We start from the raw sequence: 250000 nt of genomic DNA, 5'->3' as shown, positions 1-250000 counted from the left end.
GTTGTTGTTTACGTTGAACCTGGCTTTTCTCTCTTTCTCATTGATGTTTACATTTGAGTCCACCTGATGCAATTACCTAGCATGCATTTAATTCCAGGAGGGATTTAGGAACTCAAGGTGTCCAATTATCCTGCGTGGTAGACTGGGACTCTCAGTCTCTCTGTGGTGGGCTAGGGCCGTAAAATAAATGTTGTTTGGGATCCTGACTGGTCCCAGCAGAGAGGAGCGGGTCAGTGGAGGTTAACCTCCCTTTAATGAGGGTAGGTACAGGATTTCCATTTCAACAGGGTAATTTAATACTAGCGCGACCCTCGGCACGCCACACCATTTAAAACATTGTTTCTCACTCTTTTGTGCAATGTTCAACGTCCTCACATGCTCGTAATACTTGAATTTTGCAGCAGCTTGAAAATACCAAATGGTACAAGCCTCTATTTTACAACCTCCTCCCCTCACCGAGCAGAACAGGGCTGTTCTTCTGTCGTAACGTGGTGGGGCAATGAGGAAATCATCTTCCTATAATAAAAAGAGTCAAAGAAGCTTTGCTATTTATACCACATTCAGCGTTAAAATACCACAAGAATGTACACTACAGTTCAAAAGTTTGGGGTCACTTAGAAATGTCCTTGTTTTTGAAAGAAAAGCACATTTTTTGTCCATTAAAATGACGCCAAATTGATCAGAAATACAGTGTAGACATGGTTAATGTTGTATATGACTGTTGACTGTAGCTGGAAAAGGCTGATTTTGATTGGAATATCTACATAGGTGTACAGAGGCCCATTATCAGCAACCATCACTCCTGTGTTCCAATGGCACGTTGTGTTAGCTCATCCAAGTTTATCATTTTAAAAGACTAATTGATCATTAGAAAACCTTTTTGCAATTATGTTAGCACAGCTGAAAACTGTTGTTCTGATTAAAGAAGCAATAAAACTGGCCTTCTTTAGACTAGTTGAGTATCTGGAGCTTCAGCATTTGAGGGTTCGATCACAGGCTCAAAATGGCCAGAAACAAAGAACTTACTTCTGACACTCATCAGTCTGTTCTTGTTCTGAGAAATGAAGGCTATTCCATGCAACAAATTGCCAAGAAACTGAAGATCTTATAAAACGCTGTGTACTACTCCCTTCACAGAAAAGCGCAAACTGAATCTAACCAGAATAGAAAGAGGAGTGGGAGGCCCCAGTACACAACTGAGCAAAAGGACAAGTACATTAGAGTGTCTAGTTAGAGAAACAGACGCCTCACAAGTCCTCAACTGGCAGCTTAATTAATTAGTACCCGCAAAACACCAGTCTCAAAGTCAACAGTGAAGAGGCGACTACAGGACGCTGGCCTTCTAGGCAGAGTTCCTCTGTCCAGTCTCAACGTCAACAGTGAAGAGGCGACTACAGGACGCTGGCCTTCTAGGCAGAGTTCCTCTGTCCAGTCTCAACGTCAACAGTGAAGAGGCGACTACAGGATGCTGGCCTTCTAGGCAGAGTTCCTCTGTCCAGTCTCAAAGTCAACAGTGAAGAGGCGACTACAGGACGCTGGCCTTCTAGGCAGAGTTCCTCTGTCCAGTCTCAACGTCAACAGTGAAGAGGCGACTACAGGACGCTGGCCTTCTAGGCAGAGTTCCTCTGTCCAGTCTCAACGTCAACAGTGAAGAGGCGACTACAGGACGCTGGCCTTCTAGGCAGAGTTCCTCTGTCCAGTCTCAAAGTCAACAGTGAAGAGGCGACTACAGGATGCTGGCCTTCTAGGCAGAGTTCCTCTGTCCAGTCTCAAGTCAACAGTGAAGAGGCGACTACAGGATGCTGGCCTTTTAGGCAGAGTTCCTCTGTCCAGTCTCAACGTCAACAGTGAAGAGGCGACTACAGGACGCTGGCCTTCTAGGCAGATTTCCTCTGTCCAGTCTCAATGTCAACAGTGAAGAGGCGACTACAGGATGCTGGCCTTTTAGGCAGAGTTCCTCTGTCCAGTCTCAACGTCAACAGTGAAGAGGCGACTACAGGACGCTGGCCTTCTAGGCAGAGTTCCTCTGTCCAGTCTCAAAGTCAACAGTGAAGAGGCGACTACAGGATGCTGGCCTTCTAGGCAGAGTTCCTCTGTCCAGTCTCAACGTCAACAGTGAAGAGGCGACTACAGGACGCTGGCATTCTAGGCAGAGTTCCCCTGTCCAGTCTCAACGTCAACAGTGAAGAGGCGACTACAGGACGCTGGCCTTCTAGGCAGAGTTCCTCTGTCCAGTCTCAAAGTCAACAGTGAAGAGGCGACTACAGGACGCTGGCCTTCTAGGCAGAGTTCCTCTGTCCAGTCTCAACGTCAACAGTGAAGAGGCGACTACAGGACGCTGGCCTTCTAGGCAGAGTTCCTCTGTCCAGTCTCAACGTCAACAGTGACGAGGCGACTACAGGATGCTGGCCTTCTAGGCAGAGTTCCTCTGTCCAGTCTCAAAGTCAACAGTGAAGAGGCGACTACAGGACGCTGGCCTTCTAGGCAGAGTTCCTCTGTTCAGTCTCAACGTCAACAGTGAAGAGGCGACTACAGGACGCTGGCCTTCTAGGCAGAGTTCCTCTGTCCAGTCTCAACGTCAACAGTGAAGAGGCGACTACAGGACGCTGGCCTTCTAGGCAGAGTTCTCTGTCCAGTCTCAACGTCAACAGTGAAGAGGCGACTACAGGACGCTGGCCTTCTAGGCAGAGTTTCTCTGTCCAGTCTCAACGTCAACAGTGAAGAGGCGACTACAGGACGCTGGCCTTCTAGACAGAGTTCCTCTGTCCAGTCTCAAAGTCAACAGTGAAGAGGCGACTACAGGACGCTGGCCTTCTAGGCAGAGTTCCTCTGTCCAGTCTCAAAGTCAACAGTGAAGAGGCGACTACAGGATGCTGGCCTTCTAGGCAGAGTTGCAAAAAGAAAAAGCCATATCTCAGACTGGCCAATAAAAAGAAAAGATTAAGATGGGCAAAAGAACACAGACACTGGACAGAGGAAGGCCAGCATCCCGGAGTTGCCTCTTCACTGTTGACGTTGAGACTGGTGTTTTGCAGGTACTATTTAATGAAGCTGCCAGTAACCAAAAAAGTGTTAAACACTCTGAGGTTCAACTCATCCCAAACCATCTCAAATGGGTTGAGGTCAGGTGATTGTGGAGGCCAGGTCATCTGATGCAGCACTCCATCACTCTCCATCTTAGTCAAATAGCCCATACACAGCCTGGAGGTGCATTGGGTCATTGTCCTGTTGAAAAACAATTGATAGTCCTACTAAGAACAAACCAGATGGGATGGCGTATCGCTGCAGAATTCTGTGGTAGCCATGCTGGTTAATTGTGCCTTGAATTCTTAATAAATCACTGACAGTGTCACCGGCAAAGCACCCCCACACCATCACACCTCCTCCTCCATGCTTCACTGTGGGAACCACACATGCGGAGATCATCCGTTCACCTACTCTGCGTCTCACAAAGATATGGCGGTTGGACTCAAATTTGGACTCATCAGACCAAAGGACAAATTTCCACCGGTCTAATGTCCATTGCTCGTGTTTCTTGGTCCAAGCAAGTCTCTTCTTCTTATTGGTGTCCTTTAGTAGTTGTTTCTTTGCAGCAATTCAACCATGAAGGCCTGATTCACACTGTCTCCTCTGAACATTTGATGTTTAGATGTGTCTGTTACTTGAACTCTGTGAAGCATTTATTTGGGCTGGAATTTCTGACGCTGGTAACTTGAACGAACTTATCGACTGCAGCAGAGGTAACTCTTGGTCTTCCTTTCCTGTGGTGGTCCTCATGAGAGCCAGTTTCATCATAGCGCTTGATGGTTTTTGCGACTGACTGACCTTCATGTCTTAAAGTAATGATGGACTGTCCTTTCTCGTTGCTTATTTGAGCTGTTCTTGCCAAAATATGGACTTGATCTTTTACCAAATAAAGCGTTCTTCTGTATACCACCCCTACCTTGTCACAACACAACTGATTGGCTCAAACGCATTAAGAAGTAAAGAAATTCCACAAATTAACTTTTAACAAGACACACCTGTTAATTGGTTGAGAGAATGCCAAGAGTGTGCAAAGCTGTCATGAAGACAAAGGGTGGCTACTTTGAAGAATCTCAAATATAAAATATATTTAGATTTGTGTGACACTTTTTGGGTTACTACATGATTCCATACGGTGTTATTGCATAGTTTTGATGTCTTCACTGTTATTTCGACAATGTAGAACATAGTAACAATAAAGAAAAACCCTTGAATGAGTAGATGTGTCCAAACCTTTGATTGGTACTGTATATAAAAAGATCTTTCAGCATGAATTTGTTTTCCCTTTTTTTCAATGGATTATTAGCCATGCCAAATGAACAGTCTTTTCCCACCACTGCACCTCCCATTCCTTCCCTCTACTCTGTTACGGGACATCAGTCTGAGTAGCACCGTCTGCTCTGTTCAGCCTCACTCTCCAATTAAAACCATGGAGAGTGAGAGCTCCAATCAAATCCTGCCCTGGTCGGACTGCCCCCTCCTCCCCACCCCCAGACCCCTACCAGAACCCCCACGGCCCATCAGGACACGGTCAGACTCCTCAATCCACCTCCACCTCCACCCCACCTCCCCACCTCAGAGCAGACCTAACACCAAGCAGCCTGTTAAAGGAGGTTTAAACATGTCTGTCTGCTCAGCGTCATGGCCTGCATGGGCCCCTAGATCAAGTCAAATTTACCTACAGCTATTAGTGGAGAACATGAGTTTGCAATAGAGGCCAGCAGGAATAGTGAATAAGAGCCAGGCAGCCAAGAAACCCTCTGGTCATGGTCCTCTACTATTTTCCAGGCCCTCTTTAGTCGAGGAGGAACAGAGCATAAGCAATTGTAGTGGAAACACTAGCCTGCTCGCTGTGTGGGGGCTAACTCCAAGTCCTTGCACAGCACACAGCACAGTCTGGTTCATTGATTCATTTAGGCTTAAATGTCACTCAACAGGACAGAGCCCCACAGAGTCCCTGGGTGCAGGAGGAAATGGAAAAACAGAAAGAACTCATGTCCCAAACATTAACTGAACTATTTATGTCTCTACATCAGGATGCCACATCACTGATGAGTAAATTGATTATTTAAAAATGGATGTATCCCTATACATGAACAAACGTTATTATGCAGTGTAAAGTTTCAGTGTAACAGTTTATAAATATCTTATGGATATTTCATAAATGAGTCATAAAAATGTATAAATATTCAGGCAATCATCAAGACATACCTTATAAGTGATCTGATAATGGCTTATAAATGAATAGTATTACACGTGTTACTACCTTACAGTATATGTGAACCCTGTGGTTAACTGGGCCTGGATACTGATGTGATTTAATCAGACCCATAATATCATGGTAATATTATGTCATCTGCAGCTTTCACTGCGGCTTATTGATCTACCAGATATTGATCCATAGTCTTTACTCATTCATGGACAAGTTCATTGCTTTGATCAGTGCGAGCATGGTGCTGAATCTACATCAAACATGCTGGGGAGTGATATCCCATCCTTGATGCAGGACTATAATGAAATCAACATGTTCATGCGCTGGTGTTCATCTGTTCCCTGTAGGGCTCAATTCAGCACCTCGGTTCACTATCATCAGGAAGTGCACCTGATCCATCCCCAGTGGAAATAGACTGATGTTTTTTTTGTTGCTTTAAGAACATTAAAGAGCCAATCCAACAGCAGAAGAGACTTCACCTTACGTTTTTACATGATCTTAGAGACTTGACTTTGCTTCTGTGAGCAACAGTAACAGTACTTACCCACATCACACAGGTCCACGCCAGTGGTGGCTGGTGGCAGTTTAAATGGGGAGGACGGGAACGGAATAAATGGAATGGTATCAAACACATCAAACACCTGGTTTCCATGTTTGATACCATTCCATTCACACCATTCCATTCATTATTATGAGCCGTCCTCCCCTCACCAACCTCCTCTGGTCCACACAGTCTTCCCTTCTCACACTGCATCATCATGTAGGTTTGTCATTTCTCCTGATAGGTCACTGAGGGGCAAGAGGAACCAGTCAGAAAACAGTCATCACAACCAACCAAGATCCTGCTCATCAGTCCCTCAAGACGCACACACGCACACACAGTTCTGACGACTTCAAAGTAACGCTAAGCCCTGACAGTGTAGGGGCCAGTAGGGATGTTCTGAGTAACAGAAGGCAGCAGAGTTGTTTTTGACTTGAAGTTCAGTAACCTTCTTTCCAGTCGAAAACAGTCATATGCCAAATGTGAATGTTAAAGGGAAAGGGGAGACATAGTCAGTTGCACAACTGAATGAATTCAGCAAAAATGTGTCTTCTGCATTTAAACCAACCCCTTTGAATCCGAGAGGTACGAGTGGCTGCCGGTTTGAAAAGCGAGCTCTTTCCAGGGGTGGAAGGTGTCGCCGTACTCCTAATTATCCCAATAGGCAAATCAAGAAGATTGAAATACTGCTGTTTTTAAAAAAAATAAAACATGCTTTTCCGTCAGCATGATAGGCTAGTTAATGCAGCTCATTGGATTCCATAAAAATGCAATGCTTAGCATTGGGGTGAGTAGCTACCAGAAGTGTTGTGGAACTAAATTGGCTGCTTTACCAGTCGCTGCCTAGCATGAGGATGAAAAAGGCAGTTTAATTAATAACTAGCAGTATTTTAATCTTCTCAATTTGCTGAATATGATAATTAGGAGTACAGTGACACCTTCTTTTCATGGATTGAGGTGGGTTTTCAAACCATTTCTCTTCTTGTTCACCGAGATGAAAACATATTGGAATATGACCATTTGGACTTGAAGGTTTACTGAACTTCAAGTCAAAAACCCTTGGTTAACTGGTTCCCTGGTCACTGCTAAATAACTGTTTTTCAGGAAAGAGATGATATTTTCCCTTGGTTGTGGGGGTGGTAGATGCCTACAGTATCTTAAAGTGAAGGAAGGATGCTTAGATTCATGATCAGTAGGCTATGATTAATCTACTTAATCTTCTAGTCAATTTTAACACGAAAACATGAAAAGCTCATTTTGAGTCATATGGATGGTGCTAGGTGAATGTGTCACATTTCTAAGCAATGTGGTGACAATTACTGTAACCTCCTACTGTAGCCCAGATCTCATCTGGAGTTAGTTTAGTAGGCTACAACAGAAATCCATTCAATGTTTATTTAAACAGAAATGGTACAAACAACAGGTTGAAGAAGTGGACTATGGTGGCCCAGAGGGCGGTTGTGTATGGTGTTGTGCTGCACCAGTTTTGAGATCTCTAATGGTCACACCCATATTGATCAGGCTACACCTCGCTACACCGTTGGACTTGGACTTGTAACCGGAAGGTTGCAAGATCGAATCCCAGAGTTGACAAGGTAAAAATCTGTTGTTCTGCCCCTGAACAAGGCAGTTAACCCACTGTTCCTAGCCTGTCATTGAAAATAAGAATTTGTTCTTAACTGACTTGCCTAGTTAAATAAAGGTACAAACAAAAACTGGAGGAAATGTACCTTAAAGGCTGTTAAAGAACGGTGCACACTGTTTTAGGGAAATGTGTTGTTCAGTAGCATGTTGTCCATGAACGTACAAACCGCCACGCAATGCAGAAAACATTGAACCGAACTGAATGGCAGTGGTGGAAAAAGTACTACATTGTCATACTTGAGTAAAAGTAAAGATACCTTAATAGAAAATGACTCAAGTAAAAGTGAAAGTCACTTAATTTCAAATTCCTTATATTAAGCAAACCAGACGGAACAATTTTCTTGTTTTTACGGATAGCCAGGGGCACACTCCAACCCTCAGACATAATTTACGAAAAGAAGCATTTGTGTTTAGTGAATCTGCCAGATCAGAGGCAGTAGAGATGACCAGGGATGTTCTCTTGGTAAGTGTGTGAATTGGATAATTTTACTGCCCTGCTAATCATTCAAAGTGTACTGACTACTTTTGAGTTTCAGGGTTTTAGTATGGAGTAAAAAGTACATTATTTTATTTAGGAATGTAGTGAAGTAAAAGTTGTCAAAAATATGAATAACGTAAAGTACAGATACCCCCCAAAACTACTTAAGTAGTACTTTAAAGTATTTTTACTTAATTACTTCACACCACTGCTGAATGTCATCACTAGCTTCCATAGCTTCAAAGTCATAAACCCTAGCCATTTCTACAATTTATCTTCTTAAAATGTGATTTTAAACATAACCTGAATCACACTGCTAACCTTATGCCTAACTCTAACCTTAAAACATTACTAAAAAGCTTTTTAATTTTTTTTTTTTTACAATTTGGACTTTGTAGATGTGAATCTGACTTTGTGGCTATTGAAGCTAGTGTAAACCAAACTGAACACACCCCAGTAGGTTATGTGCTATTGCAAGCTGCATGTGCTCAGCGTGAGTGACTTTAGGAAGTCATTTTGGAAAATCGGAAATCCTAAGTTTTCACATACACATTTTATAAACTTCCCAAAAATAATATGGTCGCTGTGATGAAGGTCTATTTGACCGCTTTCTTTATCCTATAATGCCATTCTGAAGGTGAATGCAGGCCTGTGGCCTAAAAACAACATGACAGAGGTCAAAGGCACTGCATCTCAGTGCTATAGGCGTCACTACAGACCATGGTTTGATTCCAGGCTGTATCACAACCGTGATTGGGAGTCCCAAAGCTCGCACAATTGTCCAGCGTCATCCCGGTTTGGCTGAGGTAGGCCTTCATTGTAAATAAGAATGTGTTCTTAACTGACTTGCCTAGTTAAATCAAATTTAAAAAAACATGGTCAATTACATTGTAGCATTGGCATTGCATAGATTGAGGGCTTGAAACAATGTTGCTAATTTGCACACTAAATATGAATGGGCTCCAGGTCAGCTTTTCACAGGATCGCTCGAGCCACTGAGGAGAAATATGAAACGAAGTAACTTGTAATTAGCGAAGAACCAGCTAGCCTACACGTGGGGATCCCATTCATTCAAACAAGATAGGCTACTTTATCCCGGATATATTATTCATCTCGCGTTTTGTAAAATCATTTTTACTCGGTGCCTGAAAAACGGCCTTTTAAAGTTGCCGCTGTCCATGGTAACGGATGTGATAGGCTGAACCAGGGGAAGAAAGAAACTCGCCTCGTTTAGAATAGCTGCGGTGCTGGAGTAGTCTACACTCGTCGCCTGATAGTTCCAGCCAAAACGGAACATTGAACCTTTTTTATTTTATTTATTTGGTTCGATTTAAATCCTCTTCTCACACAAGATGTGACTCTTTTCAAAGAACAGACTAATACCTTAGAATATCCATGTCGTTCAGGATAGCTGGGAGAGAGAACGTCAATGGTTTTTCTACGAATGGAAGTTATTTGTTGTCAATTGTTTTGAATATGTTATTCCGAAGTGAGTTTGTTTTTTGTTTGTCTCCGTTCGTCGTGGACCTTTAATTTGGAATCTAACGACGAAATCCAGATCGTCAAGGGAAACCCAAAGCGAGGATTCTACAAAGCCAGAGAGCTCACAGACCGGGGATTTAAATTGTTTGGTGTGCTCCGGGAGAAGCGAGAGTCAAAGAAAGAAATTCATGTGGCCATTCTCTCTTTAGCAAAACATTTTGGATTGCAGAATGAGCAAGGAAAGACCTAAGAGGAATATCATCCAAAAGAAATACGTGAGTAACTACTAGCCTATTATTGTCCAATGTGTAAAATAATTGAACCTTTACAAGTTTGCACGTTCATTTCGCCTGTTTTGAAGAAAATGCATAAACTTCGATCACGGAGTGTGAAGGTTACCATTACACAGCTGTGGCCTATTGGGGCCGAATTTCCTTTTTAGATGGTAAAGTTGTAGAACGTGTTATCAATTAGACTTTATTTAAATTGTCGATTTTGCTAAATTTCTTCAACATCAGACAAGACGATGTATTTGATTATTAACTATCCATGGAAGGGCAATGCGCATTCTGGAATCATCTCTGTACAATATAACAAACGACTTGTTGTGTGAGATTGATTGATTAAGTCAGAATTTTCCACAGGAGCTGGCTAATTGTTTTCAGAATGTCTTTGTTTTCTCCCATAGCCCCTTTCAGAGCCATGAAGACACAGCCATATCGCCCATGGCTGATTCCGGGTTCTATACCCCATGCTGAGTAAACCCTATATAAACTGTGTTATTTATAAATGAACACCTCGTTTTGCTATTGGATATCACAATATTCACTTTATTTATGTTGATGCGACTTGAGAGTACCTGACTAGCACGGTCCGACCATGACGAGTGGACTGTAGCTCTTTAATTTTCTCCGTAGGGGGAGAGCGCAGAAAGGGGGTCAGGCAATTGAACATTTCCGTAGAATTTCCAATCATTTCCAATCGTAGCGGAACGCTCAGGAGGAGTTGCTTGTCTGCGTTTGCTTACTAACATATATATGGAATAAAGTGTCTGATCATTTTAATTTCGCGTAGCACGTCTGTGTGACCTCTGTGAATGGGATATATTGCAGCCTGAGCTTGCTGAGCAAGAATGTTAGATTCTCTGATAGTTTTTTTTATTTATTATTCGGGTGATCTCCAGTCAATAGTTTTTAAGCAGACGAGAAACCATGGATGCAACTAAACGAAATGTCAGCGGTTAGTTGATTTAAGCGCTAGCTTGTTTATGGTGTAATGTTGAGGTAGTGTTTCAGTCGCATTGCAGAGGTTCATGTGAAGGGGAAGCAAGAAGCGACCATTTTCTTTCTGCGATTACCTAATACCGGCGAATTTGGCAGAAGGGGGCGATATCAATGTTGGTAATTTCAAGGTTTTTACCCTCGGTGTAACCTACAACATTTAAAGTATTTTAAATTGGGGTTTAAAACAGGCGTAAGCTAAACAATGGCGTACTCTCAAACGGAGACACTCAGCACATCGCATGGCTGAGTTTAACCCTCACATTACAGCGTGTGTTCTCGTGTGAAGTTTCCTCGCGTGAAAACAATGTGAAGTTATTATGAACCACAATGAATAATACATTTTATTTCAGATGTACCTTTTTGTTACCATTTAACTCATCTCAAAACATTTTGGCCACGTGTGGGCCTGCTGCTGACTAGGCTACTTTGTTTGTGGCCCACGATGCACCGAGAATAATCAAAGTCCATCATAACTGGCGATTGTTGCCTTCCCCAAGCGTTCCACTCTAATAACGTGGTTGAAACATTATACCTTTATATTATGAGGTGAAATAATACTTAATTCTTGAAGTGTTAAACATATAGTTTTCAAACTTGATTTAGTCCGTACATTTCCCCATGAGTTTGATACTCTTTCTCCCCAAAATACTCACCTCTTATGGCAATGCTATTAAAGTAATCAATGCATTACATTTCCAACTTTATTTTGGGGCCTGGTGAGATGATTTGACAGTGAAAAAGACATGGGGGAAAAAAATGCGGCTGAAGTCTAAAATGGTCTATTTTTACATTTTATTCTTAATAACTTGTGTAATTATAGATGTATGCTCATGTGGCTGTGTGTGGAATGGGCCCGCACAGAACATGGCCTTCACATCTGCTGAGGTGCAGCAGCTGGGGTAGAAATCTGCTCAGAACAAACCATGCGAACAACAAAACAACCTGGAGGTGCCCCCCTCTCCTTGGGCCCCCCACTCAGAACGCAACACCCTCCCCCTCAACAACTCTTGGCCCCTCTGGTTTAACCTCCCCTTAATTAGCGTTAGACAATTATCCATGCTTGGCTTAAGCATGTCCCCTGGAACACTGTGAGTTGTTATTCTCCCCCATGTGCTCCATCCATGTTATTAAAATTCATCAGTCAGGGAAAAAACCCGTAATAAAAGCAAACAAGGTAAGGCAATTACCGCTCCTTTTGATAGGACACAAAAGTTAAAACAGCCCCTCTCAAATAACTCTGGTTTCTATGGTGGCTGATCACTTTGCCTGGCAATTTGACAGACATTTAGAGGCACAAACACGTTCTCTCCTATTCTATATTTGTATATTCAGTGAATTTGTGGGGGTGTGTTTAGGTCAATTGGGAAGCAGCGTTAGTTATGTTTGTGGTGTTGTTTAACTGAACATAGCATTGAGAGGAGATGTGCAGCCAGGGCCAATTTGTCCTGACAAGGTTGTTCTCCGGCTGTGTGGTGGGATAGAGCCGGGCTGTGTGGTGGGATAGAGCCGGGCTGTGTGGTGGGATAGAGCCGGGCTGTGTGGTGGGATAGAGCCGGGCTGTGTGGTGGGATAGAGCCGGGCTGTGTGGTGGGATAGAGCCGGGCTGTGTGGTGGGATAGAGCCGGGCTGTGTGGTGGGATAGAGCCGGGCTGTGTGGTGGGATAGAGCCGGGCTGTGTGGTGGGATAAGCACAGCTGCTGCAGGGGTCTTTACAAATGTAAAGAAGCTGTCAGTGTTTCATCAGTCGCACAACTGATGAGGGCGAATTTGAAAAATCCACTGCAGTGTGTGGCGCACAAAAAGAGGAAACAAAAATAGAGCGGGGCCGGGAACGAGGCCTGTAACGGTTCCGTCCCCCTCACTCTCCCTCCCCAGTCCTTCAGCTTTACTATTTAAATGTGGGCCTCATGTTCACACAAGGGTTTGTGGACCTGAGCATGAATGTGCTTAATATAACCTTCTGTTTGAATGCAGATGGTCATTTATGAATTATTATCCTTAGTTCCTCTCTGAGGAGCCCTGGCATTGTAACTGGGTCAGTGAGATGCTGTGAGTTAGGGAGGTTATAACAGGAATGTTTCAGATATTTTATCCTTACTCTATACCACTACCCTCCCTCGCACCCTCTCGTCAAGCGTTCTCAGTATTAGCTCTAGTTATATCCTCTCTTATATCGGAAGAACCACTGACACCACAGTACGTGGAGAGCCGTATGTCTTGGAAGGCAGGGAGCTGGTAGACACAGCATTTTGATTCAGTTCTTCTCAGTGTTTTGCTGTCTGCCAACAGACAATGTTCCACTTTACTGCATCGTTACGGGAGCTCCCCAAACTGCCGGTTTTAATTTGGGCCGCCGGTGATCAGCAGCAGCCAGCCCATCGCTTCCCATTCTCCGTTTTCTCTCTCTCTTCTCTGTCCCGATTTTTATGGCAGCTTTACGTCACGCACCCTGACCCTCTTACCCTGTCATGTAATGTGACCTTTCTCTTATCAGCTGTTATCATCTCGGGACATTCTCTGCATACGCCACAGTTCCTCCTTTGTTAGTTAGACCAACCTGTTTATGGGTAAACTACCAGCCAGGATCATGCCTTACTGTACCAGACAGGTGAACACAGTGTAAGGAATGTGCCCTGCTGTGTTGATGTGGGTAATGGCTGTCTGTGCGGAGGAGGATGTTTTTCCCTATGGACTATAATCCTGTCTACAATATACACTATCGTATGTGCCAATATACTGAGAGGACAATGTGTTGTATTGAAAGACCGTTCAGGATATATAAATAATGTCACTTAAACCATGTGTATTCTGAATCTATATATATATATATATGTATGTGTGTGTGTGTGTGTCACGTACACCACATTCTCACTGAATGCACTGTTTAATTTTGCTCCGTGATTTATGTCGTCCTACTCCTGTGGGTTTGGCCGGACAGCTGGACAGCCCTGAGAGGACACAAGCTGTCTACACAAAGTGTGTGTGTGGCAGCCACAGCTCATCCGTCCAGGATCCCCGAGAAGCTGAATCAACATTTTAGATGTTTTTGGTTTGGCCTTAACATGCTTAAGCTCTGATGAGGGAGGACACTGGACACTAAGCTGGACAGTACTAGGGAGGCTCCATAGGTTTGACTGGAGGGCAGAACAGGGGCGACTTGGACTGTCACTAGAATGGAGGCCATTATGAACAAGAGACCTTAACCTCACCAGCTGAATGGATGAGGTCATGTTTAGAGATCTAGTGAGTCTCTACTGACTGTAAAGCCTAATGAAACTGATGGTGCTGCAGTGTCCCGCCATCCAACCACTAACCTAACAAAGCAGGCCTAGAAAGACACCGGAGCGGAGTCCCCACTTCTGTTCTCTGGAGGAACGGAAGTTAGGTTGAAAATACTGTGTCTCTGAAACCTGAAAACATCCACTTTCTACCTACCCTGCGGAGAGAGTCCAACCACAGACAGCAGGTCAGCTCTATACTCTCTCAGTCAATCCGGTATTATCCCCAGATCCCCCTCTACCACTCGGACTTGTCTTCATCAGGCAGCAGTAAGCCTCCAGGGATAAAGCAATAGAATGGAGCCTTTGATTATATTGATCCGCATTAGACTCTTAACGCCTGTATGGCTACAAGCTGCTCAATGGGAAACGAGTGTAATTTTTTTAGTGTTATTCAACATGATTTATAAATCATTATAGTCAATGTCTAAATATAGTTTGCATTAGACTGTTAGTGCTTAGTGTTATACCTGGTTTATAGGCCTCGTATTTATTCATACAGTATCTGACTGAGTCGTAGTGCACTCATAACAAAACTCTTATGTAGTTCTGGGTTTCCTCCAATTTATTCTCTATGAATCATGAGTGATGCAATCAGGGTGCTGTTTGTAATGACGCTGTATAATATCTTTGTTTCCTGCCAGAGAGCTCACGTGGACCTTTTGGCCACTGCTCTGTGTTAGATTGGCACACTGACTTATCCACAGGTTGTTACATTGTAGTCAGCGTTTCTCAGATGTCACATTTACTGTGACGATGAAGATATCTTTTTACTCTTTCCATTTTTATTGCAGCCATTTTGAGGCCTTTGAACAAAGCCTGGGTCGTTTCTGAAAGATGACCTCCCTCTCAGTGCATGTTAATGCAGCCTTTTCAACATGCATCAGCCCCTTAGAGGACAGGCCTAACTCTGGGTGGCGGCTCCCCTCGGCTTTCTACAGTAATGAGCTTGTCCGAAAGTGGCTACATTGTGTACTCGGCTCACTATAAACTGCTGGAGTAGTTAGGCATTGGCTTTGTGTGAGCTGTGTGCAAAGCGAAAGCGGGCTAGAGTGTGTGGGGCAAGGGGGTGGTGGTCTCTCAAAGGTGGGGAGACAAGAAACAGTTGATTTTATTTTTAGGTCAATGGAGACGAGTTTCAGAGTTACAGCTCTGTGTGCTCCATCGCCGTGAGAAATGCATTAGTCTCCCGCTCCATCTTGTCTCGTAATAGAATACGGAGTGGCTCTTTTAAAAAAAGAAGAAAAAAATGTAATTCACTCGGTGTCATTACTCAGCCAGGTTACAAAGAGCTGAGCGACACCATTTCCAGCGGGATCAGCACGAGAGCATCACGCTACGACGGTTCTCTCCCGCTTAGCCATAGCTTCTCCTCCAAACTGCTGAGGGGTTGGGGCTGTGGCGGTGGGCCCTCGCTGCTTTCAGCACTCTTATATTAGTTTAGTGTGTTTATGTATTCATCATCTGTTTGGTGGGAGATCTGTCTCCTTGGTGGTTTCTTCTCACTGCACTCTTTCCCCCATTTTGTTGTTCTCGCTTCGGGCTGCCAAAGGAAACGTTGGACGCTTCCCCAGATAGATGTCATGCAGCTGGAGTCTAAAATGTGAATACCTCGCCTCTCCCTCGCACCATAAACCGGCACCCTGTGCTTTGTCCCTGTGGGTCAGCTATACCCATGAGGCCAGGAGTTTGGTTAGCCACACGGTCTGTCCCTCACAAATAGCATTAGAGCGTTGCTGTTGCCTTGGCGGCCTGAAACATGGAAACACGAAGATGACTCAAAATATCATGTGATTTCATAAAGCACTTTGACAGATGTTCATTATGACCTAACAGTGAGAGTAATTTTTTAAATATAAGAATTTTCAGAAATGTGATTGTCTGTCAAAAGTAATGTCTTTGATCTCCTCTCTGCACAATGGCAACATTTTAATGGCACTTCTAGCTGCTAAGTTTCCACTAGGCCTCACAGCAGGGTACTGTAGTGTTTGGTACACCCATGGAAGGGAGCCAAAGCCCAGGCTGAAAGGCTGGCCCTGCCCCCTGGCCCTGGATCAAATAACAGGCCCAAAGGCAGCACTAAAACACAACCTGACCTGTGACAGTCAGAGCAAACTAAAAGAGGATAGAAATAATTAAATTGTGCACTGTCGTAGCTAATGACCGAGCCGGTTCTGGAAACTGATTTTAATTACTTCATGGAGTGAATGTAGCTCATGACAGATTCATATACTGTAGACGCAGAGAACAAAGCCTGGCTTAAATCCCATTCCAAAAGTAATTTACAGCTGATTTACACTACAGCCATTAGGGCCCATAGATGTCCATCTAGGCCTACAGTATAATCTGACAGAGCAGAGTATGAGATTAGTAATGGTTCAGTTGGTCATCCTAAAGTTCAACCCAAACCAACTCTGCCATGTAATGTAAACTGAATCTGGAAGTCACCCTAAAGACAGGGTAACCATAGTGACCAGAAGTTTATCTTTTTTTATACACCGTGCCATCAGAGGGGGCCTAACCACTCCGTTACTATAGCAACTGCTGGAGTGGGGCAGAACGGAGCGTCTGTCTGTTTCAGACTTGACACTCAAGTGTCTGAACATAGTGGAGAGCTGAAGTTAGATTAAAGTATCCCTGCACAGAATGTACTGAGTGGTGGTTGTATAACCGGCTGAGAGGCATGACTTACTGTGGTGTGAAATGTGTGGCAATTTACACTCCTCTGGTGCTCCAAGCATTTCACACAGCAATAACTAAGGTATTGTCTGACAGAACGAGCTGTATCAGCCCTATCCCTTTAATAGCATACGATTGTATTTTGAATGAAACCATTACCTGCTATTGTAAAACAGAGTTCCACTGAAATCAACTGTGGCATTTACTCCTATTAGCCATTGTTGACACATTTACTTGACTACCTGAATGGAGATTGAGTGGAGGAGCGGCAGCCATTTGGTTTCCTCTGGCTTAGTATTGAATGGTCTTACTGGCTTTAGTGCTCAGACATAGTGGAGTGGAACCACCGGTAGACTCTCCTCCTTCAAGGTTGGCCGAGTACCTTGATCACTGGACAATCTGCCAGACCCGCTGACTGAGGCAGCAGCCATGGTTTGGTGTTGGGCTTTGGGTGACTGACATGGCCTGATGGGACAGGTGTGTGACTGGCTCTCCTGTTTACTGTGACGTTGGCAGAGGATCCTGTAAGGTGTGACAGGTTTGTCTGTGCCCGAGACGAAGTGCATTTATTTCACCTCCAGCAGGATCCCGTTTGAGCTCAATTACCAACAAGCGGGGGGGGGGAGATAATGAGAAGAGCGGGAAGGAGGCGCGAGAGGGAACGAGGTATGAGTCAAACCAGCTGCTCCTCTCTGTACAGTCTCTAATCTGCTGGAGATCCTTCCCTCCTCCCTCTATCGCACAGTTTCTCATACATCATCATAATGTTCTGCGCGTGGATCCAGAGTATGCCGCCTCACCGTAACACCTACCCCTGTAACCCCTTCCCTGGGCCTCTTCTCTCCTGCAGTCCCCAGGCTGCCGCGGGGTTCTTTGTGAGGCAACGGGCCAAGCTGTGAGGTGAAAATCACTTCTTAATTGCCCGTTTTCTGCAGCTCTGTGCCAGAGAGGGGCTTTAGTGTTGTGAGCCCCGAACATCCTGAACAGCTCCGCTAAACACCTGGCTTTGTGTTGATAGCAGGCTGGCCCACTGTAATCTACAGTCATATGGCCCTGCACTCTGAATGGCCACTTTCATCATGTTTTCATTTTTTTTTTTGCTTGCGTTACAAATGTAAAAAGCAGATCAAACATCCTTCTTCCCAATGACGTTTATACAGTGTCAGAATTGCCATAACAATCTGAGATACCAAAAATTTGTCCATGCTATGCTGCCGTGGAATGGCCCTTTAAAAAAAGAAATAATGTGTGTGTATATGTATGTATGTATGTATGTGTGTATATATATATATATATATATATATATCTTTGTTTTGCTATTAGATCCACCTCAGTCTTGTTGTTCTATGTTCATGAGATTGTGGGAGCCCATATGCAGTACCACAGTGCAGAGCCAGGCTGGGGCCCCTCTGTGGTCAGCCAACTGTGTGTGTTCTGCTGCGGTCGCCACCATTACCAGCAGAGTAACGGCTAATCTTATCTACCTGACAGTTAGCATTACACTCAGCCTTCTCTCCTGCTGCCATCTCTTTTGAGTGTCACTCTACAGTTCAGCCACACTGTCCCCTTGCCCTATCTTCCTACCAGGCTGCTCATTGTCTCAGATGAAAGAGTGCTTTAGTTACAGAGTTGAAGTTTCTCCCTCCCAGTCAAACTGGCCTGTAAAGTCCAGGCCAGCTAATCGCTAGGCGCTTGTATCGGTCACCCACAGCGTGTCCTGTCGGTACACTGGGCCTGCTGCAGGAGTGCGGAGCTTATAGCTCCAGTAAACCACATGAAAACCTCTCCACTTAATTTGTCTTGGCCCTGATATCCACTGACCTGAGTTGTTTCCCTCCAGCTAACAACTAGAGCAGTGTAGTGCGACTACAACGTAACATAATAATTTAATCTCCCAGCATCTGGTAGGCGACTCTGCTCTCTGAAATCCATCCACCACTGGTTTTATGGGGCATGAATCTGTTGAAGCCATGGCTGCTGCTTCTGCTGGCTGACTCGCTCTTTTCTCCTGTTGGAAATAACTTCTCCCCATCAGAAATATTAGTCCTTTTTATTATGGGTCATTTTCAGGCCTACTTTGTTTGAGCGTCTGAAAGGAGAATGACTTGTGAGTTAAAGTAAAAAATGGTTGAAATGTGAGGGTCATATGGCGGGACTATATTGAGTAACCGTAGTGCCGAGAAAAAAACAAATTACATTTTCTGCTGCTGTTCTTTTGGTTCCTGTAACATGGCTGCTAGGTTGGTTAGGGGTTAAGCACAGCATTTGTATACTGTGAACCCTCTGACCCTGATTGGACGTTTTACAGATGGGACAAAGCAGCTTAGCGCCTCGGCTCAGGCGCCTCACGCTCGCGTCAACACAGCTCCTCAACCGCCATGATGGCGCAGTGATTGTGCATGATTGGCGCTGCAGAATGCTCCTCTGTTTTTGTGGTACGAGTAAACCCTCCCACTACCCCGCCCCTCTGCCTCTCTGAGACATGTTTTCCCCGCTGCTAATTGACTGTGCTGCATGGCTCTCCCTGGCTGTCAATCTCTCTGTTTGGTTGTGAGAAACGGCTACAGAGCTATGCCCTGTTCTGTCTGTCCTAAAACCACAGGACTGTGATGCTGCCACCCACACATGCATGGGACAACCACCTACCTTGCCGTGTCCAACTCATTCCAGAGAAACTGAAATTCTCTTCAGTCCATGCCACTGAAATGGATATTTGAGTTTGACTATACTCAGTTTATGATGTATTGGGGCTGGTTACTTGTCTTTCATTTGATAAATGTCTCAATGTTGATATTATACTGAACAAAAATAATAAATGCAACAATTTAAATGATTTTACTGAGTTACAGTTCATATGAGGAAATCAGTTAATTGAAATAAATTATTTGACCCCTAATCTATGGATTTCACATGACTCTGCAGGGGTGCAGCCAGGAGTGGGACTGGGGGGCATAATCCCATCCACTTGGGAGCTAGGCCAGCCAATTCAAATGAGTTTTTCTCCACATATGCCGCAACCTATTACAGACAGAAAAACTACAGTTTATCAGCTGTCCGGGTGGCTGGTCTCAGACGATCCCGCAGGCGAAGAAGCCGGATGTGGAGGTCCTGGGCTGGCGTGGTTACACGTGGTTGTGAGGCCGGTTGGACGTACTGCCAAATTCTCTAAAATTGTGTTGGAGGTGGCTTATGGTAGAGAAATTAACATTAAATTATATGGCAACGGCTCTGGTGGACATTCCTGCAGTCAGCATGCAAATTGTACACTCCCTCAACTTGAGACTTCTGTGGCATTGTGTTGACAACTGCACATTTTAGTGGCCTTTTATTGTCCCCAGCAAAAGGTGCACCTATGTACTGACCATGCTGTTTAATCAGCTTCTTGATATGTCACACATGTCAGGTCCATTATCTTGGCAAAGGAGAAATGCTCACTATGAGGGATGTAAACCAATTTGTGCACAATTTGAGAAGCTTTTTGTGCATAATGAACATTTCTGGGATCTTTTATTTCAGCTCATGAAACAAACACTTTACACGTTGTTTATTTTTGTTCCGTATACGAACATCACAAGGTATACAGTAGCCCTTCATACTAGTTTAGTTTAATGTTCTCCCTTCTCACCAGAGAAAAGCTGGTCTAAACCCATACTGTTTTATTTTCCGGTCCTGTGAAATGAATTCATGGAAAAGCTGAAGCCGTGAGTGTCTGACTCTGCAGTGTGCATATTCTCTCACTAAATGAGGGCATTGATGTATGAATAACCTGTCAGAGGAATTGATTCCAAAAGCAGCTGTCTCCTCCTCAAACACATGGCTGTTCCCAGTGAGCCCACAGATTGACAGCCAAATGGAGGTTATCACCTTCTATCAGTCAGTAGGACGTCTTGGCGTCTAAACCTCTACCGCTCTCTACTTCACTTTTGTATTCAGGGCCAAGTGTTGTTTTTTTCCTTCTGTCTCACAAAGGATTTGATGAATAGCTTTAATACAAGGTTTCCGTTTGCTCTCTGAGAAAAATAACCACCGATGCATTAAACTGAATGTGCAAGGGTCATTTTGTAAGCTGTAGCACTACTGCTGCCTTTTTCCTACTCTAGGAACTCCCCCTCTCTGTGGGTTCTCTTTCTCCTCACCCCTACTCTTTTTCATTGCCCGTCTCCTCCATCCATGCTGCAATTGTCTGTTCTGAACGAGACTCTAAGGCCACATGCCTCCCTTTTGTGTGTGAACCTGTTCCTTCTGTCCCTCTAACCTGACGTCTGCAGGTGTTTGTTGTAAACGGTGTGGTCAGCCATGTAAAGTGTGTGTGTGTGTGTGTGTGTGTGTGTGGTCAGCCATGCATAGTGTAGCCCAACTGTATGGTAATGTGAGACTAGTCATTGTACAGCAGTGATTCTACTCTGAGCAACAACATGGATCTAGAAAGCACCTGAACATTTATTCTCTTCACTCATCATTCAGCTTCTCTTACAATGGCTGATTGACAGATGGCCATATTTAATGTTGTATTTTTTAAATATATTTTTTTATGACAAACAAAGGAGAAAGGCATTAAATGTGCAATGTTAAAGGTCTTGTGTCCTGTGATTTAATGGAGCTAATGCGTTTACAAAGGAGGATGGGACTGAAGCGGATTGCCAAGCCCAGTATCAACGTATTTTCTACGTCGAACTGGCTTTTATTCCTCAAGGCTGTTTGGACAAAGGCAGTGGTGTCTGAATATGGATGTGAGATATTCACAGCTGTGTTCTGCTGAAGATGTTTCCTCTATAAAGCCTCTACAGACAGGGGAAAGAATGTTGGAATTCGAAACGGATTATTTTCTAAGGACAGGTATACAAGGCAAGTATCCTTGTAAGAACACACACCACACTTTATATTTTTTTATTGTGAAATTATAATTTATTCAATGTATTCATAATACACAAAAAAAATTGCATCTTATCCGTACTTCTTCTACAACTCTGAAATAAATCAATAGTAATTCAACTGCCCGTTCACAGTAGAGGAGGGCATGAGCTGTCAATCAGCGGCTCTTTTTGTCCCATCTCATCAAAGGGCCACTGCTCCTCCTCACACGCCCAAACCTTTCTCCTCTCTTCCCGCATGATTCTGGCCAGGGTCTGTCTCACGGCTCGGCTCCTGCTCAGACAGGTGCTGGCGGTGTGTCTGAGCTGGTACATTCTGCTCGCACTCCCAAATACCCGGGCAGCCAGCCTCCACCTGTGCCATCCATGGTACAGCCTGGACAGATCGCTGGGTATAGGCACGCATGTAGGCACACACACAGGCCGTATGGAGCAGAGCATATTAAGATGGCCGAGTTGTGTTGTGTGAGGCAGGCTGCTGTTAACACCTCTCTGTGCGGAAGGGAAGGGCCTCTTTCTTTGTTTCTGCTCTGCTCCCCTCGCTGGAGGAACGAGGGAGTACGACGAGGGGAGGGAGAGCCCAAGACAGAGAGCCACAATGACATAACCCCCCCCACCTCCCTTACCCATCTCTTACTCTCCTCACCAGACGAAACATTTCACCTGGTCTTCTGTGGAACTGTGTATCCCTAAGCAGTCATAGAGGAAGTGACCATCTGCCTCTTTTACTCCCAGTTCCCTTCCTGTAGTGATGACTGAAAAGTAGGTCAGAGCAGAGACCCCGTTCAACTCTGTTCTGTGCTGCGTAGAGCGGACCTGCGTAGAACGATATGCCTATGCTGCCTCAGCCTCCCTGTTTCTGTTCAGTGTTTCCTTCCGCCAGCAACCAGCCTGACATCCCACTGCTTCTGAGCCACTAGGCAAGAGGCCCAGGAGGTGTGTGTGTGTGTGACCACTGAAACCCTTGGCTTGGAGGGTTCTGTTCAGTGTCGTCCTGAGTGGTTGAGGTGGGGAAATGGCGAGAGGTGCGGAGGATGATGACTGCTTCTCCAAACCGGACAGGAAAACAGGGCGACAGAACTGGAGGGAGAGTGATCGACGAGAGCAGTTGGTCTGCAGAGGAGAGGGAGGAAGCGGGAGAGACTAGCATGCTGCTGCTGTTGTTAGGGGATGGGGGAGAATGGGTGGAGCCACCCACATGCCTAGGCCAATCCCTGCCAAGCTGCCTGCTCACCCTGCTGTGTAATTGGCTGATGTCTCCGTGGCAGAACAAAGTGCTTTCGATAGGCGAGCAGCCGTGGAACCAGACTGTGGGGGTTGAGGGGCTCTGGGGGGTGGGGTGGGTGGTGTGTGTCTCCCTATCCTCTTCTCCCCTGTCTCCCTCCCCTGGGTATTGTCATGTGTTTAAATGGCTAATAAGAGCTGAAACGAGAGCTCAAGATGGTACTACTGCTCTCAGGACACTCTGTACCATCCTGACTATGACGCAGAGCATCTTGAACACAAAGATGACTAGAGATCAATGCTGCCAACTACAATGGAAGCAGAGTTCAGAGTGAACTGTGTCAATAAAGTATTAAGACCACAGCGGTTCTGTGTAATGACGGATCAGGGTTATTTGAAGCATCCTGCATGCCTCGCAAATCGCATGGAATCCCAGATGGATGTTTTAAGTCTACAAATGGCCAACACTGCTGTCTTAACTGTCAGTCATGCATGGCAATATGAGGTAGTCCACTCGGGGACCATGGAGCCTGTGTGGTTGTATGCTAGTTTCCTCCATGCCAGGATCAGAGGTCATCCAGCCTGTCAGTAAGGGCTCTCTTCTCCCCTCTCACTGGAGCGTTCCACAGACCCTGGTCACTAAGCCATCCCTCATGTCTCTGCTTTTCTTTTCTCATCCCTTCATCATTCAGACCTCGTCACATTTACCAGCATTCAGACTGACTCGTGCGTGCGAAGAGAATTGGCAGAAATTCCCATGTATTTGATATGTAAGCTGTGACTGGTGCTCTCTGGGGTAGACTGCAGCCTGGTCTTAAACCAGAGAACAGTTTCAATGACGACTTCTCCTCGGAAGGGGGTGTGGTCTTCTTCAGATGACTGGCACTGTGACACGCGGGGATCCTCCTGTAAGTGGGTGACCAACCAACCCTAGTCTGTTAGTGGAACCCGGAGAATTCACCTAAAGTGTGGTTGAGAAACTTCCCATCGGTCCTAGCCTGCAGAAAGAGGCACTGTAGGGAGATGGACCGTGTTTCCTGTGGGGACTAAACAGGATCCTTCTGGCTGCTCTTCCTGTTCAGATGGTTACATCACTATCATGGCATTGTGGGTCATGGGCTAGGGTCCATTCAGAAATCTGCCACCTGATAGGGGGATCCCCACTGCCATCTGACAGGAAGACTGGTGTCAGAGGAGTTTCGCTATGAGAGAAAGATTATCAGATGAAGGGGAAATGGAAAACATTTGTCACTGATTTGCAGGAAATAGTCTGGTCTCATTACCTCTTCATTTTTAACCCAAGATGATGCCACATTTTTCCTCTGCCTGGTCTGTTGGTGGCCATTCGAAACAATTACAATGGACCATACTGTGAGTCTGTAGCAAAGCCTTGCATCATGTGGATTGTGATCCCAGGGAGCAGACTTCTGTGTGGGTGGGAGCTGGGGGAAAGTGTTGGTATGGAAACAAAAGCTTTCTGTGCTCTGGTTGTTCCATAGCCTTGTCTGTCTTCTTATATGAGGGGAAAGTAAGGAAGATGGGGGAGGGGATTTTTAAAATTTATAATATATCATAACGTGGAATGGAACATAACACTTTTTTTCATAACTTAATTGACTTTAACTACAATGTGAGAAGGTGGTACAGTTACACATTTTAAGTTGGAGATGAGTGGGTGTGAACCCTGGGGAAAAAATCACACTGGCTAGCACAAGGGGAACATCCTCTCATGTCAAAGGTTTTACCACAGAACTGCCTACTCCAATACAGTATCTTCCAAGTGTTCCGAAGTAGCTTCTAGAAAAGGAAGTTTTAGTGCTCATATGAGGACAGGTAATTTGCAAAATAATGTCCGCAGAGAAAATAGAAATACCATGTGATGTTTGTTAACATGGTGAATTGAGGATACATAGTTGGTTAGCCTGGTTCAAATCAAAATCCCACCACTGCCTTGACTGGGCTGCAGTGGACTGGCTGTAGAGGGTAGGAGGAACCAGAGGAGAAGGACCCACATGTTTTCTAAAGAGCGGATGATCAAGAAACTAATGGTAGACTCTGACTATGTCACACTTTGACTGGCAATATCCTCTGGCACTGACAGTGGAGGGAGGAAGACTGGGAGAGATGTCAATGGCTGCTCTCTGAATAACAGATGTTTGGGCCAGTGACTTCTGTACTTTCTGGTTTCCGCTGTGTGTAGACAGTGGTAGTTAACCTGTCTCCAGCATCCTCCCCCAACCCAGCCCCTGAACTATTTGTTGTGAGAGCCACTCCAAGACGAGACAGCCCTACACATGCTGGTAGCTGGGCTCAGACCAGTCTGTCTGTCTGTCTGTCTACAGGGAACTGTGGTTCAGTGGGGTTAGAAACCTTGTGGCTTCCTATGGCTCATGTCTGTCTACTGGGAACAGGCCCTCCCTGCAACAACACAGCTCTCATCTAAACCCGGGAGAACCCTCTAAATATTCAGACAGAGGCCCCTGTGGGACTGTGTGTGTGTGTGCGTGAGGGAGTGTCTGTGTATAATTGGGTCTATCTGAGACTGAGCTACCCTCATGGTTTCTCTTTTGGCTGATGCCGTGTCTGTTTGGCAGCCTCTGATAGGACAGCACCACCAAGCTCAATTCAAGGCTCTCACTTTCTTGAGCTCTCTCCCTCATTCCTCCACACTTCTGTCGTACAGTTCAAACATCGCTTCTTCTGGCCCAGAGAATGAGTGGAATGTGAATGCAGGCTGAGGTAGCTCAGATCAGCTTGGAGGTAGACTGACATAATTGATATTGATTATTCTAAATCTAGGCAGGGTGATTTTAAATGAGTTTGATATTTTATTGTTCAAGTAAAAAGGAGTGACAGTGGCCTGATTTAGAACAGAACAGGTTTAACTTTTCACAACCAGTCCCTCCTGCCTGTAGGAGGTAAAACTGATCCACTTCTGTGTCATTTTAGTTCCAAGACTGGCAGTCCAGTAGACACCTCCTCTGGCAGCGTAGTCCCCCCCCCCCTCTGAGCCCACTGGCACCCAGCCAGCCTGAACAGCCAGGCGGAAGTGAAGACTGATTAAAAAAGGAAGAAGATATGGGGAGGGACCGAGGACGTTTCCTTTCCTGATAAGGAAGTGTACAATTAGGAGCCGTCAGGGTGATGCGAGGACCTACATCCCGTTTTTATGGTGCTGTCAACATGAACTGTTAATTCTCGTCAGCCTCCCCTGCCCCTGCATGCTGAAATCAAGCAAATGTTTTGCGAACGTATTTCCCACCCAGCAGAAATGTGTCCATGAGAACCTCCCATGTCCGTAGAATATTGATGAAGACGACATGAAAGAATGATTCAGGATGGCTGAGTCACAGTACTTTCCTCAGCGCTTCCCCTCCCTGCATCACATCCAATCGTTATGTGGGTTGTAACCCGAGGGGGTTGTTAGGAAGATGACATCAATATCGGAAGTGTTTTTAATTTTTTTCCCCTCTTAGTTCATCCTCTACTAGAAGCTCCCTGCTTTGTTGACAAATGTTTGAGATCCTCCCCTATTATTAGACTGAGCTGAAGGAAACTAGTGTTGTTACCAAAGGAAACTCTCAGTCATTCCTCTTGCTGCTGTCGGTGCCTTGTGGTGATGTCAGAATCTGTGAAATGTTCAGATCAAATGTACTTGTCACCCGCGCCGAATACAACCGGTGTAGACTTTACCGTGAAATGCTTCCTTAAAATAAATAACAAGGTTTTATAGAAGGAGTACCGGTGCAGGGGTACGAGGTAGATCTTCAGAGAGAAAAGTTTCTCCACTTCAGTCTGTAGTGTTTCAGCTCTATCCTGTGATTCGGTGGACATTAGAACTGGTTTTGTGGTGTAGTTGTTTCTCCATGTGTCTTTGGTTTCAGGTTGAAGAACCCTGCCTGTCTCTGTCTCTGGGGCATACCGCCCCCTGGCTAACAATATTACTCTGAGAAGAGACGACTTGCCAAGGAGGGGAGAACACGTTATTAACCATCAAAGACAAATGACCTCCAGTGGTTTCCCGGAGCCGGGAGGCATCCAGTCAACCAAGCATCTAGGCCCTAACAATGTGACCTGGGTGGGCTGAGCAGCAGGGTGGCCATCGGAGTCTTCAGAGGGTACGAAAGAGGAACTTGATAAGACAGTGGTCAGAGTAGTCTGACACAAAGCGTTGGCAAGGCTTGAATGGTCTGTGTGTCAGTGTTGCTTTAACTCGGTCACATGATACACCTAACTGACTGAACCTCCGGTGGTTTGTTCCCCCACCACCATATTAAACAGGCTGTACTGAGTCATTTGTTTGGGTATGGGGTTTTGCGTTATTAAGGCACAGAGGGGCTCCTCCATTAGTCTGTCAGACAAGGTCACTGTAGACCTATAAACACCCATCCAGACTGTATAAATGGGCTGTTTCATATAAACGTTGTTTGTCTGAATGAGGAGTCACAGCACTGCAGTGGTAGTGGGTTCTCCTGACCCCACCATGAGCTCGCTCAGGGCTGCCTCTGTAGCCCAGTCTTTGATCTGTCCTCTCTCCCAGGCAGCACCAGGCTGATGACTTCATTAAGGGTTCTAGAGTTTGGCGGGGGGGCGGGCCTAGCTGATGACGTGTTCTAATTCAACTGAACTGTTTCAGCAGCAGACAGAAATATGTAAACTACAAAAGCGATGACCAAGGCCTCTCTGCCACAGCGACAGCACATGCCTGTGATTGAGACATAAGTGAAAAATGCATAGACAGAATGTTGGGTGTTCCAATGTAAACTTCCAAAGTATAGCCAAGCCCAAGCAACACATGGCTGGTGGCTCCGAGTCCAGATTTATTATTTAAATTGGACGCTCAAAGACCCAGTGGAATGTAGCTTACTCTAGAGCGGAAGTACTAATGCCCTTATATGGATTTATGACCGAGAGGAGAGGGCTGCTAGGACAGATTATTTAAAGACTATTTGTTAACCCTGGAATGTTCATATTGATGTTTGTTACATTCCTGCATCGTGTTGTATAGATTTTACTGGAGGGCCAACTTGCATCTGAAAATGGGCCCTTGTGGAAAGTGTGTTATGTTGCTTCCAACATAACAATCAAATCTGCAACAGCAGTCATAAACCGTGTTTGAATGCTTATCTATTTGATATTACTGTAGCGACAGGAAGTCTAGTACATAATCTGGCCTAGGGGATAGTCCTACTTCTGTGTGTGGGTTGAAAGAGTTCCTAAGGGCACAGCTTCCTCTCTTTTCCTCTCTCACTCACACACACATGCACTTAACATCCATTTTGTGCCTGCCTGGTGAAGTTTGTTGAATGTGGACCTTTTGACATCAGCTCCTTCAGCCTCCCACCCGCTCTCCACCCACAGCTCTGGGTTTCTGTGTTGTGATCTGTCGGGTTGAGAGTGCACTGCTACTGCAGCTGAACTGGCTGCCATGCACAGAGAACAGAGCTGCGTCTAATGCAGTCGTCTCCGCCGGGCTGTGCTCGGCAGAACCTCCGGACGTGAAGCCATTCACAGTCATACATGAGCCTCTCCCATCCATCCGTCCTGGATGTGCTCTGCCATTTAGTCCGGCACTAAGAGACCAGGTCAAAGGTACAGCATGGAGCCTCGGACCGAGTCAAGCGTACTCTTAGGTCTGCGCTCGGCACATAAGAGGCTCACAGAGATGGTGAAATGAAATATTTCAAAGGTTAACTAGCAGATGCTGCTGTGGTTTTAGCTGGATGTGGATGCATCTGAATGTTTCGCTCCAGTGGCTGTCCCTACTAGACTTTCCAGGTTGACTTTTACATGAATATGTAATAGAGTAGTGGAGCAGTGATGAGGTAGTGGAGGGTTGTTAGGCTCTTATCATACTTGTCCATGATCGTTGATGCCCCAGTTACTCACTGCCCGAGCTGCATCTCCAAAGTGGCCCTGCTTCCTGTCCTCCTTTCTAGCTTTCGTAATAGAAATGTGGTTGTGGGTGTGTATCTGTCTGTCTATGTATTTGAGTAGGAGGTGAGTGAGGGACAGTCAGGCAGGATCTCACAGTGCTCAGTATCCACAGTTTTGTTGGCTGCACATCAAGATCGTGTGTGTGTGTGTGTGTGTCTCTCTCTGCTCGCTCTTTCTGTTCGCTCAGTCTGTTCGCTCAGTCTGTTCATCTTGGGGTCTGGTGCCTGAGTCATATATGCACTCCAGCGCAGTGCGCCAGCCAACCCTGTGTGCGTCCTGTTATACCAGCCCAGCAGGACTGCCAGTCAGTCAGACACTGACAGCACGCCCTCCTCATGTTTCCCTCTCTCTCTCTCTCTCTCTCTCTCTCTCTGTCTCTCTCTCTCTCTCTGTCTCTCTCTCTCTCTGTCTCTCTGTCTCTCTGTCTCTCTCTCTGTCTCTCTGTCTCTCTCTCTCTCTCTGTCTCTCTGTCTCTCTGTCTCTCTGTGTGTGTGTGTAATTGGAAAGTATAATCAGAGTAGAGGAGGATGTATCAGAAAGACTAGTCTTTTTAATTAGAGGCTTGTTGATCATTACTGTGAGTCCACATTAAAAGCCCATCTTGTCTTCTAGGATGTTTAGCCCAGTGGATGTTGGGATTATAGCTTTTTCTTTCTGATCGGCTGGAGCCACATCAGTGCTGTCTGTTGGGATGTGGTGATGTCTGATGGCAGGCAGCCTCATCAGACAGACACCATCTATAATGTATTTCTATCTTCCCCATGAGAAAAAGGATGTGATGTGTTTGTACAAATTCGTGTAAGTATTTAACCCCCCCCCCCATGCAAAAACATCCCTCTGAGAAGATGACTGTTAGCAGTTCCAGTTTCCGTGGGGGTTTAGACCAAACATCTGCTTCTTTATTTCTGCCCAAATAGGAGTAGCTGTATGGATGTCTTTCTGGCACACTGCCTTCCTAAGTGCTTACTTCTCAGCCAGGTCTGCGGGCAGCGGCCAGGGCTGTGGGTCTGCGGCCAGGGCTGTTGGTCTGCGGGCAGCGGCCAGGGCTGTGGGTCTGCGGCCAGGGCTGTTGGTCTGCGGGCAGCGGCCGGGTCTGCGGCCAGGGCTGTGGGTCTGCAGGCAGCGGCCAGGGCTGTGGGTCTGCGGGCAGCGGCCAGGGCTGCGGGTCTGCGGGCAGCGGCCAGGGCTGTGGGTCTGCGGGCAGCGGCCAGGGCTGCGGGTCTGCGGCCAGGGCTGTGGGTCTGCAGGCAGCGGCCAGGGCTGCGGGTCTGCGGGCAGCGGCCAGGGCTGCGGGTCTGCGGGCAGGGCTGCGGGCAGGGCTGCGGGCAGGGCTGCAGCCACGGCTGCGGGCAGGGATGCAGCCACGGCTGTGCTGGGGGTTTTCCCTGGGCTCATGGATGACTGTGTGGAATAATCAATATCACCCCCTGGGCTTTAGGGAACCTGCAGGTCTGATCCGGTCCCCTTTTGATTTGACTCCAAACACCATTCCATTCTCAATCCTATATTTTCCACACCTGGAATACAAATGCAATGTCTGTATTGTTTCATGATATTACAGGCCTTTTGGGATTTCAGACTAATCATTACTATGTTATATTGCCATTCCTGTCTGTCCAGTGTGTTGCTGCTATATATAGAGTCCTGCCTCTGCTGTAAGTTTTAGGGACATGATTACAGACCAAGGTTGTTAGCCTGGCCGCCGCCTCTCCTCCCGCTGTTTCTATTTTAAGCCTCTTTTGATTAGTGCAGAGGCCCTTGCAGACGCTGCATACCTCCTGGCCGACTCTTCAGCCCTGTGTGTCCTATCCTCCTCTCTCTCCTTAATGCACTATCGACCCTCCCTGGACCCTGCTCTCCTGTGGCCTTGTCCTGATAAGGCAACTCACACTACCCTGCTCCACCTTGTCCCCCCCCATCTCCCTGCTGAACCAGCTGATCTTTATCCTCTAAGAAGCAGCCTTGATTTCTAATATGGCTGTGTCTAACAGTAGTGCGTGCCCCCAGTAGTAATGTAATTAGACTGTGTCCTGTCCTGGCGGAGCAAGGTAATTCAGTTTTCGCTGCTGCTGCTTGAGGCTTTCTGACGGCCATCACCAGTCTCACTCTCTGGCAGCATCCCCCCCTCTTCTCCCACCTCTTCCCTCCCTCTCTCCACAGCTAGTTGACATCCTGTCATTTCCTGCCTAAATTGGGTGAATCTGCTCCGGCTCAGAGACTCACCAGAGACTTAATGAAGCGGAACGCCCACTTTACCTGCCGCTTAACGCTCAGCCTAGTTGAGGCTTTGCCTGAAGGATGTCTGGTTAAAGCTGTATCTGTCTGCTGCTTGGTTATCACTCCGTCTGGCCTCTCTACCTACTGAGCATGCTGCCTGGTTATCCCTCTGTCTGGCCTCTCTACCTGCTGAGCATGCTGCCTGGATAAATCTATGCCTGTCGGTTAATTGTCTGCCTGGCTAAGGCTCTTTCTGGGACTCACTCAATCAAATGTATTTATAAAGCTCTTTTTTACATCAGCCAATGTCTAAGTGCTGTACAGAAACCCAGCCTAAAACCCCAAACAGCAAGGAATTGCAGATGCCTGGCTTTAACTGCCTGGTTAACATGCTGCCTGGATACATCTATACCTCCTGGTGAAGGCTGTGTCTGGGACTGCCTGGCTTTAACTGCCTGGTTCACACGTCCTAAAATATCTATCTACAGACGTGAATGTCATGTGTAAATTGAGCTCTGAATATTTTCAGATTAAGGGGATAAGTGTGTTTTATTTCAGGAAGACCCCTCTCACCCAGACTGGGTATATGTAGACAGTATTATCTAGATGTGCGTTGGCTCAGGGATAAAATGGCATTAAAGGCTGCATAATTGCCTGAGATATGGCTCAAATGACACCCATAGGAAAAAGATGACTTCACCCAGTGAAATGTACTTGCTGCACTCTCTCTCACGTCTCTCATCCCCTTCTCCCTGCACTCTCCCTCGTCTCTCATCCCCCTCTCCCTGCACTCTCCCGCGTCTCTCATCCCCCTCTCCCTGCACTCTCCCTCATCTCTCATCCCCCTCTCCCTGCACTCTCCCTCGTCTCTCATCCCCTTCTCCCTGCACTCTCCCTCATCTCTCATCCCCCTCTCCCTGCACTCTCCCTCATCTCTCATCCCCCTCTCCCTGCACTCTCCCTCCGTCTCTCATCCCCCTCCCTGCACTCTCCCTCACGTCTCTCATCCCCCTCTCCCTGCACTCTCCCTCGTCTCTCATCCCCCTCTCCCTCACGTCTCTCATCCCCCTCTCCCTGCACTCGGAGTCTGAGAATGCTCTCACACGACGCCTCTCTTGCGTGCTCTCTTTCTTCCCCTCTTGCGCTCGCTCTCTGTCCATTTTCCATGCATTGATTCTTCTCGTGTGTGTGTGTGTGTAGGGGTGTAGTGTTGTGATTTTTCTATGAAAAGTCTCTCGGCCTAAATGAGCTGAAACGGAGCACTGTTATGGTGCGTTGAGCCCTGCGCTGCCAGAGTCCCTTTGTCATTTAAAGAAACCAGCTCATTGTGCTAAATATTTGCAAAACATTAAGACCATCCTCTCCTACTGTACCCAACACACTGTTTTCTCTGAGTATTAGATGTGTTTGTTGTTTTCTTTCTCTTTGTAAAAATCATTAGAGCCGGTCTCCTTCAGACACTGAATGGATGGCTGTTATTCTACATTCCCTCCTCGCTACGCCCCTCCCTCACCCGCCTCGGCTCCTCGCAGCATCAGCAGAAGCCCTCCCTCCCTAAACCTCTAAACGGGGCTGTGGAAGCCTCGTGCCCTGTCCGCCAGGCGCCAGCCACATTATTGGCTCGCTTAATTGTGGACAGGAAATGTGGGAGTCAGCGTCCCCCCATGCCCAAGGGGCATTATGGGGGGAAGAGGCCGGGACGCTCTGCTTAGTCCCCTGTGTGAGGCAGGCAGCTTTGAGATATACGGCTGCTCTCTGGAAGCTTGATTTAATGGTTCTATGTGTAGCTGGGAGAGTAATTGAGTAAGCACTTATTAGTTAAAATGGGCCTGGCTTGGGTCTGAACTAGCCAGCATCAATGCATCCTATTGTGCCACTACAATGTTAATTAGGCTGCTATCAGACACCGCTTTACTTTGCTAAATGGTTGGACTGTAACCATGAACATCTAGTATCCTATTGAGTGTTCCATACCTACATTTTAACAGTAGCGGCTCCTTTTGAGATCACTTTTGTGATATATATTAGACCTCGTTTTATTTGTCAAGTCTGAACATTTTCATGCCCTGGCACCAGTTGTGTCATTAGACATTCTAGTCCGGTACTGTTTTGGCTGCGATAGGGGGAAAAGCCTTTTTTTCCCTGATCCATATTTTCCCCCTAATAAACTGTTCTTTTCCAGCAGCAGCAGGGGCCTTCAGCTTCAAACCTCCCACTAATGGAACGTGACCATTTCCCAGCGCAAAACCCCACTGCCATTCACTAGGAAATTGAACACGGGACTTGATTCCATTCCATATTGCTGACATCTTTAGAGCATCTTTTGCTTCTGCTCCCTGTTTTTCCGGGGGAAAAAGCCCAAAAGGCCCTCGGTGAGCTAATATACAGGGGAGTTATTGTGAGGTTCGCTAACAGAAAAATTGGTTAAATCTAAACGACACATTTTATGATGCCCTATAAATCACATAACATGTATACGAGTCACGGACATACATTAAAACGCCAGGACTGGTTTAAATGCCTAGTAGGGTTTAATATAACAACCCAATCCGCTGGTCTCTCCTGCTATGGGTCTCTGTAGACAGACGGGAAAAGACTAATGTCCTGACCCAATACTCTCCTTATTAGCGTCTCACAGAAGACAAATCGGCACTGTCTGACTTTGTAGTCAGTTAACGGTAGACCCTCTCCTCCTACAGTGAGTAGGCCTGTGTGTGCTGTTGCCAGAGGGCTACATCCTCAGGTCTGCCTGACGCTTCTGTCTGGCTGAATTGTATTCACTGCCATATTTGTGTGTGTGGGGATAGAGTTCAGGGGAATGTGAAGCCACCTCATATCTCTTGTGTATTTCTCTGTGATTCCTGGTGACTGGCGCAGTGGATTCCTACAAGGTTGTAAAAAACCCCACAAACATTAAGTTATGACTCCATCAGGGTAAGTGAGAGGCCGTGCTGCTCCTCTCCCCCGGAAGGCTATCGCTATCACTGTCCTTAAGCTCTGGGGATGAACACGATAGAAATTTAGCCGGTTGGGATGAGTGTTATACGCGTAGGATCAGGCTGGGCAGTGCCGAGTCACAGACATGTCATGACGTGCACAGTGAGGTGTTGGGTACCTGTCCGGTAACGGCACCGGTGTAGCCGGTAAGGTTCCTAGTAGGACTACAGATGCTTATCCGGATCAGCGAGTAATAAATATGTGACCTGGTTTGACCTCTAACTGTGGCATGACCAAACTGGTGTTTGCTCCCAATATCCAGACATCAGAAATGAGTTTCTTAGGATCCAGGCCTGCTGCTAATGTGATAACACTATGTCCCAGTGACTGTCAGAGCTGACGGTCTGTCTGCTCCTAGTGCCACACATGCCGTGGTCATTAAACAGAGCTGGAAGGGACTGACTGTCTCAGCCACAAAACCAGCCTCCTCATTCCAGGTCGTAAAACAACATGCTGTCTGTCACCAGTGGATCCAGTGTATTAGCATTGTAAATCATATTCCAATCTAGGGTGTTCCTCTGCAAATCCCACGGACTTCCTTGAGCTAGATTCTCTCATTAAAATGTATCATTTCACGCACACTCCGACACACAGGCACACGTCCCATGTACGCAACCTGGCAGCGATTTCAAACTGCCTGACTGTGGGTGTCTTTAAATAGACAGTGATTGATGGGAGGTATGATTTGTTTATTTAGATGCTGTCAGTGATTGATGGGGGGGACTGACATGTCTGAAGGTGTTAGGTGGGATTGGTTACTACTCCTCCCTGAGGAGGGCTCTGATTGGGATGTTGGGAAGCTCTGTCATCATGGACCTAAGGGAAGGTCTGTCAGAATGGCAGTTCTTTCAGGAAGTAAAAATTGCCACTGAAACCAAACTTTCTTTCCTGCAGAGGAAAAAAATCAATGTCATATGTTTGGTCTATTTTCTCATGAAAGCCAGGTTTAATTCCTCCTAGACCTAGCCTATATGTATCGACTGGCTCTCGTCCTAGGCCTATATGTATCGACTGGCTCTCGTCCTAGGCCTATATGTATCGACTGGCTCTCGTCCTAGGCCTATATGTATCGACTGGCTCTCGTCCTAGGCCTATATGTATCGAGGCCTATATGGCTCTCGTCCTAGCCTATATGTATCGACTGGCTCTCGGCCTATATGTATCGACTGGCTCTCGTCCTAGGCCTATATGTATCGACTGGCTCTCGTCCTAGGCCTATATGTATCGACTGGCTCTCGTCCTAGGCCTATATGTATCGACTGGCTCTCGTCTTCTAGTTGACCAGTTTGGATGAATTGAATTCCCTTTTGAGCCCTAAACAGAGAATTGTCTATTGATGGAGCTAGCACCCTGTCCTCTGTCTGTTGATATCCAGGTCAGACACTGGCAGGGGAACATTTAACACCTTCTCTAGTTTCACCCTGGAGGGGAAAGACAACCAGGGATGAAAAGACCCAGAATATGAGACACAATACCTGTCCCCCCTCTCCTTTCCTCCTTTGTCAGGACCGATTCAGCTGGTTGTGGGATCAGTTTCACCTGACAGATGGTTTGATGAGGGCGTTCTCCCTCTGGGAATCTAAACTCCAACGGAATCTTTACTAGCACAGATTGATGTTGTAGGCGATGAGCCACCCTGTCCCTCTGATCCTTCGGTTTAAAAGCAGGGTACTGACGATGGACCTGGTGCTATGGGGATTTCAGCCACCCTGGTATTGAAGAGTTTCTTTCATATATTTTTTTTGTCCTCTTTCCCCTCCCTCTGCCTTTCTCTCCAGTACCACTTTGTCATGTAAAGGGGCTTCTATCTAGCAGAGACCCTGGGGCTATGAGGGTTAGGGTGGGGGAGACTCGGGATGGTAAATAATCAATATTGATTGACAGGCTCTTTGAGCAGAGCAACTTAGAGGTGTCTGCTGCGAGTCACCTCTAACCCCAGAGGCCGGCTGCCTGCCTGACCCCTGACCCCTAACCCTTGACCCCTCTGGTGCAGCCCCCCCTGGACATGATCCTGTCTCTGTTTGGTTATTCCTCCCTCCTGTCTGCCCTTACAGATGTGTTCTGTCTCTCCTGCTCCCACAGATGTGTTCTGTCTCTCCTGCTCCCACAGAGCTTCGTAATTGCTGTAGACATTTGGAAGTGTCCCCCTGGGTCCAGACAGTTCCTCCTGAAGGCTCCAGTGTGTTCTAACCTCCAGAAGCCCAGCCCGCTCCGCATTTAAGCCTGGCTGGCTGCTGTTACGTGTGATTTATGTTATTAAACATTTCACTAAATCATTTATTTCATTTTGTTGCCTTCGCAATGCGGTGTAATTTCCGTCTGCCCGCCAGCGCCTGGCATTAGTTTTGTGCTGTCTTGTAAACGGCCACTAACATTGACAAGTTAATGGATGCTGGAGAACAGGGAAGTGTAGATTTAATTTCCCTTTCTGTTTTAAATTGGGTCAGTGTGTCAGATTGAATCAACAGAACACAGTGGACTGCAATGATAATTAAAGGCCCACAGTGGCTGTTTGTGTCTGTATGCCCCTCACGTGTGTGTGTGTGTGTGTGTGTGTGTGTGTGAACTTTTCTCTCAGCCATGTGGGGGAAATAAAGCAAAGCAAAGTGTGAGGTCCTAGTGGTTGCTGCCAGATCTGTTTCTTTTGACTTCTCTGTAAAGCTGAGAGGACGGGAGAAGGCTGTGTTGGTTCTTCTAACCGTAATGGTATGCTTTTGATCAGCTTAGATAAGCTACTGGTTATAGCCATACTACTGCTAACCTTGTGGTAAACTGAGATGGTCATCACTCTACTGTGAATCTGCTTTTGACAAGCTGGTGCTGTCTGACTGATACTGGCTGACTGTTTTGACAGACTAGTGCTGGCTGATTGGTGCTGGCTGACTGGACCATGATGTATTGGCTTATTTCAGTCATGCTGTTAGCCTGAATACACTGTTGTTCTGAAGCCTCAAAATGGGGGCTCACAGTACACAGGCTCTCTGTGTTAGTTTGGAAAGAGTAGCCATTTTGTTGGTCGGTCCCTCAGCAGTCAGTCTCCATGGCCAACGTGGTCTGTTCTGCAGCAGAATCGCTCTAGGAAGTGAAGTGTGTCAGGGTCGACATACGTTCCATCTGACCCCTGTCGCTCGCAATTAATGCAAGTCCATATGGAGCTAGAGGAGAATGGAGGCCTTTGCTGAGAGATTGTGTGTGAGGCGGATGCAGCTGAGGAACTCCACAGGATCTGGCTGGCTCACTGAGCCTCTGTGAACTGGGGGAGGAGGACACAGGATGCAGAGTGAGTAAGTGAGTTCAAGGCAGGAGCGGGTGAGAATTTAATTACATCACTAAAATGTCTGGGGTGAGGTGTGTAGGTTGAAACTCAGACAGGTTAACCAAAGAGAAACAGGTGACGCAGTCTACCAGGACCCCTACCGTCTACCCCTACCCTGCATCACACACTGGCTGGTAGTAATAAAATAATAATGGCCTCTGAACTATCAACTCCCTGCCAAGGTTTATCAAAGACACCAGGCCCATGTGCTGTAAAACACTGCGGATGGGAGCCTGAATGTGTTGTTCTGATGGATATTATGAAGAAAGAGCTGAGTGGTGCTTGGTAGTAGGGCTCAGGGGAAACCGGCTTGACCTCACACACACGCTACAACATGCACTGCGGTTTCTATGGTGGGGCAGCATTTTTATCTAATAACAAATGGACTCTAATTAGATTTCCCGACGTCTGACTCAACCTGACCCTCACCACCGACTCTCTCTCTCTCTGCTTAAACTCTACTTAAACCCTAAACACAGTCACCTGAAAACAGCTGTTCATCCTCCAACACATGCACCCGATCAGTGCTAAGGCCCAGTAGTGTACCACAGGGCCAGTGGGTGGCAGGGTTGAGGAGGGTATCCCAGAACACTGCATCATTTACTACTCCCCCCCCCCACTGCACCGCGTGCTGCCCTGTGTCCTGACACCCCCGCTACACTCGACTACTCGCCGCTCGCAGCAACACGTCCAGGCTCCAGCCCTACTGCTGCCGCCAACAGCTTGGAAAGTATTTCTACCAGCTGTGAGAGGAGGTGTGAAAGCTCCCAGGGCTGACACACAGTCCTGCATTGTACACCCCACTCGCTCTCTCCTCTCTCCTTTTCTCTTCTGTTCCTACCATGCTCCTTTCCTCCTCAGTGTTCATACACTACCATTGGAGTCATTTAAACTGACTACATGTACTCAACATAACATTTGGTGCAGTGGAAGCCAGTCTTAGTGAGTCACATGGTGTAAACAAGGTGGGACCCTGTCGAGCTAGGTCCCAGGGGACAGGGCTGAATAATAATCCCGGGACAGGCAGGTGGACGTGGGTGGAGCCTCAGCGTTTAGTGCTCATTCATTTCAATAAGAAATCAGGAAGATTGATTCACCCCAGGAGACAGAAAGAGCTTCAGCATCATTGATTATGGTTACATGCACATGATAATGTGATTTTTAATTTTATTTTATTGTGGATAATCTGATGAATTGGCTGCATTAACTCTAATAAATGCAGAAAATTGGCAATCAAAATGAACGTTCTACCACAACGTCTGAATTGGGAAGCTCATCTGATTCTGAGTCCGGACGTTTAAGGTTTGTACTTCGAAGACTCATACACTTGGTTCTTCTGAACTCCCTTCACTCGCGCTGAAGAGGGAGGCTCGCTCAGCTGGTGCTAGCACAAGAACAGATCAAATACACCACTGGAACGCCCATTTGTATCTTTTTACACACACACATATATATATATATATATTTATATATATATATATATTATATAATTTAAAAAAATGTATTATTATGTCTTAATAATTAGAAAGATTGCTCAGAAAACCAGGTGTTTTTAATCGGCGTATGCTTACTTCAATTTTGACCTGTCGCCGATTTTTAAAATGGGCAGTGTAAGGTGTTTACATGACTATTGCATAATCTGCCTACTGTCATAATCAGTTTATTGCATTATTACGTGCATATACTCATTGTCTGGCTCTCTCTCAGGTTTAGTCAGACTGGCACTGAAGCAGAGTGGAGCAGGAAGTGGGAGTCTTTAAATGGCCTCTAAAGCTCTTTCTCCTGCTCAGTGACAGTTCTCTCCCCCCCGACTGAGTGGATAACAGTAGTGACATGCTGCTGAATTGACATGTTTCCCTGAACCGGTGTTGCCTGCTTCACAACAGACCAACGCAGGTGTGGGGACTGGTTGGTTGGCAGGTGTGGGGACTGGTTGGTTGGCAGGTGTGGGGACTGGTTGGTTGGCAGGCTAGCTTTCACTCTGCGCTGCTGATTTCCAGCTCTAGCACACTGCTGACGTGTGTGTGTGTGTGTGTGTGTGCTCTGTTTGATGAGTCGACTCTCCAGATTGTAAGGGTTGTGGTGACTCAGAGTGAGACCCAGTGACGATGGCCATGGAGAGGCACACAGTGCTCTCCCCAGGAAGCTCAGCCTGATCTTTTAGGGTTTGGCTCTGCATAAGCTACTCTGTAATGAAACATCCTATTGATTTGGTGAGCAAGGATTGTTTCATGTCTGAGTACAATGCTGCTTTTTTCTTACCCACAATACATCCTCTTTCTAAATACAGAAACATTCTTTTAATCCTCTTAGATTATTGAAAATATGGGGCAGAGAGGGGGTGTGTGTGTAGCACTGCAGGCTTTGAATACAGCCTTTTGCTGTGTGTGTGTGTGTTCTGTAAACCAGATGAGACATTCACTGTTCACACATCCAATGGGCTCTCAAAGGGGATGCAGTGTGCATTAGTCCTATGACCAATTACGGGTCACTCCCTGAATCTGCCGGCATCCACTGAGGTTCCAGTGTACGCACACGCATGCTGTTATTCTGACCAGGTGGACTCTGTTTCTCCTTCAGTCGTTTGAAGACTGGACTGACCAGTCACCACTGATCAAGGGTGGTCAGCCTGGTTGATGAAGCCTCTTTATTGGTCAAACTTGGGCCCTGGAACCTCCCTGTAGCTCCTATGGAATTCACTCTGGCATTTGTCTGTCAAAATAATCACTGCCCCCCCCTTTCCCTGCGCCTTTAAATCATTATCTTTCTGCTCCAGTTTGAGTCTGATAGCATTTTGTGCTCGACAGGGCTGAATGGCAGTGGCAGTCTGTCACTTAGACATGCTCAGCTGGCTTTAGCTCTGGCACGAGTGACTGTGGCATGAGAGAGAAGAGGAAGAGAAACCACTTTCTACATCCCTCCTTCGGTTAAATACATTCTATGGAGTCTGGCAGTGTGTCTCAGATCAACAGTGTTCTCTCTCAGGGTGTTTACTGTCGGCCGCTGGGTACAGGGGAGGGCAGGACACACAGGGACACAGCGAGGAGACGCGAGGCAACACCCCTCTTTCCCCCCTTGGCGCCGGCAGCCCCGAACATTTCAAAAGTCCCCGAAACGGGATAATGTTTCAGAATGCTGTTGGTGCAGATGTAAGTGCTGTGGGTCTGCGACTGGGAACAGGAATGTGGTCAATCCCAGCATGATGGTGTTCAAGGGCGCTGAGGTACAGGCGTAATGAGGTGACGACATTACGTTCCTCACACACCAGTTAACCCTAGGTTCTCTCTCTGCCCTTGTCCTGGTCTGCTCAGCCCTGCACTCTAGAATGGACTTATGCTGTGTTCCAGAACACTCCTTTGTGACAGGTGACTTGGTGAAATCCTGTTGGCCTTGGAACCTCTCCAATTAATTTGCAGCTTGTCACGTGTATATGTAAGCTGGGGGGCTGTGAAATTTATTGTGCTGCGTAAGTCTGTGTGAAAATCCCTCCTGTTACAGATACACCAGCACTGACTGAGCTATGCATCTGGGACACGTGTGGAGCCTAGAGGGAGGGAGGGAGGGAGGGAGGGGGGTTATACAGTACTAACACATTTCAGCCTGATCTCAGTTGGCTCCTGGCCCACATTCTCTGTTTGATGAGATCCAGACCATCATCAGCAGGCTATTATTAGTCTGCTATGTGAACCAATGCACGCGTGTTCCTTTTGTTTTGAAAGTGGGACAACCCCTCGTGTGTGTGTGTGTGTGTGTGTGTGTGTGTGTGTGTGCTTTTTTTTTCTTCACTGTGAAATTAGGGTGTGTGTGAACTTCCTGCTTGGTTAGATAGACTTAATTCCTCTTTCTCACAGCACCAAACAGCTCAGCCAATCCTTTTACAGTACACAGTAGGTTAGAAGAACAAGTCATCTTTTATTCCTCATTGCAATGACCCTGTTTCTATTACTGTTCTCCTCACAAGACCATTTCTCTTTTGTCATGCGTCTCACATCAGTACTACAGACATCTCAAGAGATTGGGACCATTGTTCTTTCTTGTTGTTGGGACCATTGTTTCTTTCTTCTGCATTTTTGTCAAAATTGAGTTATTGACATAGGCTTGTTCCGTTCAAAGTCCTCTACCTATATAGTACACTAAATACCCCAATTCAAGAGAAGACTAGATTAAAAAAAAAAAAACTTTTAAAGCCAATTATCTCAATCATCTTTTTGCAGGTAAAAACCTTAGTCGCAAGCTCTTGATCTTTATTTCTACAACTAGATTCAAACTTTATCCCATCCATCATGCAATGTTAGTTGACAGATGAAACTGTTGTTGTCGCTGTGCAGGTTATTCTATTAGTCCAGGTCTTAATGGATCAGATGGCTTTAGAGGGGAAGTGTTGGGGGTTTACAACGCGGTGGCGTGATAACACCAGCTGCTCTATAAGATCCACAGGAACCTCCAGCCCGTTACTACGCACGTTGCTCTTAAAGGGACATTTCAAAAAGGTTCTTATCCATCTCCAGCTCCACCCCGACGTCGTCAACATAGCACCTTCAGAAAGTATTCTCACCACGTCCTGTGTTACGGCCTGAATTTAAAAATGAATTCCACTTTAGATTTTGTTGGGGTCACTGGCCTATGCACTCTACCCCATAATGTCAAAGTGGATTTATGTCTTTCGAAATGTTAAGACGTTTCAGTTTTTAATGTATTAGTTTGTCGAGTTGAAGAATTCAACCTCTTTGTTTTATGGCAAGCCTAAATATGTTTAACAGTCACATAAATTGCACAGACTAACTCTGTGTGTAATAATAGTGTTTGATATGAGTTTTGAATGACTACCTCATCTTTGTACCCCACACATACAATTATCTGTAATGGCCCTCATTCGAGCACTGAATTTCCACCACAAAGACGGTTTAGAATTTAAAAAATGTTTACCCCCCCCTTTTCGTGGTATCCAATTGTTAGTAGTTACTATCTTGTCTCATCGCTACAACTCCCGTACGGGCTCGGGACAGACGAAGGTCAAGAGCCATGCGTCCTCTGAAACACAACCCAACCAAGCCGCGCATCCAACCCGGATGGATCCAACCCAAGCCGCACCAATGTGTCGGAGGAAACACAGTGGTAGATGGATATCATTTTTTTTTTTTTAAAGCAGACTGTCAATATCCCTTTGAGCATGGTGAAGTTATTTCTTACACTTAGGATGGTGTGTCAATGCACCCTGTCACTACAAAGATACAGGTGTCCTTCCTAACTCAGTTTCCGGAGATGTAAATGGTGACTTTTAAAACAGTTCGTTTAAAGGCTGTGATAGGAGAGAACTGAGGATGAATCAAGAATATTGTAGTTGCTTCACAATACCAACCCAATTGACAGCGTAGGGGGGGAGGGGGGGGAAATAAGGAAGCCTGTAAAAAATAATAATATTGAAATAAATAAAAAATATTCACCTTTCAGAAGGACAATAACTTGAGGCCAACTCTACGTTGGAGTTGCTTAACAAAAATATGGAATATTGTGGCTGAGTTACAGTTTTGATTTAAATCTACTTGAAAATCTATGGCAAGACCTGAAAATGTTTGTCTAGCAATGATCAACAACCAATTTGACAGAGCTTAAAACACTAAGAACAATCCAGGTGTGGAGAGCTTTGAGACTTACCCAGAAAGACTCAGTGTAATTAATTACAGATGATTACATTTTTTTTGTAAACTAAACATTTAAATTGGCAAACATTTCTAAAAACATTGGTTTCACTTTCATGTGGTGTTGTATGATTGAGAAAACATATTTAATACATTTTGAATTCAGTCTAACACAATAAAATGTGGTAGAAGTCAAGGGGTATGAATACTTTCTGAAGCCCCTGTATGTGAAAATGGTGTGTTTTTTTGTAGTAAAAATGGTAGGGAAGTGTTTTTCAATGACGACAAGCAATTGGTCAAAATCACACAATGCACACCGATGATGACATTGGAAACGCATCACTTTCACATGTTGGGGTGGTGCTGGAAATGATGAATGTGAAGTTTCCCCTTTAAGACAGCTGCAAATGTCCCTGCTTTAGGCCCTGGTACTAACCCTGTAGAAATAACCATACCGCAGTGCTTCTAGTGTAAACCGCAGCCTCCGAACAGTCAGGTGTAGACTACGTTTCTTTCGCCTATTGGGGATGTTCCAGACGCTAAAGGGTTCACAAGTTGATATGGAGTTTCTTTTTGGCGTCTATTAACAGTCTCTACTGGCGCGTGTTTACAGTGTGATGAGGGAGCCAGCGTGTCGTCTGATGTAGAGTGGCTCCGTCTGCTGTGACAGACGTCTGTCTGGGACTACCCACCTTTAGTCTCTGTATGGGACTACCCACCTTTCCCATCCTGGCTCGTCTCAGTGGGAATGTTAAAGGAGTAGAAGCTCTTGATGTCGTTTAGAGGAGCCTCCGTGTGTCTTTCTGTTCGCTGTGTTTGCCAAGGTGGAGCACTGTGGTATGAAAGGCAGTGTGTACTGAGTCCCTTTGGGGCCCCTAAAACGTGTGTGTGTGTTGCGGAGCGTGCTGTGTGCCAGCCGGGCTGCTCCAGTAGACACAGAGGCCCCAGCGCTCATTAGCAGGCTGTGGGTTCCCTGCGGGAGGGGAGGGTGTCAGCAGGCGGGGGGTGTCAGCTCAGTGCTGCGTGTTGTCTCTGTGGTGGTGCCAGCGCCACAGCTCTCATCTGAGCCCCGGCCCTGCTCTGCCAGCAGCCCGACTCTCCCTCTCTGAAGAGGCCTAGCATCCCTCCGCCAGTCAGTCAGCCCCCTCGACGGCCTGCTGCCTGCCTGCCTAACTACCCACTCTGCTCGTCTCTCTGCCTAACCACGTCAGTCAAACTGTCGGTTGTGCCATTTGACAGAACCGGCTTTACTTACAGCAAAGTCACAATAGTAATGTTGGATTTCCAAACCGTTTTTGGTCGGATGAACATGTTGTGATGTATAACTCAGTAGGTCTAGGGGTTTAGAGAGGAGCTGAGACCTAGTTATGATTCCGAGGGGTTTAGCCCGTACTAAGCAGATGGGCATGGCTGCATGTCTGTTAAGACCAGCGATCCGCAGAACAAAGTCCCATTTTAAAAGATGTAACAGTGCTGAGTTGTTTCTGTAGAGGGTTGTGAACCTTTTTGACTCCTTTCGCAGTTCTTTTTGCGTTGACATTTGACTTTGTTGTAAAAATACATTTGCAACATTTGTTGTGTCTCTTCGGGGCTCTCAGCTAATGATGTCCAGCACTCTGCAGTTTACAAAGTTGCGTCACTACTTGTAGGGAGATGAGGAAATCACTCTGGCAGTCTGCCAGCCTCCAAGAGGATTTAAAAAAAAAAATAATTCATGCAAATGTTTGGTCAGCTCTGAGGTGTCGTCTGTGGGTGGGTTGGGGCCTGCATGCTTGTCAGTCGAAGCTAAGTGCAATGAGGAGTGGTGGTGCACAGCATCAGCAAAAGACAGTTGTGTGTGTGTGTGTCGGCAGGGTATCATGGCTGTCACCCCTCCATTTCATCAGGAGGAGACAGTCTATCGACAGTCTAACCTCCATCAACACTTTGATTATCATGCAATATCTCAGTGAAGGCCGCTACTGATGATCACTACAGGGCAATTCCACAGTAACTTTAAAATGTATGCCTAACAAAAAACATTTGATTTCAAAGTTAAACAAAACACAACTCAATGACTAATTTGAACAATTTACACAGTAAAAAAAAATGTTGATTTCAAATTTACTGGAAACTGTGCAGATGCAAAGTCTGGTAACAGAATTACAGTTAAATCTCCCTCAATTTTATTGTTACCGAACTTTCTGTACAGTTCTTCCTGTGTGTTTTGGTAAAAGTGGAACTTGTTCATAGAGCTCTATGGGTTGTTAAAATTTCAAATCAATGGTTTTTGTTTGATGTACATTTTCAAGTGAGAGATCTGAGAGTAATTCCGTTACCATGGAATTGCCCTACAGCTATTTCAGTAGAGATCCAGCGTGTTTGTTAACTCTCGTTTTAATCTAATATCCTCATCATTAGTGTTACACGTCAAACATTAGCCTAGTACAGCTGCACTGTGTGTGGGATGCAGCGCTGTACTTTGAGGGGAAGCAGGGTTATAAGTGTTACACAGTAAATCTACTCTGTGTAGGAAGCAGGTTATTTCTGTCCTCACACACTGGAGACCTTAATAATGAAGCAAGTTGGAAAGTTAGTGTCCTGTAATGGAAGTCCATGTCACCATACCATTCTTCGGTCTTTCCTGGCAGTGTACTGCTGGAAGTATCGGGGCTTCATTGACTGTCCATCCACAAATGGTACTGAGATGGAGGGTTTATTGTCAGATAAAATGGTCCTGTAGGAAAAGGAAGTGACGTGTTTAAGATGTCTGTCAGCCGAAGGAAACTACCGGAACCTCAGTCATACTAGACAGCCATATTCTCCCTATTAATAAATGATTAGGCTTTTACTGAGTTACAGTTCATAGAAGGAAATCATTCAATTGAAATAAATTCATGAAGCCCACGTCTATGGATTTCACATGACTGTGCAGGGGCGCAGCCATTGGTGGGCTTGGGAGGGCATAGGCCCACCCACTTGGGAGCCAGGTTCAGCCAGTCAGAAATAAAAATTCCCCACAAAAGGGCTTTATTACAGACACAAATACTCCTCTGCACCCCCCCATCCACCTCGAGGAATCTCGCAGGTGAAGAAGCCGGATGTGGTTGTCCTGCGCTGGTGTGGTTACAAGTGGTCTGCGGTTGAGGCCAGTTGGATGTACTGCCAAATTCTCTAAAACGACGTTGGAGGCGGTTTATGGTAGAGAAATTAACATTCAAATCTGGCAACGGCTCTGTTGGACATTCCTGCAGTCAGCATGCCAATTGCATGCTCCCTTAACTTGAGACATCTGTGGCATTGTGTTGTGACAAAACTGCACATTTTAGAGTGGCCTGCTATTGTCCCCAGCACTGTGTAATGATCATGCTGTTTAATTAGCTTCTTGATAGGTGTGGCATATCAGGTGGATGGATTGTCTTGGCAAAGGAGAAATGCTCACTAACAGGTATTTAAACAATTTGTGCACAACATTTTGGAGAAGCACTTTTTGCGCATATGGAACTTTTTTGGGATCTTTTATTTCATCTCATGAAACAAGGGACCAACACTTTACATCTTGCGTTTATATTTTTGTTCAGTGTATATATGAACAAATATACAGTTGAAGTTTACATACCTACGATCTTTACATACAAACTTTGTCCCCATGTGCAGTTGCAAACCGTAGTCTGGCTTTTTTTTATGGCAGTTTTGGAGCAGTGGCTTCTTCCTTGCTGAGCGGCCTTTCAGGTTAGGTCGATATAGGACTCGTTTTACTGTGGATATAGATACTTTTGTACCGGTGTCCCCCAGCATCATCACAAGGTCCTTTACTGCTATTCTGGGATTGATTTGCACTTTTCCCACCAAAGTACGTTCATCTCTAGGAGACAGAACACGTCTCCTTCCTGAGCGGTATGACAGCTGCGTGGTCCCATGGTTTTTATACTTGCGTACTATTGGTTGTAGAGATAAACGTGGTACCTTCAGGCATTTGGAAATTACTCCCAAGGATGAACCAGACTTGTGGAGGTCTACAAAAAAAATTCTGATGGTCTTGGCTGATTTCTTTTGATTTTCCCAAGCAAAGATGCACTGAGTTTGAAGGTAGGCCTTGAAATACAGCCACAGGTACACCTCCAATTGACTCAAATGATGTCAATTAGCCTATCGGAAGCTTCTAAAGCCATGACATAATTTTCTGGCATTTTCCAAGCAGTTTAAAGGCACAGTCAACTTAGTGCATGTATACTTCTGACCCACTGGAATTGTGATACAGTGAAATAATCTATAGTTGGGAAAATTACTTTTGTCATGCAAACAGCAGATGTCCTAACCGACTTGCCAAAACTATAGTTCTAATGGGACATTTGTGGAGTAGTTGAAAAAAACGAGTTTTAATGACTCCAACCTAAATGTATGTAAACTTCCGACTTCAACTGTAAATAGGAAATATGTCATGCTTCTTCTGAAGGACCCAGAATATCATGGTTTTGTTCTAGTTTCGTGAGGAATCACCTTTCGGTCTTCTGTGTGTCATGGTTATGTTGTGAGAAAATGGTGCATTTGGTGCTACTTATAATGCTTTTCGGTCTTATGCTAATGTAAGTGTTATGCTAATGTGTAGTCATCTACTATGCTGTGTTATGGTAACATCCTATTGCTAACCAGTTGCCCTGTGTTTTTAGGATGATATAGATGGGATCCCCTGGTCAGAGGAGAGGGATGTGAGGAAGGTGCTCTATCTCTCCCTGAAGGAGTTCAAGACTGCTCAGAAAAGGCAGCTTGGAGATGGAACCAAATACACAAATGGTGAGTTTCTCCGGAGACTCTTCTCTCCACCACTGACCCAGTCAGCCTTTTGTCTGGACGCTCATAGACCTGTGATGGGCTACTGTGTTTAGTTTATTTACAGTGGACTAGCTGAAAATGATCTGGTAGTTGTGATGGAATAGTGACATGTTTAATATGGAGTTATTTCAGAGTGAAGGTGCTTTGGTAAACACAATGAAACAGAGAGGATGCTGCAGGTTTTTTTTCTAAGCAGGTGCAATATAAAGTCCATGGAGCTCAGTGTGTGTGTGTGTGTGTGTGTGTGTGTGTGTGTGTGTGTGTGTGTACACCCAGGATAAAGTCTGGTTTGTGCTATCTGATGCTGCTTTGTTTGACACCTTCGCTGTGCTTCAATCCACTCTGCTCTGTCTTCAAACTAGTAGATTAAATTTCACACCGGCCTCGGAACTTATTCTCCGCTGTCACAGACAGTCCAGAGACTGAGGGGGAGCGAAAGTCATCTGGAGGTTCACAGGCTCTGTCGCTCACAGACTGCACTGTACCGGCTGAAACTGTCCTCTATTTTGGAGAATCAGTCAAACATCCACTACTGTGATGGTAGTGTTCTCACCCCCTCCTCCTTCTGCAGTGTTGTCGGTCTCTGGAGCCAGCTGCCTGCAGACACCCATGGGTCCAACAGTAGAGGGAAGGGACCAAACCTGCAAGGCCCTAAGCGTGTCAGACCCCCAGCCCCCTGTCGATCTCCCATCTATAACCGGCAATCATGCCATCTCCCTGACCACTTTACCTCACTGTTGGCAGGCGTCCATCTCTTTTCCTCTTTCTCTCTCTGCATTATTGAACTAATTACGTGATGCCCTTCTGTGTCCCATTCCTTCCTCTCTCGCGCTCTCTCTCCTTCTCCCTGTTATTCCTCCCTAGATGGAAGGCATCATTATATCAATAGGCCTCTGGTTACTGCTGCTCAGGAAGCTTTCTTCCGGCTCCCCTGCCCTCCTCAATCTCCCTCTCCATATCGCTCCCCCTGTGGTTCTTTGGGGGCGTAGCTCAGTTCTATTGATGGAACTACTGTCTGCGTTGGAGCTGGTGGATGGTAGTGACTTGTCTTCCCCATAACACCACTGGCACCGGCTTTGTCCTGTCTGTCCCTTAGCACTGACCACTGAGACCTCAGAGGATGGAACTGTGGCAGTTTTGGCTAGAGCGTAGTGGCAAAGGGCACAGTGCCTTGGTCTGGCCTTCTCTGAGAGAGTAACAGACTGCCCAATCTGCAGCATGTCAGTCTCACACGCCACATCCACTGGACTTGTTATGAACTTGTTATTTTTTCAATATATTTGTTATTTTCTGAGAATGCCAGTGCGACGGATGGAGGTGGTGTCAAAGAGCAGTAGACCAGAGTTGAACCAATGCCAACACTAGACGTGTGCCAGAAGTGACTGTATCTTAGACTGCTAGACCAGCCTAGGCCACATAGACTTATTATTGGGTAGAGCTTTTCATTTTACTCTTAGTACTCGCAGTAGACATTACAGTTACTAAATAGGATCTCTGTCTCCTTCGGTCCAGGTTTAAATTGTGGTCAGAACTGTGTGGTTGGGACAGCCATTTTAAAAACACTACTTTTGTTGTCCTATTGTAGTGTTGTCTCCTAGCATTCCCCTTTCAGTATCCCGTTCTATTGTCAGAAGTGGTTGGAAATGAATTCAAATGGGTTAAAATCCCAAATGTCAAACACATTGTTTATTTTTTATATACACACTATGGTCCCAATCATACTGTCATAAAAGCTTTGAGAGGGTTTTTTTTTTATTGTTACTAGCCATAGTTGTGACGGCCACAGCACTCAGTGAGTGAGCTAGCAGACCCCAAACTTGCTCCATTAGAAACCGCATTATTCAGTCGTAATCACTCTGTTTGTAAAGGTGATTAATCTGAAGTAATGCCACTCTCCTGGCTGTTAATATTTTATATCTGCCTCTGGGCTTCCTGTCTGCATTACTCCACCTCCCACTAATGGGCTACACTCTGTGGTTTGCTACGGTACGCACCCCCTCACCTCGCCATCTCTCCTTCCTTCCATCTCGCTTGCCCTCTCCAGAGAGCAGGAGGAACATGGCAAGGCGATGGGCTTAGTTAAGCACGCATAAATCTGATTACAGACCCTTACGGATCAGCCGACATCCCCCTTCCCCGCTAGGCCTCACTGGGACCAGGGGAAAGAGTTTAGGCCCCAGCCCAGTGTGGTTCCCTCCATGACTCGCAGTCTGCATCCCTGCCTCTCTATCTTCCTCACTGCCCGGCCCCTCACAATGGCATTGATGTGAGACCGACATGTGTAAAACAACTCAGAGGAGAGGCAAGATGGCCCCTCACCAGGCTGCTTATGTTCAGTATGAGTATTATCCCAGTCACATACTACCACTGATTAGCGATGCGCAGATTAGTGTAGATGAATCTGGAGAATGCTTTCTTTGAGTTATTGGTATCTTGTGTAAGCTTCATTATACCTGGAAAGTGTTCTTTAAAGTCATTCAAAGCCAAAGCTCTAATTTAGATTATTCCGAAAGGATGATTTGCGAAGGTACATTTCAGGGAGGTGTTCCACCATCAACCTGCAGGTCAATGACGTGACAAACTTCCCTGTCTTGAGTGTAACTGCTCTCGTCCTTGTTAGCATGTGTGGCCCTTTGTTCCTACAAGGAGGCCTAAATGAGTGAATCATGAGTGCATAGAAAGACATTTGGGGCCTAGTGTCTCTCTGCCAGCTGAACACCTAACTAACCCTGGATATATTATATACACACAGTTGAAGTCGGAAGTTTACATACACCTTAGCCAAACACATTTAAACTCAGTTTTTCACAATTCCTGACATTTAATCCTAGTAAAAATTCCCTTTCTTAGGTCAGTTAGGATCACCACTTTATTTTAAGACTGTGAAATGTCAGAATAATAGTAGAGAAGGATTTATTTCCGCTTTTATTTATTTCACCACATTCCCAGTGGGTTAGAAGTTTACATACACTCAATTAGTATTTGATAGCATTGGCTTTCAATTGTTTAACTTGGGTCAAATGTTTCGCGTAGCCTTCCACAAGCTTCCCACAATAACTTGGGTGAATTTTGGCCCATTCTTCCTGACAGAGCTGGTGTAACTGAGTTAGGGTTTAGGCCTCCTTGCTTGCACATGCTTTTTCAGTTCTGCCACAAATGTTCTATGGGATTGAGGTCAGGGCTTTGTGATGGCCACAAAGCCATTATATATCTTGACTTTGTTGTCCTTAAGGCATTTTGCCACAACTTTGGAATTATGCTTGGGGTCATTGTCCATTTGGAAGACCCATTTGCGACCAAGCTTTAACTGACTGATGCCTTGAGATGTTGCTTCAATATATCCACATAATTTCCCTGCCTCATGATGCCATCTATTTTGTGAAGTGCACCAGTCCCTCCTGCAGCAAAGCACCCCCACAACATGATGCTGCCACCCCCGTGCTTCACGGTTGGGATGGTGTTCTTCGGCTTGCAAGCCTCGCCCTTTTTCCTCCAAACATAACGATGGTCATTATGGCCAAACAGTTCTATTTTTGTTTCATCAGGCTAGAGGAAATTTCCACAAAAACTATGATCTTTGTCCCCATGTGCAGTTGCAAACCGTAGTCTTGCTTTTTTAATGACGGTTTTGGAGCAGTGGCTTCTTCTTTGCTGAGCGGCCTTTCAGGTTATGTAGATATTGGACTCGTTTTACTGTGGATATAGATACTTTTGTACCTGTTTCCTCCAGCATCTTCACAAGGGTCCTTTGCTGTTGTTCTGGGATTGATTTGCACTTTTCGCACCAAAGTACGTTCATCTCTAGGAGACAGAACGCGTCTCCTTCCTGAGCCGCATGATGGCTGCGTGGGCCCATGGTTTTTATACTTGCGTACTATTGGTTGTACAGATGAACGTTGTTCCTTTTAGGCTTTTGGAAAATGATGAACCAGACTTGTGGAGGTCTACAAAAATAATTCTGATGGTCTTGGTTGATTTGATTTTGATTTTCCCATGATGTCAAGCAAAGAGGCACTGAGTTTGAAGGTAGGCCTTGAAATACATCCACAGGTACACCCCAAACTGACACAAATTATGTCAATTAGCCTATCAGAAGCTTCTAAAGCCATTACCCAATTTTATGGAATTTTCCAAGCAGTTTAAAGTCAGTCAACTTAGTGCATGTAAACTTCTGACCCACTGGAATTGTGATACAGTGAATTCTAAGTGAAATAATCTGTCTGTAAGCAATTGTTGGAAAAATGACTTGTGACATGCACAAAGTAGATGTCCTAACCGACTTGCCAAAACTATAGTTTGTTTAACAAGACATTTGTGGAGTGGTTGAAAAATGAGTTTTAATGACTCCAACCTAACTGCACGTAAACGTATGACTTCAACTGTGTGTACACACACAACAGACCTTAACCATTTATTTCCCTAAGCACCTCTATGGTCAGACTCATACTACCAGAGCATGTTAGGAGCAGTTTACAGCCATGACAGGGTATACGACTGGCCTCCTGCTGTCAGGTAGTGACCTGCACTCTGTACAGACTTTAAGTACCAGCTGCATGAGCGCCAAACAAGTTTTCATAGGAAGCCACTGCTCAACTCAACCATTCGCTACTATGCCATTATTACCATTCTAATTTATTTTCCTTTGACACCTGCTGTTAGGGGTTAGGGTTGTGGTTTGGGGTTGGCACATCAGTTAAGGTGTCAGTCCTAAGAAATGTGATAGGAGGGTGATGTGTCAACTAGAAATTCCAGTACCAGGTAGTAGACACTTTGTATGACCTACAAAGAGGGTTTCACTTAGTTTTTCTGCCTTGGCTACTCAATTATGTGCTCATTCATTTGACTTGAATGTCTTTTTGAGCTCTGCTCCTTTCTCCGGAGTCTGGACTTGTTCACTTTGCTCAGCCCACGGGCTCCAAACACACATCAGCCCTCTTACTTTGTTCACTCCGTTTCTCTCCGGTCGACCTGTCGTAGCAGTACACGACATGGTCTCTGACCCCTGTCCTCTTGTCTCTGTAGGTTCCCATGCCCGCGGCCAGCTCAACGGCTTGGGGCAGAAGGGCCACAAGGCTGACGGGTTGCGGTTCCAGAGCACCGATGGCAGCAGCGAGTACTCTGAGGATGGTCCTGCCAAGAAGAGGTGAGTGGTGTTAACCTATACTCTGGAGAGATCGTTCTCTCTGCTCGCTCTCTGCTCAGCAGCAGCTTTGACCAAGACCGAGTAAAGGTAGTGAATCAGGGGGAGCTCGACAGTACTTTTTTTCATGGCCCGCAGTACAGCCAGGTGTCGGGTGTTTTGAACCAGGTGATGTCAGCATTTGTTAATTCAGTGCTCTGTGTTTTGTCATGATGGGAGTGTGTGTGTGTGTGTGTGTGTGTGTGTGTGTGAGCGAGAATTATCAAAGCAAAAATGAACAAATGTGCTGGTAAATGTATGAAAGCCTCTGTCGTCTTTTATTAATTCACATCATTCCTGCTGTATTCTCTTCTCAGTAATGGGACATGACAGCATTAACAGTGAAGGGTAAAGACAAGTTTGATTCTGAGGAATGGGAGCTCTTTATCCAGTGTTCGTTCTTAAAATGCAGAATGTTTTTAATTAGGGAGTTGAGATGTGTTGACTATTTCCAATTAATAATTTAGGAGAAAGTTAATGCATTCAAATACAACAATTAGCTTGTTGCCATGTAATTTGTACTAGTGATTTGTAATCTGTAAAGGCCTTGGGAGAACTCTGCTTCACAAGAGCTTCTCTCACTCCGTTTCTCCCCTCAGGCTCATTCTCATGGGAAGTAGAATAAGACAGTTATTTGGAAATTGAAAATTGGTACATGTGCTTCTTATACCTTTTATTCTCCCTTTGAGCTTCAAGTGATTGAACTCTAATGTGTTCTTTAGATCTAGTGTAAAGAGAGAGGACTGTGTGTGTGTGTGTGTGTGTGTGTGTGTGTGTGGAGATTGGATGAAGTTAGGGTGAAGACTCTGAAAACCGTCTATATAGTATATGAGTGAAATATTGTGCCCAGATTGAACATGTTGGCCTGGTCATTCCTTGTAGGGTTCCCCACTGACGTAGTGCTCTGTACCTCTTGGCTGACTGTCCTGGGAAATGTTTGTTTAGTTAACCTGTCTAGGATGCAACAGCCAGTGAAAGTGCAGGGTGCCAAATTCAAAACACAAATCTCATAATTAAAATTCCTCAAGCATACAAGTATTTTACACCATTTTAAAGATCAAATTCTCTTAAATCCAGCCACAGTGTCTGATTTCAAAAAGGATTTACAGCGAAAGCACCACAAACAATTGTTAGGTCACCACCAAGCCACAGAAAAATGTAGACCGCATTATCTACCAAGAGAATTCTCTTCAAATCAAATCAAATTTATTTAAATAGCCCTTCGTACATCAGCTGATATCTCAAAGTGCTGTACAGAAACCCAGCCTAAAACCCCAAACAGCAAGCAATGCAGGTGTAGAAGCACGGTGGCTAGGAAAAACTCCCTAGAAAGGCCAAAACCTAGGAAGAAACCTAGAGAGGAACCAGGCTATGTGGGGTGGCCAGTCCTCTTCTGGCTGTGCCGGGTGGAGATTATAACAGAACATGGCCAAGATGTTCAAATGTTCATAAATGACCAGCATGGTCGAATAATAATAAGGCAGAACAGTTGAAACTGGAGCAGTAGCACAGTCAGGTGGAAGTTGAAACTGGAGCAGCAGCATGGCCAGGTGGACTGGGGACAGCAAGGAGTCATCATGTCAGGTAGTCCTGGGGCATGGTCCTAGGGCTCAGGTCCTCCGAGAGAGAGAAAGAAAGAGAGAAGGAGAGAATTAGAGAACGCACACTTAGATTCACACAGGACACCGAATAGGACAGGAGAAGTACTCCAGATATAACAAACTGACCCCAGCCCCCCGACACATAAACTACTGCAGCATAAATACTGGAGGCTGAGACAGGAGGGGTCAGGAGACACTGTGGCCCCATCCGAGGTCACCCCCGGACAGGGCCAAACAGGAAGGATATAACCCCACCCACTTTGCCAAAGCACAGCCCCCACACAACTAGAGGGATATCTTCAACCACCAACTTACCATCCTGAGACAAGGCTGAGTATAGCCCACAAAGATCTCCGCCACGGCACAACCCAAGGGGGGCCAACCCAGACAGGATGACCACAACAGTGAATCAACCCACTCAGGTGACGCACCCCCTCCAGGGACGGCATGAGAGAGCCCCAGTAAGCCAGTGACCCAGCCCCTGTAATAGGGTTAGAGGCAGAGAATCCCAGTGGAAAGAGGGGAACCGGCCAGGCAGAGACAGCAAGGGCGGTTCGTTGCTCCAGAGCCTTTCCGTTCACCTTCCCACTCCTGGGCCAGACTACACTCAATCATATGACCCACTGAAGAGATGAGTCTTCAGTAAAGACTTAAAGGTTGAGACCGAGTTTGCGTCTCTGACATGGGTAGGCAGACCGTTCCATAAAAATGGAGCTCTATAGGAGAAAGCCCTGCCTCCAGCTGTTTGCTTAGAAATTCTAGGGACAATTAGGAGGCCTGCGTCTTGTGACCGTAGCGTACGTGTAGGTATGTACGACATGACCAAATCAGAGAGATAGGTAGGAGCAAGCCCATGTAATGCTTTGTAGGTTAGCAGTAAAACCTTGAAATCAGCCCTTGCTTTGACAGGAAGCCAGTGTAGAGAGGCTAGCACTGGAGTAATATGATCAAGTTTTTTGGTTCTAGTCAGGATTCTAGCAGCCGTATTTAGCACTAACTGAAGTTTATTTAGTGCTTTATCCGGGTAGCCGGAAAATAGAGCATTGCAGTAGTCTAACCTAGAAGTGACAAAAGCATGGATTAATTTTTCTGCATCATTTTTGGACAGAAAGTTTCTGATTTTTGCAGTGTTACGTAGATGGAAAAAAGATGTCCTTGAAATGGTCTTGATATGTTCTTCAAAAGAGAGATCAGGGTCCAGAGTAACGCCGAGGTCCTTCACAGTTTTATTTGAGACGACTGTACAACCATTAAGATTAATTGTCAGATTCAACAGAAGATCTCTTTGTTTCTTGGGACCTCTTCGATTATAATCACAGCCGTATATATCCCCCCCCAAGCAGACACATCGATGGCTCTGAACGAACTTTATTTAACTCTCTGCAAACTGGAAACGATTTATCCGGAGGCTGCATTCATTGTAGCTGGGGATTTTAACAAGGCTAATCTGAAAACAAGACTCCCTAAATTTTATCAGTATATCGATTGCGCAACCAGGGGTGGAAAGACCCTGGATCATTGTTACTCTAACTTCCACGACGCATATAAGGCCCTGCCCCGCCCCCCTTTCGGAAAAGCTGACCACGACTCCATTTTGTTGATCCCTGCCTACAGACAGAAACTAAAACAAGAGGCTCCCACGCTGAGGTCTGTTCAACGCTGGTCTGACCAAGCTGACTCCACACTCCAAGACTGCTTCCATCATGTGGACTGGGAGATGTTTCGTATTGCGTCAGATAACAACATTGACGAATACGCTGATTCGGTGTGCGAGTTCATTAGAACGTGCGTTGAAGATGTCGTTCCCATAGCAACGATTAAAACATTCCCTAACCAGAAACCGTGGATTGATGGCAGCATTCGTGTGAAACTGAAAGCGCGAACCACTGCTTTTAATCAGGTCAAGGTGTCTGGTAACATGGCTGAATACAAACAGTGCAGCTATTCCCTCCGCAAGGCTATCAAACAAGCTAAGCGCCAGTACAGAGACAAAGTAGAATCTCAATTCAACGGCTCAGACACAAGAGGCATGTGGCAGGGTCTACAGTCAATCACGGACTACAGGAAGAAATCCAGCCCAGTCACGGACCAGGATGTCTTGCTCCCAGGCAGACTAAATAACTTTTTTGCCCGCTTTGAGGACAATACAGTGCCACTGACACGGCCTGCAATGAAAACATGCGGTCTCTCCTTCACTGCAGCCGAGGTGAGTAAGACATTTAAACGTGTTAACCCTCGCAAGGCTGCAGGCCCAGACGGCATCCCCAGCCGCGCCCTCAGAGCATGCGCAGACCAGCTGGCCGGTGTGTTTACGGACATATTCAATCAATCCCTATACCAGTCTGCTGTTCCCACATGCTTCAAGAGGGCCACCATTGTTCCTGTTCCCAAGAAAGCTAAGGTAACTGAGCTAAACGACTACCGCCCCGTAGCACTCACATCCGTCATCATGAAGTGCTTTGAGAGACTAGTCAAGGACCATATCACCTCCACCCTACCTGACACCCTAGACCCACTCCAATTTGCTTACCGCCCAAATAGGTCCACAGACGATGCAATCTCAACCACACTGCACACTGCCCTAACCCATCTGGACAAGAGGAATACCTATGTGAGAATGCTGTTCATCGACTACAGCTCGGCATTCAACACCATAGTACCCTCCAAGCTCGTCATCAAGCTCGAGACCCTGGGTCTCGACCCCGCCCTCTGCAACTGGGTACTGGACTTCCTGACGGGCCGCCCCCAGGTGGTGAGGGTAGGCAACAACATCTCCTCCCCGCTGATCCTCAACACTGGGGCCCCACAAGGGTGCGTTCTGAGCCCTCTCCTGTACTCCCTGTTCACCCACGACTGCGTGGCCACGCACGCCTCCAACTCAATCATCAAGTTTGCGGACGACACAACAGTGGTAGGCTTGATTACCAACAACGACGAGACGGCCTACAGGGAGGAAGTGAGGGCCCTCGGAGTGTGGTGTCAGGAAAATAACCTCACACTCAACGTCAACAAAACTAAGGAGATGATTGTGGACTTCAGGAAACAGCAGAGGAAACACCCCCCTATCCACATCGATGGAACAGTAGTGGAGAGGGTAGCAAGTTAAGTTCCTCGGCATACACATCACAGACAAACTGAATCGGTCCACTCACACAGACAGCATCGTGAAGAAGGCGCAGCAGCGCCTCTTCAACCTCAGGAGGCTGAAGAAATTCAGCTTGTCACCAAAAGCACTCACAAACTTCTACAGATGCACACTCAAGAGCATCCTGGCGGGCTGTATCACCGCCTGGTACGGCAACTGCTCCGCCCTCAACCGTAAGGCTCTCCAGAGGGTAGTGAGGTCTGCACAACGCATCACCGGGGGCAAACTACCTGCCCTCCAGGACACCTACACCACCCGATGTTACAGGAAGGCCATAAAGATCATCAAGGACATCAACCACCCGAGCCACTGCCTGTTCACCCCGCTATCATCCAGAAGGCGAGGTCAGTACAGGTGCATCAAAGCTGGGACCGAGAGACTGAAAAACAGCTTCTATCTCAAGGCCATCAGACTGTTAAACAGCCACCACTAACATTGAGTGGCTGCTGCCAACACACTGACACTGACTCAACTCCAGCCACTTTAATAATGGGAATTGATGGGAAATGATGTAAATATATCACTAGCCACTTTAAACAATGCTACCTTATATAATGTTACTTACCCTACATTATTCATCTCATATGCATACGTATATACTGTACTCTATATCATCGACTGTATCCTTATGTAATACATGTATCACTAGCCACTTTAACTATGCCACTTTGTTTACATACTCATCTCATATGTATATACTGTACTCGATACCATCTACTGTATCTTGCCTATGCTGCTCTGTACCATCACTCATTCATATATCCTTATGTACATATTCTTTATCCCCTTACACTGTGTATAAGACAGTAGTTTTGGAATTGTTAGTTAGATTACTTGTTGGTTATTACTGCATTGTCGGAACTAGAAGCGCAAGCATTTCGCTACACTCGCATTAACATCTGCTAACCATGTGTATGTGACAAATAAAATTTGATTTGATTTGAAAAACATTTTTTTCCCAGCCAAAGAGGAGTCACAAAAAGCAGAAAGAGAGAAAATGAATCACTAACCTTTGATCTTCACCAGATGACACTCGTAGGACTTCATGTTACACAATACATGTATGTTTTGTTTGATAAAGTTCATATTTATATATTTTTTAAATCTGAGTTTACATTGGCGCGTTACATTCAGTAGTTCTAAAACATGCGTTGATATTGCAGAGAGCCACATCAATTTACAGAAATACTCATATTAAACATGGATAAAGACACGACTATTATACATGGAACTTTAGATAAACTTCTCCTTAATGCAACCACTGTCAGATTTTTAAAAAACTTTACGGAGAAAGCAAACCATGCAATAATCTGAGTACAGCCTTTAGATAACAAAGCAGCCAAAAAGATACCCGCCATATTGGGTAGTCAACATTACTCAGAAATCTAATTTTAAATATTCACTTACCTTTGATGATCTTCATCAGAATGCACTCCCAGGAATCCCAGTTCCACCATAAATGTTTGATTTGTTCGATAATGTCCATCGGTTATGTCCAAATACAGTGGGGCAAAAAGGTATTTAGTCAGCCACCAATTGTGCAAGTTCTCCCACTTAAAAAGATGAGAGTTCTGTAATATTCATCATAGGTACACTTCAACTATGACAGACAAAATTAGAAAAAAAATACAGAAAATCACATTGAAGGATTTTTTTAATGAATTTATTTGCAAATTATGGTGGAAAATAAGTATTTGCTCAATAACAAAAGTTTATCTCAATACTTTGTCATTGCCAACAAAGGGTATATAACAGAGGTCAAATGTTTTCTGTAAGTCCTCCATGCAGATCTCCTCTAGAGCAGTGATGTTTTGGTGCTGTTGCTGGGCAACACGGACTTTCAACCCCCTCCAAAGATTTTCTATGGGGTTGAGATCTGGAGACTGGCTAGGCCACTCCAGGACCTCGAAATGCTTCTTACGAAGCCACTCCTTTGTTGCCCGGGCGGTGTGTTTGGGATCATTGTCATGCTGAAAGACCCAGCCACGTTTCATCTTCAATGCCCTTGCTGATGGAAGGAGGTTTTCACTCAAAATCTTACGATACATGGCCCCATTCATTCTTTCCAGTCGTCCTGGTCCCTTTGCAGAAAAACAGCCCCAAAGCATGATGTCTCCACCCCCATGTTTCACAGTATGTATGGTGTTCTTTGGATGCAACTCAGCATTCTTTGTCCTCCAGACACGACGAGTTGAGTTTTTACCAAAAAGTTATATTTTGGTTTCATCTGACCATATGACATTCTCCCAATCTTCTTCTGGATCATCCAAATGCTCTCTAGCAAACTTCAGACGGGCCTGGACATGTACTGGCTTAAGCAGGGGGACACGTCTGGCACTGCAGGATTTGAGTCCCTGGCGGCGTAGTGTGTTACTGATGGTAGGCTTTGTTACTTTGGTCCCACCTCTCTGCAGGTCATTCACTAGGTCCACCCGTGTGGTTCTGGGATTTTTGCTCACCGTTATTGTGATCATTTTGACCCCACGGGGTGAGATCTTGCGTGGAGCCCCAGATCGAGGGAGATTATCAGTGGTCTTGTATGTCTTCCATTTCCTAATAATTGCTCCCACAGTTGATTTCTTCAAACCAAGCTGCTTACCTATTGCAGATTCAGTCTTCCCAGCCTGGTGCAGGTCTACAATTTTGTTTCTGGTGTCCTTTGACAGCTCTTTGGTCTTGGCCATAGTGGAGTTTGGAGTGTGACTGTTTGAGGTTGTGGACAGGTGTCTTTTATACTGATAACAAGTTCAAACAGGTGCCATTAATACAGGTAACGAGTGGAGGACAGATGAGCCTCTTAAAGAAGAAGTTACAGGTCTGTGAGAGCCAGAAATCTTGCTTGTAGGTGACCAAATACTTATTTTCCACCATAATTTGCAAATAAATTCATAAAAAATCCTACAATGTGATTTTCTTTCTCATTTTGTCTGTCATAGTTGAAGTGTACCTATGATGAATTCTAGCTTTTACGGCTGAGTAGCAGGCAGCTTAATTTGGGCACGTTTTTCATCCAAGCTACCCAATACTGCCCCCTACCCCAAAGAAGTTAATAAGATACAGGAGACTGGTCCTCGGGAAGGGCAGAAGGAGACTAGTGAGGGACTGGAGGATACTGGGGTGGGCTGTTGGAGACTGGGGAACAGGGGTGGTGAGAGCGACTGGGAGGGCTTCTCTCTCAAACGGCAGGTCCTAGGCCTGTAACAGACCAGTCACTGTGGATTAAATGTATTGCTACACACACACTCCCAGCTACATTAAATGCTAATAATTAATTCACATATGCTGTATTACAGAAGCCATAGCACATAGATCGGCTCTGTAATCTCTCTCACTATGAGACCCTCTGTGTAGCCAGCCAATGCATGTTTCCTCTGCCACCGTCTCCACCTGTCCTATTTTCACGTGTGTGTGTGTGTGTGTGTGTGTGGTATCTTGCAGTACCTGTTAGTGAATAGTCCAGCAGACCTGGTCATTGAGGCCTGGCAAACCTGAAAAGGAGAGCAAGGGAACAAGATGGACAGCTGGAGGAGAGAAGTAGACAGGCGAAGTGTCAACAGGCCTGTGTTCACTAGGGTGCTTTTCATTAGTTCTCATGCAGGAAATAAAAGCAGGCTCTCCCTCTCTTAATGAGCAGCCGGCTTACAGAGCGCTTGGCAATGGCTCAGGCCTTTTGGTGTGTGTGTGTGTGTGTGTGTGTGTGTGTGTGTGTGTGTGTGTGTGTGGAGGACGACTTCTTGGCCCTGGCATCTGCAGCCCACGCCAGTCTATAACAGGGTGGCTGACTGAGGAGCTGCCAGGACCTTTCACACCTGGCAATGCAATAACAAGAGAGGGGAGGGGAGGCGCAGGTGCATGGTTTTGGCTGCAGCGTCCTGGGGGGCAGGGGAGGGTCCCTGTATGTCTGAGGGGAAGTGGGTCCAAGGGAGGCGTTTGGGATCTGGGTGATGTTTGTCTTCGCAGGAACCCGAGATGGGAGATCACGCGCCAGGACCTCCCCTCCCTGCCAAGTACGGAAGATGTGCTCCCCCCTCTTCCCTTTCTCTCCAGTTCCCAGCCATACTACCCAGGCTGAAGTAGGAAACACAGGGTTCAGCCATGGTGACCATAGTTGGAGAGCTCCACATCTTATGGTGATTTTATTGAAGCCAGTTCTCCTCAGTAGCAGAAGCCAAGTAAAGCTCATTGAGCTTGCTTGTTTGTTTTAATGAATGCTAAGTTAGTAATGCGCTTTCTTTCGGTCTTCTCACCCATCTACACACAGCCCGCAATGACAAAGTCAAAACATGTTTTTTAGAAATTTGTGCACGTTTATCGAAAATGAAATGCATATATCTCATGTACATACACTAAAAAGTTTGAGGTCACTTAGAAATGTCCTTTTTATATACATTTTTAAAAGTCCATTTTAAAATAACATCATTGATCAGAAATACAGTGTAGACATTAATATGGATCCGTGCCTTTTTGTTCAAATTTTCGCCTAAAATGACATTCCCAAATCTTAACTGCCTGTAGCTCAGGCCCTGAAGCAAGGATATGCATATTATTGATATCATTTGAAAGGAAACACTTTGAAGTTTGCAGAAATGTGAAAGTAATGTAGGAGAATATAAAACATTAGCTCTGGTGAAACATAATACAAAGAGAGAACCAACTGTTTTTTTGTAAAAAAAATAAAAAATTGTACCATCTTTGAAATGCAAGAGAAAGGCCATAATGTATTATTCCAGCCCAGGAGCAATTTAGGTTTTGGCCACTAGATGCAGTATGAGCAAAGTTTTAGACTGATCCAATGAATCATTTAATTTATTTTCTAAATGTTTATCAAGACTGCCCAAATGGGCCCAATTTTAAGTTTAAAGTTTAAAACTGTGCACTCTTCAAACAATAGCGTGGTATTATTTCACTCTAATCGCTACAGTAAATTGGACTATGCAGTTAGATTAACAAGAATTGAAGCGTTCTGCCAATATCAGATATGTCTATGTCCTGGGAAATGTTCTTGTTACTTACAACTTAATGCTAATCGCATTAGCATACGTTAGCTCAACTGTCCCGTGGGGGGGACCCACCGAGCCTGAAGTTTTAATGCTGGAAATGACTAGTGTAGCTGGAAACTGCAGATTTTATTTGATTGAAGATCTACATAGGTGTACAGAAGCCCATTATCAGCAACCATCACTCCTGTGTTTCAATGGCATCCTGTGTTAGCTAATCCAAGTTTAGAATTTTAAAAGGCTAATTGATAATTAGAAAACCTTTTTTGAAATGATGTTAGCGCAGCTGAAAACGGTTGTGCTGAAGCAATACAACTGGCATTCTTTAGACTTGAGTATCTGGAGCATCAGCATCCATCTTCAGTTTTCTCCTATCACAGCCATTAAACTCAAACTGTTTTAAAGCCTCCCTTGGCCTCGTGGTGAAATCCCTGAGTGGTTTCCTTCCTCTCTGGAAACTGAGTTAGGAAGGACGCCTATATCTTTAGTGGCTGGGTGTGTTTATATGCCATCAAAATTGTAATCAATAACTTTACCATGCTCAAAGAGAAATTCAATGTCTGAATCTGTGTTTGAAATTCACTGCTCAACTGAGGGACCTTACAATTGTCTGTATGTGTGGGGTACAGAGATGAGGCAGTCATTAAAATCATGTAAAACACTTTTGTGACTTCTTAAGCAAAATACTTACTCCTGAATTAATTTGTGGTTTCCATAATAAAGGGTTTGACTCACATTTTAGATTTTTCATTTTTTAAATTCATTTGTAAAAATGTCTAAAGCCATACTTTCACTTTGACATTATGGGGTATTGTGTGTGTGTGTGTGTGTGTGTGAAAGCCAGTGACGATCTCAATTGTATCCATTTTGAATTCAGGCTGTAACTCAACAAAATGTGGAAAAGTCAAGGGGTGTGAATACCTTCTGAAGGCACTGTATATCAGTGATATACACTTAACCTTTCTTGCACAGGGAACCCCTCGACAACATTCCGCTGAAAAGGCAGCGTGCGAATTTCAAAAATATTTTTTCGAAATATGTAACGTTCACAAGTCCAATACAGCAAATGAAAGATAAACATCTTGTTAATCTACCCATCGTGTCCGATTTTCAAAAATGCTTTACAGCTAAAGCACAACATATGATTATGTTAGATCACCACCAAGTCAAAAAAACAGCCATTTTCCAGCCAAAGATATGAGTCACAAAAAGCAGAAATATTGATAAAATGAATCACTAACTTTTGATGATCTTCATCAGATGGACACTCATAGAACATCATGTTACACACTACATGTATGTTTTGTTCGAAATAATGTGCATATTTATATCCAAAAATCTCAGTTTACATTGGCGCCTTACGTGCAGTAATGTTTTGATTCCAAACCATCTGGTGATTTTGCAGAAATACTCATAATAAACATTAATAAAAGATACAAGTGTTATTCACAGAATTAAAGAGAGACTTCTCCTTAATGCAACCGCTGTGTCAGATTTCAAGAAAACTTTACGGAAAAAGCATAATCTGAGAACGGTGCTCAGAACCCAAAACAGCCAGAGGAATATCCGCCATTTTGGAATCAACAAAGTTAGAAACACCATAAATATTCACTTACCTTTTGATGATCTTCATCAGAAGGCAATCCCAGGAATCCCAGTTCGACAATAAATGACTGATTTGTTCCATCATTTATGTCCAAATAGCCACTTGTTGTTAGCGTGTTTAGCCCAGTAATCCATCTTCATGAGGCGTGAGCAGTCCTTTAGAAACATGTCAAACGATGTATGGAATCAATAGTTAGGATGTTTTTAACATTAAACATCAATAATGTTCCAACCGGAGAGTTCCTCTGTCTTCAGAAAAATCACTAGAACGTGAGGTAACTCTGTCGGGAGCGCTTGTCATGAGACCGAGGCACTATGTGCCAGACCACTGATTCAAACAGGTCTCATGAGCCCCTCCTTTATAGTAGAATCCTCATTCAAGTTACAAAATGCTGTTGACATCTAGTGGAAGCCCTAGGAAGTGCAACCTCATCCATATCTCAATGTGTACTCGGTAGGCCAAGCTTTTGAAAAACTACAAACCTCAGATTTCCCACTTCCTGGTTGGATTTTTCTCAGGTTTTCGTCTGCCATATGAGTTCTGTTATACTCACAGACATCATTCAAACAGTTTTAGAAACTTCAGTGTTCTCTATCCGATACTAATAATAATATGCATATATTAGTATCTGGGACAGAGAAGGAGGCAGTTCACTCTGGGCACGCTATTCATCCAAAAGTGAAAATGCTGCCCTCTATCCCAAAAAGGTTAACGAAATATAAACGCAACATGCAACAATTTCAAAGATTTTACTGCATTACAGTTCATATAAGGAAATCAATGAGTCAATTGAAATTAATGCGCTAGGCCCTAGTCTATGGATTTTACATGACCGGGAATACAGATCTGCATCTGTTGATCATGGATGCCTTTTAAAAAGAAATAGGAGTGTGGATCAGAAACGGTCAGTATCTGTTGTGATCACCATTTGCCTCATGCAGAGCGACACAACTCACCATAGAGTTGATCAGGCTGTTGATTGTGGAATGTTGTTCCATTCCTCTTCAATGGTTGTGCGAAGTTGCTGGATATTGGCGGGATCAGGAACACTGTTGTACACGTCAATCCAGAGCATCCCAAACTTGCTCAATGGGAGACATTTCTGGTGAGTATGCAGAAACTCTGATTTATCTGTGAAGAGCACACTTCTCCAGCATGCCAGTGGCCATCGAAGGTGAGCATTTACAACGGCAAAATGCAGTCAGGTCAAGACCCTGGTGAGGACAACATCCTTGGGTTGTCTGCCCAAACCGTTTTATCAGCTGTCGGGATGGTTGGTCTCAGACGATCCATAACTTGAAGAAGCTGGATGTAGAGGTCCTGGGCTGGTGTGGTTACACGTGATCTGCGGTTGTTAGGCTGGTTGGAGGTACTGCTAAATTCTCTAAAATGACGTTGTGGCTTATGGTAGAGAAATCAACAAAATTCTCTGGCAACAGCTCTGGTGGACATTCCTGCAGTCAACATGCCAATTGCATGCTCCCATCTGTGCCATTGTGTTGTGATAACTGCACATTTGAGTGGCCTTTTATTGTCCCCAGTGCAAGGTGCACCTGTGTAGTGATCATGCTGTTTAATAATTAGATAATTGATATGCCATACCTGTCAGGTGGCTGGATTATCTTGGCAAAGGAGAAATGCTCAATAAAAGGCATGTACACATTTGTGCACAGTCCGAGAGAAAATGTTTTTTTTTGTATGTGTGGAACATTTTTGTGGTCTTTTATTTCACCTCATGAAACAGGGGTCCAACACTTTACACATGTTTTTGTTCAGTGTATAAATCAGTGGTGCCATATGTGAATGATTATATGTTGCACCCCCTCTAAGGAATCCCACCTTTTTTAAAAGCAACCCATAATAGTACTATTGATGAGTTGTAAATAGTACTATTGATGAGCTGTAAAGTCACATGTGAAGTGTTTAGCTATATAGAACGTCTCTTGACGAGTCACGGGCTGTGTCATGTCTACTATAGTGTTGTAACGACTCAGGGCAGTTTAAACTGTCAGTATATCCAATGGATCTGACAGGCAGGTGAGATATCTAACCCCGTGTAGCTAGTTACTGTAGCATAAGATGGCCAGTCACAAAAAAACGTATCACACTAAGTCACAGAGGATTGGCTGAACCATCTTCAGTTACCCTGCACTACTACTGCTCTTACTGTTGTTACCCACAGTGCATGTGTGTTCCAGTGTTGTTTTTTGTCTTTCTCTCTCTCTCTCTCCCATTTAAGTTATTATTCATGTTTGGTTCCGAAGTCAACAACCTCTTGTCACTGAGACTAATTTTATAATTCCTTTTAACTCCTCTCTCTCACTATTTCTCCTGCTCTCTAAACCACTTTACCAAGCCTCTATAAAGATGGCAGCCTCAGGGATATTAATAACCAACTACACACTCTCACAGAGTGGTCTGAATAAACTCCATCACAATACTGTCTGCAGAGGAGTGTGTTATCGCCCATTGTGATATTGTATACCCTGCCACCCCCTAGTGAACACAGTAGGTGAGATCTGAGATGGAGCAAGGCTAGGCTTTGCTATGCACATTATTTGTTCCAGTTTCTCTATTCTCTGCAAGCTGCATGTATTCACTGAAGACAGTAGGCGTATCAAAGGAATAAAACTGCACCATCGCAACAAACTATACAGCAGTGCTGGAGAGATGTTTGTACTATCATGATCAAATTTGGACTGCGTGGCATTGCCCATGTTCCAGAACCAATCAGAGCGCATGTGATGTCGTGGATAATGTCCTAGGTGTCTTCTGACCTGGTCCTGATTTTAAAGTGATGTCTTTGGTGATAACAACCGCAGCACAGTCTTTCTCTGAGCCTGAATATTGACCTGGCTTAGCTTGATTTAAGATGGCCGCCAAGCTCAGGGGTTAAAGGTCAGAGGCTCGGGTCAGTCCGGTAAAGCGGTCGACCCACTGAGCCGAGGAGATAAGGTGACGTTGTCCAGCTCCGACTTAATACACAGTTCATCAGCTCACTGCTCTAAGCATAGAGAATGGTCCCAGTACACTGGTAGTATAATAATGAACAATAGTGGACACAGTAACTTGGAAGTATACTAATGAACAATAGTGGACACAGTAACTTGGAAGTATAATAATGAACAGTGGTGGACACAGTAACATGGTAGTATAATAATGAACAGTGGTGGACACAGTAACATGGTAGTGTACTAATGAACAGTGGTGGACACAGTAACATGGTAGTGTACTAATGAACAGTGGTGGACACAGTAACATGGTAGTGTACTAATGAACAGTGGTGGACACAGTAACATGGTAGTGTACTAATGAACAGTGGTGGACACAGTAACATGGTAGTATAATAATGAACAGTGGTGGACACAGTAACATGGTAGTATACTAATGAACAGTGGTGGACACAGTAACATGGTAGTATAATGAACAGTGGTGGACACAGTAACATGGTAGTATACTAATGAACAGTGGTGGACACAGTAACATGGTAGTATAATAATGAACAGTGGTGGACACAGTAACATGGTAGTATACTAATGAACAGTGGTGGACACAGTGAAGGGTACTATACTAAAGTGCAATAGTGCACACAGGACAGGTTTGAACCTCTCCTCTTCCCACAGTTCATGCATAATGCAGCACGTGGGCTTAGGTTGCTTTTAAGGAAATTATGTGCAAAGTGGATTAGGTGTGAAGATCATCGTGTCGGAGTCATTTAAGCCTTGTGTACACATTACACAACCGTGTGTACACATCACACAACCGTGTGTACACATCACACAACCGTGGGCCAATACATTTGTTAGTCTGTGATGACTTACATTGGAATGTTCACCAACACTCCCTGTTTCACATCCATAAGAGAAATGTGTTCACCACTGGTGTGCTTTCGTCTTGTTTAAAATGTCGGTCAATATGTCAGTGTTTTATAAAGGTGTGTATTTATACAGTACATTCGTAATACTAGACATATGTGCCCTGTAGCCATATCATGTTTATTGAGGCCAATGTAGGTTGATCTATTGTGAAGATTATGTTTTAACTCCCACATCCATCTCTTTAAATCCCTGGGTATTTTTTCAATATTCCCTCAGATAGCATTGAATTGTGAGTTCTCAAACTCGTTGATATTCCCTCAGTATTTAACCTGTGTCTATGACTACCAGAGCCATTGTGTCCAGAAAGCTGAAAGCAGCACACATCTCAATTGAGTTGTCTGAATAGAGAGCTTGTGTTTTAATATGGAGCGTCAGTGTCAATGTCTAACAGGAGTCTAAATTGTGAATAGAATAAACACCACCAGGCATCATGGACCTGCATCACGCAGGACTATCAAGGTTATTCAGCATCGGCACATTCCAGACAATGCTATAGTTACAACTATTGCGCCTTAGAATAATTTAATGGACCCTTAGATGAAATTCAAGAGATTTAGACTTCAAGACCCGGGGGTCACCAGGTCAGTCAGATGCATTCAAGGCCGTCTCTCCTCCAGGTGCTCAACACACAGACAGAAAAGCAATAAACACATTAGCCAGAGTGGCTCTCTCCCTGAGTGTGGTTTCCACTAACCCTGCTTTAGAATCCCAGTCATTTGGGTCCTCCAGGCTTAATGTTTGTATTGACAGCCATGGGCGTGGTGCTGATGTTCCAGTGGAATGGTGCTGCTGTGAGGAGAGATGTTGGCCACAAAGCTTGTGGCTGTAGTTTCACCTGGATACTAAAGCCTGGGGGGTTTATCAGCTACACCCTCCTCTCATGGCTGTGTTAGTGTGATGTCGATCAATACTTTTAAACAAGGGCGCAAGAACCATTACTGCAGCTTAACTGAATATTGCTGACCTGCATTGGCTTTACTCAGTCTTTCTGGGGCGGTGGTTCAGAGCATTGGACCAGTAAACAAAAGGTCGCTGGTTCGAATCCCCGAGCTGGCAAGGTGGAAAAAGATGCCTTTCTGCCCTTGAGCAAGGAAGTTAACCCCGAACAACAACTCCTCCCCGGGATGTCGATTTAAGGCAGCCCCCTGCACCTCTCTCTGAGGGGTTGGGTTAAATACGGGAGACACGGTTGAATGCATTGTTGGGCAACTGACTAGGTATTTCCTATCTCTCTCTCTGTCTTTCCTGCATGAGTGTCTGACAGTACAGTCTTGTATCCTCTCCAGCTGCTGAGCGCTGCAGTGTCTGCTGCTAGAGTTTATTAGGACCATCTGGAGTGGTTTAGAACCTCATTTAGCCGGGGGAACCCAGGCAGCGTTGCCGTGACCCGGCTCTGGGGAACCCAGGCAGTGTTGCCGTGACCGGCTCTGGGGAACCCTCTCTGACAGCTAATCAATGATACAGAGTAGAGACACATGTAACATCAGAGGAACGGCAGCTTTGAAGAGCGAGGAGTGGGAGGAAGAGGAAGATGAGTAAGATTAGCCTTGGATGAATGGGACATCCTGCAGTAATTCTTCCTCCTCCTCTGTATGCATGTGCCTCCACTGCTCTCCCTCCCTTAGACTAGCTGCCTTGGTAATGCGCCCGAGCCAGGACGAAGTGGTGCATGGTGGTAATGAACAGCCTTGCTGAACTTTAGAACATAGCGTGCCTTTAGACACCTATAGAAGGAATACCGGGTAAATACGAAAGGACCTCAATAAGCAGCTCTAAGTGAGAGTGTTGAGAAGTTTGTGCGTCAGCGAGACCTTTCTGCAGAGAGGCTCTGGGTTTGAGAGGCTTGGTGTCTGTTGGTGTGTCTGCTGTTTGTGTCCATCTGGCATTGTGGGTACTTGGTGCCATGACATTCTGACTATAGATGGTCTGTACTTTGTCCCCCTGGGGAAAGGTTAGTCTTGTGGTTCAGCCACAGTGCTCATTGGGGCTCAGGTCTGTCTAGACAGGATGTTAGAGGCATGGCACTTCTCATAGTTTTACTGGCCCATCTTTAACTATTGCAGTTCTCATCGTTTTACTGGGACAACTTACGTTTCTAACTGACCCTTTAACAACCCTGTCAAGTTAAAGGGCTCCTATTTATTCCTGGTTCTATTCCTATGAAAGCTGAAGGATGCTATTTCTGAAAGGGTTTATTGAAATAATGTTTTTATCTTGTTACTGTCTGGGAGGCAGTCATTAAATACCCCTCATCCATGTTCTAAGGGAGTTGAAGTGATGGTTCTACCCGACGTAAGTTGTAGTGTTGGAACTGCACTCTGGGAGATGTAGTGTTGGTTCTCCCTTCAATGAGCTGTAGTGTCAGGGAGCCACTGTAACTAATGCATTCTGCATCTCTAATCTGCACTAGTCTCCATGATGCACAGTAGCGCCCTGCCGGCTATAGGATCGTCAGAGCCAGGCTGTTTTAGACAGCTCATGTTTTACCAGTCTGGCAGTGAAACTGATAGTTCCATCCACAACATAATGATGGGCTGGCGAAACCAGCCGTCTGACACCTGTCACTGCTCAGTCCTGCTCAGGTGTGATCTGCGGCAGCCATTGGTCCTTTCAGGGGGACCAGAAACTGAACCTTTTTTTGTTTTTCTCTTCGCTGGCTGATCTAAAGCATGAACAGATTGGTTATCATACTGATGCACCTACTCATCCAATACAGAATCCTTCTTGAACAATGGCTTCTATCAGGAACCGGGCAGATTATTCAGTCACTGACCTGTGCGTGTGTGTGTGTGTGTGTGTGTGTGTGTGTGTGCTTCTTGTTCAAGGTATTTATTTTTTATTTCACCTTTTATTTAACTAGGTAGGCTAGTTGAGAACAAGTTCTCATTCACAACTGCGACCTGGCCAAGGCAAAGCAGTGCGACACAAACAACAGAGTTACACATGGAATAAACTAACGTACAGTCAATAATACAATAGAGAAAGTCTGTATACAGTGTGTGCAAATGAGGTAGGATAAGGGAGGTAAGGCAATAAATAGGCCATAGTGGCAAAATAATTACAATATAGCAATTAAACACTAGATGTGCAGAAGATGAGTGCAAGTAGAGATACTGGGTAGCAAAATAAATAACAGTATGGGGATGAGGTAGATGGATGGACTACTTACAGATGGGCTGTGCAGTGATACGTGACCTGGTCTGACAGCTGGTGCTTACAGTTAGTGAGGGAGTAATTTAGTATTTGGTTGGGGTTATAGGCTGCGTATTGCTTCGTGATTCAAGTGGAATTGGAATGTTTTAGGTTCCGGGGGCTTGATGGAACCAAAATGCATTGTGGGTGTTTCAGGGCATGATTTGCAATATTTAAACATTTTAATACATGAAGAAATCACTAAGATATCATGAAGCATTCCCCTACATGTAGCGCGATGAGACAATCACCCGGGTAGTCACAATCTGTCTGGAGCAAGCGGCTGTGGTCTCAATTGATTAGTGATGCTGTCTGTGCCTGTCAACCCGCCTAGCAGGCCTGAAATCTCCTAACAAGCATCCGATTGAATGGGAGATGATTTCAAACAGCGTGGCGGTATACGGGGAGGCAGTATGACCGCGGCGTTGTCTTTTTCTGTTTATTGTAAGACAGGCGTGTATCTGGCATCAAACATCCCTGAGACAAAGAGATGATGAAATGATTGTGAAATGAAATGGCTGCGTGGGTGAGATAAGAGATGAAGAGGTCTGACCAGGTCCACCAGACAAGCTGCTCTTAGTATTCCATCCTGTCAGCCCCCCGTGGAATCAGAAGAGAGGAGAGACGGAGACCGAGCAGAAAAAGAGATCTGAAAGGCCCTGTGGATCTCAGAGAGGGCGATGGATAGACAGAGAAAAAGAGAGATCTGGCCTTGAACGTCTGTTGGCAATTTGACGCCTCCTTTGTGCTTGTTATCAGTTGTCAGCTGCTGCAGAGGTCTTGGCTTTAATGGAGAACTTAATTATAAATCAGAAGTCTGTTATGAGGTGGACGGCTGCTGGCTGGTGCTGCTGGGAGTTATTCTGAAGGAGCATTATCATTGTTTTAGCCTCCCTGGACACTGCAGTGTTGATATTAAAGATAATTAAATGATGTTCAAGGACCAGACTGACGAAAGGAGTCAAATCAACAACAGAGACCAGAGATGAGTTAAACTGCTGAACAGAGGGGTATACTACAAAGCAGCTGACTTTGATTAAAAATACAGAAATACGTGGATTTTCTGTTTCTTTAAGAAAGCTAAACATAGATAGTGGTGTCAATTAGACTGTGCCCATTTCAGGCATACCTTTTTTTAAATAAAAAATATATATTTCAGAATATTCCAGCAAGTCGGCTGGCTAACTCCTTGTTCCTACTTTGTAGTATACTTCTGTTTAGATCCATCCAGGGCAACTCGGTCAGAGCCTGGGGTCATGATTTAAAGGCCATTGAGCTAAGCCTGGGCTTCCAAACTAAATGAAATGCATACACAGCACAGGGCAGTGGGTCTGTGTAAGAATGCATGGGAATAATCCTGTTTTCACCTGTCTCTTCCCAGGCCCAGACTGCAAGCGCAGAGGAAGTTTGCCCAGTCTCAGCCCAACTCTCCCAGCACCACGCCGGTCAAGGTGTCTGATACCGCCCTGCCCGCCCCCTCCGCTCACATCAGAGACATCTCCAGACGGAAACCCAAGACTGAGGACTTCCTCACCTTCCTCTGCCTGAGAGGTACAGTAACCCTGTAGTCCGTGCCTAACATCTCACCCTTTCATCAGCAAACCCGTTCATCCACCCCCACACACACCCAACCCTTCATCCTCCCTCCTCACTCCCACCTCTGACAAGGCAAACACCAAACCCGTTCTGTCCTCACAGGTTACACATTTACCATTTCTACAGGTAACATTTAAACAGTGTGTGCAGATAACAATGTTCATTATTCAGTCTCAGCTTTAAGTGCCCCCCTCCGCACACACCTACACAGACATCCTGGTAGGGCCAGCTAATCCTGCTCCTGAGGGCACTGAGAGGCCCGGGATGCTATCTGCCGCCCACCAACACAAACACGGCCAGCTAGGGAAATGAGGGCAGCATTACAGGCTCAGGGTTCAGCTGAAATCCCACCTCTTTTCTGTAGTGCTATAACGTGTTATACAGGATTCAATAAGTTCACTGTAATGGCCAGTTTTCCTTTTACTCTTTATCTCAATTATAAATTGAAACCTCAAAAGAGAAATTGAGAAGCAGAGTGGAGTATAACCTCACATCCGGAGCAAAGGTCCAAAAGGCTACTAAACAGCTTCTGCTGAACAATTCATCAAATGGCCACCTGGACTATTTACATCACCGCTGCTACTTGCTGTTTATTATCTATGCATAGTCACTTTACCCCCACCTATATGTACCTCAACTGACCTGTACCCCCGCACATTGACTTGGTACCGGTACCCCCTGTACAGTCGTGGCCAAAAGTTTTGAGAATGACACAAATATTAATTTCCACAAAGTTTGCCGCTTCAGTGTCTTTAGATATTTTTGTCAGATGTTACTATGGAATACGGAATTATAATTACAAGCATTCTCATAAGTGTCAAAGGCTTTTATTGACAATTACATGAAGTTGATGCAAAGAGTCAATATTTGCAGTGTTGACACTTCTTTTTCAAGACCTCTGCAATCTGCCCTGGCATGCTGTCAATTAACTTCTGGGCCACATCCTGACTGATGGCAGCCCATTCTTGCATAATCAATGCTTGGAGTTTGTCAGAATGTGTGGCTTTTTGTTTGTCCACCCGCCTCTTGCGGATTGACCACACGTTCTCAATGGGAACTGGGGAGTTTCCTGGCCATGGACCCAAAATATCAATGTTTTGTTCCCTTTTGCCTTATGGCAAGGTGCTCCATCATACTGGAAAAGGCATTGTTCGTCACCAAACTGTTCCTGTATGGTTGGGAGAAGTTGCTCTCGGAGGATGTCTTGTACCATTCTGTATTCATAGCTGTGACAAGCTTTTTTCCGGATGCCCCAAACAATCGGAAAGGGGATTCAACAGAGAAAATGACTTTACCCCAGTCCTCAGCGGTCCAATCCCTGTACCTTTTGCAGAATATCAGTCTGTCCCTGATGTTTTTCCTGGAGAGAAGTGGCTTCTTTGCTGCCCTTCTTGACACCAGGCCATCCTCCAAAAGTCTTCGCATCTCTGTGCATGCAGATGCACTAACACCTGCCTGCTGCCATTCCTGAGCAAGTTCTGTACTGGTGGTGCACTGATCCCGCAGCTGAATCAACTTTAGGAGACGGTCCAGGCGCTTGCTGGACTTTCTTGGGTGCCCTGAAGCCTTCTTCACAACAATTGAACCGCACTCCTTGAAGTTCTTGATGATCCGATAAATGGTTGGTTTAGGTGCAATCTCACTGGCAGCAATATCCTTGCCTGTGAAGCCCTTTTTGTGCAAAGCAATGATGACGGCACGTGTTTCCTTGCAAGTAACCACAGTTGACAGAGGAAAAACAATGATTCCAATCACCACCATCCTTTTGAAGCTTCCTGTTATTTGAACTCAATCAGCATGACTGCGTGATCTCCAGTCTTGTCCTCGTCAACACTCACACCTGTGTTAACGAGAGAATCACTGACATGATGTCAGCTGGTCCTTTTGTGGCAGGGCTGAAATGCAGTGGAAATGTTTTTTTGGGATTCATTTCATTTGCATGGCAAAGAGGGACTTTGCAATTAATTGCAATTCATCTGATCACTCTTCATAACATTCTGGAGTATATGCAAATTGCCACCATACAAAGTGAGGCAGCAGACTTTGTGAAAATGAATATTTGTTTCATTCTCAATTTTTGGCCACGACTGTATATAGCCTCATTATTGTCATGTAATTCTATTTTTACTTTTTATTTTTATTTTGACTTTAGTTTATTTAGTAAATATTTTCTTAACTCTATTTATTGAACTGCGTTGTTGGTTAAGGGCTTGTATTTCACGGTAATGTCCCAGGTCTACACCTGTTGTATTCGGCACATGTGACAAATACAATTTGATTTTAAGATTTTTTTTTCTGAACAACCTTGGCCTTGGCTTTTACTGCTGTCCTCAGTCTTAGAGTGTGTTTAACTCTGAACAGTGTCTCCTCCCACCCAGCAGAACCCTCCATGACTCCATCACAAACAGAAATGGTCCTTTAGGAAGACTAATGCCTCGATTTTAGATTAACTTGGTATTGGCATTAACCTCTGCTGGCAACATAAAGTAGGTTAAAAAGAACTGCAATCAGCTGGGAGTTGAGGCCCAGAGGAGAATGCGGCGGCTCGTGTGTTAAAAGCCAATGCCACTTTAATGTAACAGAGCGCTGTTCAGAGCACCGTAATTAGAGATCAGTAAAACTGACAGGGTTGGCTGCCTTCTACTCAGTGGAACAGATCGGTTCTCATAATGACCCAGTAAATGTCTTCTGTTCAGGGTTTGGACAACTCCTGTTCATGTTTTGGATGCTATGCTAACTCCTGATCAGTTTCCTGTTGTTTATCTTCACTGTGCCGCGCCTGGTTGACTGCCGCACCCCCTGTCTCTGTGGTAGCCTTATTTATAGCCCCGTTACCCGGCCGAGAGGCAGCCTGAGTCCTCTGCGGAGCTCATGCTGCCTTAATGGTATTTTCATACACAGGGTTTTGCGCCCTCTTCCTTCACTTTAATGGCCCATGTGGAAAGAGGCCAATACATTGAGGTGACGTGCAAGATTGACAGGGCAGCGCAGAGGTGTGCATATGTGTGTGTGTGCATGCATGCGCATGTGTGCGGTCTGTGTCCTGGGGACATATGGATATAGACCATAAGGAAGCAGTGTTTCAATGTTGTATCTTTCAAAGTGTTTTTGGACTTTGATTTCATTCAAAGAGCTTTGTACGTCTGATTCCACTTTGGTGGCCCAGGCTAGCTAGGTGTGTAACAGTCGGTGGTGCCCCAAGAACAGGCAGCTGTGTTTGGCTTCCAGCACTTAGTGTCGTATACATTTCTTTCCATTTGCCCCATAGAGTGGACAGGCAGGGGTAGTCAAGCAGTCGGCACAGTCTGGTCTGTTCCAGAGCTAGAAGAACAATGGCGATCCTGGTAGAAATTAGAGGTCAATCGGCAATTCTGTTTAAACTGCTCGAATCCTCTCAAATGTTTATCTTATCTGACAAACATACCACATACAGTTGAAGTCGGAAGTTTACATACACCTCAGCCAAATACATTTAAACTCAGTTTTTCACAATTCCCAACATTTAATCCTAGTAAACATTCCCTGTTTTAGGATCACCACTTTATTTTAAGAATGTGAAATGTCAGAATAATAGTAGAGAATTATTTATTTCAGCTTTTATTTCTTTCATCACATTCCCAGTGGGTCAGGAGTTTTCATACACTCAATTCGTATTTGGTAGCATTAACTTTCAGTAGTTTAACTTGGATCAAATGTTTCGGGTAGCCTTCCACAAGCTTCCCACAATAAGTTGGGTGAATTTTGGCCCATTCCTCCTGACAGAGCTGGTGTAACTGAGTCAGGTTTGTAGGCCTCCTTGCTCGCACACACTTTTTCAGTTCTGGCCACAAATTTTCTATGGGATTGAGGTCAGGACTTTGATGGCAACTCCAATACCTTGACTTTGTTGTCCTTAAGCCATTTTGCCACTTTGGAAGTATGCTTGCTGTCATTGTCCATTTGGAAGACCCATTTGCGACCAAGCTTAAACTTATTGACTGATGTCTTGAGATGTTGCTTCAATATATCCACATAATTTTCCTGCCTCATGATGCCATCTATTTTGTGAAGTACACCAGTCCCTCCTGCAGCAAAGCAACCCCCACAACATGATGCTTCCACCCCCATGCGTCACGGTTGGGATAGTGTTCTTCGGCTTGTAAGCCTCCCCCTTTTCCTCCAAACATAACAATGGTCATTATGGCCAAACAATTATATTTTTGTTTCATCAGACTAGAGGACATTTCTCAGAAAGTACGATATTTGTCCCCATGTGCAGTTGCAAACCGTAGTTTGGCTTTTTTATGGCAGTTTTTGAGCCGTGGCTTGTTCCTTGCTGAGCGGCCTTTCAGGTTATGTCTATATAGGACTCGTTTCACTGTGGATATAGATACTTTTGTACCCGTTTCCTCCAGCATCTTCACAAGGTCCTTTGCTGTTGTTCTGGGATTGATTTGCACGTTTCGCACCACAGTACGTTCATCTCTAAGAGACAGATCGCGTCTCCTATCTGAGCGGTATGATGGCTGCGTGGTCCCATGGTATTTATACTTGCGTACTATTGTTTGTACAGATGAACGTGGTACCTTCAGGCGTTTGGAAATTGCTCCCAAGGATGAACCAGACTTGTGGAGGTCTACAAAAGAATCCGGATGGTCTTGGCTGATTTCATTAGATTTTTCCATGATGTCAAGCAAAGAGGCACTGAGTTTGAAGGTAGTCCTTGAAATACATCCACAGTTACACCTCCAATTGACTCAAATGATGTTAATTAGCCAATCAGAAGCTTCTAAAGCCATGACCTATTTTTCTGGAATTGTCCATGCTGTTTAAAGGCACAGTCAACTTACTGTATGTAAACTTCTGACCCACTGGAATTGTGATACAGTGAAATAATCTGTTTGTAAACAATTGTTGGCAAAATTACTTGTTTCATGCACACAGTTGATGTCCTAACCGACTTGCCAAAACTATAGTTTGTTAACAAGAAATTTGTGGAGTGGTTGAAAAACAAGTTTTAATAACTCCAACCCAAGTGTATGTAGACTTCCGACTTCAACTGTATTCCCGCCTGCCCACTGTCTGACAGCTTCTGACGACAAAGCGCTGGTTATGAAAGTAGAGCGTTCCCACCGTGATTTCAGTTTTCCTGTCTTTTGTTCTCTACAACAGCAGCTTGTAATCACCACTGCTTATACGTCTGGGACTCGGCATCATAATGAGCTGTTCCTGTCTTCTGGTTTTTAAACAGGAACCATATATTTTTAATCCCTCTTGGGGAAACGTCTGGCTGCTCTGATGCAATGTGGAGTAACAGGCGACAGACACAAAATGGAGCGAATCACACTGTAATGTTTATGTGCTACATAGCTTCTCAAATCCCTTTTTCATTTCGGCTGTTTATATCCGTGGAGAAAGCCATTTGGAGGCTGTCCAGCCAGCCTGTCTCTGGGCCTTGTCTGTAGCCTGTAGCCTTGGGTAGAGAGGGTCATTGTCGGTAGTGGCAGTGGCGCTATCCCTGATATATATATTTTTCTCATCTCCGCTTGAGCCTTCCTCTGCGCACACACGCACACACACGGGTGGGATAATGGCAGATAAAGTGGTAGATGAATAACCCCCACTAATATTCTCATTCAGTGTTACATAACAGGTACTTCTATATGCGTGTATGCCATGGCTGGCTGAACATTGAATGGGTCTAGGTCTGAGACTGCTGCTGCGGCCGTGATTGCGTTGCGAAGGGAAGGCTGATTAAATTTAGCCAGCAACTCCCAGAGCCGACTAGAGCCGAGGGCAGCGTGGGTTAATGGATTTGCAGACATTCAGGAATGTAAATTGGAGGAGATATAATCCCCGATCCTCTCGGATTCACTCCGCTGCATCGGCCTATAAAACAATGTTATTGAAAAAGCCCCAGTCGGCGCTCTTTCATTCCCTCCCCTCCTCTCCACCTATCTTGTTCCCGATGAGGCACATGGTGAAGTATGAGGGGTACGAGAGAGGGCTGGCGTGGTCTCTCCACACACTGTCTATGACGGGGAATTCGGCCAGGGATTTGGCCCTCTGCTTCCGTTGGAACAGCTTGAGAAGAGGAAGCTCATACTGTTGACTCTCTGGGGTCAGATTTTTTTTTATACACCACTTGGAACTGCTTTTCCAACCAGCTTTAGAGATTCCTGAGGCTCTGTAGCCTAGAAGTGAGGACCACGAGAAGTGCTATTTTTCGGTAACATGGATGTTAATCAGATGATTATAAATGTGTTCTTTTTTTTCTTCAGTTAACACCCTTGATTGGTCGTTTAAACTCCTCATTGTTTTTTATTTTAAGTTAACCATTTTGGTTGTAATTACGCCTGTCTAGTTAAAATTCCAATCATAATAGACTGTTTCAGCCTTCATTATAATTTGCCTGTGGTTCTGAGGCACATGAAAAGGCCCATAATTGAGGATAGGGAGGAGGGAGGGGAACAGGCCTGGAGCAGGGAGGAGGGAGGCCTGGGTTATATTTCTCTGTCTCTGGGAGCTGACAGACGGAGTCTCTGCGCCAGAGAGGCTGTTAAACCCAGCACCACCCTTCTCCCCTCTGTCTGAGAACCAGCCACTGAAGATATAACCTAGCCGTAGACCAGACGCCAGTGACCAGAGGAGCCAGCCCAACAGGCTTCCTCCATTGGACTCTCTGGGGGCTACTGAACAAAAAATGGGAGCATCAGGCTTATTTTGGGCCCTTGGGAAAGGTTATAGGATAACATTGTCCAGTCTCATCCTCCCCTATTTCTCTCTCACTTCCTCAGAGAAAGATCCCTCGTCCACCCATCGGACAAGAGACCTCACCCTGTGCCCCATCGGTCTGCTAGCTATTGACCCTGTGACCCCAGTGAAGGCAGTAATTGCAGCCATGTTGTTAATGAAGCAGGTCATTTGGAGCTGATTGGGAGTTTGTTGACTCTAAGTCACCCTGACCTCTGTCACTGGGAGAAAGGATTTTTTTTTTTTAAAGAGCTGGAGAACTGGTACAGATGTGCTATGTACCACACTCCCATACAGTCAATCAATCAAATATATTTATAAAGCCCTTTTTACATCAGCAGATGTCACAAAGTGTGTATACAGAACCCAGCTAGCCCAGTCCTCTACAGGTCTTAGCTAGACTGATTCCAGCACCTCAAACCTAGTCCAGACGTGGCTTCTTCTCACGTTACACATTGTGCTCTACTCCTAAACCTTATTGAATGACCCGTAACCCTAATAACAATGGACTGGCGTCTCGGCTCTGTCTACATAGAGAGCTATTCAAAGTATCATTAAAGTATCACGTTGTCGTGACGAAGCTGTATTGTGGGTACTGACTGTTGTGTAGGCTTACGAACTGTATTCTGATGTGATGTGCATGTGATTCCGAAGGCTCCGATATCACTGTCATTCATTACTGCATTCAAAGTAACCCTAACCCCATTGGCTCCCCTGTTGTCTGCCATACAGCAGGATGCTTAATTCAAAACGAGTCGCTGGTTAATGATGCTTAGCTTAAAGCTCACTTTGCTGCACTACACTACAACCAGGTTATATAAGGATATTGATTGTATAGATTTGGTATACATTTTAATTTGATAATGACTTTTTGGTTTGATGTCTGACTAATTCTAGCTTCACCATATCTCATTTCAGGTTACTCCTCCTGGCCAAATGAAGGTTGGTTACGTTTATGCATTTCTTTTTAAAGTACTCATGATCTAGACAGTAAATGTTAATGAAACACTATGATGCATTTCCCACTTTTACATGAATACACTACAACATAAACCTGTGATACATGAGATGAAAATGGAATGTAATACAATGTAATGATTCACACCATTAGGCCTAGTCGAGGCTCATTTGTGACCATTACAACGCTTTAAACCGATAAACCACAATGTCATTAAACTAGTCATGATAACAATGGAGAATGAGGTGATGCAGACAAACCATCGCTTTCTTTTCCCTCTGCTGTCTCTAATGGCCACAAGAGACCAGACTCTCGTCCTACCCAGTGTTTCCATCCTAACACAATGGATGGTGACCTCCGTCAGCTGGCCATGGAACAGCTTGCTCGATTTACTTTAGGGCAGGGTTCCCAAACTGGTGGCCCATGGGCTAAATTCAGCCCACGGGTGATTTTTATTTAGATGTTTTCTGAGCAACGTTTTTTGTTAGACATGAAAGACTCTAAAACACCAGCAAATCAGCTCCAAGTGATTTTAATTGAGGAGATCTGTTACAAACTAGTCCCACGCATAATAGAGATATACATTGAGTTTACAAAGCATTAATATCTCTCCATGACATAGACTGAACAGGTCAAAGCTATGATTCCTTATTGATGTCACTTGTTAAATCCACTTCAATCAGTGTAGATGAAGGGGAGGAGACAGGTTAAAGATGAAGGGGAGGAGACCAGTTAAATATGAAGGGGAGGAGACCCGGTTAAAGATGAAGGGGAGGAGACCAGGTTAAAGATGAAGGGGAGGAGACAGGTTAAAGATGAATGGGGAGGAGACAGGTTAAAGATGAAGGGGAGGAGACAGGTTAAAGATGAAGGGGAGGAGACGGGTTAAAGATGAAGGGGAGGAGACGGGTTAAAGATGAAGGGGAGGAGACGGGTTAAAGATGAAGGGGAGGAGACGGGTTAAAGATGAAGGGGAGGAGACGGGTTAAAGATGAAGGGGAGGAGACGGGTTAAAGATGAAGGGGAGGAGACGGGTTAAAGATGAAGGGGAGGAGACGGGTTAAAGATGAAGGGGAGGAGACGGGTTAAAGATGAAGGGGAGGAGACGGGTTAAAGATGAAGGGGAGGAGACGGGTTAAAGATGAAGGGGAGGAGACGGGTTAAAGATGAAGGGGAGGAGACGGGTTAAAGATGAAGGGGAGGAGACGGGTTAAAGATGAAGGGGAGGAGACGGGTTAAAGATGAAGGGGAGGAGACGGGTTAAAGATGAAGGGGAGGAGACGGGTTAAAGATGAAGGGGAGGAGACGGGTTAAAGATGAAGGGGAGGAGACGGGTTAAAGATGAAGGGGAGGAGACGGGTTAAAGATGAAGGGGATGAGACGGGTTAAAGATGAAGGGGAGGAGACGGGTTAAAGATGAAGAGATGAAGGGGAGGAGACCGGTTAAAGAAGGATGGTTAAGATTTGAGACATGGGTTGTGTGTGTGTGCCATTCAGAGGGTGAATGGGCAAGACAAAAGATTGAAGTGCCTTTGAACAGGGTATGGTAGTAGGTGCCAGGCGCACCGTTTGGTGTCAAGAACTGCAATGCTGCTGAGATTTTCACTCAACAGTTTCCTGTGTGTATCAAGAATGGCCCACCACCCAAAGGACATCAAGCCAATTTGACACAACTGTGGGAAGCATCGGAGTTAGTTAGTTTTAGACACCATGAGATTTAAAATCACCAGTTTTGCTTTTATGACATTTTCTGGGATGCTGTGATTTTACAGTATTGCATGGTGCACTCAAAGACGACTGCAGTAGCTCTCTCTCTCCTCTCAACACATAACTGCTCGGTAGGTTCTCATTGGTTTTAACCCGCTCTGTTTCTTCTCTCTCTCTCTCTCTCTCTGCCCCCCCCAGGTTTGTCAGCGTTGCCCAGTAACATGGCGTACTTTGGGAGCTCTCAGGATGAAGATGAGCTGGATGACGATGAAGAGGAATACGAGGATGTGAAGCCAGACATCAGCGTGGCGTCTACTTCCTGTCAGTCCACGCCCAGGAAGGGCAAACCCCCAGGGAAACATGCCGTCAACGGCCACGGTACGACAACGTCCTCTTACCTACCTAACCCCAACAGTAAGAAACTGTCATCTCTCTCCTTTTCAACAACCTAACCCCGAACTGCCCTGACCAATCACAACACTGATATTTAACACTCACCAATCACGGTTGAGGGCCGAAGTGGAACGGGTGGAATGGACCTAATACGTACAAGAGACCCACATGTGTAGAGCTGTCTGCAGCCGAGCATGTCTGAGTTAGTCTCCACACTCTCTCTCCCTCTCTGAGGGAGCATTCCATCTTTCCACTCCAATTAACACTAGGAGGGAAGAGAGGTAACAAGGTGTTTATGCATTCAGCTCACAGCTAGCCAGGGAGGAGGGGAACAGGGACGGAAAACAAGGAGCGCACACCCCACAGCCCCGCCTCTTTCATGCACACACTGTACGCTGCCTAGACGTGGAGAGATGGACAGCTTAACAGGAAAGTTGGAAAATCTCTCGAGGGAAAGTTGTGTGTGACTCTGAGGGGCGCTTGTCTAAAGGAAACACGTCACGTTAAAACAGAACAATGTGCCAGTGGTGGTGAAAGCTACAAGCAGGCAAAGCCACACAAGAACGATCTACATGTTATCAGTGGCATATGCTTGGTGTTGCTCGCTGTGTCCCAGACGCTGTAGTCCTCCTCCCTGTGACAACATATCCTCCAGGCCAGGCAATCCCCATGGAAACAAGGCCAGTGTTTCAGTTCCTCCTCTAGACTTGCAGACAGGGGTTTAGAAAGTGAGCACTTTGACATAGTAGAGTGGCCAAAGCAATATTTACCAAATTAGCCTGTCCTATGGCAGCACACTCGCTCTCAGTACAGTGTTAGGCCTGGGCCGTAAGTACCGTAGAAGCCCGTCTCCCAGTACACTGTTAGACCTGGCCAGCACAGTACACTATAAGGCCGTGTGTCAGATGTGACACTTTAAAATGCAGCATGGGCAGGACTCCAGTAGTTTATATGAGCTGCAAGGCACAGAGAAAGAAAGAGCGAGAAACCACAGAGCTCTGCTTTCATTACCCTGCACCTCACTAACCCCAGCCATGTTTACATTTCTAGATTAAACACCTTTTATTGAGTTGCGTTTTGTGGTAGCTTTTCAAAGGGACTTTGGCAGATGGAGTGGCGGGGGGGGGGCGCCGGGTTCAGCGCCGGGTTGATATTTAAACACTGTAAAAATAAAGTGAACCTCGTAAAATATGTAGCGAGAACTATTGAATATGTGTTAATTGAATGGTTCAGACAGTTAATATCAGTGTTTCTGCACTAGTCTGAGGTTAGCAGGGCTGTAGTCTGGTGCTTGACCAACATAATGTTCCCCACAAGTGACTGTACAAGACTGGAGAAAATATTTCATTGACATTATAAATTCTTGTTGAGGTTTTAATATACAGTGCTTTCAGAAAACAACTCACACCCTTTGACTTTTGTGTTCCAGCCTGAACTTAAAATGGATTAAAATGAGATGTTTTGGGGGGGGGGTCACTGGACTATACACAGTACACCATAATGTCAAAGTGGAATTATGTTTTTCATTTTTTTTTTTTACAAATGAAAAGCGGAAATGTTTTCAGTCAATAAGTATTCAACCCCTTTGTTATGGCAAGCCTAAATAAGTTCAGGAGTAGAAATGTGCTTATTAACAAGTGACTTAAGTTGCATCGACTCACTCTGTGTGCAATAACTACCTCATCTCTCTACAAACTCAGTGGCCTTGTTATTTAGACTGTCTGGCCCGAGATTGGAAGATTGGGCGTTCGATCCTTGGCCGAGTCATACCAAAGATTGTAAAAATGCGTTTCTGCTTGACACCCTGCATTAAGGAGATTGATTGGGGTGTACTTGTATACCGAACAAAAATATAAATGCAACATGTAAAATGTTGGTCTCATGTTTCATGAGCTGAAATTAAAGATCCGATTTAATGTTTCATAGGCACAAAAAGCTTATTTTTCTCAAATGGTGTACACAAATGTTAACATCCCTGTTAGTGAGCATTTTATAACTTGTCAAGATAATCCATCCACCTGACAGGTGTGACATATCAAGAAGCTGATTAAACCAGCGGCTCATTACACAGATGTACCTTGTGCTGGGGACAGTAAAAGGCCACCCTAAAATGTGCAGTTTTGTCACAACACAATGGGGGGTGTATTTATGTCTGTAATAAAGCCCTTTTTTGGGGTAAAAACTAATTCTGATTGGCTGGCCATTAAAAACACGTTTTCACTTTGTCATTATGGGGTATTGTGTGTAGATGGGTAAGAAAAAAATATGTTTAATCCATTCAGACTGAAGTTCAGACTGTAACACTGCAGCATCCTTCTACACAGATCTGAGATCATCTTTTCTCTACTTTTGGTCCAGTGTTCAACCTTCTAAACTGATCTAAGATCATCTTTTCTCTCCTGTTCAGTGTTGAATGGCCACAGCAAGTCGCCCCGGGACAGCCACAAGCCCAGAGGGAAGGAGTGGGTGCAGGTGAGGGAGCGCAGTGAGAGGGCTGAGGCCCGGAGGGAGCAGGCCCTCAGCCAGCCAGAGGCCACAGCCAGGGGCCACACTACCAATGGACTGCCTCACAGGAGGGCTGCAGAGGAGCCCCGCAAGCAGGTACTGCATCTATACCTGAACAGTATGCTTGGTTAATTCGGCTAATATGTAACTCTCTATAACGGTCATAAAGATAGCTGACCAGCATGCTTCAGTAACCACCAGGCGAGAGCAGACATTATCATTAGACGAGTAGTAATGTGTAACGACGATGAACGGTGACATATTATTAATATAGTAACGTAACAGCAGCATGCTCAGTGTGAAATCCCTGAGCTCCTTTCCTCTCCTGCCTTTGAAACACAATCATTACACAGACGCAGTCTGCTACTATATTTACTACTGGAGCTGGGCTGTCAAAGCTGCCTTCCTGTCCAAGAAGGAGCTCTGCTAAGGAGGAGAGGAGGAGGGGATGACGAGAGGAGGGAGAGTACCTTTGGCCCAGTTTAAAATGCACATTGTGGTTCTGACAGTTACATGAGCTAATCAGAGGGGAGCATTGGGGGCTTTGCCTCTCGTCAGAGAGAGCAGCATCATGACCGGCAGCTCGGCTCCCTCAGACAGCCGGTACACCGGAGCCGGGCCACGCTGTCTCATGTCGATGCCGGGCCTGTCGGTTTTAAGTGCCGCCAACTGACTAATTAAGGAACAATGAATCTCAATGAGTAGGGGAGAGCCAAGACAAACTACGCTGAAGTGATTGGCCTTTGTTCTAGCCCTCTGCCCTCTCTCTGCTTTCTGTCTCTCTCTGTCTCTCGCTCTCTCTGTCTGTCACCCTGTGTGTTTGCTCATGTGTTGTACTGGCAGATTCACCGTCCTTGTCAACAGAGCTCCAATCATTTTGAGGCATTCACATTTTTAGTCTTCTGATATTAACTGTGAGAGTGCAGCATCAGGGCGATATCCAATCCCCTGGCCGATAGCAACGCGATCATGATCCCTAGTCTGTGGAAGGGAATCAGCCATAGTTCAAATGATTATCATACAAGAACCCATTGGCCCTGTTTATACAGCATTTAGTTAGCGCAAGCCAGACTAATGATATTCTGTGAAATCTGAACTGGGGGGGATGTTATTTGGTCAGGAAAATTGAGCTGCTGCTCCTGTCTCCTGTTGACCTTTGTCTCAGTTTTAAAAGTCATTATGCTGAAGACTATTCATGTAGACAGACCTCGAAGACCATCTTTTCAGCTATCACATTGATGTGCTTGTTTTGATGTACTTTTGAGTGCTACATTGTTTGTGGGTTTTTTTAATTGATAAGTGTGTCCGTTTCTCTATGCGCTGGAAGAGTCACGGTTACGCTTCCTGATCCGGTCTTTTCAAATTGGTTGCTGAGCTCTAGATCTCTTCCTATGGGCTGCTGAGCTGCAGTGGATCCAGTCTGTTCCTATGAGCAGCTGATTTGCTGTAGATCCGTCCCCTTCCTATGGGCCGCTGAGCTGCAGTGGATCCAGTCTGTTCCTATGAGCTGCTGAGCTACAGTGGATCCAGTCTGTTCCTATGAGCTGCTGAGCTGCAGTGGATCCAGTCTGTTCCTATGAGCTGCTGAGCTACAGTGGATCCAGTCTGTTCCTATGAGCTGCTGAGCTACAGTGGATCAAGTCTGTTCCTATGGGCTGCTGAGCTGCAGTGGATCCAGTCTGTTCCTATGGGCTGCTGAGCTACAGTGGATCCACTCTGTTCGTATGGGCTGCTGAGCTGCAGTGGATCCAGTCTGTTCCTATGGGCTGCTGAGCTACAGTGGATCCACTCTGTTCGTATGGGCTGCTGAGCTGCAGTGGATCCAGTCTGTTCCTATGGGCTGCTGAGCTGCAGTGGATCCACTCTGTTCCTATGAGCTGCTGAGCTGCAGTGGATCCAGTCTGTTCCTATGGGCTGCTGAGCTGCAGTGGATCCAGTCTGTTCCTATGAGCTGCTGAGCTGCAGTGGATCCAGTCTGTTCCTATGGGCTGCTGAGCTGCAGTGGATCCAGTCTGTTCCTATGGGCTGCTGAGCTGCAGTGGATCCAGTCTGTTCCTATGGGCTGCTGAGCTGCAGTGGATCCAGTCTGTTCCTATGGGCTGCTGAGCTGCAGTGGATCCAGTCTGTTCCTATGGGCTGCTGAGCTGCAGTGGATCCAGTCTGTTCCTATGGGCTGCTGAGCTGCAGTGGATCCAGTCTGTTCCTATGGGCTGCTGAGCTGCAGTGGATCCACTCTGTTCCTATGAGCTGCTGAGCTGCAGTGGATCCAGTCTGTTCCTATGGGCTGCTGAGCTGCAGTGGATCCAGTCTGTTCCTATGAGCAGCTGATTTGCTGTAGATCCGTCCTCTTCCTATGGGCCGCTGAGCTGCAGATGTTCCGTGTTTAATCTTCCTGCCATCCTGCAGATGGACTATAGCAACACATGATGTCATCCTGAGCCATCCCCCGCCTCCCCCCTCCTCTCTTTCCACTCACATGGGACCAAAATCCACTTCAGAGAGTTGGCTGTGGTTCTGTTCTCTCTTGTTCCCTCACTCTTTCTCCCTCTCCCTCGCTTACTCTGTCTGTTTCCTGTAATGATTTTTCTTTATTTTTTTTCTCACCAGTCTTTCAGTGCCTTCTACAGGGGCCTTCACCTTCTCCACAGGGCTGGGATGTAGCCCGTCTCCTCTCTCTCGCTCCTCTCTGTCTCAGACCAGACTATTACAGAGCAAAGGCCGCTGCTCACATGCACACCAACCCTTGAGAGAGTTGTGCAGCAGAGTAGAGCCAGTGAGCCCTCTAGTGGTGAAAGTAAAGTAGACAACCACCACCCAGCCCGCTGTGCCTTTGTCAGCATATCTGTTTTGGTCACAGCTGGCCCACTGGCTCTCTGTTCTATTCTTTTGGTCGTGAAGGCAAAATGGATGAGTTTGACCCTTAAGCAAGCTGCAGACAGAAGTCTCTGAATCTGATGTTGTCTTTGGTTATAGCTCTATCCCTCTAGAGTTGAGAATCTGATGTATTTGTTGAGTCTTTGGCATCGTGCTGCTTTGAGACCCTGGCAGACGTCACACTGCGCTTAGCCACTCTGCCATCCATCACTCTGGCCTGCCGGGGCGATGGGGTTCGCTCTCTCTCTCTCTCGTGCGCTCTCTCTCTCTGTCTGTGTGTATTTTTCCACTATTGAGGGGAGCAGGATTTATGAAGGGGGTCACATTTCACTCCCCTTATCTTTTAATAGCCTCTCTTTGTGTTGGCTGCACCTGATAGAAGCAGGGCTGTAGCTGTATTGTACTCCTAATGCAGAGGTGTTCAGGGGGAAGCAGAGGGAACAGAGAGAGGGAGACAACTCTGCTTCTTCCGCTGGTGGGTCTGGTTGGCTTCATTCCCCCAGCTGCGTTTAGCCAGTGAGGCCCCCGATGTAACTTAAGCTAGCTACATTTCAGAGCTCACATGTTCAGCAGGGGTTCTCAGATCTGCAGGGTAAAAAACTTTTATTTGAGGCATTAAAGGCGAATTAAAGAGCTTAAGGAAACTATACCAAATAAAACTGTCTTCATGTGCTGGGATAGAGTTTCAAGTCGTAACCTCTTTTATGTAGTGTTCTCTACATACAGCAGTTGGCTCTAAAATTAAAGCCTCACTCCTATTTGGGCCGGGATGGCTTTTTTCAGCTGTTGAAGCTAACATTGTTTAGTTTTCTTGCCCTGTGAGGAGTGTTTGTCTACAATAACAGATTTAAAAGTACAACAACTCATGTATAGGCTTCATTGAGTAGCAGCAGTTTAAAATGTTTGCTTACTAGTTTACTTCTTCAATGTGAAGCCACAGCTCCGGAGTGAAAGAGAGAGTGTGTGTTAGAACACAGAATGTTTATGAACAAATGTTTCTGATCTCTCTCTCTCTCTCTCTCGTTCTCTCTCTCGCTCTCAGGTCTTTAAAGTGAACGGCGTCACACGGCTCTCCCAGCCAGGCGTGCACACGGCCGGTGCCCAAAAAACAAAAGACTTCAGACTGCCGTCCAAAACTGTGAAGGGCCAAGTCACATACACCAAAGCAAAACGAGAACTGGTCAAGAAAACCAAACTGAACCACCGCAAACACAACACTGCTGCTTCCCATAGAGCCAATAGCAACAATCACCACCGCCACCAGCGACTCCCGCTCTCCAACTCAGGAAAAGCCCAGAATAGCAAAACAAAAACACGCAAACAGGTGCTATTATCCAATGGGGTGTACAAGGTGGCTAACGGGGGCGGTGTGCGCCTCAACGGTCACCTCTGTGCCAAGCAGGAGGTGGGCAGGCAGGGGCGTGAGGGGCTGAGGAACTCCAAGCGGAGGCTGGAGGTGGCGGTAGCAGCCATCGGGGCGGTGGCTGACTCCCAGGGTCAGCTGGTCATCCTGGAGAATAACCCCAACCCTAAGAAGACAAAACAGCACCAGACCAGCCCTCTGGAAACACGCAGTAAGAAAGCATGTCAGGACAAGACCTTGGTCCCCAACGGACACATTGTCATGGAAACCACCCCTCCCCCGACCCTGCTAGCCCCACCCCCTCCCCCGACTCCTCCCGCCACACCACCAGCCAATCCAGAGCCAGAGCGTCAGCGGCCCAAGCGGGCGTCAGCCGGCAAGCTGATGTTCATCAGACAAGCACAGCAGCGGGGGCAGGTTGCCTCTAACCCTAACCACAACCGCTCAACTACCTCAGAATCCCCTTGCCACACTTCTGGACACAACCCTGGACATATCCCTCACAAACCAGCAGAGCCCCGGCCTGACAGGGAGTGGGAAAGGGAGAAGGAGAGGGAGAGAGAGAGGGAGAGGGAGAGGGCGGAGAGGAGCAGGGTGAGCTGGGCGGCGTTGGGTGAGGCGCCAGTGTTCTGTCCCACCCAGCGGGCGTTCCAGGACCCCCTGGTGTACCTGGACTCTGTGCGGGAGGGGGCGGAGCCCTGCGGACTGTGTCGGGTGGTTCCCCCGGCTGACTGGCGCCCAGAGTGCAAACTGAACGACGAGATGCGCTTTGTGACCCAGGTGCAGCGCATCCACAAGCTGGGCCGTCGCTGGGGCCCCAACGTACAGAGGCTAGCCTGCATCAAGAAGCATCTCAAATCTCAGGGCATCACCATGGAAGACCCCCCGCTCATTGGTGAGTCTAACTCATAGACTGTCCCTACTTTACCAGCCACACACACACACTTAACCCGATCCCCCTGGTTGTTGGTTGGTCTGACAGTCAAACGCACATATAGGCTGGACGAATGTTGCAAAACAAACCGCTTTAACAAACTTTGGGTCTCGAAGGTATTGACAATACAACAAAATGTTTGTTGCTTTCCACCAATGGTATCTGGTATTTTTACTGCAGATGTCAATAACAATATTCAGATGTATGTCTGCGAGGCAGTAAAACCACAACCTAGGATGTTGCTTGACACCTAGGATTTCTCACTCAGCAGCTTTATGTGTTTTTACGCTGAAAGAGGCTGTTTATCTGACTGAAATAAATGTTTGAGTCTGTATAAGAATGCGGCCGATGTTATGCTATGATTATCGAAGAAGTGTTAAACTCATGGCCATTGACCCTCACCCATTCCTCTCTTCCAAGGCGGCTGTGGGGTTTGGGCTAGGCTTAACCCTGTATCTGACCCCATCTCCCTCTCTTCCTCCAGGTGGCTGTGAGGTTGACCTGGCTCGGTTCTTCCAGCTGATTAATGACATGGGCGGCATGCAGCAGGTGATGGACCTGAAGAAGTGGAGTAAACTGGCTGATCTGCTGCGGATCCCCAAGTCAGCCCAGGATCGTCTGGCCAAGCTGCAGGAGTCCTACCTCCAGTACCTGCTGTCGTATGACTCTCTGTCCCCCGAGGAGCACCAACGCCTGGAGAGGGAGGTTCTGCAGGAGAAGGAGGGCTTGGAACGCCTCAGGGGGCCCCTGGAGGGCCACACAGAGAGGAACCTGGCCCTGCCGCGCTACGAGCCTAAGAACGGGCTGGCCGGCAGTCTGGTGCAGCGCAGCAACGGTCAACTGTGCAGCCGGCTGAAGGAGCTGGACAGTCAGCAGCTGAAGGTGGGACGCCGGAGGCTGTTCGCTCAGGAAAAGAATAATGGGGACAAGACACAGCAGGAGGAAGAGGAGTTGGATATGGAGAAAGGTGTTCTCAGTGACCAGCATAAGTGTATTTACAAGGTGAGGCACAGGAAACAACAATGCACATCCTTTTTAAAACTGCGTTTTTGTTCATTCCTCTCACGCCTCCCACGTCATCTAGTTCCAGTCCTGCTTGCTTTATTCTGTTGTTCTAGGTGATGGAATGTAGGTCAGTGCTGAGCTGGTTGAAATGGAGCCACAGACAGCAGGCCTCTGCTTCTCTACTCCACATCTCTCTGCCCTGCCCTGCCTCTCTCTGTGTCAACCCTGCCCACACTTTGGCCTACACACACATACAGTTGAAGTCGGAAGTTTACATACACTTAGGTTGGAGTCATTAACTTGTTTTTCACCACTCCACAAATTTCTTGTTAACAAACTAGTTTTGGCAAGTCGGTTAGGACATCTACTTTGTCCATGACACAAGTCATTTTTCCCACAATTGTTTACAGACAGATAATTTCACTTATAATTCACTATATCACAATTCCAGGGGGTCAGAAGTTTACATAAACTAATTTGACTGTCCCTTTAAACAGCTTGGAAAATTCCATAAAATTGTCATGGCTTTAGAAGCTTCTGATAGGCTAATTGACATCATTTGTGTCAATTTGAGGTGTACCTGTGGATGTATTTCGAGGCCTACCTTCAAATTCTGTGCCTCTTTGCTTGACATCATGGGAAAATCAAAAGAATTCAGCCAAGCCCTTAGAAAAAAAATGGTAGACCTCCACAAGTCTGGTTCATCCTTGGAGCGTTTTCCAAATGCCTGACGGTACCACGTTCATCTGTACAAACAATAGTACGCACGTATAAACACCATTGGACCACGCAGCCGTCATACCGCTCAGGAAGGAGACGCGTTCTGTCTCCTAGAGATGAACGTACTTTGGTGCGAAAAGTGCAAATCAATCCCAGAACAACAGCAAAGGCCCTTGTGAAGATGCTGGAGGAAACAGGTACAAAAGTATCTATATCCACAGTAAAACGAGTCCTATATCGACATAACCTGAAAGGCCGCTCAGCTCCAAAACCGCCATGAAAAAGCCAGACCACAGTTTGCAACTGCACATGGGGACAAAAAGATCATACTTTTTAGAGAAATGTCCTCTGGGCCGATGAAACAAATAGAACTGCTTGGCCATAATGACCATCGTTATGTTTGGAGGAAAAAGGGGGAGGCTTGCAAGCCGAAGAACACCATCCCAACCGTGAAGCATGGGGGTGGCAGTATCATGTTGTAGGGGTTGCTTTGCTGCAGGAGGGACTGGTGCACTTCACCAAATAGATGGCATCATGAGGAAGGAAAATTATGTGGATATATTGAAGCAACATCTCAGAACATCAGTCAAGAAGTTAAAGCTTGGTCGCAAATGGGTCTTCCAAATGGACAATGACCCCAAGCATACTTCCAATGTTGTGGGAAAATGGCTTAAGGACAACAAAGTCAAGGTATATGGAGTTGCCATCACAAAGCCCTGACCTCAATCCTATAGGTAATTTGTAGGCAGAACTGAAAAAGTGTGTGCGAGCAAGGAGGCCTACAAACCTGACTCAGTTACACCAGCTCTGTCAGGAGGAATGGGCCAAAATTCACCCAACTTATTGTGGAAACCTTTGGAAGGCTACCTGAAACATTTGACCCAAGTTAAACAATTTAAAGGCAATGCTACTAAATACTAATTGAGTGTATGTAAACTTCTGACCCCTTCTGGGAATGTGATGAAAGAAATATAAGATTAAATAAATCATTCTATTCTATTATTCTGACTTTTCACATTCTTAAAATAAAGTGGTGATCCTAACTGACCTAAAACAGGGAATTTAGGATTAAATGTCAGGAATTGTGAAACTGAGTTTAAATGTATTTGGCTAAGGTGTATGTAAACTTCCGACTTCAACTGTATACACACACACACACACACACACACACACACACACACACACACACACACACACACACACACACACACGACAGCTTCCTCTCCCCCTGCTGCCCTTCTCAAATCATGTCAAATACAACAGGTGAAATTTTACAGTGAAAAACCTTAGTGAAATTCATACTTACAAGCCCTTAACCAACAATGCAGTTCAATAAATAGTTTTTAAGTAAAATAAAGTAAAAAAATACAAAGTAACACAGCAGAATTACATAACAATAACGAGGCTATATACAGGTGGCCCGGTACTGAGTAAATGTGCGGGGGTACAGGTTAGAGGTTGTGTGATGTAATATAGTTTCTAACCCTAGCCTGCTGTGTGTCTGTGATCATGACATCTCAAACGCCGTTCTGGTCTGGATTCCATTTGAATCGTTTCCCTCCCCAACACAAGCAGACCCATAAGACGTGAGATCAGTACAATTACAGTAACCCAGAGACAGTACAGGCAGTTTTTGTTGACGCCATCATGGCCCCTCCAATCTGCCGAGGCATCCCAGGGAAGGTTCATATTAGCTAGTCATGCTCAGAAATGTTCGACACGGAGCTGCAGAGACTTGCATACAGTACACTCGGGTCATCCAGTCTTTCATTTTTCATTGCATAATTTAGCCCTGTTGTGTGTATGGCTATATGTTTCTCTTAAAGGCTCGTCCATAGGCTGGTATTTGCTTTTACAGGGTACCTGACTCTGTTTGATGCTAGTTGTACTATGTGGCCAATCTTGTGTTGCAGGGGAAATCTGTATCTCTCACCAACTTCTTTAGGATAGCCAGGAACACCATGACCATGTGCTTTAACAAAGAGCCCGGTGCTGCTGAGGTCGAGGTAAGAATGGCATGTTTACGACTGTAAATTGAGCTTTTTTTTTTTGTGTGTGCATATTTTATCGATCACTGCTCACTTCTCCTTTTTGTCTTCCTTGATAGCAAGAATACTGGAGGATAGTGGAGCAGAGGCACTGCCATGTGGCAGTGCATTATGGGAAAGTGGACACCAACACACACGGAAGTGGCTTCCCTGTGGGAAAGTCCGAGCCATTTTCTAAGTAAGAAGACCCAATGTCATCACACACTAAACATAGAAATACCCAATATGGTCCCACTTTATATTACGTTTGGCTTCATAAAGCCTTCATAATGCCTTCATAAGCACTACATAAATGTGTTAATCTATAACCATATCTCATGCTTTTATAAATGGTTCATAAATTTGGCATAACTGACAATCACCAATGTCAAATGTTTCATAACCCACTATGTCAAATATGATACAGTATGACAGATTTATAAATGCTTTGTGAAGCCTCAATTTAATGATATTTATTGGTGCTTATGCCATAGGAGTGGGTTATGTCGTATTTGACATTGGCGTTTATGCCACATTTGTGAACCCTTTAGAAAGCATGACCTACAGTTATACATTTGTAACACATTTGTGGAGTGTTTATGAAGGCTTTTATAAGCTGCTCGTTATTTAAAGTGGGACCAACAATATCTCTTGACTGGCCACTGTGGAATGACTGTCCTCCATCTGACCCTGACAGTGACTGTTTGTGTACTCCATCTGACCCTGACAGTGACTGTTTGTGTACTCCATCTGACCCTGACAATGACTGTTTGTGTACTCCATCTAAACCTGACAGTGACTGTTTGTGTACTCCATCTAAACCTGACAGTGACTGTTTGTGTACTCCATCTGACCCTGACAGTGACTGTTTGTGTACTCCATCTGACCCTGACAGTGACTGTTTGTGTACTCCATCTAAACCTGACAGTGACTGTTTGTGTACTCCATCTAAACCTGACAGTGACTGTTTGTGTACTCCATCTGACCCTGACAGTGACTGTTTGTGTACTCCATCTGACCCTGACAGTGACTGTTTGTGTACTCCATCTAAACCTGACAGTGACTGTTTGTGTACTCCATCTAAACCTGACAGTGACTGTTTGTGTACTCCATCTGACCCTGACAGTGACTGTTTGTGTACTCCATCTGACCCTGACAGTGACTGTTTGTGTACTCCATCTGACCCTGACAGTGACTGTTTGTGTACTCCATCTGACCCTGACAGTGACTGTTTGTGTACTCCATCTGACCCTGACAGTGACTGTTTGTGTGCTCCATCTAAACCTGACAGTGACTGTTTGTGTACTCCATCTGACCCTGACAGTGACTGTTTGTGTACTCCATCTAAACCTGACAGTGACTGTTTGTGTACTCCATCTGACCCTGACAGTGACTGTTTGTGTACTCCATCTAAACCTGACAGTGACTGTTTGTGTACTCCATCTAAACCTGACAGTGACTGTTTGTGTACTCCATCTAAACCTGACAGTGACTGTTTGTGTACTCCATCTAAACCTGACAGTGACTGTTTGTGTACTCCATCTGACCCTGACAGTGACTGTACTCCATCTAAACCTGACAGTGACTGTTTGTGTACTCCATCTAAACCTGACAGTGACTGTTTGTGTACTCCATCTAAACCTGACAGTGACTGTTTGTGTACTCCATCTAAACCTGACAGTGACTGTTTGTGTACTCCATCTGACCCTGACAGTGACTGTTTGTGTACTCCATCTGACCCTGACAGTGACTGTTTGTGTACTCCATCTGACCCTGACAGTGACTGTTTGTGTACTCCATCTAAACCTGACAGTGACTGTTTGTGTACTCCATCTAAACCTGACAGTGACTGTTTGTGTACTCCATCTAAACCTGACAGTGACTGTTTGTGTACTCCATCTAAACCTGACAGTGACTGTTTGTGTACTCCATCTAAACCTGACAGTGACTGTTTGTGTACTCCATCTAAACCTGACAGTGACTGTTTGTGTACTCCATCTAAACCTGACAGTGACTGTTTGTGTACTCCATCTAAACCTGACAGTGACTGTTTGTGTACTCCATCTAAACCTGACAGTGACTGTTTGTGTACTCCATCTAAACCTGACAGTGACTGTTTGTGTACTCCATCTAAACCTGACAGTGACTGTTTGTGTACTCCATCTGACCCTGACAGTGACTGTTTGTGTACTCCATCTGACCCTGACAGTGACTGTTTGTGTACTCCATCTGACCCTGACAGTGACTGTTTGTGTACTCCATCTGACCCTGACAGTGACTGTTTGTGTACTCCATCTGACCCTGACAGTGACTGTTTGTGTACTCCATCTGACCCTGACAGTGACTGTTTGTGTACTCCATCTGACCCTGACAGTGACTGTTTGTGTACTCCATCTGACCCTGACAGTGACTGTTTGTGTACTCCATCTAAACCTGACAGTGACTGTTTGTGTACTCCATCTAAACCTGACAGTGACTGTTTGTGTACTCCATCTAAACCTGACAGTGACTGTTTGTGTACTCCATCTAAACCTGACAGTGACTGTTTGTGTACTCCATCTAAACCTGACAGTGACTGTTTGTGTACTCCATCTAAACCTGACAGTGACTGTTTGTGTACTCCATCTGACCCTGACAGTGACTGACTACTCCATCTGACCCTGACAGTGACTGTTTGTGTACTCCATCTGACCCTGACAGTGACTGTTTGTGTACTCCATCTGACCCTGACAGTGACTGTTTGTGTACTCCATCTAAACCTGACAGTGACTGTTTGTGTACTCCATCTAAACCTGACAGTGACTGTTTGTGTACTCCATCTAAACCTGACAGTGACTGTTTGTGTACTCCATCTAAACCTGACAGTGACTGTTTGTGTACTCCATCTGACCCTGACAGTGACTGTTTGTGTACTCCATCTGACCCTGACAGTGACTGTTTGTGTACTCCATCTGACCCTGACAGTGACTGTTTGTGTACTCCATCTGACCCTGACAGTGACTGTTTGTGTACTCCATCTGACCCTGACAGTGACTGTTTGTGTACTCCATCTGACCCTGACAGTGACTGTTTGTGTACTCCATCTGACCCTGACAGTGACTGTTTGTGTACTCCATCTGACCCTGACAGTGACTGTTTGTGTACTCCATCTGACCCTGACAGTGACTGTTCACTCTCCGTTTCAGACATGGATGGAACCTCACTGTCCTCCCAAATAATTCTGGATCCATTCTGCGGCATCTTGGAGCCGTGCCCGGTGAGATTTCTACCCTAACCCCTGATCCTCACTCTAACCCTCACCCCTGATCCTCAACCCCTCTCTCACACAAACCCTCAACCCCTCTCTCACACAAACCCTCAACCCCTCTCTCACACAACCCCCCCCCCTGAGGCACCTCTCTCTCCTGTAGACAATGGGAAGGTCTCAGTTGCATACTCCTCATCTCCTTCCCTAAACCCATTGGATAAGAATGCCAGAGGTCCCTCCCTTGTGACCTTTTCCTCCAATGGGTTTTGAGAAAGAGCTGAGGAAAGAGGACGCTAGGAGTACTGAGATCTTCCCATTGTGAGGCCTGTTGTGGTCTCTGCTGTTTTAAAACGGACTCCTCTGTCTCTCCGTAGGGGTGACCATTCCCTGGCTGAACATTGGCATGGTCTTTTCTACCTCATGCTGGTCTCGAGACCAAAACCGCCTTCCATACATTGATTACTTACACACTGGTGCTGACTGCATTTGGTAAGTATCCCAACATGACCACCTCTGCCTCTCTTCCTCCTCACAGGTAATGTGTACTGTACAAGGACATTACAAAGATATGTGGTTTTTCTAAGGTGACATGGAATTAGCACCCATCTCGGATCAGGCTTGTAATTAGCTGATCAAATTCCATCCTCCTTGAACACACGCCAGTCTTTTGGAAATATGTATTTATGCCAAAGTGGCTCTCTTTAAAGCCACCCAGAAATGACTGGGTGGCAGCAAAGCCACAGACATTAGTGTGTTGTGTATTTGACCTGTTATGAAGGCAATGTTTATTCTCTTTGCATTAGCCCAACTTGAATGTAATGGTAATGAAGGGGTTGAGAAAGGGCATTGGCTGTAGACATCCAGCAGCCCAACCCCCTCCCTCCCCATGTGTTCTACCTGCTCATTGGTGGTGACACAGGTGAGTAGCAATGTGCTAGGAGGTTCCTGAGATGAAGGCAAGTCATAATCAACATCATTGACCGCCTGCTCTCTTGAAGTATGAATGTTCCCTTCATCTTTTCATGGTGTGTCTGCATGTATTAGGCCAGGGGTTCCCAAACATTTTCACTCGGGGACCCCCCGTCCAGCACACGCCATGTTTATTTCTAAGGGCACAAGAACTGCTCATGAGACAAACTGTTCACACCCCTCTTGTTGGTGGAGAGAATTTCCGGTTTAAAGCATATTTCCTGCAATTCTACACATTTTGTCATGGGGTGCAAAGAAAATGTTGTAGTTTTAAAGCAAATTTTCTTCCAATTCTGTCTAATGCCATGTTTAATGTGTATTCTTGTGATATTTGAGTAACCAAAAAATTACAACAGTATCTATGTGCTACAACATCTAAGTAAAAAAAAAAAGTTAGCTGATCATGGGCCAGGTGATCTGGACATTTCTTAAGTTATAAATAGCTTGATAAAGGTACAAAATATATACTAAAGTATGTGGACACCTCTTGAAATTAGTGGATTTGGCTATTTCAGCCACACCCGTTGCTGACAGGTGTATAAAATCGAGCACACGGCCATGCAGTCTCATATACAAACATTGGCAGTAGAATGGTCTTACTGAAGAGCTCAGTGACGTTCAAAGGGGCACTGTCATTGTATTTATTGAACCTTATTTTAACTAGGCAAGTCAGTTAAGAACAAATTCTTATTTACAATGACGGCCTACACTGGCCAAACCTGGACGGCCCTGGGCCAATTGCGTGCCGCCCTATGGGACTCCCAATCACGGCTGGTTGTGGTACAGCCTGGGTGCCACCTTTACAATGAGTCAGTTTGTCCAATTTCTGCCCTGCTAGAGCTGCCTCAGTCAACTGTAAGTGTTATTGTGAAGTGGAAACGTCTAGGAGCAACAACCGCTCGGCCGCAAAGTGGTAGGCCACACAAGCTCACAGAACGGGGCCGTCGAGTGCTGTAGTGTGTAAAAATGGTCTGTCTGTCAGTTGCAACACTCCAAACTGCCTCTGGAAGCAACCTCAACACCATAACGTTTTGTCGGGAGCTTCATAAAATGGGTTTCCATGGCCAAGCAGCCGCACACCATGCACAATACTGCTGGAGTGGCGTAAAGCTCGCCGCCATTGGACTCTGGAGCAGTGGAAACACGTTCTCTGGAGTGATGAATCACGGTCCACCATCTGAGAGTCCAACGAAGAATCTTGGATTGGCGGATGCAAGGAGAACGCTACCTGCCCCGAATGCATAGTGCCAACTGTAAAGTTTGGTGGAGGAGGAATAATGGTATGGAGCTGTTTTTCATGGTTTGGGCTAGGCCCCTTCGTTCCAGTGAAGGGAAATCTTAACGCTACAGCATACAATGACATTCTAGACAATTCTGTTGCTCGTGGCAACAGTTTGGGTGAAGGCCCTTGTTTCAGGTCCATTCAGAAATGCTTTGTTGAGATCAGTGTGGAAGAACTTGTCAGGGCTCTGAGCAAGCCAGTCATCAACCCCATCGGACACCTTTGGGATGAATTGGAACGCCGGCTACAAGCCAGGCCTAATCACCCAACATCAGTGCCCGACCTCACTAACACTCTTGTGGCTGAATGGAAGCAAATCCCAGAATGGAAGCTGTTATAGCATGGGCGGGGACCAACTCCGTATTAATGCCCATGATTTTGGAATTCGACAAGCAGGTGTCCACATATACGTTTAGTCATGTAGTGTGTGCAATGACGAACACAAGAGGAACTGATGATGAACTACCCAATTTTGGAAGTGCACCTGGCGCCTTCTACGATTTATAACTTTCAAGAGTAAGTTTAAAGCTGCCCCCTCGCATCCCCTAGTTTGGGAAACACTGTCCTAGAGTTACAGGAATCGGCCAGACAGCCTGTCTACACGTGCCAGAGTTACAGGAAGTGCTGGTTTGGGATGCTCTAGAACAAGCGTAAGCCTGTTACACTATTCCCAGAGGACTTAGTTGTCCAGTGAGTCTGTGAAAAAGATCTCATTCTATAATGCAATCAAGATCCTCCATTTGACAGATGAAACCACAGACGGACTGACCACTCTACCTTACAGGCCATGATCCGTACAGGCTGTGATTCCCCACAGGAAAGGGGCCTCTCAGGCTGTCATTCACTCTGTCAACCTTCTCTGTCGCACCTCTTGAGGCAGTGCATAAGCACAGACCTTCCTCTGACTGTTCAAAGCTGAGGGGTTACACTGCACAGTTGATGTCCTGCATACCACACACACACACACACACACACACACACACACACACACACAGTTGGATGAGCCTGAGTGGTCCCCTCTCGCCCTGCCAGGTATTCTGTTCCTGCTGAAGAGAAGGTGAAGCTTGACAAGGTGGTTCACACACTGCTGCAGGCCAACGGGACCCCTGGGCTGGAGATGCTGGAGAAGAACATCATGATCTCTCCGGAGGTGCTTTGTCAAGAGGGTATCAAGGTCCACCGCACCGTCCAGCAGAGTGGTCAGTTTGTGGTCTGTTTCCCTGGGACCTTTGTGTCCAAGGTCTGCTGTGGCTACAGTGTGTCCGAAACCGTTCACTTTGCCACCCCCCAGTGGATGAACCTGGGATACGAGGCTTCTAAGGTAAGGCTGGAGCTGCTGTCTGCTGCCTCCTTGTGGCCATTTAGAGATATAGCTCATTGTCTACAACTATCACTAGAACAGGGCTGCTCACCCCTGTATCTGGAGAGCTACTCTGTCCTGTAGGTTTTCGCTCCAACCCTAATTTAGCACACCTGATTCTAATAATTAGCTGGTTGATGAGATTAATCAGGTTAGTTCATTGGGGATGGAGCTGAAACCTCCATGAGGGTATTGTAGCTCTCCAGGACAGGGTTGGTGAGCCCCGCTGTACAGTCTATGCACAATTTTGTTCCTGTTGATTAGTATAGTGTCATGTGTAATCTGTAATGTAGTTTAATCTGGCTGGTACAAAAGTCTGTAGAACATTGACAGAATATTCTGTTAACCCAGTGTCTCTCTGCCTTCCATCTGTAGGACCTTAAATGCCGGCACATAGCCAAACCCTTCTCCATGGAGAAGTTACTCTACCAGATCGCCACGGCCGAATCGAAACGCGAGAACGGACACCTTCTGACAACAATCTCCGCTCTTCTCAAAGACCTCAGGTGAGTAGCCATGGAAACCGGTCACATCAAAACATGGATGCTGTTAGCGTCAGCCGCCATGGCAGTATGATCAAAGACCCCAAATGCACTCCATGCTTTAATGGATGGGCTTAGTGTCTACATCAAGGCCAAAAGACATTGAAATAGGACTGACTGTTTTCTGTACTGTGCTTAATCCCCGAGTTGAGTTCTGTTGTGGCGTTTGGAATCACTGAGTTGTGTTGCTCTGTCTGCTCCAATAGGAACATAGAGATGAGACAACGGCAGGAGCTGTACGAGGCGGGGCTTCTGTCTTCCGCCCGCTACGGAACACACGACAACAACCTGGTGCCCGGCGACGGACGCAAGAAACCCAGGAAGTGGCTGGCGCTAGAATCCTCAGAGAGACGCTGCCAGACCTGTCAACACCTCTGCTACCTGTCCATGGTGAGAGCTGTGCCATGGGGAATAGTGCTAGGGCTGGGATACGGAGACTAGTGCTATGATTAGTTGAACTAACGCTGGTGCTGGGTGAGGATGAATGGAGTTGACCACTCCATGAAAATATGTGTTGTGTTGTCTACACCAGGTGGTCCAGGAGAATGAGAACGTGGTCTTCTGTCTGGAGTGTGCTCTGAGATACGTGGAGAATCACAAGTCCTGCAGAGGCCTCAAGATGATGTATCGTTATGATGAGGTAAGATGCCTTCCCAGAAAACCGGGAACATTCCCAGGACATTAGCTAACATTCCCATTTAACTGCGCTTTTCAATCTATTGCCGAAGCGTTACAGATTGCGCGATGGACATGTGAAGTACATTTTCCGATTGAGCTGTCACATGCAACATTTACCGTGAACGTAGTCTCCACCACGTTGGGAAAATTGCCTTTTTAAGTTTAAATTGGGCTTTAACGCTGAACTTCCGCGATACGGATTGAATAGAGCCCTAAGCTAGTTAGGGTTTTATCTAACATTAGGATGATAACGTCCCAAAAACATTAAAATATATATTTATTTTTTAATGTTTTAAATTAAATATCCTTGGCATGTTTTGTGTTAGCACTTTTGGGCAACCTAATAAATGTTCTGGGAACAATCACAGAACCGATTTTAGTTTGCTGGGATGGCCCGGTATTATCTGAGTAGAATTGCTCAGAACCTTCAACAGTAGAGTGGCGTAACATGCATATAACACATATGCTTTCTCTCTGATTCCTCCCTACCCTGGCTGTGCGCCCCCATGCTTCACCCCCTTGCAGGAGCAGATCAACAGCTTGGTGAAGCAGGTGTGCGGCAAGGCCCTGGGGAAGACGACTGAGAAATGTAATGGTGCGAGCCCCTTTAAACCACCACCCAAACGCGGTCCCCGGAAGAGAGCCACCGTGGAAGTGTCCCTGTCCCGCCTCTCCTCCCACCTGTCTCCCGCAGCCGTCTCCTAAGGACGTTAACACCCCCCACTGCCCCTCCATCTTAGTTTGGCCAATCACTGTTGTCCTTTTTAAAGAAAGAAAAAATATTTCCAGCTTTTAATGCCCCAAATCTCCCCTACCTATGCCCCTTACCATGACAAACAACCCCCCCCCCCAATTAGTATGGCAAACTTGTGAAAGCAAACTGTATTTTTTTGCACTAGCACAGAAAAAACAATTTTTCAGTTTATTTTTTTTTGGCGGGGGGGGGTTAGTTGATGTCATCCTTAGCATTAATTGAAAAGTTCACCGGTAAATGTTGTGCCCCTTGCACTGCCCCCCTCTACACTTTTTGAGGATAGGGTCAGATTGGTCTTCCCTACCCACACTGCAGTCACACCCATCGCCACCTGTCAACTGTGAACAAAGGGACGAACGGAGAAGGTGCTCCTTTTTTCATTTTTATTGAAAGTAGAACCCAAAGTTTGCTCTCGTCTTTAGTTTTTGAAGATGAATTGTTTATATTCTCCTTTTTCACCTGCAGCAGCTCTGTTGTTCAGGGTCTGTTGCTCCCTAACCCACGCCAGGTAAAACTTGAAAGGCAGATGTTTTGGCTTGCTTGTTTTTATTTTGGCTTTTAGCTTTGATTTTAGTCTTCTGTGTTTATTTTGTTGTTTTGTTCCTTGGTGGCTGTGGAACTAGCGGTGCCATGGCTGTATGTCAGAAATACAGCCTGGTGTGCCGTATGTCAGAAACACAGACCTAGGTGCCGTGGATGTATGTCAGAAACACAGACCTAGGTGCCGTGGATGTATGTCAGAAATACAGCCTGGTGTGCCGTATGTCAGAAACACAGACCTAGGTGCCGTGGCTGTATGTCAGAAATACAGCCTGGTGTGCTGTATGTCAGAAACACAGACCTAGGTGCCGTGGCTGTATGTCAGAAACACAGACCTAGGTGCCGTGGCTGTATGTCAGAAACACAGACCTAGGTGCCGTGGCTGTATGTCAGAAACACAGACCTAGGTGCCGTGGCTGTATGTCAGAAACACAGACCTAGGTGCCGTGGCTGTATGTCAGAAACACAGACCTAGGTGCCGTGGCTGTATGTCAGAAATACAGACCTAGGTGCCGTGGCTGTATGTCAGAAACACAGACCTAGGTGCCGTGGCTGTATGTCAGAAACACAGACCTAGGTGCCGTGGCTGTATGTCAGAAACACAGACCTAGGTGCCGTGGCTGTATGTCAGAAACACAGACCTAGGTGCCGTGGCTGTATGTCAGAAACACAGACCTAGGTGCCGTGGCTGTATGTCAGAAACACAGACCTAGGTGCCGTGGCTGTATGTCAGAAATACAGCCTGGTGTGCCGTATGTCAGAAACACAGACCTAGGTGCCGTGGCTGTACGTCAGAAATGCAGACCTGAGTGCCGTTGGTCTCTGTGCCCGTAGTAGAAGGGAGGCCTCCTTCGCTAGCGAGTGAAAACTGTGCCTAATACTCAGCAAGGAGATCCATCGTTTTTGGTGCTGTTGGTTATTATTACTGTATAACAATACAAAAGAAAGGTGAGGTGCTGGCTAACTACTACTCTCCTCTCCCACAGGGATGAGGTTCAAGGTTTTCATGTCCCACAGGGTTAGGGTTCTAGGCTCTCTTCTCCCACAGGGTTAGGTTAGGGTTCTAGGCTCTCTTCTCCCACAGGGTTAGGTTAGGGTTCTAGGCTCTCTTCTCCCACAGGGTTCTAGGGGTTAGGGTTCTAGGCTCTCTTCTCCCACAGGGTGAGGTTAGGGTTTCTCCCACAGGGTTAGGTTAGGGTTCTAGGCTCTCTTCTCCCACAGGGTTAGGTTAGGGTTCTAGGCTCTCTTCTCCCACAGGGTTAGGTTAGGGTTCTAAGCTCTCTTCTCCCACAGGGTGAGGTTAGGGTTCTAGGCTCTCTTCTCCCACAGGGTGAGGTTAGGGTTCTAGGCTCTCCACTCCCACAGGGTTAGGGTTCTAGGCTCTCCACTCCCACAGGGTTAGGTTAGGGTTCTAGGCTCTTCTCTCCCACAGGGTTAGGGTTCTAGGCTCTCTTCTCCCACAGGGTTAGGTTAGTGTTCTAGGCTCTCTTCTCCCACAGGGTTAGGTTAGGGTTCTAGGCTCTCTTCTCCCACAGGGTTAGGTTAGGGTTCTAGGCTCTCCTCTCCCACAGGGTTAGGGTTCTAGGCTCTCCTCTCCCACAGGGTTAGGTTAGGGTTCTAGGCTCTCCTTTTCTAGATGTGCAATCATGTTAACATTCCATTCTTCCAGTCCTATTGTTTCAGCTGTACCAGTAAACATGACTTATTTTATTATTATTTTATATTTTTATTGTGTATGCGTTCTGATGTGCGTGTAGAACCACTAGTCAAAGGGTGTAAAATGTGAAATATGGAAATCCATGTTGTTTTTTTTGCTTTTGCATTTTCCCTTTTTCAGATGTATTATGTTTGATTTTAGGAGACAGTCCAACACAAAAACAAACTTTTGTACATAATCCTGTAAATGTCTTTAAATACTTGAGCCTTTTCTGGGGTGAAGGAAGGAATGATGCCTCTAAAGGTTTTAGCGGAAGCAAGGGAGGAAGTGCTTGATGAAGAAAAAGCCTTACGTTTCAGTTTCTTCATGTGTGTGAGTTTGATGCTTACAGGGTTGCTCTGGTTACGTGTATACATCTAAGTGCTGCTTACATCAGTGAGAAAGATATGGAGTAGCAATGGCCCCCTATTTTATTTTTATTTTTTAGCTTTACTTTTTTAAAGAAAAGGGAAAATATGTTAATAAAAAAAATTGTTTTAAATTTTCATTACTGAAAATTCAACAATGTAGTAGCTCATGTTGCACTGAGCTTGCCAGTGGTGGCTGACAAGGTGATCCTATTATCAAGTTTGTTGGTTGTTGTCCTTTACAGAAGACTGAATTGTTTTAGGAGTATTTAATGAAAACCAAGTTGGGTGTTTTCCACAGAAAGTGGTTGTCAAGTTTTTATGGCCTTACAATGTATTTTATTCAGAATTTTTTTTTTTTTGCATTTTCTTTTTCTACAGTATAAACTATTGCTCACGGTCGGTCTGGCAAGTTAATTTATTAGCGATGCGTCTCCAACTTTCCTTCCACTTGGAAAGATTTCATGTTGGTTATATTGCCAGTTTTTTTTTTTTTACATTTGCAGTTTGTACTAAAGGTTTAATAAAAACGTACAGACAATTCACCGTCTTTTCTTTTGTACGTGTATGTCCGTCTTTGTTGTTCTGAACGTGTCATGTTACGCAACTCACTAACCATTCTACGAATAAGTCTACTCTCCACGTCTAGGGGTCCAAGCTTGACTAATTGGTCCATAACTTGATATAAACGTGTGCGTTCAGTATGAAACTAAAGAGTAAGCGGACCGATGTCTAATGTACCTGCATACTTACCAGGGTCCAGGATGAGTTCTGTCCCGACTCTAGTAAGCCAGCCCAACCAGGTCATTGAAGTTGAAATGGTGACAAATAATATAGAAAAAGGGAAAATCTAAAAGGCATGCCATAACAAAAAGGTATGAAACCAACGCTGTAAGACCCCACCAGACCGAGAGGCTACTTAGTCCCCCTCTCACTCTGCAATAACCTGCTATTCACCCACACCTGTGAGCTATTACTCCACTAGCAGGCCTTTTTGCTGTATGATATGATTCTAAATAATCATGTTACACAGTTTACAAGTCATTCTGACCACCTATTCTTTCCATTAGACTGACGAGGTGAAAGCTATGATCCCTTATTGATGTCACTTGTTAAATCCACTTTGATCAATGTATATGAAGGGGAGGGGACAGGTTAACAAAGGATTTATTAAAGTTAGAAATCCAAGACTCATGGAGGGAGACTATGAAACAGGGTCATTCTATTCCAGTTTCATTTCAGTATGAAATAACTTTTAAGGTATCAATATGAGAAATGGTAGTACAGGGTGGTGAAATATTTATTACCAAGTCTAGAGATTATGGGGAATAATACTGTAACCACAATGTTCAACATGGAGTTATTTCTTTTCAGAAAAGGATCAAAATACAGGAAACACAAATTACGCATCTCTTCCTCCATGCATCCAGTGCTAAGCATATGTTCCGCTCAGTTTCGGTCTGTTCAGTGTCTTAGCTCCCATCCTCTCAGAGTTTCAGTTCATTCAGTATCTTAGCTCCCATCCTCTCAGGGTTTCGGTCTGTTCATTGTCTTAGCTCCCATCCTCTCAGGGTTTTGGTCTGTTCATTGTCTTAGCTCCCATCCTCTCAGGGTTTTGGTCTGTTCATTGTCTTAGCTCCCATCCTCTCAGGGTTTTGGTCTGTTCATTGTCTTAGCTACTACTCTGGCCCTTATGTGGCCTGTGACCTGATGTCCTCAGTGTTTAAGTGTCTTGCTTCTGGGTGGGGGCTGGTGCCCTCTCTGCTAGGACAGTGTTGGGGGGAACCTCTGCACCCCAACAGGACGGTGACTGCTATCCTCCCTTCCCCCTTCATCCTCTTCATCATCGTCCCCAGCCTCGGTGTCCTGGCTGTCAGTGCATGTGGAGGAGAGGGAGGACAGCTTGTTTCCTAGCTCACCCTGGGTGGGAACTTGCAGGGTGAACTCTGTGGTTAACGAGTCAACGTCTGGACCTGAGAGACATACGGAGGAGAGACGTTTTATGCAGTGCCCGTGAATCAAACTATGAAGTTGCTGTTTACTGTGCATGTCTGTTATAAAATAAAACATGTTAAAATATGGCATGGCAAGTGGCACCGGAGTGCCAAGTCTAAGACAAAAAGGCTTCTCAACAGTTTTTACCCCCAAGCCATAAGACTCCACAACAGGTAATCAAATGGCTACCCGGACTATTTGCATTGTGTGCCCCCCAACCCCTCTTACGCTGCTGCTACACTCTATCATATGCATAGTCACTTTAGCTATACATTCATGTACATACTACCTCAATTGGCCCGACCAACCAGTGCTCCCGCACAGTGGCTAACCGGGCTATCTGCATTGTGTCCCGCCACCCACCACCCGCCATCCCCTCTTTACACTACTTCTACTCTCTGTTCATATATGCATAGTCACTTTAACCATATGTACATACTACCTCAATCAGACTGACTAACCGGTGTCTGTATGTAGCCTCGCTACTTTTATAGCCTCACTACTGTTTCTCACTGTCTTTTTACTGTTGTTTTTATTTCTTTACTTACCTATTGTTCACCTCATACCATTTTTGCACTATTGGTTAGAGCCTGTCAGTAAGGGGGTGTATTCGGCGTACGTGACAAATAAACTTTGATTTGATTTGAGGTAGTCACCTGGAATACATTTAAATGAACAGCTGTGCCTTGTTAATTTGTGGAATTTCTTTACTTCTTAATGCTTTCAAGCTAATCAGTTGTGTTGTGACAAGTTAGGGTTGGTACACAGAAGACAGCCTTATTTCGTAAAGACCAAGTCCATATTATGGCAAGAACAGTTAAAATAAGCAAAGAGAAACGACACTGTCATTACTTTAAGACACAAAGGTCAGTCAATCCGGAGAATTTGAAGAACTTTTGTGTGCAGTCGCAAAAACCATCAAGCGGTATGATGAAACTGGCTCTCATGAGGACCACCACAGGAAAGGAAGACCCAGAGTCACATCTGCTGCAGAGGATGAGTTATTAGAGTAACTAGCCTCAGAAATCGGCAATTAACTGCACCCAAATAAATGCTTCACAGAGCTCAAGTAACAGACACATCTCAACATAAACTGTTCAGAGGAGACGGTGTGAATCAGGCCTTCATGGTCGAATTGCTGCAAAGAAACAACTACTAAAGGACACCAATAAGAAGAAGAGACTTGCTTGGACCAAGAAACACGAGCAATGGACATTAGACCTTTGGAAATCTATCCTTTGCTCTGATGAGTCCAAATTTGAGATTTTTTGGTTCCAACCACCGTGTCTTTGTGAGACAGTAGGTGAACAGATTATCTCTGCATATGTGGTTCCCACCATGAAGCATGGAGGAGGAGGAAGTGTGATGGTGGTTTGCTGGTGACATTGTCTGTGATTTATTTAGAATTCAAGGCAGACTTAACCAGCATGGCTACCACAGCATTTTGCAGCGATACGCCATCCCATCTGGTTTGGCCTTAGTGGGACTATCATTTGTTTTTCAACAGGACAATGACCCAACACAACTCCAGGCTGTGTAAGGGCTATTTTACCAAGAAGGAGAGTGATGGAGTGCTGCATCAGATGACCTGGCCTCCACAATCCCCCAACCTCAACCAAATTGAGATGGTTTGGGATGAGTCGGACCGCGGAGTGAAGGAAAAGCAGCCAACAAGTGCTCAGCATATGTGGGAACTCCTTCAAGACTGTTGGAAAAGCATTCCAGGTGAAGCTGGTTGAGAGAATGCCAAGAGTGGGCAAAGCTGTCGTCAAATAAAGGGTGGCTACTTTGAAGAATATAAAACATATTTTGATTTGTTTAACACTGTTTTTGTTACTACATGATTCCATAGGTGTTATTTCATAGTTTTGATGTCTTCACTATTATTCTACAATGTAGAACATAGTAAGAATAAAGACAACCCCTTGAATGAGTAGGTGTTCTAAAACTTTTTACCGGTAGTGTATATAAAACATATATTTTTAAAATATATTTTCCTTTATTATTTTCCCCTAACATTACCACCCCTCCCCTAATTGGAATCAACTAATGGACAACAACACTTAGGCTTCTACTTCCAGCTTATATATACTATATACATTTTACAGACACTGTATATTTTACAATAGATTTCTTTTGTTTGTTTTTAGTCCCACCCTTCAGCTGCCCTCAACCCCTCCCATCTATCTCTGAAGACCATCCAGTTTTGATTTATATTTGCCTTATATTTTTCAACCTATATGCAAAAAAACAAAACAAATGATTTAATAATTCTGTCTCTTCGCAGCCAAATCTGCAGAGCTGGGAAGATTGTATATATATATATAACATTCTATTAGTTGCAAGAATTTTGTATAATAATTTAAATTGAAAAACTAAGTTTTAAATCCAGTGTCGTTTTGTGTATCAGTTCATAAACCATGTGCCATAAAATCGGTAAATCGGATATCTCTTCCCAATGATTTTGCTATCTATATGGCACAGCTGTCCATTTGTTGGTCCTCAAATTAAACTGGTATACTTTTTTATTTATCACAGTTTTTTTTAACCAATTTTGGTCTTTAATGCAGGGCCGACAGAGAAGTTCCTTACTTTCTCCCCCTTCCACTTGCCTCTTCCATTTTTGCGGTAATGAGGCAATTAGTTGGTTGTAATACATTTCCATATATATTTGTTAGCTGCATGTGTGACATATCCTATTTATGATATCACTTACAAAGATTATACCGTTTTTTAAAATAAAGAATCCTGAAAAAAAAATCTGTATCAATCACTATATTTGAGTTTAACTTATTTGTTGTAATATTGTTGTAATATTTGTTCTGTCTTTTCTGGTGAATTAAACTGACATTGCAAGCAACTTTATAGCAATATTTTTGAGATTATTTCATTTTCAAATAACCGAAAGTGAGAGGTTGTAATCTGAAAAAAGGGAAAAAGGCTATTCTTAAATCAGGCAATTTTGACTAATCTGCTAGTGAACCAGTTGGATTTAAGTGTAACTTACTTGTATGACTGAAGCCTTTAGTGAGAAGTCTAATGCTTTCATTTTTAATCATTTCTGCCCTCCAAAAGAAAATAGGTCAACTGGGATATGACTAAAGAGTTCATCAGGGTGATTTTTCCACAAATAGACAGTTTTTTACCTTTCCATGGTAGCACGATCTTATCTATTTTTGCTAACTTTCTATAAAAAATATATTGTTATGAGATCCATTCTTTCTTTCGGGATATAAATACTGAGTATGTCCACTTCCAAGGCAGACCATTGTATTGGTAAACTACACGGTAATGTAAAAGTTGTCTTCTTTAGTTATCCAATATGTAATACAGCACACTTTGGTTGTAATCCTGAGAGGTTAGAAAAAGTATCTAGATCTTATATGAGGCTGTGGATGGATCATAATTGTGGATTTAAAAGAAAACATGAATCATCAGTGTACAATGACACCTTCGTTTTTAAGCCCTGGATTTCTAGCCCTTTGATATTATTGTTGGATCTGATTTTAATAGCTAACATTTCGATGGTCATAATAAATAGATATGCCGATAGTGGACAACCTTGTTTTACTCCTCTTGACAGTTTAATACTTTCTGAGAAGTAGCCATTATTTACTATTTCACACCTAGGGTTACTATACATAACTTTAACCTATTGTAAACAAGATTCTCCAAAATGTATATATTCCAGGCATTTATATATCAATTCCTGTCGTACTTTATTAAAATCCTTTTCAAAGTCAGCTATGAATACCAGGCCTGGTTGCCCAGATTTCCTTCCTCCATGCATCCAGTGCATAGCATATATTCCGCTCAGAGTTTCAGTTCGTTCAGTGTCTTAGCTCCCATCCTCTCAGGGTTTCGGTCCGTTCAGTGTCTTAGCTCCCATCCTCTCAGGGTTTCGGTCTGTTCAGTGTCTTAGCTCCCATCCTCTCAGGGTTTCGGTCTGTTCAGTGTCTTAGCTCCCATCCTCTCAGGGTTTCGGTCTGTTCAGTGTCTTAGCTCCCATCCTCTCAGAGTTTCAGTTCGTTCAGTGTCTTAGCTCCCATCCTCTCAGGGTTTCGGTCCGTTCAGTGTCTTAGCTCCCATCCTCTCAGGGTTTCGATCTGTTCAGTGTCTTAGCTCCCACCCTCTCAGGGTTTCGGTCTGTTCATTGTCTTAGCTCCTACTCTGGCCCTTATGTGGCCTGTGAGCTGTTGTCCTCAAAGTGTCTTGCTCCTGGGTGGGGGGTGGTGGCCTCTCTGCTAAGACAGTGTTGGGGGGGAAAATATGATTTTTTTTTAACCTAAATTTGAAAGATGAGTATCCCAGTCTGCTGTCCCCACGTGCTTTAAGATGGCCACCATTGTTCTTGTACCAAATAAGGCGAAGATAACTGAACTACTAAATTACTATTGCCCCCTAGCGCTCACTTCTGTCATCATAAAGTGCTTTGAGAGACTAGTCAAGGATCATATCACCTCCACCTTACCTGCCACGCTAGACCCACTTGAGTTTGCACACTATCCCAACAGTTCCACAGACAATGTAATCGCCATCACACTGCACACTGCCCTATCCCATCTGGACAAGAGGAATACCTACGTATGTAAGAATGCTGTTCATTGACTACAGCTCAGCATTCAACACCATAGTACCCTCCAAGCTCATCATTAACATTAAGGCTCTGGGTCTCGACCCCGCCCTGTGCAATTGGGTCCTGGACTTTCTGAAAGGCCGCCCCAGGTGGTGAAGGTAGGAAACCACATCTCCACTTCGCTGATCCTCAACACTGGGGCCCCACATGGGTGCGTGCTCAGCCCCCTCCTGTACTCCCTGTTCACCCATGACTGCTTGGCCATGCACACCTACAACTTATTCATCAAGTTTGCAGATGACACAACACTACTGAGCTTGATAACCAACAAGGACGGGACAGCCTACAGGGAGGAGGTGAGGGCACTCAGAGTGTGGTGTCAGGAAAACAATCTCTCACTCAACGTCAACAAAACAAAGGAGATGATCGTGGACTTCAGGAAACAGCAGAGGGAGCACCCCCCTATCCACATCGACGGGACAGCAGTGGAGAAGGTGGAAAGGTTTAACTTCCTCGGAGTACACATCACGGACAAACTGAACTGGTCCACCATGGCGCCTCTTCAACCTCAGCAGGCTGAAGAAATTTGGCTTGTCACCTAAAACCCTCACAAACTTTTACAGATGCACAATTGATAGCATCCTGTCGGGCTGTATCATCACCTGGTACGGCAACTGCACCGCCATCAACTGCAAGGCTCTCCAGAGGGTAGTGTGGTCTGCACAACGCATCACCGGGGGCAAACTACCTGTCCTCCAGAACACCTACAGCACCCAATGTCACAGGAAGGCCAAAAATATCAAGAACCACCCGAGCTACTGCTTGTTCACCCCTCTACCATCCAGGCGAGGTCAGTACAGGTGCATCAAAGCTGGGACCGAGAGACTGAAAAACTGCTTCCATCTCAAGACCATCAGACTGTTAAAAAGCCATCACTAACAAAGAGGCTGCTGCCTACATACAGACTTAAATCATTGGCCACTTTAATAAATGGATCACTAGTCACTTTACATATCTTACATTAGTCATCTCATATGTATATACTGTATTTTATACCATATATTGCATCTTGCCTATACTGCTCGGCCATCACTCATCCATATATTTATATGCACATATTATTATTCCATCCCTTTACAATTGTGTGTATAAGGTAGTTGTTGTGGAATTGTTAGATTACTTGTTAGATATTACTGCACTGTCAGAACTAGAAGCACAAGCATTTCGCTACACTCACATTAACATCTGCAAACCATGTGTATGTGACCAATAACATTTGATTTGATTTGAATTGCATGCCCCCTAAAGGCACATTTAAAAGTGTCCCATACAATAAGGGTATCTGCTGTACCTATATTATGTCGGAAAAATGATCTTATAAATGATTCTGTCCTAGTTAAAAATAAGTTGTTATCCAATAGGTTTTGATTAAATTTCCAATATCCTCACCCAGGTGGAAATTCTGTAAAAGTAATGTAGAGTCGTGGCCAAAAGTTTTGAGAATGGCACCAATATTATATTCAGTCTGCTGCCTCATTTTGTATGATGGCAATTTGCATATACTCCAGAATGTTATAAAGAGTGATCAGATGAATTGCAATTAATTGCAAAGTCCCTCTTTGCCATGCAAATGAACTGAATCCCCCAAAAACATTTCCACTACATTTTAGCCCTGCCACAAAGGCTCCAGCTGACATCATGTCAGTGATTCTCTCGTTAACACAGGTGTGAGTGTTAATGAGGACAAGGCTGGAGATCACTCTGTCATGCTGATTGAGTTCGAATAACAGACTGGAAGCTTCAAAAGGAGGGTGGTGCTTGGCATCATTGTTATTCATCTGTCAAGAAGGGCAGCAAAAGAAGCCACTTCGCTCCAGGAAAAACATCAGGGACAGACTGATATTCTGCAAAAGGTACAGGGATTGGACTGCTGAGGACTGGGGTAAAGTCATTTTCTCTGATGAATCCCCTTTCCGATTGTTTGGGGCATCCGGAAAAAAGCTTGTCCGGAGAAGACAAGGTGAGCGCTACCATCAGTCATGTGTCATGTCAACAGTAAAGCATCCTGAGACCATTCATGTGTGGGGTTGCTTCTCAGCCAAGGGAGTGGGCTCACTCACAATTTTGCCTAAGAACACAGCCATGAAAAAAGAATGGTACAACAAATCCTCCGAGAGCAACTTCTCCCAACCATCCAGGAACAGTTTGGTGACGAACAATGCCTTTTCCAGCATGATGGAGCACCTTGCCATAAGACAAAAGGGATAACTAAGTGGCTCGGGGAACAAAACATTGATATTTTGGGTCCTTGGCCAGGGAACTCCCCAGACCTTAATCCCATTGAGAACTTGTGGTCAATCCTCAAGAGGCAGGTGGACAAACAAAACCCCACAAATTCTGAGAAACTCCAAGCATTGATTATGCAAGAATGGGCTGCCATCAGTGGCCCAGAAGTTAATTGACAGCATGCCAGGGCGGATTGCAGAGGTCTTGAAAAAGAAGGGTCAACACTGCAGATATCTTTGCATCAACTTCATATAATTGTCAATAAAAGTATTTGACACTTATGAAATGCTTGTAATTATATTTCAGTATTCCATAGTAACACCTGACAAAAATATCTAAAGACACTGAAGCAGCAAACTTTGTGGAAATTAATACTTGTGTCATTCTCAAAACTTTTGGCCACGACTGTATATCCTAATTATTTGATGGTCTGACTGTGCATGTCTGTTTGAGTGTGTGTCTGGGTCTGTGTGTCATACCTAGCATGGGGGAGGCAGCGTTGTTGTCCTCTCCCCCAGAGAGGAGGAAGACGTCAAAGCTCTCATGGTCGGACAGGTCCATCTGCTCCAGCATGTCCACGTTCACCTCCATGGATGAAAAGCTTCCTATTGGCCCTGAGCAGCAAGACACAGGTGTTAGTCACCAACGCATACAAAACCAAGAATGCAACGGCAAGAGGCTGAGTCCAGGACGAGCCTTTTTATGTTTTAAAACTCTCAAACACACCAAGGAAGAAATAATAACCTTGGCAAAACCATCGAACTGCTCTTGGCTAAAACTGGGTAATCTTGGAATCCACAACAAAATCTTGCATGCTAGCTAGCTAGTCTGCAGGGTTCTATCCTGTCTGAAATGATTCCAGGCTGGTGTCTGTAGGGTTCTATCCTGGTTCTATACATGTCCTGGATTCATCACCTTGCAGGAACCGTATCTGTTGTTATAGCGGTGTTAAGATCATGTGTTGCATGCGTCACAAACACACAGTGCACTGTGAGGTATGATTGACAGCTGAGACGGCGTACCTCGAGGATACGAGGAGAGCAAGGCAGGGCAGCAGGGTGTGCAGAGTAAAGAGAGAGAGAGAACTGTCAAATTGTCACCCAAGTCATATACTGTTCTCTCTGCTACCGCTTGGCAAGCGGTACCAGAGCGTCAAGTCTAGGTCCAAAAGGCTCCCTAACAGCTTCTACCCCCAAGCCATAAGACTGCTGAACAATTAATCAAATGACCACACACACTATTTACATTGACACCCCCTTCCATGTGTTATTACACTGCTGCCACTCACTGTTATCTATGTATAGTCACTTCAGCCCTACCTACTGTACATGTACAATTTACCTTGACTAACCTGTACCCTCGCACATTGGCTCGGTACCAGTAGCCCCTGTATATAGCCTCATTATTGTTATTTTATTGTGTTACTTTTTAATAATTTTTACTTTAATGTACTTGGTAAATATTTTCTTAACTCTTTCTTGAATTGCACTGTTGGTTAAGGGCTTGTAAGTAAGCATTTCACAGTAAGGTCTACCTGTTATATTCGGCGCAAGTGACAAATAAAGTTTGATTTGATTTGAACTGTTATTACCCAGCCCCACACACACATGCACGCACCCACGCACACATACACACACAAAAGGGTGCTTTTCCAATGAGACTTACCCCCACACCTGTGGGTCGCCAGTGTTTTATGTTAAGGTGAGCTGTCATTGTGTTTCCATCAGGAGTGCGATACTAAAGACTTCTGGTACGTAGAATCAAGACCCTTGCATCATTCAAATATGTTGCTTTGTGAGAAGGTGCAGGTCCGCAGGTCCGCAGGTCCGCTGGAGCCATGGCCCAGTAAAGACAACAACAAAAAATGTCTGAGCCTTTTGGGTAAAACACTGGGGTAAATCCTCATTGGAAACTCACCAGTACACACACACACACAACCCATCTGTCACAGGGACCGTACTTCTCCATTGAAGATGGTAAGGCGTTATGGTTCATGTGGGGCTCTCACCTCTCCTCTCACTGATCTGCAGGTAGCCGGTAGACAGGTACTGATCCATGTCTTGCTGGAATGCCTCTTCAAAGAACTTCTGCCTCTCCTTCATCTTCGCCTGGGCAAGCTCCGCCTCCTTTAGCTTAAACTGGCCAGGCTCCACCTCCTTTGGCTTCACCTGGGCAGTCTCCACCTCCTTCACGTGGGGTGGCACCTTCTCTGCTACACAGAGCCGAGATATTTACATTTTCCATTTAAAGGTCCATTGCAGAAGTTTTTATTTCAATAGTAAATCATTTCTGAGTAAAAATTAAGTATCTTACTGTATTTGTTTTAAATTAAAATGGTCAAAAAGAAACAAAAATAGCTTCTTAGCAACAAGCAGTTTCTAAAGCAAGAATTTTGCTAGGACTTTCCTGGACTGGTCTGAGTGGGAAGGGGAAAACTGATACTAGCTGTTATTGGCAGAAAGGTTAGGAACTCTTTTTCTTATTGGTCTAGTCACCAGGCAGGCCTGGGCGATGACAGAGAAGCAACTGACCATATCTGTCTGTCTGGGCGATGACAGAGCAGCAACTTACCATCTCTGTCTGTCCGGACAATGACAGAGTGTGGAGGTTTAGATGACACAGTGTCACTTCAGCTGGCTGTTTCTCCCAGACAGGGAAAGACCGTTATATAAGACACGAAAGGGAGAGAGAGACAGAGAAAGGAAGAGGGAGACTGGGATAGATCGAGAGGGAGACAGAGGGAGGAAGAGGGAGACTGGGATAGATCGAGAGGGAGACAGAGAAAGGAAGAGGGAGACTGGGATAGATCGAGAGGGAGACAGAGAAAAGAAGAGGGAGACTGGGATAGATCGAGAGGGAGACAGAGAAAGGAAGAGGGAGACTGGGATAGATCGAGAGGGAGACAGAGAAAAGAAGAGGGAGACTGGGATAGATCGAGAGGGAGACAGAGAAAGGAAGAGGGAGACTGGGATAGATCGAGAGGGAGAAAGAGAAAGGAAGAGGGAGACTGGGATAGATCGAGAGGGAGACAGAGAAAGGAAGAGGGAGACTGGGATAGATCGAGAGGGAGACAGAGAAAGGAAGAGGGAGACTGGGATAGATCGAGAGGGAGACAGAGAAAGGAAGAGGGAGACTGGGATAGATCGAGAGGGAGGAAGAGGGAGACTGGGATAGATCGAGAGGGAGACAGAGAAAGGAAGAGGGAGACTGGGATAGATCGAGAGAGGGAGAAAGGAGAAAGAAAGAGAGAGACTGGGATAGATCGAGAGGGAGACAGAGAAAGGAAGAGGGAGACTGGGATAGATCGAGAGGGAGAAAGAGAAAGGAAGAGGGAGACTGGGATAGATCGAGAGGGAGACAGAGAAAGGAAGAGGGAGACTGGGATAGATCGAGAGGGAGACAGAAAGGAAGAGGGAGACTGGGATAGATCGAGAGGGAGAAAGAGAAAGGAAGAGGGAGACTGGGATAGATCGAGAGGGAGACAGAGAAAGGAAGCGGGAGACTGGGATAGATCGAGAGGGAGAAAGAGAAAGGAAGAGGGAGACTGGGATAGATCGAGAGGGAGACAGAGAAAGGAAGAGGGAGACTGGGATAGATCGAGAGGGAGACAGAGAAAGGAAGAGGGAGACTGGGATAGATCGAGAGGGAGACAGAGAAAGGAAGAGGGAGACTGGGATAGATCGAGAGGGAGACAGAGAAAGAGGGAGACAGAGAAAGGAAGAGGGAGACTGGGATAGATCGAGAGGGAGACAGAGAAAGGAAGAGGGAGACTGGGATAGATCGAGAGGGAGACAGAGAAAGGAAGAGGGAGACTGGGATAGATCGAGAGGGAGACAGAGAAAGGAAGAGGGAGACTGGGATAGATCGAGAGGGGAGACAGAGAAAGGAAGAGGGAGACTGGGATAGAGGGAGACAGAGAAAGGAAGAGGGAGACTGGGATAGATCGAGAGGGAGAGAGAAAGGAAGAGGGAGACTGGGATAGATCGAGAGGGAGACAGAGAAAGGAAGAGGGAGACTGGGATAGATCGAGAGGGAGGAGAAAGGGAGGGAGACTGGGATAGAGAGAGGGAGACAGAGAAAGGAAGAGGGAGACTGGGATAGATCGAGAGACTGGGAGACAGAGAAAGGAAGAGGGAGACTGGGATAGATCGAGAGGGAGACAGAGAAAGGAAGAGGGAGACTGGGATAGATCGAGAGGGGAAAGAGAAAGGAAGAGGGAGACTGGGATAGATCGAGAGGGAGACAGAGAAAGGAAGAGGGAGACTGGGATAGATCGAGAGGGAGACAGAGAAAAGAAGAGGGAGACTGGGATAGATCGAGAGGGAGAAAGAGAAAGGAAGAGGGAGACTGGGATAGATCGAGAGGGAGACAGAGAAAGGAAGAGGGAGACTGGGATAGATCGAGAGGGAGACAGAGAAAGGAAGAGGGAGACTGGGATAGATCGAGAGGGAGACAGAGAAAGGAAGAGGGAGACTGGGATAGATCAGAGAAAGGAAAGAGGGAGAGATCGAGAGGGAGGGGAGAGAGAGAAAGGAAGAGGGAGACTGGGATAGATCGAGAGGGAGACAGAGAAAGGAAGAGGGAGACTGGGATAGATCGAGAGGGAGACAGAGAAAGGAAGAGGGAGACTGGGATAGATCGAGAGGGAGACAGAGAAAGGAAGAGGGAGACTGGGATAGATCGAGAGGGAGACAGAGAAAGGAAGAGGGAGACTGGGATAGATCGAGAGGGGGAGACAGAGAAAGGAAGAGGGAGACTGGGATAGATCGAGAGGGAGACAGAGAAAGGAAGAGGGAGACTGGGATAGATCGAGAGGGAGACAGAGAAAGGAAGAGGGAGACTGGGATAGATCGAGAGGGAGACAGAGAAAGGAAGAGGGAGACTGGGATAGATCGAGACTGGGAGACAGAGAAAGGAAGAGGGAGACTGGGATAGATCGAGAGGGAGGGAGGAAGAGGGAGACTGGGATAGATCGAGAGGGAGACAGAGAAAGGAAGAGGGAGACTGGGATAGATCGAGAGGGAGAAAGAGAAAGAAAGAAGAGGGAGACTGGGATAGATCGAGAGGGAGACAGAGAAAGGAAGAGGGAGACTGGGATAGATCGAGAGGGAGAGAGAGAAAGGAAGAGGGAGACTGGGATAGATCGAGAGGGAGACAGAGAAAGGAAGAGGGAGACTGGGATAGATCGAGAGGGAGACAGAGAAAAGAAGAGGGAGACTGGGATAGATCGAGAGGGAGAAAGAGAAAGGAAGAGGGAGACTGGGATAGATCGAGAGGGAGACAGAGAAAGGAAGAGGGAGACTGGGATAGATCGAGAGGGAGACAGAGAAAGGAAGAGGGAGACTGGGATAGATCGAGAGGGAGACAGAGAAAGGAAGAGGGAGACTGGGATAGATCGAGAGGGAGACAGAGAAAGGAAGAGGGAGACTGGGATAGATCGAGAGGGAGACAGAGAAAGGAAGAGGGAGACTGGGATAGATCGAGAGGGAGACAGAGAAAAGAAGAGGGAGACTGGGATAGATCGAGAGGGAGAAAGAGAAAGGAAGAGGGAGACTGGGATAGATCGAGAGGGAGACAGAGAAAGGAAGAGGGAGACTGGGATAGATCAGAGAAAGGAAGAGGGAGAGGGGGAGAGAGAAAGGAAGAGGGAGACTGGGATAGATCGAGAGGGAGACAGAGAAAGGAAGAGGGAGACTGGGATAGATCGAGAGGGAGACAGAGAAAGGAAGAGGGAGACTGGGATAGATCGAGAGGGAGAAAGAGAAAGAAAGAGAGAGACTGGGATAGATCGAGAGGGAGACAGAGAAAGGAAGAGGGAGACTGGGATAGATCGAGAGGGAGAAAGAGAAAGGAAGAGGGAGACTGGGATAGATAGAGAGAGGGAGAAGAGAAAGGAAGAGGGAGACTGGGATAGATCGAGAGAAAGGAGACAGAGAAAGGAAGAGGGAGACTGGGATAGATCGAGAGGGAGACAGAGAAAGGAAGAGGGAGACTGGGATAGATCGAGAGGGAGACAGAGAAAGGAAGAGGGAGACAGATAGAAAGGAAGAGGGAGACTGGGATAGATCGAGAGGGAGACAGAGAAAGGAAGAGGGAGACTGGGATAGATCAGAGAAAGGAAGAGGGAGAGAGAAGAGAAAGGAAGAGGGAGACTGGGATAGATCGAGAGGGAGAAAGAGAAAAGAAAGAAAGAGAGGGTGCAGTTGACGTCCCCATTATCAGCAGCTTCCACGCTTTCTCGTTGTATAGGTGCTGCCGAGTCTGTTGTGTACCTTCCACTCTTTTCAGAAGTGTGTGTGTGTGTGTGTGTGTGTGTGTGTGTGTGTGTGTGTGTGTGTGTGTGTGTGTGTGTGTGTGTGTGTGTGTGTGTGTGTGTGTGTGTGTGTGTGTGTGTGTGTGTGTGTGTGTGTCTTTAAGTGCATACATGTGTGGGTCTTGTTTTGTTTGAGGATTAATTAAAGGTAGTGAGTTTCCTAAGGGACTCCAGTGTGATTCATTACTGTGGTTGGTTGGCTCGGACTTTGTTAACCCTAAGAAATAAAGATATTCTGTCCTTGTAGATTGTGTCTCCACTCATCTTGACAAAATAAAACCGCACGCATGTTATAAATATGAAATGAGTCATGTGGACTGTGCCAAGATAATTGAATCATGTTAGTCACTGTATATGCTGTCAAATAAGATATTTGTGTGTTGACTGATGGAAAAATCTGTATTTATAGACATTAGTATTACCTCCAAACATATTCCACCCTAACCAATAAATAGATGTGTATGTACTACTATTACTGCATAATAACTCTTAGTGGGTTGTAATGAAAATGGATGACCAAGGTGCACCGGTGAAGCATGTAAGCAGTAAAAGTATATTAGCATTCTGTGAGAGGGTTTTGGTTGGGCCCCTATTTAACTGGACATCATTATCTGATTGCAGTGCTGCATTTAGAGTGTTGCGACTACACAGTCGAGCTAACCTCATCTAGACCACTAGCGGAAAGAAGGCTAATGCAAGCACATCCCACAACAGAGGCAACAGATGAGCAATAAACATAATTTACGAGGACACATTATTCACAATACAGGACAATGCTGACAGTTTCCCTCCTTTATTCTTCTGAAACGCATCAGCTCAAATGATTGTCTATTATTAGATTAAAAATATGCAATTATTCAGCATGATGCAAGGCATCCTCATACGTTTAAAAGGCAGATTTCCACTCAAAGAAAAAACTACAGGCCTGACAAACGTCACATTCTTGACAGTTGTAGCAGTATAATCTGCAAACTTAATCTAGCCTGGGCTAAAGCAAGGAACTCATGTTCTGATGCTGATTGGCTTCTTTTTAGGCAACTACGAAGCAAGTGTTATTTTCTTCTCAGGAAGGTCAAGTCTGAAGATTTTAAGTCTGTCACCACTGATTACCTGAATGACCCTAGAAGGTTTTGGAAGGCTATTAAGTCTGTCGTTCTGCCCCTGAACAGGCAGTTAACCCACTGTTCCTAGGCCGTCATTGAAAATAAGAATTTGTTCTTAACTGACTTGCCTAGTTAAATAAAGGTAAAATTTTTAAAAAATTAAAAAATGAATTACCGTCATGTGTATTGAAGGACTTGCTGTATATGACAAAACTGAAATGCTGAATTGTTTCAATGAGCGCTTTGTATCATCTGGTATGCTGTTTGATTCAGTATCATCTCGTCTCTGTAAAGCCATGTGTGGATGAACCAGTGAGAGCTGGTCAAACTTTTAGCTTTTTGCCATTCTCAGTGCAGGAGGTACATAAAGCCCTGAAATCCTTAGATCAGAGAAAGCCTGCAGGTCCTGATCATCTTGAGCCCTGCTTTCTAAAACGGGCAGCTGATTTCATAGCTGAACAACTTACATATCAGGAAGAAGCAGAGCACAATTACAGCAGCCATGAAGGTTTTAAATGATATCACTGAAGCCCTTGACAAAAAACAGCACTGTATCTCACTTTTTATTGATCTCTCTAAGGCTTTTGATACAGTTGATCATGCTATACTGAGGCAGAGATTGTCGAGCATAGGTCCTTCAGAGCAAGCAGCTGTATGGTTTGCTAATGATCTGTCTGATAGAAATCAGTGCATTCAATTTGATGGACTCATGTCTGTTAAATTGTCTGTCTGTAATGGTGTGCCCCAAGGTTCTGTACTTGGTCCCCTCTTATTCACTATTTATATAAATAATTTAGACAAAAATGTGCAAAATGCGCAATTTCACTTTTATGTTGATGATACTGTTATTTATTGTTGTGCCTCGTCACTCACAAGCTTTCCAGAACTTGCAAACGGCTTTTTATACTGTTCAAAATACCTTGTGTCAATTGAAGCTTATCCTCAATACTGACTAAAGTAAACTAATGGTGTTTTTTAAAACAAGAAATAGACCTCTGAACCTTTCACCTATTACTACCTGTCAGGGCAATGATATTAAGACTGTAACCTCATATAAATATCTAGGAATGTTAATTGATGACGGCCTCTCTTTTAAACTGCATATTCAACAACTTACAAAACAAAATTGAAGTTGGGATGTTATTTTAGGAATATGGCATGTTTTCTTTTGAAGCCAGGAGGCTAGTATCAGCTACAGTTATGCCTATATTAGACTATGGGGATATTTTACGAATGAATGCTTCCGCTCAGTGTTTGAGATCAATTGACACCCTTTACCATGGAGTATTGAGATTTATTTTAAAATGCAAAATATACCAGGGACGTCTGGCCTTCTCTAGTCAATCATAGCCTCAGACACTGGTATACTTTTATTTACAAAGCAATTTGGGGTTTACTACCATTTTATTTGGGCATTTTTATTGTTCAGAAATGTGGTGGGTACTCCCTTCGTTCGCAGGACTTTATCCTGCTAACTGTTCCAAATGTACAAACTGAATTTGGTAAAATGGCTTTTATGTACTCTGCGCCATCAGCTTGGAATGCCTTAGAAAATACTTTTAAACTGAAAGATCTTGTCCTGATTAGTATTTTTAAATCATTGATAAAGGATTTTGAGGTTGATTCCCTGACCTGTCAATGTTTTCAATTTGCTGTTTTATGATTTTTGTTATACTCTTGTGAATTATATGTTTTTTTACTAGATTACCAGTAGTTTTTCATGTTGTCTGTCTGTAATTGTGTAATGACGTGCTGCCTATATTGGCCAGGACGCTCTTGAAAAATATATTTAAAATCTCAATGAGCCCTTCCTGGTTAAATAAAGGTTAAATAAAGTATATTTATGCAATGTTATTTTTAGATGGCAGGCATCTTTCTCTGAAGTGTTCAGATTTCCAGCAAAGCAGTAGTCAACATGAAAATAACTTACACTGTTAATAGTGGAGAGTTAGCAATAAAGGTGTCACGCCCTGATCATAGAGAGCCCTTGGTTCTCTATGGTGTAGTAGATCAGGGCGTGTCTAGGGAGTGTTCTAGTATGTATATTTCTATGTTGGTGCTAATATGGTTCCCAATTAGAGGCAGCTGTTTATCGTTGCCTCTGATTGGGGATCATATTGTTACGGTTTTCTTGCGGTGACGGAGAGGCGGACCAAAACGCAGCGTGGTATTCTTGATACATGTTTAATGAAATATAAACATGAACAAATACAAAACAATAAACGTAACATGAAAACCTAACAGCCTATACTGGTGCAAAACAAACACAGAGACAGGAATAATAACCCACGAAACACTCAAAGAATATGGCTGCCTAAATATGGTTCCAAATCAGAGACAATGACTTAGTGATGTGTTGTTTTGGCTTTGCCCCAAACATAATGTTTTGTATTCAGGATATTAAGTTAATTTCTTTGCCAACTTTTTAGAAGTTTTACTTTAGTGCCTTATTGCAAACAGGATGCATGTTTTGTAATATTTGTAATCTGTACACCTGCCTCTGATTGAGAACCACTTCAGACAGCCATAGACTATGCTAGAAAACCCCACTAAGCCACAATCCCGATACCTACGAAAAACCCCAAGACAAAACACACCACATAAAAAACCCATGTCACACCCTGGCCTGACCAAATTAATAAAGAAAACACAAAATACTAAGACCAGGGCGTGACACATATTTAGGTAGCCATTTCCCCACCTGTGTTTTGTGGGATATTGTTTGTGTTTAGTTGCCTGTGTGCACGCCATGACTTCACGTTTCTGTTTTGTTTGTTTCACGGAGATTAAAAATATGTGGAACTATACTCATGCTGCGCCTTGGTCTGCTCATTACGACGATCGTGACAAAAGGAGAACAAGTTCTCATTTACAACTGCGACCTGGCCAAGATAAAGCAAAGCAGTGGAGACACAAACAACACAGAGTTACACATGGGATAAACAAACCGACAGTCAATAACACAATAGAAAAATCTATGTACAGTGTGTGCAAATGTAGTAAGATTAGGGAGGGAAGGCAATAAATAGGCCATAATGGCAAAATAATTAGAATTTAGCAATTAAACACCGTAGTGATAGATGTGCAGAAGATGAACGTGCAAGTAGAGATACTGGGATGCAAAGGAGCAAAAAATTCAAAAGAACAATATGGGGATGAGATAGTTGGGTGGGCTATTTACAGATGGGCTATGCGGATGACACACAGCTGTACATTTCAATGAAACATGGTGAAGCGCCAAAATTGCCCTTTCTACTTTTAAACTCGGACAAAACAGAGATGCGTGTTCTAGGTCCCAAGAAACAAAGGGATCTTCTGTTGAATCTGACAATTAATCTTAATGGTACAGTCGTCTCAAAGAAAACTGTGAAGGACCTCGGCGTTACTCTGGACACTGATCTCTCTTTTGACAAACATATCAAGACTGTTTCAAGGACAGCTTTTTTCCATCTACGTAACATTGCAAAAATCAGAAACTTTCTGTCCAACAATGATGCAGAAAAATTAATCCATGCTTTTGTTACTTCTAGATTAGACTACTGCAATGCTCTACTTTCCGGCTACCCGGATAAAGCACTAAATAAACTTCAGTTAGTAAAAAAATTTTTTGAACATATTACTCCAGTGCTAGCCTCTCTACACTGGCTTCCTGTCAAGGCAAGGGCTGATTTCAAGGTTTTACTGCTAACCTTTAAAGCCTTACATGGGCTTGCTCCTACCTATCTCTCTGATTTGGTCTTGCCGTACATACCTACACGTACACTACGGTCACAAGACGCAGGCCTCCTAATTGTCCCTAGAAATTCTAAGCAAACAGCTGGAATAGCAGGGCTTTCTCCTATAGAGCTCCATTTTTATGGAATGGTCTGCCTACCCATGTGAGAGACACAAACTCGGTCTCAACCTTTAAGTCTTTACTGAAGACATCGCATCAGTGGGTCATATGATTGAGTGTAGTCTGGTCCAGGAGTGTGAAGGTGAACGGAAAGGCTCTGGAGCAACGAACCACCCTTGCTGTCTCTGCCTGGCCGGTTCCCCTCTTTCCACTGGGATTCTCTGCCTCTAACCCTATTACAGGGGCTGAGTCACTGGCTTACTGGTGCTCTTTCATGCCGTCCCTAGGAGGGGTGCGTCACTTGAGTGGGTTGAGTCACTGATGTGATCTTCCTGTCTGGGTTGCCCCCCCCCCTTGGGTTGTGCCGTGGCGGAGATCTTTGTGGGCTATACTTGTCTCAGGATGGTAAGTTGGTGGTTGAAGATATCCCTCTAGTGGTGTGGGGGCTGTGCTTTGGCATAATGGGTGGGGTTATATCCTTCCTGTTTGGCCCTGTCCGGGGGTATCATCGGATGGGGCCACAGTGTCTCCTGACCCCTCCTGTCTCAGCCTCCAGTATTTATGCTGCAGTAGTTTATGTGTCGGGGGGCTAGGGTCAGCTTGTTATATCTGGAGGACTTCTCCTGTCTTATCCAGTGTCCTGTGTGAATTTAAGTATGCTATCTCTAATTCTCTCTTTCTCTCTTTCTCTCTCTCTGAGGACCTGAGCCCTAGGACTATGCCTCAGGACTACCTGGCATGATGACTCCTTGCTGTCCCCAGTCCACCTGGCCGTGCTGCTGCTCCAGTTTCAACTGTTCTGCCTTTGATTATTATTATTTGACCATGCTGGTCATTTATGAACATTTTAACATCTTGGCCATGTTCTGTTATAATCTCCACCGGGCACAAACAGAAGAGGACTGGCCACCCCTCATAGCCTGGTTCCTCTCTAGGTTTCTTCCTAGGTTTTGGCCTTTCTAGAGAGTTTTTCCTAGCCACCGTGCTTATAGACCTGCATTGCTTGCTGTTTGGGGTTTTAGGCTGGGTTTCTGTACAGCACTTTGAGATATCAGCCGATGTATGAAGGGCTATATAAATACATTTGATTTGATGTGATTTGTACAGGTGCAATGATCAGTGAGCTGCTCTGACAGCTGGTGCCGAAAGTTAGTGAGGGAGATATAAGACTCCAGCTTCAGTGATTTTTGCAATTCATCCCAGTCATTGGCAGCAGAGAACTGGAAGGAAAGGTAGCCAAAGTAGGAGTTGGCTTTGGGGATGACCAGTGAAATACACCTGCTGGAGCGCGTGCTATGGGTGGGTGCTGCTATGGTAACCAGTGAGCTGAGATAAGGTGGGGCTTTACCTAGCAAAGACTTGTAGATGACCTGGAGCCAGTGGGTTTGGCGACAAATATGACGAGAGCATACAGGTCACAGTGTTGGGTAGTATATGGGGCTTTGGTGACAAAACGGATGGCACTGTGATAAACTACATCCAATTTGCTGAGTAGGGTGTTGGAGTCTATTTTGTAAATGACATCGCCGAAGTCAAGGATCGGTAGGATAGCTCATTTTACAAGGGTATGTTTAGCAGCATGAGTGAAGGAAAATTGTTGCAAAATTGGAAGCCGATTCTAGATTTAATTTTGGATTGGAGATGCTTAATGTGAGTCTGGAAGGAGAGTTTACAATCTAACCAGACACCTAGGTATTTGTAGTTGTCCACATATTCTAGGTCAGAACCGTCCAGAGTAGTGATGCTAGATGGGCGGGAGGGTGTGGGCAGCGATCGGTTGATGAGCATGCATTTAATTTGACTTGCATTTAAGAGCAGTTGGAGGCCACAGAAGGAGAGTTGTATGGCATTGAAGCGCGTCTGGAGGTTTGTTAACACAGTGTCCAAAGAAGGGCCAGAAGTATACAGAATGATGTCGTCTGTGTAGAGGTGGATCAGAGAATCACCAGCAGCAGGAGCGACATCATTGATGTATACAGAGAAAATAGTCGGCCCGAAAATTGAACGCTGTGGCACCCCCATAGAGACTGCCAGAGGTCTGGACAACAGGCCCTCTGTTTTGACACACTGAACTCTATCTGAGAAGTAGTTGGTGAACCAGGTGAGGCTGTCATTTGAGAAACCAAGGCTGTTGAGTCTGCTGATAAGAATGCTGTGATTGACAGAGTCGAAAGCCTTGGCCAGGTGGATGAAGACGGCTGTACAGTATTGTCTTTTATCGATGGCGGTCATGACATCGTTTAGGACCTTGAGCATGGCTGAGGTGCACCCATGACCCGCTCGGAAACCAGATTGCATAGCGGGGAAGGTATCGTGGGATTCTAAATTATCAGTGATCTGTTTGATAACTTGGCTTTCGAAGACTTTAGAAAGGCAGGGTAGGATGGATATAGGTCTGTAACAGTTTGGGTCTAGGGTGTCTCCCCCTTTGAAGAGGGGGATGACCGCAGCAGCTTTCCAATCTTCAGGAATCTCAGACAATACAAAAGTGAGGTTGAACAGGCATTAGGGGGTTGCAACAATTGTGGTGGATAATTTTAGAAAGAGAGGGTCTGGATTGTCTAGCCCAGCTGATTTGTAGGGGTCCAGGCTTTGCAGCTCTTTCAGAACCTCAGCTATCTGGGCTATTTGGGTGAAGGAGAAATGGGGAGGCTTGGGCAAGTTGCTGTAGGGTGTGCAGAGTTGTTGACCGGGGTAGGGGTAGCCAGGTGGAAAGAATGGCCAGCCGTAGAAAATGCTTTATTGAGATTCTCGATTATCATAGATTTATCTGTGGTGACAGTGTTTCCTAGGCTCAGTGCAGTGGGCAACGGGAGGAGGTGCTCTTATTCTCCATGGACTTTACAGTGTCCCAGAACGTTTTGGAGTTTGTGCTACAGGATGTACATTTTTGTTTTAAAAAGCTTTTTGTTTTAAAAACCTTTTATTTCCTGACTGCCTGTGTATATTGGTTCCTAACTTCCCTGAAAAGTTGCATATCTCGGGGGCTATTCGATGCCAAAATATGTTTTTGTGCTGGTCAAGTGCAGTCAAATCTGGAGTGAACAAAGGGCTATATCTGTTCTTAGTTCTAAATGTTTTGAATGGGGCATGCTTATTTAAGATGGTGAGGAAATCACTTTTAAAGAATAACCAGCCGTCCTCTACTGATGGAATGAGGTCAATATCCTTACAGGATTTCCGGGCCAGGTCGATTAGAAAGGCCTGTTCACTGAAGTGTTTTAGGGAGCGTTTGACAGGGATGAGGGGTGGTCGTTTGACTGCAGGCAATGAGGCAGTGATCGCTAAGATCCTGGTTGAAGACAGCAGAGGTGTATTTAGAGGGCAGGTTGATCAGGATGATATCTATGAGGGTGTCCGTGTTTACGGATTTAGGGTTGTCCCTGGTAGGTTCCTTGATAATTTGTGTGAGATTGTGGGCATCTGGCTTAGATTGTAGGATGGCTGGGGTGTTAAGAATATCCCAGTTTAGGTCACCTAACAGTACAAACTCTGAAGATAAATTACAATTGTAATGTTGAACCAGGATGTGGACATAAACCTAGTGTTAGGGTTAGGGTTGTGGTTGAGGCAAGGCTTAGGGTTGAACTGGGATGTTGACATGAACCTAGGGTTAGGATTAGGGTAAACCAGCATGTGGATATGAAGCTAGGGTTAGGGTTAGGGATAGCAGCATCCTCATCTGTGCTCGTCTGTCACCCAGGATTAATTTAATTCACTTATTGAGCGCCTCATTACAAAGGGAACTGATGGTGAGCTGCTCATGACAAAGTGACCCGATAAATGACTATGAGGGGGGCGCCAGAACGACAAGACTACTCTGTCTTTGTTTGCTTTGTTGAATAGCTTCATTTGCAACCAGCGTACGTACAGAAGCTATACTGATTAACACACACACACGCACGCACACACACATTCACAGAGGAGTTTCCACTACAATACTCATTGGAACACAGTGCCCAGGCTATCTGCATTTTACTTTGGTTTGTGCAGACAAGGAGAGCATAGGAGTGGGAACCTGGGGGCAAACTGAGTCTCTCTACTGTTAGGTCCACTCAACATCCTAAAGAGAGAGCTGGCAGAGCCAAATTAACAACACTCTGTTAGAGCATTAAACATGAAATAATCTAATGTTCATTCTGCCTGCCTGTCTGTCTCATCCCGACTCCCGACTCAAACATGTTCATTACTATGGGACAGCTGGAGATCTAATTTGAATATTGAAACAATGTTGCAAATGTCGGAGATAGACAGCAAGGTTTATACAAATCTCTGCTGTTGAAAAGGAACTGTTATTCTAAAAGAAATGTGAGATGACTGAATGCTTTTTATAGGGGAGATCAAGTTTAAAACGTCCCTGCCTGGGCTGATGAGACAGTGGATTGCGCAGTCAGATGGAACAGAGTAAATAGCCATTTTAACATCATAGATTTAGCCGGTGGTAATTTGTGGAATAGACACCAGCTGGAATGCGCTTTTAACCAGTCAGCATTTAGGATTAGACCCACCTGTTGTATAAATCATATTATAAACTGGGTGGTTTGAGCCCTGAATACTGAGGTATATCAGCCCGTATTTTTAAAATCTTTATTTAACTAGGCAAGTTAGTTAAGAACAAATTCTTATTTTCAAATCCGCGTTGCGGTTAACTGCCTTGTTCAGGGGCAAAACGACAGATTTGGACCTTGTCAACTCAGGGATTTGATCTTGCAACCTTTCAGGTACTGGTCCAACGCTCCAACCACTAGGCTACCTGCTGCCCTCCTCTGTATACCATGGGTATGACAAAACATTTATTTTTACTGTTCTAATTACGTTGGTAACCAGTCTATAATAGCAATAAGGCACCTCGGGGGGGTTGTGATATATGGCCAATATACCACGGCTAAGGACTGTGTTCTAGCACACCACGTTGCGTCATGCATAAAGAACATCCCTTAGCCGGGGTATATTGGCCATATATCACACCCCCTCGGGCCTTATTGCTTAAGTAACTCATATTTTAAACACATTTATGGACAATTAACAGATTGTGCAAGATGGATGTCTTCCTCCTCCTTCTTCTTCTTGCAGCGTTCTCAAGGCCGATGGACAACCAGTGCTAACCCAGCACTAACTGTTCCTGTTCTGTTCTATGTCCTGTCCTAACTCTGTCCTGTCCTATCTCTGTCCTGTCCTATCTTTCTCCTGTCCTATCTCTGTCCTGTCCTAACTCTGTCCTGTCCTCTCTCTGTCCTATCTTGCTCCTGTCCTATCTCTGTCCTGTCCTGTCCTAACTCTGTCCTATTCTATCCTGTTGTCCTGTCCTTTCTTAACTCTGTCCCACCTCTTTCCTAAACACGGTCAAACCATCCCACGGAAACCATCCAATCTTCTTCTGCACTCAAAATGAGTGGCTGTGTTAATAGACCATGGGACATGAAAGTCTCAGGACATACTTCACATTTTATGTTGTATTTCATTCTATGAATGTCATTATTGTCCCAGCGTGTTGCACAATAGTTTTCAAAATTGTAATGATGACTGCTGTAGAGAATATGTTTGATTATATACTAAACAAAAATATAACCGCAACATGTAAAGTGTTGGTCCCATGTCTCATGAGCTGAAATTAAAGATCCCAGAAATGTTCCATAAGCACAAAAAGCTTATTTTTCTCAAATGTTGTGATCAAATTTGTTTACATCCCTGTAAGCATTTCTCCTTTGCCAAGATAATCCATCCACCTGACAGGTGTGGTATATCAAGAAGTTGATTAAACAGCATGATCATTACACAGGTGCACCTTGTGCTGGAGGAGAACATGGTGGGGGAGAAGTGGAGGGAGTGGATGTGGAAGAGGGGGATGGATGGATGGAGGGGCAGAAGGAGGAGGGAAGTGGAGTGCAATAATAATGAAAGCAATAAAAAGCCTGCTCCAACAGATCTGATCCATGCCTCAACTAAGACATTCTGTCATCGCGCGCGCGCGTGTGTGCGCGTGTGTGTGTGTGTGTGTGTGTGTGTGTGTGTGTGTGTGTGTGTGTGTGTGTGTGTGTGTGTGTGTGTGTGTGTGTGTGTGTGTGTGTGTGTGTGTGTGTGTGTGTGTGTGTGTGTGTGTGTGTGTGTGTGTGTGTGTGTGTGTGTGTGTGTGTGTGTGTGTGTGTGTGTGTGTGTGCGTGCACCCACAATGAGTGACATCGCTCATCAATGACTGGAGGCTACAGCACCAATAATTTCACACCCAGACTTTGTGTTATTCATAAATAATACATGTATCTGTTGGCTTATTACTGCATGTGTTCAGTTGTGGTTGAAGGCTTGCATCTTATCCTCTTCACTCCAAATGTTTGACATCAAATAATGTTGATATTAATTCCATACATGTTTGAAACGAAATCCACACGTTTTAAACTAAATCCAACACGTTTAGTAATTAATCTACCACCACCCCAAAAAATACATTTTCGTGACAACTGTGACCATGAAAACTGGAAAAGAAAGCCAGATAAAAAAAAAGTCTACCAAGAAGGAGAAGACACATACCCACATACCCACATACCCATCAAAAATATCTAATAATCAAACATGGATCAACATCTGCTAGTCCCCGATACCTTAGCGTGTAGACATCACGACACAAACAAAAAAACTAAACAAATAAATAAACCAAGACAAGCTGGCATCGGTACCATAGAAAAAGAACTAGAGCCCTGTATTATACACATATATACTGGATGTATATCTATGGTGGGTACCTACAGCTATTCCTCTGGCTGCCGTCCATGGATCCAGGAGAAGAAGACATCCCAACGGTGTTGTAGATCAGAGCCAGAGGAAAGAGAGAGGAGAGGAAGGCAGGATGAGGACTGGGTGAGACGGCAGAGAGGCGATGTTGCCAACTCTCAATCACAACACCGTCTGTCTCTCTCTGCCTCTCATCCTAAGAGGCTGCTTTAACCACTAACTCACACACGCAAACACGCACATATAATATTACACACACGCAATCTCGCTCACACAGAAACACGACAGCAATGTTCTCCCCGACACACACTGGCTGTCTGAAAGTATAGAGCTGCTGCCTGCAGGCTGACTGACAGGTCTGGCTGTGCAGACTGAGAGGCTTCAGCACGGCTTGGAGCTGGACCAATCAAATGGCTAGGAGCTGGGAATGTACCAATCACATGGCTAGGAGCTGGGAATGTACCAATCACATGGCTAGGAGCTGGGAATGTACCAATCACACGACTAGGAGCTAGGAATGTACCAATCACACGGCTAGGAGCTGGGAATGTACCAATCACACAGCTAGGAGCTGGGAATGTACCAATCACACAGCTAGGGGCTAGGAATGTACCAATCACACAGCTAGGGGCTAGGAATGTACCAATCACACAGCTAGGAGCTAGGAATGTACCAATCACACAGCTAGGAGCTAGGAATGTACCAATCACACAGCTAGGAGCTAGGAATGTACCAATCACACAGCTAGGAGCTAGGAATGTACCAATCACACGGCTAGGAGCTGGGAATGTACCAATCACACAGCTAGGAGCTGGGAATGTACCAATCACACAGCTAGGAGCTGGGAATGTACCAATCACACAGCTAGGAGCTAAGAATGTACCAATCACACAGCTAGGAATGTACCAATCACACAGCTAGGAATGTACCGATCACACAGCTAGGAGCTAGGAATGTACCAATCACACAGCTAGGAGCTAGGAATGTACCAAGCACACAGCTAGGACCTAGGAATGTACCAATCACACAGCTAGGTGCTGGGATTGAACCCTTAGCCACAGTCATATATATATATATATATTATTTGACCTTTATTTAACTAGGCAAGTCAGTTAAAAGCAAATTCTTATTTACAATGACAGCCTACCCCGGCCAGCGCAGGGCCATTTTGTGCCGCCCTATGGGACTCCCAATCACGGCCGGATGTGATAGAGCCTGGATTCAAACCAGGGACTGTAGTGACGCCTCTTGCACTGAGATGTAGTGCCTTAGACTGCAGCTCCACTCGGGAGCCCCATGTGAGGGGGAGCTGCACTCAGAACAGGGAGAGAAAGAGAGAGGCAAATAGTGTGTGTGTGTGCACGCGCGCACACGCGCCACAGAGAGAGATGAGGAGGAGTAAAAGAACCTCTGATATGATGTGTGTTGTCATTGTCACAATAAGGCTGAACATCCGGACAATACTCAGCCTCTCTTCTTCTCTCCTCCCTCATAACGCGCAGCTAATAACCCTCTATCATCATAATGTCAACACTGGCCTCAGTCCTCATGACTCAGAATAGCTCAAGGCCTGGCTCAGTCTATACAACTATTGCAACATCCTGCACCACTATCAACAGCTTTTTACCAATGCATACAAGAGGGACCGGAGGGAGCAGGAAATGTCATATTATTACTTATGAAGACCCTCAATTAGCTAGGGGGTGATTATGAAAGGGGAGGGAGCACCAACTGGACATAGTTAATGGGATATGAAAACACATATTGGTTCACAAGTTAATGACTCATTTTCTCAGGACATACAGTACTGTGTACTGGTTGTTTGTTTTTCTGTTGAATAATTCTGTAATCGTAGACTCAGTATTATACCGAATTCTATGAATATAATCCTTGTCCCAGCATGTTGCACAATAATTCTCAAAATGTGAGTGATTATTGCTGCAGAGAACGCGTCCGATTAAATTCAAAATTACGCAGTGTAAACATTTCACGATGACAAGAATGTGTTAAAAATAATATCACGAATAATCATTTATTTATGCAGAAAAGTCACATTGAGATTCTCATTTTCATACGAGCCCAAGCAAGCAGCACACTTATAGTTAGTTACATATGAGACACAACACAACCTAAAAATAACAATGAATGGAAGTTAAAACAGTGCAAAGTGCATAAGAGAGCAGGTTTAAAAACATGTACAATCTGTGGTCAGCACATCCCTCCAATCTGGGATTTAAAATCATCAATCAGAATAAAATGATCCGAGTTGTAAACCCTTCTACAAAACAATATGATGGGGCAGCACAGCTAAAAGCACTGTGTTGGGAACAATATATAAAATACAGTTCATTGATCTTAGACGGTCATTTCCATGACTCTGTTGGGTACGTTAAGCGCTTCGATATTTTGGCAGCGGAACCTAAAATGGCCTTCTAGACAAACATATAACAGTGAGTCTGTGGCCTTACAGTTAAGGACGGCCATCCTGCTAACTGATAGAAGCTACAGTGATGTGTAAGAGGCCTTGTGTTTGTTACACATTTTAGAGCAGCATTCAGCATGGTTGATTCCTACGGCGACACACACACACACATGTACACAATTTCCTTATCACAAAACAGGGAAAGGACTTTGTTTTTATGTCCATAGTAATTTATTATTTTCTTCATAGAACTGGATAGACAAATGGCCCACAATTTTGAATCCCATAGGTAACAATTCTCACATAAAATAAACACATCCAGCACCTGGTCAGCATCACTGTAAAATATTCTCAACATCCCATGGGAGTGATTACTGAAGAATTTATTCACGTTTTTTTCTTAAATGTCATTTACAAAACAAAGACAACATACAATAGTGTTCCGTCATGTTGACAGTCTTGTCAAAGTGTTTTCCTTGATCTTTTTTGTTGTCCACATATTTTATACTCATACGTACAAACGTCTACAGTTTCTACACACAGTACAATGATAGCACGTCGATTTTTAAGTCACATTAAAAAACGGCAGTTTCATCTAAGTGGACATGAGCTTTAATTTACTGAGGGCGCTCTTTTGACGAGAACATGGTGGCCATTTTGAAATACTTACTTTTGGAAACCCATCTATTCTTGTGCCTGTTCACTAGGAAAGGGCAAAAGATATCCCTTTTATTGCTTTGATTTCTTTTCTCCTTGAACTTTAACCCCCACTGAAAGCAGAGAGAAGTACAACTATTTAACAGGATCACCAAAGACTTACCAACAACGGCATACTTTAAAAAAACACAGACAAAACTTGCACCAAGTCATCCCACTCTGACCAAAAGCGGTCGTAGAACTGATACTGTACATAAAGACCCAAAGTGTCACCATACGACAGCAATACAAAAGCAGCTCCTGCTTTGGACAAACAGACCAGGCATACGAACAGCCAGAGAGATCAGACACTACAAGCATGCTTTAACATCCTGCTTATTGGGAAGGCTACTTTGACAAGCCTGCCACAGGGACCTTTGATCTTAGAGAGATATGAACAGAGAAAAGTTTAAAGGTTGATGGGTCTAAAACTAGAGTCCAGATTCTTATCCTGAAACTACACGCATCTAATGGGATAATGGCTGGGATTTTGACACTCCCCAAAACCACTCCAATTGGTAACACACGTCATTTGAATTTGCTTTGTACAAATGTCATGTGCTTTTCTCATGATTACCATGCAACCTGCCAGGCAATCACAGAGACCAAATACCGCTTTTCAGAGGAAAACATTTGTTTGGCGGAGGCCTAATCAGCAAAAGAGCGCCCAAGGCTGACCACTATAAAGAACATCACATTGATCTAGATATCTATTGCATTAGTCTTTTAGTTCATAGATATGTTATAATGGCCCCTATTGACCTGTGCTCGTTCTTAGGGATGAAAACACCAGAACAACAGAAGTAGAAAAATATTTGGCACACACACTCACACATGCACCGCACTCACACAAAGAGAGCACAACAGAGATCACAAATTCAATCGACACACATTGTTTTACACGTATCTTTCGCAAACTCACTCAAACACACTTAGGTCTAGAACAAATGTGTCAGTTATGTGCACATACAAATAACAATAGATGTCACATACAGACATACGCAACACTAAAGAGATCCGATTTGAAGAAATAATTCCAGTACCACATGAGACACTGCTCTTGTACCAAAGCACACAGCAACAGAGAAATCCCACAGGCCCAATCTCCCTGCAGTCAGATATCACCACTCACACTACAGCTGAGCAATGGAGAGATCAGCTCTCTCACTGATTGTCACCACACTTGTGACACAAAGATTAAAAGGGATGGCGTGGACATGGTGACAAGTAAGCACGTAATAATCAACAAAGGGCCAGATTCAACCAAGCCTGCCTTGCCAACGTACATGCCCTCCCTCTGAAGGGATATTTTTTTTTTGGGGGGGGGCAATAAATTGTACATTGTAAGTCGCTCTGAATAAGTACATTTGTACATTTCTAATCACAGGGAAAATAGTGTTTATATTACGGTGGGGAAAAAATACAGTTTGCATTTAATTGAGCCCTTCAAATGAATCTGTGAGTGACTAGTTGCTATATTCACATGAGCCGAAGGACTGAAGGATAATGTGCTTCGTAACAGTGTATATGGATTCATTTGTGCTTCATTAATACTGCATTGCTTGGCGACTGAGCAGGCCGACTTCGGTCCTCCTAGGTATAATGTTCTGTATGCCTTAATAGACAGCAGAGAACGGAGCACATGTTGGCCTTAGCTAAATGGAATGCTGATGCAGAGAGCACAAGACCACTATGTGATAAGCAGAAAACATGAGTTGTAATCCTGGGCTCATTGATGTATTTGTTATTTTAAAGTCAAAATATCCGAGATTTTCAAAAATGAACGGATATCTCCACTGATGTGTTAAATAGGTTGTCATCGTATTTACTCGTCTTTGTCTGGCGTTCCAATATCTTTACAGGATCCTAATGATGCACTTTATCAATGTAGATCAATGTACATGAATGAGTGCCCCAGAGGTCTCATAGAACCAATTACAAAACCATACAGGATACATATGATGTAACTCTTTCTCCATCTCCCTCATACATACACAACATGAAATGATTTAGACATATGCAGTATTTCACTGCTTGAAGTAAATCTGATGCAGAACAACAAATACAGTAATTGTTTAGTGTGCATGGGGATCCATAATAAATACAAATATAAACTTCAAATTGCCATCAATAAATAAACTAAAATATTGATCAGTTATTGGTCATGTCATTATTTCAATACTTACAATATACCTTCAACACACATGTAGTCTGTTTTCTATATGATAAAATAACTAGTATCAATGCCAAGTTTGAACAAATAATATATATCATTATTTTGAAGCAGGGAGCATGTCACCTGGTAAGGGAAATATTGTTTGTAATATTCTCTTTCAGAGGAAGCCAATAAGAGATTTAAATGACAATGATCCTGTCATTTCTTCCCCACAGATCCTAAAGGACAGAGGATATTAGATGCAAGCAATAGGCTGATCAACTAATGGGCTTCTATCATACGGCTTTCACTCATCAAGTCCATTCAGATTACAAAGGACAAGAAGCTTTGAAGTATGATTCACCACTATTATAATCAGCCAAAGCTGAAAAACATCCGTTTAATATTCAAGTATTCATTTGAGCTCCGCTTTTTCAGCAGGAAGCTAAGCTACAGTGAAAGCTATCTATTGGAGGGCATCTGTAACATTTGTGAATGGCATGATGGTCAGTTATGGATGCTAGGATGAATTGAGGGTGTATAGATGTTTGATCTCTTTTGTTGGGAAGTATCTATGATCAATTTATCCCCATTAAGCATTGCAGCTATCAAGCAGTATCTTTGCATCCTTTGTCAGTGGGTTATAAACTTGTATCTGTGTTGGCAGGATTTCATTCCGTCTAACCTGTAGGATCTCTTAGAAAGAAAACCCAATGTGCTATGTTATGCTGTGGTGAAGATGTCAGCTAGTCTGTGCAGGCTAAATGGGTTACATCAGCATTTTAAGTATGATGCTATCCTCATTTTTTTCTCAGTAATCTGGGACTGTTGTGATACTTGATGACAGTCAGTTTTTTGGTGTTTAATGGGCTGAGATGATATGGTTGGTCGGGCCCTGGTTGCAATGTGGCCACTGCAGCTACACTCTTCTGCCTTCTGGTGGTGAATTGTGCTACTGCAGCACCTGGCCCCGTGTTTCAGGCAGCTTTAGAGCCAGGAAACTGCCGGCTGCGAGTGCGCCCGCAGCGAACAAGATGGGCACAGCCTTGGTGATGCCTACGAAGGACTGGAAGATGCTTATGCCGAGGACAGCAGCCAGCTTGCAAAGGGCATTTAAGAAGCCAAATGCAGTTGTCCTAAAAAAGAGAAGATCATGGAAATTGGCAGAGTAACTTCTCAGAACTTAACATGAAAACTTAAATATGTTTTCAATAAATCCAACTGCATAAAATACCCCTTTATTCACTGTGCAAGAAGGAGCTGTAACACTTAAAAAATGTGAGGTAGGTGCGCTTGCCTTTTATCCGAGGGGTACAGTTCCACAGTCAACACATCCAGGGCATTCCAGGAAGCTATGCTGATGCCGCCGAAGAGACATAAGAGGGCGATCATTCCCGACTCGGTACTGCCGAATGACAGGAAGAAACAGCTGACACAAGATATGACACTTGATCCCGCTGTGTAGGAAAAGAGATTGAGGGCAAAGAGAAAGAGAGAGAGAAAAAAAAATCTAAGATAAGGGCTCTTTCTGTAGTAGGCTAATCATGAAATACTGTGGTATAGTAAAGCCTGCATGGTTCGTGTATCATCAGATGTATAATCTCACAAGAAGCACCTTTTCTTTGAATGTTGTATAAAGCATTAATAACACATGCATATGAAGGCGTGACATACCCAACATCCTCAGACGTCCAATTTTGTCCATCAGCAGGGCTGACACAATGTTGCCGGGCAACACGGCCAATGTGCCCAGGAAACTGACAAAGTAGATCATGTAGGCGTTGTTGTCATCAGTGAAGTCCAACAGACAGCCTTCCTTGTTGTGTAGGAAGGTGCTGTTTACAAGTTTGCTGTTGATGATTCTGTTCTGGAACAAGTCTGACAAGAGAATTGAAAGCAAGAGAGGTGTCAAGAATGGGGGCCACGGGTAGGATACTGCCCAGTTCAATGCTAGGCAATATTCTAAGCTCTACTCTATATCGTTTTATGCTTCTTGTTTTGGGAGAGACTTTACCTGTATTGTAAAAGAGAGTTGCGATAAAGGTGCAGTTTCTGAAGAAGCTTCTGCTGGAGGTGATGTCCTCGAAGTAGCACTCCTCAAACACTGAGTCCTCAAACACCATGGACTTCATCTTAAGGTTGATGAACCTTGCGGACAATGGTAAAGTTAGAAAGACCTTGTATTTAACGGCCCAGAGTCGACTACCAATTGGTGTCCATTGCATAGTTGTGAAACTAAGGCCAGCACAGTTAACCATTCCTGATTAGATACAGAAAGGCATATTGCAAATTCACAAAGTTCTGTGTAATATCATGAGGACTGACTTGTCGTTGAAGTACTGTCCTTGGCGGTGCACCTGGTTCTCCAAGGTGAAGTTAAAAGTGACATGCTCCACTCGCTCCTTGGTGAAGAACTTGGTGCGCGAGGCATATTCCTGCTTCTGGATGTACTTGATCATGTCAGGGAACCACACTGTCAGCCCATAGTAGCTGGGGGAGAAGTAAAATACAAAAGTGGTTCAACCAAATAAACATGATTACGTTTCTTTATTTTTCACTATGTTGAAATCAGTTGAGATAACTATGAACCTCAATGGCCGGCCTGTTAAGATGGCAGGAGACATGATCTTTTAGAACCTTTTTAGATTTGATATGATAAAACATTTCTTGAGCTTTCTGATTGATCAGAAAATAACCGGTTTGTGCACAGGCCGCTGATAACAACTAAGGCCATGGCCCTGGTTCTGCTACCTGAACGACATGGTAAACCAGACAGCCATCATCATGAAGGTGGTCCTTCTGTACTCTGGATTGAAGATGGCCAAGAAGTTACTCCGCACCTATAGCAACCCACAGAAAAGTACTAAGATATGCACCTAGGTTTTTACAGCTGAGTCGGTTTAAAAACACAAAAACACACTATAAAACCCACTTAGCATAAATTGGGCTTTGGTCGTTTCGGATAAAACGCCTGCTGAGTGGCGTACATAATCTATGCAGTCTCATACAGTAAATGAACATATACTGTGTGAAATATAAAATATATACACATAAAACCATCATATTTTTATACCTGTATAGGATCTTAAACATGATGCTTACCTGGTGGAATAGACTGGTCAGCTTCAATTTATAGCGTCGCAAAGTTGATATGTCTCCACCCATGTCCACCAGCTCATCCATCTGCTTTACAGTCTTGATGGTGGTGACCTGGGGAAACAATACCTTCCATTTTCAACTCATCTGTATGCAGTACATGTATACATTAGGTCAGATTAGATTAGAACAACTCCATTTTCCTGTGAGGGAAATTCCCGTTTGGAGTGGTAAAGAAATGAACCAAATAATAGCAGGTCTAGCATATGCAGTAAACAAGTAATAGTCTCATCAGATACTTCCAGCCTGGGGACGAGGTTACACCGAAATAAACAGCTAGAACAGGACAATACAACTTCATAAACCCTTTCTGCAGAAGAACCTTTCAATTCAAAGACTTTACATATTTGTCTCAGACATACTCACAGAAAACACCTTCTCTGGGTGCCCCTTTGCTCTCATGTTGGTGTCGTGAACTTGTTTCAGAATCATCCAGCCTTCGTCGTGTTTGCCGTTCTGTTGGGAAATGATCGCATAGTTCATCAAAAACACTCACAGTTGAAACACATCACGAGTATTGTGAAACATCATGTCTGTGTGAAGTATCTAAGGGTTTACTGTAATGTGCCTTCATATAATTTCCATGAATTTGGAATAAACCTTATATTTTGGGTTATGCTAGTAGAGTAAGTAGTGCGAAGCTCAAAAATCAATGTGGACAATGCATTCTGAAAGTATTCAGACCTCTTGACTTTTCCACATGTTGTTACCTTATTCTAAAATGGATTCCATTGTTTTTTCCCTCATCAATCTACAAATAATACCCCATAATGACTAAGCAAAAACAGGTTTACAGAAATGTTTGCAAAACAAATGTACAATAATTCGAATTTACGTAACTGTTCAGACCCTTTACTCAGTACTTTTTTGAAGCACCTTTGGCAGTGATTACAGCCTTGAGTCTTCTTGGGTATGACGCTACAAGCTTGGCACACCTGTATTTGGGGAGTTTCTCCCATTCTTCTCTGCAGATCCTTAAGCTCTGTCAGGTTGGATGGGGAGCATCGCTGCACAGTTATTTTCAGGTCTCTCCAGAGATGTTCGATTGGGCCCAAGTCTGGGCTCTGGCTGGGCCACTCAAGGACATTCAGACACTTGTCCCGAAGCCACTCCTGCATTGTCTTGGCTGTGTGCTTAGGGTCGTTGTCCTGTTGGAAGGTGAACCTTTGCCCCAGTCTGAGGTCCTGAGCACTCTAGAGCATTCAGGCCAAAGAGTTCAATATTGGTTTCCATCAGACCAGAGAATCTTGTTTCTCATGGTCTGAGAGTCCTTTAGGTGCCTTTTGGCAAACTCCAAGTGAGCTGTCGTGCCTTTTACTGAGAAGTGGCTTCCTTCTGGCCACTCTACCATAAAGGCCTGATTAGTGGACTGCGGCAGAGATGGTTGTCTTTCTGGAAGGTTCTCCCATCTCCACAGAGAAACTCTAGAGCTCCTCTGTTTATTCAAGCTCAAGTACTGCCATAGATTTTCAAGACGAAACTGTAACTAGATCTCTCAGGATCATCATACTTATTCAATGTCATCTTGGTAAGCAATTGGCCTTGTGTTTTAGGTTGTCCTGCTGAAAGGTGAATTTGTCTCACAGTGTCTGTAGGAAAGCACAGTGAAGCAGGTTTTCCTCTAGGATTTTTCCTGTGCTTAGCTCTACTCGGTTTATCTTTATCCTAAAAAACAAGTATTCCAATAACATGATGCAGCCACCACAATACTTAAAAATATGAAGAGTGGTACTCAGTGATGTGTTGGATTTGACCCAAACATAATGCTTTGTATTCAGGACAGAAAGTTCATTTCTTTGCCACATTTTTTGCAGTTTTACTTTAATGTTTTGAAGAAAATAAATCTACACAGGCTTCCTTATTTTCACTCTTTCATTTAGGTTAGTATTGAGGAGTAGCTACAATGTTGTTGATCCATCCTCAGTTTTCTCCTATCACAGCCATTAAACTCTGTAACTGTTTTAAAGTCATCATTGATTGGTCTCATGGTGAAATTCCTGAGCGGTTCTCTAACTCTTTGGCAACTAAGTTAGGATGGACACCTGTATCTTTGTAGTGACAGGGTGTATTGATACACCATCCAAAGTGTAATTCATAACTTTACCGTGCTCAAAGAGATATTAAACGTATGCTCCCCCCCATCTACCAATAGGTGCCCTTCTTTCCGAGGCATTGGGAATACTCCCTCGTATTTGTTGTTGAATCTGTGTTTGAAATTCACTGCTCGACTAAGGAACCTTACAGATAATTGTATGTGTGGAGTACAGAGATGAAGTAGTCATTGAAAAATCATGCTAAACTATTATTGTACACAGATTGATTCCATGCAACTTATTATGTGACTTGTTAAGAACATATTTACTCCTGAACTTATTTAGGCTTGCAACAAAAAAGGGTCTGAATACTTATTGACGCAAGACATTTCAGCTTTTCATTTTTTATTAATTTGTAAAAAATTCTAAAAACATAATTACACTTTGACATTATGGACTATTGTATGTAGGCCTCGACACAATCCTGTCTCGGCTCTCTGGGAACAATTCTTTGAACTTCATGGCTGGGTGTTTGCTCTGACAACTGTGGGACCTTATATAGACAGCTGTGTGCCCCTTTCCCAATCGTGTCCAATCAATTGAATTGACCACAGATGGACGCCAATCAAGATGTAGAAACATCTCAAGGATGATCAATGGAAACAGGATGCACCTGATCTCAATTTCGAGTCTCATAGCAAAGGGTCTGAATACTCATGTAAATAAGGTATTTCTGTTTTTTTAAATTATTTTAATACATTTGCAAAAATGTCTATAAACCTGTTTTTGCTTTGTCATTATGGGGTATTGTGTGTAGATTGATGAGGAACATTTTTTATTGAATCCATTTTAGAATAAGGCTGTAGCGTAACAAAATGTGGAAACAGTCTGAATAAAGAAAAGGGGTCTAAATACCTTCAGAATGCACTGTAAATCTAAAGAATTGAAAATACTAAATTAACAATATCCCAGATTGTGCCTTTAAAGGTATGATCTGCCTATATTTACTGCTGTTCAATAGCCAACTCAGGTAATGATATATTAGGCATCAAATTATTGAGGTCAGAATTGGACTTGGGTAAACTGCTTCTATATGGACTTATGAGAAAGCGACCCTTGCTTACCTCTAAGAAGAAGCGAGGGCTTTCTGGCATGGTGGTGAGAGAAGCAATAGCCGCAACAGAGGGAAATGCACACACCAGGACGAAAACACGCCAGCTGTGGAACTGGTACGCAGAGCCCATCTGGAAACTCCAGCCTGGGAGGAGAGGAAGCAGAGAGAGAGAGAAATGGGACGAAGCACAAACTGTATCCCTGCGTAATCACTAGATACAATTTTGTGGTAAGGCACTTTGAGCGCTTTTGGGGCCATATCCGTGATGATTGAATTCCCGCCATAAGGCTACTCACCATAGTGTGGGATGATGGCCCATGCCATAGCTGAGGCATAGATGCCACCAATCATCCAGAACATGCAGAGCCAACTGAGGTGCTCCCCACGTTTCTCCTGGGCCAGAAACTCTGAGTAGTAGGAGAACACAATGGGGATGGAACCACCGATCCTGAAAGGATTAGCATGGAGAAACAAACCACTGGAGGTTAAATGAAATTTAAACTTGAAGATCATATTTGTTGGTAGGAGTGCTACAAAGCTTCCGAGATGGTGCTATTGGGATGAACGGTCATTCTTAGCATTAAAGCCAAGAAAATCTAACTCTCCTAATTATTAACAGTGCCTTCAGAAAGTATTCATACCCCTTGAATTATTACACATTTTGTTGTGTTGCAGCCTGAATTCAAATATATATTTTTTCTCAACCATCAACACACAGTACCCTATAATGACAAAGTGAAAACAAGTTTTTAGACATTTTTGCAAATTTGGGGAAAATTAAATACAAAATATCTCATTTACATAAGTATTCACACCCCTGAGTCGATACATGTTAGAATCACCTTTGGCAGTGATTACAGCTCATAGTAGTCTTTCTGGGTAAGTCTCTAAGAGCTTTGCAAACCTGGATTGTAAAATATTTGCACATTACTCATTTTACAATTCTTCAAGCTCTGTCAAGTTGGTTGTTGATCACTGCTAGACAGCCATTTTCAAGTACTGCCATAGATTTTCAAGACGAAACTGTAACTAGATTACTCAGGAATATTCAATGTCATCTTGTTAAGCAACTCCACTGTATATTTGGCCTTGTGTTTTAGGTTATTGATCTGCTGAAAGGTGAATTTGTCTCACAGTGTCTGTAGGAAAGCAAACTGAAGTAGGTTTTTCTTCTAGGATTTTTCCTGTGATTAGCTCTATTCAGTTTATTTTTATCCTAAATAACAAGCATTCCAATAACATGATGCAGCCACCAAAATGCTTGAAAATATGAAGAGTGGTACTCGGTGATGTGTTGGATTTGACCCAAACATAAAGCTTTGTGTTCAGGACAGAAAGTTCATTTCTTTGCCACATTTTTTGCAGTTTTACTTTAGTGCCTTAATGCAAACAGGATGCATGTTTTGACTTTTTTTTTTATCTACACAGGCTTCCTTATTTTCACTCTTTCATTTAGGTTAGTATTGAGGAGTAGCTACAATGTTGTTGATCCATCCTCAGTTTTCTCCTATCACAGCCATTAAACTCTGTAACTGTTTTAAAGTCATCATTGATTGGTCTCATGGTGAAATTCCTGAGCGGTTCTCTAACTCTTTGGCAACTAAGTTAGGAAGGACACCTGTATCTTTGTAGTGACAGGGTGTATTGATACACCATCCAAAGTGTAAGTAATAACTTCACCTTGCTCAAAGAGATATTCAACGTATTATTATTATTATTATTTAACCCATCTACCAATAGGTGTCCTTCTTTGCAAGTCATTGGAAAACCTCCCTGGTCTTTGTGGTTGAATCTGTGCTGGAAATTCACTGCTCGACTGAAGGACCTTACAGATAATTGTATGTGTGGGGTACAGAGACGAGGTAGTCATTTATAAATACTATTAAACCCTATTATTGCACACACAGTGAGTCCATGCAACTTATTATGTGACTTGTTAAGAAAATGTTTACTCCTGAACTTATTTAGGCTTGCAACAACAAAGGGGTTGAATACATTTCATTTTCAAGACATTTCAGATTTTCATTTTTTATTCATTTGTAAAAAATTCCAAAAACATAATTCCACTTTGACATTATGGGCTAGTGTGTGTAGGCCGATGACAAAAAAAGTTAAATTTAATCCATTTTCAATTCAGACTGTAACACAGCAAAATGTGGAAAAAGTCAAGGGGTGTGAATACTTTCTGAAGGCACTGCAACAATATTAAAACGCCCTTAAGCCCACCTGCATCTGTGTGTCACTCATTCACCATCCGTCAGTTTTCAGAATCTTACCCAACACCAGAAAGTAGTCTGCATAAGAGAAAGGTGCTGTAGCCCTGAACAAAGGAGGAGAAGAAGGAGAAGACACTGTTGATGGAGAGACAGATGAGAAGGGACTGCCGTCGGCCGATCCGGTCAGCAAGCCCACCCCACACGAATGCCCCGACCATCATTCCCAGATAAACAATCAGACCTGCAGAGGACGGAGAGAGACAATGAGAGAGATTCATGTTTCAATCAGACCTGCGCATACAGCTGCTTTATTTGCTAACCTTGGGCACAACACGTGGGTCGTTTCACCTCAAAAAGCACAAGAGGATTTCGACACCCACCCATCTCAGATTGTTCTGAAATCGTTTATGTTGTTAGAAACAGATAAAATTAGCAATCCTGCAACATTATTTTGTTGAAATATCATTTGACCTCTTTGAAGTTATGCAAATTGATTGCACCCAAATTGCCATTGAAATGTATAGGATTCATATATATTAATATGGTCAAACGTTTATATTATATGAATCCTACATGGCCAAAATGGCCAATTTGGGTGCAATCAATTAACAAAATAACGACGCAAGAATGCTAATCTGATCGGTTTGGGTTCCAAGTTCTACGGTAAATCCCTCACATCTTGAGACTTTGTTATCACAACTCACATAAATGACTGTCTTGCAATGTACCCCCCCAAAAGATTTCCATTTGTGCTATCTGCCAATTGCATTGTGTAAACCTGCGGTTAGGTGTGTTTGGGCAGACACCGTCATACACTCACAGACACACAAACAGGCACATACACACACACACACCGTCATACACTCACAGACACACAAACAGGCAGACACACACACACACACACACACACACACACACACACACACACACACACACACACAAAGCTCAAGGGCAGTGAAAGGGGGAGGTGTGGGATGGAGGAGGCTATTTATAGATGGTTTTCCCTTTTATGTGAGAATGAACTCTCTGTCAGAGGAAGAGGAAGGAACGTGTCAGGAGACAGACAGACGTGTCCGAAAGACAAGATCAGAGCAAGCTGCAGAGCATGCTTTACCGCAGAACGACAGGGTTTAATTGAATTTGCATTGGGACCGATAAAAACCCCACATATGACACTCGATCAGAGAAATACAGTCTTCAACACGCTCCAAAAAAAGGTAAGGGTTCACTTACCTAGCATGTAAATCAATCAAATCAGTTAAAAAGACACAGTTTAAGGGTCACACTTACCCAACATGCCCTTGCTTTCCTCTGACAGACACATATCTTTCTCGGCGCTGGGGAGCACAAAGCCCACTACGAAGATCTCCACACCGTCTGCCATGAGCGCCAGCCCCAGCACAAAGTAGAGGGTCCACTGGAACTTCCCATGGCCACACTCCTGCAGGATGGTCTCGTACTGCTGGGCTAGCTCTTCTTGGTCCTTCCGCCGTTCCCCCTCAAACTGTGCCATGTCCCTGAACTGCTGCCCATCTCCCCCTGCTAGGCCGTCAGCAGCCTTGCTCGAGTCAGCGCGGGGAATGCCCTGGTACTCGCCCTCGTAGATCTCGTCGTCTTCGTCGTGACCTTCTGTGGAGTCGCTGTGGCCACCTTCCTCGTCATTGGCTGCCTGGCTGTCGCCCCGGTAGTAACCGCCGTCCTGCCCCCCAGGCACTACAGGGTAGTCATCGTCGTCGTTTTCCTCAAAGCGGGCGTAGGAGCGTTTGCTGTACTCATCGGTCATCTTGTCCACACCACGGCCCACTTTCTTGGCCGCCTGGCGCTTGACCTCCTTGGCAATGTCTTTGGCGCCCTTTATAAAGGCTGTCTTGTTCTGATAGCCGTCCTCCATTATTGAAGTGTTGAGGAATCTCAAAGGCAGCGGTTTATCACCTGAAAAGTAGGTTGTGAACTCAGGAATCTCTGGGGAGCGTTTCTGTCAGGTAGCGTTCCAGTTTACCCTCAACAGGGTGGCGGAGAGTTGAGCTGAATTGGATCACAGGGCCCGCTTTGTGATGGACAGCTCCTATACAGAGGGAAAGCGTAAACACATTGTCAGTCACATGGACCATACTTCAGAATCAGGGTCGGGGTCAATATAATTGTAAACAAATACCGTATAGTTTAAAACATGTTTGAAACCATAATTGTGATCGAATGGAGTCCTTGCATCCATAGCTCCATCCCTCAGCTCTTTATCAAAACAAGTGGTGGGTTGCAATTTGTTGTTTTGCGAATCACAGATTGCCCCTTTAAGTACCAATCCATCTCTATAATGCTCAATAAATGAGTAAGCCTGTTACTGTTGCTAGGGGGAGAGTATTTCTAAGCAGTTGCCAAGCAACATCTTATCTCAATTTGCACTCTCTGAACTGATTAGGAATGGCTTACTGTTCTCCTGTTGACATATTGTGTCTGGTGTCCATCTGATAACCACTCAACACCAGGAAAACTATAGCAGGGACATACTGAGAAGGGTAGCAGCAATTCCTAGTGGACTGTGGATTCATGGATAAGTCAAAAGCAATATTTTTTCAAACATATGGAAAGGACATTTGAAATAATATAAATTAAGAGTATGAATCCAAGTGTGTATTATTGCAATGCACAAACAATGTTGCTTTTGACTTATACTGCTTTATTTGAAAATGGCCTTTCTCACATGTTAAGATGCAGAATCGACCATTCTGGAAGTAAAAAGCCTGTAAAATGTGGATAACACTTAGTGAAGAGGTGACTCCGGGATGCTGGCCTTCTGGGCAGAATTCCTCTGTGTCTGTGTTCTTTTGCCCATCTTAATCTTTTATATTTATTGGCCAGTCTGAGATATGGCTTTTTCTTTGCAACTCTGCCTAGAATGCCAGCATTCCGGAGTCGCCTGTTCACTGTTTTCAGCTGTGCTAACATAATTTCAAAAGGGTTTTTTATTGATCAATTAGCCTTTTAAAATGATAAACTTGGATTAGCTAACACAACGTGCCATTGGAACACAGGAGGCCTCTGTACGCCTGTGGATATATTCCATTAAAAATTTCCAGCTACAATAGTCATTTAAAACATTAACAATGTCTACACTGTATTTCTGATCAATTTGATGTTATTTTAATAGACAAAAAATGTGCTTTTCTTTCAAAAACAAGAACATTTCTAAGTGACCCCAAACTTCTGAACAGTAGTGTATATATATATTTTCATCAATCTACACACAATTCTCCATAATGACAAAGAGAAAATGTTTTTTTTTTATATAAATGTTTGCAAATGTATTCAAATTAAAAAACATGAATACCTTATTTACATAAGTATTCAGACCCTTGCTATTAAACTCTAAATTGAGCTCAGGTGCATCCTGTTTCCATTGATCATCCTTGAGATGTTTCTACAACTTGATTGAAGTCCAACTGTGGTAAATTTAATTGGTCGGACATGATTTGGAAAGGCACGCACATGTCTATATAAGGTCCCACAGTTGACAGTGCATGTCAGAGCAAAAACCAAGCCATGAGGTCTAAGGAATTGTCTGTAGAGCCTTTAGACCTTTATTTAACTAGGAAAGTCAGTTAACAACAAATTCTTATTTACAATGACGGCCTACACTGGACGACACTGAGCCAATTGTGCGCCACCCTATGGGACTCCCAATCACAGCCGGTTGTGATACAGCCTGGATTCTTACCAGGGTGTCTGTAGTGACACCTCTACCACTGAGATGCAGTGCCTTAGACAGCTGCGCCACTCGAGAGCAGATCTGGGGAAGGGTACCAAAAAATGTCTACAGCATTGAAGATACCAAAGAACAAAGTGGCTGCCATTATTCTTAAATGGAAGAAGTTTGGAACCACCAAGACTCTTCCTAGAGCTGGCAGCCCAGCCAAACTGAGCAATCTGGTGAGAAGAACCTTGGTCAGGGAGGTGACCAAGAACCTGATGGTCACTCTGACAGAGTTCCAGAATTCCTCTGTTGAGATGGGAGAACCTTCCAGAAGGACAACCATCTCTGCAGCACTCCACCAATTAGGCCTTTATGGTAGAGTGGCCAGACAAAAGCCACTCCTCAGTAAAAGGCACATGACAGCCCTCTTGGAGTTTGCCAAAATGCACCTAAAGGACTCAGAACATGATAAACAAGATTATCTGGTCTGATGAAACCAAGATTGAACTCTTTGGACTGAATGCCAAGTGTCACGTCTGGAGGAAACCTGGCACCATCCCTTCGGTGAAGCATGGTGGTGGCAGAATCATGCTGTGGGGATGTTATTCAGCGGTAGGGACTGGGAGACTAGTTAGGATCGAGGGAAAGATGAACGGATTAAAGTACAGAGAGATCCTTGATGAAAACCTGCTGCAGCGCACTCAGGACCTCAGACAGGGGCGAAGGTTCACCTTCCAACAGGACAACATCCCCAAGCCCATAGCCAAGGCAACGCAGAAGCGGCATTGCGACAAGTCTCTGAATGTCCTTGAGTGGGCCAGCCAGAGCTCGGACTTGAACCCAACCGAACATCTCTGGAGAGACCTGAAAATAGCTGTGCAGCAACGCTCCCCATCCAACCTGACAGAGCTTGAGAAAAATGGGAGAAGCTCCCCAAATACAGGTGTGCCGAGCTTGTAGCGTCATACCCAAGAAGACTCAAGGCTGTAATCGCTGCCAAAGGTGCAAAGTATTGAGTAAAGGTTCTGAATACAGGGTCTGAATACTTATGTAAATGTAATATTTCAGTTGTGTATTTTTAATACATTTGTAAACATGTCTAAAAACCTGTTTTTATGGGGTATTGTGTGTAGATTGATGAGGGAAAAAAAACAATTGAATCCATTTTAGAATATGGCTGTAACATAACAAAATCTGGAAAAAATCAAGGGGTCTGAATACTTTGCGAATGCACTGTATATACGCTGAGATACAGTTTCCTGTTCCCCAAAGTCTGATTTAAAATAGTGGCCACCATAAGAGAAGGTGGGAATATTTTGATACAATCAACATCACCGATAACAATATTATTTGGGAGCCTTTTATCTACAGTATGTCTGCCTATCACAGCGGCAAACGTGCAATGGTCTCTTTCTCTAAATGTGAAACAAATAAATATAGCATTTATTAGTATAGCATTGGATTTTGTAAGACAATGATGAACAGATGTGTACAAGAATTTAAATTTGTTACAGAATCAATGGGTTGGTCAAATTGTAATTGAGCTTCAAATTCAATGTTTTTAACTGGCTGCCCAGGGGGATGGGCTGTATGTCCTTGTAATTTTATTTTTCTGCTTTTTACAATTCATTATTATCTCAATCTATGGACGTGGCCACATTTTCCTTGACAACAAAATACCAAAAGCCCATTGTACAAGGCTGAAACCCAGTAACTATATGTATTTTGTTGAAACAGCTGTCCACTTCATCTTTGACAAGGACTGGAGATAAGATCTAATGCTCTTCTTTACCTATAATGCCATTTTGGGGTGTTTAAAGCGGTGCCTGCTTTAAATGGTTAATGAGAATTATTAATCCTCTCATGTCAGGTGTTGGGATTATACGAAGGGAAAACAATAGTACAGGAGTGAGAGGATTAATTTTTTGCATCAAGACTGTGTTCAGAGAATCAGATTGATTTCAAAGCTTTGGGAGGTTCGAGACTGTGAGCAGATGGGAGGGGAGAGAAACATCTAGAGAGTGACAGTGAGAGGGAGGAAGAAAGCAAAGGAAGTGAGACAGGACATGATACAATGGACAGACAGAATGGAAGAGATACATTGAGAAAAGGGGAGATAGACCTTGAGGGAGAGAGGAGAGAGAGTGAGTGGGAGAGCCTTCTTTAGGGAATTCCTTCCTGACAACAGGGTGGCAGACAACATGATTAAAGAGCCACTGGGTGACCCATTAGCCTAAGAGGTGCCTGCCAAAAGCAGCAAGAGTGAGGATAAAACTGGGTACAGCAATGACAACACATCCATCTATTTAGAAAAACACTGTCGCTGTAAATATACACATCAGATATACTATATTTTAGTCAGTAACGTCCACACGGTTGCACATGTGGGGTCAGAGATGGGGACAAGACTCACTTTAACACATATTGGTCCTAAAATGCAAACCCCGCTTTCCTGGCGTCCCAGTACTTTACCCTAGCGATTCCCTCACACCATAGAACACTCCTAATGGCTGCACTGGGGTGCCATCCCACTTCTCACATGAAGGTGACAAATTCAAGGGGGTAGTCCGACCATGACCTGAACCATAGGCCCTGTGACTGTCAGTCCCAACAGTCCAACGTCCCCTTGACAAGTTCATTGGTTGGCCTGGGTAAAAGATTGAAAGGAATGTGAGTCTTATTTAGTTATTTCTTGCTTTTCTAAAGTCTACCAACCTTGCCACCAGGCATACCAGCTAAAATAGATAGACAAGCTAGCTACTCCAACTTGATATATAGCCTGCAACGGCTTCTTGGTAGCTAGTTATGAGAGATTGGGAACCTATCTGGGCTAGCTAAAGACAACTTCATAAAATTGCTGTGGCTTGTAGTATTACAGAGAAGAAAATATAAGAAAAAATATAATATTTTTTACAAACTTGTGGGGACACGTGCCACTGGGCATGACGCCTCTGCATGCCGCCTCTGCATGCCAAAAAAATCTAAATCTACAGGCACTATATATGCTAATTATGTTGTGCATTATGATTATTTTAATGGTCAAGGAAATATGTATTTGTTAAGGGAAATAGTAAACCCGTTGAACATTAGCAACAAATGGCGCCATCTGAGACAAGGTCGTCATATGGAGGCAAAGCATGCACACGTATTGGCTTGCCAAAAGTAGCGCGGCTTTAATTCGACCTCAATATGATGGTCCATCTGAGATCTTTGCAAGGTCACACATGTAAGTTTATTATGTCAGAAATTGTCTGCCAATAACATTACGGACGGTTGGCATTCAGTCGACACGGAATCCCCCTTACCATCCCCCTCACCAACACAATCACGATGAATCGCCTTCGTGAAGGACAATTGCAAAATTATAACACATTTGTCAAAACACAAGGCAATACGACTGCGAAAATTAAGATAGTATGCTAGTAATATAATTTATTTAGGGGTAGCCAATAATTGAATATTTAACTCAGTACAACAAAAGCAGCGCGTCTTTTACAACGGACTTAAAGCAATTAGCAGAATTGTTGATCTAATTTCAATATTCAACATATTATTTTCGGAAAAAATATATATTTTTAAACCGAACGCAGTTCCAATCGTATTATTTGAAGAGATATTGCATTGTCGTGACTGCATTTTTACGCAGGGCTGCGGGATGATGTGGATACAATGTTAGACAGGATACTGTCATGTTAAATAGGCAATAAGAAATATCCACAATTTGAGTCTGAATCGACGCATAAATAGATAGGCTGCATTTCAATAAAACGCAAGATGATTTTCACACCCTAAATCGTGGCCCGTGCGCAAGATCTTTTGGGATACACGCACATCCAGATAACAACGGGGTAACGTTAGGCTTATGTAGGCTAATTATAACTAATTTGTTGAGTTTCATTTTAGTAAAGGTAAGAGCATCATCTCACCGTAATTATGATTTGGCTTTCACTATATCCCCAGCTTGAATTGTGTCCACAGGATGACAGTACGTTTGATGCTGCTGCTGCTGCTCAAACGTGGATAGGCTCCCCGTAACCCAACTGACTGAAGAGGAAGCGTGAAGCGAGAACCAAGAAGTACCACCTCAGTGGGTACCAAACGTAGCATCGTGGATCCCCTCCCCCCAATCGAACATTTTTGGTCCTCGGCATAAATAGACCATTCACGCACCTTGCCACGGTCTATCTTATTGGTGCTATAGTGGTTCTCAACTGAATCATTTATCTTAACCCGTATTTCAAACCATTTGAAAGTATTAACATCCATCTTGTTTAGATGTTGCCTACCACACCCTCTCATCATCCTACCACACCCTCTCATCATCCTACCACACCTTCTCATCATCCTACCACACCCTCTCATCATCCTACCACACCTTCTCATCATCCTACCACACCCTCTCATCATCCCACACACTATTCGAATCATGTGTAGCCTACATGTGAAAGCAAGCAACCAGGACGTGTAGCCTATTTATATTCAGAAAATGATGGTATGTTTGTTTCAATACGAACTAATGTATGCTAGGCTTTGGCTGTATTAGGTCTACATACTCTAAATTAAAATGATATTTACCGCGCATGCAAACATGTATAGTATATACTAGGAATTGCCTCCCTTTCAGTGATAGCCTACACTTAAGTTACCAATATTTGTATTACTCTGCTCCAATTCAATGTTCGCATAGAACAGCTTCGATATGATCTGTAAAAAAATATATAGTTGAAAAATGACCCACAGTTATCCCTAATCAACAGGCATATTCATAAGAGATATCTGAAACAATGTTTTCCATGTAACTGAACATGTCTCCCTGAGTTGAATATCAAAGTGCCCCCCCCCCCACACACACACCTGCTCCTGTTTCTATGCCAACCACTGGTCCATTCCACATAATGACATCATAGACAAGATGCTGAAGAAACCAGTAAGCTTAATAATTAAGCTTAAATGATTTAACATATCAGTTAGCTATGAAAATAGCGAACATATTTTTAAGGGGGGTTTAATTTACCAATCTAATATAGGGTTTTAAGCCTCTTCGTTTGCACGTGTTAAAACTGCTTAATAATTCAAATGTAAATATCATAGGTCAGGATAGGTACAATAAGTCTCATTCATAATGTAAGGGAACATTATCCACCTAAAAAAAGATACACTTTTTTCACGCCACTTTGATAAAGCTACCACTGGAATGTTATTTTTTTGCAGCAGGTAAGGAGACTGAGGTTAAGGTTAGGAAAAGAGTTAGGGTTAAGCAACAACAAAAAAGCTCTCCTAACCTGCTATGAAAAACACTTCCGGTCGTAGCTTTATCGAAGTGGTGTGAAATGCGTGCATACCTAAAAAAAAAAAACAGATACCCTGGAACCGGAAGTAACCCCTGGAAGATTCTCATGACCAGAAGACATTTTACCTCAACCTTGTTTTCTTGTTGTTGACCTAGGTTTGGGCTGATACACTTAATATCCTGTCTCCATGGTCAAGCTAGGTTGGGTCCATTCACAATTAACTTTGTGTCCAATTCTGATCATTCTAAAGACACATTTTCAGCCGATTTCAGTCCCCGTTTTCAACTGGGGTTTGGTGGTATCAACCAATTTTAATCTTCAAGAATAATATATCTTCAATATTGTTAATTTAAATGTTAATTTAAATGATCAAAAATGGCTTAAAATATCAGAGTAGGATTATGCAGCCCTATACATCCTCCTCCATAACCCACTACATCAGACAAGTGGTATCTGCAATAACCATGGCAACAGACTGAGTGAGAACCACATTCAGCATGGAGGCAGCACAGATGTTTTTTTCTAGTTTGGAAGCATATATATTTGTAATCCACTCAAAGCTTTCCCTCAAAGCACTGCCTATAGCAACATTGTATTTCGGGGTTTATAAAAAAATACTTTTCTATTTGGTCTGGAACCTGTCAACTGACTTGTGCTTTGTCTGGTCAAAACATAACCTTCTCATTCATCTTGTCATTATGGATATGCCTCACCTTTCTTCCTGGCTACCAACAGTCTCAAACGACTGGCCTTTTGATCACATTTGGAATTTAACCTATTGAGGAGACCAACTAAAACTGAAATCACTTGACATCAATTGAAAGACCCAATTTGTTGTATTAAAAACCTTTATTCCGAACCTTTGTTCGGTTCTGTACAGTGAAGAAAATGTAAAAAAAAAAAAAAAAATTAAATGGAGCTACACCATGTGTCCAAATTGTACTAGAATAGAAAATAAATCAAATTTTAAAAGAGCTAAATGAAAGCATGGTCATGCGCCTTGCTGTGGTCCTCCGTAGTCTATGGGGGCATTGGTCCTCTCATGGGGCCTCGAGGTGGGCCACCGGGGGGCCTCGGTGGCATTGGTGGCCCCCTCTGGAAGCCAAACGGAGGCGGACGAGGGGGACCCCCACCGTAGCCTGGTGGGGGCATGGGAGGAGGGGGTCCTCTCATGCCTGGATGCATGGGGTGACCTGTGTGGGTGGGGGGAGAGGGAGAAGGGATTCACACAATTCTATATAATCTCATACAGCAGCACATTACAACAATGATATCAGGAAACAAACCTCCTGGATATCCATAAAATTTATAAATGTCTTTGTGTCCCTTTAGACAAATATGTATTTTTTGTTGTTGTTTACAATACATTTCTTTAAAGTCCAAAATGGACATACCAATTGCAGACTGTAGCATTAAACTAAGAAAAATTGTGATGCAAAACAATTTACCACTTTTGGTTTCATGAATCAGGAGTCAGGCAATTAATGATCCAACTTTGAGATTTCAACTACTGAACTGTATTGAGTTGAATTGACCCCTAGCCTTGTGAAGGCACAGCACTTACCCATGGGATGCCCATAGGGCCCTCTCGGTGGCATGCCCATGTGTGGATGAGGGGGCATGCCGGGGGGTGGAGGCGCCCGGTGCTGGTTGGATCCTGGGGGGCCCGGTGGAGGCACCATACCTGGGGGATGGCCATGAGGGTGCATAGACATCTGGGGCATTCCTGTTAGACATGAACAATATAATTGGTGGTGGTCCTTGGTAGCTTAGTTGGTAGAGCATGGCGCTTGCAACGCCAAGACAGTGAGTTCGATTCCTGGGACCACCCATACGTAAAATGCATGCAAGCATGACTGCATATACACTACATGGCCAAAAGTATATGGACAACTCTTCAAATGAAAGGATACGGCTATTTGATGCACACCCGTTGCTGACAGGTCTATAAAATCGAGCACACTGCCATGCAATCTCCATAGACAAACATTGGCAGAAGAATGACCCGTACTGAAGAGGTCAGTGACTTTCAATGTGGCAAGATCATAGGATGCCACCTTACCAACAAACCAGTTGGTCAAATTTCTGACATGCTAGAGCTGCCCAGTCAACTGTAGGTGCTGTTATTGTGAAGTGGAAATGTCTAGGAGCAACAACGGCTCAGCTGCGAAGTGGTAGGCCAGTCAAGCTTACAGAACGGGACCACCGAGTGCTGAAGCGTGTAAGCGTCCACGGTTGCAACACTCACTACCGAGTTCCAAACTGCCTCTGGTAGCAACGTCAGCACAAGAACTGTTCGTCGGGAGCTTCATGAAGCTCAAGCCTAAGATCATCATGGCAAAGCCAAGCCTTGGGTGGAGAGGTGTAAAGCTCGCAGCCATTGGACTCTAGAGCAGTGGAAACACACTCTCTGGAGTGATGAATCACCCTTCACCATCTGGCAGTCTGATGGTCTAATCTGGGATTGGCGGATGCCAGGAGAACGCTACCTGCTTGAATGCATAGTGCCAACTATAAAGTATGGTGGAGGAAGATTAAAGGTCTGTGGCTGTTTTTCATGGTTCAGGCTAGGCCCCTTAGTTCCGGGAAAGGGAAATCTTAACGCTACAGTGATATTCTAATCTTAACGCTACAGTGATATTGTAGACGATTCTGTGCTTCCAACTTTGTGGCAACAGTTTGGGGAAGGCCTTTCCTGTTTCAACATGACAATGCCACCATGCACAAAGTGAGGCCCATACAGAAATCTCTTGACGAGATTGGTGTGGAAAAACTTGACTGGCCTGCACAGAGCCAAGACCTCAAACACCTTTGGGATGAATTGGAACAAAGTCTGCGAGCCAGGCATAATCGCCCAACATTTTGGAATGAGATGTTTGCCGTGCAGGTGTCCACATACTTTTGCCATGTAGTGTATTAATGCACCTCATAACACACATGGTCTCTTTCCTTACCAGAAATAGCAGTAGCTTAAAATTTCACACACTAGAATTTGAACTCCAATATTTAACAATCTGGGCAAGCTTTTCCTGACTGTGGTACTCAATCCAAATATATGGTCGGGGTGAGTGACTTACCCGGGTGCATGCCCTGGTGGAAGGGTGGCGGGCCGGGTGGGGGGCCTGAGCCCCCTCCCTGGGGTCCTGGTGTCCCTGGGGCTGGGGGCATGGGCATGCCGGGGGGCATGCCAGGAGGCATGGAACCAGGGGGTGGCACAGGAGGGAAGGCACCAGGAGGGGGCATGCCTGGAAATTAAGATCAGAGAGAGAAATTGCAACAAAAAAAGTTGAATTGAAATTATTTTGATGTAGATGTTTTAATGTTGTGTTGGTGTTACTGAACAAGTTATAGTCAAGGAATTGTGAAGCCAACATAACATTTCCACATTGTGAGGAAAATCACATTTTTGTCATTCTTACTCTTACAAATCTACGGAGCACAGTCTATGACTATACAAGGCAATATGATTACTATCTAAGTACCCACACAAAATATTGTATACTGGACCCTATTCCAACTGCTGAAAGAGCTGCTTCCTGTGCTTGGCCCTCCTATGTTGAACATAATAAACGGCTCTCTATCCACCGGATGTCTACCAAACTCACTAAAAGTGGCAGTAATAAAGCCTTTCTTGAAAAAGTCAAACCTTGACCCAGAAAATATAAAACTAAACGGCCTATATCGCATCTCCCATTCAAAAAAATAATAAACTGTTGCGCAACTCACTGCCTTCATGAAGACAAAATGTATACGAACCGATTCAGTCTGGTTTTAGACCCCATCATAGCACTGAGGACAGCACGTGTGAAGGTGGTAAATGACCTTTTAATGGAGTCAGACCGAGGCTATGCATCTGTCCTCGTGCTCCTAGACCTTATTGCTGCTTTTGATACCATCAATCACCACATTCTTTTGGAGAGATTGGAAACCCAAATTAGTCTACATGGACAAGTTCTGGCCTGGTCTAGATCTTATCTGTCTGAAAGATATCAGTTCGTCTCTGTGGATGGTTTGTCCTCTGACAAATCAACTCAATATCGTTGTTCCTCAAGGCTCCGTTTTAGGACCACTATTGTTTTCACTATATATTTTACCTCTTGGTTATGTAATTTGGAAACAATGTTAACTTTCACTGCTATGCGGACAACACACAGCTGTACATTTTGATGAAACATGGTGAAGCCCCTACATATCTTTTCTGATTTGGTCCCGCCGTACATACCTACAGGTACGCTACGGTCACAAGACGCAGGCCTACTTACTGTCCCGAAATTTTTTAAGCAAACAGCTGGAGGCAGGGCTTTCTAATAGAGCTCAATTTTTATGGAATGGTCTGCCTACTCATGTGAGACGCAGACTCTCAGACCTTTAAGTCTTTATTGAAGACTCAGCTCTTCAGTAGGTCCTATGATTGAGTGTAGTCTGGCCCAGGAGTGTGAAGGTGAACAGAAAGGCACTGGGGCAACGAACCGCCCTTGCTGTCTCTGCCTGGCTGGTTCCCCTCTCTCCACTGTGATTCTTTGCATCAAGCCCTATTACAGAGGCTGAGTCACTGGCGCTCTTCCATGCCATCCCTAGGAGGGGTGCGTCACTTGAGTGGGTTGAGTCACTGACGTGATCTTCCTGTCCGGGTTGGCGCCCCTCCCTCGGGTTTGTGCCGTGGGGGGGGGGGATCTATGTGGGCTATACTCGGCCTTGTCTCAGGATTGTAAGTTGGTGGTTGAAGATATCCCTCTAGTGGTGTTGGGGCTGTGCTTTGGCAAAGTAGGTGGGGTTATATCTTGCCTGGTTGGTCCTGTCCAGGGGTATCGTTGGACGGGGCCACAGTGTCTCCCGACCCCTCCTGTCTCAGGCTCCAGTATTTATACTGCAATAGTTTGTGTCGGGGGTCAAGGGTCAGTCTGTTATATCTGGAGTATTTCTCCTGTCTTATCCAGTGTCCCGTATGAATTTAAGTATATTCGCTTTGCGCTCTCTCTCGCTGCTGCTCCAGTTTCAACTGTTCTGCCTGCGGTTATGGAACCCTGACCTGTTCACCGGACATGCTACCTTGTCCCAGACCTGCTGTTTTCAACTCTCTAGAGACAGCAGGAGCGGTAGAAATACTCTGAATGATCGGCCCTGAAAAGCCAACTGACATTTACTCATGAGGTGCTGACCTGCTGCACCCTTTACACCATTGTGATTATTATTATTTGACCCTGCTGGTCATATATGAAAATTTGGCCACATCTTGGCCATGTTCTGTTATAATCTCCACCCGGCACAGCCAGAAGAGGACTGGCCACACCTTATAGCCTGTTTCCTCTCTCGGTCTCTTCCTTGGTTCCGGCCTTTCTAGGGAGTTTTTCCTAGCCACCGTGCTTCTACATCTGCATTGCTTGCTGTTTGGGGTTTTAGGCTGGATTTCTGTACATCACTTTGTGACATCAGCTGATGTAAGAAGGGCTTTATAAATACATTTGATTTGATTGATGAAGCTGAAATCAAATTCTTTAACCCTGGTGCACACACACACTTACCAGGCATGGGCATCCCGGGTCCCAGGGTGGTGAGGACAGGCGTTGACGCAGAGGGGGGAGGCGGTGCATCTGCAAACAGCTGATGCGGCCGGTCAGCCTGCGAAAGCGGGTTCTGAGCAGCTAGGAGGCGTTCAGCGGCCGAGCCGTGCCGCTCGCCCTTGGAATCCTTCTTGAAGGCATATGACACCGTAATTGGTCGGTTGCACAGGTACTGGCCATTCATGGCCTCAATGGCCGCGTCAGAGGCATCGAAACTGGCATAGTTGATGAAGGCGTAGCCCTTGGAGTTGCCAGTGTCCGGGTCGCGCATGATCTTGGGCGTCTGGAGTATGACCCCAAAGGCGCTGAACGTGTCGTAGAGGAGTTTCTCGTCAATCTCCGGGTCCAGGTTACCGATGAAGATGTTGGCGCCAACATCCAGGTTCTTGTTGTGCGCTGAGGCCTTGTTGACACGGATGGGCTTTCCGTATAGTTTAATCATGTTCATAATCTTGATGGCGTAGTCCGCATCCTCTTCACTGAGGAACTCAACAAAGCCATAGCCTTATGAAGGGGTGGGGACAGAGGAAAGAATAACATTCAATAAGACTTGAACGGTTATATTTCTGATCAGCATTTTTTTTTTTACAGGCTATTTGTCTCTAAAGGAGTCTCCAAAAATGACATGACATCAACAAGTGATGGGGTTTTATAGCATAGACCTAATCTACAATGATTTGTCTTCTTTGCATAGGCTAGTTTTAGTTGTACACAGTTCTTATTTTCAAACATGAGTGCGCCACCTCACCATGTGATAGAAACCCTGGGGTTAGATATCAAAGTGTAGCATATCTGGTTGGTCTTACTGATGGTATGTGTCCGTTCTGTTACCAATGCGTTGTTTATGAGTATGTGTGTTACTTACCTTGGTGTTGTCCCGTGACTCTGTCTTTGGGCATGTGTGTGTTGACCACAGGCCCAGCCTGTAGGAAGAGCTCCCACAGCAGTGGCTCTGCCACTTTCTCATCCAGACCACCTACATACACAGTGGCATCTGAAGTAACAGAGAGAGCAAAACATTAAGTGGATGGGTATAAGCCCAAACATAAAACCTTGTTATGGTCCCATGCCATACAAGATATTTTCAAGACATGCGGAAATGACTACCGTTACCTGTTTTTAGCAACACTTCTCCTATTTTGGAAGCTATATCCTATATCTGTTCCCATTACTTACATTACCGAGCAGTGCACAAGAATGCATTAAATCTAGTTTCCACGCATATGCTGCAGTTACATCACGTCTTTGGTTCAAGAGCACAAACCCTGCAAAACGAGCGCAGTTTTGCCAAAGACAGGGACGGTAAGAAGGGTGCAGCCTAACGGTTGAGAGCGTTGGGGGCAGTAACCGAAAGGTCGCCGGTTTCACTGTACCTATCCGGTGTGTGACAAAAATATATATATTTAACAAAAATCTCTCTGGATAAGAGCATCTGCGGAATTACTTAAATGTTGCTGAATGTAAAAATTGTGTGCGCCCAACGCGCGAAGTCAACCAAGGCTAGGAACATGTCCAGCTAGCTAATGTTACCCTCTTTGAGCCAGTCCCATTTAGGTATATGGCCCTGCCTTGAGCTCGCTAGCTACCCATTCATAGCCCGGCAGATTCGTTAGTGACAAATCGGACGAGTCTGGTAGGACGTAAAAATACATAGCTAGCTATCTAGCTTGTTACAGTACATATGGCAAACGTAGGCTTGTAAACGAGCTTTGTTTGGCAATGGAATTGAGTCACACAGACAAGGCATATGGCTAGCTACGTCTTCATTCAGCTAGATTTATAGCTATAATTTTCAGGCCATGGGTTCAGATGTAATGGAAACTACTCGTATGGATACATTTGATGAAGTTCATAGTAAAATATAAAGACGAATCTACCTTGGTTGCGCTCCGAAATCGGTCCCGCCGCCATGTTAAATCCGGCGTGAGGGCAGCGTTATGCGGAAGTTGTTAATCTGATGGGCAAGAAACATATCCGTCAAAACCAAAGAACGCAATTAGATTAAGTCGCCCTCTAGTGGTGGGCTGTCCATACCGGTGAGCTCTCATTCAAGATGCAGCTGACCGCACACCCATATCATTTAAGACCACTCTTTGCTAATATCACATTTCACCATTTTCTGTATTTTTTGCCAATATCGTGCTGAATCGTGCATTCCTTATAGGATCAAACTACAGTTAGTACATCCATTTTTGGACATATACATTAATGATATATACCCATTGATTCTTGAAGAATAAAACATATGAATAAATGCCTCATGAGCTTAGTCGTACCACATCAGAACCCAAGATATAAGCTTGTTTTACTCCAATGTCAGCAAACAATGTAAATGTAAACAAACACTGTATAGCCTCAAAACATGGTTTAAACTATAATATTGATATCATGGATGGTCAGTCCTTTCTTCAGGTCCATCCCTCAAATTTGAGGAAAACAGAGGCGGGGGATAAGGGGGAGGGGGATCTGCTTTGTTATTGTTTGAATTGTGGAGTGGACCTGTAGAGCAGGGATCATCAACTAGATGAGGGGGCTGGAACATAATTTCAAATACATTGTAACATTTTCATAGGCCTATACCTTTGTCTCTGCCTGTTTTGACAATGTATTATAATGGTATCTCTTATTATGTCTGACTTTCTGGGTTCAGGCTATGCACTTCCGTGTAATTGTCAATGGCTGTCTAACAGTGACTTTATCTTAATGGAAACACCTGCGAAACAGGCTCCTCTAGTTTACATCTCACTTGAGCGTGACTTCTTGGATAAGATAAAGTGGCCACATACCTGGCTGTGCCAGTTTCAGAACAAGTTTGTTCACTTAACTGACTCTATAAATAGTTGTTTCAAGTCAATGTTACAGGAATCACTAACAACTTGAGTAATAGGTACATGGGATACAGGCTCCTGTGGCTATAGGCTCCTTAGTATAGTGAGAAAATGGACAACAAACAGAACAAATAATTCATATCTTTGTCTTGCCAGAGGTATGATGAAAAGTCTCACATGGACTTTATGCGTGGACTCCTTGCTGCCATGGGCTTTGATTGTTCCCGACATGCAAAATCTACTGCACAGAGGTGAGTGGTTGCCACTTTGCGTAATTTAGGCTATATTATGCACAGACAAAGAGAGTTATAGTAAAAAATACATGGAATATGAACTCTTCTATTTCTGATAGTTAACTTTACTTTGCCAAACTTTACCTGACTAAAATCTTTGAACAAGCATTGAGTTATAGCTGATACACAACCGAAAATTCACTGAATGTAATCTCCCTGGCATAAAATGGAGGCCTGTATAATGGAGATGACCTGACTATGTCCTTTTCCTCACTCACTCAGACACTTTGTTGAACTAGAGTTGTCAAGTTGTCACATTTACATGTTCAGTTTTAAAGCTATATTCATTTGGACAGTGAAGCTAAAACTTTAAATTAGGCCCTATACTCCAGCATTTAGGATTTGAGATCACATATTTCATATGAGGCGACAGTATAGAATGTCACCATTCATTTTAGGGTACTTTCATACACATCTGTTTTACCTCCCCTGTTATTGGTAATGGTGAGAGGATAGCATGTCTTGGAGATATGATCTTAGTGCCTGTAACTTTCTCTCTCATCATTATTCACGATTCATTCATAATTATCCGTAATCATGGTAGCATCCACAAAAATGCAGAAGTGTTCAGAAACATATTCTTATTTACAAAATAGTGACCCCAAAATGAAACAATAAATTATTATCCATGAATTTCTATTGGGCACAACATAATCCAAAACACAACCAAAACAAACTACAAATACATCCACATTTTTCGAGTCACAAGCTTGATAGTCATTGCATGCTAGGAATATGGGACTAAATACAAAACTTTTGGAAACATTGATACAGTGAACTTGTCCAAATACTTATGACACCTTCAAATGTGGGGACTAGATACATAGTGACTTAATTTCTAAACGGTTAAATATCCTAAAATAAAATATGACATTCTGTACTGTCACCTCATATGAAACATTTGATCTCAAATCCAAAATGCTTGAGTATAGAGCCAAATAAAAAGTTTTACCTTCACTGTCCAAATAAATACATAAGGGAGTGTTTACTGTATATTATAAGGCTGAAATTAATGGTAGCTAGGTCTTAAGAGGTCATGAATATTGATTTCCTTCTTCCCCCTGAAACAGCTCGCCAGCAGAGGCGACAGTGGCACATGTTGCCAAGAAGGAGAGCAGCCCTCAGATGTGTAGTCTTTCCCTGGACCTCGACCCACCGCACTGCCAGAGCTGCATCTCCTACGAGGCTCGGCTGCAGCGCCTGGTCTGCGGACACTTCTACTGTGACCAGTGCAGGGGCTGCATCATTAACCAGGCTTTCAAGGACATTGAGGGCCTCTCAGACTACCCCTGTCCTATGTGCAACTCTATCCGTCAGCTGGGAGGCACAGTGCCTGAGCCACGGCTCCGCAGTAATAGCACCCCCACTGTGTCTGTGGGCTTCAACGATCCCTCCTCCCCCACATCCTCACCTTAGCTCTGTTAATGCAGGTCATCAGGGAAGAGGAAGAAAAGGACACTGGGACTTGAAGTAAGATAGTAGAAAGGCCCTTTGGAGTCTGTTTTAGTGGAAAAACAGACAGAGATTCTGGGTTTTTAGGAGAACTGACTTTTTCACGAGGAAGTGTGCTCCAGCAAACTTCGCTTTTCTTTTAATTCTTTCATAAAGGATGACATTGGAATCAGTGAGGGTTGTTTTTGGCTGCTTTATTGCATTTTATGTATACAAATCTAAATAGAAACCTACATTGAGTAAAAAAGTAACAATTTAAAACTGGTCATATAAAATACATAAGGACTGTATAAAACAAAGTTTATATAGATCACATTTTGTACAAATGGATTTATGAATCATGCACAACTTGATAAGCGAGAAGGCAGGGTAATAACATGACTTGAACAGTTTATAAAAAGATTGCAACCTGTGTTAAAAGGAATAACACTCAAACATTAGGCCCAAGTTATAATAAGTGTCGCTAAAACATGTATTTACATGGTAATTACACAGACAGGTTTAGTGTAAGTGTAGGTAGGTACACAGTGTAGGTAGGTACATAGTGTAGGTAGGTACACAGTACAGTGTAGGTAGGTACACAGTGTAGGTAGGTACACAGTGTAGGTAGGTACACAGTGTAGGTAGGTACACATTAACAATCTGGTAAAAAAAAAAGTTTTATAAAAGTATTGGATTTGCAAAAAAAATGAAATTGGAAACCATACTCTTACAACAATGTGAACAATATACCTGCCAATGTAATTAATTACCATGTAAGATTGGTTGTTTTAGCTACTCTTTATATAGAAGTGGGACCCAAACATTAAACAACTACATTTTTTAACAATGTAGGTGATTAATGGTGAGCAGACAACTGCCATAAAAACCATCTGTAACACACCATTACATACACTTAAAAGAAAAATACAAAAAATAAATGATTCACACAAATAAGCATGATGGGAGAATGCACCTACCAGACACTTCATGAAATATGATTTCCAATAGCTAACACAAATACAGTCAGGTATCTACTTGCAGCCAAGTGTCAGCCTCCTCCTGGTAGAGGCAACCAGGGTTTTGGCTAAAATTACAAGTTCATGATGCCATTGACCTTAACAAGGGCCCCAGGACAGGTCAGATTACATGAAAATAGAGCTCTTTGACCATGCACAACAGTTGTGGGTTTGGCGTTGAAAAACAAGCATTAGCAGAAAAGTACCTCATATCTATGGTAAAATATGGTGGTGCATTTTTTATGTTATGGGGCTATTTTGCTTCCATGGGTCCTGGGGCCTTTAAGGTCAATGGCATCATGAACTTTACCAAGTACCAGGACGTTTTAGCCAAAAACACTTGGGCGCAAGTGGAGGATGACACTTGGTTGCAAATGGATCTTCCAGCAAGACAATAACCCCAAGCACACATCAACACCCACAAAGAAATGGTTCATTGACCACAAAATCTACATTTTGCAAAGGTCATCTCAGTCTCTGGGCTTGAACCCCATTAAAAACCTGTGGTTTGAATTGAAGAAAGCAGTCCATAAGCCCTGACGGAGGATATAATGGTTCTGGAAAGATTCTGTATGGAGGAATGGTCTAAGATCCCTCCCAATGTGTTCTCCAATCTTATAAAACATTTTAGAAAGAGTCTCTGTGTCGTTATCCTTGCAAGTGGAGGGTGCTGGTGTTTTACCCCCATCTTTAAATTTTTAATTTTTTATTACTGGTTAAACTAAAGCTCTTTCTCTGAGCAATTATATTAGCATAAAGTAATCTAATTTCCCTTTTTTTAACCATGAAATATAGCTTAGTATTTGTATTATTTAGTTTATACTGTCTTTTTTTGCTCATCTTTTTTAAGGGTGCCAATAATAATGGACCTGGCTGTGTGTTTTAACAAAAGGTTCATTTCATAATTTAATTAGGACAAGCATACACTGGATTGCACTTCAATTTATATGGCTTTTGTTTGTAGAAACAGGTGCCAGGTCTATAGAACTTGAGAACCACGGGAAATGCCTTACCCTGGCTTGGTAGGAAAACGAAGAACACTAACCAATACTGTCAATGAAAGAAGAAGGAATGGAAATGCTTCCAAAACTAACGGGCATCTCGTCAATTTATTTTGCGCTGCTGTTGCTATTGGGATATCATTACATTCAGGAAAGTTAGGGCAAGTTAGCTAAATCTTTTTTTCTCTCTGCTTATTTTCTTTAAAAAAAAACATACCATAGACAATTCCATCAAGAGACATATAGTAAGTAGGATACAATGTTAAACCCAAGAGGACATTGGGACTATGATACAACATTAGCGTGATGTTTGGTGCATTTTATTCGCATTCATTATTTTTTTACTGTAGCTGTCAGTGTGATATTGCCATTGTGATATGACATAGGCATTTACTGCTATTCAATGTGAACATGAATGGATTCTGTGTGTTCTGATCCCTGAAGAAATGTGTTTTCTAAATGGGTCTATTTCAAGAGAATTTCAGAGTAGCAGATCGCATGACTGGATAACATTTCGTACCGGTATGGTAAAGCCTCTCTGAAATTCCCCCAAAACAACATCAATTCAAAAGAATTCAAGAAGGATCCACTGTTATTTCATAATGGCTAAAAAATTTAACTGAGTCCCGTACTAAAAACACTTTCCATGGAGCATTTATGATGGAGATTCTACATTGATAATGTTTTTTTGCCCTTTGAATTTTTCTTTTCAGCGTATAGCTGCCAAAACGCTTTAATAAATGTTTTACCTTGAGAGTAACTTGTGGTTAGGGGGGGAAACTGCAATCCCATATATTACTACAAACTCTTATGTTTGTGCACTGTGTTTGCTATGTTTTTGTGTTGCACACATTACTCACATTTAAACAGTTGTTAGCATCAATGCAGTGATCAATCCGGATATCAGTATCAGCTAAATTACTTGTGTGCGTTTTAGTTAAAAATGGCTTAGTGACAGTAAATGATCCCGACTTAGAATGATAACGCTGAAAGTTTAGTCATTAAAAGCTGCAAGGCCAGAAAAAAAAACTGTTGGATAACTGACATTCGTGTAAACATTCTAGCAAGCAAAGCTAGGCAATTAGTTATTTAACGAGTGACATCAGTTTGAGTCGGAGGAGCGGTTCTTTCTTCGCAAATAAGGCTGGCTATCACTAATGATAGACTCTACAGATGTAGGATCTTAATTTGACCTATGCTGTCACAGCAAAATAATCCTGCAGCAACAGGATTTGAACGTTTTTAGTCCATAATGTTGCTTGAGCGGTGGTAAGGCTTTTATCTGGCCAAAAGTAGGCTTCATGAAAAGTGAAATACTATATAACCGTGTGTTAGTGTGGGTTTTCAGTAAATTTATGTCAATTACAAAAGTTAATCTGCATTTCCTGTGGTGCAGGAAAATCCTCAGCAACAAAAGAGTGATCAAATTAAGATCCTACCTCTGTATATAAGATCTGTAATGTAAGAGCTATACATAAATGTTCAAATAACTTTCATAGTCCTTAATGAAGTGATGGATCATGCTTAATTAAGCAACAGACATTGGTCTATTTTGGTGAGAAAGATCGTTTTGTGACAATATCCTTGTGATTATGTCCTGTACGATCATTAAAGGCAAGTGATGGGCTTTAACTTTACCCATGTGGTAGCGTTGTCTACCAGCATAGAAAGGGAATGAGAGGAATGATAACATTTCATTATTCCATGTGAACTTCACAAATCCAATAACATGGTAGCACAAAAGGACCTCAATGACTTCTTATTTTTCATTCCTGGTCCTAAAGATTTCGTTCCAAACTAGCACTAACATATCTGATTCAAATAATCAACTTATTGTCAAGACCTTCATGAACTGAATTAGGTGTATTAGTACTGGGCTGGAAAAAAACTGCTGAAAGATCTAAGAACACTCACTGTTTTATAATTGAAAGCTCCTAAATGGCTGCCTTGCAAGTCTCTATACAATCAATGGTTATTGGCCACTTTTCCTCATTCCATCTCTAAGGCCAGATTCCAAACTGACAACCAACTTCCTTCCATCTGCCCTTGACTCCCAACTCGCAGATCTGATCGGGCTGAATATATAAAAGCCATGTGGTGGAAGCTATGCAGAGTTACTATTATGTTTCCCACACCTATGTAGACTTTTTGAGAACTGTGAGGGGGAAGTCAACGTGGGCAAATGGAAGTGAATCAAGTTATGGGGTTGGAATCCAGCGTAGTATACCTAGCAGGTCGAAGGCAGGGTGGCAGTGTTGGCTGCATCCAGTTGGCCAACAGCCAGCATCAGGATGTCCTTCTTTTCCTTATGAAAGCGAAGCTCCCGGCCGGCCAGCCTGGCCTCCTCAAGTTCTCGATCTGTTGCCGCCACCTCCTGGGCGATGGTGCCAGCCACTCCTTGCTCTCGGTTCACCCAATCAGCAGCCATTTGGGTACGCATGTCATCATCCAGCGCCCTATGGGAGTAGTGAGCCAGCACTTCCTGTTAGGGGAAAGCAAAATAAAAAAGTTGTTAGGCCGGAATGGACCTTATTGACGCCATGGCCATGATCGTTAGAAAATTCAGGCTAGCTGGGTAGGAAACAGAAATGCTCCATTAAATCATATTTTTCAACAGTACTGGTATCCTAGCAGTGCAGGTTTGATTGAGTTCCAGATTATGTTTAATGATCCTGAAATGCCTGGATTTGACACGATCTGGAACCACAAATGCGTGAGCTGCGTGGCCAGCAATAACATAATTTCAAATTTCAAATGAATGTGAGACGTCTGGGTGAGCTAATTACTCCAGTGGCTCAGCCCCTCTCCTTAATCATTGAGATGAAAGGCATGAGGCCAGGCCAAATAGAATACTTAAAATCAGTCAAGAGACACACAGGGCGAAAGCACTCCGTAACCCTAGAAAACACAATACAACTGAGTCGTATCTATCCCAATCGTGGAGTTGCTGGTTGCTCTTCCTCCTCTTTGACTTGTGATCTGAATGGCGTAGATTGGCAAAAGCCAGGTTTGAGGCACAATTTGACTATTCAGGTGAATTTATATTCATTTAATGAATTGGAAGTTGCCTGAATTGACCCCCATACTGCAAAAACGATGTCAGAAAGCTCCACTTTTTAGATGAGCAAACGTGAAGGGTGGGGGATGAAAACTTAAAGGTGTGCATAGAGCCTGAATATTTTAATGTTTGAGATCAGATGAAGTCAAAGAAAAATGTTTTAAACTCTAGGAAAACATTTTTTTTACAAACTTGAATCAAACTCTGATCAAGGCTCATAGTCGATGCCTGAAAAGTAATTTATGTATGTAAGATGCATGAGATAATGAGGGCTGAACACAAACATTTAGGTCACCCGACTCTGCCTGGAACGGAGTCACTTCATAGGTATTCATTCAGCCCACACAATGTGGTTTAGATGGAATGGATGGATGGATGGAATGTCATGCTGAAGGAACCTAACTCAAGCCAGAGTGTAACTCAGCCAATTATCTCCAGTGAGTTTCAGCCCCATTCTGTACTTAAGTTGAACTGAGATGTGGTGTTGGCTGTACCATTTGAATTGTAATTAAATACTATCACTGGCAGTCTGTAAGGATGAGGGATATGTTTCATTTTCCAAACTTGCTGGAATTAATGGAAACTTGTCAGGCAAATGTTTTTCTCAAATAACTCTTTAGTTTGATCAGTTATTCTGTTGCTGAGAACAGAGAAGTTTGAGTTATGATGTAGCTATATTTCCCTTCCTTTACACCAGAGGGGTATACTACAAAGCAGGATCAATGAGTTAGCCAGACAGTTTTGATAAACAAACAGAAATAACTATAGATTCTCTGATTCATTAAGAAAGCTAAACTTAAGTATGTGTTTTTGAGTCAATTACACCATACTCATTTCAAGTTCATCTTTCTAAACAATAAAAAACAAATCAGAATTTTTAAGTTATCTGGCAAATTCATTGATCCTGCTTTGTAGTATACATTTAGGAATTTAGCAAACGCTCTTATCAAGAGAGACTTACAGTAGTGAATGCGTACATTTTTCATACTTTTTCAAACTGGTCCCCTGTGGGAATCAAACCCACAACTCTGCTGTTGCAAGTGCCATGCTCTATCATCTGAGCCACATGGGACCCAGGTGTGTGTCCAAATATTTTTCTCTAAAGTGCCAGAAATAGAAACATATTCAAATTTGCTCACATACAGTTGAAGTCGGAAGTTTACATACACCTTAGTCAAATACATTGAAACTCACGTTTTTCACAATTCTTGACTTTTAATCCTAGTAAAAATACCGGTCTTAGGTCACTTTATTTTAAGAATGTGAAATGTCAGAATAATAGTAGAGAGAATGATTTATTTCAGCTTTTATTTCTTTCATCACATTCCCATTTGCGACCAAGCTTTAACTTCCTGACTGATGCCTTGAGATGTTGCTTCAATATATCCACATAATTTCCCTCCCTCATGATGCCATCTATTTTATGAAGTGCACCAATCCCTCCTGCAGCAAAACACCCCCACAACATGATGCTCCCACTCCTGTGCTTCACAGTTGGGATGGTGTTCTTCGGCTTGCAAGCCTCCCCCTTTTTCCTCCAAACATAATGAGGGTCAAACAGTTATATTTTTGTTTCATCAGACCAGAGGACATTTCTCCAAAAAGTACGATCTTTGTCCCCATGTGCAGTTGCAAACCGTAGTCTGGCCTTTTTATGCAGTTTTGGAGCAGTGGCTTCTTCCTTGCTGAGCGGCCTTTCAGGTTATGTCGATATAGGACTTTTTTTTACTGTGGATATAGATACTTTTGTACCCGTTTCCTCCAGCATCTTCACAAGGTCCTTTCCTGTTGTTCTGGGATTGATTTGCACTAAAGTACGTTCATCTCTAGGAAACAGAACGCGTCTCCTTCCTGAGCGGTATGACAGCTGCGTGGTCCCATGCTGTTTATACTTGCGCACTATTGTTTGTACAGATGAACCCTGGTACCTTCAGGCGTTTGGAAATTACTCCCAAGGATCAACCAGACCTGTGGAGGTCTCCAATTTTTTTTCTGAGTTCTTGGCTGATTTCTTTTGATTTTCCCAAGATGTCAAGCAAAGAGGCACTGAGTTTGACGGAAGGCCTTGAAATACATCCACAGGTATACCTCCAATTGACTCAAATGATGTCAATTAGCCTAACAGAAACTTCTAAAGCCATAAAATCATTTTCTGTAATTTTCCAAGCTGTTTAAAGGCACAGTCAACTTCGTGTATGTAAACTTCTGACCCACTGGAATTGTGATACAATGAATTATAAGTGAAATAATCTGTCTGTAAACAATTGTTGGAAAAATTACTTATCCACAAAGTAGATGTCCTAACCGACTTGCCAAAACTATAGTTTGTTAACAAGAAATTTGTGGAGTGGTTGAAAAACAAGTTTTAATGACTCCAACCTTAGTGTATGTAAACTTCTGACTTCAACTGTACATACTTACTTACTTTTTACACATAACAGTCATAAGTCATTGCTTTCTCACAAAATAAACCAAAAACATTTGAACAAAACAGAAAACCAATTGTTTGAAATACATACAAAAAATACTGATACTGTCTTATTTAACACCAGGACAAATACCATATGAAACAGGCCTATGAAATAAAGTGATACCAATAATCAGTACTATTATCCAAATGAGATCTTACTTGACGGGAGCATTGTCTCTCTCTCATGGCCTTCAGGCTACCATTCCAGTGCAGCAGCTGAAAGACTGTCATCAATTCCTGAAAGAAGAAAACAGTTCAGCGTCGACAAGCAGCATTGTTGTGTGTGGCTGCGCCACATGGAAAGCACTGTTTGGCACTAAGCACAATTTCAAGTTTGATTATTATCACAAGGCTATGAGTTTTTAATGCCAAAGTCACAAGATTGAATGATTTAAGGCTGGTAATGGGAGCTAAGAGGTGGCTGGGGCGGCAGGTGGCCTAGTGGTTAGAGCGTTGGGTCAGTAACCGAAAGGTTGCTGGATTGAATCCCCTAGCTGACAAGGTAAAACTCTGGAGTTCTGCCCCTGAACAAGGCAGTTAACCCACTGTTCCCTGGTAGGCTGTCATTGTAAATAAGAATTTGTTCTTAACTGACTTGCCTAGTTAAATAAAGGTTACATTTAAAAAAGAGGGAGACGGTCAATAAGTAGCAATCATTTGTTTGCATGTATAGAGCCCTAAATCATAAACTGTGGTTTGGAAAAGACCAATCCATGCATTAGATTCAGTGGATTTGGATGACAAACAATGAAAAGACTGGAGGCCAGCAATTCTGTCCAGATTTGTTTGCCAGACCAACATGCTCTTAGGAAATTCCTGGAACCACAGAGTCCAATACATGGTTTTGCTCCAATTTTCTTCTGCACGCACGATGGTCCTCACACTCATTCATGTAGTGGGTCTCATTATCTAGTCCTTGACATCTACAGCCATCTCTAGTCCTCGACATTCCTGATAAGTGCACTTTGAATAAGTCAAATCTCTGTTTTAAGTGTGTAAAATCCCAATTGAATTGATGTACATGGATATTATTTCAATTGCTCCCGAAACTGGCATGCTCTGCTTTAGTTCATGCTGTCATGAGTCTCAAACCGTTGCATTTATCAGGTTCAACGGCGTACTTTTCCCCCATTCAACCTGGGAAACCAGAGTGGTAAGTCATAAAGCAGAGGGGAGGAAACCAGCCAACTTTAATAAACACTCAGAAATAACTCCTGGTTTTCTTGATCATAAATTAAGCTATAGTTTAGGGCTGATCAGTAAACGTTTATATTTTTTTGATGAACTGGAGTTAAATGACAATATGGTTATCGGCTTTGTGTAATTACCAGTAGTTTTGGCACCACTAGCCATGTCTATGTTAACATGTATGCATCTCCCTTGTTTATAGTTCTGTAGAAACCATAATATAATTTCACATTCTCCAACCAATCCCATGTGTTCTTTGTATCTGTGTGGGCAAAGAATAGCCAGTATTTGGATTCCTCATCTCCCATCTCCTCCAGTGGCGTGTATTCATGGATGCCAAGGGAAGCCATGTTTCCCCCAAAAATGTAACAAGAAAAATATTTTTTAAAATAACATAAAATAATGTCTTTCGTCTCTCTGTGTGTTTGGAATTTTCCTTCTATTACATCTGCTAACCATGTGTATGTTGCCAATACAATTTGATTTGAGAGGCGGAAAGTATCTCACTGGAGAAAGCATCCGAGCGAGCAAAACAGCGCCCCTCTGTCTCTGTATGAGTAACCCATCTATCTGATGCCGTCTGGTCAAAAAGAGTGTGATATTGTTGCCTCCGGTAACATTGAATGCAAGGGAAGCCAGCAAGCAATTGGTCTCTCTTAATAAAAAAGTATACAATAATAGCCAATCATAGTTGAGCTAAACTGAATGAGCTCAACTGTGAATGGTCCTGGCACACTAAAAAAAAGTCTCAAGGGAAGACAGTTTGCATTTGGCTTCACATCACATCAAAAGCCAAATGTCATTGACAGAAAAAAACTTGAATTGTTGCATCTCGTTGTGTTGTTGTCCTCTGGTGGCTAGCTAGCTAGCAAACATGTTCCTAAATTAGCCATGGATGGAGATAGGGATTTGGAGATGTGGTTTTGCTTAATTCAACGTACTGGCCAAAGATTATAACGGTGATTCTGATCAAACCATAAATTCATACATTGTGTCCCTGGCCTGAGTGGATGGAAGCTCAATATGTAGCTAGATGTAGTAGGCAAAAAAAAAAATAATCCATTATTTTACCAGGTGAGTTGACTGAGAACACATTCTCATTTGCAGCACCAACCTGGGGAATAGTTACAGGGGAGAGAAGGGGGATGAATGAGCTAATTGTAAACTGGGGATTATTAGTTGACTGTGATGCTTTGAGGGCCAGATTGGGAATTTAGCCAGAACACCAGGGTTAACACCCCTACTCTTACAATAAGTGCCATGGGATCTTTAATGACCTCAGAGAGTCAGGACACCCGTTTAAGATCCACATGCTGGCATGTTAACTAGCTAGCTCATCGTTACCCATGAAAGGAAGTTAGACTAGCGAGCAAGCACCTTAGCCAGGTAGACTAGGACAACAAAAACTAAAAGCCTGTACTGTATGACAGATTCATAGACCATTTCATCAAAATGAAAGAAAGGAGGATAGCTTTGGCGTTTCTCTACAAGTAGGGTGAGTCAACATGTTTTTTTTCTACTTACGCACATGCACACACAGAAATCAGTACCATGGACAGGCACATGAAATTTATGTTGATAGGGCTAAATCGATTTCGGTATATTTTAGTTGTCACTGTGTTAGGCTAAGCATAGGTGATTTGATGATGTTGAAATGTTGAAGTTGGAATGGAGCTGGAATAGTGGATGCAGCGACTTATGGTAAGTCTCCGGTGTTCTAAATCAATAGTTGTTTAGTAGTCTGGAAATGTCAGAAACATTAATGTGCTTGACCATGCTGTAGGTCTTGTAACTGTTTGTTACATGCAATATGCTTTGTGGAATCCACCAGACAGATGTTGCTCTCTGGTTTTGTGATGAAACAAATGATTCCACAGTGATTTTATCCACAAACCGCTACTGATCTCCTAATTTCCTACATCCTGACCAATGTACCATAGTGCCACCAACATTCCTAAACTGGCCTCATATACAGTCCAACCTTTTCCTTTTCTTACATTTCATTGCCGTAACAGCCACTGTATCATCACAAGTAACCAAACTTTGCGTTACTCCATCCTATTTACCTGAAACTCCAACATTGACTTTCCTTTGTTGGACTCCAGCATGAAGCGAAATGCCCCGATTCCTGTGCTGGGGTTGTCTGCCTCTTCTCTGTTTCCCTGTAAAATACAAGTAGAGTCCAATCATCCAGTCTTTTTCTCCTTAAGAGCCCAATCAGATTAAGATCTTACCCTCATAAGGACATGACCTTTTAATAGGAGCTGCAGTATGGATTATATTAAAGACCAGTGCGCACTGCTTCTGTTAGTGTACATTGAAAAATACATTAAATGCCACTCACATTAAAGGAGGCCAGCGCCTCACATACACTCTTCTCAATGAAGTCATCTGTGATGCGGCGGGAAGGATGCTCGTTGAAAACCGAGTTCATCAGCGCGATCTTGGCAGCACTACGTCTTGCTTCAGCCTTGGTTGGACAAAACTGCCGAAAGTAAAGCATAAAACATATTTAGTACTTTTCTGAATGTTTCCAAGTCCCCCCCAAATATATGTTGCCTTTGGCATAAATTGTAACGTTATGACACTGCAATATCATAATATGGGTGAGTCAAGTTATTGTATGGGACTTCTGGAAGTCATATATATTTAATTTTAATAATGACCTTTTTCTTGAAAGATTAAGCACTTGAAATGTATGTTAATCTTGTTTCATGTATGTTTCAGAATGATGTCTAGGTAATATCGATGCTTCCACTTCATTGCTATTATTTGAAAGAAAGAAAGAAAGTTAGGAAGGATAGAGGCAAGGGAGGCCCTGTGCAAATGGGATGAGGGGGAGAATGTGGGGAGGGGTGTCACGGCTCCTTCTAAACTCAATATTTGGCTCTAATTACAACCAGATGAGCCACCATATGAGTTTCCAACCACAGTATGCATTGTAGCCAGCCAATTGGAGGAGAGGAAGAAATGGCAAAACATTTCATCCTCCCATGGAACATTCTGGTATGCTCAATGCTTAAGTTCTAGTATGATTTAGAATTGAAAATAACATTTGAAAAAAAGAATGTACATTAAAGCAGTCATTGCTATTTCAATAATACTGGTGGATTATTTAACAGATAGGAACACGGCTCATACTGTATGTAATTATGTATACATTCATGGATGAGATCAACAGGTAAATCCAGGTAAAATCTAGGATCCCTTATTGATGTCACTTGTTAAATCCACTTCAAATCAGTTTAGATGAAGGGGAGGAGACAGGATAAAGAATCATTTGTAAGCCTTGAGAAATTTGAGACATGGATTGTGTATCTGTACCATTCAGCAGGCGGCAGGGTAACTTAGTGGTTAGAGCGTTGGACTAGTAACCGGAAGGTTGCAAGTTCAAACCCCCTGAGCTGACAAGGTACAAATCTGTCGTTCTGCCCCTGAACAGGCAGTTAACCCACTGTTCCTACGCTGTCATTGAAAATAAAAATTTGTTCTTAACTGACTTGCCTAGTTAAATAAAGGTAAAATAAAAAAACAAATATTTAAGTGCCTTTGAACCAGTATGGTAGTAGGTGCCAGCACACCGGTTTGAGTGTGTCAAGAACTGCAACAGTGCTATTTTTTTTTAACACTCAACAGTTTCATGTGTGTATCAAGAATGGTCCATCACCCAAAGGACATCCAGCCAACTTGACACAACTGTGGAAAGCATTGGAGTCAACATGGACCAGCATCCCTGTGGAATGCTTGACACCTTGTAAAGTCCATGCCCCGATGATTTGAGGTTGTTCTGAGGGCAAAAAGGGGTGCAACTCAATATAAGGACTCCTAATGTGTGTTCCTAATGTTTTGTACACTCAGTGTATATAACAACATTTACACACACTTCAACAGTTCTGGTCAAGTTATAAACTATGTAAAACGTGCTACTATGCCACTTCACTTCATTAGATACTTAAGACAGCTTTATCAAGACATTTGTTTCAATGCTCTGGAACTTTGGCGACTACTAAGTATTTTTTTTAAACCTCCCTCTTTGGGCTGGATATAGTCTCACTTTGCCATACCTTCCAAAATCACGTCATTGTCATGCCTCCCTTGGATGTCTGGAGAATTTTGTATTGCAAAAACAGTTTGAATGGTCTGCAGGCTCCCTGCGGCAAGATTTTGATTGGATGTTACATTTCAAGAATCCTCCCCTCACATGCCCGTTGGTGCTAGTGTTATGTTTGTCACGGTTTTCAGACCGGAAAGGGAACATTTTGCGGAGAGTTATTGCAAACTAGCATATGGAACATGACAGAAAATGGAAGACAAACTAGGGGAAAAACTGAATTCTGTTTTGCCAGAAGTGTGCTCTATACACAAAATCGATTTCCCGGCCATCCTCACCCACTGTTGCACCTACGACACTAATCTAGTGAGCACTACTGGAGCTCCACCCAAGCAAGGCATTTCATTTGTTTGACGTGTTGCGAGCAAACACTCATTGGTACACTGGGTTCTAATCCCCGATTTAGCTATTTTTCTGCCATGAAAGCAACAGTTTTTCTGGGAGCTGTGCTGCACTCCTTTCCCCCACGTGGGCCAGCCCACTAACAATTCAAGTTCAACCAATGAGCTCCAGCCACTCGTCAATTGAGTGACAGCTAGCAAGTGGTACATCCATGCACACACAGCAGAGCGAGAGCAATGACGTTTTGCACATATGTGACATAGCACACAATTTTAGGGGACCACTTTTGACTCATGAGCGCTCCCTTTAACTACTGGCTAAAAAGTATACAATAGTACTGGAGAATCTAACACATTCTTGAAGTATTCAGATAAATAACAGAACAGTGTGAGGAGAAAGTTCCAGAAACATCCGGGTCATGTTCATTAGGCAACAAACAGAAGAAAATGGACTGTAACTGGGAGGGACTACCTGTACCTCTCCGATAAGAAACTCACATTTCTGTGATTCACAGGAATCACATACACATACTAGAAACATATGAACTCACTGTATGGTAAGTGTTTTTTGACTCCAACAGAATATGGGTGCACAGTCAGCAGTTGGTAACCAAAGACACTGCATAAACATTGTTTTCAATTGCACAACGTTTTGCTACGGGGTGCCCCCATAAACATGACCCAGGCCTAACTAGTCGCTTGCTCTCCCTTGACATTTCTCAAGACAGTTCAGAAGAGGCTCCCAGTGATTGACATTTGATCTGAAAATCCAGGGCCAATGTACTCAGGAAGATCAAGACAGATTGTCAGAATTGATTTAGGTAGAAACATTTGTGCATGAGTAGAGTTGTACCAATGTACTCAGGAAGATCAAGACAGATTGGCAGAATTGATTTAGGTAGAAGCATTTGTGCATGAGTAGAGTTGTACAGATGGATAAATCCCTAAGGTTATGGCCACATAGGGAATTTCATTCATACAGTTACACCAACACAATTTTAAACCATTATACTGTAGTAGTAATAATAAGTACACTTTTCAAGCACTTTCACTAACTCAGAGATACTATACAGGGGGCCTTCCACCCGAGGAGCGTTTTAGTGCCCACAACTTTATTGAGACAGCCTACAGTCACAGGTTAGCTCACCTGGAAACTCCCAAAGCAGCTTCCCCCTGGGAGACTGACGTAGCAAACATAGGGTGGGTTGTTTGATGGGACCATCTCGTACACCACCAGCGCCCCATTCCTGAGGTCTGCCCCTCTTGACTGCTTCATCTGCCAGAACTCTTGCAAGGCTTCCACCACGTTCACTGGATGAGACATAAAATGACACAGTTTAACATTAGACTGCATGGAGTCATAAAGGTGGACTCAGCGATATGACGTAGATGCAGAAAGTAAACGGCATAGTGGATCAATTTCCGCAACAACTAAGAGCATTGAAGCGCAAGGCTCAACTTGCTGTTTTGGTCCCATGGCTACCATGCTGTGACAGCGTGAAGCGAACATGTGCACTTGCACAGATACTGTGAGTCTTGCGTCTCGCTCATCTCAATAGCTCAAGTTAGAATTGCTGAGTCTACCTTTAAATATGGTCCGGTGGACTCATTTGGTATTCAGGTTTGAAAGAATAAAAGTGACACAGTGGAATATTGTGTATGGGTAAGGATTAAAAATTGGAACACTGCTTTCGCACATATTTGGAGATATAATATAAACCGGATGTTTTTGGATTAGTAAACAACAAGGAACAACCCACTGAACTGACTGAAGCTGTCCGAATTTCATTATATTTAATTAACCAGGCAAGTCAGTTAAGAACAAATTCTTATTTACAATGATGGCCTAACCAAAAGTCCACATAGACTCAAAATGATTAAGGAGTAGGCCTACCCACATTTCATTTATTGGGTTTTTGGATGATAGTATAACATATAGGCTATGCCTACTCTAAAACATTGGCGGTGACTTGAAGTGCCAAATTTCGAATGGAGTGCCCAAGTGCTACGTAAAATGAGCACGCAACAGTATCCTGTAGTGAACTGCATCCTGTAGTCATTAGCCTAGATAGGACAAAATATTGGCTATCATAAACTCGGTATGTTCATGTGGCCTACTGTTATCAACTGGATGTGCAGTTTTGGTGACACTATGTATGTTGCACATGCACTACAACACTATTCAATCCCTTTTGTCAGTTTAATCACAGTTACGGTGAGTTACATTTGAACCACGGCCAGGGAAAGTCGGAGGACCAAAATTCTGCGACTAATTTGTACCAGGTTACCTCTGCCATAGCCCTGCGTATGCTTAGCAAAGCTCCGAACAACAGCCTCCACCGCCTCCTTCAAGACCGCCGGGTTCCCTGGATTACATAGACCGAATCCAGCCACCCCTGTTCCGAGACCCGCACTCCCAATAGTGCCGTGAAGACTGTGGAGTTGAAGCGGCGGGGGTGGCCCGGAGGAAGCACATAGGGAGGCCGGGGGAGGCAGCAGAGGTGCGGTTGGAACTGTAACCCCGGGCCGGAGAGAGGAGCGTAGGGTCCCAGTCGATCCAGCTCCAAATCTTATCCCTGGTTGAAGTCGCTGAGGGCGGATAGATTCCATTGTTGAAGCGTAAACGTCAACAGTAGGGGGAATACCAATAGAGGAAATTCGTGATGAAAATACTGGTTTCCTCGCTGATAATGTAATGGAAAATGACAAAAAACGAAACTAAAAAGATAGTGATAAATAAAAAGTGTTTTCCTCACGGAGAAAAATGTACTCTGCCAATCCCGTTAGTCTTTGTGAGGATTAGGCTGCTTGGCTGTCAATCTTGGGGTAGGGGCGGAGAAATCAGAGACGTGGAAAAGGGGAGCTGTGAATAGGCCATTTTCTTGAACCAGCAATGCAGGAGGGGGAAAATATTAGGAATCAATGTAGCCTCCAAAACTGTAAAGGAATTCTGTTGAAAAATACACGCTCTACAATATATTATTAGGGTAGTGTAACTTACATTGTAATACTTTGGAATAATAGTAGCTAATGAAATAATTATTCAAACGTTTTAGGGGTAAAGATATTTGTTAAATGACAGTGACAACACAGTGATAGATACCTTTAAATTAGACTACTTTTTAACCATTTATGCAACGCACACTATCCATCCACCCATACCCCCAACCACACACTCATCCATCCATCCATCCATCCATCCATCCATCCATCCATCCATCCATCCATCTCCATCCATTCACCTCTCCATCCATTCACCTCATCATCCATCCATCTTTCTAACTTGTCATCTAACTTCACTATCGCTGGTCTAGATCAGCTGGACATCTAACTAAAACACAGACCCTAAACCAACACATCTAACTTCAAAGTGTGGATTTTGATCTACACCAACTAACCACTCCCTAAATAAAGATCCAGACCAGCTAGAGCTAGACTGACCAATTACTAACTAGACTACAGATGTAGTATCTTAGTTTGATCACTCTTTTGTTGCTGAAAATGTTCATACAAAGCAGGAAATGCAAACTTGTAGTGTATTTGAGTTTTAGAAAGGCTTTTAAAGTCTCTTTTTTTCCACTTAAAACTGGATTTGCTCTAAAAAAAAATGGATAAACTCCTTAAAATCACTCTGCAATTTCGTGGTTGCTAAAACTCTAATAGTTTGCCTAATTTCAGTTTATTTTACAGAATTAGCCAGAATAGTGTAGATAATCATTGTACCATCCAAACCGCGGTGTAATATATTTTCCATAACCAAAACTATTGTTGTTTCAGCTGTTTCAAGCTGGTGTACAAAACCGAAAGTAAAAGAAGCAAAAACAATGTTTAATAACAGGAAGGGGAAAAAGCACACATAGAACATATCTACAATTTCTTAGACTTGCTTTCAAGTAGAACAATAGCTCTATAACTCACATTTCTATGTGAATTTGATCAGGTCACCCAAAAAGTGACATACTGTCACTTACATTTTTTTTTCCATGAATTATAATCCACATAATAATTCACATTTCCTGTTCCTGCAGAATTATTTTCCTACTGTAGCAAACTGACTTAAATTAAGATCCTACATCTGTATAGACCTAGACCAAATAGATTGTAGATCTAAACCAGTTATACCAACTAGACATCTAACTAGACTATAGATCTAAGATGACTAACAACTAAAGCAAGCACACATTTTCTTCAGGGACCTTCACATTTTCCAGTCTGTAGGCTACCAAACTGTAATTTAAAACCGAAAGGGAACAACCATTTTTCTTCCAAGTAGTTGAAATATTAGCACTTGTAGAACATACTTATTTAATATGGCCCAGTTTATAGCTCAATCGGTTAATCTGGCCCTGTTAGAATCCAGAATTTTAATTCTGGGTTTTAATGATTTAATTCTCTGTCACGAGATACTACCCACCTATCCACCTGACCTTACAATGACTCTCACCTGCCAACAGCAGCACCTGCCCCATACGCTGTCCCACAACTAATGAAGGACAGAAGTGATTAGAAGTGAGTTAAAAGTGAACAAGGAATTCCTTGAGTCTCTGACTCAGTTTTTCAGGTTCTGTCAGCAACGTGGTCTCAGGGCAATTCGTATTATTCTGCACGTAAATCTGTGGGACTCAACATAGTATGATATACATTGCTTGAGGTTACATTGTGAATGGAATAGCAATTGTACAATATACAAATTGGATGATGTACCATATCATAGATATTGGAGGACGTATGTATTATACATCTTAAGTTTAGAATAAGGGTTAGTGGAAGGGTTAGGTAAAATGCTACCGTTGTCCCCGACATGACTCGAACGCGCAACTTTTGACGGTTAGACGGTTGCGCATTACGGCCACCCATCTTCTCCCACTTTCGTTTCTGTCTAAATTAACTAGACCATTAGTTGGCATCATGGTAGCCTAGTGGTTATAGCGTTGGGCCAGTAACCGAAAGGTTGCTGGATTTAATCCCCAAGCTGACAAGGTGAAAATCTGTCATTCTGCACCTGAGCGAGGCAGTTAACCCACTGTTCCCCAGGCATCGAAGATGTGGATGTTGATTAAGACACATTTCAGTTGAAGGCATTCAGTTGTACAACTGGGGTGGCAGGTAGCCTAGTGGTTAGAGTGTTGGGCCAGTAACCAAAAGGTTGCTGGATCAAATCCCTGAGCTGGCAAGGTAAAAATCTGTTGTTCTGCCCCTGTTCTCTGGTAGCCTGTCATTGTAAATAAGAATTTGTTCTTAACTAACTTTCCTAGTTAAATAAAATAAAAAAAACTGACTAGGTATCCCCCTTTCCCTTATATATTGGAGGTGCCCAGAAATACCTATAGTATGGCTCTGAGGCCAGGCAGCTGTCAGGCAGCCCTGCATTGCACCAGCAGAGGGCACTGTTCCCCCCCAAATGTTCCTCCTATGCAGCTGCTAGCAGATTCCAACCAAAGCCCGACCCCCTGCCACATGCTCTCAGTCAGGGACTTTCCAAGGTCATTTGAATCTGTGCTTGTGGCTGTTATGTCACACCAAACTGGTATCACTTTACTTAAGCTTGCAATGTATACTCAGTAAGGTCACATGACACAGTTGACTCCCATCACACATTCACTATAGTGTGCTTTGAGATATGTGACACAAAGCTTTATGAATGGCATTATAGCCTCCTAAGTAGAATGTTAAAGTAGAACTGTTATATCGCATTACATTATTGTGTAGCCTGTGTTGACATAAGAGCACATGACAACAAATGTACCTGTCATCTCTAATGCCCATTATAAATGCATTTATAACTGCGTTTATAATGTCTTATGACATTGTTCTAAATTTGTATGACTTCCTATGACGATGTTATAATGTCTTACATAGCAGTTATAAAGGCTTGTATGCTTGAATGCATACATAAGGGCGGCTACAGTAAAGTGCTACCATATAGCCTATTCGAAAAATGTATTTCCCAGGATACTCATCATTGCTCCCTATATTGATTGACCCTACTCTCCTCACCTGATGTATTACCTAGTGTGATAAGGCACTGGGGTTGCATTGACCTGGTGAATGTGTTGTGTATCAGCTCAAACTCAAGATTCAATGTTTGTAGCTAATTTTGGTTTATTTTATTAATATATTCATTAATCCATCAGGGTTAATATTCCTAGATTCATAGCCCACTCGAACATACAATAGCATGCAATACAATACAATATACGATTCAATACAATACACAAACATAAGAGGAGACATTTAAATAAATATATTGGCCATATAACACACCCCCTTGGGCCTTATTGCTTAACCATAGTATACAGTATACTGAAAATTAATAAATGCGAACGAAAAATACATTGAAAGTGAAATATCTTTAAAGGGGAAATCTGTGACTGGTGCATCTATTTTTTGGATGTTATGATATATAGTCATTGATTATTGAGAAATATATACAGTGCCTTGCAAAAGTATTCAGACCCCTTGGATTTGTGTGTTACAAAGTGGGATTAAAATGGATTTAATTGTATTTTTTTTGTCAACAATCTACAGAAAATACTCCGTAATGTTAAAGTGGAAGAACATTTTATATTGTTTTTAAGATGAATAAAAATTGTAATAACTAAAATATAGTCATTGCATAAGTATTCAGCCCCTTTGTTTAGGCAAGCCTAAATTTGTTCAGGAGTCAAATTTGGCTTAACAAATCACATGAAGAATTACATGGACTAACTCTGTAATAGGGGTTGGCATGATTTTTTAATGTCTACCCCTTACTCTGTTCCCCATACATTCAACATCTGCAAGGTCCCTCAGTCAAGCACTGAATTTTAAGCACAGATTCTACTACAAAGACCACAGAACTTTTCGAAAGCCTCATAAAAAAAGGGTAGGGATTGTTAGATGGGTAACACATCAGACGTTGAATCAGACATTAAATGATGTAGTTCATAATTATAATGTGCATTATATATTAAACCACCCAGACACCTCAAAGATGAAGTCATCTTTCTGAACTGAGCTACAGGACAGGAATGAAACTGCTCATGGCTGTTATGATGAGGCCATCGGTGATTTTAAAACAGCTACAGAGTTCAATGGCTGTGATGGGAGATAACTGAGGATGAATCAACAACATTGTAGTGACTCCACAATAATGACCTAAATTACAGAGAGAAAATAAGGACACAAATGTCTTGTATGCAACAAGGCACAAAAGTAATAGTGCAAATGAATACACTTTTTGGCCTAAATGCAAAGCCCTATGTTGGGGCAAATCCAACACAACACATAACTGAGTAACTGCTTCCTTATTTTCAAGTATGGTGGTGGCTGCATCATAGTATGGGTATGCTTGATACTGGGGAGTTTTTCAGGATAAAAAGAAACGGGTTAATCACAGGCTGAGTCCTAGAGCAAAACCTGCTTCAGTCTACTTTACACCAGAGACTGGGAGAGTAATTCACCTTCCAGCAGGAGAATAACCTACAACACAAGGCCAAATCTACACTGGAGTTGCTTACCAAGAAGACAGTGAATTTTCCTGAGTGGCCAAGTTACAGTTGACTTAAATCTACTTGAAATACAATGGCAAGACTTGAAAATGGCTGTCTAGCCATGATCTCCAACATCTTGACAGAGCTAGAAGAATTTTGAAAAGAATAGCAGGCAAATATTACACAATCCACGTGTGCAAAGCTCTTAAAGACTTACCCAAGACTCACAGATGTAATTGCTGCCAAAGGTGATGGACTTAATACTTATGCAACAACTATATTTTATATATTTAGTATTTATGAATAAAACATAATGTATTATTTTTCTTCCACTTTGAAATTTGAGTATTTTGTGTAGATTGTTGACAAAAGAATGACAATTAAATCCATGTTAATCCTACTTTGTAACACTAAAATGTGAAGAAATCGAAGGGGTCTGAATACTTTTGTAAGGCGCTACAACCTAATAGATTAGGAAGAAGGCTGACCTTTGACCAAACACTTTGGCATAGCAAGAATCCTGCTCAGATCAAATGAGGTAATGATGTTACATGATGTGACTCTCTTCTGGTTAGGATACACTTGGCCAGTACAAAGAGAGACAATATGGGACTGGTACATACATTTTTGAATGTTATGATATGCAGTGCATTCAGTAACTATTCACATCCTTTGACTTTTTCCACATTTTGTTGTGTTACAACATGAAGGAAAAAGGAAAAAGGAAACCGCACACTGCTCTTGATAGTATCACTGATCTTTAATAAGCTTACGTATTGGCCTCACAGCCTTCATCAGAAAAACTCTGACGAAGGCCGTGAGGCCGATACGTAAGCTTATTAAAGATCTGTGGCGGGCCTGTGGCGGGCCGGGCGCAGTGCGCGCTAAACAAGGTTGCACGGTGTTTCCTCCAACACATTGGTGCAGCTGGCTTCCGGGTTGGATGCGCGCTGTGTTAAGAAGCAGTGCGGCTTGGTTGGGTTGTGTATCGGAGGACGCATGACTTTCAACCTTCGTCTCTCCCGAGCCCGTACGGGAGTTGTAGCGATGAGACAAGATAGTAGCTACTAAACAATTGGATACCAATTATTTTAAAAAAGAGGTAAAAATTCAACAAAAAAAACAAACATGTTTAACATTCAATTCAATCAGCGTTAGATCCGCGCACTTGATACATAAAGCCACATTCTCGGCTGTCCAGTGCAATATGATTTGAAACCTGACCTAAAAATATGATTTTGATAGTCAGTTCTTACCACCATAGTGCCGTCTATGAATCTGAGAGTGGTTACATTTCTCCTGCCCCAGTTTTTTTCAAATCCCAGACTGTAACTTTAAGCCACCACAGCAACCAAAATCTGTTGCCATAGTATCACAACAGATCCCAAGATTTCAAGCTTTTACTACACTGTCAACCATCACTGTTTTCACTGAATACACACACACACACACACACATACATATATATGTATATATATATATATATGTATATATATATATATAAATAACACATCCTAGATCTGAATGAATGAAATATTCTTATTAAATACTTTTTTCTTTACATAGTTGAATGTGCTGACAACAAAATAACACAGAAATTATCAATGGAAATCAAATTTATCAACTCATGGAGGTCTGGATTTGGAGTCACACTCAAAATTAAAGTGGAAAACCACACTACAGGCTGATCCAACTTTGATGTAATGTCCTTAAAACAAGTCAAAATTAGGCTCAGTAGTGTGTGTGGCCTCCACGTGCCTGTATGACCTCCCTACAACGCCTGGGCATGCTCCTGATGAGGTGGCGGATGGTCTCCTGAGGGATCTCCTCCCAGACCTGGACTAAAGCATCCGCCATCTCCTGGATAGTCTGTGGTGCAACGTGGCGGCGTTGGTGGATGCGAGACATGATGTCCCAGATGTGCTCAATTGGATTCAGGTCTGGGGAACGGGTGGGCCTGTCCATAGCATCAATGCCTTCCTCTTGCAGGAACTGCTGACACACTCCAGCCACATATGGTCTCACAAGGGGTCTGAGGATCTCATCTCGGTACCTAATGGCAGTCAGGCTACCTCTGGCGAGCACATGGAGGGCTGTGCGCCCCCCCAATGAAATGCCACCCCACACCATGACTGACCCACCGCCAAACCGGTCATGCTGGAGGATGTTGCAGGCAGCAGAACGTTCTCCACGGCGTCTCCAGACTGTCAAGTCTGTCACATGTGCTCAGTGTGAACCTGCTTTCATCTGTGAAGAGCACAGGGTGCCAGTGGCGAATTTGCCAAACTTGGTGTTCTCTGGCAAATGCCAAACGTCCTGCACGGTGTTGGGCTGTAAGTACAACCCCCACCTGTGGACGTCGGGCCTTCATACCACCCTCATGGAGTCTGTTTCTGACCGTTTGAGCAGACACATGCACATTTGTGGCCTGCTGGAGGTCATTTTGCAGGGCTCTGGCAGTGCTCCTCCTTGCACAAAGGCGGAGGTAGCGGTCCTGCTGCTGGGTTGTTGCCCTCCTGCGGCCTCCTCCACATCTCCTGATGTACTGGCCTGTCTCCTGGTAGCACCTCCATGCTCTGGACACTACGCTGACAGACACAGCAAACCTTCTTGCCACATCTCGCATTGATGTGCCATCCTGGACGAGCTGTACTACCTGAGCCACTTGTGTGGGTTGTAGACTCCGTCTCATGCTACCACTAGTGAAAGCACCGCCAGCATTCAAAAGTGACCAAAACATCAGCCAGGAAGCATAGGAACTGAGAAGTGGTCTGTGGTCCCCACCCGCAGAAGCACTCCTTTATTGGGGGTGTCTTGCTAAATGCCTATAATTTCCACCTGTTGTCTATTCCATTTGCACAACAGCATGTGAAATGTATTGTCAATCAGTGTTGCTTCCTAAGTGGACAGTTTGATTTCACAGAAGTGTGATTGACTTGGAGTTACATTGTGTTGTTTAAGTGTTCCCTTTATTTTTTTGAGCAGTGTATATATATATATATATATATATATATATATATATATAACTGGCTTACCTGGTTAAACAAAGGTGAAATCCTTTGTTTAACCCTACCCCCCCCCAAAAAAAAGAAACTTAGGCATATATATATATATATTCTGTATTCTGAGGATATTGAATGTCCTATGCAGTACCATGCCACAATAGTGAACACTATAAATCCAAGATGGAGTAGAAGTCTGGCGTCTTTGTCTTCGTCTTGTCGTGTCCCGTGTATATATTTTTTTTCTTCGCATATATTTAATATAGATTTTAAAAAATATATTTTTTAAACCTCAACTCCAACATGCTCTCCTGCAACCTGCCTCACCCAATGTGGTATGGATCTGCTATTTTCTTTACTTTAGAACTGGAACCCCCAACAGAAGCAGCCAGCTCCCTAACTACTAGCTAGTCGTCAGCTAGAGGTCATCAGCTAACCTTAAGCCCAGACAACTCCTGCCAGTCTGTACAGCGTGATTCAACCCAGAGCATACTGGACTCTTTTCCCCCACATCTCCGGATTCCTACCGCAAGCACTGAACCTTTTCACCTGGATCATCGCAGCTAGCTAGCTGCTATCCGAGTGGCTAACGTCTCTGTCCCGAAGCAAGAACCAATTAGCCTGTAGCTAGTCTATGCTAGGCCCATCTCCCGGCTAGCTGAAGAGGTCCATCAGCCACTCCTTGGGCTACAAAACCTTTTTTGCCAATTGGCCTGGACCCCTTTTACTGCAGACACGGAACCCCGCCGATCGTTCACGACAAGTCTACCGACGTAATCCGCCCGAGGGTGTTTTCAACAGGCTCCTCCGTTGCGACTTCCCCTGAATGCCCATCTGCTAGCCTGCTTAGCTGAGGCCCGCTAGCTGTCTAGAGCACATCGGACTGTTAGCTGAAGAGGTCCATCGGCCAATTTTCTTTGGCTACAATACCTATTTTGCCAAATGGCCTGGACCCTTTTACTACACGGACCCCTGCTGATCCATCATGACTGGACTGCCGACGTAACTGCCCGAAGGGCTATAACTGACTCTTGCATCACGGCGTCCCCTTTAAGGCCCTTCTGCTAGCCAGCTAGCCCCGGCCCGCTAGCTGTCTGAATCAGAGTGTCTCCAGCCCGCCTAGCTACTCATGAACACTCGGCTACGCATGCCTCTCCCTAATGCCTTGTCCATTGCTGTTTTTGTTAGTGATTATTGTCTTATTTCACTGTAGAGCCTTCTCAATATACCTTAGCTAACCCTTGTTCCACCTGCCACACATGCGGTGACCTCACCTGGTTTAAATTGTGTCTCTAGAGACAATACCTTTCTCATCGTCACTCAATGCCTAGGTTTTACTCCACTGTATTCACATCCTACCATACCATCGTCTGTACATTATGCCTTGAATCTATTATTCGGTGCCCAGAAACCTGCTCTTTTTACTCTCTGTTCCGAACGTACTAGACAACCAGTTCTTATATCCTTTTGCTGTACCCTTATCCTCCTCCTCCTATGTTCCTCTGGGGATGTAGAGGTTAATCCAGGCCCTGCAGTGCCTAGCTCCACTCCCATTCCCCAGGGCGCTCTCATTTGTTGACTTCTGTAACTGTAAAAGCCTTGGTTTCATGCATGTTAACTTCAGAAGCCTCCTCCCTAAGTTTGTTTTATTCACTGCTTTAGCACACTCTGCCAACCCAGATGTCCTAGCCATGTCTGAATCCTGGCTTAGGAGGCCACCATAACCCCTGAAATTTCCATCCCTAACTATAACATTTTCCGACAAGATAGAACTGTCAACGGGGGCGGAGTTAGCCTGCAGAGTTCTGTCATACTATCCGGGTCTGTGCTCAAACAATTTGAGCTTCTACTTTTAAAAATTCACCTTTCCAGAAGCAAGTCTCTCACTGTTGCTACTTGCTATAGATCACCTTCTGCCCCCAGCTGTGCCCTGGACACCATATGTGAATAGATTGCCCCCCCATCTATCGTCAGAGCTCGTACTGTTAGGTGACCTAAACTGGGACATGCTTAACACCCCGGCCGTCCTACAATCTAAGCTAGATGCCCTCAATCTCACACAAATGATCAAGGAACCTACCAGGTACAACCGTAAATCCCTAAAAACGGGCACCCTCATAGATGTCATCCTAACCAATCTGCCCTCCAAATACACCTCCGCTGTCTTCAACCAGGATCTCAGCGATCACTGCCCCATTGCCTGCATCCGTAATGGGTCTGCGGTCAAACGACCACGCCTCATCACTGTCAAACACCACCTAAAACACAGCAGGCCTTTCTAATCGACCTGGCCTGGGTATCCTGGAAGGATATTGACCTCATTCCGTCAGTAGAGGATGCCTGATTATTCTTTAAAAGTGATTTCCTCACCATCTTAAATAAGCATGCCCCATTCAAAAAATGTAGAACCAGGAATAGATATAGCCCTTGGTTCACTCCAGACCTGACTGCCATTGACCAGCACAAAAACATTCTGTCATGGGTGCACCTCAGCCACGCTCAAGGTCCTAAACAATATCATAACTGCCATCGATAAGAGACAATACTGTGCAGCTGTCTTCATCGACCTGGCCAAGGCTTTCGACTCTGTCAATCACAGCATTCTTATCGGCAGACTCAACAGCCTTGGTTTCTCAAATGACTGCCTCGCCTGGTTCACCAACTACTTCGCAGAGTTCAGTGTGTCAAATCGGAGGGCCTGTTGTCCGGACCTCTGGCAGTCTCTATGGGGGTGCCACAGGGTTAAATTCTCGGGCCGACTCTTTTGTCTGTGTACATCAATGATGTCACTCTTGCTGCTGGTGATTCTCTGATCCACCTCTATGCAGACGACACCATTCTGTATACTTCTGGCCCTTCTTTGGACACTGTGTTAACTAACCTCCAGACGAGCTACAACTCTCCTTCTGTGGCTTCCAACTGCTCTTAAATTTAAGTAAAACTGAATGCATACTCTTCAACTGATCGCTGCCTGCACCTGCCCGCCTGCCCGTCCGTCCAGCATCACTACTCTGGACGGTTCTGACCTAGAATATGTGGACAACTACAAATAACTAGGTGTCTGGTTAGATTGTGAAATCTACTTCCAGACTCACATTAAGCATCTCTAATCCAAAATTAAATCTATAATCAGCTTCCTATTTCGCAACAAAGCATCCTTCACTCATGCTGCCAAACATACCCTCGTAAAACTATGACTGACTATCCTACCGATCCTTGACTTCAGCGATGCCATTTACAAAATAGCATCCAACACTCTACTCAGCAAATTGGATGCAGTCTATCACAGTGCCATCCGTTTTGTCACCAAAGCCCCATAGCCTATCCACCACTGCGACCTGTATCTTCTCTTTGGCTGGCCCTCGCTTCATACTCATCACCAAACCCACTGGCTCCAGGTCATCCATAAGTCTTTGCTAGGTAAAGCCCCGCCTTATCTCAGCTCACTGGTCACCATAGCAGCACCCACCCATAGTACGCGCTCCAGCAAGTATATTTCACTGGTCACCCCCAATTCCTACTTTGGTCACCTTTCCTTCCAGTTCTCTGCTGCCAATGACTGGAACAAATTGCAAAAATCACTGAAGCTGGAGACTCATCTCCAGCTCTCACTTTGAGCACCAGCTGTCATAGCAGCTCACAGATTACTGCACCTGTACATAGCCAATCTTTAAAAAGCCCATCCAACTATCTCATCCCCATACTGTTATTTTTTTGTTTGTTGCTCCTTTGCACCCCAGTATCTCTACTTGCACATTCATCTTCTGCACATCTATCACTCCCGTGTTTAATTGTTAAATTGTAATTTCTTTGCCACTATGGCCTATTTTTTGCCTTACCTCCCTTGTGTTACCTTGTTTGCACACACTGTATACAGACTTTTCTATTTTGTTTTTGACTGTGTTTGTTTATTCCATGTGTAACTCTGTGTTGTTGTTTGTGTCGCACTGCTTTGCTTTATCTTGGCCAGGTCACAGTTGTAAATGAGAACTTGTTCTCAACAAAATGCGGCGTGTAGATGTCCTTGATGATCTTTATGGCCTTCCTGTAACATCGGGTGGTGTAGGTGTCCTGGAGGGCAGGTAGTTTGCCCCCGGTGATGCGTTGTGCAGACCTCACTACCCTCTGGAGAGCCTTACGGTTGAGGGCGGAGCAGTTGCCGTACCAGGCGGTGATACAGCCCACGAGGATGCTCTCGATTGTGCATCTGTAGAAGTTTGTGAGTGCTTTTGGTGACAAGCCGAATTTCTTCAGCCTCTTCACGATGCTGTCTGTGTGAGTGGACCAATTCAGTTTGTCTGTGATGTGTATGCCGAGGAACTTAAAACTTGCTACCCTCTCCACTACTGTTCCATCGATGTGGATAGGGGGGTGTTCCCTCTGCTGTTTCCTGAAGTCCACAATCATCTCCTTAGATTTGTTGACGTTGAGTGTGAGGTTATTTTTCTGACACCACACTCCGACGGCCCTCACCTCCTCCCTGTAGGCCGTCTCGTCGTTGTTGGTAATCAAGCCTACCACTGTTGTGTCGTCCGCAAACTTGATGATTGAGTTGGAGGCGTGCGTGGCGCTCTGGCTGCTCCATGCAGACTGGCAGCTCCTTGCAGACTGGCAGCTCCGGCTGCTCCATGCAGACTGACAGCTCTGGCTGCTCCATGAAGACTGACAGCTCTGGCTGCTCCATGCAGACTGGCAGCTCTGGCTGCTCCATGCAGACTGGCAGCTCTGGCTGCTCCATGCAGACTGACAGCTCTGGCTGCGCTAAACATGCAGGAGACTCCGGCAACGCTGTAGAGGCGGAAGGCTCTGGTAGCGCTGAACAGGCGGGAGACTCCGACAGTGCAGGAGAGGAGGAAGGCTCTGGCAGCGCTGGAGAGGCGAGGCGCACTGTAGGCCTGATGCGTGGTGCTGGCACTACTGGTACTGGACCGAGAACACGCACAGGAAGCCTGGTGCGGGGAGTTGCTACCGGAGGGCTGGGGTGTGGAGGTGGTACTGGATAGACCGGACCGTGCAGGCGCACTGGAGCTCTTGAGCACCGAGCCTGCCCAACCTTACCTGGTTGAATGCTCTTGGTCGCCCTGCCAGTGCGGCGAGGTGGAATAGCCCGCACTGGGCTATGCAGGCGAACCGGAGACACCGAGCGCAAGGCTGGTGCCATGTAAGCCGGCCCAAGGAGACGCACTGGGGACCAGCTGCGTAGAGCCGGCTTCATGGCATTTGGCTCTATGCACGGTGCCTGCCCGGTCTCTAGCCCCCCGGTAAGCACAGGGAGTTTGCGCAGGTCTCCTACCTGGCGTAGCCCTACTCCCTGTGAGCCCTCCCCCAAGAAATTTTTGGGGCTGACTCTCGGGCTTCCTTGCCAACCGTGTTCCCTCATATCGCCGGCTCCTCTCTCCGGCTGCCTCTGCTCTCCTCCCTGCCTCCACCTGTTCCCATGGAAGGCGATCCCATCCCGCCAGGATCTCCTCCCATGTATAGCAACCCTTGCCATCCAATATATCGTCCCATGTCCAATCCTCATTGCGCCGCTGTTGCTGCCTTTGTTGCTTCTCCTGTGGCTCCTGCCTGTTGACACGCCGCTTGGTCCCGTTGCGGTGGGTGATTCTGTAACGGTTCTCTTTTGGTGAAGGAGAGTCGGACCAAAATGCGGCGTGTAGATTGCGATCCATGTTTAATCAACAAACGTAAAACACGAATCAATACAAAAAACTACAAAAAAAAACAACAAATGTGGAAACGTAACGAAAACCGAAACAGCCCTATCTGGTGAAAACACAGAGACAGGAACAATCACCCACAAACACACAGTGAAACCCAGGCTACCTAAATATGGTTCCCAATCAGAGACAATGACTAACACCTGCCTCTGATTGAGAACCATATCAGGCCAGACATAGAAATAGACAAACTAGACATGAAAAATAGAATGCCCACTCAGCTCACACCCTGACCAACCAAAACATAGTAATATATACAAAGTAAACTATGGTCAGGGTGTGACAGTTAATCTTCTCCCAGTGAAAGCCTCTGATGATGTTGTGCATGGAATGTATATGAATGAGCATAGCACTGCAAAAGCTATTTCTCTACAAATGTTACTTAGAAATGTTTGTGGAGAAATTCCTCCCAAGATAACTAGAGAATCCTGACCTAATTTTTCAAAATGTAATATTTATGAATAACAAACATTAAGAACACTTGCTCTTTCCATGGCATTGGCTGACCAGGTGAATCCAGGTGAAACTCAATATTAGAAGGTATTCCTAATGTTTGGTATACTCAATGTATACTAATATAAAATGTATAGTTATACATATGTATATTGTAAAAAGAAAACTACATGTAGTTTCAGTTTGAAATTCCTGATGATGTTATACTCAACATTTGTACCCATTTATGACAATCACCAAGTGTAAAACGAGACAAATATTGAGTACACAATGGTATGTATTGTAAGTATATATCGTATATCTGTACAGAACTTACGTTTCTGGGACTTCTATTCAGTAATGTTTCAGTTAGGTCATAGGTCATATTTTACCCTGCAAAGTCTCTATTGTAGGTACATTTTCTCCAGTCATCCCCAAATGTCATCCTCCATATTAGATAGAAGGTAACACACTTTCTATATCTCATCTTATGCTGCACACCATTTCTATAAATGTTTTATTTATTTCTTATGTCATGGAAATTGACTAATATATTCCATGGCTTGGAACTAAGTAATATTGACAGATTAGCTTGGATTTATTCAATATGGGAACATTTAGAAAATGAATCTGTGTATTCATAGATGACCTGTTTTAAACAAATACACACACAAGAATTAGAACAGCAAACATAAACAGTTAACATGTGATTCACACGTACAGTCAGAAACAGCTGAACAGTCATCTTCAGGCTGACCCCTGGACAGTACTGTGGCTGCCATGTTTCCGTACTTTTGCAATTCTTGTTGTGTTTTAACAGCTTGGTTGTCATTCTCTCTGTTTTGTTGTTTCTTGTGATGAAATGTCCTGTGTATGTTTTCTTTAATCCGATGCTTTGACAAGACACCTACTGCGTTTGAGCAATCAGCACTCCTTCACAGGAGGGGAACTCTTGGACTTTCGAGTGGATTGCCTTGGTGGCAAGCTGAGCAGCAAGGGTCAGCCTGCAGTCACATGCTAGCACAAACATCCAATGATAGTCCTGTACTTCAACCTACGCTGCCAATGGGTCTGCGTCTGAGGTGGGCCTTATCATTTCTGAAGGACTATAAGACGTTTGGGAGGCCCAACGAAAGATACCATCCGATTTAAACTGTCCTGCAACTCAGGTGAGTGGTCCCGTTTCTTTCTCTGCCAAGGAACTCTTATGCATGATGCGGTAAAACGTTTGTTTTTCTTGCAATATGTTGTTTAGTAGTGAGTCAGGTGTCTGCAAAAATGGGCATTCAATGATAGAGGGACATTCCTTCCCAACCACATTGTAAGCTGCTCATTTAAGCAGTATTGCTATAAGCAGTAGTTTAGAGAGTGATCTTTAGAGTGCTTGATAGATGTTTCATTACTGTTTTCCAAGAGGTAAACTGTCGATGTGAATCAAGATGATTCTTCTCAGGGAATTCAGAAAGGCAAATTAAGATGGAAATCAAAACAGAGCATGTCTAATTAAATTCCAAATTTGCTCAGACAGTCAGAACATGCAATTTCCTAGGGAGTCAGGGTAATGGGCATTTGGCAAACTACATTACTATTCAGACAATTTATTATGATATGAAATCTTGCTGATTTGAAATCTTCTTGAATTAACTGAGTTAAATTGAACTGATCTTAAACCTGCCACCGAGTGCACTTATTTGTTATGCCAAGAGAAAAACCTTGAAACTACAAAATGCTTTAGAGACCGCCATCCTTCCATTCGGCAGTGGTGGAAAAAGTACTCAATTGTCATTACTTGAGTAAAAAGATACCTTAATAGAAAATGACTCAGGTAAAAGTGAAAGTCACCCAGTAAAAGAACCTTAAGTAAAAGTTTAGAAGTATTGGGTTTTAAATGTACTTCAGTATAGTGATGGAAAAAGTAATAATTTGTCATATTTGAGTAAAAGTAAAAAGTAAATGCGACAGACCTACATCAAATTCCTTATATTAAGCAAACCAGACTTCACAATGTTATTGTTTTAATTTAAGGATAGTCAGGGGCACACTCCCACACTCAGACATAATTTACAAACGCAGCATGTCTTTAGTGAGCCCGCCTGATCAGAGGCACTAGTGATGACAACGCGTTAAACTGATAGGTGCGTGAATTGGATCACATTGCTGTCCTGCCTGACCATTCAAAATGTAACAAGTACTTTGGTGTGTCAGGAAAATTGTATGGGATTAAAAAAATACATATTTTCTTTAGGAATGTAGTGGAGTAAAAGTAAAAGTAGTCAAAAATATAAATAGTAAAGTACAGATGCAGCAAAAAATGACTTAAGTAGTACTTCAAAGTAATTTTACTTAGTTAATTTACATCACTGCCATCCAGTGATCACACCACGCCTCCACAGACCTATGAGGTCAAGCTAATTCTACCACTCTCTTCTCTCCTTAGGTGCCCTACTCAACAGCCATGAAGTTCTCTCTTGCCGCCCTGGTTGTTGTGCTTGCTCTGGCACATGGTAAGAGAAAGTTTTTCATATCTGAAAGGTTCACTCTGTCGTTAGTTTCTTCCCTGTGGTAGCATTCGGAATTAAATATACAATTGCGGCAAAAAAAAAAAAAAAATCACATATATTTCATTCTGTATGTGGTTCTATAACTGCATTTCACATATGTGTAATATATAATATAATAATAGTGAGAGATATGCTTGATATAGAAATGTTATATTCCAGAGTTGGTGGATTTATTTTTAACGGCTGTATGTGTAGAGGGTCTTGTATGTGTTGTTGTATGCTATATGGGCATAAATGGTTTGTGTACAATGTGGGCCTCTGTTAATGACGTTACCCTCTGGCTACCCCTAGGAAGCCAAGCAGCACAGTGCCCCGAGGTTGAGAAACTGACACAGTACTTCCAGGATCTGTCAGCTCAGCTGACCTCCACCACTCAGGAACTGGTGCAGAAGATCCAGTCAGAGTGAGTGACATTTTTTAAAACTATTACATTATTTGATACACTTTTGAAGAACCAGCCCATCCAACCAAGTCCTAAATAAAAAGTTGAAGAAAAAACACAAGTCATCCTCATTCTATTGCCTTATAATTTACAATAAAGAAACAATGAAGGGAGCAGCCAAAAGCAATGCAAAATAATGGATGTAGGGTCAAAAATAATATACACAAAAATTAGATGAAAAAAGGCCAATGGCCTGCAAAAGCATTAACAAGCAATGTGTTTTGATCCTATTTTTCAATAATATTTTTGGCACTACCTTAGTTTATATTGTATTCAGACCACTAATCACCCGCTCCCTTCCGAACAGGACCTTCTTAGAGGATGGGAAGGCCCAGCTGCAGCAGATCCAGGCCAAGCTGGCACCACTGGCCGATGACATGCAGGCCCAGCTGAAGCCCCTGGCTGAGAACATGCAGGCTCAGCTCAAGCCTCTGGTCGACAACGTCCAGGCTCAGATAGAAGACCTCTTCCGCAAGGTGATGGACCAGACCAAGGCACTCAGCCAATAAAGCATCTCTTTTTCAACAACCTGACCATCTTGGACTGAATCAACAGCTCCATAGGCTTACAAGAAGCCAAAACCAGTCCACCAAGAATTGGAACCAGACAAACCTTCTGTTTAAGTCATTTGAATTTGTGCCAAGACCAATGTTGTTGACATGCAAAGACAGTAGTAGTAATCTGGAACATCATTAAAACGTGTAAACTGGTCCTGTGGTCTCTATTGTAATTTGTTGTCTATTAATTTTCACATAAATTAGTTTCCAATCATACATCCCTTAGCATGTTTGTTTTGTGTCTGATTATTGAAATCAGCTTCATTTCTCAATTTAGGAATTATAGTTTCAATAATAACCCATTTTACTACATCACAGGTCATACACTACCAACCCATTCTCTCAATAAAAAAATCACTACACTTCCCTCTGTATTTATTTGGACAGTGAAGCTAAATGTTTAAATTTGGCACTCTGCTACAGCATTTTGGATTTGAGATCAAATGTTTCATATGAGGCGACAGTACAAAATGTCACCTTTTATCTGAGGGTATTTTCATACATATCGGTTTTCCCGTTAAGAAATAAAAGAAGGGAAGAACCGGATTGTGGTTACATGGTATACAGCTACAGACGGAAGAGAGGCATAAATCGTTAAAATGTTAATTTCGCGGAGAATTTGAGCATTTTAGCTAACCCTAAACCTAACCATTGTTTTAATCTTAACCTAATTATCCTAACCTGCTACATTAAGTATCCTATCCTAAATTCTGTTTGTAGCTGTATACCATCTATGACAAAAAGTAACGCGGTCAGAAGTAACACGCCCATTTTCTCAAATAATACAGACGCTAGAATGATTTAACGACACGCGCAAGTGGCTAATGCAGAAGACCACCTTTCTGCAAAAAATCTGCTCGCTGCAACATTTCAAGAAGTTATCAACAAAAGTTGTTTTGAGTGAGGGAAAGTCAAAAACAAATGTTGTGCTCATTTTTTTAAGGTTCTAAACATATGTTATTTTCTTAACCGATCTAGTGACTAAATTACAGCATAGGTTTAAAATATATTGACAGCTAGTCTTGGATGCTAACCAAGGAGAAAGTACAGGAGAGAGGGGTGGGGCGGAAGTAACATTGGTAGGGCACAGAAGTGACAGATATTGTGCACTTCTCGCCAGACTTCCAACCCAAGCCTGTGTTACTTTGGCCCACAACAGGTACAAAAGTAACGTTGCAGTAGTTCTGTTCTCGGTCTATTTCATTTGAAGTCCTTTAATAACCTAGAAATGAAATCACAGTTGCTAGAGGACATGTATAAGTGGTTTCTAATAAAATATGGTGGCTTTAGCTCCATCAATCTCTGAGTAAATAAGTGTTACTTACACCCCGGTTCTCCCCCACTTTATGTATCTAGTCCCTCCATTTGAACAAGTCATAAGTATTTGGACAAATTCACTTAGAGTCTATGAAAGTAGTCAAACGTTTACTATTTGGTCCCATATTCCTAGCACGTAATGACGACGTCAAGCTTGTTACTACAAACTGGTTGGATAAAAATAATACTTCATATTAATATCACACCTAAAGTCTTCTACCTGCCTTCTCGATTCTGGAGAAATTGGTTTTCAAACAGCTAAATCATTTTAAAGTCCCAATTGTATTTTTTTGAAATTCTAATCTGGATTTTGTGACCCCCCAAAGCTCAGAGATGCCTTTGTTAAAGTGGCATATTTTAGGATCAACACAGATGTCAAAAAGCTCTCTGTCCTTGTCTTGGATTTGAGTGCAGCATTTGATACTGTTGACCATGATGTTCTTCTGGACAGACTTCTCCAGTCCAGTTCTTAACTGGTTTAGGACCTATTTAACCGGTCAAGAGTTTTTTTGTAACTCAGAGAAAATAGATATCACGTGTGGTGTTTCACAAGGTTCAATATTGGCTCCGGTTCTGTTCAGTTTATATATGTTACCCCTTGGCAGGGTTAACAGAAAGCACGGCTATGCAGCCAATATACAACTTTAAAGGATTTTAACCCCACTAACAAAGAAAACCATTGGTCAACTGCAAAACATACAGAATGCAGCAGCACGGGCACTGACCAAGACCAGATGGAGAGCACACAATACACCAGTATTAAATCCTCTGCATTGGTTGTCTGTGAGTTTTAGAATAGATTTTTACATCACTTAACGACCGTGCACCCCAATACATGAAATACATGCTTTAAAGGTAGCATGCGCAGACCAGCTGGCTGGTGTGTTTACGGACATATTCAATCAATCCTTATACCAGTCTGCTGTTCCCACATGCTTCAAGAGGGCCACCATTGTTCCTGTTCCCAAGAAAGCTAAGGTAACTGAGCTAAATGACTACCGCCCCGTAGCACTCACTTCCGTCATCATGAAGTGCTTTGAGAGACTAGTCAAGGACCATATCACCTCCACCCTACCTGACACCCTAGACACACTCCAATTTGCTTACCGCCCCAATAGGTCCACAGATGACGCAATCACACTGAACACTGCCCTAACCCATCTGGACAAGAGGAATACGTATGCAAGAATGCTGTTCATTGACTACAGCTCAGCATTTGACCCTGGGTCTCGACTCGCACTGTGCAACTGGGTCCTGGACTTCCTGACGGGCCGCCCCCAGGTGGTGAAGGTAGGTAACAACATCTCCACCCCGCTGAACCTCAACACTGGGGCCCCACAAGGGTGAGTTCTCAGCCCTCTCCTGTTCTCCCTGTTCACCCATGACTGCGTGGCCATGCTCGCCTCCAACTCAATCATCAAGTTTGCAGACGACACTACAGTGGTAGGCTTGATTACCAACAACGACGAGACGGCCTACAGGGAGGAGGTGAGGGCCCTCGGAGTGTGGTGTCAGGAAAATAAACTCACACTCAATGTCAACAAAACAAAGGAGATGATCGTGGACTTCAGGAAACAGCAGAGGGAGCAGCCCCCGATCCACATCAATGGGACAGTAGTGGAGAAGGTGGAAAGGTTTAAGTTCCTCGGCATACACATCACGGACAAACTGAAATGGTCCACCCACACAGACAGCGTGGTGAAGAAGGCGCAACAGCTCCTAGTGAGGTTGGGCACTGATGTTGGGCCATTAGGCCTGGCTCATAGTCGGCATTCCAATTCATCCCAAAGGTCTTCGATGGGGTTGAGATCAGAGCTCTGTGCAGGCCAGTCATGTTCTTCCACATCGATGTCGACAAACCATTTCTGTATGGATCTCGCTTTGTTCACAGGGCATTGTCATGCTGAAACAAAAAAGGGCCTTCCCCAAACTGTTGCCACAAAGTTGGAAGCACGGAATAATCTAGAGTATCACGTATGCTGCAGCATTAAGATTTCCCTTCACTGGAACAAAGGAGCCCAAACCATGAAAAACAGCCCCAGACCATTATTCCTCCTCCACCAAACTTTACAGATGATACTATGCATTTGGGCAGGTAGCGTTCTCCTGGCAGATTCTCCATTGGACTGCCAGATTGTGAAGTGTGATTCATCTCCCCAGAGAAAGCGTTTCCACTGCTCCAGAGTCCAATGGCAACGAGCATTACACCACTCCAGCCGACATACGGCATTGAGCATGGTTATCTGTGTGGTTACTCAGCCATGTAAACCATTTTCATGAAGCTCCCAATGAACAGTTCTTGTGCTGATGTTGCTTCCAGACGCAGTATGAAATTCAGTAGCGAGTGTTGTAACTGAGGACAGACAATTGTCAGCACTTGGCGGTCCCGTTCAATGAGCTTGTGTGGCTTACCACTTTGAGGTTGAGCTGTTGTTCCTCCTAGATGTTTTCCACTTCACAATAGCATCACTTACAGTTGACTGGGGCAGCTCTAGCAGGGCAGAAATTTGATGAACTGATTTGTTGGAAAGGTGGCATTCTATGATGGTGCCACGTTGAAAGTCACTGACCTCTTCAGTAAGGCCATTCTACTGCCAATGTTTGTCTATGGAGATTGCATGCCTGTGTGCTCTATTTTATACACCTGTCAGCAACGGTGTGGCTGAAATAGCCGAATTCACTTATTTGAAGAGGTGTCCACATACTTTCATATATATAGTGTATGTACCCAGTAGGTCCTTCAGGTCCTGTGGCACTGGCTTTTTAACTATCCCAAAGCCTAGGACCAAGAGGCATGGAGAGACAGCTTTCAGTTTTTATGTCCCCAGCCCAAAGACATTAAAACCATTAGTAGTGATAGCGCTAATGTTTTCCTATGGAAAACTCCAGATGGAGCATGAAGCCGGAAGTTTTTGAATTTGAAGCATGCCATATTGCTGAATGCGGCTGAATGGCACCCCCAAAAATTGTAAAGGATCATGGTGAAAGTGTCCGAAACGAGCAAAGGATCATGGTCAATGTAGTTGTTTTCATCCTGCCTTAGAGAGTCATATGGAGCCTCGTCATAGCTTACCGGCTCATGATTGGTGTGTATCAGCACGTGGTCCTGTGTGACGTAAAATGTGTAGTCAGAATGGATCACTATTTAATTAAATATCTCGATTTGTATTGAACTTTTATAGAATTGACCATGGGGGTCGAACTTGATCATAATAAACACATTTTAGAGACCAAAGCAGGTGTCTAAGGTTGTGGCTGTTCTGGCGATCGTGATTTACGTAGGATTTTTAGGGCAGACCAAGGCTTTTGGCACTGTTCTGCTGACAACTTTTTCTTCACTCATACAGGAGTAATAAAGGTATAGTGCACTAATTTGGTGGGGGAAGAAATATGTAATTTGTGATTTATCAGGGGTGCTGCAGCACTCTCATCACCCCTACTTCCCATGGCTATGGCACCGCTAGGTTGCTATACCAGCAGAGCTAGTAACTTCAGGACTTCCAGACCGGACACTGGGGGCCTGCCCCAGCCTCTGGAACAGCCTGCCAGAGAAGATGAGGGGGGACGGAACTGCAGACATTTTATAAAATGTATCTTATAACTTACTTTTTTAGCTTTGCTTTTCCCTAGTCATTTATATTTTATGTATACAGTATTTGTATTACATTCCCGTTTTTACCATGGGTTCGTCTCTGTAGTCCTCACTTGTTTGACACAGCCAAGGACTGAGTTGACAGCACTAGGATTCACAGCAACGGTTTCCAACACATGTCTGCAATTAAAAATAGTAAGAACAGTAGTCTTTTATTGGTAATCCACATTTACTGTTTATAATTAAACGACAATACAATGGAAATTAAAACATCAGCAAATGATGAACATAACTGTAAGTCATATAAAAAATAAGAACGCAAACAGACATGATTCTCAGAATCAATCAGGACTGTAGTGCAATCCATCACACGGCCACATGGTGGCCCTCTAATGTCATGGATGGGATACACGCCAGTACATCTTTAGAAGAAGGCAGCGAGACAGCGTGCTCAATAAAGAGGGATGTCATTACTGTCTCAACATTTATACTTTCACAGAACAAAATACACAGAGATGAAAACCTTGTGTGCCAAACAAGACAGGCAGTAGCAGCTCTGAAGCAGCACATAAACACAGAAGCTTATAGTGGGCTCAGCAAATAGCAAGAAATTACTTTCAGCAACTCAATGGCTCTCCTCAGTGATCAAATTTGGTAGACAAAGTTGATAAATGAAACTGCAAATCTACAATACAACGTATTGCATGTAATGTCCAACGTATTGCATGTAGTGTCCAACGTATTGCATGTAGTGTCCAACGTATTGCATGTAGTGTCCAACGTATTGCATGTAGTGTCCAACGTATTGCATGTAGTGTCCAACGTATTGCATGTAGTGTCCAAAGTCTGAAATTCCATGCATGATACATCATTTTATTCTGAGATCATAACTACTTTTCAACGAGGACTTGAAAAAAAATATACACAGTACCAGTCAAAGGTTTGGACACATCTACTCATTCAAAGATTTTTCTTTAATGTTACAATGTTCTACATTGTAGAATAATAGTGAAGCCATCAAACTATGAAATAACACATATGGAATCATGTAGTAACCAAAAAGTGTTAAATCAAAATATATTTTATATTTGAGATTCTTCAAAGTAGCCACCCTTTGCCTTGATGACAGCTTTGCACACTCTTGGCGTTCTCTCAACCAGCTTCATGAAGAATGAACCTGGAATGCTTTTCCAACAGTCTTGAAGGAGTTTCCACATATGCTAAGCACTTGTTGGCTGCTTTCCCTTCACTCTACGGTCCAACTCATCCCAAACCATCTCAACTGGGTTGAGGTCAGGTGATTGTGGAAGCCAGGTCATCTGATGCAGAACTCCATCACTCTCCTTCTTGATCAAATAGCCCTTACACAGACTGGAGGTGTGCTGGGTCAATCTTCTGTTGAAAAACAAATGATAGCCTCACTAATCCCAAACCAGATGGGATTGAGTATCGCTGCAGAATGCTGTAGTAGCCATGCTGGTTAAGTGTGCCTTGAATTCTAAATGAATCACTGACAGTGTCACCAGCAAAGCACTCCCACACCATCACACCTCCTCCTCCATGCTTCACGGTGGGAACCACACATCTGGAGATCATCCGTTCAACTACTCTGCGTCTCACAAAGACACGGCGGTTGGAACCAAAAATCTCAAATTTGGACTCATCAGACCAGAGGACAGATTTCCACCGATCTAATGTCCATTGCTTGTGTTTCTTGGCCCAAGCAAGTCTCTTCTTTGGTGTCCTTTAGTAGTGGTTTCCTTGCAGCAATTTGACCATGTGTTGTGGAAATTCTAACCAAGTGAGAGAGACAGTCAGTTCTTCAAACAATCATCTTCATTTAATATCAATTAATTCTCTGAATAATGGAGCTGGTCAACGACCACCCGTAGGTGACCGTTGAGAACCCACGAGCAGATTTGTGTTACAGTTCTTTAAAGAAGAGTACATCCTCCTTAATGTTCATAACAAACAACAGATTGTTGGACATAAAATACTGTAAAAACACCAGCAAATCAGCTCCAAGTGATTTTCATTTTGTAAATCTATTCCAAATGATTCCCACATATTATAGAGAGATATATGTAAGCAAGGTTTTTTAAGTATTATGTTTTAGTCAAATATATATTTTTGAGCTTCTTGTGGTCAGTTTGCAGTCTACAAATTAGTTGTAATTACGTTCTGGTCACCTGGCTATCCACTCATGAACACTAGGTAGATGATCCCTGTGCTGATGTTTTTGGTTGAATTGTGGCAAATAATCAAATATCGTTTCCATATACACACGCGATGGGGACGCTGGGTAATAATGTATCCACTTCCTGAGTGTTTCCATTAATTGTGAAAAGCGCTTCACTCTGCCGTTAAGATGTCCGGAATGGCACGATTCAAATAATGAGTCAAAAAGCTGCTAAACAAATTGAAATGTTTCTTAAACTTTATAAGAATAGGTTGGTTTCCTCCAAAACAGAGATCCGATTTGGACAAATACACATGCACAGTTAAGACCTACAGCTCTCACATCACTTGGAGTACAAGTAACATCTTGTACTTTATCAGTTTGAGAACAATTACTTGGCCAGAGAGAAATGCTCAATTTACAGTACACAGCAATCATGGAAGAATGTATGGTGGTGTACTAGGAATTGGATAGAAAGCAGAAAAAGATATGGCATGATAATTCAGTAGTTTAGTCAGAGAATTGTAGCTAGATGATGCTCCCCATATGACTCTGACTGGCTGCAGGAGCAAGGGAACTGAACCAGTGTCACGTTCTGACCTTTATTTCCATTGTTTTGTCGTTTAGTATGGTCAGGTAGCATGGGTTTCACTGTTTGTTTGTGGGTGATTGTCTATGTTAGTTGCTTGTGTCAGCACAGTTCTTATGATAGCTTCAGGGTCGTTATTTGTTTGTTTTTGTACAGTTTACTTCGTGTTTTTCGTCCTCTATTAAATTATGCATTCACACCACGCTTTGGTCCGCTTCTTACGACGATCGTGACAACCAGGCAAATCAGAACGTTCATGCAGACAGACCCTAGTATTATTATATGAGTAATCTATAACATATTGCATAATCTATATAAATTATTATACATTACGTCATCTGTACACATGTATGCATAAACAAATTAAGTACAGTATATAAAATGACATTTAGGCACATACAAAAAACATCTCTGCTGAATGACAAGGTGGCAGGATTTGGCACAGACATTTACATTATTGTTATCTGATAAGATTTCACACAAATTATTATTTTAATCTAGAATGTTAACATTTTCATTAAGGCTGGATAGTTGCTGAAACACAATGTCGTTTAAAACCCACAGAAAAGCAAGGTGTGAGCTTTTGTTTCAATGGGTCCATCGTTGCAAAAAGAACAGACGCTTATCTAAGGTTATGCGTAGCTTCCTCTTTGAAGAGTTCCAAGAGTCGTAAAAGTCTGAAGGGTTTTATCCTCCAAGGTCTAATCCCTCACCGTCAAGCCCTCATCCACACACAAACACAAACAAGTGGATTGGTAGAATCAAGAATTCTTACCGATGAACTTGTTCCAAAGTGTTTGTCAAGGCAAACATTGAAATGCTTATATTTGATTAATTTATCAGACATTTAAGACACACTCATACTCTCAGATATAATCCCAGAAAGAATGAGGATGAGTTCAAACTAAATCAAATGAATCTTTCTTCCCGTGAACATATCTACACGCTAAAAAAAAGAAAACGAGGGTGAGCGAAAAAATTGAACATATAATTCTAAGTACAAATAAAATAACAAAACCATAAGGAATAAGACAATTTTTAAAGGAAATAAAAACTTTACTTGATTTTGAAAAACATTTGATCACAAAAGCAAACTGAAATAAAAAGTGCAGACCACCTTCAAGTAAAATATTCATTTACCATTTCTGTTAAGTAAAATCCTTGACCCATAAAAAGTACCTTATATCCCTGCACTGTACTGACACCATATTGAATACATCAATGGCTTGACTTCCATCAAACTCTGACATTTGCAAACTGACATCAAACCAACAACCTTTACAGTCATAATGAGTATTCTCTCCACAAGTTCACAATGAGACTGATTATAAAAATGACACAACACAAGAAATGTTACCACACAGGGTTACAAAGTTATTCTGGTTTTCCACAAGGGTTGCTGACCTGTAATTACCACAACCACCACTTCCACAGCAGCTGTCAGGCTCCTTCCATTTATCTATTCATTCACCAATCAGGAGAGAACATAATGTACATATGCAAATACATCACAGCTAGAATCCTCATTTTTGGACTTAAGAAAATAACTTATAAATGCCTCATAAGCTTAGTGTAGTTTAACTGTCATACCCCATCAGAACTTGTTTTACTCCAATGTTTGTAAACAATGTAAACGTAACAAACACATTATAGCCTCAAAACATGGTTAAAACTATACCTTTTATATCATGGATGGTCAGTCGTTGCATCCATAGCTCTGTCTGTGAATTTGAGAGTGGTTACATTTCTCCAGGCATCATCCCTCAGCTTCTTACCGAAACAGAAGCTGGTGACCACTTTTGTATTGTTTCAGTATGTCAGTATGTAAAATATGTAAAGCATCCTTGTGACCATACCTGACACTACTGGCCCAGACAGTCAGTCAGACAGACCAACATAGATCGACAATATAGACCCATTTTCCAGACACGTCAATAAAAAGCTGTGTGCAAATTTGAGCAGCAGAAAGGGGTTTGTTTACATGGAAGTCACATGCAACTTCAAATGCAGCTTGCGCAAGTTAACATACACAGATGGTTATCGTACCGAGGTAAAGGCAGTTTCAGGTTGGATATTCAACGGATGTTCGCCTGTAGTTTTCCTTACGTCCACCAACAGCAGTTAGGGACCGTCAACACATAGACAAATCAAATTTCAATAGCTCTTTAACCATTACTCCTAAAGCTTTCAAAACGGGTCGTCGCTAACCCGATGGCATAGATACACATTGCACAGACTTTTTTTTGTCAATTTACATCTCGCACTATTTAAATTATTCATTTACATTTGGGAATTTCAATAGCTCCTGTGTCATGTGACCTACTGACTTCAAACAAGGTTCAGAATGTACACTCAGCGGGCCTACACATTGCACACCATTTAGTTTGTCAATTTTCATCTCATGCAATTGACTACCCCTATATAGTCAATTGACTACAGTTATTCCATTGTACTGAATCTAATACATATTATCATTTTAAATTTGTAAGTGTAATAATTTTTTATGACATACTGTGAAAACCTCTCTTGGCTGCTGGCTCGGTCACTTTCAGACATGCGCAGAGCAGACTGGAAGGGGAAGGGTAGCTCTTGACTTAAACCACAGGGGTTCTCTGTAAAGAGAGTGTAAACCAAAAGACACAGACACGCCCCTTGACTTTCAATTGACACCCTTGATCTGTATGTATTCTCTCCTGATTGGTCTCCGTGGTGCTCATTCAATGGGACCCGGCCCGATCATAAAGTTTTTACACAGTCTGGCTAAAGTGCCAGAGGAATGACGACAGACATCCTCCTTTGTACAGTTGAAGTCGGACGTTTACATACACCTTAGCAAAATACATTTAAACTCAGTTTTTCACAATTCCTGACATTGAATCCTAGTAAACATTCCCTGTCTTAGGTCGGTTAGGATAATAGTAGAGAGAATTATTGATTTCAACTTTTATTTCTTTCATCACATTCCCAATGGGTCAGAAGTTTACATACACTCAATTAGTATTTAACTTGGGTCAAACTTTTCAGGTAGCCTTCCACAAACTTCCCACAATAAATTGGGTGAATTTTGGCCCATTCCTCCTGACAGAGCTGGTGTAACTGAGTCAAGTTTGTAGGCCTTCTTGCTCGCACACGCCTTTTCAGCTCTGCCCACAAATTCTCTATAGGATTGAGGTCAGGGCTTTGTGATGGCCACTCCAATACATTGACTTTGCTGTCCTTAAGCCATTTTCCCACAACTTTGGAAGCATGCTTGAGGTCATTGTCCATTTGGAAGACCCATTTGACCCAAGACCCAGGCTTTAACTTCCTGACTGATGTCTTGAGATGTTGCTTCAATATATCCACAATTTTCCTTCCTCAGGATGCCATCTATTTTGTGAAGTGCACAAGACCCTCCTGCAGCAAAGCACCCCCACAACATGATGCTGCCACCCCCGTGCTTCACGGTTGGTATGGTGTTCTTCGGCTTGCAAGCCTCCCCCTTTTCCTGCAAACATAACAATGGTCATTATGGCCAAACAGTTCTATTTTTGTTTCATCAGACCAGAGGACATTTCTCCAAAAAGTACGATATTTGTCCCCATGTGCAGTTGCAAACTGTAGTCTGGTCTTTTTATGCAGTTTTGAAGCAGTGGCTTCTTCCTTGCTGAGCGGCCTTTCAGGTTATGTCGATATAGGACTCATTTTACTGTGGATATAGATACTTTTCTACCCGTTTCCTGCAGCATCTTCACAAGGTCGTTTGCTGTTGTTCTGGGATTGAATTGCACCTTTCGCACAAAAGTACATTCATCTCTAGGAGACAGAACGCATCTCCTTCCCAAGGATGACCGAAACTTGTAGAGGTCTACAATTTTTTTCTGACGTCTTGATTTCTTTTAATTTTCCCAAGATGTCAAGCAAAGAGGCACCGAGTTTGAAGGTAGGCCTTGAAATGCATCCACAGTTACATCTCCAATTGACTCAAAAATGTCAATTACCCTCTCAGAAGCTTCTAAAGCCATGACATCATTTTCTGGAATGTTCCAAGCTGTTTAAAGGCACAGTCAACTTTGTCTATGTAAACATCTGACACACTGCAATTGTGATACAGTGAATTAAGAGAAATAGTCTAAACAATTTTTGGAAAAATTACTTGTGTCATCCACAAAATAGATGTCCTTACCGACTTGCCAAAACTATAGTTTGTTAATAAGAAATCTGTGGAGTGGTTGAAACACGAGATTTAATGACTCCAACCTAAGTATATGTAAACTTCCAACTTCAACTGTATTTATGGGAAAAAATATTCCCTAACACTTGAATCCCAATCTTGGACAGAAACAATGTGTCAATGCAAAAAAAGATGACTAATTACGGTCCATGATTAACCTCAACCTTGTGGGTCTGTGGTCCAATAAAGTGCCAACTCAATTGTACCACTGACTAGTCTCTCATGCCCCTATGAATGGGGACACAGGGCAATAGTTTTAAATCTAAACCAGCCCCTTTTTTACTGGAGTACGCTAACCCCTAATTGGGGCTTTTTTCTTGACATATACTAGCAGTTTACCAAATAAGATCAAAAAGTAGATTGTTGTAAGGGTGTATTAGGTCCTGTGCTGGCCCCATTGTCATATCCATTCTGAGTGGTAAAATCACAGCTGAAAAATGCCTCTGTATGTACAGGCTATACTGTATGTGGGAATGTCTAATGTCTGTCCTACATGCTACTTTTATTTTTCTCCTGTAAATGGTTCAGTGCCTATAATTTAGGCTGTGTGTAGATTGGGGCATAAAGGACATTACCGCTACTAGATTACTGTCACGTCTCTCGTCAGAATGACGATCGGACCAAAGCACAACGTGGTAAGTGTTCATGATTATTTATTACGCAAAACACTCAAACAGTTCTGTAAGGCAAATAAACTATACAGAAAACAACTACCCACAAAACACAGGTGGGAAAAAGGCTGCCTAAGTATGATTCCCAATCAGAGACAATAGACAGCTGCCTCTGATTGGGAACCACTTGGCCAAAAACAAAGAAATATGAAAACATAGAAATAAAGAAACTAGAATGTACCCTGGCCTAACCAAAATAGATAATAAAAGCCTCTCTCTGGCCAGGGCGTGACAATTATAGTGATAAGAAAATCAACATACAGTTGTGGCTTGTGTAATCATTTGCCTATAACTAATCAGAATTCCATTATGATTATATAAAAAAGAGAATTGTTCAAAATGAGAAGATCCTGCCATGGAAAAGACAACTGGGTCGACATAAGTGGAAAGGAGGGGAAATAACTCACACCATGCAGCAGGACACCTTCAGCTGCAGGGTTGTTGGAATGCAGGTTTGATAGTTATATTTTCAATAATGAATAGTTAGCTGTTGTGACAATTAGGTCAAAAACTATATTTTATTTTTTGGTGTGGATGGCCAAGAAAGTTGCACAGAACGTCCCCAACATCCGCTCCTAAATTGATATAGAACCTTCCCAAAAACACATGGAGCAACTGAAATTAAATGGCTGAGGATATACTAAAAATCTCTGGTATGTAATGAGACATTTAATTCAAAGTAAATTCTTTATTTTTATGTACAGTCGTTGCCAAAAGTTGAGAATGACAAATATAAATAAACAAAGTCTGCTGCCTCAGTTTGTATGATGGCAACTTGCATATACGCCAGAATTTTATGAAGAGTATTCAAATGCATTGCAATTAATTGCAAAGTCCTTTGCCATGCAAATTAACTGAATCCCCCCCCCCCCAAAAAAAAATCCACTGCATTTCAGCCCTGCCCGAAAAGGGCTAGCTGACATCATGTGAGTGATTCTCTCGTTAACACAGGTGTGAGTGTTGACGAGGACAAGGCTGGAGATCACTCTTATGCTGATTGAGTTCGAATAACAGACTGGAAGCTTCAAAAGGAGGGTGGTGCTTGGAATCATTGTACTTCCTCTGTCAACCATGGTTACCTGCAAGGAAACACGTGCCGTCATCATTGCTTTGCACAAAAAGAGCTTCACTGATATTGCACCTAAATCAACCATTTACCGGATCAAGAACTTCAAGGAGAGGGGTTATTTTGTTGTGAAGAAGGCTTCAGGGCACCCAAGAAAGTCCAGCAAGCGCCAAAAACATCGCCTAAAGTTGATTCAGCTGCGGGATTGGGGCACCACCAGCACAGAACTTGCTCAGGAATGGCAGCAGGCAGGTGTTAGTGCATCTGCACGCACAGTGAGGCGATAACTTTGAGGATGGCCTGGTGTCAAGAAGGGCAGCAAAGAAGCCACTTCTCTCCAGGAAAACATCAGGGACAGACTGATTCTGCAAAAGGTACAGGGATTGGACTGCTGAGGACTGGGGTGAAGTCATTTTCTCTGATGAATCTTGTGGCATCCGGAAAAAAGCTTGTCCGGAGAAGACAAGGTGAGCGCTACCATCAGTCCTGTGTCATGCCAACAGTAAAGCATCCTGAGACCATTCATGTGTGGGGTTGCTTCTCAGCCAAGGGAGTGGGCTCACTCACAATTTTGCCTCCGAACACAGCCATGAATAAAGAATTGTACCAACACATCCTCCGAGAGCAACTTCTCCCAACCATCCAGGAACAGTTGTGACGAACAATGTCTTTTCCAGCATGATGGAGCTCCTTGCCATGAGGCAAAAGTGATAACTAAGTGGCTCGGGGAACAAAACATTGATATTTTGGGTCCATGGCCAAGGAACTCCCCAGACCTTAATCCCATTGAGAACTTGTGGTCAATCCTCAAGAGGCCGGTAGACAAACAAAATCCCACAAATTCTGACAAACTTCAAGCATTGATTATGCAAGAATGGGCTGCCATCAGTCAGGATGTGGCCCAGAAGTTAATTGACAGCATGCCAGGGCAGATTGCAGACGTCTTGAAAAAGAAGAGTCAACACTGCAAATAGTGACTCTTTGCATCAACTTCATGTAATTGTCAAAAGCCTTTGACACATATGAAATGCTTGTAATTATACTTCAGTTTTCCATAGTAACATCTGACAAAAATATCTAAAGACACTGAAGCAGCAAACTAACTAACTTGTCATTCTCAAAACTTTTGGCCATGACTGTAGTTGTGTTGGACAACCATATGTTCGGTTCATGCCTATGATTTCTGAGTTCAACAAAGCCAACAACTGCTTCATGTGGCCCAAAGACTTGACTGGGTTATGTGAGCGGACCACGTAATTGGGCATCACTCTAAAGCGGAAAGGTGGACTAAACGAGTGAGGAGTAGGTTCTCTTGATTTAACACAGTTCTCTATTGAGGGCATTTGGTCAACACAAACACTCCAACATAATCAATGAAAATCTCCCAAGGAAAAACATACATTTTCTTCTCCAGATGAAACAGGAACACAATACGATTATCTTTAAACTATAACAAAAGTCACGAGATTGTCACCGTCTTAGTGGTTCTTCATGGATAGCTCCTCTGTCTCGGTGGCCATCTTCCAGAGATAGTTTTTTCCCCCACTCTCTCTGCTGGTTCCATACTCTCTCTTATAGGGGAAGGAGAATATGTCATTAGTACCGTCAGCTGTGCTTAATTGCCTCTGGTTACCTTGTCTCCCATGCCTTGTTGGGCCACTATCCGTGAGCCAAGCCTGCCCTCTGGTGGTCCTTCCACAGTTAGCAATTTTATTTAACATGTTTAGAATCTTTTGACAACAGTCAAAACATGTAAGACAATTTATAATATAACACAATGTATGGCTAATTTGTCATACTGCATTGAAATGTGATATTATTTATAATGTGTTATGCTTTGTTTTGTTTTAGATTGAATGTTTTGCATGCCAACAGTGGTTCCATGTGCTGTGCCTCGGAATGAAGACAAGAGTTCAACAGAGTGAAGAACACAAACTGGAAGTGCTGTCTTTGTTGTTGAAAATGTATGCTATACCCCATCCACACTGAAGAGGCTCTGACATGTACATCAACCAGGGTTAATGTCTGCTATACCCCATCCACACTGAAGAGGCTCTGACATGTACATCAACCATTGATAAAGAGAGAGTTAACACGGTGAAATGTTCTGTACTTATTTGAAGTAAAGTGTCTGATGACATGTTGGAAAAGATTAAAGGTCTACAATTTCTGTTTAATTTGTCAATATTCAATTTTTATTCATTGATTTTATGGCCACCATTATTGTGGTTACATGTTCAGTATATGTATTGCCCAGCAAACCCACTGCAGCCTACCTCACTAGCTCACTCTCCATCCCTGCTTTGGACAATTAATAGCATGACTCTTGTACAGTACTTTGCCCTTTTCCTTTATGGTTGATATTAACGACGAAAGGAAATATTATCTGTCCCTCTCCTATTGTGTACCGCTGTTAAATACTGTGGCAAAATAAAAAACAGGGAAAATAAGTACTCAGGACTACCAATTATTATCAATAAATATGAAAGAAAAGGGTAAACACAACACTGGACTGAACCCCCTAATTGTCAAACTAATATTAATGTACAACAATATAGAAGATACATGACAAGAGGTTATGCAATATGGATGTATATCCACTGCATGCTTCTTAGGTGTGTAATTGACATGACCAAGGAGCTATTGAAATGTAAAACTATGAAAAATGTATGTTACACTGCTTGATTTTACCGTACACAAACAAGAGTGTGCAATATATAAGGCTAGTCTGTGGACATTCTGAAGTTTGTTTGAGTCCAGTAGGTCACATGACCAAGGAGTGATTGAAGTTTTTCACTTTGAAAAATGAATGTAAAATCGAGTAAGATGAAAATGAACAAACTAAAGGGTGTGCAGTGTGTAGGCCCACTGAGTGTACATTCTGAACCTTGTTTGAAGTCAGTAGGTCACATGACCAAGGAGCTATTGAAATTTGAAATTTTGAAAAAATAATGTAAAAATGTGTGAGATGAAAATGGACAAACCAAAGGGTGTGCAATATAGAAGGGTAGTCAGTGAACATTCTGAACCTTGTTTGAGTCAAGTAGGTCACATGACCAAGGAGCTATGGAAATTTGAATGTAAAGAAGTTTGTACTTTGTTTATGCTCCCTAGCTAGTTCAACTTGGAATACAAAATGCTGCTCATATTTCCACACGTTTATTAGCTTTGGAAAGTGAATTAATGTCCAAATCGTGAAAATAAAACCTGAGCAATGTTGTGCACAATTTTTCCAACATCATGACACTTATTAGGAGTCTGTGGCTCAAGTGGTTTGAAAGCTATTGAGGTCTGAAAGAGTGAAAATCTGTCAAAGTTCCAACTTGAAACTATCTTTCCCTCGGTGGCTATCGTCTACAACATCACAGATGTCATCGGAGGATTGATTACCTAGGAAGTTAGCAAGCCAGTGAGGCAAGGTAAAATATCACAAATAAAACTAGATAAAGCCAGAATAATAATATACTTGTTGAGCATAGCCATAGCCATCAGTCTTGTGTGTTTTCATGGTGTTCACATACTCACTGCTAAATTTGTCAAGGTCCCGATATCAGCATTTAGTTTATTAGCTGTGAGCATTCGTGTGCATCCCTCAAACGTGACATTTCCCAAAGGGCACAACACGTAATTTCAAAATGGATAATTTGGTAATATTTGGCTGAGACATTGATCAATGAGATTACAAACTATATTCACCCGCTCAAAAAGACAGCGAAAAGTTAATTGAGTTTCCAATGTGCTTTCAACCATCTAAAAGCACAACCAATTTCAAATGGAAAAACAATGTTAAATTTTTGGCTAAGTCACCTAAATCTCTATCACTGCGCTTTCAACCATTTAAAAGCACAGCAGTGTTCAAATGTGAATACAATGTCAGATATTTGGTTTATTCATACAACATATTAATGTGTTATCTCTGTGCTTCATCTAATAGCACAACCAAATGACCTGGATTGCAGTTGAGATTATATCGTTTAATTGCATTCATTAACATTTATTTTAGGTTGACTTGCAAATGTGAATTTGACATATAATTTGTTAACTTAACAAAAACTTAATAGGCTATTTATTGTATTTCAAAAGTGCTATTGAATCCTTTGATTGTCAACGCAAATATCAAATATCAACATTTGAAGGAGATTTATCTTCTGCTTCGAAAGTTCCATCTGTGCCACTAACTTAGTTTGGCTTTAATGCCAGCTTGTCTCTCAATTAATAATTGATCAAAGAAGCATTTACTTCTGTAAGAAGCATTTACTGTACATTAGCCCTATCCATATAGGCCAATTCCCATGAGGGTTAAAGGTACACATTCAATATATTTTATACAAGGTTTGTGTATGTTGAAATTTGGTTACCATGAAGACATAACCCAATGGTTGAAATGTGGTTACCATGAAGACATAACCCAATGGTTGAAATGTGGTTACCACGAAGACATAACCCAATGGTTGAAATGTGGTTACCACGAAGACATAACCCAATGGTTGAAATGTGGTTACCATGAAGACATAACCCAATGGTTGAAATGTGGTTACCACGAAGACATAACCCAATGGTTGAAATGTGGTTACCACGAAGACATAACCCAATGGTTGAAATTTCACCCTCAAAACAACAGTTGATTACTTTTTCCAAATCCAATGTATTTTCCATGTAGATTCCACGTCACAATATGTTGACAAATTACTTTAAAGCAATGTTAACACAAACCATATAGAAAGGGGCTACTTGCAAATGTATTTTACATGTATTTTAATTAAATACATTACTTGGCACCAGTATTATTGGCTATTTGTCAACTAGCTCTCGCAGTCTCAAGTCAGAAATAAACATTCGTCCATGTTTCTCAAACGTCAAATTTGAAAGTTGTTGCAAAAGTCAAATTTTTAAGTATTTATGGTTAAGTTTAGGCATTAACTTTTAATTGTAAGTGTTAGAATTAAGTTTAGGCATTAACTCTGAAATTGTAAGGTTAGGCATGAACTCCAAATGGTTAAGGTAAGAGTGAAGGTTTGGGATAGGCTTGCTGGATTCGAGCGTGCTACCTTTGGCACCTGAGGCAGATACCTATTCGCCATCCCCGTCCACAACGCCCGAGAAAAACTTAAACCTACTTGAAGGTAACAGCTTTCACTGTTGCCCCTGATGGCATGGGATGGATAATACATGCTTTTGAATTAAATACATTTCTTGGCGCCAGTATTTTGTTGTTTATTCTGATATAAATGCATTGGTCTTTAGTTTATTTTGTAACAAGATACATGACATGTCAATGTATCTTTGCTCATCTCTGCAGTCAGACAGGGTTTTATGGTTCTGTTGGCTTTCCTGTCTTTCTCTCTGGGCTCTCCTGTCTCTGATAAAGCCTGATGATCTTGGTGTCATGTAGTTTCTTCCAGGTCTTGATCTCTAGGTTGTAGTCGTGATTAGCGTAGAAGATGACTCTGGTTTTAGAGTGTCTCTCAGCATAGTAGTTAGGATATTTACTGTGGTCCTCAGTGATGAATCCATACGCATCCACCTGAGACAGGGCAGAAGGAGAGAGAGATGATCTCAGATGCTACCATGTTCCTCTTACACTGTTGTGCACTACTTTAAACTAGAGCCCCATTTTCAATAAAGAGCATTATAAGACCATCAAATAACTCAATGGTCTGTTTCAGCATAGTCATGGTGCCAAGTCAGCGATGTACAACAACGTAATTACATTCAGTAGATGTAGTGCAGCACAGCACTCGCTTCTAAGATACTTCTAAATTGAAATTGTGTGTGTGTGTGTGTGTATGTGTGTGTGTGTGTGTGTGTGTGTGTGTGTGTGTGTGGTGCAGACTAACCACATCACAGGTGTGCAGGGCCAGGAAGAGTGTGAATGCTCCGTTAGTAGGTCTGCATATAGCCCAATAAGAACCCTTCAGCGCCTGGGACCACATGAACCTACGAATGAGGAGCACAGATACACACACAGTTTCATTTCAGAAGTACAGTTGAAGTAGGAAGTTTACATAACCTTAGGTTGGAGTCATTAAAACAAATTTTTCAACCACTCCACAAAAACTATAGTTTTGGCAAGTCGGTAAGGACATCTACTTTGTGCATGTTTTATTTATTATTATTTCACTTATAATTCACTGTATCACAATTCCAGTGGGTCGGAAGTTTACATACACTAAGTTGACTATGCCTTTAAACAGCTTGGACATTTCTGGTGGCCGGTTCCCCTCTTTCCACTGGTATTCTCTGCCTCTAACCCTATTACAGGGGCTGAGTCACTGGCTTACTGGGGCTCTCTCATGCCGTCCCTGGAGGGGGTGCGTCACCTAAGTGGGTTGATTCACTGTTGTGGTCATCCTGTCTGGGTTGGCGCCCCCCCTTGGGTTGTGCCATGGCGGAGATCTTTGTGGGCTATACTCGGCCTTGTCTCAGGATGGTAAGTTGGTGGTTGAAGATATCCCTCTAGTGGTGTGGGGGCTGTGCTTTGGCAGAGTGGGTGGGGTTATATCCTTCCTGTTTGGCCCTGTCCGGGGGTGTCCTCAGATGGGGCCACAGTGTCTCCTGACCCCTCCTGTCTCAGCCTCCAGTATTTATGCTGCAGTAGTTTATGTGTCGGGGGGCTAGGGTCAGTTTGTTATATCTGGAGTACATCTCCTGTCCTATTCGGTGTCCTGTGTGAATATAGGTGTGCCTTCTCTAATTCTCTCTTTCTCTCTCTCTCTCGGAGGACCTGAGCCCTAGGACCATGCCCCAGGACTACCTGACATGATGACTCCTTGCTGTCCCCAGTCCACCTGGCCGTGCTGCTGCTCCAGTTTCAACTGACCTGAGCCCTAGGACCATGCCCCAGGACTACCTGACATGATGACTCCTTGCTGTCCCCAGTCCACCTGACCGTGCTGCTGCTCCAGTTTCAACTGTTCTGCCTTATTATTATACGACCATGCTGGTCATTTATGAACATTTGAACATCTTGGCCATATTCTGTTATAATCTCCACCCGGCACAGCCAGAAGAGGACTGGCCACCCCACATAGCCTGGTTCCTCTCTAGGTTTCTTCCTAGGTTTTGGCCTTTCTAGGGAGTTTTTCCTAGCCACCGTGCTTCTACACCTGCATTGCTTGCTGTTTGGGGTTTTAGGCTGGGTTTCTGTACAGCACTTTGAGATATCAGCTGATGTACGAAGGGCTATATAAATAAATTTGATTTGATTTGATTTCCAGAAAATTATGTCATGGCTTTAGAAGCTTCTGATAGGCTAACTGACATTTTTGAGTCAATTGGAGGTGTACCTGTGGATGCATTTTAAGGCCTACCTTCAAACTCGGTGCCTCTTTGCTTGACATCTTGGAAAACTCAAAAGAAATCAGCCAAGATTTCCACAAGTCTGAAGGTCAAACGCCTGAAGGTACAACGGTCATCTGTACAAATAATAGTACGCAAGTATAAACACCACGCAGCCATCATAACGCTCAGGAAGGAGACGCGTTCTGTCTCCTAGAGATGAACATTTTTTGGTTCGAAATGTGCAAATCAATCCCAGAACAACAGCAAAGGACCTTGTGAAGATGCTGGAGGAAAGAGGTACAAAAGTATCTATATCCACAGTAAAACGAGTCCTATATCGACAGCAAGGAAGAAGCCACTGCTCCAAAACCGCCATAAAATAGCCAGACTACGGTTTGCAACTGCACATGGGGGCAAATATAGTACTTTTTGGAGAAATGTCCGCTGATCTGATGAAACAAAATAGAACTGTTTGGCCATAATGACCATTGTTATGTTTGGAGGAAAAGGGGGAGGCTTGCAAGCCAAAGAACATCATCCCAACCGTAAAGCATGAGGGTGGCAGCATCATGTTGTGGGGGTGCTTTGCTGCAGGAGGGACTGGTGCACTTTACAAAATAGATGGCAACATGAGGATGGAAAATGATGTGGATATATTGAAGCAACATGTCAAGACATCGGTCAGGCATCAGTCAGTTGGAGTGGCCATCACAAAGCCCTGACCTCAATCCTATAGAGAATTTGAGGGCAGAACTGAAAAAGTGTGTGCGAGCAAGGAGGCCTACAACCTGACTCAGTTACACCTGCTCTGTCAGGAGGAATGGGTTAAAATTGACCCAACTTATTGTGGGAAGCTTGTGGAAGTCTACCTGAAACGTTTATCCCAAGTTAAACAATTGAAAGGCAATGCTACCAAATACTAATTGAGTGTATGTAAACTTCTGACCCACTGGGAATGTGATGAAAGAAATAAAATCTGAAATAAATCATTCTCTTTACTATTATTCAGACATGTCACATTTTTAAAATAAAGTGATGATCCTAATTGACCTAAGACAGGAAATTTTTAAGAGGATTAAATGTCAGGAATTGTGAAAAACTGAGTTTAAATGTATTTGGCTAAGGTGTATGTAAACGTCCGACTTCAACTGTAACATAGAAGCGAGTGCTGTACTGCACTGCATGCACTATGTGATCACGTGGTTCTACCTACACCGCCTTCAGAAAGTATTCACGCCCTTTGACTTATTCCACATTTTGTTGTGTTACAGCCTGAATTCAAAATGGATTAAAAAAATAATTATCACCTATAAACCATGAAAAAGTGAAAACATGTTTTTAGAAATTTTAGCAAATGTATTGAAAATGAAATACAGAAATATCTAATTTGCATAAGTATTCACACCCCTTAGTCAGTACATATTGGAATCACCTTTAGCAGCGATTTACAGCTGTGACTCTTTCTGGGTAAGTCTCTAAGAGCTTTGCACACCTGGATTGTACAATATTTTCCCATAACTATTTTCCAAAAAATGTCAAGCCCTGTCAAATTGGATGCTGATTATCGCTAGACAACCATTTTCAAGTCACATTGCGAGGCATTGGAAATCCTCCCTGCTCTTTGTGATAGAATATGTGTTTGAAATGCACTGCTCAACTGAGGGACCTTACAGATAATTGTATGTGTGGAATATAGAAATGAGGTTGTCATTCAAAAATCATGCTAAGCACTATTAAGGCACACAGAGTCCATTATTATGTGACTTGTTGAGCAAATTTTTACTCATGAACTTATTTAGGCATGCCATAACAAAGGGGTTGAATACTCATTGACTCAAGACATTTCAGCTTTTCATTCTTAATTCGGAAAATTTTCAAAAAGCATAATTCCACTTTGACATTATGGAGTATTGTGTGTAGGCCAGTGACAAAACAAATCTAAATGGAATAAATGTTAAATTCAGGCTGTAACACAACAAAATGTGGAGAAAGTCAAGGGATGTGAATACTTTCTGAAGGCACTGTAGCTGACTTGGCGCCATTACTATACTAGTAATTTCTATGTTGTGTGTCTCCTTAAAAATAATTTAAGCCATTAAGCAGACACTTTTATCCATAGCAATTTAGAGTAATGCGTGCATACAGTTTCACATGTGTGGTCCCAGTGAGAATTGAACACACAATCATGGGATTGCTAGCACCGTGCCCTATCAACAGAGCCAGAATTGACCACATTGAATATGCCACAAAGTAGCTGGCAATTCCTTAACCGTATGTGTGTTGAAGGCCACTAGGACTAGTCTGGGTACTAGTCTGTTTGGCTACCATTTCACTCCTTATACACCGTGTCATTGCTAGAGAAGACAAGTCCATATGGAGTTGGCAAGAGAGCTGAAACAGACTGGTACCTAGGCTACACTAGGACCTATTGCATCCTCCTCAAGCAGAGGGCTAGCCTTCTCTCCTTTCATACAACTGTTATTGGACGCTGTTTGTTATACCTGTTACGGGCGTATCTGAGGAAGTCAGGGTGAAGAACATAGAAGCGGTTCTCATCAAACTCTCCTGAGTATTGCATCCACGGTCTGCAGATAAGACAGCAAACACAACACTGAGCAGTGTGTTTGTGTGTGTGTGTGTGTGTGTGTGTGTGTGTGTGTGTGTGCGTGCGTGCGTCAGAACTGGGTTCAAAAACTATTTTAAATCTAAAAATGACTTTAGCTGAGCTTGCCTGGCACAATGGACCAATAGATAGTTGTGAGAGCAAAGAGTGTCAGTGTGTGAGACCACGTCACAGGCTTACCGTCTGTTCCTGTAGGGTCCATCAGAGACAGTTGTCCTCCCCAATAGACCCTTTAGCCACTGGAAATCCCTCAGCCCCTCTGGAATCAGCACATACTTTATACCCTACACAGAACAGGCACACTCAGCACTCAGCAGTATGTGTGTGTGCATGCCTACGTGTGGGTGCGTGAGTGTGTGTGAGTGTAATAGGAATTTCCATGTGACCTAAAGAGCAGAGCAGTCGCAGATTAAATCAATAAAAAAAATCAATCCGGTTTATTACAAGTTACAACAGGGAGACACCTACACCAGAGAAGTAGAGAAAATGTCTAACTGGCCTTCTCTGAGAAGACCCTTATATCCTAATCAGCAGACAACTGTTCTGTAAACACCAGCCCGACAGGCTTGTAGGAAGTCAAAACAAAAGGCAGGGACTTTGTCATCTGCTACAGAACCACACTGTGTTCTTCCACAGAAGACAAACCAACAGTGAATAAATCAGTATGTCCTTGGTCCTTGAACTTGGTCCTCCAGTCTGGCGTCAATTGCTATCAACAGATAAGAGAACAATCCATAACATTCAGCTTCAAGTCTAGTGACCATCAAGCTGCACCCAGTGTCACAAACAGAACACTGGAAATCACGTGTAAAACAGAAAGGGAAAACATAGAAATATGCTTAACATTGTGTTGCACTCTAAACTGAAAATATGAACTTTATTGATCTTAAATGTCTCCATTACAGTGAGAACTTAATACCATCTCAGTCATGAACCTTTAAAAAGTCACTGTAGTCCCGTGTCAGTACAGCAGCAGCACTTCAGTTACCTACCTTGTCATGCGGTGCACTGTTGTAGCCGTATTTCTTGAATATGAGAAGAGACTGGGTGATGGAGTGGGCGGTGTGAACGTAGACCGAGGTTCTGTTGCCTACATCCTCCTCGTAACCCTTGGTTACGGCACCATTCATCCTGACAGAGACAGGAACAGGGACAGAAACAGGAAGAGAAAGGCAAGGTTTGTCATCACTCATCACGCAAATGTTGACCACCTCCATTACATTGACACGATCATGATAACTGGTAAGTATGTTGCACACATAACAGTTGTGTTGTCTATATTGTAACATGTCTAATCCTAATTGGCAATATCAGATTCTGACTGTGTCTGTATCATTCTAATGCGATTCAACCTACTAATCTATGTATGAGCTCATAGTCGTTCATTCAGCCCTATTTACACAGGCTCCACTGTCCGAAATCCTTTAATAACCTTTACAAAGTCAGACCAGGTGAACCAGTGGAGCAGCCCAGCTAACATGGCGACCATTCTGCCCCTGAAAAGTTTACATCTGTCCTTTCATTCACCCACAATGCTTCAAGCTAAGCAATCAGACATTTCTAGGCAGTCAGTCCCCATCAGCATCCCAGCCAATCCCACAATGCACTTAAAAGGTGTGTGTCTCATATCCCTTCCCTCCCTGACACAAATGGACCCTGCCAGATAAAAGAAAATGGTGGATCCAGGGCGGAGAGAGTGAGAACGTCCAGATAGCAATATTGTAAACTAAACGCTTGAGATGTATGTGTGTTATTCTGTATGTCTATGTGTGTGTGTTGCTGAATAAATCCCATTCCAAACATACGGTAACCCTACCTTAATAAAACAATGTACAACAAATATTTGATGTAGCGAACATACTGGAGAAAATAAAGTTATATGGACTATCCTGTTGGTGTTATAGTAATTCACCCTGCTGGGACTAAAGCCCTACTGTGATGAACACCTCCAGTGCTTGCCAGGAGTACGGCCAGCAGTTAAACTCACAACCTGTTTTATTCTCATGGGAGTCTATCTCCTGACTTCAAACACAAAGTCATGATCCAGAACCAAAAATAGGTTATAGCTGAAACGTTAATATCAACATGTTTGTTTTAATTAGCTTAGCTTTTTATCCTTCCTGATTGGTGCATTTTGTTTCTACTGTACATTGCAATGTGCTGATGCATTCACTCACAGCAACACACACAGAGACACACACACCACACACACACAGACCACAATGGCCCCACTGACCGGAACACATAGTCGTGAGCATCTATCTCCTTGCCCATCCTAGAGCCGTTGAGTATTCCTCCTGTTGCCACCACAGCACAGCGTATACACCCAGGGTTTCCCCGTGGCAAGAGCAGGGGCTCTCTGGGCTTGGGAATCAGATCCACCACTGCCTTTATCTCTGTAAACACACAGATCCAAAACCTATTTTTTGGGGATTCAATAAAGGGGCACGTTGGAAATACTTTGTAACCACTCCATTCACAATGTCTTAATAATAAAGGTCAAGAAGATCTACATACCAGTAGAAACAGTAAATAAACCATTGGCTCGTTGATGAAAATAAACTCTGACACTTTACGTTGCATAGGCTGCAGTAAAAATCCGTTCAAGCCCGGTACAGATACAACAGCCGAGACAAGACAGTTTTATTCAGTTTTAGAATGAAGTTAACTTGATCTGAACGGTCTCATGACGCTTCTGGAGTTTCCAAGATACATGGAGTTAAAACATCCAGTCAAACTGGTCCAGCATGCATACAAGGCACTATGACATTGACCAAAAGGGCCTATAGGGTAGAGATTCCAAATGTGTCAAACATTGCTCAAATGTTAAAATGCGCAAAAGTCACTTGGATAATAGAAACAAGCACAGAAGGTTGAATAAATGACCAGAACATGAAGGGAAACCATAGCCAATAGTTTTATTTCCCATTTTTCATTGCAGTGTCCCTTTAAAAGTGCAATATGCAGAAATCGCTCAACCATTTCCTGGTTGCTAAAATTCTAATAGTTTGCCTAATTTCAGTTTGTGTGACAAAACAAGAAACTATGGTATAGAGAATCATTCTACCATCTAATCCGCTGTGAAATATATTTTCCATAAGAAAAAATACTGTATTTTCAGCTGTTTGAATATGGTGTACGCTGGTGTACTCAACGGTGTGCTGGTAAAATCACTGGTGAAGCCAAGCCAGGAAGAAAATGCCATATTACAACCTGTGTTAATAATAATTGCGTTCTTTGCTCTATAACCTGTTAGTTCATATGCCATGCCACCGTGATATATAGACCTAAGGCTGAGACAATAAATTAAATAAGAATAAATTCAACCACACCTTTGTTTCATTACAAAACTAGAGAACAACATCTGTCTGGTGAAGTCCACAAAACATATTGCATGTAACAAACAGTTATATAACCTACAGCACGGTCAAGCAAGTTAATGTTTCTGACATTTCTGGACTATTAAACAACTATTGATTTAGAACCAAGTCTAAATAAAAACAGGAGCTAACTCCACTATTTCAGCACCGTTTCAAATTCAGTATTTCAACATCATCAAATCACTTATGCTTGGTCTAATACAGAGACAATTAAAAGATCCCCAAAAGGATTTAGTCCTATCCACATAAGCTAAATATGATGTGGCTGTCCATGTTTTTAATTTCTGTGTTCGTGAAGTAGAAAAAAGTTGTTGACTCACCCTACTTGTGGAGAAACACCAATGCCATCCTCCTCTCTTTCATGTTGACGAAACATACAGGACACACTTTTATTCCTTTTTGTTCTAGCCTACCTGGCTAAAATGCTTGCTCGCTACCCTACCTTCCTTTCATGGGCAACGTTAGCTAGTTAACATTAGTCTTAGTCTAGCTACATATTGCTCTCAATTTGATGTGATTGGAGGGAAGCCAAATCCAAACTGGCTTCCTTTTATAATGTTTTTTTTGGTGCGGCAGGACCGTTCACAGTTGAGCTCACTCAGTTTTTTCTTTCTTTATTTTGTCAATTGTTTGGGGCAGCCTGACTTCCCTTGGCATCCATGAATACGTGCCACTGTACAAAACTGAAAGTAGCAAACATGTAACTTAAGAAATGAACTATAGAAATGGAAACTTAGAAGAGATCTACCACTTCTTAGACTTGCTTTTAATAAGAATGACAGATTTATAACTCACAACTCTATGTGTTTTTGGTGGGGTTCACCCCAAAAGTTACATATAGCAGCTTTAAGCAAAGGACTTCCTTTGGGCAATCAAATGCATATGCCACTTGCTTTTTCCATTCTCCGTCTTGCTGTTTCTATCTTTATGTCATAATCCTGAGGCTGCACACCTAGGGCTGTGGCTGTATTTTATCATCCGGTTATTGTCATGCGAAAGACTGCCGGTCTCACGGTAATTTACATTTAATTGACATAAACAGTTCAGCGTGGACAGGCCTCCATAAATACTGTACAAGCAAGCAGCTGATGGCCAGAAAACAAAGCACTTTCTTCTGAAACTCATCTGTCTATTTTGTTCAGAGAAATGAAGGCTATTCCATGCGAGAAATTGCCAAGAAACTGAAGATCTCGTACAACTCTGCCTAGAAGGCCAGCATCCCGGAGTCGCCTCTTTACTGTTGATGTTGAGACTGGTGTAGGCTGTTTTCAGCTGTGCTAACATAATTGCAAAATAGTTTTCTAATGATCAGTTAGCCTTTTAAAATGATCAACTTGGATTTGCTAACACAACGTACCATTGGAACACAGGATTGATGGTTGCTGATAATGGGCCTCTGTACACCTATGAGGATATTCCATTTTAAAAAAGCAGCCGTTTCCGGCTTCATTTACAACATTAACAATGTCTACACTGATCAATTTGATGTTATTTTAATGGCCGAAAAATGTGCTATTCTTTCAAAAACATGGACATTTCTAAGTGACCGCAAACTTTTGAACGATAGTGTTAATGGGCTGCATGATGTAACTTTAGGCTAATGAGCATTTGAGAATGTCTCAAAAAAAAAGCTTTGTTCCTTGCCTCAGGGTGCACACACTGTTCTCTCATCAAGTGGTCATATTTTTCCACCATCAGAATATTCTCAATTTTATCTTTACTAATATGTAAAATGAGTTTTTTATTTAGAATGTCCCATTATTAAATGGACAGGAACACTGGCAAGGGAAAAAATACATGCCATCCACATGCAAGGGTGCATCTTTGGTTTTAGATGTGGGAGGGACATAATATTTGTGTTTTTAGTTATTATAATATTTTTACCCAGTCGGATTAACACGCCAAGCAGCCAGGCCGTCTGCTCGGAGGCATCCACATGGTCCTGAAAACTGGGGGGGGACAAGAATGCAATTTCAGAACGCCCCCCCTGTCCCCAGTGAAAGTTGCACCCATGTCCATATGCACTGGAATAGCAAATGGAGGCACTTATTCACAGGTTCTCTTTTCACTAGTGCACAGCAGGCTACTATGGTTATTTCACTCCACACATCAACAACTGTTTGAGGGGCAATGTTGCCTCTCTGTGCGTGAAAGGTGATATTCTGCCAAAACTCTGTATGCCATGGGCTTTCCAACCCTGTTCCTGCAGCTACCCAGATTTTAATTTGGGAACCAAGTGAAATCTGTTTGGGAACATCAATAGTAACATGTTTTCACAACAAAACATATTTCATTACACTGTTGACAGTCCCTGTCTTTGCGCACTCGAGAAAGGAATGAAGGAGAAGGGAGATGGAAATGCAAGGTGGTGAGATATTCTGTCACTAAAGATAATGCCCTAGTATTAGGCCATTCCAAATCAAATACAAATTCACTGTAATTGTAGGGTAACTCTGTAAGTCGCCCTGCACAATCAATGAACGAACCAACCAACAACATCGCCTAGGCATATATGTTGTCTCCCAGACTCACGGATAGAATGTTTGAAGAATAGCATTAAGCTAAACAGTACATCCAGTAATAATAATACTGACCATACTCAAAGACGATTACAAGAGCTTGGGCCTACGCATATGCATAAGCTCTAATATGGGTATGGGTGTTTTTGAATGAATAAATCCCCTTCGAAAGCTGTCCATTTCCTTCTGTTAGGCTTTAGCTGTTAGGCTTTGAAACAACATCCACAACTCCTATGTTTTCCACTCAGTTTCAATCTAAGGTTGAACTTCTTTCTTCTGGTGTGATTTTCCATTGTATTGGCAGTGATGTCAGAGTGGTTAGAGGGACCACAGAGCCCTGAATACCCAACCAAAAGTGACCCGATGATTGTTTAGCGAGTTGGGTACTACCAACACATGGCCAGAGTGCATAAAAGGAGATTACTGTAACTCAACGGTCACGTGTAATTTTACTACTGGGCGGTAATAAGCCCAATCCTTTAGCCAGTGTAGACATGCCCTCTTTAACACTGTATTATTTTGTGATCTAGCCAGCTATGATAAGTACCAAAGGATACAGTGCCTTCGGGAAGTATTCAGACCCCTTGACTTTTTCAACATTTTGTTAGGTTAAGGCCTTATTCTAAAGCCTTATTCTAAAATGTATTAAATTGTTTTTTCCCCTCATAAATCTACACACAATACCCCATAATGACAGAGCAACAACAGGTTTTTAGAAATGTTTGCTAATACATTTTTAAAAATAAAAACAGAAATATCACACTTACATAAGTATTTAGACCCTTCACTTAGTACTTTGTTGAAGCACATTTGGCAGCGATTACAGCCTCGAGTCTTAGGTATGACGCTACAAGCTTGGCGCACCTGAATTTGGGGAGTTCCTCCCAGTCCCAAAGCCACTCCTGCATTGCTTTGCTGTGTGCTTAGGGACGTTGTCCTGTTGAAAGGTGAATCTGTGCCCCAGTCTGAGGTCTTGAGCACCCTGGAGCAGGTTTTCATCATGGATCTCTCTGTACTTTGCTCCGTTTATCTTTCCGTCGATCCTGACTATTCTCCCAGTCCCTGCTTCTGAAAAACCTCCTCACAGAATGATGCTGGAACCACCATGCTTCACCGTAGGGATGGTGCCAGGTTTCCTCCAGACGCTTGGCATTCAGGCCAAAGAGTTCAATCTTGGTTTCATCAGACCAGAGAATCTTGTTTCCCATGATCAGAGTCTTTAGGTGCCTTTTGGCTAACTCCAAGCAGGTTCCTTTCATTGAGGAGTGGCTTCCGTCTGGCCACTTTACCACAAAGGCCTGATTGGTGGAGTGCTGCAGAGATGGTTGTCCTTCTGGAAGGTTCTCCCATCTCCACAGATAAACTCTAGAGCTCTGTCATAGGGACCATCAAGTTCTTGGTCACCTCCCTGACCAAGGCCTTTCTCCCCCGATTGCTCAGTTTGGCCGGGCGGCCAGCTCTATGAAGAGTCTTGCTGGTTCCAAACTTCTTCCATTTAAGAATGATGGAGGCCACTGTGTTCTTGGGGACCTTCAATGCTGTAGAAATGTTTTGGTACTCTTCCCCAGATCTGCGCCTCGACACAATCCTGTCTCAGACCTCCACGGAAAATTCCTTCGACCTCACGGCTTGGTTTTTGCTCTGACATGCACTGTCAATTTTGGGACCTTATGTATAGTTGATGTCGGAAGTTTACATACACCTTAGCCAAATACATTTAAACTCAGTTTTTCACAATTCCTGACATTTAATCCTAGTAACAATTCCCTGTTTTAGGTCAGTTAGGATCACCACTTTATTTTAAGAATGTGAAATGTCAGAATAATAGTAGAGAGGAATGATTTATTTCAGATTTTTTTTCTTTCATCACATTCCAAGGGGGTCAGAAGTTTACAGACACTCAATTCACTTCCTGGCTGATGTCTTGAGATGTTGCTTCAATATATCCACATAATTTTCCTGCCTCATGATGCCATCTATTTTGTGAAGTAGACCAGTCCCTCCTGAAGCAAAGCACCCCCAAAACATGATGCTGCCACCCCCGTGCGTAATGGTTGGGATGTTGTTCTTCGGCTTGCAAGCCTCCCCCTTATTCCTCCAAACATAACAATGGTCATTTTGGCCAAACAGTTCTATTTTTGTTTCATCAGATCAGAGGACATTTCTCCAAAAAGTACGATCTTTGTACCCATGTGCAGTTGCAAACTGTAGTCTGGCTTTTTTTATGGCGGTTTTGGAGCAGTGGCGTCTTCCTTGCTGAGCGGCCTTTCAGGTTATGTTGATATAGGGCTCATTTGACTGTGGATATAGATACTTTTGTACCTGTTTTCTCCAGCATCTTCACAAGGTCCTTTGCTGTTGTTCTGTGATTGATTTGCACTTTTCGCACTAAAGTACGTTCCTCTCTAGGAGACAGAATGCGTCTCCTTCCTGAGCGGTATGACAGCTGCGTGGTCCCATGGTGTTTATACTTGCGTACTATTGTTTGTACAGATGAATGTGGTACCTTCAGCCGTTTGGAAATTCTACCAATAATGAACAAGACTTGTGGAGGTCTGGAATTTTTTTCTGAGGTTTTGGCTGATTTCTTTTAATTTTCCCTTGATGTCAAGCAAAGAGGCACTGAGTTTGAAGGTAGGCCTTGAAATACATCCACAGGTACACCTCCAATTGACTCACATTATGTCAATTAGCCTATCAGAAGCTTCTAAAGCCATGGCATAATCTTCTGGAATTTTCCAAGCTGTTTAAAGTCACAGTTAACTTTGTGTATGTGAACATTTGACCCACTGGAATTGTGATACAGTGAATTATAAGTGAAATAATCTGTCTGTAAACAGTTGTTGGAATAGTTACTTGTGTCATGCACAAAGTAGATGTCCTAACCGACTTGCCAAAACTATAGTTTGTTAACAAGAAATTTGTGGAGTGGTTGAAAAACAAGTTTTAATGACTCCAACCTAAGTGTATGTAAACTTCCAACTTCAACTGTAGACAGTTATGTGCCTTTCCAAATCATGTCCAATCAATTGAATTGACCACAGGTGGACTCCAATAAAGTTGCGGAAACATCTCAAGGATGATCAATGGAAAGAGGATGCACCCCTGAGCTCAATATCGAGTGTCATAGCAAAGGGTCTGAATACTTATGTAAATAAGGTATTTCAGTTTTTAAAACATTTTATTTAAATGTATTTATTTATTTAATCCATTTTAGATTAAAGCTGTAACGTAACAAAATGAGGAAAAAGTCAAGGGGTCTGAAAATTATAAAGTCAATAAAGTCAAAGGCACTGTAAATAATGAAAGTAGGTGTCATTATATCTCGTATTCAAAAGTCTACACAGCTAGAGAGGGAGTTGGCTCTATGAGCTGAGCTGCCTGACAAATGATAGTTCTACTCCTGGACACACACACCTGTGTAGTTAGTGTAGTCCATAAAGCCAAAGGGGTTATTGAAGTAGGCTAGTCTGTTCCACTCTGACACGTTGAGTAGTTCTCCGTGGAGGTACATCTGGATGTCTGGTATAAAGGCCTGCTTGAAGCCTGTGTTCTGGGAGTTCCTCAGAGACTGGGGACAGGTCTGGCACACACGCACACACACACACACACACACACACACACACACACACACACACACACACACACACACACACACACACACACACACACACACACACACATACACACACACACACACACACACACACACACAGTTTATCTAAGATATTTGTGAATGATTTGCATATCCTTGACCAGTGACGGTCTACTCTAAAACACACAGGCTTACCATCTGCCTCTTTTGCTTGTCCCGGACATAAACATCCTCAGAAGCCCAGATGGGATATTGCTTGAAGTCCTTTTTTTGCAGCCGGAGCATGGGGGTCTCCTTGTGTGCAGACCCGGATCCAGCCGTAAAAACATCTCCTGTTGTATTTTTACAAGGACAATTCGTTTCGCAGAGACGCCCTCCCCGAGGAGCTAGTTGTAGTTTTTGAAAATAGCTAAACAATATAAAAGATGACATCATAGGGGGTTTTCTCATTATATTTTCTTCTTATCTTTTTGAGTACAGAACATCTTTGTTTTTTCAGTTATACAATTTTAGATTCAGATTTATAGGTTACATTGAAACACTGTTATGGTGCGAAGAAATTATGAATATGATGTCAAAAAGTGGTAAAATGTCCCTTTAGCTGGCCAATTTTAACAGCCTTCAGAGGTAAATCCTAACTTCCACTGAGGTCGAATTTTCACTTAGACATGCACTGATGTCATGTAATTCTATCAACGGAACGATAGGATCCATACACACAATAATGACAATATTTTACTAGCACTTCAATGTTTATAAAATATATATTTTTTCAGATAAAACCATAGAGAAAAATGTTGGGCTACAAATGTATTTTGAAAGTATCAGAAAACATCAGTTTCCCTTCATCATTTCACCTCTTTTTTGGGACATTATGATCAAATCAAACAGTAATAATTATTATCCATTATTACATGTCATTATTAATATGTAAGTATTAATGCAAGTACAGTTTAACAAGTATTGTAATCAATAATTTTTACACTAAGTACACTGCAGGGTAATGGTTACTGCTGTACTGTGCAATTAGTGTAAGAATGAATATACTCAATTACACAGTAATATGTGCACTGTAATTAACTAATTTTCATTTATATTTATGTGGTCAAATGCCTCAAATAGGCATCAAATACAACAATTGGAACAAGAAAAAAATATGATTGAGTTTGAGTTTTACTTGTGAGTTTTTATCCTTGTTGTGAATGTCCCCCACAATGTGTAATCTTAAAGGCTAAATACCGTCCGTTGACGAGCTAAACAAGTCAGATATATTGCTATTTTTTGGTGCAGAATACATACCCGATGCTATGATCAGAGATTTGTCCATACAGGAGCACATAGAGCAATGCGCACACGGCGACCATGAGCGCCAAGGTGAGAACTCCCCGGAATTGGGCTCTCATGTTCAAGATAGAGATTGAGAGAGGATCTGCCTAAGTACAGTTGAGACAGAGACTATAATCATCTTCTTAAGAAGTGTATGGTCATGGTGGGATGCGCTGACTTGTTTTTTTCATACCTCACTCCTGCCCCTTTTGGGCACGTGCCTGGTTTCACATTTGTGCCAGCCAACAAAGACAGAAATAAAGGTTCATAAATGGTTCTTCCTCAGTGCTTAAGGTCCATGGAGAACTCTTGCCCGATAAAGAACCTTTGAATTAAAGGACAAGTTCCCTTTTTCAACATAATTCTATTTTTAAGGTAAATGCCATGTTACAGAAGTGTGCAGACACTTTTTTAACAATTTCACTTTGATTTGAGAAACTTATCCACCAGCGATAAACTTTTTCACGCTCGTTCTACAGCTGCAGAGGCACAGGTAAACATGAACAAAGGCTCCAAAAACACCCAAATACGTCATTTTCAGTATAGCGATGAAGGTCTATAGATGTTGTACAGATGAAAGTGTGTCATTCTGAACTTTATCTGGAGCGTTAAATTCCCTCTTTTTTTTAAGGCCAACTCTACTAACCCCATTTATCATTTACAGAAGAGCATTGTATTTCATCTGTAAATTTCCTCAACCGTACAATTTTTTTTAAAGCGATGGCGATGCTCTTGAAATGACAATTTTTTCGCAAACCGCTCAATAGGAACACCATCATCAGCTATGATATTAATCATCCTGAACTTCTAAAATGCAGTGCTCCCGAATAAGTGCTCCGGAATCCTGCACCTACACCTTCTGCACTTGACTGCACTTCCCTTCTCAACACACTAACACAATAAATGTAATTGTACATTTCAAAGGAGAAAAAAACCCATCCCAATCTGCATGGCGCTCTATGCTATGAACTCTTTGTCCAGTAACATACCACTTGTGATCTACGTGGTTTGATTATCAGAACGTGCTGGTGGACTTCTGGACACTTTCGTGAAAAAGTGTTGAATCAAGTCCAACTACGCTGATGATTTTAATTGGCTGATACAGAATTCTGTTGCTGGATATAATTTTGTGCTCAGCTGGTCATACTTAGCATAGTGGCTAATTGTGCCAGGTCTGCCGGGTCTAAGCAAAAGTATAGCCCCATGTTGTGTACATACAGTGGCAAGAAAAAGTATGCGAACCCTTTGGAAATACCTGGATTTCTACATAAATTGGTTATAAAATTTGATCTGATCTTCATCTAGCTCACAACAATAGACAAACACAGTCTGCTTAAACTAAGAACACACAAAAATGTTTATGTTCTCATGCCGTGGGGTGGCAGGTAGCCTAGCGGTTAGAGTGTTGCAAGATCGAATCCCTGAGCTGACAAGGTAAAAATCTGTTGTTCTACCCCTGAACAAAGCAGTTAACCCACTGTTCCTAGGCTGTCATGGAAAATAAGAATTTGTTCTTAACTGACTTGCCTGGTTAAATAAAGGTCAAAAACAGGTATTTATTGTACACAGTGTACATTCACAGTACAGGGTGGGAAAAATATGTGAACTCTTGAATTGAATAACTGGCTTTGGCAGCAATAACCTCAACCAAACATTTTCTGTAGTTGCGGATCAGACCTGCACAACGGTCAGGAGAAATTTTGGACCATTCCTCTTTACAAAACTGTTTCATTTCAGCAATATTCTTGGGATATCTGGTGTGTACTGCTCTCTTGAGGTCATGCCACAGCATCGCAATCAGGTTGAGGTCAGGACTGACTGGGCCACTCCAGAAGGCATATTTTCTTCTGTTGAAGCATTTCTGTTGTTGATTTACTTCTATGTTTTGGGTCGTTGTCCTGTTGCATCACCTAACTTCTGTTGAGCTTCAATTGGTGGACAGATAGCCTAACATTCACCTGCAAAATGTCTTGATAAACTTGAGAATTCATTTTTCCATCAATGATAGCTGTCCAGGCCCTGAGCCAGCAAAGCAGCACCAAACCATGATGCTCCCTCCACCATACTTCACAGTTGGGAGGAGGTTTTGAAGTTGGTGTGCTGTGCCTTTTTTCTCCACAGATAGTGTTGTGTGATCCTTCCAAACAACTCAACTGTAGTTTCATCTGTCCACAGAATATGTTGTCAGTAGTGCTGTGGAACATCCAGGAGCACTTTTGCAAACTTCAGACATTCAGCAATGTTTTTTTTTTTGGACAGCAGTCGCTTCTTCCGTGGTGTCCTCCCATGAACACCATTCTTGTTTAGTGTTTTACGTATCGTAGACTCGTCAACAGAGATGTGAGCATGTTCCAGAGATTTCTGCAAGTCTTTAGCTGACACTAAGATTCTTCTTAACCTCATTGAGCATTCTGCACTGTGCTCTTGCAGTCATCTTTGCAGGACGACCACTCCTAGCAACAGTGCTGAACTTTCTCCATTTATAGACAATTGGTCTTACCATGGACTGATGAACATCAGGGCTTAAAGTGATACTTTTGCAACCCTTTCCAGCTTTATGCAAGTCAACAATCCTTCATCTTAGGTCTTCTGAGATCTCTTTTGTTCGAGGCATGATTCACATCAGGCAATGATTCTTGTGAATAGCAAACTCAAATTGTGTGAGTGTTTTTTTATAGAGCAAGGCAGGTCTAACCAACATCTCCAATCTTGTCTTATTGACTGGACTCCAGGTTAGCTGACTCCTGACTCCAATTAGCTTTTGGAGAAGTCATTCGACCAAGGGGATCGCATACTTATTACAACCTACACTGTGAATGTTTAAATGATGCATTCAATATAGACAAGTAAAATAAAATCATTTGTATGTTATTAATTTAAGCACACTATGTTTGTCAATTGTTGTGACTTACAGTAGACAAAGATCAGATGTGATGACCAATTTATGCAGAAATCCAGGTAATTCCAATGGGTTCACATACTTTTTCTTGCCACTATAGTCTACATTGGATAGACATAATGTGTGCTCAAATTAAGAATAGCTGAACACAAAACAGATAAAGGATTTCAGGATGGATGGCTTTGATGCAGTCGAGCCAAAAGGTTTGAATGAACAGCTCTCTTTCTCTTCTTTTTTTTGGTAAACATTCTTTTATTTTTTAGGTATTTTTCTTAAAACTGCATTGTTGGGTAAGGGCTTTTAAGTAAGCATTTCACTGTAAGGTCTACACCTATTGTATTCGGCGCATATGACAAATGCAATTTGATTTTATTGACGAGGAATTTATATATTGTATGGTTGAAAGGGATGAGGCAAAAGGTATGGCAAATAAGTCTGGCAGCACAACCGATTGCCAAACATACTGCGAATTGAGAAATAATTTGACTAAACAGAAGAAAAGAAGAAGAAACTATACTATGAAACAAAGATAAATTATATAAAGAGTCATAGTGAAAAACTTTGGACCACCTTAAATTACATTTTGGGCAAAAAGGCAAACTCAGTTACATCATTTATTGAATCAGATGGCTTATTCGTCACAAAACCCACTGATTTTGTAAACTACTTCAATCATTTTTTCATTGGCAAGGTTAGCAAACTTAGGCATGACATGCCAGCAACAAACGATGACATTACACATCCAAGTATATCTGACCAAATTCTGAAAGACAAGCATTGTAATTTTGAATTCCTTAAAGGTAGTGTGGACAAGGTGAAAACATTATTGATGTCTATCAACAATGAGAAGCCACCTGGGTCTGACAACTTGGATGGAAAATGACTGAGGATAATAGCGGACGATATTGCCACTCCTATTTGCTATATCTTCAATTTAAGCTTACTACAAAGTGTGTGCCCTCAGGCCTGGATGGAAGCCAAAGTAATTCCGCTACCTAAGAATAGAATAGTACAGCCCCCTTTACTGGCTCAAATAGCCGACCAATCAGCCTGTTACCAACACATAGTAAACTTTTGAAAAAATTGTGTTTTACCAGATACAATGCTATTTTACAGTAAACCAATTGACAACAGACTTTCAGCACGCTTATAGGGAAGGACATTCACTAATGACATGCCACTGGCTTTGAGTAAAGTCAAGTATGTGGATGATTCACCATACCCGTCAGCTACTACAGCGACTGAAATGACTGCAACACTCAATGAAGAGCTGCAGGTAGTTTCATAATGAGTTGCAAGGAATAAGTTAGTGCTAAATATTTCAAAATAAAAAATAATTGTATTTGGGACAAATCATTCACTAAAGCCTAAACCTCAACTAAATCTTGTCATGAATAATGTGGAAATTGAGCAAGTTGAGGTGACTAAACTGGTTGGAATAACCCTGGATTGTAGACTGTCATGGTCAAAACATATTGATTCAACAGTAGCTAAGATGGGGAGAAGTCTGTCCATAATAAAACTGCACTGTCTTCTTAACAGCACTATCAAGAAGGCAGGTCTCACATGGACTACTGTTCAGTCGTGTGGTCAGGTGCAACAAAGAGGGACTTAGGAAAATTGCAATTGACTCAGAACAGGGCAGCACGGCTGGCCCTTGGATGTGCACAGCTCAGACACCATTGCATATAAGGTTATAAGGTTACTATTATATAATAATTATTTAAGTGACAACCTGGTTGATTAAAAATATTCGGTTGTGAACACTTTTTTATTTTATTTTAATATATATTTGGGTCACAAAAAAGGCAGTGCAGAATATCATTGCCCATCACGCATTGCTGTAATAACTTTCAAAATATGTTTTTCCAAAGTTTGCCCCCCAAAAATGTATTTTCCTACGAATTAATTCGCACAAAAATGTGTGTATTTTCACATGAATTAAGCTACACAAAAACAAGCAAAAGTGCACAAAATCTGCTGAAATACTTTTTGTACGAATTGAGTGTGAGATTGTGTTGCCCAAGTTGACTATCCACAGCCACTCTGCAGGAATACTTTAAAGTGGGCGGGGAAAAGGTGACTGGAATCAGATGTGCTGCTTCTTCAGCTGCCTCTTGATTTCAGCATATTCTCTGTTTTCCTTGGTCAAACGACACCAGTTTTTCCTGGATCATCGGCTCTTTAGCTTGCCATGCTGTGTGGAGGACAGTTGTTTGGTTTGATAGCTCAGGAATCGTATGACGATGGACCTCAGTGGCGTACGGGGGTCGATGGGTGGTGAACCTAGCTCCCTGTGGATGTGCTGAACTCCCAGGTTCAACCCGCATGGGAGATGCAATAGTTATTTTGTAAAGGGCTCAATGAACTTCTGCATATCTAATTTTTCCATGCTTTCTGGTACTCCATATATTCTCACTATTTCCTCTCGATTCTAAATGTTGACATATTGTTGGTTTGGAGAGTGAAAGAGAGGTCTTTCTGGAGTACCACACCTGTCTTCCAGTTCACCCACTCAGCCATCCGCTGTCTTAAGTGTAGTGTCCAGGTTCTGGATGGTAGTAGTCACGTCTTCTATTTTCTTTCCCAAGGTTTCAAAATGTTTGCCCACCTTTTCAAAACCACAATTTCTATGTGGACAAGCAATTCCGAACATTTTTAATATTGTTTTTTCGCTCACCGGCTCGTTGTCTTGTTTCTTATATTTACTGCAGCGTCTTGTGGTCACACTGTTCTTTGGGGACACCCACGAGTGGCACAGACTATGAACACTCAAAAGGCATCTCGTGGCCAGTACTGGGATCTATGCTTTCGATTTTGGCATTATTAGCACCACACTCTTAACGTTTAACCAAATGAGCTAACCGTCCGCTTGCCAGGTGGGTCAATTGTTATGAGCCATCGCGGATCAGCAAATAAATACTAGTGGGCGGAGTCTCTTGATTGCTCCTTGTGGCCACTTCAAACAACTGAGAGATTAGTTTAAATGGTAGAGTGTTCATTTAGCACGCTAGCACTGGCCCTGGCCCTCCCTATCGTACCCCCTCATTTATGAATTTGACAGAGACCCGCGCCAACAGAAATATACATCAATCTCAAATTAAGCATACCAGCAAGCGAAAGAACGCCTTTCTGCCTCGGTATGTGTAGATTATGTATCTAATGCTGTCTGGAAAAATGGAGTATGGTATGTCATACCTTTTCTGGTAAAACAGCATCAGATGGGATACATATAGTAAAACAGTTGGGCGCTGTTAAACTCATTCATTTCAGCAGAGAGGAAGATGCGAAACGAGAGGGCTCACTATCGCCAAAATTTGAATAAACTCAATGCATTCGTATGAGCAGACCTAAACTTGTCGCCTGCATTCCCGCCTTTGGGAGGACTCGCATTGTTAGGGCGGAGACATGCGCATCTCGTCATTATATATTGATCTCTGGTTCCAGCAATTTACGAAATAGAAAGGAAAGTTATCGGGTGCACAGTGCACTGTTCGGATACTTCCTGTAGAAGAGGCCTCCAAAGTGGTGCAGTGGTCTCAGGCACTGCATTGCAGTGCAATAGGCGTCACTACAGACTATAGTTCGTTCCCAGGCGGTGTCACAACCGGCCGTGACCAGGAGTCCCAATCACGGGGTGAGGGTTAGGGGAGGGTTTGACTGGGGGTAGGTAGTCATTGTAAATAACAATTTGTTCTTAACTGACTTGCCTAGTTAAATAAAGGTTAACAAAAAAAATCAAAAGTACATAGGCCTGTGCCTATTTCAAAAGTCGGCAATTTGGCCAGTGCACGTGGCAATAGGGCTAGCTGATAATTGAGTTGCGGCTGTCACTGCATCTAAAATGTGTGAAGATAATGTGTCTTAAGTATAACTCAAAATAATGAGACAAGAAAAAGGGGAGGGGTGTGTGGCGAAGATATGGCGGTGTCTCCAGAATGCATGGACTCAGCGCTCCAGAATGTGCTCTGCTTTCTCCTACCAATTCCCCATTACATATGTAATCAGTATGCCTAGTAAATGTACCGTTAATCCCGTAATTTGGCTTTTTTTGTTGGTTTTTGCCATCAGTTAAGAACAAATTCTTATTTACAATGACGGCCTAGGAGGGCCCAACGCTCTACGCCCCACATATTACAGTACTTTAACGTCACATTCTTGGAGTGGAAACGTTGTTTGCAGAATTCACAACCTGCTACACTTGTGAGAAACAAGTTTTGTTTTATTTCATAACCATCAGGTAAGAGTTATAAATGTTTTAATTGTATTTTGTTTGGAGTATGTGTGTGGTTTCTCTGTCCTGATAAGAGTGAGGGAGCGCACGCGCCTGAGCTAATTTCTTTAGCCGCCGATGGATCAGTGTATCAATGTGTCCATACAGCAAAACCTGGTGCTCTTGCATTAGTTGAGTTTGAATTTTTAGATTGTCATTTTAATTCAGATTAAGGATTAATAATCACGTGAAAATAATTTTGAGAAACAAAAATGTTATTATTATTATTATTAAAATTAAACTGTTCCACGAAAATGCACATATACAAATAATTATAACTGACAGGCACAGGTAGAAATTGTATGATAAATTGTAAGCTTCCTCAAACTTCAACCTCATTGTCACGTTCTGACCTTAGTTCCTTTGTTATGTCTTTGTTTTAGTATGGTCAGGGCGTGAGTTGGGTGGGTTTTCTATGTTCGTTTTTCTATAATTTGGGATTTCTGTGTTCGGCCTAGTATGGTTCTCAATCAGCTGTCAATCGTTGTCCCTGATTGAGAATCATACTTAGGTAGCCTGGTTTCACTTTTGAGTTGTGGGTGTTTATTTTCCGTGTTAGTGTCTGTGCCACACGGGACTGTTTCGGTTTGATTTACTTCACGTTTATTGTTTTGTTCAGTGTTCGTTATTCATTAAAAAACATGAACACTTACCACGCTGCGTTTTGGTCCTCCGATCCTTCATACTACTCCGATCCTTCATACTACTTCATGTTCCTCCACTTCGTCAGAAGAGAAAACCCTTACACTCATGAGCTACCTACATGGTGCGGTGGATTGCCCTAGGCTTATCTGGAGAAAATATTGTAGCCTAATGCGGAAAGCCTGCCGATTTATTGATTGTGTATGGCATGGATAGGTATAACAAATATCAGGACAACTTCTCTCTAATTAATAATATTTTATTTAACTCTCTGGACGGTAGGCCTACACAGCCGTGACTTTTCTATCAAACCTGCATCCAAACCAATCTCAGACTGTATAGGCTAATTCTATAGGCATTAAGAATATATATATACACATTTCCTTATAACTAAAAATATTAGCCTATTATAATTAGTTGGACCTGAGTTATAGAAATAGCCTACCAAAATATGTCTAACACACAGCACTCTCTAGCGTCTTAAAATCACCACATAAAAATCCTCTAATCTAAAATATGTGGTCAACAGCAACACAATGAACAGATCCCTGAAATGTAATAATTGGTTAAACTCTCCCTAAGAAGAAACATTTCTATACACAACAAATGTAAATTAACAGATGAATCACATCCAATTAGTAAATAAATTTCAACCCAATGAATCACTTTTTCCTGATTACTGGTAGCGGGGAGTGAAACAGTGTCAGTGGATTTTGAGGCAGGTAGAAATAAGGGTATTCCTCGGTAAAACAAGGAGACTACCGGTGTCCTGTAGTGGCAGAGGTTAAGAAAGTGGGAAATATAAACAGAGATAGAAACGCAGTGCGTTCTGTGTGGTGCATGCGTTGGATTTATCAAACGTATGCACCACATGTGCAAGGACACTATCGGTGTGCAGAAATCGCTCCGCCATTTCATGGTTGCTAAAACTGTAATAGATTAGTTTCAGTTTATGAGAAAACAAGCTAGTGTAGAGAATTGTTTTACCATCTTTTCCATATACAAAAATATTGCATTTTCAGTACAAAACCGTAAGTAAAAGAAGCAAAAACTCAACTTAACGCTTCTTAGACCTGTTTTCAATGAGAATAACAGATCTATAACACACATTTCTTTGTGAATTTGGTCAAGTCGCCCAAAAAATTACATATTGCAGCTTTAAACGACCAAAATCAGATTATAATAGCACCATTATTAGCAATATATATTTTAAAATTAGATAATCTTTGAAAACTAAGAAATCACCAAAATACAGTCTAGACAGTCAGTGACAATCCAAAAATGCCATGGCATTGCGTCCTCATTGATTTTGTCGTGTTATGTTATAACACAACATAAGACATGGCAAAATGTGAATTGCAGTAAATTTGCTTTAAAAAGGCAATGTCTCTCAGCCCCAATGGCAAAATAAGTTGAATTGCAGGTAATTAGCTTTGAAACTTCAATTTCTCTTAGTCCCTTGGCAAAATGTGTAGAATTGAAGAAAATGTGTTTAAAACAACACACACAAACTCTCTCTCTCTTACATTGCACTACGCCACAGGGGTACTGGCAAGCCTTCGCCATTTTGATCCTGACCATCACCTCCTCTGTACTGCCCACTACAGCTGGGAGGGCAGGTAGCCTAGTGGTTAAAGAATTGGACTTATAACCAAAATATTGCAAGATCAAATCCCTGAGCAGACAATTTAAAAATCAGTTGTTCTTCCCCTGAACAAGGCAGTTAACCCACTGTTCCTAGGCTATCATTGAAAATAAGAATTTGTTTGTAACTGACTTCCCTAGTAAAATAAATGGCAGGTGGCCTCACACAACTTCCGTTTTAGAAGTGGGGGGGACATAATTTTTTTAAATATTTTTTTTTTCATCCAGTCCAATAAGCACTCCAAACAGCCTACCCAACCACTCGGAGGCGTTCGCATGGTCCTAAAGCATCCCATTGCCTAATTTTGTATCACATTCCAATTGTAAAACTGGGGGGACAAAAATGCCATTTTAAAATTACATGTCCCCCCCCCGTCTTCAGTGAAAGTTGCGTCCCTGGTACCACGTAAAGTGGTGACCTGATAGATGACCTGATTCCTTTGGCAGTTGAGTGTTTTGTACCCCACCCTCGGTTTATTACCTTGCCATAGGAACCTTGAAATTAGACAATGTTATTATTGAAATATGGATTCTGGGACCAGAACAGATAGTGTCTGAAATAGGAATAGCAGTCTGAGGAGAATACTCATCTTAATTGTTTCCACCTTTGCTGTTACAGTGAGAGGTTATCACCTTAATTAATTCAGTATATTTAGTTTTATACATGGCCTCAATAGAGGTAGGGATAGTAATTCCAAGGCATTTTATTCCTTTGCCAGACAGGGTACCCGATGGATGTTGAAACCATTCATAGTGTAGGCTTCAGTCTTACTTACATTCAGTTTATATCCTGAGTAAATCCCATATGTTTTTGTACATTTCATAGCACACACACACACACACACACACACACACACACACACACACACACACACACACACACACACACACACACACACACACACACACACACACACACACACACACACACACACACACACACACACACACAGTTGAGGAATAGGGGTATGTCCCAAATCAGGATAGAGTTAGTGAGCATCGTTTTAATTAAGATATCAGTTTTTGACTCGCTGGGTTGTCCACGTGTGACAGGCACATGCAGTTAGAAGCCTGGTTTGAATTAACGGCATGCGTTTGATCAATATGCACCCTTTGTGACATGGATGAATGTGAAGCCAACTGAAGCTAGTTAGATTTAGACAATCCTGAATATTTCAGGTAGTCCTGAGGCATGGTCCTAGGGCTCAGGTCCTCCGAGAGAGAGAAAGAAAGAATTAGTGAGAGCCTACTTAAATTCACACAGGACACTGGATAAGACAGGAGAAATACTCCAGATATAACAAACTGACCCTAGCCCCCGACACAAACTACTGCAGCATAAATACTGGAGGCTGAGACACCGTAGACCCGTCCGACGATACCCCCAGACAGGGCCAAACAGGCATGATATTACCCTTCTTCTATGACATAAACAAATGCCGCTACCTACTGTGCCGGAGTGTGCGACCACTCATGGTCTGCCAAATTCTGTATAACAAAGCAAATACAATTTAAAAAATAATAAATCTCTACTAACTTCCAGCCCCGACATTGGGTCCACTTAGTACAGGAGCAGCCATGGAAACATCATTTCACATTGTACTTCCAGCAATCTTACAGTCTCTGCATCATGACTGATTCTATATTGAGCCTCTGTAGCATCTATCTGCACCTGGCATCCACCAAATGCTGCCTTATGTCTCCCTCCCAGAATTACAACACTTAAACTTCACCTTCACACCTTCACATTGATCCCCTTTCCTACTGAAAGAGGAAAGAGTTGTTAAGGAGCATTTTGGACCTAGACCTATCAGACCTAGCGCTCTGGTACCACTTGCCACGCGGTAGCTGAGAGAACAGTCTCACTTGGGTGACTGGAGTCTTTGACATTTTTTTGGGCCTTCCTCTGACACCACCTAGTATATAGTTTGTGGAAGGCAGGAAGCTTGGCCCCAGTGATGTACTGGGCTGTACACACTACCCTCTGTAGCACCTTACGGTCGGATGCTGAGCAGCTGCCATAGCAACCGGTCAGGATGCTCTCGATAGTGAAGCTGTAGAACTTTTTGAAGATCTGGAGACCCATGCCAAATCTTTTCAGTCTGCTTAGGCGGACTGAAAAGTGCCCTCTTCACAACTTTCTTGGTGTGTTTGGACCATGATAATTTGTTTGTTGGTTATGTGGACACCAAAGAACTTGAAACCCTCAACCCACTCCACTTCAGCCCTGTCGGTGTGAATGGGGGCGTGTTCGGACCTCATTTTCCTGTAGTCCACTATCATCTCCTTTGTCTTGCTCATGCATAAAAAATTAATGCTCCCTATAATTAGGGAGTTTTTGTCTGTTAAAGGAGGGTAAACTGTTGGGAAAAATAAAAAATGTGGGTAAACTGTGATTACCCTCCACTAAAGCACTGATTAGTACATGTCCCTGTCTCTGCTTCCTTTCAGTAATCACGCCTTCCTGTTGGATAATTTCCTATCATATTTAATGTTTTATTCAGCCAGCTGTGTCCCAACTTTAGCCTTTTAAAGATGGCCTCCTCACTTGTCTCTTCCTACCATCCTCCCCTCCCAGACTTTCCTCTCTACTTGGAGTAGATGCCTGCCCTTTGTGTCTCTGTTCCACTTCTCCTGCCATCTCTGAACCACTACTGCCCATATCAGACCCTTAGGAGCTGCCTTGCTCATTGGCACTACCACATCCACCTCCTCTCTCCTGAGCAACAGTGTGCAACTGCAGTCCGCCATTTGGGGCGTTCTAGCATGTGGGCAGGATCCCCCCCAGCATCCCATGGCTCCTTCATGGGAATGCTCAATTTAAAATTTATTCAATTGTTTTCTTCCCTCATCAGTCTACACACAAAGCCCCATAATGACAAAGAAAAAACAGGGTTTTATACATTTTTGCAAATGTTAAAAAAAAGTGAAATATAACATTTACATATGTATTCAGACCCTTTTCTCAGTACTTTGTTGAAACACCTTTGGCAGCGATTACATCCTAGAGTCTTCTTTGGTATGACGCGACAAGCTGGGCACACCTGTATTTGGGGAGTTTCTCCAATTCTTCTCTGCAGATCCTCTCAAGCTCTGTCAGGTTGTATGGGGATGGTTGCTGCACAGCTATTTTCAGGTCTCTCCAGAGATTTTCAATCAGGTTCAAGTCTGGGCTCTGGCTGGGCCAGTCAAGGACATTCAGAGACTTGTCCCGAAGCCACTCCTGCATTGTCTTGACTGTGTGCTTACTGTGAACATTTTCCCAGTCTGCAGTCCTGAGTGCTCTGGAGCAGGTTTTCATCAAGGAACTCTCTGTACTTTGCTCCATTCATCTTTTCTTCGATCCTGACTTGTCTCCCAGTCCCTGCTGCTGAAAAACATCCCAACAGCATGATGCTGCCACCACCATGTTTCACTGTAAGGTTGGTGTCATGCTTCCTCCAGACGTGACGCTTGGCATTCAGGTCAAAGAGTTCAATCTTGGTTTCATCAGACCAGAGAATCTTGTTTCTCATGATCAGAGTCCTTTAGGTGTCTTTTGACAAACTCTTAACAGGCTGCCATGTGCCTTTTACTGAGGAGTGGCTTCCGTCTGGCCACTCTACCATAAAGGCCTGATTGATGGAGTGCTGTAGAGATGGTTGTCCTTTCTGCAAGTTTCTCCCATCTCCACAGAAGACCTCGAGAGCTCTGTCAGATGGGCCATCACCTCCCTGACCAAGACCATTCTCCCCCGATTGCTCAGTTTGGCTGGGCGGCCAGGTCTAGGTGGAGGCCACTGTGTTCTTGGGGACCTTCAATGCTGCAGAAATGTTTTGGTACCCTTCCTCAGATCTGTGCCTCGACACAATCCTGTGTCAGAGCTCTAAAGACAATTCCTTCCACCTCATGGCTTGTTTTGGCTCTGACATGAACTGACATTTTCCTTTCCAAATCATATCCAATCAATTGAATTTACCATAGGTGGACTCCAATCAAGTTGTAGAAACATGATCAATGGCAACAGGATGCACCTGAGCTCAATTTCGAGACTCCACAGCCAAAGGAATCAGGTGACCTAGGTTTACCAAATTTGACGTGGTACCAGGGGCGCAACTTTCACTGAAATTGACATTTTTCCCCACACAGTTTTATCATTGGAATGTGATACAAAACGAGGCAACGGTGTGCTTTAGGACCACGTGGACGCTTCCGCGTGGTCAAGTAGCCTGTTTGGAGCGTTTATCCCCCCACTTCGAAAACCAAAGTTGCGCCCCTGTGTGGTACTACTGGGCCACCCAATTGCAACCAATAATTACTTGGATAAAATATTAATCTGAATCTAGATGGCTCGAAAAAGAAAACAACAAAGGTGGTCAATGCACCTCTCTGATTAAGACGGGTTGAATGCATTCAGTGGTACAATTGACTACGTATCCCTTTTTCCTTTTACCCACTTCCTTTTACCCACTGGTCCAAACATACGCTCTAGTAAGACCTTTCCTGGGAACAGAGGACAGACAGGGACAGTAAGAGCCCATGGTCCAAGCATACGCTCCAGTAAGACCTTTCCTGGGAAAGAGGACAGACAGGGACAGTAAGAGCCCATGGTCCAAGCATACGCTCCAGATTTGGAGGAAAGTATAATGTAGTCTCCATCAGCCTTTGGCCATATCATCTCTAACTAGTAAAATCTCACAGATTTTGTTCCATTATCACTAGATTTGGGTTTTCAAAGGTCATTACTTAATTTGCAATATGCACACCAAGGCTTGAAGAACAACCACGTTAAATCATCCAGTGAACTAAGTTCAGACTCGGAACAACTGCCCAACCTGACAAGCTGGACTGGTTAACTCAGTTGATTAGTGTGGTGCTAATAACGCCAACATCGCGGGTTCAGTCCCCGTGCTGGCCACGAGATGCCTTTTGAGTGTCCATATTCTGTGCCACTTGTGGGTGTACCTAAAGGTGCCACTGACATAAGCAAAGCGGCTCGCTGAAATAGCTCAGTTGGGAGAGCATTAAACTTAAGAGCTAAAGGTCCCTCGTTTGCTTCTGGTTTTCAGCATGAGGTTGGTTCTAACACAATCTCTCCTTTGACCACCAGGAGCATGGCCAAAGCTTTGTGTGCTGCCCTGTTCTTCAGAAAGTATTGATGTTTTTAGGCTGACATTGCTACATCATTGTTACATCAAAGTAGGTTGTCACAAGACTGAAATGCAGGCACACTGAACAGGAGCTGTCTTGGGTCCTCAAAACAATGTGTATTGGAGAATGCGGGCATCAATCCTGTTACCTCTCGCATGCTAATCAGGCAGTCTACCATTTAAACTAATTCCCCAGCTGTTTGTAGAGACCACATGGAGCAATGTAGAGGCTCAAGCCCTGGCCAGGCTATCATCTTAGCTTACTTGGTAGCTTACTTGCTCGCACTTGCTGAGCCACAATGCCCCACCTGACAAGCTGGGCTGGTTAAGTCAGTTAGGTCATCTAGGTCATCTATAAGTCGATGCTAGGTAAAGCTCCGCATTATCTCAGCTCACTGGTCACGATAACAGCACACACCCATGGGTTTGATCTCCATACTGGCCGTGAGATTCCTTTTGAATGCCCATATTCTGTGCCCCTTTGCTGAGGAGTATTTCTGTCTGTAATAAAGCCTTTGTGTGGTAAAAAAAAAAAAAAACATTCTGATTGGCTGGGCCTGGCTCCCCAGTGGGTGGGCCTATGCCCTCCCAGGCCCACCTATGGCTGTGCCCTTGCCCAATCGTGAAATCCATAGATTTGAGGCTAATTTATTTCAATTGACTGATTTCCCTATATGAACTGTAACTCAATCAAATCTTTGACATTTTGCATGTTGTGTTTATATTTTTGTTCAGTATAATATTCTGCTCATATGAACACATATTCTAGGCTATAGCCTAAAATACAGCCATACATTATTTAATGACAAGCAGGACACAAACACAACATTGCTTCATTTAAAAAAAAAACAGACAAACAGATATTCACAATGGACTACAGCTTGTTTCACAGATGTTTTTCCCCCAAATACAGGGAAACTTGCTGTATTTTACAAACTGCTTGTTTAGTGTGCCAAAAAGACATGTAATCATGTCAGCAATATTGCTTGTAGTCTTTTCTCTTAAACCGCATGCTAACGAGATGTTAAAATACACAAAATTGCATAATGTTTACCTCTACTCCCTCCCGGTTCAGTGTTGAATTTCAGGTGAATCATAAGCAGAGTGGGTTGGGGGTGCTCAGCACTACCTTCAAACAAATAACTAGCAACATCTAAAATTCCAAACCACGTTTTGTATAAGAGCTAATATAAGGTACTTGGTCCTGTAACATACTTTGTCCTGGTAGAAGGGAAAATTACATGATTTTAGACCTAACACAATGGTAAACCTAAGCGCTGGAGGTAGTACTATAGGTCATGGGTGTGTCAGAAATATTTTAGCTAGTTTCACAGCCGTTATTATGAGCGCAATAGCTGATGGTGGCGTGAAAGGGCTGGGTTTTGATGAACAAACAAGTTGTAGGTGTGACAAGGGCTTGTCCACTGATTGGCCAATCAAGCCATTCCATGGCTTAATACTGCACGCACGCGTTTGTCTCAAGTTAATGAGGTCTTTACATTGTCATCAACTCCAATTCAGCTGGGAGCACAGAATATTCTGTCCTAGTGCATTGTGGATGGATACTACAGTTTATTAATATTATAGGCTACAGTAATGTGGGATATCAACAGTAAAGGCATTTATGTATCACTTCTCCTCAAATAAAAAATGCTAGACTCACGTAAATTATATTGTATGCGTGAGGCAAGTTCTCAATGAGCAAGATATACAGTAGCCTATGCCTACCATTGATAATGCATAATAGGCAACCTAACAAGAGGTTCTCTTTGGAAATGGGATTGATACAAGCCGAATGGAGCATGCACTGCAGGTAGGCCTATGTGAATTAAGAATAATGCAAAAGCATGTCGGCAAAAGCATCATGAGTATACCATTTATTCACCTTTTATGGATAGGATACTTGTCGAAAGCATGGTCAGAACAAGAAAGACACCAGATGCATTGCTGTTGAACCAGCTTGCATTAAAGTACGGAAAGGGTAGCTTACTAAGGTCTTGTTTTTTAATCAAACGAAACAGATATTTCAAAGCGGTCTCCTGAGCCAAACACGTTATCGATAGCCTTGACTACTTGGTGAATGCATTGGGCAGGACAAAAAAAATGTCTTCATTAAGATGAGGGGAGGCTATGCTTGGCTTTTAATCAAATGAAACGAAACGGTGAAAAACATTGTTTTACTATGTTTCTAAATATGAGGTTTATGGGCACAAAAAGCACATATATCTGGCTCCATATATGGCATGGGCACTATGCGTCTCGTGTCGGGGCAGAATCAGAATTAGTTAGGTAACATTGATAAATAAGATGTTGTATTTTTATAGCATGCTTATGTGAGATATTTGTCATTAGAATGTCTTATTTTGGATAATACTGTTTGCAGTTTGCAGTTATCCCTTCTCTGACTAGGGCTTAGTCACATTGGGCCCCAAAGAGGGGAAAGGTTAGTCTTATCTGTGAATGTGTCTGTAAACTATTCCTAAAC

The 250000-nt window shown here is 43.4% G+C and overlaps 7 protein-coding genes across 15 annotated transcripts; 2 read left to right on the top strand and 5 right to left on the bottom strand.

Moving 5' to 3' along the window:
• The first annotated feature begins 9115 nt into the window (after positions 1 to 9115).
• Positions 9116 to 106023, top strand: LOC112229679 (protein Jumonji-like). Of its 9 annotated transcripts, none has more exons than XM_042310276.1 (20): positions 9116 to 9656; positions 47472 to 47595; positions 52657 to 52777; positions 72614 to 72783; positions 80479 to 80502; positions 82424 to 82603; positions 85026 to 85219; positions 89040 to 90255; positions 90779 to 91296; positions 93933 to 94025; positions 94127 to 94245; positions 97232 to 97302; positions 97668 to 97782; positions 100577 to 100865; positions 101280 to 101410; positions 101653 to 101836; positions 101979 to 102086; positions 102650 to 104436; positions 104473 to 104508; positions 104610 to 106023. In XM_042310276.1, the coding sequence occupies exons 1-18, from the start codon at positions 9612 to 9614 to the stop codon at positions 102827 to 102829; spliced, it is 3882 nt and encodes a 1293-aa protein (XP_042166210.1). In that variant the 5' UTR covers positions 9116 to 9611; the 3' UTR covers positions 102830 to 104436; positions 104473 to 104508; positions 104610 to 106023. The 9 variants fall into 9 exon arrangements, with proteins under 9 accessions (XP_042166210.1, XP_042166209.1, XP_024251403.2 ...); XM_042310275.1 differs by having other exon boundaries at positions 104473 to 104539; XM_024395635.2 differs by lacking the exon at positions 104473 to 104508.
• Positions 106024 to 106639: 616 nt separating this feature from the next.
• On the bottom strand, positions 106640 to 132655 carry LOC112229270 (dysbindin-like). Its single transcript, XM_024395103.2, has 4 exons — positions 132332 to 132655; positions 116348 to 116551; positions 114819 to 114944; positions 106640 to 107455 (listed from the first exon to the last, which is right to left on the bottom strand). Exons 1-4 carry the CDS (start codon positions 132375 to 132377, stop codon positions 107247 to 107249), a joined length of 585 nt encoding a protein of 194 aa, XP_024250871.1. The 5' UTR covers positions 132378 to 132655; the 3' UTR covers positions 106640 to 107246.
• Positions 132656 to 134320: 1665 nt separating this feature from the next.
• LOC112229680 (synaptic vesicle glycoprotein 2A) lies at positions 134321 to 153968 on the bottom strand. The gene is made up of 13 exons (XM_024395636.2): positions 153726 to 153968; positions 147399 to 148173; positions 146169 to 146349; positions 144189 to 144340; positions 143903 to 144036; positions 141112 to 141201; positions 140692 to 140799; positions 140341 to 140429; positions 139915 to 140079; positions 139604 to 139737; positions 139264 to 139467; positions 138887 to 139046; positions 134321 to 138725 (listed from the first exon to the last, which is right to left on the bottom strand). The coding sequence occupies exons 2-13, from the start codon at positions 147997 to 147999 to the stop codon at positions 138542 to 138544; spliced, it is 2202 nt and encodes a 733-aa protein (XP_024251404.1). The 5' UTR covers positions 148000 to 148173; positions 153726 to 153968; the 3' UTR covers positions 134321 to 138541.
• Positions 153969 to 155920: 1952 nt separating this feature from the next.
• On the bottom strand, positions 155921 to 162646 carry LOC112229681 (splicing factor 3B subunit 4). Its single transcript, XM_024395637.2, has 6 exons — positions 162529 to 162646; positions 161517 to 161645; positions 160613 to 161155; positions 158168 to 158335; positions 156655 to 156816; positions 155921 to 156283 (listed from the first exon to the last, which is right to left on the bottom strand). Exons 1-6 carry the CDS (start codon positions 162560 to 162562, stop codon positions 156111 to 156113), a joined length of 1209 nt encoding a protein of 402 aa, XP_024251405.1. The 5' UTR covers positions 162563 to 162646; the 3' UTR covers positions 155921 to 156110.
• Positions 162647 to 165403: 2757 nt separating this feature from the next.
• Positions 165404 to 181199, bottom strand: LOC112229682 (LIX1-like protein). The gene is made up of 6 exons (XM_024395638.2): positions 180680 to 181199; positions 179539 to 179702; positions 176284 to 176424; positions 176006 to 176101; positions 172911 to 172988; positions 165404 to 169705 (listed from the first exon to the last, which is right to left on the bottom strand). The coding sequence occupies exons 1-6, from the start codon at positions 180999 to 181001 to the stop codon at positions 169451 to 169453; spliced, it is 1056 nt and encodes a 351-aa protein (XP_024251406.1). The 5' UTR covers positions 181002 to 181199; the 3' UTR covers positions 165404 to 169450.
• A 14940-nt stretch (positions 181200 to 196139) lies between these two features.
• Positions 196140 to 198730, top strand: LOC112229271 (type-4 ice-structuring protein). Its single transcript, XM_024395104.2, has 4 exons — positions 196140 to 196186; positions 197455 to 197521; positions 197870 to 197981; positions 198328 to 198730. Exons 2-4 carry the CDS (start codon positions 197473 to 197475, stop codon positions 198527 to 198529), a joined length of 363 nt encoding a protein of 120 aa, XP_024250872.1. The 5' UTR covers positions 196140 to 196186; positions 197455 to 197472; the 3' UTR covers positions 198530 to 198730.
• Positions 198731 to 215204: 16474 nt separating this feature from the next.
• LOC112229683 (alpha-N-acetylgalactosaminide alpha-2,6-sialyltransferase 1-like) lies at positions 215205 to 233058 on the bottom strand. The gene is made up of 9 exons (XM_024395640.2): positions 232902 to 233058; positions 231798 to 232011; positions 231425 to 231590; positions 224345 to 224504; positions 223101 to 223239; positions 222289 to 222392; positions 221987 to 222070; positions 218042 to 218141; positions 215205 to 217728 (listed from the first exon to the last, which is right to left on the bottom strand). The coding sequence occupies exons 1-9, from the start codon at positions 233003 to 233005 to the stop codon at positions 217516 to 217518; spliced, it is 1284 nt and encodes a 427-aa protein (XP_024251408.1). The 5' UTR covers positions 233006 to 233058; the 3' UTR covers positions 215205 to 217515.
• Positions 233059 to 250000: the final 16942 nt, after the last annotated feature.

Source organism: Oncorhynchus tshawytscha, linkage group LG31 (assembly GCF_018296145.1).
Source record: "Oncorhynchus tshawytscha isolate Ot180627B linkage group LG31, Otsh_v2.0, whole genome shotgun sequence".
Lineage (NCBI taxonomy): Eukaryota > Metazoa > Chordata > Actinopteri > Salmoniformes > Salmonidae > Oncorhynchus > Oncorhynchus tshawytscha.
Note: the sequence above shows the minus strand (reverse complement) of the source record. Positions and strands in the feature narration are given on the sequence as shown.

Coding starts and splice junctions, on each gene's coding strand:
- LOC112229679 (XM_024395635.2), top strand. CDS start 9,612: ATGAGCAAGGAAAGACCTAAGAGGAATATCATCCAAAAGAAATAC. Junction 94,026..94,126: donor CCGGTGCTGCTGAGGTCGAG/GTAAGAATGGCA, acceptor CTTCCTTGATAG/CAAGAATACTGGAGGATAGT. Junction 97,783..100,576: donor ACTGGTGCTGACTGCATTTG/GTAAGTATCCCA, acceptor TCGCCCTGCCAG/GTATTCTGTTCCTGCTGAAG.
- LOC112229270 (XM_024395103.2), bottom strand. CDS start 132,377: ATGTCTTCTTCTCCTGGATCCATGGACGGCAGCCAGAGGAATAGCT. Junction 116,552..132,331: donor CGGCAGCCAGAGGAATAGCT/GTAGGTACCCAC, acceptor GGCTCTGTGTAG/CAGAGAAGGTGCCACCCCAC. Junction 107,456..114,818: donor CGCTGCCTCCCCCATGCTAG/GTATGACACACA, acceptor TATGTCTCTCAG/GTCCAGACGTTGACTCGTTA.
- LOC112229680 (XM_024395636.2), bottom strand. CDS start 147,999: ATGGAGGACGGCTATCAGAACAAGACAGCCTTTATAAAGGGCGCCAAA. Junction 140,800..141,111: donor ACCCAGAGAAGGTGTTTTCT/GTGAGTATGTCT, acceptor TTGTTTCCCCAG/GTCACCACCATCAAGACTGT. Junction 140,430..140,691: donor TGACCAGTCTATTCCACCAG/GTAAGCATCATG, acceptor GGGTTGCTATAG/GTGCGGAGTAACTTCTTGGC.
- LOC112229681 (XM_024395637.2), bottom strand. CDS start 162,562: ATGGCGGCGGGACCGATTTCGGAGCGCAACCAAG. Junction 161,646..162,528: donor GATTTCGGAGCGCAACCAAG/GTAGATTCGTCT, acceptor CTGTTACTTCAG/ATGCCACTGTGTATGTAGGT. Junction 156,817..158,167: donor CCACCAGGGCATGCACCCGG/GTAAGTCACTCA, acceptor CATGTCTAACAG/GAATGCCCCAGATGTCTATG.
- LOC112229682 (XM_024395638.2), bottom strand. CDS start 181,001: ATGGAATCTATCCGCCCTCAGCGACTTCAACCAGGGATAAGATTTGGA. Junction 179,703..180,679: donor TACGCAGGGCTATGGCAGAG/GTAACCTGGTAC, acceptor TGTCTCATCCAG/TGAACGTGGTGGAAGCCTTG. Junction 169,706..172,910: donor AGAGACAATGCTCCCGTCAA/GTAAGATCTCAT, acceptor TTCCCCTAACAG/GAAGTGCTGGCTCACTACTC.
- LOC112229271 (XM_024395104.2), top strand. CDS start 197,473: ATGAAGTTCTCTCTTGCCGCCCTGGTTGTTGTGCTTGCTCTGGCACAT. Junction 197,522..197,869: donor TGTGCTTGCTCTGGCACATG/GTAAGAGAAAGT, acceptor GGCTACCCCTAG/GAAGCCAAGCAGCACAGTGC. Junction 197,982..198,327: donor GTGCAGAAGATCCAGTCAGA/GTGAGTGACATT, acceptor CCTTCCGAACAG/GACCTTCTTAGAGGATGGGA.
- LOC112229683 (XM_024395640.2), bottom strand. CDS start 233,005: ATGAGAGCCCAATTCCGGGGAGTTCTCACCTTGGCGCTCATGGTCGCC. Junction 223,240..224,344: donor GCTCACGACTATGTGTTCCG/GTCAGTGGGGCC, acceptor TGTCTCTGTCAG/GATGAATGGTGCCGTAACCA. Junction 218,142..221,986: donor CTCAGATACGCCCGTAACAG/GTATAACAAACA, acceptor CCTCATTCGTAG/GTTCATGTGGTCCCAGGCGC.